General features: G+C 51.0%; 1 protein-coding gene across 27 annotated transcripts; it reads right to left on the bottom strand.

The window, feature by feature from the left end:
- Positions 1 to 617: 617 nt before the first annotated feature.
- MICAL3 (microtubule associated monooxygenase, calponin and LIM domain containing 3) lies at positions 618 to 191,986 on the bottom strand. 27 transcript variants are annotated; one of them, XM_059934971.1, is made up of 44 exons: positions 176,638 to 176,832; positions 150,637 to 150,819; positions 149,947 to 149,997; positions 132,232 to 132,367; positions 100,680 to 101,018; positions 98,456 to 98,663; positions 96,519 to 96,635; positions 96,013 to 96,114; positions 95,332 to 95,487; positions 94,275 to 94,375; positions 92,032 to 92,289; positions 91,575 to 91,690; positions 88,838 to 88,964; positions 87,858 to 87,954; positions 85,383 to 85,530; positions 82,871 to 83,067; positions 81,428 to 81,540; positions 81,276 to 81,338; positions 80,658 to 80,831; positions 79,212 to 79,295; positions 76,261 to 76,359; positions 74,549 to 74,605; positions 72,371 to 72,478; positions 70,008 to 70,115; positions 69,353 to 69,539; positions 60,287 to 60,375; positions 59,478 to 59,565; positions 42,021 to 42,216; positions 36,011 to 36,237; positions 34,627 to 34,713; positions 32,773 to 32,907; positions 31,754 to 31,816; positions 29,005 to 29,118; positions 28,165 to 28,302; positions 27,895 to 27,977; positions 25,310 to 27,008; positions 24,774 to 24,868; positions 18,177 to 18,287; positions 17,042 to 17,135; positions 12,735 to 12,785; positions 5,618 to 5,683; positions 3,526 to 3,625; positions 3,295 to 3,368; positions 618 to 3,221 (listed from the first exon to the last, which is right to left on the bottom strand). In XM_059934971.1, the coding sequence occupies exons 5-44, from the start codon at positions 100,941 to 100,943 to the stop codon at positions 3,037 to 3,039; spliced, it is 6,579 nt and encodes a 2,192-aa protein (XP_059790954.1). In that variant the 5' UTR covers positions 100,944 to 101,018; positions 132,232 to 132,367; positions 149,947 to 149,997; positions 150,637 to 150,819; positions 176,638 to 176,832; the 3' UTR covers positions 618 to 3,036. The 27 variants fall into 27 exon arrangements, 26 of the variants coding, with proteins under 26 accessions (XP_059790954.1, XP_059790965.1, XP_059790953.1 ...); XM_059934982.1 differs by lacking the exon at positions 132,232 to 132,367 and having other exon boundaries at positions 25,310 to 26,744; positions 26,856 to 27,008; XM_059934970.1 differs by lacking the exons at positions 132,232 to 132,367; positions 176,638 to 176,832 and adding an exon at positions 191,967 to 191,986.
- Positions 191,987 to 242,997: the final 51,011 nt, after the last annotated feature.

Here is a 242,997-nt window from a genome sequence, read left to right as displayed (position 1 = left end):
CCCTGACCCAGACTTCCTTTGAGGAATCGAGGGCCACGCTGCTTCTGTTTTTCTACCCGATGCGCACGTGGCGCCGGAGGCTCTGGGAATCAGCTGGCCCGGCACTGACCCCGCCCGCTGCCGCCCCAGAGGGAAGCCCTGTGCCTTTGGGATTAGCTCCACGGTGACAGAGGCCAGCCACACGCCCCGCGGCCAGCGCACGAGGAGGGCACCCGGGCCGCAACATCAGGGCTCCCAAGACCCTGTGCTCTGAATGTACTTGGGGAGGTGGATACATCTCATCGACTTAGGCCTGCAGGCTGCAGAGCCCACAGCACCGGGCTGCCAGGGCCTCGGGGTCACCCTGACGAGGAGACCACTTCACAGAACGCGCGTCTCTCCGGGAGGGTCCTGGCGCTGCTTTGGAGGACGGCCCCGTACACCCTGGGCGCTCCACACACTTTCTCAAGGGGTGTCAGCAGCTGGCCAAACCAGGACAACATGGACAAAAATAAAGTCCGCTGAGAAAGCACAAAGGTTGTGTTCTTCAAACCCATACACACTGACAGGTGCCGCCACGTGTGGACACCAACCCACCGAAGAGCGTGCCCTGGCTCGTGCCAAGAATACACTCTGTACCTGTTTTAAAAACTTTTATTGCGCATAAAATGGCCCATTCCCCTTTGTAGATCAGTTGTTACCACCTTTAAAACTGTTTTCTTTAAACTCTCCCCACTTTCTGCCCCACTGAAAAAATTCTGCTCTTTGAAAAGATAGAGGATAGTCTATCACTGCTGGTCAGAGCAGCTGGGGGACAGCTCCCGGGGCAAGGGCCAGAAGACGCCATCTGAGCAGGACTGGACCCCCAGGTGGAGCCGCTGGTGACCTCAGACTGAGGCGAGGTGCACTGCCGCCCTGCCTCTGCTGGAGCTGAACCCGGTTGTCCCTGCGTGGGCCTCGGGCTTGGGCTTGCTCACGCCGTGGCATTTCAGAGAGAGAGAGAGAGAGAGATTTCCTGCTGCCCTGCCTTCACGGGGACTTGACAGGAGCTGAGTGCATTTCCAGAGCTGGGAAACACTGCATGCAGCCATCAGCAGGGCACTACAACAACCTGCAAACTAGTGGTTATAAAATGGGAGCTTTCAGAAAAAGTGCTCTACTAGAACCTGAAGTCGTAGCCCTGCGGGAGGGAGTGGGGGAGCATTTCCGAGCTTCTCTGCAGCCTCCAGGCCGTCCTCGCTCCTGCAGGCACAGTGTGCTTCCGCAGGGGCGGGTGTCGTGTCCCTCCTGGCCACTCTGTAAACTTGTCCTCGTCCTGGGTGGGCAGAAGCTCGAGGGACGGGCCTGGCAGTTGCAGTGCACTGGGGCGGTGGGTGGGAAGGGTATGGGAAGGGTAGGCAAAGGCCACACAGGCGATGAATCCTGTCCCAAGCCCAATTTTATTGGAAGGCTGGGATTTAAGGATGGGATCTAGAACACCCTCCGCTCCCCCTTTTAAGAAAGGAGAATAGAAATGGAGGCTCTACCTCATCAAGCAAGAGGTGAAGGTCAGAGCCATGAGGGCTGGAGCAGCGCGTGCCCTGGATTCCAGGGGGGCAGACGGCAGCTTTGGGACAGATTGAAGAAGACAGTTCTTTGCTCCTTTGCAGTGAGAATGACTCTGTTCAAGTTGAGGCACGATGTGGTTCCCCAAGGACATCCCAAGGTCGGCGTGGACGCCCCTTGTCCTGCCGAGGCCTCTCCTCCCTGCACGCGGTCCCGCTCCACCAGGAGTCGGCTGGAGGGCCTCAGGACTGGCCTGGCGCTGCCCTCGCTCCTCTGTGTACGAGCACGGCCCCTGCAGAGTCTAACAGTGGCTCTGCAGGCTGGACACTGCTGGCCTCTGGCTGAGCCACGGCACCAGCTGGCTCCATGGTGCTTCCCGTCCAGTGCCTCCCCACGAAGAGGCGCTGGGCTGGAGCTGGGCCGGAGCTCGTGGGGCTGGGCCGGAGCTCGTGCGTGTGTGTGACCCCAACTGGAGTCCCCCAGTGTGCCATCACTGCAGCTGCAGCTGGCTGGGTCTGGGCCTCGCTGAGCAGGGTCCCACACGCTGGTGCAGCCAGCCTAAAACTTTCTTTAATAAACATGCTGTGGGAGGTGAGACCTCGGCACCAAAACGGAGGAAAAATGGGTTCTGCAGAGCCAGGATTCCAACAGGGAGGCCAAGAGGCATCTGTGCCTCATGGCGTGGCCTCCAGCAGCTCAAACGCATCCTTGACAAGCGAGCGGTGTAGACACGGACGCCCGGGGCCGGGCACAGGAGGACGGGCGCTGCACGCCGGGGCCCACACGGGGGTCTTGCTGACCTGAGGGCTCAGGTCAGCCCCACGACGAAAGAGTAACGAATGGAGTGACAGCGCGGTCAGCTGGGACCCACCTCCACACCCCTACCCAGGTGCCAGGCAATCAGTATCCTGGTAAAGATACAAAAGTGAAGTTGCTTCTTTTCAAGTATTAAAAAAATAAGTTAACTGACAAAGAGGGTGCGAAGCGGCCGCGTCTCCCAGGCTGTCAGCTTCGCTCGGGGCAAACACAGGAACAGGCAAGGACAAGGCCAGCCTGTGGCGGGGCGGGACGAGGGTCTCCGCCCGACCCTGAAGTCAGTATCTTCCAGTGTCGTGAATTAAAAGCAAATGCAGCAGCCTCAGGCCTCAGGCCACAGCCAGGAGAGGCCTGGAGCGTGGCACTGGGCCCGCGGGGCGGGCCTCCTCAGCCCTGGGCCTGGGGGTCTCGGGGGGAGCCGTGTCCCTCCTACCAGGCGTCCCCCCCAGGACCCACGTTCCTCCGTCTCCGAAGCAGGAGGACAGGGAGGCCTCTTGGAGGAGGCTGAGCTACTGGACCACCATCTTCACCTGGGGCTCCCACAGCTCGGCGCTTGACTGCTTCTCAGAGCCCCGAGGAGGTCTGAGTGCAAACTCCCAGGAGGCGCCAGGCCCGCTCAGACCTCGGATCTGGGTGGTCTGGGAGAAGCCAGCCCGGTCAGACGGATGCACAGACCAGCCAGGGCCGGGGCGGCGCTCAGGACCAGTTCAGGCTGAAGCCCTTGGACAGCATGGCGGCCTCCAGGTCCTTGTCCTCCTCCTTCTCCCGGAGCCGCTGCTCCTCCAGCAGGGCCACCAGGGCGTCTCTCTGCTCCACCACCTCCAGCATCTCATTCAGGATCCTCTTCTCCTCCGACAGCTCCTCCTCCGTCTTCAGGTGATCTGGGCAGAACCAAACACGTGAGTCGGCAGGGCCAGAGGCAGCGGCCCTCACCTGCCTCCCCGCCCCTCCTACCTTCCATGGCCATCCGCTCACGGAGCTCCTGCTGCAGCCGGCTCTGCCGGTCCTCCAGCTCCAGCTCCCGGGCGCTGGGGTTTCCGGGGATTTGGGGGGAAAACAAGCAAGTGACTGGCGGGGGGGTGGCACAGTTCCGCGTCCCCTAAACTGGGAGGGGGCTGCGCTCCTGCTGTGACGGGCCCTGAGCCCACGTCCCACCTCGGCTCCCCGAGACCCGAGGCCACTCACAAGATCATCAGCTCCGACTCATAGCGCACCATGGCGTTCTTCTCCTGCACCAGCTTGAACCACTCCTGCATCAGCTTGGGGTCGTCCTTCTTGCCCATGCCTGCCGAGAGAGGGCGTGTCGGGCAGGCAGTGCCGCTGTCCCCAGCCCAGACTCGGCAACGGGGCAAATGTGCAGAGAGCCCAGCAGGGCGCTGCCTGACGCTCCCAGGCCAGGCCCAGTTTGCCTTCGGCCACGAGGACGCCCCACCCCCAAGGGTCCCCAGCCTGCGCCTTCCTCTGTCCCTCCGGCCGGCCTCACGCCCCAGCCGCTGGAGGCAGCTTGCCTGGACCTCTCCTGCTCGACCGCTTGCTTTCTCTTGGCATGTTTTTGGTGCTCTGCCCTCCTTTTTTCTCTTTTCCATTCATCTAGCATGTATTTGGTACTTGCTAGGTACTAGGTCTGCTTTGAGGCCAGTCTAATGAAGAGGCAAATGGAGATTAAAAGGGTACTCGGCCTTCCTTTCCGGGGACACTCACTACAGCACCTCCACAGGGTCACTGCCCCGAGGCCTCCTCGTTTCTGATATCCTGACCAGGGAGGTGCCTCTCTCAACTTGCGGCTCCTCAGGCTTCCTGACAGATGCTCCCACGACCCCTGCATGGCAGACGCAGTACGTCCCTGGGAGGCGTGGGGACTCTCAGCAGGGCAGGGAGACCGCAGGCTCCCCGCTCTGATCCAAGCCCAGCGGCAGCTTCTGGGGCAGGTGCCACCCACACTCGGCTGCCTGCACCCTACTCAGCTGACACCCGTCTCCACCAGGAGCGGCCTGACCCCCTCGGGCTCAGCCGCAGCAGGGGGAAGGAAGACCTTTCCAAGGAGCCACACCCCACGGAGGGGACACAAGGAAGCCCACGGCCATAGTGGGTCCTGTCCAGACGCAGAAGCCAGACTGCGGTGGCTCTTCGCTGTTTTCAGATTACAAGCCACTCGACAGTCTCAGGAAACTTGGGGACTCTCTTCCTGGAAAACTGCACGTGAACACATCCAATAACTCTGCCAAGGACTCCAGGTGTTCATGGGCCCCAGAAGTCCACCCACGGCTGGGCTAAGAGGCCGGGACGGGAGGTCTCTCCAAGTGCCTCTACTTTACGGGTCACTGGTCAGAAGTCCTCTCCCAGTAAAACCAAGCCCAGGAACACACGGGGTGACTCTCTCTCAGGGACCCCGGCCTCCCACCGCACGCAAGGGCAGGGGCCGCGTCTGCACTGCGCTGTCCTGGGTCCTGGCCGCTGCGGAGTGCGTGCTGGGCGCCGGGGCCAGAGCACTCCCAACCGCCCGGCAGCCCCCATCCAGCTCCGCGCGTTCCTTCCTGAGCGGCTCTGCACAGGGCACCCGCGGGGCGTACAGGGAGTACGGGGCCCGGGGCAGGTAAGCTCTCTGGGCACCAGGATGCCTCCTGAAGCGCTCGAGCCAGCTCCGGAGGGACGGCCGAGGCGGACGCAGCTGGTGGTGGTCAGCGGTGAGCAAGCGCCGGGGAGAGCAGAGGAAGGTTAGCGGGTTAGCCGTGGTCACACTCCCCGGCCCCGCCCGCATGCCTTGTCAACGACAATCACCACCACAAGGGACTGCAAACCAGACAAACTTAAAACACACACACTCAGCAAGACACAGGGTTTGCTTTTAGTGGTTTGGAAAGAACTGGGGCATCTGTGTAGCACAGTCTTTGTAAGGACAGTATTCCTCGACTTCACCAGCACAAATCGCTGCCCCATGGGGCAGGGCTCCTCACCCGCGTCCCGGTCCCTCTATCTGCGGGACTGGAGGCTGAAAGGCCCGACCACGAGTGGTGGCCTGGAACCGTGGATGCCTGCAGCCTGAGAGGCCCCCAGACCTGGACCTGCTCCCTGCCTGCACCCCGCCCCCCAGCCCCCCGAGACAGTCGAAGGGATACTGTACCTTGTACGGGACTGCCACATACTCAGGGGGTTTGTAACAGGGCTACCAGGTATCAGAAGAAGAACGAGAAAGAGCTGGGTTTCGGGTCCCTGTTTTGACTAGTGTTGCTACGCCCCCCCCGAGAGGCGGTGGGGAGAAGGTTGGGGTTTACTTTACCTTCCTGGACACAGCAAGGGCAGAAGGAGAGAGGTCTACGTCGTGGAGTCCCGCCACTGGGCTCAACTTCAAAAAGGGCCAAACAAGGAGGAGGAGGAGACGAGATGGACAGCGAGGAGGAGGAGGAGGAGTGCGGAAGTGGAGAGGGACAGGGAGAGGTGAAGTGAAAAACAAGCAGAGGACAAAAAGCAAAAAAAGTGAGAAAGGAACAACAGGAGGAAAAGAAAAAATACAAGAAATGGAAAAGCAGAAGCAAGGGAAACACGGTCTACAAATGAATTCAGTCCTTTATCCAGCACGGAAACTGAGCAGGAGCAGCCCCGGGCCTGGGGAGGGCAGGCTCCCTCCTCCTCTGGTCCTTGCTGGGAGGGCGGGAGAGCCGGGAATGACCATCTGGGGGCCTTTTGGGTTTGGGGATCCCTCCGTGAAAACATCCAAAGTGTCAGCAGGCCTGCCCGCTGCCGTGGAGCGGCCAGGCCCGAGTGAGAGTTCTCAGATGTCACCCTGTGGGTGAATCTAAGGGCTGGGGGGCGCCTCTGGGCGCTGAACCCGTAGAGGAGCTCCCCGCCACGGAGGCAGCGCCCGGTCTTTGATGGGCCTCCAGGGCCGATGCCTGTGACGCTCTGATTCTGAGCCAGGGCTCGTTGGCCCAGCGCGTCCCCACGGAGGCGGTCCCCACCGCCCGAATCTCTGTCCCCCCGTAGCCAGGCAGAGCCGATCGCCCCTCTTCCTCTGCCCCTTCCCTCTCCGCAGAGGGTCGACGCCACAGCTGGGGACGCTGTCACACTGCGGACTGCACGACAGGACACGCCAGAAACTCACAGAAACAAAGCTGGGAAGTCGTGCAGAGGACATCTCTAGACTCGGGGCCTGGGGCTCTCAGGAGGGGGGACCGTCAGCAAGGGACCATCACAGAACCACAGGGCACACGCAGGAGCCACGGCCCCGCGTGGTAGGCAGGGCCTGGACCATTAGAAACAAGCCTGTTTCGGTGAACAAGGGCCAAGCAGCCACGTGTTGGTTGAGAGGCCCTTTACTTTGCAACGGGGTGAGTGCAAGTGCCACGTTTTCTCTTTCTTTTAAGCTCTTCTCTGTGTTCTCCACAGGGCTTTGTGCATGAATCTGATATTGGGTGAAAATTCACGACTAAGGCCAGAGGCTGTTTGTGTGTGGGTGTGCAGAGGCTATGTGTGTGGTGGGTGTGCAGAAGTTGTGTGTGTGGTGTGTGTGCAGAGGCTGTGTGTGTGGGGGTGTGTGTGCAGAGGCTGTGTGTGTGGTGGGTGTGCAGAAGTTGTGTGTGTGGTGGGTGTGCAGAGGCTGTGTGTGTGTGGGGTGTGCAGAAGTTGTGTGTGTGTGGGGTGTGCAGAGGCTGTGTGTGGGGGGGTGTGCAGAAGTTGTGGGTGTGGTGGGTGTGCAGAGGCTGTGTGTGTGTGGGGGTGTGTGCAGAGGCTGTGTGTGTGGTGGGTGTGCAGAAGTTGTGTGTGTGGTGGGCGTGCAGAGGCTGTGTGTGTGTGGGGCGTGCAGAAGTTGTGTGTGTGTGGGGTGTGCAGAGGCTGTGTGTGTGTGGGGTGTGCAGAAGTTGTGGGCGTGGTGTGTGTGCAGAGGCTGTGTGTGGGGGGGTGTGCAGAGGCTGTGTGTGTGGTGGGTGTGCAGAAGTTGTGTGTGTGGGGTGTGCAGAAGTTGTGGGTGTGGTGGGTGTGCAGAGGCTGTGGGTGTGGTGGGTGTGCAGAAGTTGTGTGTGTGGTAGGTGTGCAGAGGCTGTGTGTGTGTGGTGGGTGTGCAGAGGCTGTGTGTGTGTGGGGTGTGCAGAGGCTGTGTGTGTGTGGTGGGTGTGCAGAAGTTGTGTGTGTGGTAGGTGTGCAGAGGCTGTGTGTGTGTGGTGGGTGTGCAGAGGCTGTGTGTGTGTGGGGTGTGCAGAGGCTGTGTGTGGGGGGTGTGCAGAAGTTGTGGGTGTGGTGGGTGTGCAGAGGCTGTGTGTGGGGGTGTGTGCAGAGGCTGTGTGTGTGGTGGGTGTGCAGAAGTTGTGTGTGTGGTAGGTGTGCAGAGGCTGTGTGTGTGTGGCGGGTGTGCAGAGGCTGTGTGTGTGTGGGGTGTGCAGAGGCTGTGTGTGTGGGGGGGTGTGCAGAGGCTGTGTGTGTGTGGTGGGTGTGCAGAAGTTGTATGTGGGGTGGTGTGCAGAGGCTGTCTGTGTGTTGGGTGTGCAGAGGCTGTGTGTGTGTGTGTGTGTGTGTGGGTGATACGTGTGCAGCGATCACGTCCAGAGTTCCGAGTGGCGTGACCAGGTGGTCACTGGGGCAGGCGCGAGCCTCCTTTCTTACAAACACCCCCAACTTATAACTCATCTACATGCAACCTTCTCTGTCTCAAGGCTGGTGCTCAGGACACCTGGATATGCCCACAAACTACAGGGTCCCCACCTCTGACGCTTCCTGGGACAGATGTTAAATGCAAACAGGCTGTGGGTGAAAGTGGAACAGCATCCCTGCTTGTTAGCAAGGCACAGGGACATGACACACAGCCACACGCATCCGAAACAAGGAAGCACGTGCCGGCAGCACAGGTAAGAATGTGCTTCCCCTTCTGGACATCACAAAACGCAGCATTCAGCCCCTTTTATGTAGACCACGTCCTCAGACGCCCTTCCAGCACAGAATACGGCATGAGATCACAGAACAGGACTCAGGACAGAAATTAGGAAAGCAGCACCCTCGTGACAACAGGCAGAGCAGATGTGAAATGGCCAGAGGCCATGAAAGGCGGGTTGTGACTCTCCTCCTTAGCCTTCCTGCGTGCTCTGATATTTCCATAATGTATACTTTATAATCAGAAAACACACCCAATAAATACTGTTTTAAAAAGAAGAAACTGAAGGGAAAAACCAGCCAAACAAGGGGAGTTCCACCCCAGACCTGAACCTGAAACGAGCATGCAAGGGAGACACAGAGGCGCTGGTTTGGAGCTAGTCTCTTGCCTCATTTGGAGACATGAGAGACACAGATTGGGTTCACCAGCGGTAAGGGCAGAGAGGTCGTCACAGTCGTGGCAAATAGAAGTCGTTGACATTAGTTTCTGTATAACATCGGGGAGATGGGCTCCTGTCCGTGTGCATCACTCACTCTGACCCCAGCTGCCGCCCAGAGCACCCAGAGCCCGCGTGCCAGGTGCGGCCTCGCAGGGCGGCCGTCAGCACCCACCCTCCCCAACTTCGGGTCAGGTGACGTGTGTCACTGAATTTGAAAAGCTGCAGATTATCATCGTGCAGCCAGGCACATCTCACGGATTCCAGAGGGACGTGTGACGTGAGCGTGGCAGTGCGTCAGAATTCAAGCCACGGGCACCTGTGTGGCCTCCTCCGGCCCCGGCACTGGCCCCGGCGGCTGCCCAGCCAGACAGGCATCGGCAGCCCTGCCGTCAAAGGAGGGACCGGAGGCTCAGAGGGTCTGACGTGCGCAGCCCGACTAGGACCGCCCTCGCTCTCCGTTCCCAGCACAGAGGGCCCTTCCTAGAGGACCGACAGAGGCTCCAGGCAAAACCAACAAAAGGACGCAGCTTGGAGCACAGGGGTCACACACAGAGCCCACTCGGGCGCCAGACCTGGAAGGGCCACCAAGCCGCCTCCGCCCCGCCTAACGGAGAGGCCCAGAGAAGGCGAGTGGCCGGGCTGGGGACACGGTGAAGCGGGCCTGAAGCCAGGTTTCGTCTCCCTAAGTCGGGTGCTGTCCAGCGACTGCCTTGCCTCTCTGGTGGCCCGGGGCCGGTCCAGGACCCTGCAGGCTGTGGAACAGCGGGCAGCCACGACCAGTCCTGCGGCAACCCCCCCTCCACTTGTTCTTTCTATATTTCCACCTCCCCTGCTTCCTCATAAAGGCTTTGCCTGAAGCACTGCATCCTCCCTCCCACCCAATCACCCCACTACAGGCAACGTCAGGGTAGCTGGAGACAGAGTGGCTGGTCTGCAAGCCGTAGGGCGGCCTGCAGCATCTGACAGGGTGGAAGGCTCTGTGCGGCAGGCCCGGCCAACAGAGAGCTGGGGAGATACCTTGTTAGGAAAACTCAGTATGGAACAAACCTCTAGACTGGGGGCAAAACGAACGGAAAAAAAAAGCATGTGAAAATTGAGATCCAACACGCACACACACACACACGTGTGTACACACACAGGCTGGGACACCCACACACACAGGAATGCTGGGGAATCTCAAGGATTTAAAGTTCCTAAAGCAAAACCAGAGCCAGGCTAATGCTCAAACCGAACAGACCAGCCAAAAATCTGCCAGCATCAACTAAGGGGGGCGAACAGCACAGGGAGGCGTGGAAGGGGGAGTGGGCGGGCGGGACGTGCTTCCCTGCCTTCCCACCACAACTCACAGCAACAATGAAAGCCCCTCCCCAGTCCTTTACACTACGTTTCTAAACCACTCATGTTCTTTCAATTTCCCCTTGAGACATACAAATCAAGAGGTGAGGTCTTTGAAAACTAGAAATCAGGTGTATGTATTTCAATTAATTTTTTTTTTTGGTCACACCATGCCGCATGTGGGATCTTAGCTCCCTGACCGGGGATCAAACCCACGCCCCCTGCATTGGAAGCACAGAGTCTTAACCAATGGACCGCCAGGGAAGTCCCCAGGTGTATATAGTTCTAAGTTAAAGTTCTCCAGAAGAGATGTTTTTATCTGAAGATGTCCAGTCGCCTACTCGGTCTAGTGCAACAAGATGGGTGGCTGGGCAGGCGGGACGCTGCCTCTGTCCTGTAATGGGTCCTCTGAAATCACAAGATTCAGCTTTGTGGAAAGGGGATCTTTATACTCTGTGGCTCAGAAAGAGGCTTTTAACAGATTTGGTGCCTTTAAAAGTTAGCTGAGAGCCACTCTAAGACCCCACGGAAGCAAGTCTGTGTGGCAGGCAGAGGTCGGGCAGGGATTTGGAGGCTGGTCTCCTCGGGCAGGGTGCCTGAGCCTCCTCTTACCCACGCAGGAAGTAAGATTGGTGCTGGGTTTCCCTGTGGCTCTTTGGGGATGCAACAGTAGAGAAGCAATCAGATTCTACACTTCAGGCTCCAAATTTCAAAAGGGTAAAATTTCCCCAAATAATGAGATTACCAAGCGCTCCAAGAAGGAAACATCAGCAGGAACTGAAAAGGGGGCTGATTCTGGCATCTGTTCTCCTCCCGGAGTCTGTGGGAGGGCAGCAGCCTCCGCGTGCTGAGCAGAGCCCACCGAGGTTAGACTTTACACAGAAATCACAGAGAACTGACAGAGCAGGAAGTGAATCGGGCAGCGGGGGTCATAAGGTGTTTAATGTGGGCGTTCATGATTCAGAGATACACTGAGTTCCTTTTTCTATTTATTTCGTTTTCCCCTGGAATTTGTGGGAATTCTAAACCCAGAAGGCTAGAAGCTGAAGTCCAGGGACATAGAAATGGAAACAGCCAACATCTTATCACTCAAGCCAACAGGAGCAAAGAAAGCAAAACTAGCCACATGAGGTAATCAATGTGGCAACAGTATTCGAGCTAGGAGGGAAGGGCAAACGTAATTTTAAAGAAATGGGTTTGATAGTTCTTCCCAGTAGATTCTGAATTAAACAAAAAAATACTTTTCACATTCGTTTGGAATCGACATAAACGTTCCCCAGGGGTGTCGGGAAGCGGCGGGAAGGGAGCCCAGGACGTTAGTCAGGGGTGGGGTCTGTTAGTCGGGGTGTAAGCATCAGCCCTTTTACAGCAGCAATGGCCACGAGGTGGCAGCACCTGGACACCAGAAGCTCAGGGCCCTGGAAGGCCGTGCAGAGGGGCGAACCCGTGGACGTGGGGTGAGAGAGCAGAGCAGAGGCCAGCGACAGTCCACCCCCAACGAGGCCGGGAGGCTGGGAGCCTCCTTACTGGTGGAGCCTCTCTAAGACCAGGGCTCTGTCTTGAGTCGCCATCAGAGTCATGCTTTGGTTTTTAAATGAATGGGCCAAGAAGTGACTCTCTTAAAAGGATGGGATTACGGTAAAATATGAGAGAGTGATCTTTGTTCCCTCGTCTGTTTTAAGACCACTTTCAGGCATGGAGCCTGCATGGGGAGATGAAGAGGTCAGACCGCCTGACCCAGGAGGCAGGACCCCAAGAAGGCGCCGGGCCCTGAGCAGCCACCCGGCTTGGCTCCTGATACGAGGGCAGCCTTCCAGGAGAAAAGGTGCCCAAGGTCTAGAGGTGAGACTCAGGCCTTGGCTGTTTCTCTGATCCGACACAAATGGTGAGCTTTGTATGCAAGAAAACAAACATACTGAGTTCCTTTGAGAGGGCGGTTCCACTTTAGAAGGCATGAGAGTGGCCTGGAAGGTTTGTTAAAGCAGGTAACCAGGCCTCACCTCCAGGGCTCCTGACTCAGAAGGTCTGGGGCGGGGCCTGAGAACCTGCACTTCTAACAGGCCCCCAAGGGGTGGTGCCAAGGCTGGCACTCCAGGGACCATACACGGAGGACCACTGCCTGGGACTTTTCCTGTCTTTGTTGAAAAGAGCTGCAAAGTAGGTCCCTGGACAGAGCAAGGAGGGAGGAACATTCTCAGAGGCATCCGTCAACACAGCCTCAAGTCTGGTGATCCGGGCAGGAATCACCATGACACCACTCCCAGGCACCTGGACCTCTCAGCGGGGGCCCGAGCACGTCCTGATGGAGACAGTGGAGGCCGAGCTCTCTGTGTGTTTGGTTCCCGAGTGTGGTTGGCAGTGAGCTTCCTGGGGGGAGTGGGAGGGATGTGATTCGAGGGGAGGTCATGGTAGAGTGTGTGTGTATGTGTGCGTGTTGAGTGTGTCCGTGTGTGTTCCTACCGTCAAACAACCAAACGATATTAGTGGGACCAGAGTGAAGATCTGAGGTTGACAGGCTGGGGTAGGTGAACTTTTATTTATAAAACATTAAAATAACCCCGGGCAGCAAAAGCTATCTCAGGTCTCCCCCTGGAGCACGTACGGGCAGGGGGAGGGTCGGGCATTGCTCCCTTTGAGCTGGAAAAGGGCCTGTGCTTTTGCCATCTGCTGGTTATCGGGATGACTTCTTGCTGTTTGTGAGCAGGTGCGGGGGAGGGGGGCATCAGCAGGGTTAGTTCAGCAACAGGGCTGCATACATACCACCTAGACGCAAGTCGATGAGGTCAGTGTAATAAGACTCTCCCCAATAGTCTACAACAAGGAATCGTGAAGAGAGTTACTGCATCAGATAACCCTCCGGTCCCCGCGAGCCTCGAGCAATGAATGGCGTGAAGCATAAGAAACACCCAGAGACGCAGCAGGAGGGGGACAGGCGGCAGCTGGAAAGCATGTGTCCCCCCAGGTGCCCCCCCGCCCCCCCACGTGCACACTGTAGCCACAGACCTCTGGGTGCGAGGGGTGGTCACAGAAAGCCACAGGTGACTGCACTGACAGAAAGCGATCAGCCAGGACAGAAGCCTTGGCTTGGTCGGGAATCCTGCTGGGACTCAACCTCATCTAACTAAGATTTAAAGAAACTCAAGGGCAGATCAAAGGTTACGAACCTCCCTAATTTCCGAATATTAGAAGCCCCAGGCTGAGGGGCTGAAGGCGAAACGTGAACACCCTAAAAAAGCTGTGTCAGGAACCAGCCCTCAGCTTGCCCTGTCCACACCGACCCCACCAGGAGCAGCACTTCTGCTGGACGGCCTGAGATGCAGGAGGCCCTGTTTCTTCTGCGTTCAGGCCCCCTGAGAGCGGGCAACGGGCGGCAACGTATTCGCGTTCATCACACTCCAGGACCCCGACACAGGCGTGTGAGCGAGGGCGGCCCCCCAGGACCGTGACGCACGCAGAGCGGAGTCGGCTGCGGTTCGCTACCCTTTCCTCCACAACTCACAATCTGACAGCTGGTCCTGGCAGCCTCTGGTTCCACACGAGGGCTCCTCCTTCCAAAACACACACACTGGAAAGCAGACTGAGGCTGATCCAGTGGGTTCCAGAGACAAAGAGGGCTTCCCAGCTGCCCCAGACCAGAAACCTCACGAGTCTCAGTCTTATCCAAGGCTCTGAAGCTAAACTTGCCGTGCGGATATACGTAAGACTCAGAACTATGCGAGCCTTCTCTGGAAGGCAGCTAGGCCACCAGTCTGACCCCGCAGAGAGCCCATCAGGTGAGATCGAATGGCCAGTTCAGGGAAGGAGCTGACCAGCACTCCTCAGCCCGAATGGCCTTCTCAAAGGCTCGGCTGCGAGCAAGCAGACTAGCAGGAGGGATGGGACACAGAAGCCCAAGAGAAGGCACAGTTGAGCCTCAAAGACGACCTCTGTCAGGTGGGAACAGAGCCCCAGGGGCTTCTGACAAGAGGGAGCCTAGGAAGTGATGTGCTTAAAAGAAAAAAAGCAAAGTACTGGGTTCCTGTGTCGAGTGTTTCCCAAATGCATTGTGGGAATCTCCCAACAGAGGTACCACAGCCCGTCTTTGAAACAGGAGACGTGTATTTGGACACAAGTTCTGGGAAGCTTAGCAGACTCTGGACCAGAATTGTGGTTTCAATCTGCTCTCTGGAAGCTTCGGGCTCTTCAAGTGCTGTTCCGGGGTCTCCCAAATACCCAATTCACAACTACTTTTAACTCATCAAAAAACTTAAACACGGCTTCCCTGGTGGTGCAGTGAGTTAAGAATCCTCCTGCCAATGCAGGGGACACAGGTTCCATCACTGGCCCAGGAAGATCCCACATGCCACGGAGCAACTAAGCCCATGCGCCACAGCTACTGAGCCTGCGCTCTAGAGCCCATGAGCCACAACTACTGAACCCAAGTGCCACAACTACTGAAGTCCGTGCGCCTAGAGCCCGTGCTCCGCAAGAGAGGCCACAGCAATGAGAAGCCCGCACACCGCAACGAAGAGTAGCCCCCGCTCGCCGCAACTACAGAAAGCCCGCGCACAGCAACGAAGACCCAACACAGCCAAAAATAAACAAATAAATAAACTAATTAAAAAAAAAAAAAAACTTAAACAGGACACACCACATGCGAATCTTTGATCCGCCAATGTGTAACCCACTGAAGCCCATCAACATGTTAATCTGTGCTGCAGGTAAACATGCTTCTGTGAGGCCCCAGGACCAGGCTTCTTCTGCCCTCTGTGTGCGAGTGTCTGTCCTGCCTGTGACGCGGGGGAAAATGACACTTCATTCATTAACTTCAATCCTGGCCTGCTAGCAGAGTCTCACTCTCGGAGTGTCCTGCCAGGGTGGTCCTCCAGGGGCCAAGGTGGTCCTCCAGGTGCCATGGTGGTCCTCCAGGTGCCAGGGTGGTCCTCCAGGTGCCAGGGTGATCCTCCAGGTACCAGGGTGGTCCTCCAGGTGCCACAACACATAGCACAGCTGGTTCTGGGTTCACTGTATGTTTGGGAGCATTTATCTGAGATCTCTTCTTCATAAGGAATCTGAACTGCAGTTGGATCTGTAGTGATTCCACTGAGAGAGCAACTCCGACTTCAAGCTGCAGACACCCAGACCGTTCTCACTGTGCACGTCCTGAGATTCCCACGGCTGTGTATGACCTGCCCCGACCTCTGAGCATCAGGTGCCCACCCTGCGTCCAGGGTTGGACTGGACATGGAGGGTATTAACCCTGCAGCTCTCCACAACCTGCATTTTCAAATTTGTGTTTATTAACATTTAAGAGTAATTTTTTTTTTCTTTAAACTTGAACTCATAATTTGTCTTGTAAAAAAGCTTTCTGCTGCTGATTAAAAAAAAAGTTTGAAAACCACGTAGATGAAATTCTGGTTGTATGTGTTTATGAAAAGGTAATTATCTAAACAACTAGTAAGCGGAATTTCAGCAAAATCCCAGGTCAATCTTCAGTGGTGCCTTTTCTCTGGCCCCTTGGCAGGCAGCAGACTGAGGAACGCAGCCTGCTGTGGAAATGCCGAGGGGCCGCCACGGACAAACCGCAGGGCAGCTGAAAGATATCTGAATGCCATGCGGAACCATTAGCGCTGGGTGCGCATCTGGACCTCAGAGCCCTCTGGAGCACAGGGGCACTTAGGCGAACTGTGACCCCTCTCCACCTTGGCAGGAGGAATCTGAGGGTCCAGGGTCCTCCTGGCATCTTCTGCAAGAAGAGAGAGCAGAGATGGCAGGGCCCGCGGGTCCCCGTTCCCACTGTTGCAGGGCTGCTCCATCCAGGCGGTCAGGCTTGACCGAGGAGGTCGGGTCAGGGCACACAGGGCGGGGGCCCTGCCGGGTGAACCTGAGTCCCCGCTCCTGGGCACAGGGGCCGGTTCGCCTCACGAGTCAAGTTCTCACATGTCATCTGGTGGCACAGTGAGTCCAGCATCAGTCACAAGACATCACAGCCTCATCTTCCTGCCTCATGTCCTGTCTTCACCTGAAGGTCACCCTGAGTCGACTGTTAGCTGCACTCCGTGGCCGTGAAGGGTCAGGACGGGAGACCTCCTTTGTGCCTGACCCCAGTCCTCCAGAACCCCACGAACGCATCCTGACACCAGCCGCTCACTCGGAGGCCAACCACTGGTCAGTCTTCCAGCAAGATCAGAGGCAGCGACAGGCCGCGTTCGTGGTTGCCTCTTCCTGATTCGCCTTCAGTTTACCCTCCGCCCGAAGCCCAGAGGACCCGCCCCCGCTCCCGAGGAAAACCACGTCACCACCTGTCCTCACCCCTGGTCCCACGACTCTAGTGCTGACCCTGGAGGCCCGTGCTCTCCACAAAGGGATGGAGGCTCCAGATTCGGGGGCTTGGGAAGGCGGGGAGGAATCACTAGTGCCTGGGTTGGGGCTACAGCTGGGGCTGGTCCAGTGGTTTCAAGGTCCTGAACCAAGAGGGCCTCCTGGGCCCTCGGCACCTCTTTGCTCTCCCTGAGCCCCACTGTGCTGGGCCCACCCACAGGCTCTGGGGACAGTGGTGTGACTGCACTGCCCCCATGGCTCTGCCCCAGGAAGGGCAGCCACCAGCACGTGGCCCTCACAGCCACTTCCCAGGGTCTGCTCTGCTTGGGCTCTGCCCTGAGTACCCAGCCTCCAGGACAGAGCCTGGTCCACCCGGAGCACTAGCTCCACCCGCTGGGGCGGGGGGGGGGGGGCGGCCTGCACAGCAGTTCTGTGATGGTTCCTTGTGCACAGCCTGCCCCGTTCCAGTCACTGTCTTCTCGAGGAAAAGATGGGGAGGAGGGAGCAGAGAGGAGGCCCAGGGCGTCAGCAGCAGATGATGAGCCGAGGGGACCGCCGGCCCTGAGACTGGGCGGGGCAGCGCCAGATGCACGGGCCTTTCTCCTCCTTTGCCTAACAGAAGCCCCAGCTCTCAGGGACGAGGGGACCAGAGAGAGAATCCTGCTGGAGACTAGCTGACTCCTAGGGGCGTGACGGGAACTAGCCTCCCGCAGGGCTGGGTGGGCTTTCCTCGGGGATCACCTGTCCGCCAGGAACCCAGCCGGTACCTGCTTCCCCACGCAGCGCCTTCTCCACGGCAACCCCTCTCTCCTCCAGCTGGCGCTGCTTCTCCTCCACCTGCTCCAGCTGCCGCTGGATGATCTGCGGGCGACATGACAGTGTGAAGGAGGGAGAAGGGCGAAGTGGCCGGGTGCCCAGAGCGCGGCACGAGGGCGCAAACACCCCAGCGGGGCTCCTGAGAGTCTCAAACAGATCCTGCTTCAACAAGATTAAAACTGCCCAGAGCAGACTCGCGCTTGCCGGGGTCAGGGGTTGGGGTAAGGGACTGGGAGTTTGGGGTTAGTGGCTGTAAACTATTAGATGTAGGATGGATGAACAACAAGGTCCTGATGTACAGCACAGAGAATCATAGCCAATCTCCTGGGATAAAGCATCATGGAAAAGAGTATAAAAGGAATGTATATATGTAGATAACTGAATCACTTCGCTGTACAGCAGAGATTAGCACAACATTGTAAACCAACTCTACTTCAATGAAAAAACACGGCTCCACTCTGCACGGAGAGGGGCTTCTTAGGGATGACTGACACCCGGGAGGACCTCCCACCCCGAAGCAGCGGCAGGGGCATATCTTCACACAGAAAATGAAATAAAATCCAGGGATCCGGTCACGCAGGGAACACAGATCCAGAGTAATGTCCAGGGAAAGGACGAGAAGACTGGTTTTGGAAAACCAGAGGAATATCTTTGCTGGGATTTGGACTTGCTGTTAATGTTTCTTGCCGTTGTAGAGCTTTTGATTATTGTCCTAATCTTTATGAACACAACTATATACATACGATTTCATTAAAAAACCACATTGCATTTAGGTATCTTTTAATATTTCGCATTAAAAAATTATTTTTTGTTTAAAAAAAAACGCTGGAAGGCCTGGGACCCTGAGGACAGCTCCAACCTCTAAATCCCAGGCGTGTCGGAGGCCAGCTAGTCACAGCTGCCTCTTGCTGACAGCTCTGACAAACACACGAGCTGGCTTTACAGTGGTTCTTCCAGAGCTAGGGATCTAGGAGACTCAAAGCCTGGCCCCTCCCTTTCACCCAACCACCGCCCCCCCGCCCCGCGAGGCGGCTCTGCTGGCCTCTTCTCCCGCCCTCCTGCGGGTGCCGACTCCCCGCTGCTCACCTGGGCGCGGTGCAGCCGCTTCAGCTCCTCCTGCTTGGCCTGCCTCCGAGCCGCCTTCTGCACGCGCCGGGTCAGCTTGGTGTTCAGCTCCTCCTCCGTGTAAGTCCTCGGCTGGAGGGGACGACAGGGGTTTACTCAGTCAGGGTCACGGAGGCCGCAGGGCAGGCGGGGGCGGAGTGTGCGCAGACGCCCAGACCCTCGGCCTGGCAGGAGCTCCACAGGCCAGGGGGCACCCGGAGATCCACGGGAGACACTCCCATGGGGCAGGGACAGGAGGCTGGCTGCGCAATGACTGCTGGGCAGTTAGGACAGGAGGGCGGGGCGCCTTTACTGCTGAGATCACCTGTTTCCCATGTAAGGACGTCTGCTCTTCTTTAAGACAGTGGGGGTAAACATGTTGATGAAATGTTTTCCCCAAGCCTCTTGCTTGTAGGGGGCACACAGGGAAAGGAAAAAGAGAACCCAGGATCCTTCTACTTTTTTGTTTGGTATCAAAGCCCACTTTTTTCAGATGAGCATTACTTGCAAGGTTCTTTGAAGAAGTCAGGCCTGAAGGAAATAGGGGTGCTTCTATTTTAAGTCTGAGCGAACCCAAACCAACTAATGCAGCTGCAAGAAGGATGCCGGTGAACCTGGACAGATCAGGGGTCTGCACACCAAGAGGAGGGAGGACGTGCTCTGGCAGGGCTGTGGGGCTGTCAACAACGGAGGGGCGCCCAGCCAGACAGCACAGCTGCACCTGCGAACGTGGCGTGGACGGCACAGCAAGTGTCGGGCACAGTGGGTGAATGCGGGCGACACTGAGGGACACCTTCTTTACTGCCTCCAAGAAAACGAAAAAGGAGCCTTTGCAGACTTTAAAGGAGCTTCCGAATTTAACTCAGGAGTTTATCCTGGTGATCTTTATTCTAAGAGTTCCAGTGCTAGTGGAGAGCCACCACTTAAGGACTGTCCCGGGACTCCCCGAGCAGGTACCCTGCAGGTCACGGAGCCAAGGGCTCAAGAACTCCCCGTTCCTGTGGCGCCCAGGCCCAGAGGGGCCTCCCTGTCCCCACTGGCACCCGGAGCAAAAGCACCACATGGCCCCCCAGCCTGCGACAAGCAAGGCACCTCCCCGTCCTTGCCCGTTGCTGCCGTCCACACGTGCCCAGACACGGTTAGCGAGGGTTCGGCTGCCGGGCTGGGCGGGGCTGCAGCAAGGCCTTCCCACAGGGACAGGACACAGCCTTCGATGTACATCATGTCCTGAACATAAACCGACTTTTAAGGAGACGTGACGGAGAACAAAGCAGAACGGCAATAATAACAACGATCAAAAATTAAAAATAGAACCCAGAAATGGAGCAAAATCAGCTACAAGTTTAAAACAAACATGCACGACTACAACACATGACGGCTCTTCCCGTGTCAGCCAGGACGGCTGCATGCAGGCTGGGAGTGAGACGCCAGCAGCATCACCTCAGTGAACCCGTCTGAGTGAGGCCTGGGGTCACTCTTCTGCCGAGAAGACAGCGCCTCCTTCACTTGCCCCAAATTTCCTGTGCTCTGTCCTCAGTCCCCTTCTTGTGTGTAAAGTAACCACAAGGTCACAGGAGCTCTTTCTCTGTGCAAGTTCAGACTCCTCCTCTGACTGAACGCTGCAGGGTGATGGCTGGGGGCAGGTGGTGGGAGCCCCGGGTAGACTGCGTGTCACCCAAGCTCTCTGTCCTGCTGGTGTCCCTGAACAGGCCCCAGCAGCCCTGGGAGGGGGTGGCCATCTCCCGATTATACGCCAAGAAAGGGACCTAAATGGCATGAATAACAGACTTCCACCAGGGATACTGCAGGCAGTCAGCGTGGCCTCTTCTCATCCACTGAGTCTAGAAGAGAGCTGCTTGGCAGCCCCATTAAATAGCTCAAAAGCAGGAAGGGAGCGAGAGGGGCGGCCGCTTCTCCCAGGTCAGGGCCTCCCAGAGGCCACACCTGGCCATGTGTGCACATCCTGCCTCAAGCCAGAGTGAGGAAGGTTTTCATTATCAGAACAAGGCAGTTAAAAAGGAGACAGGTAATTTCCCCATGTGGCATGTGAAAAAATCCAAAGGAACTAGTAACTATAGCCTGAGGACCAGCACTTATCTATTAAATTAAACAGGGAGACTGAATAGCCAAAACAACCTTGAGAAAGAAGAATGGAACTGGAGGAATCAGGCTCCCTGACTTCAGACTATACTACAAAGCTACAGTAATCAAGACAGTATGGTACTGGCACAAAAACAGACACATAGATCAATGGAACAGGATAGAAAGCCCAGAAATAAACCCATGCACCTGTGGTCAACTAATCTATGACAAAGGAGGCAAGGATATACAATGGAGAAAAAACAGTCTTTTCAATAAGCGATGCTGGGAAAACTGGACAGCTACATGTAAAAGAATGAAATTAGAACCTTCTCTAACACCATACACAAAAATAAACTCAAGGGCTTCCCTGGTGGCGCAGTGGTTAAGAATCTGCCTGCCAATGCAGGGGACACAGGTTTGAGCCCTGGTCTGGGAATATCCCACATGCCACAGAGCAACTAAGCCCGTGCGCCACAACTACTGAGCCTGTGCTCTAGAGCCCACGAGCCACAACTACTGAGCCCCCATGCCTAGAGCCCATGCTCCGCAACAAGAGAAGCCACTGCAATGAAAAGCCCGAGCACCACAATGAAGAGTTGCCCCCACTAGCCGCAGCTAGAGAAAGCCCGCGCACAGCAATGAAGACCCAATACAGCCAAAAATAAATAAAATAAATAAATATATTTTAAAAATGGTATTTTTTATATAACTAGAACAAAAAATCTTAAAATTTGTATGGAGACACAAAAGACCCAGAATAGCCAAAGCAGTCTTGAGGGAAAAAAACGGAGCTGGAGGAATCAGACTCCCTGACTTCAGACTATACTACAAAGCTACAGTAATCAAGACAGTATGGTACTGGCACAAGAACAGAAATATAGATTGATAGAACAGGATAGAAAGCCCAGAGAGATAAACCCACACACCTTTGGCCAACTTATCTATGACAAAGGAGGCAAGGATATATTACACAATGGAGAAAAGATAGCCTCTTCAATAAGTGGTGCTGGGAAAACTGGACAGCTACATGTAAAAGAATGAAATTAGAACACTTCCTAACACCATGCACAAAAATAAACTCAAAATGGATTAGAGACCTAAATGCAAGACCGGACACTATAAAACTCTTGGAGGAAAACACACGCAGAACACTCTTTGACATAAACCACAGCAAGATCTTTTTTGATCCACCTCCTACAGTAATGGAAATAAAAACAAAAATAAACAAATGGGACCTAATGAAACTTAAAAGCTTTTGCAAAGCAAAGGAAACTACAAACAAGACGAAAAGACAACCCTCAGGATGGGAGGAAATATTTGCAAATGAATCAACAGACAAAGGATTAATCTCCAAAATATATCAACAGCTCATGCAGCTCAATATTAAAAAAAAAAAACCACCCAATCCAAAAATGGGCAGAAGACCTAAATAGATATTTCTCCAAAGAAGACATACAGATGGCCAAGAAGCACATGAAAAGCTGCTCAACATCACTAATTATCAGAGAAATGCAAATCAAAACTACAATGAGGTATCACCTCACACCAGTTAGAATGGGCATCATCAGAAAATCTACAAACAAATGCTGGAGAGGGTGTGGAGAAAAGGGAACCCTCTTGCACTGTCGGTGGGAGTGTAAATTGATACAGCTACTATGGAGAACAGTATGGAGGTTCCTTAAAAAACTAAAAATAGAACTACCATATGACCCAGCAATCCCACTACTGGACATATACCCAGAGAAAACCATAATTCAAAAAGACACGTGCACCCCAATGTTCATTGCAGCACTACTTACAATAGCCAGGTCATGGAAGCAACCTAAATGCCCATTGACAGATGAATGGATAAAGAAGATGTGGTACATGTATACAATGGAATATTACTCAGCCATAAAAAGGAATGAAATTAGGTCACTTGTAGAGATGTGGATGCATCTAGAGACTGTCATACAGAGTGAAGTAAGTCAGAAAGAAAAAAACAAATATCGTATATCAACGCATACATGTGGAACCTAGAAAAATGGTACAGATGAACCGGTTTGCAGGGCAGAAATTGAGACTCAGATATAGAGAACAAATGTATGGACACCAAGGTAGGAAAGCGGTGGGGCGGGGTCGAGGGTGGGGTGGGGGGGTGGTGGTGGTGGTGGGATGAACTGGGAGATTGGGATTGACATGTGCACACTAACGTGTATAAAATAGATAACGAATAAGAACCTGCTGTATAAAAAAATAAATTAAAAACTAAAAAACAAAACAAAAAAAACTCGAAATGGATTAAAGACCTAAATGTAAGACCGGATACTATAAAACTCCCAGAGGAAAAATAGGCAAAACATTCTTTGACATAAATCACAGCAATTTTTTTTTTGGATTCATCTCCTAGTGTAATGGAAATAAAAGCAAAAATAAACAAATGGGATCTAATTAAACTCAAAAGCTTCTGCACAGCAAAGGAAACCATAAACAAAACAAAAAGACAACCTATGGACTGGGAGAAAGTATTTGCAAACCATGAGACCAACAAGGGATTAATCTCCAAAATATACAACTAGCTCATACAGCTTGATATCAAAAAAACAAACAGCCCAATCAAAAAATGGGCAAAAGACCTCAACAGACATTTCTCCAAAGACATACAGATGGCCAACAGGCACATGAAAAGATCTTCATCATCGTTAATTATTAGAGAAATGCAAATCCAAACCAGAACGAGGTATCACCTCACACCGGTCAGAATGGCCATCATCAAAAAGCCTACAAATAATAAATGCTGGAGATGATGTGGAGAAAAGGGAATGCTCCTACACTGTTGGTGGGAATGTAAATGGTGCAGCCACTATGGAGAACAGTATGGCGGTTCCTTAAAAACTAAAAATAGAACTACCATATCATCCAGCAATCCCACTCCTGGGCATATGTCCGGAGAAAACCATAATTCGAAAAGATACATGCACCCCAATGTTCATTGCAGCACTATGTACAATAGCCAAGACACAGAAGCAACCTAAATGTCCTTCGACAGAGGAATGGATAAAGAAGAGATGGCACATATATACAGCGGAATATTACTCAGCCATAAGAAGGAATGAAATAATGCCATTTGTGACAACGTGGATGGACCTGGAGATTATCACATTAAGTGAAGTAAGCCAAAGAAAGACAAATACCATATGATATCACTTATATGTGGAATCTTAAAAAAATGATACAAATGAGCTTATATACAAAACAGAAATAGACTCACATAGAAAAAAAACTTATTGTTACCAAATTGGCAGTGGGGGAGCGATAAATTAGGAGACTGGGATTGACAGACACACACTACTATATATAAAGTAGATAATAAACAAGGGCCTACTGTAGAGCACAGGGAACTCTACTCAACACTCTGTAATAACCTATAACGGAAAAGAATCTCAAATAGAATATATGTATATATATACACACACATATATGTATAACTAGATCCCTTTGCTGCACACCTAAGATTAACACAACACTGTAAATCGACTACACTTCAATTAAACAAAAAAAAACGCACTGGTGCTTCACCGGCTTCTGGGGGTTCAGCCCCCGGAACGTGGCTGCCAGCTCCAGGGCCAGTGCTCACGCCCTGGGCCAGGCCGCGTGGTTTGATTGTATTTGAGGCAAAGTGGGAAACGTGAGTTATCTCTTGTTGACAGGGCTACAGATGATTTTTTAAAAATCTGTCTTAATTTTTCTATATAAACATTTTAAATAAAAATAAGTCATTTTTAGTTAGTTTCTTGCTTTTTTAAATGAAACGAAACTCAGAGGTTTGTTTCACAGCCGCCTGCAGCAGGGTCGAGGAACCACGTGCCCCAGTGCGCAGACCCGAGGCTCCCGTGGGGGTCTGCAGGAGGCTCCCCACCCGCCGGCTGACGCAGCCCCATGCTCTGGGGGTGCCCCACGCCCCTCAGTTCTTACTCTGAAGATGCTCAGACCCGCAGGAGACGGAGAGGCGGACGACACCCTTGCCCACCTGTGCCTCTTCTCCCGAGTCGCCTGCAGACGCCACGGCCCTTCCCCCCAACAGATGCAGCTCGTGTGTCCTCAGCACAAGGTGCCTCCCACGCAGCTCCCGCACCCCAGTAGCGTACTCGGGGCGGAACCGGGGTGACGTTATCACGTACCCGGACACAACGTCGTGCCAGGTCAGCACGTCCTGGGCGCAGCCCTGACTTCAGTGTTCCCTACGCGGCCCCCGGCGAGGGGGCGCTCGTTGGATCCTAGGGCTGGGGTCCCAGACTCACTGTCGGCGTGGATGAGTAGGGCGCCTGGGGCCCGGGGACAGCTGTGGTCAGAGGGACGCGCTCCCCCTCAGACTGGCCCTGACACAGGCGGCTCGGGCCCAGAGGAGAGCTCCCGCCGTGTCTCGGCCTGGACACGGGCCAGGCGCGCGGCTCAGCTCCACGTCGGCTGGGGTGGGGCGCTGAACAGGGGACGGAGTCGCAGCCGCGGCCCACCCACCTCTCTCCTGGACTTCTGGGAGGTCCGCTCCAGGACATCGTCGCTGGAGATGTCCGAGTCCTCCGAGCAGCTCAGCTGGCGCCGGGGCCGCAGCTCTGGGGGGGCAGAGGCAGAGCAGGGACAGTGACCAGTGGCCACACGGGGTACTCTCCCCACTTCCACACCCACGGCAGCCCAAGGCAGGCGAGCGGAGGTGTGGTTCTCCCCGGCTTGGGTCTGTCCCGCACCCGGAGCCACGAGCCTGGATGCTGACGCACATCCGGGCAGGACTGGGCCCACACGCACCGCAGGGGCGCCGTCTGGCGCCAGCGCCCGGCCACTCACCATCAGGCCCTCCCTGGGAAGTCACAGCCACCCCGACGGCCCCCGCCCAGCTGCACGCTGGTTTCAGAACGTCCTGCTGGGTTTAGTTTCCTTCTCCCTAGGAAGCCCCAGGGGAGGGGGCAGCATGGGAAGTGGGTCTTTCGAGGGAGCTGCAGGGGCTGGAAAGCCCGCACCGTGCGCTCTGCCCGGGAGGGGCCCCCGTGCTGCCGTACCTGCTCTCGTGACAGGAGACGCCCCCGGCTTGCCGGCATCCACGGTGGCCCCGCTGGAAGGGGTGCTGGGGCGGGACCTGCCATCGCCCTTCTTCTTCTTGTCCTTCCTGTACCCGGAGAAGACGGACTTCCACAGGGACCTGGGCTTGGCTGCTGCTTCCTCCAGGGCGCTGGGGCTGGGCCTCTCCGGGGGCCGACCCTCACCCTTGGGCTTCTTCTCTTTCTTGTTTCTTCGGGGGGAGAAGAGGGACGATCTCTTCTTGCTCTTCCCGCTGGAGCCCTCGGACGAGGTGACCGAGCCGTCCAGGCCCCCTGAGTCCGAGGGAGGGGACGGCACCTCCTCACTCGTGGCCTTGTGCGTTGGGGTGGGCTCCTCGGGGCCCTTGGGGGGCACGGCGGTGGCTCTGCGGGGCGCCGGGGTCCTGGGGGCCCTGGGGGCGGTGGCCACGGTGTCCATCTCCTTCATCCTGCTCAGCTGCCGGGCCATGGCGTCCCTCAACGCCGGGCTCCGCACCGACTTCTCCCGGGCCCGCATGCGCTCGGCCGCCAGCTCCTTGGCCTCGGCGGAGACCAGCGGCAGCCCCCGCTTCTGCGGCGGGACCCCACTCTCGGGCCCCCGGGCGCTCTCCTGGGCCAGGGGCTGCTCGGGGCAGGGCCAGCGGGAGGGGGGCGTGAAGAAGGGCTCCTGCAGACTCGAGTCCTCCGTGCGGTCGTCATACGTGTCCTCCACATCGTCCGCGAACGGGATCTCGTCCACGCTCTCCACAAATGGCTTCGGTGCCTCCTCCGGGGGCGGCCGGGCGGGCTCCCGCGGGGTCCGCGCGCACGCGGCCGGTGCTCGGGGCTCCGAGGCTGCGGGCTGCCCCGCCAGGGCCGGCTTCCCGTGAAGGGTGGCGGGCTCCTCGTCGGGAGGCGGGGGCGGCGGGCTGGAGGGGGGCGTGAGCATGGTGGAGTCGGAGGTGCTGAAGCTCTGGCTGCCGGGCGTCCTGGTGCGGGAGGAGCTGCCCCGCAGGCCCAGCCCCGAGCTGCTGGACAGGTCTCTGTGCTCCGCCCGGGCGCCCTTCGGCTCCCTGCCAGGTGCGGCCCCCGGGGTGGGCAGGGAGGGCTGGGCCCCCCCGGCAGCGGGCGGCCCCAGCCTCCCGGGGACGGGTGTGGGTTTCAGGAGCCAGGGTCCCTCGCCCTGGGGGAGCTTCTCAGCTGCAAAGGCCTGCAGGGGCGCGGGCTGGAACCCGGGCTCGGGTCCAGGGCCCCGTCGCACGGGCGTGAGCCCCAGGCTGCGGCGTATCTCTGCACTCTTCATCCAGAACTCTGCCACCAGGTCGCTGCGTTTCAGGGCCTCATCCCCAGGGAGGGGGCTGCCCAGTGTGTCCTTGGTGACCCCTTGGCTCTTCACGGGGAGGGGGGCCAGGGGCGTGGAGGTTCTGGCCGGCACAGGCTGGAAGCGGATGGGGGACACGGTGGGGGACGGCACGGTGGCCTCGGCGGACGGCTGAGGCTGGGAGCAGATGGGGAGGGGGGCCAGCGGGGACCGGCGCTGTGGGCTCACAGGCGAGGGCGGCATCCTGGCTTCGGGCTGTGATCGGACGGGTGTGCCGGCTGTGGGCTCCCCATGGGAGAGCTCTGGCTCTGGCTCTGGCACAGGGCTCTCCGCGGGCAATTCCTTCGTGGCAGCTGCAGAGGCGAGCGGGGCTCGGGCGCCCTGTGGGAAAGCAAGGTGACAGGAGCTGCTTAGAAGGCAGGGTTCTGACGGGCGTGCTCTCCCACCAAGGGCCTGAGCTTCCTGAAACACCCTCTCCATACGGGGGGCCACGATCAAGGGCCAGGAGGACACCGCCCTTTTTGATCTGTCTGTCAAGCTTCAGAGCCCCTCACCCAGTGAACACGTGAAGCTTTCAGGTTTGGTTCATCCCAAACGCATCCGGTTCTTTGGGCCCTGAACTGACAACAGCCAAAGGATGCTAACGACAAGCCCCAGAGCTCCGAGGTCTCTGACGTGAGACTTAAAACAGCATCAATCGCATTCTGCCTCCCGGACTGTCCTTCCTGCCACGCCCCGGCCTCACTGCAGATGAAACCCCCCAAATCACCTTGCTCCTCAGGACCCCAAAGACCAAGCCAAGTAGCCCCAGGCCTCAAGCTCCGGCCGCCCTCTAGATGGCCTCCCCTAAAACGTGCTCCACAGGACACAGTGTTGCTATCTATTTACGGAGCATCCTGCAGTGCGTAGTTCCAAGGCCACTGGTCACCTGGACAAGTATTTTTAATTTAGAAAATCATACGTTCATTTTAGCATAATATTGAGAAAAAACACATCTGTTGTATCAAACCAATAATCCCACAAATATTACCGTTTTACCTTAAAAATGAGTTTATGTTTAAAACGGCGTGCTGTGTGGACACACAGAGAACAGTGGTGGGAAGCTCGGCGGTGGGACTGGCGCACAGCAGGCCACACCGGGCCGGAGCCCCAGGGCCACTCCTGTTTTCAACAGCCCATCAGCGCAGGGAACAAAAAACTGGGTTCACACCAAGGCCCCTAAGGAGTCCCATCAGCTCTGCCTCCAGAGTGGGCCCCAAACCCTTACCTGTGCCCTGGGGCTGTGGGCTGGGGAGGACAGGACCGAGTGCTCCTCAGGGGACCGGCTGGGGCTGGAGACTGGGGAGCGACCTGAGAAAACAGACGCAGGATTTGCGAGAGGAAACACCCGCTCGCACTGCAGCGGGGCTGCTCCCAGGGCGTCCCGGCCTCGGCCGTGTCACCAGTGTAGGATCTGCGTCCAAAGGTCCAAAGGTGAGCTGCACAGGTGCCACAGGGGAAGGGGCCGTGCAGGGAGGGGAGGGGCTCGCACACAGACCTCTCTCTGGGCGCCTTGCCGAGGCCGGTGGTGGCTCCTCCTCGCCTTCAGACACCCGCAGCTCCAGTCCCACTCCCGCCGCCACCCGCTGCAGCTCCGTGTCGGTCTCTGACGGCACGTCGTCCGACCAGTGCTGACCTGCCGAGGGAAGCGAGCACAGACCTCCAGTGAGGCTGTGCTCCTTGCCAGGCTCCCGGCTCCTCAGAGGACAGCCGCCAGGCCATCAGCTGCAGCGTGAGGTCCAGCCAGCTCTGAATCCCGGCCAGGCGCTGCCCACTAGTCCCCCTCCTGAGACTCGTCCATCAACACAGCATCCTCTGCGACGCGGAGCACCAGGACGCCCGTGGCACCCCCTCTCTTTTGAGGGTGAGGGCCTTCCTGAGCACACGGACAGCTCCACAGGAAGGACCAGCCTTGGGGACTCGGAGCCCTCCCGGCCCTGCCGCCCCTGCCGCCAGTTCCAGGCTCCTAGCGCCCAGCCCGCCCGTTCTCACCTCCCAGCCCAGTCCCTGCCCCTCCCCCTCAACGCCACCTCCTCCTCGTACCAGCTTCCAGAGGCGGCAGCTGGATTAAAGGCCTCGTAGGAAGCCCTGAATCTGCTCGGTTTCTCCCCATGACTCAACGAGTGCAGCCCACGTCCAAAGGGTGGGTGAAACGACACGCTTTCAGATTAGTGGCAGAACAAGGAAGGAACCAGGAGCCCTAACGGCCGCTCCTCTGAGCACCTCACTTCCGTTTTAATGTGCGTTCCGTCTTCCCTGAGCTCAGACCACTGCGGCCCCCTCCCCAGGAGGAAGAGGGTGGGCACCACGGTTGGGGGAGGCTCTGGGGTCCCCATACCATCATCCAGCTCTGCGCCAGTGTCTCCCGTGTCCCCATTCTCCGCTGCCTCGCCTTCTACCTCTGCTGGCTCTGAGTCCACATCTTCCTCCAGGTCGTCCTCGTCAAACGGGACTGCAAGGCAGAGACGTTCAAAGGAAGGAAGAGGAGAGAGACAGACAGACAGACAGATGACAGACGCATCGGCAGGGGAGTCCCAGGGCTGTCACGTGACGACCACAAGGCGAAGAGGGGAGAAGCCTGCCTGGGCGGGGGTCGGTGGGCCGGGAGGTCTCCGAGAGCAGGGTGGGGCCTCCTGAGCACGGATTAGGCAGGCACCCAGCTGCAAGCGTGGCAGCCGGGCCCTGCACCGACCGCTTTGTGTGCAGGAGTCGCTTAAGCCTCGAGGGGGCTGCTAACCCTGCCTCTCAGGGAGGACTCGGAGCCCAGGCAGCTGGGGGGTCTGTTCGCAGCCCCACCGCTCAGCCTGGCAGCAGGGCCGTGTGCAGGGGGGTGACCAACCGGCAGGGCTGCAGCCCCGCTTGGAAGAATTTAGACACGTACTTTTTTTAAGCATAAGAGAGAGGGACAAGGGGATGTGGAAAGTTCGTTTTTCGGACTCAAGACCAGCCCTTCAGCGCTGCAAAATGTGGCAAAGCTTCATTTCTCCTGAGCAAGGAGCCTAACATACACACTCACTCACACACACACACACACACACACACACACACACTCACACCTGTTCCCAACCCTGCACAAGAAGAACTCAGACTACAGTTCAGGTTACAAGAAGGCAGCAGGAAGCAGCCACAGCCGCATCGCCCTGCCTGGACCAGGAGTCCCTCCTCCCCGGGCGCCCTGGGGGCTCTTCTCGGGTCTCCTTTCAGGAAAGGGGCTGGCCTTTGACCCGCACATACTTGGCCTGAGGGTCAAGCCCGGCAGGCTGGGCAGCAGAGGAGCCCGCTGAAACGCAAGGCCAGGCCAAAGGACCACGAGACCCTCGACGGCCAGCAGCCCGGCCTCATGAAGCTGTGTCCCCGGCGCCCGGGGCCGTGCAGTAACCAGCAGTGACCGTGAGCGGCCACAGGGTCAGAGCACAAGGAAACTGGGGACAAGACAGCCGTGATGGCCTGGAGGTGGGCACCTCTAGGTGCTAGGACTGTATTTCTTGACCCAGGTGGCAGGTGGGTGAGCCTTGGTGTTTTTAAGTAATTCCTTAATCTGTTACTTATCCTCACCACCCCTTCGGTGCACTCGGCTTACTAAGACGAGATGATGGTGCACACCCGCCCTGGAGAGTGCTATGAAATCGGCCTGGGACGGACAAGGCAGGGCCGGGACGCCCTCCTCTGATGACGGCATTTGCGGGAGAAGCCCTGCGGCGAGCACTCAGTTACTTCCACAGACTGAGACCTCTGTGCGTTAGCATTGCTGCTCCCTCATCACACGCCAGGGGAGGGGGCTTCTGAGGCAAACAAGCCTCTCCGCCCCGTGCTTCCTGGGGGACAGCGAGCTGGCCGCCGATGGGGCAGAACCCGGGCCCACCCCATGGCGGGTGCCCGCCGGGCCCACACGCGCGCTAGAATCAGTCTGCGAGCGGCCGGGCATTGAGAGGCAATTTTACACGTTTGTGTTGGCAAGTCCGTTGGAAGCAAACGTGGCATGGGCTCGCCAGCCTGGCATGGCTCCAGACACAGGACACTAGAGCCGCCCAAGCCCAGACCTGGCCCTGCGGCCCCCAGCGGTTCTCCTACTCAGAGAAACATCTGCGCAGACTCGGGGTTAGGAGTCTACGGTCCTCAGCGGCGCCCTGAAAGGAACGACTGTCACACGTATCAAAATACACAACAAGCATCAATGCAGCAGCAGCAACGCTGAAAGAGACACAGCTTGAGGGAGGGAACCGGGGGTTAATCCAAGTTAGGACGGAGCGGGTGCTAGAAGCAGCCACACACAAGGAAGCAGGGGGCGCCGACACGCTCAGCTCTGGTCTATTCGGCGGCCGCTGGGACGTCCCGATACCTCAGCCTCGTCCAACCGTCCTGGGGACAAAACTAACTAGGAGAGGGTGGCCGCAGCCCTCTCTACAGCTCAGCGTGAAGGTGCCTCCTGACCTGTGAGCCGAGGAGGACAACGGGCGGCTGGCAGGCGGCTGGTGGGGCAACCATCCTGCCCGCCCGGAAGGGGCACCCTGCCCTTCTGCATTTCACAACCGGCGGGGGCCAAGGCTGTCCCACGTCCTGCCCGGATGCCAGGGCCCCTCGCTGAGAAACGCCCCCCCCCCCCGAAAAGTGAGTGCACTGAGGACAAGCAAGGTCTCTCGGCTCCCTCGTGGCCTGAGAGCTTGCAGAGAGCCCTGCACCTCGGCCTGCAGACCCAGCCTGGCCCCCACCCCAGTACTGACTGCCTCAGCCGTGGCACCCCGGGAGGTCTGCTGACCGTTACGAGAATCCTCCAGCCCACACCCCGCCACGGTCCAGCCTCATTTCTGCGGACTCTGAGCCCCAGTGCCGCACACAGTCCTTCAGCTTCGGCCTCCCCCGATCTCTACTAACAAAACACGCCCACCCCCGCCCGACTGCACTACTGCTCTGCGTGGCGCGTGTCTGGTCCATGCAAGGGCGGCGGCCTGAGCGAGGCATGCACGTGCCCCCGCCCTCCGCCGCGCATGCACTAGCGGCAGCACCGGAAGTCCAGGGTTAAGGGACCAGCAGAGCTGCCAAGAGAGTGGTTATGGTGAGCGGGCAGAGAACGAACATCACCCGACAACCTCCGGAGACCGACTCCAGCCAGGCCTGCACTGCTGCACGGCGAACGGAGGGAAGGTCGGGCCCTGAATTTGAAACAGACGATAAATACAAAGTTACACAGGAGTAAGCGTTCCTGGCGAGGAGAGCGGAGGTCCTCCTGGAGTCCACACGGAAGAGAGACGGACGACGTTACAGCCCGAGGCCCGTCCGGCACCGACCAGGGACAAGCGGGGCGTCGGGACAGGGAGAGGAGAGAGAGCACGGGGGGTCAAGGCGGCGTCCCCGGTCAGCAGGCTGTCTCTCGGCTCCTGCAGAGCTGCTGGGTGTCTACGCGGCTGCAAACGTGGTTAAAGAGGTGGGCCTTGCCTGCGGCGAAGGTGGCTACCTCCCATGAAGACCGGGCCACCCGCTCTGTGCCCTCGGCACCCTGCAGGCTGTGTCCCCAACAGGCACTGAGTGCAAACGTGGAGACAGGTGAGCAAGAGACAGAGGGCGAAGCACCAAGGCGGGCACGCCGAGGTCGGGCACGGGAAGGACGCCCCCAATGGTCTCCAGGTTTTCCTTTCCTTCCTTAAAAGAAGCCAGAACAAGGTTCATCATCATCCTGCCGTGGGATGCAGAGCACCTCCCCTAAAACCTAGAGCTGGTAACCTCCTTGATATAAATTTCTTCTTAAAACTTCATTTCAGTCCAAGGTATGGTCCCTTGACCCCATCCTGTCCGCGCACACTCAGACCGAGACACAGCGCATGAGGAAAAGCACAGGACATTCCTCCAAGTGGAGAAGGAAGAACCCTGCCTAGTGACACGGGCAAAGTCAGCAAATTCTTGGTTTTCCCAACGTCAAGTTCACTGTTTCGCGTCAGCGGACAACAGCCCATCTCTTACCCACCGAGACTTCACATATCCTCTGACGAGAGCCCAGGGAGCTGGCTCTTACGTGTGAGGAGCCCGGGGGCCCCGCCCTACAGAAGAGTCCCCGGCAGCCCGAGGGGAAGCGGGACAGAGGTGCCAGGCACCCTGCGCCCGGAGGAGTTACCTCTGGAAGGAGGGGACTCAGAGGCCGGTGACACTCGCTCCTCCTGGTTCTCACGAATGTGCGTCCAGTGCACGTCAGCCTGGATCTCCAAGGGATCGGCTGGATTTACGAGCTGCTGCAGCCTTGGGCTCCCAGCTAGTGTACCAGGTTCGAGGGGCAGAGGAGATGAGGAAGGGAGAGATGACGGGAAGGAAGGAAGGAGAAAGTAAACAGTCCAGGGAAGGAAGGATCAAACACCACAGGAGAGGAAACAGAAGGAAAAGTTACCATATTTGCCACGATCAGTTTGAATCAGAAAGAGGCAAGAATTGAGAATAAGCACACGCACACACACGTGCAAACGCACACACGCCCGACTTCTACTCATTCAACTTGATTCAGTCCCTTCAAGCCTCATGCAGCTGTCGATGTGGATGAAGAGTCCTACACTTCCCTCCGATGCAGAAAGTACCTTCCTTTCTGAAGCTCTTTTCATCTTAACTGCGTCTGAGGGACCCAAGTGTCCAGTTAGGAGAAAAGAGCAGATCACAACTGACCTCTGCAGGGCCAGCCTCCCAAGGTCCCAAGTACGTGGCTCTGTTGGCCACAGAGCCCGTGCCTATGGCCACCTGCCACGTGGACACAGAGGTGGGGCGGGACAGGGCAGTTTTGCCACGAACCAGCCGGCTCACGCGGGGCAGACAGTGACGCTGTCGGGATTCTAGTTTTTATCTTATGCAGCTAAAGAGAAAAACATCCCCTTCTACAATGGGCCTCATGCAGCATGCTGGGCTGAGGCGGGGGTGGGGTCAGAGAAGGCTACGGTGGGGGGGAAGCGGAGTCTGTCCTGCAGACCCCAGAGCGCTGGGAATTCACGGGAACAAGAAGTCAATCCCCCTTTGCCCTTTTCTGAGGTCAAAGCCCTCTTCCCGAACACTCTACTGGTGCCCCGCTGATCCCCCCTGGACATAAGACTCCGCTTCTTAGCCAGGTGAGAACTCACCAGGGGCCCCGCCTTCAGGCTGTTCTTGCTCTCGGGGCCCAAGGAATCTGCATGCACCCCTGCCCCGAGGGCTCCCATAATCAGTGCTTGGACCATGCCATACAGTTGGGTTAAAATAAGGGACAGCCAGCAACTTGGGGGAGGGGACCCTACAGGAGGGAGGCTGGCTTTTCGGGCAGCAAGAGCAGGTACCACCTGATCAGAAGGACTCTCTACTGGGCAACCTGGCTTTGGCCTTGGCTTTGGCTTCATCACGAAAACGACAACCTCCTAATCTCCAAGCAACAGGGAACGTGACGTGGGCAGAACTCACCGCTAAGGCCACCGAACGTGGATGGGGGCTGTGCTGGGCGTGGGGTCGCAGCCCTTGCGCTCTCTTGGGAGCCGCTGGCCTCTAAGGGCTTCCTCTTGGCGGTGCTGGACGGGGCTGAGTCACAGCAGCCACCAGAGAGCCCGACTGTCTTCGGACCAAGACATTAAGTCAAGGAGGAAACGCAGGCCCCTTCTCCACCTTCCAGGCAAGCAGGGGAAGACAGCGAGCCTTCTCCCCGGGGCGTGCCTGCGTGCCGCCAGTGCATGCAGCCTTGGGGACTCATCGCCCAGGCACAGGGGAGGGGCTCCGGGCGCCTGTGCTGGCCCCGCCACTTCTGAGAGCTGACTGTGACGTGAGGTGCTCGGCTCACATCAGAGGAGGAGCTGAGTCGTAAGCGGATGAGGGACTGGCAGCAAACGGTCAAGGGGCACAGGGTGCCCAGGGGTGGATGCCTCGCCCGCCGCTGCAGCTCTAGGAAACCCCGTCTCTCCACGGGGGACCTGCTCTTGGGGGCGGCTGGACGGCTGCCAGGGGCCGGGGTGGAGGTGGGCAGAGGTACCTTCACGTGTACCCATGTCCTCTTCCTCTGGCAGGTGCCCCAGCGGCTGGCCTTGCAGGAGTTCTCTGTCCCGGGGCCAGTACTCTCCTTCCACACCCACAGCAAAGCACCGCGTGGGGGCAGATGGGGAGGAGAGGACAGAGAGAAGAGTCATCTCTAGGCTCCTCCACTCCAAGCCCGTTCCCGCAGGATGGAGCCGGACGCTACTTCCACGTCCAGGAGATCAGGTCTCGGGAGGGAAGCAGGGCCAAGCTCTCCTGAAAAGGGGGCACGCCCCGACCCCTGGCTGTGTCTGGAGCTACAAGCCAAGTGGCCTTCCCTGGGGCGGGCTGTGCACGCGATCCCCACTGACTCACGCCGGGGCACTCGGCTCTACAGACACAGCCGGTGGAGGAAGCAGCCCCGGACGCCATCCCCCCTCTCCTCACACAAGGGCGGTGTGCAGGCCCCACGTGCTGCCTTGGGGTCCCACCCCAACCTCCGGGTGGGAAGGAGGCCTACAGCAGGACCGGGGCCATGGGGGCTCCAGGAGCCCGAGGAAGGAAGGCCCCACCTCTGCCACCCGACCTCGTCAGGGCCGCCAGCTCGGGGCTCCACTGCCAGCTGAGGACCATGGGTCACGCGCACCCTGCCCGGTCAGCGCCCGGCCCTCACTGAGCTGGAGCGAGCGAGCCCGGGTTGGGACTGGCCGCCGAGCACAGGGAACTCCAGGAGGAACAGAGAGACAAGCTTGCGAGGTGCAGAGCCCTCCAGGGCCAGCCCCACGGGCCAGGCTCCTTGGCTAACGGCTCACGTCCTCCTCGTCCTGTCCACACCCCACAGGGAGAGCACGGCCTGAGCAGACACGAGTTCCCGCGGACTCAGGTCTCTGCCTGCCTGGCCCTGCTCACCACTCCAGGCCCAGTGCAGCCGGAACAGGGAGAACGACCCTCCGACAAAGGCCAGAGAAGGAGCCCAGGAAGCTCTTCCTCACCACTCGGGATCACACAGGCGGACGGGACAGGACCCAACACCTCGAGTGCGAGACAAGAGGCATCTCAGAGCCAGCCCGACCGACCTTCCAGGAAACAGGTCCCAGCACGTCACCACACACCACAGGTGACCCCTCCTGGGGGGCCCTCCCTCCTCAATGCTCGGCAGCCTGCGACGTCCAGGACCAGGAACCAGGGAACCCCCAGAAAGCTAAGTTCCCTTCGTTCCTTTAGCTGGAACAGGACAGGACGAGTGGCCTGACCTGGAGGAGGCCCTTGTCCGCCTCTGCGTCCAGCTGTACCCGGACAGCCCTTCGTGGGTCCCCTGGGGCCAGCGGAGGCATGTTGCGTGACCCCGGCCACAGAAGCCTCCCACACCCGGGCCGGGGCGGGAGGAGAGGCTTTACTCTGACCTTCACTAGACTCGTCCTCCTCGTCCTCCTCGTCCTCCTCGTCCTCCGTGTCCTCTGCATCCTCCGCATCCTCCTCCCCAGCCACGAAGCTCCTGGAGGCCTCGAGCTCCTCTTCGCTCTTTCCTTTCAGAAGAGCGTGGATCCTCACGGCCTCCTTCCAGGGCACGCCACCCAGGTCCGAGGGGGGCAGCGGGGGCTCCTCCTCCTCCATCTCGGACTCAGAACTGCTGCAGAAATGACCACAGAACCCAGTGAGGGGACCCCAGAACGGAGAAGGGGGCGGCTCAAAGCCAGGGGCACAGGCAGAGGCCCCCGGCAAGGCACCCACCGGGTGGGAAGAGAGGGAGAACACCTTGGGGCCAGTGCACGGAGGGTGAATGGAGGACAAGATGGGCCACATGGGCCGGGGCAGCCCCGCCGAGCACAGGCTCGAAGCTCGTGACCCCGGGGACCGAGGGTGAAGAGCACCTCCGTTCCCGTGGACGCACCGTCTCGTTGGAGGATCTCGGGTGGGAAGATGGGCTGCCGGCAGGAAGCGGGCTGGCGGAGGCGCTGCTCGCAGGAAAGGGAGCCCCGGGTCCCGCTCCCAAACACCACAGCGCAGTGTGCAGCGCTGCGGGTGAGGGCGCCTGGACAAGCCCCCACCCTGCGGAGAGGCGCTCGCTGCGCGAGGGCCCCGGCGCCTGCTCCCGGGGCTAAGAGCGTCCGCCTTGCTCAGAGAGCCCGGCCCGGCTGCCCGTGTCTGGGAGGGAGACCCTAAGCCCCGGGGTGCCCTGCCTGATGGGGAGGCCTGACTCCCTGGGGCCTCCGGTCAGGATGGAGAGTCTAAGAATGTGGTTTGGGGTGAAGGCCTTGAGTCACCAGCATCAGCCGACCCAGAGACCGGAGTCAACCACATTCCACAGGGAACGTGGACCCCAAGGTTCTGTGGGTGTCGTCACACATTAACACCAGGAGAGTGGCTCTGCCTGAGCCCGCGGGGACGGGAGCCGCCCTTCTCAGACTGGCCTCCGCGCCCCTCCCCGTAACAGAGAAGGGCTGTGAGCACAGCCCCGCCAGTGGGTTCTGTCCTGTAGCCTTTCTAGAAAATTACTGCACCCGAGGGTGGCGCTGGGGACTCCATCGCTTTCATCGAGTCAGAAGTGAGGGTGGCCTCCCGGGCTGCGTCCCTCGACCCCTCACTGGGCCGCAGGGCTCTGCCACGACAGCTGTGTGACCATGAGCTGGCTGGTCATGCTCTCCAAGCCTGTGTCCACGCCGGGAAGGGGGTGTGAACACCTGCTTGCCGCGGGCGCCCCTAGTGGAGCGAGATTTTATTGACCGCATCACGCTTGTGCCACACTCGGGTCCTCCAGCCATCCACTCGCTTGTTCACGCACTCACACACCATTCATTCATGCGTTCAGCAGACGGTTCTGAGCACCTACTGAAGCTCAGCGGCTGAACTCAGAAAGAGCGAGCGGCTCCTCGCTGTCCGCAGCTCAGTCTGGCGACTCCTACTTCGTTCATTCATTCAACTAAAACTTACTGAGTGTCTCTGCTCACAGCGCCCTTCCTAGACGTCACAAAGCTGCCACAGAAAAGATCTTCAGTGTCAGGGGAGATAAGATGCAAACACCAGGACTAGACAAGGTGGGCGGTAAATGCAGGGCGGTGGGGGTCTGTACGAGGCAGTTTCAAGTGGGAAGACATAAGAATGTGGACCACAGAAAGCTTGTCCTCTGGAGTCTGATTAGCTCTCAGTGTTTACTTAGCCATGATTTTTGCCTTATCGTTGTGATTTCATTTCTTTACTCTCATTAACTAACGACACACACGTGTGAGCCCGTGTGTCATTTAACATCTTTCAAACGTGAAATCAGGGTAAGAATGCCTCCTGTGCTCAGCTCTAACCTCAGGTCGATTTGCAACCCTGCAGGTGGACAGGGAGGCCAGCCTGCCCTCCTTCATGCCAGGCACACTGGGGCCCCAGCTGTCGGCGGGCAGCTCTGGGGGGTGGGCTCAGGGCAGCCCCTCCCCGTGCCGTGTCATGAGGGCAGCTAGCGTGATGAGGTCCCACTTGAAGCTGTGACAGCTCAAGGACCACAGAGACTAGCAAGGGAGGCACAGAGCATAAAAACAGGGCGGAAGTCAACCACGCTTCTGGAGCGCCACGCGCTTCTGGAGATGGGACACAGGCAAGCCGCCCTGCCTGCCGTTGTGAAGGACAGAGACAGACGGACAGGTATTGCCAGCTGTTCCTCCCCGGGCGTCACTGTCCACGGCCCTCAGAGCAGCCCTCCGGGTCTGGCTAGGCTCCTCACGTCATGTAAGAGTCGCAGTGTAAAGTCACTACTCAAGGCTCATCTTATAATGTATTCTCTGGCTGCTCCCAGTGCCTGAATCTCGGGGTCTGGCCTTTGAGGGGCAGGAGGAAGGATCTGTGTGAGGCACATTCCCCGCCTGGACCACAGCCTGGAACACTTCCAGGGGGCAGAATCCCCACAGCAGAACAAAACACAAGACAACCGACTTCCCTGTCCTTTAGGGAGGAGAGGGGGACCTCAGGACGCGGCCTCCCAGGAGACACGAGAGCCAGAAAATGTAGTCGTCAAGACTAGCTTTCCACGACAGCAGGGATCTGTTTCCACCTTTGTAACGACATCCTGCCCGTGTGGCTATTTGATCCAGGCAGCCTCCCAGACCACACCCTCTCTTATCGCTTGCCTGGCACTCCCGAGACGGGCAAAAGCAGACAAGGGACGCGGCCAGGCAGGCCAGGCAGGCTGCACCCGAGCTCACAGGGTGGGAGGTGGTCCCCGTGAAGGCCCTCAGCAAAGTGCACCGGCGGAGCTGACGCGTCCCGCTGGAACCTCCCCGCTGGGCGTGTCCGAATCACTGCTCTCACAGCGCCTTCCTCTCACCGAGCCCACGGTGGGCGGGCAGGAGGACGCAGTCCATGGACCAGCTTCTCAAGGGACAAGGTCTGCTCCAGACTTAAAAGAGCCAGCAGAGGAGCAGACCCAGGGAAGAGGATGTGCCCGGAGCACGAGGCACTTCACGTGGATCGGCTCAGCTGATCACACAGCAGCTCAAGGGCACGGCCACCGTTATCATCCCCGTTCCCACAAGTGAGGAAGCCGGGCTTCCAGAGGTGGGATGGTCTGGGTGAGACGTCAGGAACCCCCAGCGTCCGCCCACATCAGCTCACCCCGTCAAACCCAGGAGGAAGGTCACGACCCGGCTCCTGGCTGCCGCGGTCGACCTGGGAACTCGGGCAGCCGCCGCGGATGGACACCACCTGAAGCTGCTGGTGGCTTCACTTTTAAATTAACCCGCTGGTAATCAGAGCGTCTCCGAGCAATGCCCCGTCCTGCGCGGCCGCCCCGGGGTCCCGCCCACGCTGACAACCCTGTAAGCACTGAGCCGACCGTGGAGGAGACCTGCCGGGTCCTGCGATCTGCACGCGGTGGAGACCACTCCACGCTCAGGCCGGCACCCTGCTCAGCAGCGGCTCACTCACCACCTCTGCGGGTGGAGGGCGAGGAGGGGAGCAGTCAGGGGTGCCTCGCAGGAGGGGCTGTTGCTCACGCTGTCACCCTTTGGGCTGGCCTGTCTTCTGTGACCTTCAGGGAGTCCTCTGCAGCCCTGGCTGCCCGTCTGGGAAGCATACCTGGGCTCCGGCCCTCCCCGACGCAGGAAGGAGAAAACACACGGAAACCAGACCAGCCTTCTCCTGCCCCGGCACCCAGGCTCTCCCAGAGAAAATGGAAGTACTGTTTCCAGGGTCCCCTCTGGAAGATGCTCCTTCCCGCCCCTCCAAGGAAGGGTCATGGAGCTGATGAGGCCTCGGCCAAGATTCTCTGCTTGTGTGAAGGAAACCGCGAAGATGATGGGAATCGCCTGGGTGTCTGTCAAAGCAGGTGTTCCTGGTCTCCACCCCACGCCCACTGAGTGAGACCCTGGCAGGAGCAGGGCCAGGAATTATCCTTCAACCCAGTGTCGCACGTGTTTATCATCAGGGACGTTTGAGAAATTTAGAGCAGTGGTTCTCACAGCGTGGTCTCCAGACCACAGCACCAGCCGGGAACTTCTGAGACGTGCAGATCTTGGGCTCTACCCCAGACGGACTGGGACAGAAACCCCCCAGCTGTCTGTGCTCACACGAGCCGGCGGGTGATTTTGATGCAGGCAAACCTTGGTCACCACTGCCCCAAGGCAAATTCGAGGCAAGCCTGATTTCTGGCACTTAAACCACCTGTTCAAGGAAATCCAAACAGGAATCACCACCCTGCCCCTCCTAGTGAGGGTTGCCTGGGCTGTGCTTGGATCCACAGGTAAGACAGTGACTACAGCAACTGCCCACCGGGCACAGACACTGTGCCCACTACTTTATTTGGTTTAATCCTCAAAGCAAACCTCTGAGGCGCAGTGTCCTTTGCAGATGAGGAAAGGAGGGCAAGAGAGCGTAAGAAACTTGCCCCCAACTAGCAGAAAGTGGAGCTAGGCCTCAAGTCTGGGTTGTCTGCCTGCAAAGTCACGTCCCAACGGCGTCCCCTGCTCTGCCCGCACCGCAGGCGCCCGAGGTAAGAGGAGAGTGAATCCCCGCCTGTACCGGTCAGTTCCTGGAAACTGTCATCTCTCATCTTCAAGTCCGATGACTCCCCAAGGAAGGACGGAGGCATCTTACGGCTTCCTTGGGGAAATAAGACAGCTCTGGCGCCGCACTCTTACGAGACCATCGTTACACTTCACATAGCATCCACGCTTAGCGCTTTTTCAAATGGGAATGTGAGTACGATGGGGCATTTACTACACCACTGGGTGCTGACTGACCTATCCTTCTACCCCACCTGCTGCGAAGGCCGTGACTCAGCCTTCCTGCAAAGCCCAGGCTACATCACCTCCACGCCTGCCCCATAATCCCTCGGTTTACGGATCACAGTGCAGGAAACGTTATTCCTGCAGGACAGGGTCTGCCCACGTCACCGAGCCCAGCCCTCCACTCCGCCCCACCTCGGGAGCGCTGCGTCCTGAGGGCGCTGGTCGGGGAGGCTCTGCAAGGGGGGCTGCAGGGGGTCCGCCCGTCCTGACTCCACTCCACCTGCCTGTCCTGTTCTCTTCCAGCCCTGACTTGGGCACTGACCCCACTGACTCAGGGAGGCCTGCGGGTGGCGGGAATGCGCGGACAAGGACAGAGACGGGGGGGGGGGGGGGGGGGCGTGTGGGGCGCTTTCCCCAAAGGTGCGTGCGGCTCAGCCGGCCGGCACCACGCACTGCGAGGGGCCCTGGGATGCAGGTTTCTGCTCCTTTCCACACACGGGAGAAAGAAAGAAGCCCAGAGAGGTGAGACGGCTTCCCCGAGACTGCACAGCGACCTGGTGGCTGAGTCACCCCAGAGCCTCCATGGAACCCACCCCCAGGGGCACAGTCGCCCCCCGCAGAAGCCCCCTCCCCAACACACCTGTGAACACCAGCCCAGGGCACATTTTTTCTGTTCCTTTTCAATGAAAAGCAGTGTTAACATCTTGGTAGGCGCTCAGTAAGTCCTGAATCTGAATTAAGTCAAACAAACTGGTCCTTTCTGACTAACGAGATGGGGAGCTGGAGCACCAGGCAGCAGGGAACACGGAGAGCCCTGGATGTGGACCAGAGACCCTGGGCTTGAACCTCAGTCAACCCTCCATCCTAGTCCTGGTCAACATCGGTTTCCTTACCACGAGGGGGCGAGATGCACATCCTGTACATTTCACAGGCCCCAGAGGACGACCAGGTGAGGAGTCGGACGCCGGAGTCCGCAGCCGTCGCCTACAAGCGCCTACACGTGCCCAGTTCTGGCCCAAGCACCTTCTACCCCGGGACCCTCGCACGACTCTGCAGGAGGCCCTGGTGCTGTCGCCCTTCACATGGACGAGCGGGCAGGCAGAGAGGTCACACGACCTGCCCAGTCACGGGTCACGACGCAAACCCAGGCCGTTGGGCTCGGGGCCCCGCTCCCCTGCCCGCCGCAGACACAGCCCCACAGGCTGACCTGCTGGCCGCGTCCTCCTCCGTCCCCGTGTCCAGCACACTGCTCAGGTTGTGCTCGGCCTGCGTCTCCTCGGGCACCTCCTCCAGCCCCTCCGCCGGCCGCACCGACAGGCGGTAGTTCTCCAGCTCGATCCTCTCCGGGGTGCCCCGCAGCCTCTTGGCGATGCTGGGCTCCTCCAGGCCGTTCACGCTCGGGCCTGCACGACAAGCAAGAAGCAAAGTTCTGGGATCAGCGACAGGGATGAGGGAAGGAACTGCTCCCTGGAAGGAGGGGCAGCTGTCCCACGAGGCCAGGGAGCCGGACACGGCAGCAGTCAACAAGGTCGGGCCCCGGAGAGCCCAGAGGTCTCTGGGGTGAGGGGGGCAGAAGACAAAAGACCCCACATCTGCCCTACAGGGACACGACAGCCTGGGGAGCAGTGCACACTGGCCGGGGGGCAGGGGCAGGACTGGCTCTCAAGGGAAAGCAGCCTGTTGAGAAGGGAGTCCTCCCCGCTGCCCCACCCCCTCGGTCCAAGACCTGCTGCCCCCCGACAAGGTCCAGGACCCGCTGCTCCCAACTCCACATGGTCCAGGACCCAATGTCCCCACCCCCTTGGTCCAGGACCTGCTGCCCCACCCCATGGTCCAGGACCCAGTCGAGGTTCGGGCACTGCATCTGGCTGGTCTATTGAGGTGTCCAGGTAAGCTGTTCTGCAGAGCTTCTCACACTGTGGGTTTGTCTGTCTCACGTTTAGATTCACAGCAAGACTTTTTGTTCCACGGGAACACCTCGTGGGCGACTCTGGGCCCCTCCCACTGCACCCACGCAGGACAGTCAGGCCCCCTTGTTCCTGGTGACACCAGCTGGACGGCTTGGTTGAGCTGGTGCCCACCCACGTCTCTGTGGTAAAGAGACCTTTTCCCCTTTGTAATTAATAAGTAATCTGTGGAGTGATGCGGAGAGACCCTGGACTACCTGTTCCCAGAATACCCACGTCAGGGGACTAAAGATCCACTGATGACCCTGCCTGGTCAATTATTGCTCTGGGACGCCCACGATGACGGTTTCTAGATTCTATCATTCCTTTGTGAAGAAATCTGAGGACTGGGCTTCCCTGGTGGCGCAGTGGTTAAGAATCTGCCTGCCAATGCAGGGGACACGGGTTCAAGCCCTGGTCCGGGAGGATCCCACGTGCCATGGAGCAACTAAGCTGTGCATCACAACTACCGAGCCTGCGCTCTAGAGCTCATGAGCCACAACTACTGAGCCCTCGTGCCACAACTACTGAAGCCTGCGCGCCTAGAACCCGTGCTCCGCAACAAGAGAAGCCACCGCAATGAGAAGCCTGGGCACGGCAATGAAGAGTAGCCTCCGCTCGCCGCAACTAGAGACAGCCCGCACGCAGCAACGAGGACCCAACGCAGCAATAAATAAATAAATGAAAGAAAGGAAGGAAGGAAGGAAGAAAGAAAAAAATCTGAGGCCCGCGATGGGCTCGTGGACTCTGAGGACTCAGGTGTCCGATGTCGCCGTCACGCGCCCCCCACCTCCCCCATCTCCATCGTTACCCTTCCTAACACACCTTGTGACCCCACGTTTGGGCAGAAGAGGCCCACCGACCACTTTCCTGTGTCCACTGTGACAGGACGTCACATGTGGTGCAGTCAGACAGACCCACTGAGACATCGGACTCCCCCAGTGACCAGCTGAAGGACCTTAGGAAAATCACATGACCACTGAGAGCTCGCTTCCTGATCCGTGAACAAGGACAATCCCACGTCGCAGGGTTACTACGGGTACGAAGTGAATTACACACGCATGTACGCGCATTTGTGCAGGTGCCATCTCTGTGCCCCGTACACACTGCCTCCCTCTCCTACGAGTTAGGTGATACAGCTGAGGTCCAGGAACATCTTCACCACCAATCTGTACAAGCGTGTTGCATCCATCTGCCCTGGATTGCGAACGACAGTTACTGGACGCAGAAAGCCGGGAAGAGGCTCTGAGCACAGGGAGCACACAGGGAAGGGGCCCCGGGGGAGGGACGCAGGCACCGGGGCGGGGCGGCGCACAGGGCCTCGCGTCCCGCCAGGGCAGGCGCCTGGCTTCACTGACGCTCTCGGCTCTGGGGACCGACACTAGGTTTAGCAGGTGAAGTCACCCCAGCCAGTGTCAGGTGGTCTTAAGGCGAAGCCCAGAAGCCCCCTGATGAAGGGCTGAAGGACGGGGTGGGAACACTGATTTAGTAACTTTTGTGACGTGAGAGGTTGTGCAGAAAACATCAGGAAGGCTGGCCCTTCTGTCGTGCGCATGTTCCGAACCTCCTCGTAAAATCATTAGAAATAACCCTGTGAAGGCAGGCAGTCACGGAATAAAGTCTCAGCGCATCTGCTGCAGTGACCAGGATCTCCCACCAAATGGCACCCTTCAAATCACTAGAGATTCTTTCTGAAAAGCAAGACCTGGGGCATGTTCACTTACAAATGCAGGTAAACGTATCACCGTGGGGTCTGGGCACGAATCCTGTGCCGTGTGCACACATCTGCCCATCCCGGTCTTGGTGCCCTGGGAGCCTCATTTTGGACACCCCCGGACTGTCCTTCGACACTGAGCTCAGGGCCCGCGAAGTGTGAGCTCTGATGCTGGACGAGGGCGTGTGGAAAATTAGGAAACATGTGGTCTCCAGGTGACAGCACGAAAGAGGCAGGGAGCACAGCAGGTGGACACGGTCTCGACAGTCTCCACACCTGCCCCCAGGCCCTCTGAGGGCACAGGCTCTAACCGCGGGGCCAGCCTTTCCAAACACCAGCCTTCCCGGCCTCCTTCTTTCTCCTCATCAAAACCCAGCTCGATAAAGACAAGGCCAAGGGTCCCCGACCACAGTACCACTTGATTCTGTCCTTCCCATCGTGTATTTTTGACAACTGCCCTTAAACAGAAAGGGAAATAAATGGGTGGCAACTACCTGAGCACAAAGTTTTGGGGAACTCCATGAATCTGGAATGAAGACCAGTATTTCTTTTAGATGGTAGAAGAAAAACAGAGTAAGAACTGTCACTTCAGGGAAAACAACTCACATCATCAGTTCAGACTGAGCAATTTCAAGGTAGAGAAGGAACACTCATGGGAAGACCCCTGGGGGAAACGCACAGTGTCTGCCAGGAATTCCACAAGAACCTGGGGAAACAACGCAGGCGAAAACACTCTCTACGCCGAGCGTCGCAGGCCGGGCGTGGCAGAGAAAGTCCTCACAGGGATGGTTCCAGGCGTGTAGAGGCGTCAGGGCTCGAGCACACACGCGGGACCACGGGAGCATGGAAAAGGGGCGCGTGGCCCACCCAGGGATCCAAGGAGGGCGCTCTGGAGGAACACGGAGGTAGGCGCCAGTTGTAAGGTAGGTAACAGTTTGCAAATGAGATCATCGAGGTTCAGAGGCAGTAAGTCAGCTGCCCAAGGTCACACAGCTGGTGAGCGGTGCGGCCAAGACCCGAGTCCCAGGAGCACAGCGTCCGCTCAGAGGTCTGGCGTGCTGCTGCCAAGACGCGTTTCCTTGGAGTCCTGCTCTGCCTTCCCCCGCAGGGGCGTCTTCACCACGATCTCCTCCCCACCGTGACCTTCATGACGAAGGGCAGCGACTCCATGGAAATGACCTGGAGCAGAGCATCTGGCGTCTGGAATGACATCCTGCCCTCCTCCCAGCGTCAATTCTCTGGAGTTTCCACAGGCTGCGTAGAGCAGGGGATCATCCAACTCCAAGCCCAGAGTCTGGGGCTTTGGGGAGGGGAAATGTTAATTTAATACTGGGCTTGGCCACAACCAACCAAAACGAAGCCAGAAACACTCAGATCATTCACACGTCAGTCCCCACAGAGAGGAGGCTGTGGGCCGTGAAGCCTAAGACATTCCCACTGGAGACTTTGTAAAAGGCGGGAGGAGTGGAATCACTCACTGGTCAGGCCCCAGGCCCCTCTGGTCTCCACCCACTTCCAGCGACCAGGGAAAGCAGGACGTTCCCTCAGGGCCGGGTCCCCATGGAGACCGTTTTCCCAAAGGGAAGGTGGCACTCAGAGGATGCTCGGCAAGTACCCAAAACTCACCAACTGCCAAAATATGCTTAGCATTCCTGGGCCATAACCTTAAAATGTCATGGGAAATTAAAACAAACAAACAAAAAAATCAACAAAATCAGCATCCTTGATTCTCTGTCCTGAGCAAAGGGCCATTTGCCAGATTAACTGGACGGTGATGATAAATTAAGACACTGAAGGAAGTAATGGTGGAGGAGGCCTTGGCAGTGGTTCTGACACCGTGACAGACAGAGGACCCCCACCGGCCGCCCCCGGGTCCTCGCTGTCTCGTCAGCTACGGAGGAGCCCAGGAGAGCAGAGGCTGCGGAAGGGCAGTCTGGAAAATCAGAGTGAACCAGCAGGGTCAGGCCAAGACCCCCGGCCTCTCCATGTCACATGCTTTTGATGCGGCAACACACAGGGGCTTCCCAGCTGAAAGTGGGGCGAGGGATTTGGGATCATTCCTAGGCTGACTGTTCCCTAAGTCCAGGCAAGCAGATCTCAGGTCACTGGAGGCCAATTCCAGCTCCACAGACGAAAGGGAAACAGCTCCAGGATCTGGGTGGCACCCTAAGTAAGAGAAAGGCTCTGAGCCTGAATGACGGGCCCTGCTCTGGGACAGACACTGCCTGCGTGAGCTCCATACGTCATCCTCAAGGAAATATTTTCCTCATGGGAGAACCTGCTCTCAGCTGACGGACGAGCGCTGCCAAAGCCCTTGGCAACACGCGTGAAATCACCCTGGGGGAGAGGGCGCCCTCCTCACGAGGAGTCCCCGTCCTCACGGGGCTGCGAGGGGGTCCCTGCTGCAGTTCTGCAGCAATGCATGGCCACCCCAAGACAGGACCGCTGTCTGGACCAGAGACAGCTGCCTCTGTGGGGCACTGCCTTCGAGAGGGGCCCCGTGATGTGAGCTGCCCGGAGGCCCCGCAGCCAAGAACCAGCCTGGGGACCAGCCCACTCCTCTCACCTCACTTCCACTCAGCTGTCCGAGGAGCGGGTGGCCGCTCTGCCGGGGACCCCGTCACCGCTCCCGTCCAGCGGGACGGTGGGGTCTGGTGTCTGCGGGAGGAGGAGGAGGACGCCCACCGTGGGGGAAAGGCTTCCCTGGGGCTGCTTCCAAGGCCTTCTCAGAAGGGCCCTGGGACAGCTGGTTTGGGCCTCAGCAGACTCTGCTGGGCCGGCCGCACGCCTGAGGCCTCGCACGGCGATTTCTCCCTCTGGAGGACACCGCACACTTCGCCAGCGCTTTGGTTCTGGAGGCCAAAGGAAGGAGTTTCCAAGCACTGCCTCGGTGAGGTGACTCTGGCCCCTGCGCGTGGACCCTCCGACAGACTCTTCTGTGGTTTCCTGCTGGCAGGGGGTGGGGTTCACAGCACGTCCCGAGGTCACAGGACAGGAGGGTGTCAGATGCTCCTTTGCTCGGGAAGCAGGTGATGGAGGAACAGGGACGACCCGCTGAGTCAGGACTGTGACGTGGGCTGCACGCCCAGCCGCTGGGCGCTGCCAGCGCTATTACCACCCAGGGTTCTGATGTCCACAGGCCCTAGGAGACCGGTCCCGGACGGCACCCGGGGCCGTGTGGCTGTGCAGCGAGGGACGGGATCGCTAACTGCCCCTCCACACCCACCGTCTCCTCGTCGTCCAGGGGGACCGCGTGCTCACGTGGGGCACAGAGAAAAGCAGGTCACGCGGACGCAAGGGGGAGATGCTGAATTACCAAGAGTCGGGCAGTGACCGAGAGGCCGAGGAGGGGAAACGCAACAGGGACAAGTCAGAACTGTCCCAGGAAACCCACCAGGCAGGAGGGGGGAGCCTGCAGCCCGCAGAGTCCCCTCAGGAAGCTGAGGGGCTCGTCCATCGCCACAGCCCTTGGCTCCCCGTCTGCAGGATCCCAGGGAACTTTTGCCGCTACGTTAGTTTTCTAACATTACGTGACTTTTGCTGCCATTAGTACAACATCTCCCAAAGGTGTCTTTTTGGCAGGTGGAAATCCTGGCACATGTCACTCTATCTGGCCAAGGCAAAGAGGTCTCTTTTAAGGCACGTACCCGAGTCTCCTTAAAAAAAACACCTTACCAGGGCTTCTTGTAGCTCTCTTAATAACAGATCTTTCATGTGTTGAAATATCTCACAGATGAAACTCGACTTGACCCTTAACAGTCAGCTGGGTCACCCTGCAGAACGGCCACCTCTCTGCTCTCGAAAGCGCCGGGCTCTGCTGTGTTTTCTCTTAAATCCCACAGAGCTGAGCTCTAGCTGCCATTCTGCTGTTCCCACCTGGCCGCCCACATCCACACACCTGTGCACACACGGGAGCCATGGGTGCGGCCGGCAGATCAGGAGGGGCCCTGCAGCTCAAGGTAAGGGACCTGTCCACCAGCCCACTCGTGGGGCTAGCCTCTGAAATCTTAATAAGAGGCGGGTAAAGATAAGGATGGCCCACAGGTCAGCCCAGCCTGGTCCTCTGCTCCTGCCGCTGCCTGCTGCTGCTGGCCCCTCTGCACCCCCAGGGCTCTAGTACGCCTTCATCACACCATCCACCTCCTAAGCGCACCCCAAACTGGAGGGTCTGCTGCAGAGGGCTCTCCCGGCCTTCTGTGGTCCTGGTGCCGTCAGTGTGGCAGAGCAGGTGTTCGGTAAAGCGTCTTGAATAAACAATCAAGATGGAAGGTCTCAGCCTGTATCTGAACTACAGCAACACTTCACTATACTTTTAAGGAATCGGTTGGACATAATCTGGTCTCGGTTTCCTCATCTTGACACACAACACTGAGGGCCTCTGCGTGTCTCAAGGAGCTCGATGCTGTTCCAGGCCCCAAGAAGAGGCAGGAACACCACCTCTGTGAAGACAGTAGCCGTTCCCTTAGCACCCGGGACAGAGAAATTCCTATAGAGATGCCAACGTCCTACAAGACGCCACGGAGGAAGGCTCTGAAAAGACACCATCTCAAACGACCTGATGTCCTAAAAGCATGTCCTCGCTTCACCGTGGAGAGCAGCTGAGCTCCAGGGAGCATCTCGCTCACTGGAAGACCAGACCCGTACGAGCACGCGGAGGGGAGAGGTGGGAAGGCAGAGAAGGACCACGAGTCTGCCCGCCAGGCACTGCAAGATGATGAGCTTTTCCCAAGATGCGCATTTAGACTGCACCCCTCCCCTCCGGGGCACTTCAGTCCAGAGTGCGTCCCAAGCTGGCTGCGAGGGGCTCTCGGGGGGCCAGCTGCACAGCCCCAGAGCTGGCTTGGCCTCTGAGCCGTGGAAGGTGGGAAGCGAGGCCCTGCCCATAATCCAACGATCAACAGGGACAAACCCACCTCACGACGAAAGGCCCTCTGCTCTGCGACAGGCTCCTTCCAAAGACAGCATCTCCGCAACAGCCTCCCCTCAGGCACCGTAGATCTGTTGTGGGAAGGGAGCCAAGCTCCTCCGGCAATGCCCACAAGTGTCACCTGAGGCACACCTCGGCCCCGGCACACCTGCGCTCTTATCTGTCAGCCGGTCCCTGAGACGTCCGGGCATGGGGGCCTGCACGGCTGGTGCTGGGAGCTCAGAGCCCTCTCCAGCGGCCAGCCGGGCACCCACGAAGCACTGTCCCTGTGCTGACTCCAGGCCGGGAGGTGGCTCGGAGCCCCTGGGGGCCTGTGGGGAGCCACACGGTCCCTAGGCCCACGTGTAACCCTAGCTCTGCCTAAGAGAAGCTATAATCCTGCCCAGTCCTCTGACTCTCACGTGGGTGCTGAAGTTCAGCTTAATGTCAACTTATCCAGGACTGCTTTTCTTCCGTTGCTACAGTGAAGAGCCCCCAGGGTGTCGTGGAGTTAGCAGGTGACCTCACAGCCCATCCACGCAGGCTGAGGAACAAGCAAGGCCAAATTTAGCCAAGCCCTGAAGAGATTCAACACCCACTGTCTCAGGACCAGACACGGCCAGCCCTCCTCACTGTTCTGTTTCCCCAAATCTCTGCTGGCTGGGAACACATCCCAGCAGGCCGTCCGGTCCTAACCCCCCAGGATGCATCGCCCAGTCAGCAGAAATAACCCTAACTCACTCTCACTCTGATTATGCCAGCATTTTCTGGAATCTCCACCAATGATCGTAGTTGATATTCCTGTAATCCTTTTAAATAAACGAGTTTCCACACGTTTCAGCTTATTTGCTCTTGCCAACAACCTTATGAAGTAGAGCAGCAGGGAGCCTTTTTTCCATTTTATGGTCTTAATAGATGGGGAAACTGAGGCTCAGAGAGATGAATGACCGAAGACAGCAAGGATAACAGGCTGCATCTTCTCTTCAATATCTGTGCTTGTTCCCTTTAGACCCAGCTCTGCTCTCCGAGGCTGTGGTCACCTCAGAAGCTGAGCACATTCTGCAGCGCAGGGCGATTGACTGTGGTTCAGGAAAATGGACTCCCGTTCTAAAACATGTCCTCGGCGTCTGACAGCACACACAGTACCGGCACGGCTGCCGACGTGTACACAGCGTCACATGCTGGGAGGCGTGTGCCCACAACCTAACAGGGGCGGGCAGGCCACTGCTGTCCAGTGTGGTCTGTATCACTTGCTTTGTCCTCACGCACTCTCTTCCCTGGTCTCCTACAGGGAACAATCAAATGGAGGCTAATTTTACATTTAGGGCCTGTCCCTACTTCTCCTGACTTTAGTCTAGAATGGTGGTGGTCAACCAGGAGACCTTTTCCTCTGGGGTCACCTGGCAATGTCACAAGCTGGGAAGGGGGGTGTCCTGAGATCCAGTGGGAAGAGGCCAGGGATACCGCAAACAGCCAACAGCGCACAACAAAGAACTATCCGTCCCAACGTCAACAGTGCCGAGCCCGAGAGTCCCGCCTGGAAATCACAGCAGACTGTCTCCCACGTCTCACTGATCAGGCCGACCAGCACACCGGACGCTGGACCGCGGCCCAGTGGGCAAGGTCATCAGGACAGAGCAGCGGTGCTGCCACCAGAGTGAGACGTCCTGAACCTCGGAGGGCAGTGCGTGGAGGGCCCGTCGGGAAGGGCCGTGTGGGGCACACAGCCCGCGTGCCAGGCGGACACGCCCCGCCCTTCACTGTCCTTCGGCACGGAGCAGAGTCTCTCTCTCACGGAGATGCTGCCCGGCCCGCCGTCCCCCGTCCACCCGCCCGGCCCTCCGGCGTGGGGCCTGGGGACAGAGGCCAGGTGCTGGAGGCTGACAGGTATGTCAGAAGGCCCGCTCACTAAATCCAGGGAGAAAAGCAGACGTTGAAACACGACGGGGAAAAACACTGCTTCTTTCTCCGTGTCCCCAACTCTTTTCTTTTTCCATTTTCCAAAAAAGATCCTCTGTGAGCTCGCAGGGCCTGTCATGACACGCCTGCCCGAGGCTGGGCCTGGACATGCTCAGGCCTCCCGAGCTGCTTCTGTGCCCAACCCAAGTTGATCCAACACGGCAGAACCCAAAATGCTCACCGCGGTGACATGCACGCTTAGCCCGGATTTAAGCGTCATTTTACGTGAGTGGAGTCCGGAGCGGCCCAAACTCCGACAGGTAAGAATGTCCGTGTTTAACTCCTGTCACGGGTGATTCTGCTCAAAGTGTCAGGACAGAAAGAGGCAGGCCCTCATCTCTCCCTCTCCTCTGCCAACCCCACCCAGGGCCAAGCCAGGCAACTACTGCGAATGGCAGCTGCAAAGCATCAGTAGTAAGAGAAGGAAACCGTCAGCTCCACCATCCCCGGGGCCTCTTAGAGAAGTGTGATAAAATGCGAGCGTAGAGGAGAAATAAGCAACAGGCGTACAAGTCAGAAGTAGCGAGACTGTTGCCCGAGAGCAGCACTGAACATCGTCCTGGGGCACAAGCCCGGCTCCTCCAGACTGACAGGGAGCTTCCATGTGGAGGGACATCTTAATAGCACGACTTTAGGCTTGGTATCATTTGAACTGATCAAAGAGTGCTGATACGGAGAAAATGAAAGGCAGTCGATACAACATCATTATTCTCCTCCTCCGTCTCTTCTGATCTCCCCCTTCACATACCAATGATGAAACCCTTTGCTCTCGAATCTACCCTCTTTGCAAAGGCACATTCCCAGCCCTGGGGGTCACCGCTAAAAATCTGGGGACACGTATTTCCTGGAAATAACCAAATGCACATTCACGGATGACACGGGCGTTTGTGCGTGTTTTTAGAAAGTCATCTTGGTGGAGCCGACACGCAGCTCTCTTCCCGCTGCCCCGTGCGGACAAGCTGAGGCTGGAGGACAAGGGAGTGGAGGGGGTGGCACTGCGCGCGTCCTGTACAGACTCCACCCGCCCCTGCCCCGGTCAGTCACGGGGCCTCGATCCAGTCTGCAAAATGCTACCTTCCTCACAGCCTACGATGTGATTAGGTGAGGGATGCGTACACAGAAGGCGTCTGGACAGTGCCTGGCACACAGTAAGTGCTACACGCTAGCTGTACCCCATAAGGCGTCTTCCTGAGTCGTTCTCTATGAGCTCGTGTGACATCAGCCCCAAGGGCAGATTCACCAGTATAAACGCTTGGGGGAGACTGACAGCAGTGAACACACTTCGAGTTTCACTCCCTATTTCTATCTGAGGGCGACTCCAGCAGAGGCGGGGGCTCTCCCGGTTGTAAACACGAGGGCCCCTTGGCGTGGTATTTGCAGCCGCCCAGAGCACGGCTGTCGGCTCTCAGCAGCCCCCGAGGGCAGCAAGACTCTGACCCTTCCCGCAGGCAGCTGGCCAAGCCCCGTCGCCCCAGGGCCCAGAGCCTCCACTGGGGCTGCCTTCCCCGCACCCGGATCCCTGTGTTCCTGGGCCTCCAGCAACGCTGACGCCCCACTGAAGGCAGGCAGGGAGCTGGTTCAGAGTAATTCACAGGAGACAGAACCTAGGGCAGAGCCTTCTCTTCTAGAGGAAGAACGTACTAACCCAGGTAAGTCTGCTGGTGGCAAATGGTGGGAGGGAAATTTTACAGCTGGTCTCTCCAGCCTGATCTTTCTAGATCCTGACTCAGTTCTAGGAAACAGGGGAACAAGAATAAACAGGCTATTATAACCGTATTGTGACAACATCAGCTGTTCTCCTTCGGCACCAGGTTGAGCTCAGGCGTCTTACAGACTCTCTGCCCTCAGGTCCCTAATCACACTTTTAAGGTCTGATCTCTGAGCAGCCACAAAGTACCAGGAGGATCACACTCTCAGGAACTCACTTCCACTGATGCCCGGCTTTATTACCTTGGAAGAACACGAGAACTGAATGAAAACATGTTTATTTAGGCCTCTGCACTGAAACAGCCCCGATTTTGTCGTGTGTTTGAGGCCCAGGTCCTTCCGGAGCCCCGACCCCCGTCTGGCAGCACAGGTCTGCAGGGGCCCCCAGTAGGGCCAAGCTTTCTTGGGGAGTCAGCTGTGATGGAGGCCCAGTCACACCAGGACCCGGGGCGCAGGAACCGCAGAGAAGCAAGCAGGTGCCTGAATTGCAGGGCCCGAGCTCTGCCGGTGACCGGAGCCCCTTAACACAAAATAACCACCAAAGACCTACAATTCCAGGCAAGGACACTATGAAACAACAGTGACACAGTGGAAATAACCCTGACATTTTACAGAAGTACACAATAGGAACTCATACTAGGGACAGTTTCATACGATTAATGCACAGTCACGGCGAGCTGGTGAGTACAGAAATAGAGGTAAAGAACATGTAAGAGGCAACAGAAATTCTGACTCAATTTTAAGGATTTTTCTAGCAATCACTAGCATGGCCCCAGGAGCCTGTTCTTAGTAGGCAGAGGTGGGGCCCCGGACCCCCTTCTGCCGGAAGGTATCCCCAAACTGCCCTTTATGCCAACGCCCCTCTGTGAGTGATGGGGGCAGTCTGACCTCACCTGTGGACACCATCAAGGGCGAGGTCAGGTTTGCTTGGCTTGGGTGCAGGGGCGACTCAACCTCTCACCCACTGTCCTTCTTGGAGCAAAGCCTCGCCTCCCCCATCCCCTGCCCCCAGAGCAACTGTGGAGCAAGAGGCGTTACCCCAGCACACACGCCTTCTCCCCGCAGGCCCTTAGGATGGATCTACTTGCTGGCACTTGCTGGATGCTTGGCTGGATCTGAGGTGCCAGGTAAGGCCTGATTTTGGAGTCTTGGTGAGGTTGCAGAGCTCTATGAAAGGGCCTGGCGTTCAGGGAGGAGTCTTCCCAAAGCTGTCTGCTGGCTATTACACCCCAGCAAGGCCCGAGCTGGGGCTTGTCTTCAGTGGGTCCCTCAGGGGACAGGACGGGAACAGAGGGCAGCCCATCCTCACTGCTTCCTCCGCCCCCATAGCACGCAGGAGCCCTCCTGGGCAGTGTCCCAGTGAGGAAAGGGCCAGGGAACAGATGAGAAAAAAAGAGAATGGGCTTCAAGTTTCAGAAAGAAACTCGACCCAAAGGGAGCTCTCCAGGGTCTTCAGCCCGACTCTTTTTTCTCCCAGCCTTCTGCAGGGCCCAGGACAGACCCAACTGACTTATTTCAGAGAAGGGGGAAGGTGGCGAGCAGGCCGGGAGAGGCAGGCGCTCTCCCTGCCGGGACCAATTCCCAACCCGGTGATGGTGCTGTGGCCGCGCAGGGACCCAAGGGGACCGCCGGGTGGAGGCGAGGCCGGGAGGCCACTTCACACCAGGCCGCCATCGCCTAGAGCACGGTGGGCGCAGACTGGCGCTGAGCGCCCCCCTCCGACGTGCCCTCTCCTGGCCCCATTCAGCACCCAAACGGCTGTGCCCCTGTGGTCAGAGGGCCGGCCGGCACCAGAGGCCCCGCTGCCAAGGTCACAGTGTGTGTGAGAAGGGGGCTCAGCCCTCCAGGCTCGAGCAGCCAAGAAGAACTGGACCCCCTGCCTCTGTGTCCAGGTCACAGAAACAGACAGAGCTGGGAGGACAGAGCAAGGACCGTCCCTGACGCCAGGCGAAAGCCTCAAGGCAGCGAAGAGGCGCCCAAGCGCTCCGGTCCCCACGGCACCAGCTAGTCGGAAAGAGGAGGGCACGGCCCGGGCTCAGGCAGAGGCAGGCTCCACGGAGAGCTTTTTCCTTCACCTGCTCCCGCCTCAGGGCCCGCGTGCGGGATGACGGAATGGGGGACACAGGTGGCATCTTCCTCCACGCAAGGAAGCAAAATGTCTTCCACCACGCCCCCCCCCCCCAAACAGGGGCCCTTCCGCTAATGGGAACCTGTATTTTAGGTATAAACACCCTGTTTCCCCATTTTAATACACCTACGTTCTCTCCCGAGCCCAGCCCAGGAGCGAGAATCCTGAGGCACCGTGGTTTCACGCCCACTCCTGAGACCTGCCTGAGCGACCCCTCCCCACCCTCCAATCAGGAAAAAGGGGGGGAAAAGAAATACTCAGAAACCTGAAGATTGTTTGGAATTTATTCTCTTAAATAAGAACGGTAACACTTGTTAAAAAAAATTAAAAGCACAACACCTTAGTTTCACAATAACGGAAAAACAAAGTTACACAATTAAATAAAAACAACTCACAAAGAAACACACCAAAACGCACAACAGCACAGGTTAGAGACGAAGGCAAAGGCGAGGCTTCACGGCAGGAAGGCCGGAGACGGACAGGCGCACCGTCCCTGGCACAGCTCTGGCCTCCGTACCACGCCTGGGGACCCGCCTGCTGCCTGCCTCCGCCCTCCACCCCAAGCTTAACGGATCAGGAAAAGTGGGTGCAGAACCCCTTAACTCACTGGCCAGGCCTTCAAGGCCATGCTGAGGCCCCTTTCAGGAGAGACTAAGGATTCCACTGTCCTACAGACACACTAAACACCAAGAGACAGCAGGGAGCTGTGCTAACAGACCCGCGCCTGGAAGCGACGCGGTCCCCTGGGGTTCCTGAGCGAGAGCCCTGCTCCCTGCTTTGTCTAAGTCCCCTTTCGGGGGTGGAGAGTGTGCACTGCTCATGTCCGGGGACACGTGCCCCCGGTGCCCACCTCCCCCGGGCGCCTGGCTGTTCTGCTCTCCCCAGAGCCCGATGGGAACACTAAGCCAGGTCAGTGGCACGGTCCCCAGTGTAAGCCAGAGCCAAGGGACAAGAAGCTTGGGGAGGCTTCACTAGTATTGTTATTACCACTTAGGACACAACATATAAACGTGTACTTGTAGATATGAAACTAAGCCAGTGCAAACACATGTGTGTATATATATAAGTGTTCACACATCACCGTCTACTTGGACTCTTGGGGTGGGGTTTGGACGGTGAAGCTGGATTCGGAATTCCCTTTGCTTTTCTAATAGTTTTTCCAGAAATGCCTATAAGGGAAGAGGGCTTGGGAAGCAGTGGGAAAATCTCGTAACTTCCTCCTGACGGCAGGAACCCAGGATTGTACCGCGCATGGCTATTCTAGCTGGTGTGGGAAATGCCTGCATTTCCTAATGGCTCATTCAGCATCCAAACTATGGAACCCAAGGGTGACCGTGCAAGTGTGTCTGGGGACGCGGCATGCACCAGCCACAGCGAGGCAGCCTTTTATGTTAAGATCATCTTTCCGTAAGACGACAATGAAGCCTTTCTCCCATCCCATGTCTGTCACCTGTACTGGAAGCAAAGCTCTTCTGTTCCCTATGATACCCCATGCCTGTACGCTTCAGTTCTGGTTACCCACTATGTGAGGTGTAAAGGGGATTCCTCTGGATGAAAAAAGGATCTAAAAACCTTCAACTGAGGGTCTTGTATTCAAGGGCAAAACATCCCACTGGGGGTTTTCTTTCTCTGCCTGTTGTTATCCAAATGTTTCCTCAAGTCAGGGCAGGTACTATGAGGCCAGGGTAAGAAAATCTGTGCCAGGTCCACTGACCTGCAGCACTAAATATAAGAAGCTTGGAAACAAAGCACTTACTGATTTTGAGAACAGCAAAGAGGGTTTCTACATTAAAAGCACATTACAAACAAAGATGCTAAATCAGGCAGCAGCCGCAGGCCAGGGGCCCAGAGACAGATGACGCCGGACCAGGTTCTAACTCGCGGGTTGTATCTGTTTTTTTGGCAACAGCAGTCATTTTGGTGTAAGAGGAGAAGAACATAAGGGAAAAGAGGGAAATGCCACAGACGAAAGGGGGGCGCAGAGCAGTGCCAACCACAGTCACGGCTCCTCCAGACCAGCGACCTGGGGGACGCGGATCTGGGGCGTGAACCGCGCTCCGCGTACGACTCGCTCTGCTCAGAGTGCAGCCCAGCGGACGTGCCCGGAACCTGCCTGACCGCTGCCGTCCGCAACACACTTCCTGAAGCCCCGAAACACCTGAGTTTTTCTGAAGCTTTTCAAAAGGAAGTTCTAGTTAACCAATCAAAGCTCTAGTTTGGGATTTAAAGAAGGAAATCCTTATTAAAGGAGAAAAAGAAATCAATTTCCTGCCAACTGTAACATACACCCGTGATCCTGCTCCTCGTCTATGAAGGGAAAGTGCTGGTGCTCTAGGGCACGTCCACACTCGGAGCCGCGCTCTCGGAAAGCTCGGGCCTCCAGAGGCAGGTACTCACTGGACCCCAGCGGCCCCGGGTGCTGGCCTTGCCACTGCCCACAGGGCACCTCCAACTGGGCTTCACATCTTGAACCCCTCATGCTGTGACAGGCGCATCACCTTCAGAATCAAGAAGGTCCTCAGGACTTTGATTCTGTCACCACAACCCCAGCTCTCATCTTCTCTCCCTGCTTCACAGAATGTTCCTCTTCTCTATGGAACCCTTAATTCTCCACAGCTCCTAAAAACCTGAAGCCCACTATGCTTTCAAAGCAGGCAGTCAGATGGCAAACTGAACCGGACAGAGTGCACGACCTTGGCTCAGGAATGGCCTGACCTCCACTGGCTTCGCTTTTCTTCAGATGCCCACAAAGAGAGCCGAACGTCTTAGATGTCTGCTGAGCACCCAGGTGGTTCTCACCTGCTCAAAGGCACACGCCCTGTCTCTACCAGCTCCCCTGTTGCAAGGGCCATCAGCACTTCTTGAAAAAGACAGATTATAAAGGGGCTCAAGGGGTACCAAGTCATTCGTAGCTTAAACATGGCTATAAAATATTGGTCCAATCTGCAGGGCACTTAAAAACTTGCCTAGATTTTATCAGGGCACACGTAGTAGCAGAAGCTGAGTTCACCTAAGCTCCAGTCACTGCACCCGGGGGCACTGCCCAGCGTCTGGGACACCCTCCTGCCCCAGAGCAACACCACGGGGCCTGCGTCAGTTCCGGAGCACGGGCGAAGGAGCAACTCTGCTAACCTCCCATTTGAAGGCTGAGTGGATAATTTTTCTCTTCTCCCATTTTGGAAATTCCACTACCAACTCCCTCTCCATAGTTTCTGGCCTTAGCTGATAATCTTTAGTTTTCAATATGGTGATTTCTGTGAGTTTGTAAACGGCTGCTTGAGACCTATTTGCTCTGAAGGGAAGAAACTTGTGACAGGTGAAAACAGGGCCCTGACGACTTCCTCTCCGACTGGCTACAGTGACCGTGGGCTGTGACCTGTCGGGGCTGCGCAGGGCATCAGGACCACCCACGTCTATGGAACTGTGGACACACGTCACAGGCTGGTTTGGCAGGGAGTAGGGAGAGGCGATTTTAAGGGAAAAAACACAATTCTTCACAAGAAGTCTGGTGCCCATGAGCCCTTCCTTCTCCTGACCTTCGAGACCAGAATAAATGTGTTTTTAGATGTGGGGTGGTGGCACTCACCTCCTGACACAGGAAGCGGTTAGTGAAAGAGGGACAGAGGGACCAATTAGGGCCTGGTCCTCGTTAGGAGTTCAAATGCCCTAAAATGACCAGGACAGGGCATGTCCAGCAGTGGTTACAGGTGAGGTGGGAGAGCAGAGGCAGCTCACCTAGACACCTGAGCAGGGAAGAGGAAGGAGGCTGTCCAGTTCAGGGGGACACACATTCAGACCTTGGGGCCTTTTCACAATTCCACGCTCTATCCAAGGAGTCCACAGCGAGGGACTACAAGAAGGCCCTGCTGCCCTGGGTCATCACTTGGGTCAGTGCTAAAAGCAGCCTGTTTTGAACTCCTGTTCCCTAGACAGGGCCGGGGCCAACCCTCCGAGGTATCTGATGGATGTGGGCAGGTCCCAGGACTCCAGCAATAAAAATTTGAGATTCTGAGTAGACGGTACCGAAGCCTGGGTGACGCCGCTCACCAGACGGCGCCCCTACTGGCTCATGGTCGGCCAGTGAAACTCCCCTCTGATTTGCACCAGCACCTCCGACAGGCCATAGAGAAAGGGGACTCCGAATGCAAGCAGCTGGCACATGAAAAAGGAGTCCAGAGGGTTTTGGGCCACCTGATGCCCAATTGAAGAAATGTTGCTTTGGAGGTGCTGGCTCATCCCCTTGGCCTTGTCACAGAGGCCGAGAGAGTGACGCGCCACCCAGCCAAACAAGGAAGTGAGGCTACCTGGAGTTCTCTCGGCAGGGCTGGCACTGGTGCTGGGCCGTCCGTTGGTGTCTGCAGTGGGGCCGTCCTGCAGGGGTCCCCTGGCCTCCTAGGAAAATCCACAAGAAGAGGAAGAGTGACTGAGTGAAGCACCCACATCTCAGGAGACAATGACGTCTGGCTGCCAGTCTGCTGCCCTCACCAGGAAACCCAGAGCTGCGCCAGGGCACACTTCACGCGGGAGTCGCAGGCACCTCACGTCCCTTCCCCCACAGGCTCTCTGCAGTCCGCAGAGGCCCTCCTGGAAGCATCCGTCAACTGCATGCCCACAGGGCAACACCACAGAGCGGAGAGAATACACAGCTCACTTGGAAAGACAGATGCGGGAGCTGATTACACTCACTTTTTTTTTTTTAAAAAAAAAGAACGTTCTTAGATAAGTAATTCCCAGAATATAGAAAGCTCAAGGAATTGGCTGCAGAGCATTTATTTCTAGTCAAGTCCTTTTCCGGTGTCCTCCTCTCAGGAAAGGTGAGATTTTCAAAGGCAAAAGGCTTTTTTTACACAGTAAGCAGAAGAGAAGGTCTGACATGGTCTTCCAAATCCAACTCAGGTGGTCCTGGAACACTATCTTACTGAAACCCAACATTAGATTAGGCTTGAAAAGATGCCCCCTCCCCATACCGGACTGTGACCATCCCTCAGGCCCTCCCACTCACAGGAAAGGCAATGCAGTGGCCGTTCAGGGCCTGCTGGCCACCCCCTTGACCTGTCACCGCACTGAAACAGCGCCTGCTGCCCCCCCGCCCGCTGTGGCCGATCAGCATTACCTTTCCAGACAGAGGGGCCACTGCTGGTCTCTTCCTCTGTACAGGCCCGGACAGCCGGTAACAGTAGTGTGGTTTGCAGTAGAATTTACCTGCAGGCAGCAAGGGGCAGGGGAAGAGGGTGAGCAAGTCTCTGAAATTCCCAGCTTGACCCCTGGTCTTGGCATGGTCATCCGCTCGCCCCGGCACCGGCCTTCCCCAGGCCCAGGCTTCTTGTCCAGGGAGGCCAGGCCCTCCTCTCCCCTGTGCCCGGATGTGTGGAGGCCACGGAGCCATCACCCAATCAGGGCCCAGAGCAAAGACCGAAGCCTGCACGGCAGGGCCAGCAAACAAAGTGGCAGTGTGTGCAGAACAAAGATGTGGTCACATGAAGAGCCAGAGGAGCATTTCTGGGGAAGCCAAGAATGAACACAAGCGGTGGTGGCCTGAAAGCTGCCAGGGGTGGGGCGGGACTGAACATGAACCCGCTGGGGCCCTCCTGCTGCCCTTCTGCAAGTACCCGCGAGCCAGCGTGGGTCGAACTGCAGCTCTGACCCACAGTGGGTCAGGATCAGCATTAAAAACAACGCAAAACAAACCAAAAATCCTACAATGCACTATGACTAAAACAAAACAGAATAAAGCCTAATAAAAAGCATCAGCATGCACTGTGGCATCCTCAGAGTCAAGGATTATTTCTCACAGCTCAGCTGTGCCCACCTGGGTTTTCTGGGTCCTAGTGTAACATGTATGTCCTACTGTGGACATGATCAAAAGTTTGAAAAACACCAACCTTGGCTTTTCCCACGATGCTGGTAGTGGGATTCAGTCACCGAGGGTTGTTTTTTCCTGACTCTTTCTTTCCCCCCACTTACAGCCAAGGCTTTCGAAAATTAAAGGATAGACCCTATTACAGAAACTGTTGAAACAGGAGTAATTCCACTCATCCTTCTCATCTGGAGAGAGTGGCTCCTTTGACAAATGAACTTTCCTATTCCCAAAGTTAAAGTAAGAGGACCTAACCAGAAATACAATAGAATAGATCAATGAACCTGATTTTTTTTTGAAAAGATAAACAAAATTGACAAACCTTTATTAGACTAATTCAGAAAAACAGAGAGAAGACTCAAATAAATAAAATCAGAAATGAAAGAAGACATTACAACTGATACCACAGAAACACAGAGAATCGTAAGAAACTGCTAAAAACAATTATATGCCAACAAGCTGGATAATCTAGTAGAAATGAATAAATTCCTAGAAACATACAACCTATTAAATCTGAGTCTCATGAAGAAACAGAAAATCTGAACAGACCAATATTGAGTAAGGAGACTGAATCAGTAAATAAAACCCTCACAAAGCAGAAAAGCCCAGGACCAGATGGTTTCACTGGTGAATTCTACCAAACATTTAAAGAAGAATTAACAATACTTCTCAAACGCTTCCAAATAACTGAACGGGAGGGAACACTCCCAAACTCATTTTATGAGACACCATTACCCTGATACCAAAGCCAGATAAGGACAGTACAAGAAAAGAAAAATACAGACCAATATCCCTAATGAATACAGATGTAAAAATTCTCAACAAAATATTAGCAAACCAAATTCAACAGCACATTAAAAGGATCATACACCATTATCAAGTGGGATTTGTTCCAGGAATGCAAGGATGGTTCAATAGCCATAAGTCAATAAATGGGATTCACCACATTAACAGAAAGAGAGATAAAAATATGATCATCTCAACAGATGCAGAAAAGCATTTGACAAAGTACAACATCCTCTCATGATAAAAATGCTCAAAAAACTTGGTATAGAAGGACCGTACCAACAAAATAAAGGCCATATATGACAAGCTCACAGCTAACATCATATTCAACAGCAAAAGGTTGAAAGCTTTTCTTCTAAGATCAGGAACAAGACGAGGATACCCACTCTCACCATTCCTATTCAATACTGGAAATCCTAGCCAGAGGAATCAGGCAAGAAAAAGAAAAAAAAAGGTTTCCAAATAGATAAGGAAGAAGTAAAACTGTCTTCATTTGTAGATGATATGATCTTATATACAGAAAATGCTAAAGACTCCACCAAAAAAACTGTTAGAAATTTAGGAAAGTTGCAGGATACAAAATCAACATATAGAAAACAGTTGTGTTTCTATACACTAACAACAAAACGTCAGAAAGAAAAATGAAGAAAAAAATCCCATTCATAATAGCATCAAAAAATAAAATAAAATTCTTAGGAATAAACCTAACCGAGGAGATGAAAGAGCTATACACTGAAAACTACAAGACTTTGATGAAAGAAACTGAAGAAAACACAAATAAATGGAAAGATATCCAGTGTTCATGGATCAGAATATTGTTATAATGTTCACATTACCCAAAGCCATCTATAGATTCACTGTAATCTCTATTAAAATTTCAATGGCATTTTTCACAGAAACGCAAAAAACAATTGTAAAACTTGTATGGAACCACAAAGGATCCCAAATAACCAAAGCAATCCTGAGAAAGAAGAGCAAAGCTAGAGGCATCACACTTCCTGATTTTAAACTATATTACTAAGCTATAGTAATCAAAACAGTATGGGGACTTCCCTGGTGGTGCAGTGGTTAAGATTCTGTGTTCCCAATGCAGGGGCCCTGGGTTCGATCCCTGGTCAGGGAACTAGGTCCTGCATGCCACAACTTAAAAAAAAAAAATGTAATGAATTGGGAGATTGGGATTGACATATATACACTAATATGTATAAAATGGATAACTAATAAGAACCTGCTGTATAAAAAAATAAATGAAATAAAATTCAAAAATTCAAAATAAAATAAAATAAAATAAAGTTATTATAGGGACTTCCCTGATGATCCAGTGGTAAAGAATCTGCCTTCCAATTCAGGGGACACAGGTTCGATCCCTTGTCGGGGAACTAAGATCCCACAGCTGCAGGGCAACTAAGCCCGCATGCCACAACTATTGAGCCCATGTGCCTTGGAGCCTGCAGGCCACAACTAGAGAGAAGCCCACACACCACAATGAAGAGCCCATGCGCCGCAATGAAAGATCCTGCATGCTTCAATGAAGATCCTGCATCTCGCAACTAAGACCCAACGCAGCCAAAAATAAATTAAATAAATAAATAAATAAATAATAAATCTTTGGAAAAAATTGTTATTAAAATAAAAAAAAGATCTTGCACACCACAAAAAAGGTCCCACACGCAGCAATGAAGATCACACGTGCCACAACTAAGACCTGGTGCAGCCAAATAAATAAATAAGTATTAAAAAAATATATGGTACTGACATAAAAACAGACCAATGGAACAGAATAAAGATTCCAGATATAAACCTCTGCATATACAGTCAACTAATATTTAACAAGAGAGCCAAACATATTTAATGGGGAGAGGATGGTGTCTTCAATAAATGGTCCTGGGAAAACAGGGTAATCACATGCAGAAGAATGACACTGGACCCCTATCTTACACTACTCACAAAAATGAATTTGAATGGATTAAGGACTTAAATGAAGACATGAAACTATAAAAATCCTAGAAGAAAACAAGGGAAAATCACCTTGACATTGGTCTCAGCAATGATTTCCTATACATGACAGCAAAAGCACAAGCAACAAAATGAAAAAGCAACCTATGAGATGGGAGAAAATATCTCCAAATCATATATCTGACTATGGGTTAATATTCAAAATATATATAGAACTCATATAACCCAATAGCAAAGAACCTAACAACCTGATTAAAAAATGAGCAGGGGAACTGAAGAGACAGTTTCCCAAAACAGACATACAAATGGCCAACATATAGATGAAAAGGAGCTCAACATCACTAGTCATAAGGGAAATGCAAATCAAAACCACAAGATATCACCACATACCAGACAGAATGCCTATCGTCAAAAAGACAAGCGGTAACAAGTGTTGGAGAGGGTGTGGAGAAAAGGGAACCCTCATGCATTGTTGGTGGGAATGTAAATTGATGCAGCCACTATGGAGGTTCCTCAAAAAATTAAAAATAGAACTACCATATGATCCAGGAATTCCATTTCTGGGTATTTATCTGAAGAAAACAAAAACACTAATTATAATAAAAGATATATGCACCCCCATGTTCATAGCAGCATTATTTACAATGGCCAAGATACGAGAACAACCAAAGTTTCCATCCACGGATGGATATATATATATATATAATATATATATATACACATACACACAAGTATACACAATGGAATATTATTCAGCCATGAGCAAGGAGGAAATCCTGCTATATGATAACCTGGATGGACCTTCAGGGCATTGTGTTAAGTGAAATAAGTCAGACAGAGAAAGACAAATACTGTATTATCACCTACATGTGGAATCTAAAAAAGACAAACTCCGAGAAACAGAGAGTAGAATGGTGGCCAGTAGGGGTCGGGGGAGGGGAAATGAGGAGATACTGGCCAAGGAGTAGGGACTTTCAGTTATAAGATTAACAAGTTTGGGGATCTAACGCACAGCATGGTGATCAAAGCAAATAATACTGCGTCATATACCTGAATGTTGCTTAAAGAGTGGGTCTTAAATGTTCTCACCACAGAAAAGAGTTAGTAACTATGTGATGGCATGGAGGTGGTAACACTGTAACTAGGTAACTGCCTAGGTTACACGGTGGTGGTAATAACTTTACAAATAAATGTGTCAAATCAACGGGCAGTACATATAAACCGATGTGTCGATTATATCTCAAAAAAAAGTCAAGGAGATAAATGAGATGGCATTCTTCTTCCCTTCTCCTGGTGATCCAATTACATCTCTCTCTCTTTTTTCCCCTCAAAGTAACTGACTTCTGTTCTTCTTTTACTGGTACTTCTCCCCCTCCCAACACTGCATAAATCTTTTAGAAAAATAGAGCTTGTGGACTTTCATAATTTCAAATAATATTCATATAGATAGTATATTTTCTGAAATAGAGTTTCCCACTAGCTCCTGGAACGTAATCAGAACTCAGAGAACCACACCTCCTGTCAGGGGCACTTGAGAGCAAAGGACCATCAACCCCACTGCTTATCTTTCTATAAGGGGAGTTGAGTCGTGGGTTATTTTTAGCAGCTTGGACACAATCTCCTTCTACAATCTGTAATAAACCATTTCACTTTTGCGAATTTTGGCCAAGATAAAATGTAATTAGGACAAGACAAAACGTATTGGTGCTTGGATCACACACTGCTTTTTGCCTGTCTTGTGTCTCATTCTTTAAGGAACACTCCTCCCTCCTCCACATGACTCTGATGGGGCTGCCAACCACGTGGCCTGACATTACCCAGCACAGAAGTGGATAAATGACCCAGACAGGTCAATCAGAATATCCCCTTTCCCTCCAGCCCATCCCAGGACACGGTGCTCTAGGATCTGGCATGTGGCTGAGTTAGGCTAACAGATTCTCAGGGATGGGGAGAGAGAAGGGGCAGCCCTGCTATCTGCAAGAAAGATGTCAATCTTATGCATAAACTGTAATCTGATCTGGGTTTCCATTACTTTCAACCAAGAGTCTTATTTATTGTAGTATCAGAAAACTACAATCATTTACAGTTATGTTCATTCCTTTCTTCTATTTTTCCTCCATTAATTTGCTTTTTTTCTAGTGAAAGCAGAATTCTAGATTTAAAAATACAACTCAGTAGACTGACCTACCAGGGAATCCTCATTGAATTCTGCTACGGTATCCTAAATAAATAAAGTAAAGAGGTTTAGGTTTCAAAAACGAGTCCCACGAGCCTGATCAAAAGGTAAAAAGAAAATTCCAAAACCTTGTTTCCTCTATGAACGCAGCACAACCTGAGGGGAGGAACACACACACTGAAACCAGAGCTCAGTGCAGGCACCATCCCAGCCACTCAGTGGTACATGACCCTCTCAGCACGCGTCTCCTCACGTAGAGCATGAAGACCACACCGTCTCGTGGGGTGAGATCCATCAACGAGACATCATCACACGTCCTGCACTGTAGCTGCTCGATTAATGCACCTCAAACCCCTTCCCAAACCCAACTTGGTGATACTTTTTGCTTCTTATGTTAACAACAAAAAGGGCTGATTTTCATCTAACGTTTACCATGTGCCAAACGCTGTAAGTGCTTTATAACTATCGACTCATTTAATCCTCAAAACCCTGTGAGGCACAGAAAGGCTAAGCCACGCTAGCGAGTCTCAGACAGGACTCGAACATCGGACGCCTGGCTCTTCACTATGGTGCCCATCTCAATCAGCAGGTACGGCCATGCTAACGTCACAAAGCCACCACAAAGCATGGTTGATCCCGTCAAGTCACTGATTTTAGATGGTCTAAGTAAATTCAGGAACCTTGACAATAAATGTAGGAATGACTGAAGATGGAACTGGAGAAAACAGACAGCTAAGAGGCGAGCCTGAGGCAGACGGGCCACAGATTCCTGCCCCCGGCAACTCCAGGTCAGAGCCAGAGATGCTCTGGTCAGGAGGCAGAGGAGCCCTGCCGCCTCTCCGGGGAAAGAACGTGTGGCCACAGGAGGCTGCCCGCGAGGGTGGGAGGGGCACACTCCAGCAGAGGACACAGCGAGCGCACGCGTGTCAGTGCAATGGAGAAGCGAGCAGCTCGCAGGGGACAGGCCGAAGCAGGGGGCCGGGGGGCAGGCTGGGAGGACGCGCGGAGCTCTCAGCCCCGGGGACCGCGGGTCCACCTGTGCCGCAGGGGGTGGTCAGGGTGAACAGTGGGAGACCGGGAAGATCTGCCTGTCTCTTTAAGATCCCCTGGGCTGCCCTGTGGGAGCAGACACGGGGTGGGGTGGGGCGAGAGGGGAGGCGGCGTGGGGCAGTGGGCTCGTCACTCCCGAGGGTGGCCCTTCACAGACCTCCTCAGCGGATGGTGTGTGTTTTCTCCTCTCGAGGGGAGAGGAAAGACGTGACACACTGTTTGATTTAGAGTCCTTGTCTTAAGAGCTGGCAGCAGGCAAATAAGCTAGTCTGTGGCAACAGAAAGACGGCATCCTTTTAAAGGGGCTGAAGGGACAAGGGTAAAACCTGGACGCCTCTCTCAAGTGAGTGAGTCCCCACTGATCAGGCCGAGTTGCCGTGGGCCAGAACGCTAACCCCAGGACATCTGACCTGGGGGACCTCAGAGGCCACTTACTGCTGTGTGGACCTGGACAAGCAACTTACAGCTTCTCTGAATTCAGTTTCCTGATGTGTAAAATTACAACAATAAAGCTAGCTACCTTCCGGTGGTCATGAGGATGAAATGTCACAATATGTGTTAAGGGCCCAGCACGGGCTGGGTTAACTCCCTCCCTCCGGAGCCACAATCCCTGCCCTTTTCTCTTACTTGAGGCTCTTCCATTAGAGTTCTGAACCTCATGAGGCTAAACCCTCAGGACCCCTTAAGATTCTCTCCTTTCCCCAAGTCCAGCTGTCACTGAGGAGGGCGGAGCTGAGGGAAAGGTTCACCTGGGCTGAAGTCTGGGGAGCTGGTCAGGCCCGCTGTCAAGAAGGCCGTGCTTAAGCACGTGGGCCTGCTCGTCCGGCCCCCACACCGTGGTCACTCCCCCGGGCTCCGCTGCCCTCTCGCTGGGCACGCCGCCTCCTCTGTCCTTCTGCTGAGCCCTCGCCCACCACGTTCCAGAGTCCACGGCAGAACGGCAGGACGGGTAAGTCGTTCCTGACCCTTCTGAGCTTCCCGGACTCCTCCTCCTCTGTGCTTTACAAAGTTACAGTCTGCACTAGGCACCGTCGCCCGCCCTCGGTCACTCCCTCACGCCGTCTGCTGCCGGATCACTCCATCAGGACGCCGGCCCCTCTTACACCATCTACGCCCTCAGGAGAATGTGGCAAAGGTGTGGCGCACAATCTATGGGCAAAAATACTCGCGGATCGATTCGCTGGACCTGAAGGGATCTTTCCAGGCAGACCTCGCAGACAGTTAGAAACACTGGGTGGGCTCCATCTGCCAACCCCATCCGGGGAGATCAAAGGCATTATCCAAAGACCAGGTGTGTGGGAATACTGATACCTAACAGTATAGACAATTGTCTTACCTCTTCCCTCGCTGGGTGGTGCTTTTCACTAATGTAACAAGAGGACCAGGTGCCACAACAGTAAGAGTCAGCTTTTCTCAGGTCACCACTCGGCTCCTTCTGGCTGCTCCTCGCGCTCACTGGTCGAAGAGCCTGGAGGACTATTTCCTCACCGCAGGGTGCCCCTCCCCCGTGTGACATCACCTGACAGTCTCCTCAGGCAATGCAATGGACCTGAGGATTTACTTCCTCCTTCTATTAATCTGGGTCTTTTCATTACTGTTGAATCAATAAGACGGCCTCTCATAAGGTCCCTTCTGCTTCCTGTAGGAAGGGGCGTAGGAATCACTGACATCTTCGGTGACCTTTTCCAATTAACCCCAGAGGGTTTTCAGGCGGCACACACGCCTCTCCATCAGGCTTTGTTACCTGTCTGCATAATTCTCCACCTCTGCCTTATCAAGGTCATTCCACTATAAAACCAACAAATATCACAAAAGGCCAGGCCTGAACAGCACAGTAACCAGACTGAGGCCTGGGCAACGTGCTCTCAATTCACCAGAGATGCTGATACGAGAGAGCACGGGTGACACTGGGCATAACTCAGGCACCTTCAGAAAGCCAAGGTCTGAGAACAGTGGCAGGGGATACAGTTTCAATGTGCTGTCACTGACCTTAGGCAAGAAATGTGGCTTCTATAAGCCTGTGATTCTTCTTCTCTAAAGCGAACACAAAAAAGACTTACTCTCCTCAGGTCCCTTTTATCTTAAGATCCCACCGTGAGGTACGACAGCAGGTGTCTGTGAAGCCAGGGAAACGATTTAGGTAAACGCATGCCCTTCTCATCACCATGGTCACTGAGTCATCTATGATACAGCTTGGTGACTCTGCAGAAATATTTATAAGAAAGAGTCTGGGAGAAAACACAGACTAGAGGGGAGTGGATGGGAAGGCTCAGGAGAGGCACAAAAGAGAACGTCTGTGTAAGAATGCAGCGGGGGCCCTGAGTCTGCGTGCGGCCTCCAGCGCGGGGACTCACCGTCCTCGAGGGCATACGCGTAGGCCGACAGGCGCAGGGTGGTGGCGCAGTACTCGCACTTGAAGCAGCTCCGGTGGAAGAACTTGCCCTCGGCGCTCAGCCGCTCCATCACGTAGACCCGCTTCCGGCAGAAGTAGCAGGTGTCGCTGCCTCCCAAGTTCTGTGGGAACTCCTTCTTCATGGAGCCCTGGGGGTGGTGGGGGGCACGCATCAGGCGAGGCCTCCCGGCCCCTCCCCAGGGCGCACGACCCTCCCTACGCGGTTCTGCCTGGGGACGGGAGCCGCGCACCAGCGCAGGCCGGTGCCTCCGGTGCCCACGCAGCACTTGGCACTGCGTCTGTTCTACACGATTTCATAACAAGCAAACCAAATCCTCTTAACAGATTCTGATCTGAAGGTGTTCCCGTGGTTCTCCATGGACACAGGCCCTGGACTCTAGAGCAATCACTTTAGAGATACTGAGTATGCTGTTCACACAACATTCTAAACAACGGTTTCAGTCCTAGAAGTTCAGTTACAAAATTCAGACAACCTCAAAAAATAATTACCACATGGCACGCAGCGGCCACATATGGCACTGAGCTACTTAGAACAAAGCAGGCTTGTTCACCAGAGCTGTCTTATCTAGACAGACAGCGCCCTTAGTGTATCTTACCAGTTCCTTCTTGTCTAGAAGGGTTTTAGGATGTTCTTTCCTTTGAAGCTGATTGGCTATCTGCTCAGCCAATGAGCTCACTCCGCCCGTGTACATCTTTATATACTTCTATTGGTTGGAGATTGTTAAACGACCAGAAAGAAGGGAAATGAGAAGGAAAAAAATAAATTAAGAAGACAGGGGAAAAAAAATCTTCGAAAGGTATAAAATGAATACAAGGTGCAGCAACAAACATGCCAACACAGTGCCCACGAGCAGGGGACTAGGTGTCAGTGTCCACACACTGGTGTCAGCACAGGCGGGAGCGACGGCCGCAGAGACAGGGAAATTCAGTAAGGAGAAACCCGGTCTCTCATGTCTCTGTGGACAAAGTGCGGGGGATGCGGAGGCGGGACGACAGGATGGATGCAAACAGAGTGCGAAGGGCCTACCACCCAGCGGCTCAGATTACACACAGAGGACCTAAGAGGACACCTCCCTTAAGGCGGCGGGCCCCAGACTGAAGGCACATCCCAGGGCCTGGGAGAGGGCCTGGGGAGTTATTTCCTCGTTCAGAAAGAAAGCAAGGCCGACTCTCCATCTGGGTAACGGATGCCAACAGCCCAGTGACACCGGGGAGGACATCCGTCCTCACTATTACCTCCTTCGCTCAGAGCCCCTGTCCTGTGCACCAGTGGCCCCCGGGCTTTACCAGGAAGAACCCTTCTCTGCCCGTTCTCCCCGTGGAGACTTACGTGTTCCCCTGGGCCCTGAGACCAAGCCTTCCGGACCAGCTGGGGCACTGCTGACACGGCGGCTGTGGAAGCCAGAATGTGTTTCTAGTCCAGGAGGGGTTATTTCTTTATACGTTGAAACAAGATAAAAGAAAAAAAATCCAACCACCTCAATCCTCTTTCTAGCAGTGTTGAAAAAGCAGCAGGAGAAAACTATAAATTTCAATGGCTAACCTTCCTGCGGGAGCCCAGCTTTGAGCCCGTCCTGTGCAGACGGCCCAGACACCCAGTGTGTATGACACGCCTCTCAGCAGCTGTGTGCCTGCCGGGTCTGAGGAGCCCTCACTCTAATTCCAAATCCAAAACATTCCGGGAGCAGTTGTGCTGGGGATGGCAACAATCCCATCAGGAAACGGCTTGAACACACGAAACCGTGTGTAAGAGAACCACCAGCCCGAGCAATGGCACGTCCTGGGCGGGGCAGGGACAAACCAGAGGAATGTTCTAGGGGGAAACTGACCCTATGCAAATACAAGAACGACAGCAGCACAAATGAGCAAACAATTCTCCAAGGTTCAGCTGGAACTGAGGAGTCAATTATATTTTCAATTTAAAATAAGGAGATTTCCAAAGGATAGTGCCATTTGCTCATTAACTCCACAGCTTATACCCATCTGTGGTCGAGAAACAAAAGCGGCTCTTAGACCTAAGCCTTCTTTAGATTAGAAACATTAGGGGAGCTTAAGCCTGGAACAGACAGGAACCCAGGCACAGCCAAGCTGAGCATCGCACAGCTGACGCCGGGGAGTAGGAAACTGCAGCAGGGGAGCGGGAGCGTGAACCAGATGCCAAGTCTGAGGCTGGGACACTGGGCAAGCCCAGGGTCCTCCCTGTTCAGCCAGGACCTGCTCTCCCATCAGAACCAGCACTCTCAGCAAGTATAGCCCAGGGCTGCCTGGTGCAAAGGCATCTGTCACCTTCAGTTCTCAGCGACGTGACAGCACTGACGAGCACACCCCTGGGAGAGGTGGAGACTCAAGTTCTATTTGTTTCTGGCATGAAAAGCAGATGGTTTTCCTCTCCCCACTCTTAAGAAACAGTCGAAATGTAGCACTCTCTGGACTTATACTGTGGCCACCACACATGCGTATCATTCTGCACAGTCTGCTACCAGCTCAAGAGCAGGAAACAAAGAGAAAGGACAAAAGACCCTGCAACCTCTCTGTAAACTCGTCCACAGCTGGGTCAGTTCCATCATAGGAAAGAGCAGAGTTCATTCCTTAAGAGATTACAATTCAAGAGGCACCCAGAAAGCCGCGTATCCACCACTCTCTTTAAGAGATTTAATTACACTATGGTTCATATTTTATAACACATTAATAGGAAGAGGTCTGGAGACAAAAAAAGCTAATGGCTACAAAATGCTTTCTCATTATTTGATACGGTTGGACTATAATGAAAGTGGGTTGACTGGACAGAATTTGCTGCAGTGAAGCTAGCAGCCTCCTTAACTCAAGTGGACGCCTACCGACCTCACATGCATGACGGACACACACAACTGGATTCCTAAGGAGACAGGCTGCCGTTCGTGTGGGTGAAGAAAGTGCAGGCTGAAGAGGACGAGCCTGGCCAAGCCCCGGGCCCCGCTACCTGTCGTAGGCAGTCAGAGGAGGGAGAGGCGGGGCGGCTGGCGGAGCGGAGGCTTAGAGAAAGCTCCCACTGGTCGACAAAAAATCGACGAGAAGGCTCAGGCTCTGGCTATAAAATACAAGATGGAGAAAAAATCAAAGGAAACGTTAAGTTAAAAGTTACACGCTGACCTGAACACACGGAACTTGGCAGTTTCAGACCCTTTATCTGGATGACAAATGCAGTAAAGAAACGCTCTTAGTTCCAGAAGCACCAACGGCTCATTCCAGGCTCCCACTGTGCCTCACGCTCGCAGCCACACCCGCGCTGGAACACGGCCCCCGAGAAAGCCTTGTCTGCACCCCTGCTCTCAAGTGCGCAGTGCTGCCAGCCAGCAGGCAGCGCCCTGCTCACACGTCCTGTGTGCCCTGCCGAGCCCCTCACGGCCTGGGCTGGAATTTCTCTTGAGCACAAGGAGATTCCACCGGCTCGGCACTCCGCCGGCCTTACGAGGAGCAGACAGGAGACGGCAGCTCTGGAGCAAAGCTCGCTTTCTCCATGAAAGCCAGGAAAGTGCCCCTCCTCCTGCTCCCGGTGGGGCTCAGACACCGAGCTTGCCCCGGAGCCGGCCCCAACCCTCCGCAGACCGCATGCAGCACGTGGAGCAAAAGTGGGCCCAGCAGCCAGGCACTCTCCGGTCCCCGAGCCAGGAGGGGCTGCGAGCTTGGCAAGCAGTGACTGCTTCGCTGCCTGCAGGTTCGGGCTGAGATACCTGCGGGCCGCAGGGAAGAAGCACCCCTCGGCCTCAGCTCGCACTAACGTCAAAGCCTCAGGCGTGACAGGGGTGATGGGGGCTGCCACCAGCCTCTGCTCCAGAGGCTGAGAGAGAAACTCCCTGGACGGCAGAGAGCAGGCAAGCGCACAGCTGGACTGGCGGGCGGGCGGTGGAGGGAGAGGCCGGGAAGGAACAAAACAGTGACCCCCAGGAGTGCCTGGACGGGAACCCTGCCCCGAAGACCCTGGAGAGCAGCCCACCGGGGAAATGAAAGAAAACTCCCGCCAACCCTGCTGCTTCCTGAGCTCCAAATCCCACCTGTCCTCGGTGCCCTGCAGCCCCAACTTCTACCAGCTTCCCCATCCAATCTCTCTCTCCTCCACCGACTTCCCTCCGCTCCCCACGGAGACCCTGTTTCATTCAAGACCATCAGCACCTCCTCAAATAGGCACCCCCCAAAACGGAGGGCATTGCCCTGTGCAGTGAAAGTGCCTAGCTTTCTTCTTGACAGGAACCAGCCTGGGAAGAAGGAAGAAAGAGGCTGGGCACAGGCAGTGAAGCTGTGGGTGACACGGGTGACATGGAAAGGCCACCCCCCCCCAACCCCGGGCCTGCTTCCTGCCTGGCAACTGGTAGGAAGACAGTGCTACCACTACTTTCCTAATGGGTCCAGGAGGGAACCAGACTTACTGCTCAGCCATGAGGGCATTTCTCAGAGCAAAGGCAAAGGGGGAGGCAAAAATAAGAGGAGAAGGCCCATGTGAAATGAACAGTTAGAGATGATTCTTCATTCTGGCTGCAGAGCTACACCCACTCAGGCCTCCATTTAAGGGTAACAATAACAACCAAAAAAGTTTCATAGTTAGCAGGTTTTGAGATGAGCATCTCTGCAACTCATCAGATCATACGATGGCCAGGTGTGCTCAGGCGTCTCCCTACTAGTGTCTCGAACAGATAAGCCACCACTTTTCATCATGGACCCTGTCTTGTCATCACCTTCCTTCCCGCCCCCGTCCTCTTCACACCTGAAGAATCCCCATGCTCTAAGAGCTTTGGCTTTCTCGGTATTTCTACGTCAGGATCCCGGAAGTAGCCAAGCAAGTGCCTCCTGCTTACTGACCTCGACCCTTCCCCAGAAGTCGAAGGTGCATATCTGGTAGTGGGAAGGCGGGGCAGGGAGGGGAAGAGGCCGTTCACAGGGCACAAACTCTCAGGGTTCCTATCTGGTCTGACGCTGAGTGGGTGGATGTTCCACCGCGAATGCTATTTGCAAGGGTCATCACTGTTAGCGGAAAGAGTCCCGGCTCTTGGCTGGGTGACCAGAGTGTGGAAAAAGCAAGGGAGAGGGGCCACGCCTGCCCCCCCGCCCCAGCGTGCCGCATCTGTGTGGCTGCCAGCACCCCATGCCACAGTCGTGCTTTTACCCTCTCGTGGTGGGGACTCTGCTTGCCACGGCTGTCAGCATCAAGATCGCTGTACGTCTGTTGGCAACAAAGTAGAAACTTAAGCTCCATCCAAATGCTCTATCTGGACCTACTAAGTGACAGTACCAGAAAGTGAGAGTTCATTTCAACACATAACCTGTTGCCTACTGGTCCCCAACCCCAAGTAACCACAGTCCCATCTACATCAAATCCTGTGACCCAAGGACAGCTGTACACAGCTGTTCTCCCACCTGGCCTCCAATGAGGTCAGCTACGTGGATAAATAACGAACTACGGTTAGTACAAAGGTGGAACAAACATATTTCTTTCACACAGCGGCACGTGATCAGAGGCATTCAGTGGAAGGTTAACAGGAGAGGCAGGTTAGGAGGGTGAAGCTTCCACACCAAGGCATTAGAGACGACAAGAGTCCACAGGAGACTCCAAGAGCACACGGCACTAAGGGGCGAGGTGAGCACAGAAGCTGTACCCAAGAGGCCGGGGACCGTGACACAGGCCCACGCCGCCTCCGCTGCCCTGAGGAAACCACTAACACAGCGATGTGGGGCTGGGGCGTCTAGGCCCTAGTCACTCTCTGGATAGCCCAGCATTCACCGTATGGCCCTGCCCTGCTGCAAGAACTGACCCAGAGCTCCCGATGTGGCCACTCTGTTGTCCAGAGCCCGTGAGCGTGTGGTCTCCGCGGGCAGGACGAGGCCGGGGCTCAGGCTCCAGAGTCACACCACTTGGGTTCAGCTCCTAGCTCGCTGCTCACTGTGTGACTTCACACAAACTGCTTGGCCTCCCTAGCCTACACCTCGGTCTCCTCATCTGTAAAAGGTGAGGATAACAGGACCTGCCTCATAGGGTTATTGTGAGAACAGACCAAGACGACACAGGAAAAGCACTCAGAACACTGCCTGACTCAGAGAAAATGCCCCATGTTGGTTCTCGGGCAGAGACAGGGCCCAGGGTGGTCACTACCCTACAAGGGCTCAGCGTCCAGACCCAGGGACATAGGCTGGGCCCCTGCACATCAGACACATTATGGGATCACCTTCTAAATAGGCTACCACAGCTGAGAAAATGTCTTTCCGTAGATCCTACCTCCAAAATCAGTGTTTTACTTTATAGGGACATACAACACAAGTCAAAAAAGCCGTTCTATAAACGCACTTCATATGAGCGTGCTGGTCGCAAACCACGTGTGGTTAACTCGCCGTGAAGAAGTTCTCCAGTGATCCGCCTGGACAGTGAGTGGGGTGGACGGAAAGGGCAGGTGTTTGTTGGCAAAAGCTGCTTAAGCAAGAGGCAGGGCTCTCAAAATCAGAAGGAGCCGAACTCACGGAGTGGAGCCCTGTAACAAGCCTCCCAAAGTTCACCTTAACTGTATCTCCTTGGGCAGCAAGACAAAAATGGCTGATTTCAATGGGGTTATATAAAAATGCTCTCCAGGGCTTTTGGACCTCGCATCTGTGTCAAGTACAGCTTAAATTTTAGTTTGTGGCTGCACAGTTGTAGCCCTGTGATACGGGACTAGATTAAACTACCTAGGGTTTGAATGGACGATGTGCCATCCTGAGGCCCACCAGCAAAGGTCGCTTCGCCAGTAAGTCATCACTGAAATGAGGGAATCCTGACTTGGTCTCTCCCCTGGCCACCCACACAGGCAGGCAGGCACACAGGACAGCGGAGCATGCAGAGGGGGTCACCTGCTGGTCGCCACGTGCCCGACAGGGAGGCGGAGTAGGGGGAGGAGAGAGTGTGATCACTTTTTTGGGGCAGGTCCGAGAATGCTCCTTTTCCTGTCGCTTTTATGCCGATAGACACAAACAGAGAGAACACAGGTGAAATGGTGGCCACGTTGAGGCTGGGTCTGGAAGGACCGAAGGCATTTGCCAAAAGCATCCCAGAGGCCCTTCCCCACCCATCCATCCTCAGCACAAACTGGCGTGTTCAGGCAGAGGCCTGTCCCCGTCTGTCGTGGCCTCGGGGCAGAGGCACTCTGTTTGCAGATCCCAGGGTCATCTCTGCAGCCACTGCAGGCTCAGGACCTGCACGGCAGCACTTTCTAAATGCCAGGGACCAGGGCATATTCCTCTCTGTTGGCTTATCAGGGAAGCTGGGGGGTAGAAGGGGCTCAGTTACAAGTAGATAGAAGGGCACACAGACTCCCGTTACGGGGGGAGCATGGTGACTGCTGCCCACAGCGGGGGCGCCCGGGCACCTGCAGCAGCAGACCAGCACCTCCTGGGCCACCCACGCCCACGTCCTGCCACTGCTTCCCCCTGCTCAGTCCCCTCACTCACACGCGGAAGGTTCTGGGAGACGACCACAGAAATACAGGAAAGAACAGGAAACAGGGTATAAAATTAACCCCTTTCACTAACACACCACACAGTGTCCGTGGATCACTTCCCCACGGTGTCCGCTTCCTGTGAACCTGCCTCTGATTGACAGAACCCTGCAGTACTAAAGAAACCACCAGATTCCCGAGTCAGAGGAAGCCTCAGTTTCCTCACGCCCAGAGCTACCGTGTGGGGCGGCTTCCAGCAAAGCCCGGAGGGGAAGAGGCCAAAAAACCACTCCTCCGTCTGTTCCCACACCACTGACCATCTACAGCCAAACCAAGGCTGCTTAACCGCAGACTGCCTGCAGGACGCATTTCTGAGATCAGAAGGGGACGAGGTGGGGAGGGAAGAGCCGGCTGACGTCATAGGAAGGTGATGAGGAGCGGGCATCCCCACACTCTTCCTCACCACGACCAGCTCGGCCTCACCACTGTGCTCGCCACGCCCGCCTGCCTCAGTCGGAGCCGCTTCCAGGGGAACAGCAAGTGAGTCACAGGAAGGCGCGCCGTCAGCCCCCAGGGCGCACCCCTGGACTTCCTGTGTCCCTGGGCTGGTGCGCCAACTGGCATAGCCCTCCAGTGCTCTACCTTTCAGGGGATAAATGGGCAAAGCAAGGCTCATGACGCCATCCCTGACTTAGCACTGGGGATAAGCTGTTTGTGAACACATCTCACGAGGACGTGAGAGCTGTGCGTCACGGGTCCTCTCACAGCCCAGCACATTACAATCCCGCTCTACACATAGGATCTGATGGGGTCCAGCTACCCGGCTGCTCCTTCTGACCGGCATCTCCGGTGCCCCTTCCCCAGGCCAGCCTTCACTTTAAGGGTCTGTTCGGCCTGGAGAGCCTGGCGGTACATACTCAACTCCACCGACCGTGATCACAAATCACCTGGGTGCGTTCAGGCAGCACCCGCCCAGGCTGGAGGCTCCCAGCCGCTGCAGCAACAGGAGAAGCAGGGCTCTGGGCACCCCTGCAGCCCAGCACCCAGCAGGAGCCGAGCCCGTCTTCCGCAGGACGGAGGCAGCAGCGGTGGCCGAGCCAGCCCCTCGGGTCCCTGACCCGGGCTTCCTGGGATGCCCGCCCAGAGCCACTCCAGGACGTGCCACTCAAAGTCACCTCTTCACCCACCGACTGTGCTTCCCTGTCTCAGGCCACCTCCGTGACTAGTGTAAGAAACTGGGAATGTAGTGCAGAGTTCACCTTCCCCTTTAGTAATACTCAATTCAAGACTAACCTTCAAATCATACCTTCCACCTAGACTTCAAAGGTCTACCCTAGGCAAAGGGTAAGTAAGGAAAACAGAAGGGAATTTCTAATGAGCTTTTCTCAGAAGACCTCCCCTCCCCAAGCATGGGGAGAGAGGCAGCTTGGCTTCATGGTGACTGGACGCTGCTCCCAAGCTTCCACCTCAGCCTCACAGGCCCTGCCTTAACATGCATATTATCAGAAGAAAAGTTAGAAAGAAACATTCTGCCCTGAGTGTAATTCAACTGAAATCTAACTCACCACTCCCCAGCACCTCCCAGCACAGGAGGGAATCAGGGTCAGCCCCTCTGACTGCTCAGAACCCCAGTCCTCAGCGATTCCAAACCACGAGACAGCAAACCCAGGCCGCACTCACGGCTGTGACGTGGGGGGAACAGAGCAGAGGCCCATCGCTCTGGCGGGTTTCCTGTTACCCGCCAGGCGCCAGTCCCTCTTTCTTTCCACCCCACTCTATACTATGTAGGAGAAGCAGCTTTACAGGAGATCCTGCAGAAACTTTAGTGAAAATTTCCAAAAAGGGTATTTTAAATGTGGACAAAACACTGAGAAAACGCCCATGATCATCTCTGTCCATGATCTGAAACAAGGAAAAAACCAGTTTGAGACTATTTCTTGGATAACATTTTCCTGTTTAACACAAGACCACTGCCCCGAGCCCCAAGCTCTAGAAACTCGGGATTGTCCTCCAGGGGTCACGCGGACGCATTCCAGCCAAAGGTCAACTTGGGACAAAGGTTATAACAGCAAAACCCCAAAGGCTAAGTACCTGAACACAGGTACCACATAGCTTCAGCTAGTTTCAACACTAATTTAACAGCCCACCCTTTTCACTGGTTTCCCAAATCCCAAGGAGTTAAACAAGTCATGCAATACTATCAGTACTGTCTGTTGAACTTTCCCCCAGAGTCGCCACTCAAATGCGCACAGAGACCCCTACCCCCGTGACCTAGGCTTCTACGGTGCAGGCCCCACCCGGCTGGCTCGGAGGAGGAGCAGGTGGGAAGGCCCAGCACCCATTCTGGTCCCTGGGCAGTTCCTTTACCTGTTTCCACTGGGGGGCGGGAGCAGGGCGACCCTGCTCAGGCAGGCAGCAGGACGGCTGGCTGAGCCCACGCTCTTGTGTCGGCTGTGACACACAGGCCAAGTATTGGGTAGGGGACAGGACACAGAGACAAAAAAAAAAACAAAAAAACATTAAGGTAGCAGACACAAAAATGGTTCTCACGGAGGACAGACACGCATCTATGAACTGAAGGAGGGTGCACGGAATTAGTTCTAGGAAGTTACACTTACAAAGGAAAATCCTCTATTCCCCCCAACTCGGGCGAAGCCAAATGCAAAAGAAAAGGCAAACAGAAGCTGTAATTCTGATTATCCTTTTCCCACACTCAATGCTCTGAGCCTAAACTATTAATTCTGGCTTGGAAAATGAATCTTTCCACTCAAAATGAGTGCGGGAACACTTCCTCCAGTGGAGAGCACCCCAGCCTTGCTGAGGAGGACGGAACCTGGGCTGCTACAGCCGCCCAGCCGCCTCACACGTTCACAGTCAAGCCTGCACGTTCTCTGTGGACCTCGGCACGAACGCCTGGAGCGTGAGGATCTAACCAAGCACTAGATGTGAGAAGTTAGTGATGGTGGTCGGCCTGGCCCCTGGTCCACAGGAACAAGGGCTGGCGCACGTGGCCAAGATGAAGAGGCGCTCCCCGCACCAGGAGTTTTGGAAGAAACGTTCAGTGTGGATCTCACAATGCCTGTACCTCCTCTTGAGAAGCCTTAGTGACTTTTACACAAGCAAGAGGAGAGACGAGACCTAACAGACATGGCAGTCCAGCCCTCAGCAGGACTCGGGAGTCAGGACAGTCCACGGAGAACCTTTACAGCGCTCACACTCGTGACCTAGTTCAAGGACAGTGTAGGAAAACCATGTGCAACACATAAGAGTGTCTACCTCTGTGCCCTTCATCAAAGATGAGAACCAACTAAACATCCAGCACCAGAGGAAGAGTTAAGAAAAGCATGGAGCACACACTTTGGAACAGGCTTATAAAGAGTTTGGAACATGGAAATATGCCCAAAGTTACATGAAGAAAGCAGAACAGGAAAGTGTACGTTAAGAATGACCTCAACCATGAAAACAAGAATGCACTAAAAAAAGACCAGAAAGAAACATGGCAAAATATTAACAGAATTATAGGGGCCTTAATTACACTTTCCAGCATTTTCCTCAGTAAGCAGGTACCTCTTACATTACTTACGTATGCATGTACGTGAACACACACCTACGTACACAGATCTGGACACCCCGTTTTAAAGATCCTCGGGTGGGCCTGGCTGGTGAGGACAGGAACCCTCGTCCCTGTCCCACGCAGACGCCAGTCTCGAGCCCTGAGCCCTCAGGACCGGGAAGTTCCCCGTCTCACTCACTAACCCCCCTTCCTCTGTGGCCAGCCCAGGTCCGGGCAGGCGAGGTGTGAGCCAGGCTTACCTGTCTCCTCACGCCCGTGGCCTGCGCGGGTGCGTTCTCCTCAAACTTGGCCAGCAGCTGGGTCGCCATGTACTTCACCTTGTTCTGGTTGCCAAGGGCCACGTCCACCCTCCGGTCGCTCAGTGTGCTCACCAGCGTAGGCCTTCCTCCTCTGTAGCCCCGGGGCGCGTCCTCCTGGTGAACAGGGGTATCGAGAGCCAGCCTCGGTTAGAGGAGCCCCTGCCCACACCTCAGGGCCTGGCACAGCGGCTGGTCCCGCTTTAGGTCGAGCTCAGTGGCTCTCCTCAAGGTTCTAATCTCAAGATGGCCTCGGGCGCAGGGGCAGTATGAAGAGGTACTCGGGCTCTTGCTGGTGTGGTCACATCCCAGGAAAGCTGCTGCCCTTCGCCACATATGGGATTCCAAAGAGACAGGAAGGCCCAGAGCACATGTGTGTGTTCCCTGGATGCTCTCCAAAAAACTAAACAAAGGCAAAAGGCCACAGAAAGCATCTGTGCACAACAATTCTCACAAAGAGTGAACTGAAAAGATCTAGCAATACCGATTTGGGAATTAAGCGTTTCAGCCAAGGAGGGCAATTCAGTACATTCATTCTGGCAAATTCCAGATATTTCTCACCTCTTCCGACTGGCTGGTCTTTCTCCTCTTCCCAGCACCGTCCAAGTCCTTTTCCTTTTTGTCCTGCACCAAGAGCAGAGGGAAACCGCATTCCTCTAGCCACTGCACTGTGCCATTAGTTCTGCAGCTGGAGGAAAAACCCTTCCACTGACCTTGGGAGAGCGCTTCCGAGAAATGGTCTGCCCCAGCTTGCTCAGGAAGGAGATGGGGGATTTAGTGCTGGCTACCAGGACGGCCCTCTCCTCAGCATTCAGGTCCAAGGCATCTGTGGGCAGAAACAAGCAGTGTCCAAGGACAGCCCTGAGGGCACCTCCTCGCAGGAGGCTCTCAGAACCTCAGGAAGCTCTGAGGGTTCATGCGCTCTGAACCCGGCAGGAACTCCACAGAGAAAATGCACACGGAGCCCTGGACGCTGGGCCTTCTCTTCTCCATCCATACAAACAAAACCAACGCTTGCCCCAATCCACTTCAGTCACAAAAACCTCCACTTTCGCTTTTCAGACGCTGCAATCTGCCTGTGCTTGCTGGTTACAACACAGTGCCGAAGCCTCACTTCAAGATGAAAAGTTCAGGTCGGGAGAGAAAGGGAGGGGTGTCGGGGGGAGGAGACAGGACTCGGGTCACGGGTTCAGGGTGTGCTTGTTGATGTCAGAGTTGTGCATCTCTGTTGTAAGAACTGCATCTCTAATGAGAGAAAGCCACAGATGTCTACAGATACCTACAAGTACATGGGCTAGAAGCACTGGAGAATGGTACCTAAACTCTGTGGGTTCCAATGTTTTATTCGTAACAATAGTAGTGTTGAAATAATAATTGAAACTAATAATACATTGCTAACATTTGTTTAAGTGCTTCCATTCGCCAAACACTCTTCTTAGTGTATTACAATCTAGCCATGTACATGTTATCCCCACTTTACAGATGGGGAAACTGAGGCACAGGGAAGTTTAGTGACTTTAGGTGGAGGAAATGGGATGTAAACCAGGTCAGGTACCATGGTCAACACTTGTAAGCATCATGACGCTGACTCAGTCTGTTTTCTGATAGCCTGAGGGTCAAGGGAAGATGTCTGGAAACACTAAAAGGTAGGAGAAGAAAGAGAAGCCAGAGAAGGAACAGTTACAGAAGAAAGAGAACGAAGCAAGTATAGTCCGGGATCACAGAAGCCAAGAGAAAGAGAGAATTTCAAGAGAAAGGACGTCATTCCAAGTGCCGAACAACGCAGAACAGACGGGTGTCTGAGAGGTGAGAGAGGAGGGAAGAATATGCATCTGGTGATTCTTCACGACCACGGACAACAGTTTTGGCCGGGTTGCAAAGTGTCACAAGATTAGGCAGTGACGAAGTCCAGGCCACAGCAAAAGCACCTTTTCAAAAAGTCTGGTTCTGAGAGAAAGGGAAGGAGGGTGGTGGAGTCAAGGACAAGGCTCTAGACGGGAATGCTCATGGCCTCCACAACTGCAGGTCTGCTGAGCAAGACCTGGGTCAGAACAAGGGGCTGACAACAGCGCAGAGAAGCGGGTCTGCTGGAAGAAGGGGCACGGGGGAAGGAGAGGCAGGGGAGCCGCACGGCAGCACCCCTGGGGGGCCCTTACCTCGGGAGGGGAGCGAGTCCCTGAACATCTCGTAGAACTGGGTCAGGTACATCACCATGGACAGCTTGTCCGGCTCCCCCACCGAGGCCATCTCTCTGCCTGTCATGATGGGAGAAATGCCCAGCTCCTTCTCAGCAATATCAAAGGCCAGCTGGTTATTCTTCTCCACATTTTGCTCATCCAAAGAATCAAAATCTCTGAGAAACAGGACAAGGAAAACGTGTCAAGATGGGCTGCTTGTCCCCAGACCAGAAAACACGGTATCACAGAGTCATCATTATTTCTTGGTCTTTCAGCTAAAATCCAGGGCGCAGGCCTCACTGAAATCGGAGAGCAAACCTGTCTCACTTCTGTCTCCCTCCTTTTACTAACGAAATGCAAATCATCCTCAGGGAGAAGAAAGGATTAACAATCTACCCATAAGAGAAAAGAGGGGAAAAGTTGGAAAACATAACATTTTTTTTTTAAACACTTTTTAATTTTATTTATTTATTTATTTATTTATGGCTGTGTTGGGTCTTCGTTTCTGTGCGAGGGCTTTCTCCAGTTGCGGCAAGCGGGGGCCACTCTTCATCGTGGTGCGCAGGCCTCTCACTATCGCAGCCTCTCTTGTTGCGGAACACAGGCTCCAGACGCGCAGGCTCAGTAGTTGCGGCTCACGGGCCTAGTTGCTCCGCGGCATGTGGGATCTTCCCAGACCAGGGCTCGAACCCGTGTCTCCTGCATTAGCAGGCAGATTCTCAACCACTGAGCCACCAGGGAAGCCCGGAAAACATAACATTTTATCAGTAACATAAAGTTCTTACTAAAATGTAAGCTCAAGAAAAGGAATTGTTTTTGTTATGTTTCTCCTGTGCCCCGCGTATGGTCTGCATGTATTAAACTTATGCTCAATAACAATAAAGGTCCTATTTGGATCAGGCTGTGTCTAAAGGCTTGGAACCATCACCCCCTGTGTCCTTTGGAGCTGACAAGCTGTTGATGTACTAAATCAGCTCTGGTGAATCTTACTCAGCCTTCCCCTCTAATTCAAAGGGAAATTCCAAAACTTTCCTCAAAAGATTTCTCCACTGCTAAATTTCCTGAGTTTTCCTAAGTATTTAGATTAACAAACATTTCCCACTGGGTTTCAGGCTTCTTGCTATTCAATCAAGTAAAGACTGACAGCATCCTTCTTTAGGTGATTTCAGATTAACTGGGCAGGCCTTATTTTGTGTTAACCTGCTGACTCTGCAACCGTTTTTCATTTTTTAAACTCCTTCTCTCTGTATATTAAGCCTACTAAACTATGGGCGCCTCATCCTGAGTGACGTCACAGCAGCCTGAACGGTGCCAAATTAGCTACTCACGGCTCTGTGCACCGTCAGGAGGAAACGCCCGGGCCCCCGGCAGCCTTCGGTCCATTCCCACAGGAGCGTGTCCCCTCCGCGCCAGGCTCCCTTCAGGGACTCTGTCCTGCCCTCCCCCTTCTGTCCTGCCCTCCCTCTGGACTAGGGCTGACTTGCCTGGCCCTTCTCCTGAGCACTTCTGTGTCATCCACTGTCGTCGTTCTCAGGCTGCCCCCTGCCCCCCGGAGGGGTCAATAAGCCCTACTTCAACTTAATTTTCACCAGTCTCGGCATGAGCTAAGGGACAGGGGCACAGAGGTCACTTCCGCTTATCAAGCACGTCAGCACCCCCACTCCTAAGCACTAGGTGAGGCTCCTTTCTTTTATTAACATAAAAAAGAGCCAGGTCTTTCAGGATTCCTTAAGTAATCATTAGAACAAAACAAGTACACAAAAATGGGCCCGTAAGTGGACCTAATGATGAAAGGACAGGCAGCCAAAATAATGCCATGTGCTCTGCTCGTTTCTGAATCTTCTTGTTTGGCTTCCACAGTAACGAATGCCTACGGGGAGATCTGGGTGCACCGGTCACCACAGCTGACCTGGGTCATTCTGTCATACTAGTCTGCATTTAGGTGAGTACAGAATGACCAAAAGAGGAGATGTCACCGCACAGGTGCAAAAGGCCACCTGAGTGTTACAGGCCTAACAGAGCATGCTTGCAAAAAGTGCAAGAGACCAGAGACAATGCCGACAAGCCCCGGTGAATGGAGGAAGTGCTCTGCTGGTAGTGACACACGTGCCTTCAGCCCACACTCCGGCCAGGCTTTCCTCGTGACCAGCAGCACTGGACAGAGAGCTGGCCGAACGCAGAGCTCAGCCTGGGGCCAAGAAACAGAGTTTTCCTTCGTGTGATGTTAACAGGTCCAGGGGGTGTTATAACCAGTTTTCCACCTTTTGAGTGCTGAGACTTTACAAACAGCTAATCATTCCTGAATTGAGCTACATAATGCCTAACAGACACAGCTTTAAATATAACTATAAATCAAAATTAGTGACTGACTTCCAGAAGAAGTATCTTATATCCGTATCTCGTTCTAGGAAAAGGTACAGAGTTTGGCCGCTCGGAAGCAGGGCACTCGCAAGTCCTGCGGAAATACAGATGAAGAAGAGTCTGGACTCACATCAGATCAGGGCGGTATCTGTGGATGATGGCACACAGGGCCAGGCCGCTCTTCCACGACATGGTGAGGTCCGTCACGTTCACCCCAGCGTAGCCATCTGTCTGCCGCTGGCACCAACCCAGCAGTTTGCTGGAACGAGCCACAGACTCTAAAACAACAACGTTATTATTGGAAGTGTGGTCACTTGGTAGCTTTGATAGAGAATCCACATAACCAGGTTGAAAAAATACTGAAGGCAAGGACAAAATAGTCGTCACTGGTTTTCAAAAGTAAGAAGTTATTTAACTGGCATCATAAGAGTGGAATTTAATTTAATTTTTTTTTTGGCTGTGCGGCGCGGCTTGTGGAATCTTAGTTCCCCGACCAGGGATCAAACCCGGGCCCACAGCAATGAAATTGCAGAGTCCTAACCACTGGACTGCCAGGGAATTCCCATGGAATTTATGGTAGACAAGAAACTACCAATTTATCCAGACTCTGAGGTCAACATCCATGCCCCAAGAGAATGAGAGATCACAAGTGAGTGCTGTGGATCCTCTCACGCTGAAGCCCAGGGTCCCAGCCACTCTCCAGGACAGGGACGTAGAGGGAAGGGTGCCACCTGCTGAGCTGTCACCCTCACACGTGATGGCTCTAAGATTTCCCTGGAGAGTTGTCTGGCAGGTGGCGGAGGAAACGCCTTCCCTTCAAAGTAACATTGGGAGCACCCGAGAAGAAACGTTCCATTCCACCTAGCAGCACGTTAAACACTTGCTCTCACACTTTCCAAGGTACCGAGCAATCTGCCAAGTGAAGAAACTTTGCAGGACCACACAGGCAAGGCCAAGGATGCCAGATCAGGCCAGGCTTGGCACTCAGTATGACAAGTGGTCACGTCTTGAAAAACTCAACACATAGACACACATACTGGGACGTTTTCCAGTCACTGATGTGTCTTCTAAAACACGAAGAGCCTTTATAAAAAACCGTTTTTCATGATCACATCAGAAGAGCTCTGATATAGAACATTTAGAAGAATCTGTGAACTCCGATTTGTGTCCAAGAAAGTCTGTTCCTTACCTTAAGGAGCTGAAAACACTTAACCTTATACTAAGCCATTTGTACATAACAAATTTGTGAACATAACAAAATTAAAACTGCATATCTAAAAATCCCGTTTCACTTCAGTCTTTCAGGGAAAATGTATCCTGAAATGACACAGAGAACTACTGCTGGTGTCATCCTCATAAGTCTCCTGGCTTCAGAAATTCACTTTATTCAGATGTCTCCCAAGTCTGTGTATCCACTGATCCAATACGTACTGGACGACTTCAATATTCCAGGCTCTAGAATAACAGTGAACAAAGACACACTCTCTGGGCACTTCCCTGGCGGTCCAGTGGTTAGGACTCCGCGCTCTCACTGCCAAGGGCCCAGGTTCAATCTGTGGTCGGGGAACTAAGATCCCGCGAGCCGTGCGGTGCTGCCATAAATAAATAATGGTCTCTGCTTTCAAGGAGATGACACCCCAGTGGAGGAAGATGAAAATGTTTCCAGCTGCCTGCTGGTGGTCACATCTGCCTTGACATCCCAACAGCACGTCAAATTCAAAATGCCCGTGACAGAGCTCAAATCTTCTCAGCCCCGAGTCCTTGTTCAGACTCTGCCAGTGCTTCTGGCTCCTTAATGCTCTCGGCAGCCACTTCTGACGCCCCGCTGCACGCCAGGTGTTGCAGCGAACACCCCAACACGCCCCCGAGTCCTCGCAGCCAGCATGAGGTGGGCATGGTTACCCCCACTTTGCACACACAGAAACCCAAGTTCAGAGACGCTACGTATGCTGTCAAGCCACATGCTTCACGGACGGGCACAGCTGGACCGGACGTGGTCTCCCTTCTCATCCGCGGCATCAACACCGGACCGGCCAGCATGACCACTGGCGCACTTCTAAACTACCTGCTCTGCCCTGTTGCCCTTCTCTGTCCCAGCTCACCTGCAGCTGGCCGGTCACTCTCCTTTTAAAGAACTCTTCAGGGGCCTGCACAGCACAGGCTCCGCCTCCATCACTGTGTCCTGCAGCCGTCGTGGTCCTCAGCTAAGAGGCCACTGCTTCTTCTGTAAAGCCTTCCCTCAAAACCTTGGTCTGCGTGTGTGCTCCCAAGTCCGCCACCCCCCGCCCTCTCAACAGCGCCGAATCCGATTTCTCTTTACACCCTCGTGACGCCTTAGACCAGGTTTCCCAGCCTCGACAGCACTGCTGCTTTAGGCAGTTGATCCTTCGCCGTGGGGCTGACTTGTGTACCACTGGGGGCAGAGCAGTAGCAACACCCCCAGTCCTGACACCCAAAAATGTCTCCAGACACGACCAAACGTCCCCTGGGGGCAAACCACCTCCGGTGAGAACCATGTACGTGAGAGCCGGTACTGTGCACACCAAGAGCTCAGCCGATTACACAGAACGCTCTCGACGGCGGAAAGGCCATCACCAGGACTCACCATTGCGGGCCAGTTTTGGGGTAGTTCGGGAATTCACGAGGTTCTCCATCTCCAGATGAATATCTTTTGTTTCTCCAGTATCATACAGATGGCGCACCTGGCAGGAAGTTTACAAGTCGTAAAGAAGGAAAATCACATACCAAGTAACAAATTCCCTACTGAGATCACACTGACTGAAGTGGAAGGCTGGGGAAAGTGTAGTCAGAAGGTATAACGCCAACCTTAATCCTTTCTGGGATACGGTGGGTCACGTACACACAAATGCACGTGAACTGTAAGAACCTGTGCCCAGAGACAGCCACGGAGGGCCCTCGCACAGTCTCTGCTGGGCCATTACTGCCGCCCAGTGAAAGCGGGTTTCCCCCACAAACACAGAGGCCTGGATGTAAAGTGAATAAAAAATTACTCTAGAACACAGGCAAATGCGTTGAACGGGCTGCTTTCTCAGCATTGTTGGGCTCCCTGGGGTTATTATGCTTTGTAAAATGTCACTCTCAGTGCAGTAACAAGGCTTTAGACATTCTGAGTTGGCCGGCAGTATCTTTTACTTGCAGAGGGCCTTATCTTTCCAAGTTCTCTCAAGTGACCCGTGCTGTCTGCCTGAACAACGATCCTGGGAGCAGCAGGGATGGTGACCTCCATGGTACAGATGGGGAAACAAGTTCAGGGAAGGTGAGCGGTGGCCCCCGGGTCACGGTGACCGGTGGCAGTGACGCAGGTGCTTGCTGCACGTCCTGACTAGAGAACGAGGGCTGAGCTCCTGCACCGTCCACGGGAACCAGGAGATGGGACAGAGCCCTCCGGTCACCAGACAACCCGCTGCCCCAGCTGGTCAGTCTGCTGACAGCAGATGCCTCCCTCAGCCAACTGAGGAAGACGTCTGCTTGGATTGTGAAGGAACGCTGGGTGCGCCGGTATTCACGGCGTCTGACTGGTCCTGACCGTGGCCGGGACACGGATGACGGGCCAGGGGCGCTTACCTGGCTTGGCCGGAGGAAGCTGACGTTCATGTTGGGGTATCTGGTGACGGGGTCTATGCTGTACTGGCTGAAGTTCTTGCTCACATTCTCGGGGGTGGTCTGAGGCAGCAACCTATAAATGCTTTCCCTGCAACGACGAACAGCAGTGCGCTCAGAGCGGTGACGGCACCAGAAGCTCCTCCCTCTCCTTTGATAATATTTCTATTTTCTGACAGTCCAGGGTGGGACAAGTCCTCCTCCTTGAAGGGTTGCCTCCAACCCCCCATCAGCCCTGGCTTCCCATCCCCACCATCTCAATGATCCCACCAGCACCAGACTGTTAGGGGCCAAGGAGAAGGGCAAGTCCACTGCTGTGGGCAGGGAGCCAAGCCTCACTCTACTTTACTGCTGCGCTGTTTTAGCAAGTAGGCCAATGTTTAATTTTTAAGAAAATCACTGATGAAAAAAACTTGCCACCAAATTTACCCAGAGTACCTTAGGTAACAGACTTAAAAAATGGTATCGACCACTAATTTCATCCAGCAAATCCTCTTTCTCTAGTTCTGGTCAAGGCACTTTTTCTTTATTAGCAAGCAAATCCGAGACCTCACCTCATCTGCAATTATCTGCTTCACAATACCTGACCGTTGAGAGTCAATGTTCACAAGCACTTTGTTGTTTCCCTTTGGATTCGAAGTCACTTTTAATTTCCTCTCTTATGTTAGTACATCCCTTGCTACCACACTGATTTCATTAGTACAAGTCTCTCTAGTTTAAGGACAGGAAGATTAAATGCACTATTTTCATGTATTGGGTTGGCCAAAAAGTGCCTTCGGTTTTTAAGTAAAAACTAAAGACACATTTTTCATTTTCACCAAGAACTTTACTGAACAACGTATTTACCCTTTTGTTCCACTACCTTCTGCCATTTTTCAGACAACTTCATAATTCCATCTTCCCAAAACTTTTTATCTTTTTGAGCAAACAACTGTTCCAGGTGGCTTTTACAGTCTTCCAGGGAACTGAAATTTTTTCCATTAAGAGAATTTCGTAAAGACCAAAATAAATGGAAATCCAAAGGTGCAATGTCTAGTGAATATAGCAGATGAATCAGAACTTCCCAGCCAAGCTGTAACAGTTTTTGCCTGGCCATCAAAGAAACATGTGGTCTTGCGTTATCCTGATGGAAGCGTATGCGTTTTCTGTTGACTAATTCCAGACGCTTTTTGTCGAGTGCCACTTTCAGTTGGTCTAACTGGGAGCAGTACTTGTTGGAATTAATCGTTGGGTTTTCCAGAAGGAGCTCATAATAGAGGACTCCCTTCCAATCCCACCATTTACACAACATCACTTTCTTTGGATGAAGACTGGCCTTTGGTGTGGTTGGTGGTGGTTCATTTCGCTTGCCCCACGATCTCTTCCGTTCCACATTATGGGACAATATCCACTTCTCATCGTCTGTCACAACTTGTTTTAAAAACGGAATTTTTTGCTACGTTTAAGTAGAGAATCACATGAGGAAATATGGTCAAGAAGGTTTTTTTCGCTTAACTTATGTGGAACCCAAACATCAAAGCGATTAACATAACCAAGCTGGTGCAGATGATTTTCAACGCTTGATTTGGATACTTTGAGTATGTTGGCTATCTCCCTCGTGGTGTAACGTTGATTGTTCTCAATTAATGTCTCGATTTGATCACTATCAACTTCAACTGGTCTATCCAACCGTGGAGCATCGTCCAGCGAGAAATCTCCAGCACAAAACTTTGCAAACCACCTTTGACATGTTCAATCCGTCACAGCACCTTCTCCATACACTGCACAAATCTTTTTTTGTGTTTCAGTTGTGTTTTTACCTTTCTCGAAATGATAAAGCATAATATGCTGAAAATGTTGCTTTTTTTCTTCCATCTTCAATATTAAAATGGCTACACAAAAATTCACCAATTTTGATGTCTTTTTTTTTAATTTTTAAATTTTATTTTATTTACTTATTTATTTTTGGCTGCGCTGGGTCTTCGTTGCTGCACGCAGGCTTTCTCTAGTTCTGGCGAGCAGGGTCTACTCTTCATTGCAGTGTGTGAGCTTCTCATTGTGGTGGCTTCTCTTGTTGTGGAGCACGGGCTCTAGGTGCACGGGCTTCAGTAGTTGTGGCACGTGGGCTCAGTAGTTGTGGCTCGAGGGCTCTACAGTGCAGGCTCAGTAGCTGTGGTGCACGGGCTTAGTTGCTCTGTGGCATGTGGGATCTTCCCGGACCAGGGCTAGAACCCGTGTCCCCTGCATTGGCAGGCGGATTCTTAACCACTGCGCCACCAGGGAAGTCCCAATAAGTCTTTTTTAAAATGCAGGCTGATATGACAGCTGTCACATACAATCTAACAAAATTGTTTCGAATGAAGTTAAAGACAACTAAGTGCTACTAGAGCCATCTTAGGGAAAAAACCGAATGAATCTTTTGGCCAATAGAAATTTATTTGTTCATGTAGCTGACACAAAGGAATCAGAGAGTGTCCGTCAATGTTACACAAAGATTCAGATACCACTCATCAGTAACAAATTTGATTTGAAAGGGATAAGAGAACATCACTTAGATTATATAATCTTTAGGTTTCTATGATTTTATGAATACCTATCTTGCCTTCCCTCTCCTAAACATAAAAACATCATTAATGAAGAAGGAAAGAGAAACCTGAACTCTGCCTGAGGAGAAAACCACTGACCCTCCTGTGTCACCGCGGAAGGACGCCCCTCCGGTTACCTCTCTGCCAGGACTTCCAAGGGGCTCCTTCCCAGAGACCAACTGCGCACCATCCAGGCCGAGTCCATAGCAGCTAGAAAGCCCCGGGCTATTCCTGTTCCCATTGGCCAAAAAGGCTACAGAAACAGAAAACAAAGAATTAACCTGAATTACCTTTTAAAAGAGGGAAACTAAACTAAGGAGGAGAGAAAGAGTTTGCTGTTGAAGAGCAGCTGTACCCTGCCCTTCCCTTCCCTACTTCACAACCTGCAGATGGGCAAGTCACAAAGCCTGCGGAACTGCCACCCACAGTGGCAAGCCTGGGCTCCCCGTGGCCTGGGGCCCTCCCCTGTACACTAGACCGCGTGGCGGCATAGACACTTGCTCCCCAGCTGGGACCCCAGAGCTGCCCCTCAGTGCGATGCCCCCTCGCCAGGCCTCCAACCTGAACTGCCACCTCCTGCTGCTCAGCACTCACCTCCAGAAGGCTGTCCCCTACCAGGGCCACCAGCAGCTGGTGGCCACTGTGCTCCCGCACCAGGGCCGCGTTCTCGGAGGCGTACATGCACGTGAAGTCGAACATGGCCACATCAGGCTGCCCGTAGTGGTTGATGGCGAAGTCCAGGGAGGGCAGCTGCTGCTGGGTGGAGAAGTCAGCCGCCTCCCGGGCATAGCTCAGCAGGGCCTCCTGGTCCACATTCTCCCGGGAGAGCAGGAGCTCCGTGTCGGCGTAGTCCTGTCTCCAGAGGGAGAAGAGGCTCGATGGAAACGCCCAGGCAGGGGCACAAGAGCCCACCGGCCACAGCCACGCTGCGCGTGCCAGACGGAACCTAGTTCCGCAGCCTTCCCCTCCCTGTTCCAAAAGCAGTCTTCTATGCAAACTCAAAAGAAAAGGGGGGGAGGCTGTTTCTAAAGGAACACAGGTTTTGCTGCCTAGAAACAGAGCCCCCGCTTTTCCATTTACTTGGAACAAGTCACTGCTTCTTCAGTCTAGTCCACTCCACCTCACGGAGTTGCTCTGAATACCAAATACAATGATTTAATGTGATGGTGCTCTGTAAACTGAAAAGCATTCATAGTTCAGGCTGCTATCAGCAATCACCATCTTCTGGGCAACAGCTGGACCTACACGGGACACTCAACCTTGCATAGCTCATCGAACCCAAAGGAAGAACCTTAAAGCTTCAGTGCCAGAGGGATGAGGAGGTGGGGGCAATAGGAGTCCTGGGGGCCGGGAAGAAACCCACTGAAAATGGAACAGAAGTTTTCAAAACAATACACAAGATTCTGAAAGGCCCCACAGTAATCCACCAACAAAGAAAAACAATGATGAGAGAAAAAGGGCTTTCCACAGAAAGGATCGAGAAACTCCTTTTCTGTTTTGGAGGCTCCTGGCACACTGAGCCAAGTCTTTCTTCTCAAGTGGGACCTAAGCTTTCCAAGTGCCCCTGATGATACTTTCCGCTGGCACTACAAGATGTAAAAGCCAAACACAAATACTCAGGTTGGTCCCGGAAACTGTTTGTTCAACACTTAGTAAGTGGCAACCGTGGGCTCCAAGTCTTAGCTTAGTCCCAAGGCGTACCAGGGGTTCACCGGCTATTTCTTACTGATAAAGCATCCAGCCAAATATATCTTGCTCATGCTTTTGGCAGAATGGGCTGTGCCCACTGCTCTGTCCTGTTCTCCTCATACGCATAAAGGGCCACGGGGCTGAGACACAGACACGAGGCCCACGAGCTCCCAGCTCCCCAGCACCGCCTGCAGACAAGGCAGCACCATAACTCAGACTGAAGTCACCCGACTCATCATCATGCTGCAAAGACAAAGGACACCCTGAAATTCAGCCGCCAGTCTGCGCTGGGAACTGCACAGGCCTGAATCACCGCATCTGGTGCCTCTTCTCTCCACTCATCACACAGGGACAGTAATTCTCAAATCCAGACCAACAAGACCAAGCAAGACTTAAGAAACTCTCCTTAAGGAGCCATCCTTAAGGAGCCTGTGGTTCTCTGAGTCCATATTCTGATCATCATCTCAGGGAATGTCATACAATTAGTCATCTGGAAAAAAGGCTTAGCTGGCCCTGGCTCTGGGTGAACAAGAGCCCTCACTGTCAGCCCATAAAGAGGTCCAAATATAGCCCGATCCAGGCACTGTAACCGTACCTGCAGCAAAACCAGAACCGTTCTCAGGCTCCCACAAACACCAGTTTTTGCTTCTTGGTCTAACTCCCTTCCCTCTATAACCCCCTCCCAAAAGATGACCTATTAACCAACCAATAATCGGTCACATATGGAACTCACCATAACCACAAACAGAATCACCTGAAATTAAAATGAATATTTATGCATGAAATGCTATCTGAGATTTGCTTTGCACAGCCCGAAGTGGGAGTGGGGAGTGGGCTGGGCTACTCCTGGGACAGTGCTGGCCACGTGCTGACAACTGCTAATGCTGGATAACAGGCACATTGGGGTTCATCACACAAGTCTCTCCACTTCTGTTCACGCTTGAAATTTTCCATAATAAAAGATTTTTTAAAAAGTTAAACTAAAAAACATCAGAGGAGTACAAAGTACATGGTCCCAGGAGACGAGTGAGGCACTCATTTTCATCCCCTTGCAGGAAAAAACTCATCAGACAATAAAATTCTTTCTCTTGGTAATCACATGACCCAGTACAACATAAAAAGAGGTTTAAAAGAAATCCGTGACTCACATGCAGTATCACCCCTTTGTCCAGTAAACTCTGCTTTTTGGCTGTCATAACAAAATAGTGTGTGTCATCTTTGTAGTAGACGATGTTCTCCAAATCGATCCCTGCCAACAGAGAACAAACGTGCACGTAAGGGTCTGCTGAGATGAAGGTGGGTTAGGGCAGCCAGAGAGACTGTACTGGCCCACAGAGACCAGGGTTGTGGAACTCCAGACAGGGAAAGAGAAAATAAAAAAGGCACCTGAGCCTGATCCTCACTTCCTGCATATTTGTTCACGAAAAGGGGGGAGCTCTGGTTATCCTCACACTACTCTGCATTCACCCGACACCCTGTTATCCTAGCAACAGCAATCAATCGGAAGCAGAAACACGAGGATGGGAAGAAAGGAGAGGTTAACCTCTAGTAAGAGGGTTTGAGTCAGTTCTCAGGTTAAACCTCTCTGATGCTCGTCAGGGCAACGGGGGAATCTCCTAGGCTCTCACGGGCAGGACAGACAACTGGACGCCTGGAAGTACAGAGTGCACTACTGGCTCTTTAAGTCGATTAACCTGAAAAACAGATGCAAGGGGAAGAAACCACGTTCTTTCAGAAAACAGGTAAGTGGAATTTGCCACACATTTTTGTTGCAGCAAAATGTCTAAGTGAATCCATCTATTCACAAGCTATCATACAACAACCTCATTTCTATCTAGCACGTGGTTTACTTCAAAGCCAAACAAACTCAGGAAAAAGAAGACACACTCAACACCTAGAGTCAGGTTCTCAACAAACCAGAGCTCCCCTCCAACAGCCGACGGCGTCAGGCACCACCGTGCAGAGCCGGGCAGGGGGAAGGGCTGGAGGAGCAGCCCATCCCTGCAATGAGGACACAGGACACCAGAGTAGGAGACGGAGACACAGAAAGCACACGCTCAGAACGAAGCACGGGAGTGAAGAAGGAGCAGAGGGGCAAACAACACAGCAGTAACACCGATGACCCCCCCACCAAACCCTCCAAGAGAAAGATCATAAGCGGTATTTAAATTCTATCCTTTTTGCTGTGGAGGCATTGACACCAACCTGTGGCTTCCCTCAGTTCCTGGAAAAATTTCTGGTTGAATATAAAAGCCACACCACTGATCTCTTCCACTTTGGCTTCTGCTGTTGTATTTCGGTTAATAAAATTTGCTGTAATGGCAATGGCCAGTTTGCCACGAAATTCTTTCCGACGAAATCCTGGAAGGAAAGAAATTTTCAGAGGTGGCAAAAGCTGGCTAAAGAAGGAAGATCATGTCACACAGGAGGGGTGCTGAGGAAGACATTAGGGAATATGGGGGATGGGAATCAATGGGAAGATTTTAGGGCAGCTCTCCTCTACCTGGAAATAAGGTGTTTACCTCCCAAAGACTGTAACAATCCAGGAAAGACGTCAAAGTCACCCACAACTAACACACCGCTGGAAATCTGACGGACCAGAAGAGTACTCAGTACGAGGGCTTCCGTTTCATAAAAAGGGATGCCGTCTGCTTTAATAACTTAGGTTTAATCCTGCAATGTTCCCTGCTCACGGGTGGCTTGTCTCCCTGTGCCCTGGGGAAGTGGCCCAGTACCAGCTGGCGGGGCGAAGATGGGGCCTGCCGTTCACCCAGCCTAGGCAGCGCACGCGTGAGGATTCTCAGGAGTGGGGCCTCTGAAGACACAAGCTCTTGGCAGGGTTCCTCCACATGAAGCAGGTGAAGGAGAGAGGAGCATTGCCCGTACCTTCCAAGGTGTTCCTGCGGCCATCCCCTCCAATGATCACTTCAAACTCATATTCTGATACAGGATGGGTTTTGGGGTGCACCAGGGCCCGCCAACCTATCCCTGTGGACGAAAAGTCAAAATGAAGGTTATCACCCAGACCCATTCATACATCTAAGACATCTCTAGGTACCCAGGTGGGCAGACTGCACAAAACCCCACGCCAAAAACACACCAGGCGTAAAAGCATGGGGTACAAACCAAAGAAAGAAGCCTCGAGGAAGGCTCACAAAGGAACGTCCCCACCACACGACTTCCTATAACGAATCCAAGCACCTGTAATGTCTAATACTATGTCAGAGGCCTCCTCATTAGTCAAAAGTCCCTCCAAAGGCACAGGCTGTGCAAATGGAGACACTCCTTTAACTAGCTCTGAAAACAACCCTCAGATTCCTCTCTTCTCCCTGGATCTCATCTCTCCTCACCTCTTCAAGGCCCTTTTATCCCTCCTTCATTTGTTCACTCACGTTCATTTTCTTGGTCCTCAGGAGGCTCCACAAGTCCTTGGAATTCCACGTTGACATGGATTTCAATGCCTAGGATCAATGCTACTTTCAAAAGTATTAGTTGAAGCTGACGGATACCTGGGTGAACAGGAAGATTACAGGAGTGAGGGCCCACCGGGGGGGAGAGGACCAGTCAGCATCACTGCCCCGGTCCCCCCATCCACCAACGCAGAGTTTATCCAGATGCTCAAAGCCACCTACAGCAGGCGGCTTTTCCGAGCCATGCTCCATAGCGTCTTCCTTTCTTTCTCAAGGGCAAATACAACTCAGTGCAAGAGACGTTCTAGAGAGACACGCAGGCCTACCTCTCAAAAGCTCTGAGACAGAAGGAGACTCTCCCTTCCATCCTCCCTGACACAGAGCCACAGTGACCGAGCAGCACCTACGATGCTGACAGGACTCACCACAGGAGGCAGAAGATAGGCACCCCCAGGGGTGCTTCCAACTGGATACAAAGGGCTGCCCTGCTTCCTGAATTGCCCACGGCATCTCTCTCTCAGCCTGTTCCCTCACTGATCTTCACACACTCTTACCGCTGAGAGGGGATCCCTGAAACCAGCCTTAGTCTCTTACCATTCCCCCTCCCACCACTGGTCTACGGCTGCAGAAACTAAGGCTCAAAATGATTGAAAATCTTGCTCATTATCATAGTGAGACTTATTTATTTGTTCAGTGTCCAATGAGTAGTTCCCAGGTGCCAGACACGGACGGCCCCAGGTACACTGAGAGAAAGTCTGGGCCCTGATGTGGGACCCTCTCAGCTCCAAGACAAATCCTGCCACACACAAGGCAGACAAGTCCGCTGACACACTGACCTCGGTCCTCTGTTAACACCGACTGCCTACAGGCTGTGACCAATGTGCTAGGAATACGTGCTAGTCCTCCACGCAGCCGTCTCGGCTATCTCCCCCACTTTCCACCCTTCCACGTCACACTCCCAAAGACTTGTTAAATCCCCTGCTAGCGCATCTCATTCCTGCAGACGGCTGCTACCCAGTACAGCCCGACAGATGCACAGAGTGCTTCTGCTGCCGGCGGAATGTGGCATCTGCTGGCCAGCGTCTGATAAACTGGCACAACTGCTTCAAAGAGCAAAGGGTTGAGTAGCTGAATGTTTACAGGACACATCTGAGGAGCTCAGAACAACAGTTCCTTGATAAGCCTGTCCTGCAATCATTAATGGTGATCAACAGACAAGACTTCAACTTCATAATGTAGACAACAGTCTGTTCTGAACCGCTTTTCAGAGCAGCATGAAAACAAAAGCACCGTCTGCATTAACTTCTACTGCCTCGAGCACAGGCCCAGGCTGAGCTTGGAGGGGACAGGAGGAGAGCAGGAGCCCCCCACGCTGCAGACCTCACGAGAATCACTCGGGCAAAGGGATCCCGCTATCTACTTGCCATTCACAGCCAGACTAGGAGTCTGCTTCTTCCACCACTGTGGCTCCCCAGGACCATCCCCAGAGTGTTTTTTCTCACATTAGGAGAGTACCCACCTAGCACATCACAGCAAGCCACATACCTCGTGCTTCTCCCATCGGACTAAGAGCCACCAGAGGGTCAAAGCCCAAACTGGCAGTCTGTTTCCTAGCCTGGCCCCAATCCTATCCCACCCACTGCCAGTGCTCAGTAAGCGCTCAGGACGTTAGAATTCCTTAAGCTAAACTCATTTCATAGGAGACACACTGGTAGTTAAGAATCTCAGGTTACAGAACCACTGGAGGGCAGGTATTTTGACTCCAAGCTGAGTGTGTTTTCTACACAGTAGATACTAAGGACGTCAGCACACACTGGGCTGCTGAGTACGAATTCCTCCGGTAATCTGCCTGCCTCTTTCTCCTGAAAAATGAGTAGAGGGTAGGGGTGGGATCCTACAGGAGAACTGATTTTACTTACTGATGTGGTCGATGGCTCCAGCACAGAACTTGCCGTAGAACTTCTTGGCACCCAGGCCTCGCAGATCGTGTATGGTGAATGGCCAGAGATGCAAGACATTGTTGCGGGAGAAGGCATCTCGTTTCTCAATCACGACCACCTTAGCTCCCAATAAGGATAAATCGATGGCTGTGCGGAGACCGCAGGGGCCAGCTCCAATGATGAGACACTGAAAAACACAGCTGCTTTCAGGGCGAAGGCAGCACCTCTTGAGCGCATAACCACCATTCCCTAAAGCCCCCCAGTAGGGCTATGCTCCCCATGACCAAGAAACCTTCAAACCCATCCGGGTCAGAGCTGAGTGCCTGCAATGGCTTCACAGAAAAGCTGTGGGCGCTCTGGATGGAGAAGACTTAACTGTAAGTGCTGGACAGAAACTCAGGCACCTGCAGATCACATTACCTGGGTCCTCACATCAACACACAATATGAAGATCACATCTCATCTCTCAACAACAGGAGGAAACCTTCTGGAAGGTTTCTAAGTCAAGCAGATCTCTGTCCACGGAGGCACAGATCATTAAATACACAGCCAAGCAATCTTAGGGTCCTGGAATGGACCTACCACTTGAGAGACTCCCAGGTGGTAATTTTCAAGAGCCAAAGATTTATGTGCAGAAAAGAATTCTAAAATCACCAACTTTAGACTGAAAATCCAGGGAAATGATCTTGAAGATCCATATTCTAGAGAAGTACTCAGGGTGAGACTGTACACTTATCTTAACTAGTTGGCATGCACGTTCAGAAGAAAGACATGCACTGTTTCTGGCTTCCGATTCCTTTTATCCTTTTATTCTTTTTCCATATAAATTTACTTATTTATTTATTCCATATAAATTTTTTTCCATATAAATTTATTTATTTATATTTTTAATTTTTATTTTTAATTTAAATTTTAATTTAATTTTATATTTTTAATTTTTATTTATATTTTTATATTTTTAATTTATTTATATTTTTATATTTTATATTTTTTATTTTGGCTGTGTTGGGTCTTCGTTGCTGTGCATGGGCTTTCTCTAGTTGCGGCGAGCGGGGGCTACTCTTCGTTGTGGTGCGTGGGCTTCTCATTGTGGTGGCTTCTCTTGTTGCGGAGCATGGGCTCTAGGTGCGCGGGCTTCAGTAGTTGTGGCTCGCGGGCTCTAGAGCGCAGGCTCAGTCGTTGTGGCACGCAGGCTTAGTTGCTCCGCGGCATGTGGGATCTTCCCGGACCAGTGCTCAAACCCATGTCCCTTGCACTGGCAGGCAGATTCTTAACCCCCGTACCACCAGGGAAGCCCCTCCAATGCAGCCAAAAATAAATAAATAAATTTATATATATATATATAAAAACTCTAGAGCGCACTTGAATTACTTGCATTTTGTGGATGAATATCTACCCAAATGCAAACCAACACAGGGCAAGTTAAGGCTCCTGAAAGGACAGTAACAACAGTCATAAAGTCATCTGCAACTTCATTTCCCTGCTAGCTTTTCCGAACTTCTCACAGAAAGTGCTCTTACTAAGGAGAAGAGCAGGAATGTATTACCTTTCTCCTCTCCCCACGCCTCCCCCTGCACAGGTGACTGCGCATCTCGGATCTTTCCCCAGGCCTACCCGTTTCATGGAAACTCTATTTCTCTCGATTGTGAAGAAAGCAAAAGAAATACTTTAGTTTACAAAGCCCTTGCTTATCAAGATAGACCTCTGGAAAATGGATGAAAAGAGGTCTGAAGCCTGTGGGAAGAAAATCCCCAAATTGGCAAATACTCTACACCTTACCAGAGGCTGAGTCTGGAACAATGACTTTGCCCAGCACCAGGCTGCCACGGTCAGACAGGACACTGACAGGGCCTGGCTACCTCTTTGCTCAGAGGCCTACATCCTCCTAACAGTCTGAGATTCAACTAGAATCTCAGCAAAATCAAACAACTCCTACGGTGTTTGACTTCAGGGTTGTTCTCAGTAGCTGACACCCCGAATGTTCCTATGTGAATCCACGGGATAAGAATGGGGCACACAGAACAGTCGAATGAACGAACACAGGTAGTGGATCCACAAAGTTCTGCCGCAGTGTGAGCTTGACGGCCTCCCTAGGCTGTGGCCTAAGCAGCCTTGTCCTCACCAGGCTACCTCCACCCAATGCTCTCTCCTTCTCCAGCTGAGTCCTTGGGTCAGTGCCCAGGGCCTGGGCGGCCGCCCCTACCTTAGTGTTAGTGCACGCCTTTCCCTTCTTGTAGTCTTTGTGGCTGCCCCGCTTGTCCAGCTTTGCCCAGAGGGCCTTGGCTCTCCAGTAGTTGAGCTTGGACTTGAGCTTGTGGTAAAAGGAGCGGTGGTCCTTAGGCTTCAGTTCCAGGTGGTCGCAGAGCTCTTGGAAGGCCTTGAGGGTCCCCTTGCAAGTGGTGGCCTGCACGAACCGGTCAAAGAGGATGTGAGCCCGATTTGTCGCCTCGTTCTTACATTCCTCCATGTCTCCCCACTCTCAGGCCCCTGACAAATGGGGCAGTGGGGGGGCTGTTGATCCACCTGACGCCGTCACGTTAATCTAATAAAGAAAGAAAGAGGAACGGTTAGCAAATCCAAAGCTGCATCTAGAAACGTTTTCTAGGAGACATAACTCTTTCCAGAGTGCACTTCCTAAGTGTTGCAGGCGTTCGTTACACAAGCGTAATAAGCTGCCGGTCCTCTAGACTCCAGGCACCGTCTGAGACACCGCGGATGGAGAAATGAGGAAGACTGCGGTTGCTTTCAAGGCTCTTACAGTTTAGCGGGTGAATAGAAGCTTAGATGTGCCCTGCTAAGTGTCAGAGAGAGGCTCAAGGGATGTGGGAACACAGGGGAAGAGCGCCTACATCATGGGGGAGGGACCCTCATCCAGGATGAGCCTCTGAGGGACGACAGCTGAGGGTTTCAGGATGAATTAGTGTCCGCCAGGCAGGCAGAAAGCACAGGACGTGGAAAAGGAAGTAAACTGGAAGGCCTGCAAGGGACTCTTACAGACGAAAGGGTCAGGGATGTCTCCCGTGGAGTGAGTGGTGAGCCCAGGCCGAGGGATTACAAACAGAAGCCCTCATCTGTGGCGGGTACCCTGTTACAGCTGAGCTGCCTCAGTGGAGGGGCTCACCAGGCAGTCGGCTGAGTCGGCTCGGGGGGCACAGCACACAGGTGGTAGCTGACCTGTGAAGGCTGGTCAGATGACACGGGGGAGCCCTGGGCTCCGGGGGAGACCTGGACTCAGCGAGGGAGGGGCTGGCAGCCAAGGACGAGCGCTCTGAAGAGCTTCTGAGGCGCAGCGGAGAGGTCTGAGAGCAGAGCCAAGGTCGGCGTTTAGGGGCTGAAGTCCTGCCATGCAGACGGCACGTGGCAGGTAGGAGGATTTTACAGCCATTCCATTTTGCCCACAAAGAAACCTGACAGCAGTAATGATGCTGTCTATACCTCCCACTTATCAAAAACCTCCAGCACCTACCAGCCTACGTTTGCTGGGAGAAGCTTCAAGAAGGGAGGGGCCCCGCATGCGCTCCTTCACCCACTCCCTGCCTTGGGTCTGTACCACGCTTACTTGTCATCACTACGGAGAACTGTTGCTGGGGGCGGGAGGCAAAGGGCCAGAGGCTGGAACAGGGCGAGCAGAGAAGCAGGGCAGGGCAACAAGACGAGCAGCACCTCGGCCCTGGGTCCACGCGCGCCGGGCCCGGGCTGCCCCACTCGGCCTCAGTTCTCCCTCGCGTTAGATGAGGTGAGAGTGGACGCCCGGCGTTCAGTGTGGGAAAACCCTCCCAGCCACAGGGCTCACGCCCGGGGCTCCAGGCGACTTCCCGCCGGGTGACAAACAGGGCTGCGCCAGAGCTCTGCTTTAAAGAGGACCTGCTCGTGGAGATGGCAGGGGATGGAGGAAGGGAGCTGCTGATCTACTGTGTTGGGGGAGGAGGGGTGGAAGCGAGAAGTGACCCACTGTTTAGTGAACCAGCCCAGGGCAAAGGGAGCCACCAAACTATGTGCTGATGAGACCCTCTGCTTGCCTCCCCAGGCCTGGAAGAGCCCCACGTCCCATCCTGAAGCTCTTACAGGCGGGAGAAGCCCCCTTGGGAAGCGGGAATAAGATTCTGCTTCTTTCCACACTTTACCACGTATTATAAGGTTGAACTGAACCAACTGGAGGTGTGGGTGGTTTCCTGAGAGAAGGCAATACCTAAATACCAGGAACTGCCACTTTCCTCTTGTGTTTTCTGTGTCAACAGACACAGCACTTGTTCTGTGGAGGCCGAGGTGAAGATGCTAATTCTTTACCTGAAACACACTGACTTGGCTTCTCATCTCAAATACATCACTAACTCAACAACCCCTCCTATGCACACTGCTGAACAACAGCTTGTCCCAATAGCCACGTGGCCAAGAGTCCAACAAGAAATGGAATTAACTGGAACTAACCTTCAGTTTCCCCTAAATAAAAGTTTATTCTAGGTAGCGCTAAGCAGCAAGATAAATAAAGTTTCTAAAAAGAGCCCATTCTTCTTCTTACAAGTCAATGCTTATCCTAGAAACTGCAGGTAGTCAAAAGACGGCTTGTAAGTGGCAGAGAAAACCAAACGTGCTCACCCAGAAGCAGAAGAAAGGGTAATAACCCACGACTAGAAACAAGGGTCCCGGGTGTTGCCCGTCGGGGCCTCTGCGGCTTTATTTGCTTTGCTCGTGAGGCCAGCAGACAGCGCTCCTGCCCCTGCGTGCCCCACCTGTATGCACAGCTCTCTCGAACTCCACCAGAGTCACAGTGTTTAGAAAGCTTTGAACACACCGGCTCTGATCTCTCTGCCTCTCGTCAAGAAAGAAAATGATTTTTCTTTGTTCCTAAACAGCAGCAGCCACCTTCCACTCCCTGCCAGGATCTGGAGCCCGAGGCACCACCGTGTTCTAGCTGACACCAACACGCTCAAGATCCTGCGACATGCGTTTCTAAAGGCCTTTCCCCTGTCTCACCCCACCCTAAAAGAGTCTCGGCATTTATTTTCAAAGAAGAATTCTGATCTGTGGGCTAACACCCCCTTGGTTGGCTGTAGCCCTCCCTGTTTGAAACAAACATTTACTTCCAAAGAGCTGAGCACTTGCTCAAACCAAACCTCACCACAGATGAACACCTTCATTAATAACTGGCCCCCAATCCTTCTGCTGATGCAAAACACTTTCAAATGAACAGGTTCCAGCCGCTCCCGGACAGCTGCAGAGAGCCTGCTTGCAAGAGGCAGACAGGGAGTAAGTGCCCAGTGTAAGAGAGTTCCACCTGCAGGTCACTAATGACAACAGATAAGTAGAGGGAAGCTGGTTCCTGGAACAATGTGACAGGCACCCGAGGTAAGACTACACAAGACCAATTCCCTCGGGCTGCCTCAGCTTTCCCCCTCTGCAAGCCAAGTGGCCGTAGCAGAAGACACTCCAGTGTCTGTTCTGCAGCTCTGCTGGCGGGACAGCCTCGTGCAGCCTGGGGACTACCCGGCACTGGGTTCACGCTAAGAGCAGCTGGGCAGACAGCAGAAGGACCACTCCCGCCATCGCCCTCATGCCCTCATTCCTGAACGTCAAACCCAAGTCGTGCTCCTCCGGGCCTCTCCTGGACCACCCCCATGTGCTGTACGTCCCACTAGCCAGGGAAAATCAACACTCATAAGCGCAGGAGCCTACATACCAGGAAACCTGGCCGGAAGGTGCCAGAAATCCTGAGGACTGAAAAGTCAAGGTGTGGAAGGAAGGGACAAGGGAAGTGAGGAGCCTGAGGAGAGACGAGAAGAGGTGAGGCCAGCTCTCCGCATGTCAGTGCGATCTCTGCCACCGGCAATGGCCTGCGAGTTCCGTCCCACAGCAGCTGACTGCTGACTCAGAAGCACACTCCTTGGCTGTGGAGGAAAGTGCTAGAGGGACAGCCTATGAAGTGCATGCAGGAACAGAGTTTATGTTTCTATTTATAAGAGTAAAAGGTTGTCACTGACTCATGGCTGGTTTGAGAACACTCAGTCTCTAGCTCTTAGAATAGATGGGTGGTTATTTGAGGGGTGGGGGAGACTTACCTTTAAAAATAGAAAAAGGAAAGAGAATCAAAACAACAAAATAAGAATTATACTTCAAGAGTAAGAAATCAGAGCCAAGTTTGGTTAATTTTCTCCCTAGCCACTGCACCACTAATATACTGGCACATGTGCAAATCTGACTCTTACAAAGGATCTACCAAATGCTCCTTTCCTAGCCCATGCAGTCAGAGGCGTGACTTGTCTAAACAGACCTTAGAAGGAAGGCAGATAGGAAGACATGTTTTACAATGTCATTAGGAGGAAAATTAGATGACAAATGCACTTCAGATTACAGAGGTTCCTTCATGTTTTACAGAAACAAGGACCAAAGTAGCCAAATGCCTTGAGTTCTTGGTCAGTCTTTCTGCAAAAGAGCCGCTCAGGCCACCACCATCTGTGGATGGGGACACTGAGTCCCTCGCCTGGGGCATCTGATTGAATCAGACTGCCTGGGAATGAAACTCCTCGTCGCCCCAACTGCTTCCCAGCTCCTGTCTCAAAGGCCTCTCATTTCTCATGGCCCCAAGATAAGGTTCTCTAGGTCCCAAGGAAGCAAGCTCAAAATACAAGAAGGAAAGCAGTCCTTCTCACAATTCTTGTTGCTGCCTTTGTTCCATCCTTAGTTCTTCTCTGACTTTCCATCCTATTTAGCATCAAATGGACACTCGGCGGGATGCTGAGGACACCGGAAACCAGCCCCCGTGCCCCTCCCCATTCCACGGATCTGCTCTTTAGTCCCACGCACCGGTCCTCATCCGCGCCTGCGATTCCGCAAGCGCGTGACTGGAATGGCTCTCTCCTCCACCACCTCAGGGCTTCATCAGGGCAGGGACCGGGTCTCTGCAGCTTCAGCCTGACCTGCAGCGGGAACACTCTAGTTTCTGTGGAGTTGACAAGGGAAAAGAATCCCTAGTGGGAGTCTGTCTGGAGGTCCCTGCGTGGCTGGGGGAGGTGGAGGACAAGCGGGGGATGTTACAGAGGAGAGTTCTATCTAATGTGCCACCAAAATGGGGTGTCTAAGAACACAGTCAGCCTGGGCAGGGGAGAGCAACTAGCAAAAATGCAGCGCTTTTGTTATGGATTCTCACACTGCCTTATTCTAGGAGGTGGAACGGCCCTCTCTAGAGGGGTCTGAGAAGAGCCTGGACCATGACCTCTGGGTTCTCTTCCAAGTCTCCAATTCTGAAAGACGCTAACCCCTAATGTTGTATCTTCTCAAAACTTTTTATTTTACTTTCTTTGACAGCAACCTATTTCTTCAGGAAAAACACCTACACAATTGACCAAGGAGTCAGAAATGACCTCTGCCCATAGAGAACAGACTTGTGGTTGCCAAGGGGGAGGGGGAGAGGGAAAGGCATGGACTGGGAGTTTGGGGTTGGTAGATGCAAACTATTACATTTAGAATGGATATACAACAAGGTCCTAATGTATAGCACAGGGAACTATACTCAGTATCCTGTGATAAACCATAATGCAAAGAACATAAAAAAAAGAATGTATATATGTATATAACTGAGTCACTTTGCTGTACAGCAGAGATTGACACAACATTGTAAATCAACTATACTTCAATAAAAAAACTTTTTAAATATATATAAATGGGATCATTAAAAAAATAAAATATTGAAGGGTCAAAAAAAAATAAAATATATCTAAAACATAACTTAAAAAAAAAAAAAAGAAAAGAAATGACCTCTGTCTCTGTCACCCCAAGCAAACACTAACAAGTCCAAGTCAGAACCAAACACCAGTAAACATAATGGCTGATGCCGATGCAAATGCCAATGTCTGTCCCAAATAACCCGGGAAAACAAAGAGTCAAAAAGAACAATGCCCCAGCCCCAGTGTCTCAGGAAGAGTATCTTCACCTGCAAAGTGAAGGTAATGTCCAATGAATCACAGGGTTTTGCAGGAACTGAGGTAATGAATGCAAAATGTTTAGCAGTGCCAGACGCACAGCAAGACCCAGTAAATGGCAGGAGTGTTATTATCTAGTAGTTTATAATCCCATCAACAAAAGGTTATACTCAGCTAAATAAGTGGCTACTATAACAGAATGAGAGAACTCAGACAGCTCTGTCCTTTGAAAGAAAGAAAAATGTTGTAAAACTTCCTTTGTCCCTCCCTCACTCTTCACCCTCCCCACTCCACTTGTCCCAGAAGGTGTGACAATGGCATTGGGCAGGAGGGGCTAAAGGATAACACCCGAGTGGGCAAGTTCCTGCCAAACTCAGATGTTCAAACAAGAAAGATACAAGGACTGTCAGTGACAGTGAAAACAGCCAACACTGAATACTTATTGGCGGTCAGATCCACACCGCATCTCCACCGTCACCACAATCTACCACCTGCATTTTGCAGGTGGAAAACTGCTGCTTAAAGACGTTTAAACGTCACACAGCAGGAAAACGGTGCTGCCAAGTTTTGCATCCAGAGCCCAAGGCCAGAGCCATTTGAAGGAAGAACCACCTGAGAACACAGCTTGAGAAACAAGAGCTCATTAGAACGACATCCCCGGTCCAGAACCTCCGGGAGGAGCGCTCCGGGTGAACTTAGCAAGGACACACAATACAAGATTCTTTTTCTTCTCACAATTCATCGCTGTATGGGCTCCTTTCAAATGGAGTCCTTTCTTAAATGGAGGTCAGGGCACTCTGGGGTCACAGTGACCCTCCGAGTGGCGGCTGAAAGGCTGAGCGCTCCCCAGCCTGCATCCCTCAGCAGCTCTCGCACCTGAGCCAGCATCAGCACCTCTCAGGAGGTGATCACAAAGCATTTCTGAATCACCCAATGCTACTCCACTCGCTGCAGGAACTCAGGGCAGGACAGGAGGTGAATCTCAACCTATCCACTACCAAGGGTCCAGAGCTGAGGGACAGAGACCAAAAGACCAACCTCTTCCTGCCCACAAGTCTGAGAGCCTTGTTATGATCCAGGCTGTCAGGGTGAGGAAAGGGCCTCTGGCTGGGGAGAGAGGCTCACTGAGGTTGTGGGAAAGCGCAACCAAAAGCTGTTCTTCTGCCCAAGGGCAGGCCCCGGCCCACGTAGCTCGGCACTGTGTACCCAGTTCCCGGCACACAGTAGGTGCTCCATGAGGTTCTGCTGACTAGAGGACTGCCCAGCCACCTGCACTTGTGCAGGCTCGGGAAGTGGTCTGCCTGGAAGCCGCGCAGGGTGACCTCGAGGGCCACTGCTGGACAGGGGCTCAGAGAACACCAAAGCTGCGGCAGCCCAACGGGGTCCCGATACTCCCGCAAGGACGGCTGTGGAGCTGTAGGGAAACACCTCTGGTATCTCCTGCTCCTGGGGGCAGACCCTGCAGCAAAAGCTTTGTAAACACATGAACTGCTGGCAAGAGGTTAACGTGGCACCGAATCTGGGGTTTCTCAGTTGTCTGGTCTGCCTAATACCAACCGCCATGAATCACAAAATATACGATGGTCAAGATCCGAAGGACCACCCAGTGTGACCAGCCACCCCACACCTGCATCTTCTGTGTACCGACCACAACACACAAACAGCTGAACCGACAGGCGGCTTTCTACCTTGTGAAGCAGTCTTCACCATCTTTGAGCAGCTTGAAATGTTAATTTCCCAAGGACACAATTTCTAGGTAGAAGACCCCATAGTTTTTTACTCCATGGTCCAAAATTTCCCCTTGGAAGTATCCAGAACAAAATTAGTTCCTCTTTTACAGGCCAGCCGTCCAAACATCTGCTATCTTCACATCCTCCTCAGTTCCTTCAACCATTTCTCTTTTGACGTGGCTTTCAGTTTCTTCACCTCAGCATTCTTCCATAAGCTCCTACGATCATGTCAATACCCATCTCATCTGCCCTCCCCCTGTGACGATGAACATGCCCACATGAAGCAACCCGTGTGCACCGATCCCACCCCCCTTACTCCACCACACACACTGCCTCTTGCACTGGTCTTCTCCTCCTGCATCAGTCCCTCCCCCAAACTGAACTATTCCCACTGACGTAGGCTCTCATCTTTAAAAACCCTGCCCTGTCCCCATCTCCTCTGACTAGTGTACTCCACTCCCCAGAAGAACGGTCTGTGCTTGTGGTCGTGACTTCCTCTCCCACTGTCCTTGAAACCTACAACAATTAGGCTTCATTCCCACTGTTCCACATAAACATCTCATCAAGGACACAGGGATTTCCACACTGTCAAATCCAACGGCCAGTTCTCAATCCTAGTTTCCTCCACCAGCCCAGAGCTCGAGTCAGCCCACCATGCCTCTTCTCGGCCCTGGGACACCACCCTCCTGGTTCTCCTCTGGCCTCTACAGATACTTTCCTGTGTCCTTTACTGGTCCCTCACATATCCCCACCTTTCGCATGTTGAAATGGCCACAGGGTCACTTAGTCTTTGGGCCTCTTCTCAATCTACATCCACTCCCTGAACATCAGTGGCTTCCTAACTTTTTAAATCGTACACACAGTTCTCTCTATATATAGTTTATGTAAATGTAATTTTTCTTAACAATAAAGCTATTTTTAATTTCAATCAATCAAAATTTTGTGGCTTTTAGAATCTATTGCTCAAGACTGCACGTAAGCAACTTAAATGCAAATTATACTGGTAGCGCTTAGGGGAAGCAGACTGTGTACTTTGTTTTTTTGCTCTCCACTTCTATTTGATATTTTTTATTAGTTATCTGTTTTATACATATTAGTGTAAATATGTCAATCCCAATCTCCCAATTCATCCCACCACCACCACCCACCCCCGTAAATGTAATTTTTGAAAAATGTCACAAGTTACCTTTACTACCGAAATATTCTGACGTTTTCTGTTCTCTCATTCTTTAAAGTTGCTGGTCCCCACTGTATTGTTTTCATGACCCATTAATGAGACACAACCCACTTTGAAAATCTCTGCCCTCCATGTCCCCCAGTACCACGGCTTTAAGTATCCATTTTACGTAGAGATAATCACTGGTGCACAAATTTATTTTCTCTCCTCTGAACCTGTAAAACCGACTGCTTATTTGACATTTCTACTTGGAAATTTGACAGGCATCTCAAACTTAACATGCACACAACGTTGATTCCCATTCCTATCCCGAGCCTACTTCTTCCTTAGTTATTTTCTGCATCTCAGCAAATGGCACCAACATCCAGCCAGCTGCTCAATCTAAAACCCTTAGAATTATGCTAATTTCTGTCACATCCCATAGTCAGTTCTTCAGTGTCTTCTGTCTGTTCAATATTCAAAGTACAGCCCAATCCAACCACTCTCCACCATCTCGTCCCCCACCCTCATCAAAGTCATTTCATCCCTCCCTTGGGTTCCTCCAGAGCCCCTCCCTGCTGCCACCGTCCCAGTCCCAGCTCCCCCGAATGTTTTCCAATAGCAGCCTGAGCATTCACTCAGTGTTGGTCCAATCAGGTTACACCTCTGCTCTAAGGCTCCACGGCTTCCCAGCTCAGAGTTAAATCCAAAGTCCTCACAATGGCCTCTGAGGCCCGGAGTGACCTACCGCACTCCCATCTCCTACGCTCCTTAGGCTCTAGCCAGACTGGCCTCCTTCTTGTTCACCAAGTACCCCCAGCAGCGGCCACCCAGGTCTCTGCATGCCCGGTCTCCCTGCTGATGCTCTCCACCAGATGGCCACACGGCTTTTGTTTGTTTGTTTTTTATTTATTTATTTTTGGCTGTGTTGGGTCTTCGTTGCTGCGCACTGGCTTTATCTAGTTGCGGTGAGCAGAGGCTACTCTTCGTTGCGGTGTGTGGCCTTCTCATTGCAGTGGCTTCTCTTGTTGAGGAGCACGGGCTCTAGGCACGTGGGCTCAGTTGTTGTGGCTCGAGGGCTCTAGAGTGCAGGCTCAGTAGTTGTGGCGCACAGGCTTAGCTGCTCCACGGCATGTGGGATCTTCCCGGACCAGGGCTAGAACCCATGTCCCCTGCGTTGGCAGGTGGATTCTTAACCACTGCGCCACCAGGGAAGCTCCCCACAGCTTCCTCTTCACCTTCTTCAGGGCTTTGCTCAAACACCACCTCGTTAGAGAACCCTTTCCTGACCCCCCCACAGACGAAAGAGCACCCACCTCCCATTTCTCTTTAACCCCCTCACCTTGCTTCATTTTTCCTGTGGCATTTGTTACGACCTGACATAGTGTATGTGACTTATTTGTGTATTGTCCATCTTCTCCAGCAGAATGTAAACCCCAACTGTAAAGAAAAGAGCTCAACTGGAATGTGCCCCTCACTGCCAACACCACCGCACAGAACAACCCCCAAATCTTTATCACTAATGTGCTGCTTCTAAAATCTACCCCCATATTTATGTGCTTTGCTTTCAAGGCCCACTGGGACCTTTCAACTATCTTTACTAAAACTCATCTTGTTTGATTCAGCCAGAGTCACGGATGCAGCTCCCATCTTAGCGTTAAAACAAACATTTTTACCATGGCCTACAAGGCTCTAGAACAGTGTTTCACAAAATTCTGGTCTTAGGACTCCTTTATACTCTTAAAAATATTGAGAACCCAAAGATCTATCAATACTTACTGCATGTGAAGTTAAAACTGAGAAAAATTTCAATATTAATTCAGTTTAAAACAATCCATTACACAGTAACATAATTAACATTTTTTTCATAAAATATTTTCCAGAACAAAAATTTAGTGATTAGAGTGATACTGTTTTTACATTGTTGCAAATCTCCTCAATGTCTGGCTTATTTAAGACAGCTGGATTCCCACGTCTGCTTCCTGCACTCCACCTGCTGCAGTATCACGTATCACGCAGCCTCTAGAAAACTCCACCGTACACTCGTGAGCAGAAAAGAGGGGAAAAGGCAAGTATTTCCAGCTTAGTATCATTGTGAAAATAGTGTTAAGCTCACGGACCCCCCCGAAGAGGTGTCGGAGAGCCCCTACGAGATCCGCACCCCATGCCCTTACCTCTCTCACCTCCTGCTACTGCGGCCCCCTTGCTCATCCCCTCTGTCACACCGGCTTCCTTCCTGCCCCGCGAACACACTCTCCCCTCAGCCTGGCCACTCGCTGCTCCTATGTTTGAAATACTCTCCCCCAGATCCAGTCACACATTCAAAAAATACTACTGAGTATCTGTTGTGTGCTGAGCACTTTTCTTTTTCTTTTTCCATAATTCTTTTTTTTAATTTATTTATTTTATTTTATTTATTTTTGGCCGCATTGGGTCTTCATTGCTGCGCGTGGGCTTTCTCTAGTTGTGGCGAGCAGGGGCTACTCTTTGTTGCAGTGTGTGGGCTTCTCATTGCGGTGGCTTCTCTTGTTGTGGAGCACAGGCTCTAGGCACACGGGCTCAGTAGTTGTGGCTTGCGGGTTCTAGAGTACAAGCTCAGCAGCTGTGGCATGCGGGCTCAGTAGTTGTGGTTTGCGGGCTCTAGAGCGCAGGCTCAGTAGTTGTGGCTCATGGGCTCTAGAGCGCAGGCTCAGTAGTTGTGGCTCATGGGCTCTAGAGCGCAGCCTCAGTAGTTGTGGTGCACAGGCTCAGTAGTTGTGGCTCGTGGACTCTAGAGTGCAGGCTCAGTAGTTGTGGCACGTGGGCTCAGTAGTTGTGGCTCATGGGCTCTAGTGCGCAGGCTCAGTAGTTGTGGCCCGTGGGATCTAGCGCGCAGGCTCAGTAGTTGTGTGCCGAGCACTTTTCTAGGCTCTAGAAATAACACAGTGAACAGAGGGAAAACCTGTCCCTGCCTCCCCGGGTGCCCATCTTCTGAAGGGGCTGACAGGTGTGTGATGCACCCTCACCACCCTTGGCTGTTATTCGAGTGTCACCGCCTCAGTGTGGCCTTCCCTGACCACACCATTTAAAACTGACCCCCCACCCAGCTTAGCCTCTTGCCCTGTCTTCCCCGAAGCACTCACCACAGTCTGATGTACTATAAATGCCATTTACTGTCTTCCTCTCTAGAATGTGAGCTCTACGAGGACAAGGATTTTTGCCACTTTGCTCCCTGCTGTATCATCGCACCCAGAATACGTCCTGACTCAGAGCAGCGCACAACAACTGCCTCTTTTTTGTTGTTGTTGTTTTAATTTATTTTATTTATTTATTTTGGGCTGTGTTGGGTCTTCATTGCTGTATGTGGGCTTTCTCTAATTGTGGCGAGCGGGGGATACTCTTCGTTGTGGTGTGCGGGCTTCTCATTGCGGTGGCTTCTCTTGTTGTGGAGCACGGGCTCTAGGCACGCGGGCTTCAGTAGTTATGGCATGTGGGCTCAGTAGTTGCGGCTCGTGGGCTCTAGAGCTCAGGCTCAGTAGTTGTGCACACGGGCTTAGCTGCTCCGCGGCATGCGGGATCTTCCCAGACCAGGGCTTGAACCCGTGTCCCCTGCATTGGCAGGCAGATTCTCAACCACTGCGCCACCAGGGAAGCCCAACAACTACCTCTTGAATCCATGAACAGATGCGTGACATCGGGGGGTTCAAGAAGAATTCTGTTGGGACGTGAGATGGAAGTCACCAAATGAAAATGGGCTGAGAGCCACCAGGTTGGGAGCAGGAACATGCAGATCCGGGAATCCTACAAGGGGACCCGAGCCTTTTCCACAGCCACACCTGCTCTGGACCCTCCCTCTATAGACCCCTCCGGCAGACCCCTGCACCCACGCAGCAGGAGAGGAGAGCCGGACAGGAGCCAAGCCCTGGAGGTAGCTTTGTTTTCACAGCCAAATGGTTTCAGAGTAACAGCTCCCAAGAAAAGAATCTGGTTGCAGAGAAGAGTTTATCAGTGTCATGAAGTGTTACAGGGCAGCTCCCAGCCCACCTCCCCCAGAAGCTAAGGGAAGGACCCATAATCTTTCTATATCCGGGGTGTGTATGTGTATGTGTATGTGTATGTGTGTGTGTGTGTGTGTGTGTGTGTGTGTGTGTGTGTATGTGTGTGTGTGTGTGTGTGTGTGTGTGTGTTTAAAATCTGTCTCAGAAATCCATGCTGCTGTCATAAGCCGGGGTGTCTGCAAAGGCAGCGTTTCCTCACTCAGGGCTGAAGACAAGGGGAGCCGCACCGCCCAGCAGCTTCTGACAAGGCTGCCCAGAGATTAAGTGGAGAAGGTGGGCAAACAGAGACAGACAGCTGGACCCTTGAAACACCAGCTTCAGAGGTGGGGTAGGGATGGAACTTTTCTGAACGGTAGGAGGAAAAAAAGTCAGCAGCGCAGACTGATGTGGCCACATCAACCTAGGGGGTTGGGAGGAGGGTCAGCACCACCCAGGGATTCAGGCCCCGCAAGCCATCCCCACCCCGTCCACTCTTAATGCCCCCGCCTCGCAGGAGCAGGGGGCCGCACCTTCCCCTCTCCAGCCCCCACTCACTGTCCTCACCCCTCCCCTCCCCGGAGGAGGGTCCCGCCAGTCAGAGGCCCTTTGTTCTCCTCTGAAACCGGCGCCATCTACTGTAGAACATTTTCCCCCTTTTTGGCCATTTTTAAGTGCACAGTTCAGTGGCATTAAGTACTTTCGCGTCCTGTGCAACTATCACCACCACCCACCTGTCATACACTTTAAACTTCTTCCTCCCTCCCAGCCTGCGTGCTGGGGCCTCTCCCATCTTCCCACACACCCGTGCGCCTTTCCAGCTGCCGGCCCCTCCCTCCCGCTTCCTGAGGGCGCCGTCTACCCTTGCTGTCCCCACCGCATGACCTCCTAACTACGCCCCGTCACCTTTCCCCTCCCTCTGAATCTGGCTTCTGTCCTCATCACTCCACTGAGGGCGCTGTGAAAGGCTCAGACACTTCAACCCCTATCTCACTTGTTCCCGCTCATTTGCTCTTCCTGGAAACCCTCCTCTCCTTGGCTCTGTCTCCTGCTTCTCAACCACTACTATCCTCAGGCTTCTCAGCTCCCTCAAATGGCTACAATTGTTTCAGCTGCCCCTCTCTTCATAAACTGGATGACCCCTACACTTCTAACTTTGCTGACCTTGCTTCTGAGATCCAAACGCTACTGAACATCTTCATCCAGACATCCCACGGGTACCTCAAACTGAGGAGTGCACCACAGGACACTTCCATTCTCTTCCCCAGCTCTCACCCCCTCATGTAGTCAAATGCTGCCACTATCCACCCACCAATGGAAACCAGGGGTCATTTCAGACCCTTCTCGGTGTTAATCTCGCAATCCGATCAACCAATAGCAAAGACCTCTTGATTCTAACTCTCTGGGACCTCTGCTTTATAAAGCATCTCCCTACCAGTATCTTGGTGGGAGCATCTGTGACCTCTAGTTGGACCATTACAACAGCCTTTTCATCTTAAGGCCCCTCCGATCCATCCCCCGCATGAGTGCCTGAGTGTTTTTTTAAAGAGCAAATGTGACCCCTTGCCTCAAATGTGATCCACTACGGCCTTCCAGTGTTTTTAGGGAATAACCCAAAGCCTCAGCAAGGTTCAAAAGGCCCCAGAGGTCTAGCAGCAGCCTTGCTCCCATCCCTCCCCACACAGTCCACTGTCCTCAGTCATCCTCGCAGCCTCCAGGACGCGCCTCAAGTGTGGTCACGGTGCTCCCCTCGCCCGGCACGGCCTTCCTCCCTGCCCACCACCCCAGCCCCTCTGTGCACCTTCTCACCTGGGCACATCCCTTCTCCCTTTCCAAACTTGCCACTGCTCTGGAATGAAGCCCACGTCTGCCTGCCCATCAGCTCAGGGGGCGCTAGTTAGCAGGAAGGGTCATTCACTTCTGTTCTTGCACTCAGTACACGTGACAGTGGGAAGGAGAAAGAGAAATGAAAGGCTCACGTGGGGGGCTTCCCTGGTGGCGGAGCGGTTGGGAATCCGCCTGCCACTGCAGGGGACACAGGTTCGAACCCTGGTCAGGAAGGTCTCACATGCCGTGGAGCAACTAAGCCCGTGCGCCACAACTACTGAGCCCATGAGCCACAACTACTGAGTCCGCGTGCCACAACTGAGCCTGTACTCTAGAACCCGCGAGCCACAACTACTGAACCCGCGTGCCACAACTACTGAGCCTGTGCTGTAGAGCCCGCGAGCCACAATTACCGAGCCCATGCACCCACAGCCTGTGCTCCGCAACAAGAGAAGCCACCAAAATGAAGAGTAGCCCCCGCTCGCCGCAACTAGAGAAAGCCCGTGTGCAGCAATGAAGACCCAACTCAGCCAAAACAAAAAAACAAACAAAAAAGGGCTCATGTGGGCCACAGAGTCTAATGTCACAGAATACAGAAAGGAGAAAAAATATGTGTGAAGATTCATTTGTTACTAACTTGTTATTGATTTAAGGGGTGAGAGAAGGGCAAGGAAGTGGCCAAAGCTGAGTTCCCTAAGGTATCTCTGGACAGTTCTTGATTAAGAAAAGGACTTTTGTTTTCAATTCACATTTCAGGACAATATTTACCTTTGCCAGATACCAGAGGATCACGGGTCACTGGTATAGTGATATCTAAGCTCTCAAGGGTTAGACAGTCCAAAGGAAAAGATTCACCAGATGCCCACAGGGTTCTTGGAGATGGAAACAGGGAAGGAAGGAGGAGATAAAGCAAGTATAAGTATGCTTCCTCTGGGAAGACTGGCTGTAAAACAGGAGCGGTAAGATGCAGCTGTTTCAGGAGGCTGGCAGCTAATGAAGGAAAAAGATCTCAAATCTCCAACAGGGTTGATGACGACCCCCTCCACCTCCACCCCACACACCAAGCAAACTGACCAGATCTGCCTTGGCTCCAGGCCACAGAAGAGAGTGGGCTAGATGGCTCCAAGACCATGATTTTTTTTCGACTATTTTCATGGAGAAAATCTCAGCTGTTTTCTCCAAAGCAGAAATAAACTGAGAAGGCTAATCTTAAACCAGCTCTATAGAACATACTTTCCCTTCCCAATTAGCTTAAGGCGGTATGGGACTTAGGTATAATTTCCCCAGCAAAACACAGTTTTTTCTGGATCAAACACTCCTCAAGGCCAGCTCTCTCATTCTGCTGATTCCTACTGCGCTCTGACACCATCGACCATCATTCCCGCAGCTACAGCCCTAACTCCTTCACGAGGGAAAGAGTCCATCTGGTTAGAAATAAAACACTCAGAGAAAGGGAATACAACAAGCTTCATTTCCTTATGCTTAAGGAATACTGCAAATTCCTGAGCTACACTCTGGCAGGCTCTTGAAAGGGCCCAGCCCACCACCTCTCCTTGCTTACGCCAACCCTGCCCTGGGGAGGACCCCCACCCTGTCCAGGGGCTGCTGACGTATAGCCAAGACTTGAGTTTCTTTTCTCCCACAGACCAACTGCCATGAGACCTTTGGGCTCCAAAATTCCAACTACTCTGGGCCCAAAGCCAGCAACCTACCAAAGTTTTTCTACAGAAGACTAATTAATCTTCACTCAATTCAGTGCCAATGAGATTAGGCAGTAAAGCCCCCAAAGGGCCTAAAGGCCCTGCTCCACATCCACCCGTGTCCTAAAACACCTACAGCACCCTATGGTCACCTTCAGCATCCTTCTCTGGTCCAGCAGCAGCGAGCTTCAGGTGACACGTTGTTCCCTGCCCACCACTGGATTTTCTGAAGCCCTTGCCCAAGTTTTCACAGGCGTAAGTCACTGCTACTTGACCTGCTGGCTGTGGTGCACAGAAGGCGAACGCTTTGGTTTGCTCCACAGCCTGAAATCTAACATCTGAGAGAACTCAAGTGCTCCCTAGGGGATATCATTAGGCACCACCTACTGCCTGACCCTCTCCCCACTGTGGGAGAGGCAGGTCTGCCTCTGGGAAGCCACCCTCATGAGGAATACCCTCTGCCCTCTCGTGAACTGGACGAGCTCCGTGCCTCAGCCATGATCACGACCACTCAGTGCCGAGCATGACCAAGTGATCTGGGTACATTTCACCCTCTCAGGTTCCTGCTTTTGGGTACAGACTGAGTATATAACCTTCAGAAATATCACTCACTTCGGGACAGGGAAAAGTGAATGTATCTGTTCAACTTAAATACTTATCTGATACAGACACTGGACATCAGACATAAAGACCTTGTTAAAGGACCTTAAACTAAGCAGCCTTATATCTCAAAAGACGTCTGACCAGAAGCCCCAGAGTATCTCAAATCACAGTGTGAGCACAGTAGGAATTCAATAAATGTCACACTAGGATGACCTCAAAAGGATGGCCTCTCTTTGTGCTAACTGCCTACCTCCTATGGGGCAATTTAGCCCACTTGTTCATGTTAAAGCCTCAATCCCTGCTAACAGCAAGTTTGCTTTTTAACAACCTAGTGTGTGACAGGCACTGACATACAACAGTGAAAGTGGACAAGATCTTTGCTGTCATGAAGCACACGGCTCCTGAGAGGAAGTTAATGATAATTAGACAGTGAACCAAACCTGCTTCATATACTACAATCCAACTGCATAGAGTGGCATTTGGGGTGAAGGCAGGAAAATCTGTTTACCTCCTTTTCAATCATCTGGATAATTTGGGGGAGAAAGCAGAAGAGGATAAAGAGGTAAGAGAATATACAGACAACGGGAATCATTACTTAACCACCTCTCCCACCGAACCTTCAAAAGGAACCATTGAGAAATGGCCATACTGCAAGATTTTAGTTTCACCGAAATTCCTGCTCCCCCTGTAATCATGCGTTAACAGAGCAATAAAATGGCCAAACAGCTAGTGGGGGAAAAGTCATGGGCTCCAAATAAATAACAAGCTGGGTAAATGGCCTCTAAGCCCTAGAGAACCTGAGCTCCTCACCTTAGAGCCTCGCACCAGAAACAGATGGGCTTGGCTTATTCCCGGTGGATATTCCAGCCCGGTCAGGTGCTGGACGCCCTGGGCAGAGCAAGTGCAGAGGAGCCAGGTGAGAGCCCAAGCTGTGCCACATTCCTGACATGAGAAGCTGCAGGACCTGGCTGAGAAGCAGAAGAACTTTAGGCAGGCCTTCTGTTGCCCCAGCAGCGCAGCGCCCAGGCAGCAGAAGTGGCACAGTGCTTAGGACTGCACGGAGTGTTTTTCTAAACAACTTGGAGGTATAACTTACATACCATAAGATTCATCTGTTCTAAGTGTACAGTTCAATGATTTTTTAGTAAATTTACCAAGCTATGCGACCATCACCACAACAGAGTTTTAGAACATTTCCATCAATCTCAGGGGATTTTTAATAACTCCCAAATCTGAAGATGATTATGTTATAGTCAGGTTTAAGGGGCTGATGAATACGAAGGTAGTATCCACTGCTCTTGCTGCCAATTCAGCAGCATGAAGGGAACTCAGTGCAGCCACATAAAGGAAGCCACAGCCGTCTTGTGTCCGCATGAAAAGATGGGCTTGGCTTGGGGACCTGGAAACGTATACAATTTTCTTAAAAAGTCACTAATGCTGAGAATAGTGCTTCCCAAACCACAAGGAAGAACCCCTTAATCTGTTTACCTTCCCTGGCACCCTGCCCACAATGGCTCAGTGGTGCTAGTGCACAAATCTCTGCTCACGACAGACTGTGAATACTAGAGCCAAGAACTCAGAAACGTTTCAAACAGGCATTGTCCCTTCGTCCTGACAGCTGTTACACTTTCAAGAGCACAGTGTAAAGGAACGGGTCATGAATCTCAAATCTAATAATTTTCCAAATCACTGATCAAACAAAAGAAATGAAATTTATGAAAAAATGCTCTGACCTTTAAAACATAAATGCATAGGCATCTTAAACTGATGTTAACTCATGGGATTATAGGGTTTTACATCCTATAACATCCCAAGATTGATGTTGGCCAAAGCTGTCAATTTTTCTTCATATGCAGAATGTAAGCAAAAGCAGCATGAAGGGATAGTGGAATCAGAAAGTTAGAAAACGTTAGCAGATTGAAGGTCTACAACTTCCCAACACACAACGGAACCACACAGAAGCGCACACCCTTCCCTGAGCCCATCTGGCGACCGCGCCTTTAGCACCTTCAGGATGTCTGGGCCCTCCTACCGACAGCCTGGCGTGGAGAGGGGACACCAAGAGAGGAGGGCGACTCTACAAAGAGCAACGAGAAAGCCAATCTGACAACGGGTGAAGGGCTGCACCGCGCAACTCTCCTCGCCGGTTTCTTCCGGACGCTCCTCCGACTTCTGCCGCACTGAACACCACTGAGGGCCCCCAGGCCTCCGTCCCTGGACCTCCTCCTTTCTGTTTCCTCTGCACCTTCTCTGTACTCTCTCCTGGGCATCTCCAGCAGAATATGCCGGGGCACCTTCACGTGTGGTTTCAGGAAAAACTCTTCATCTGCTCTTCCAAACTGGTCCATCCCCCTGACTTGCAACCCCTGTAAAATTGCCATCCACCCGAGCCAGAGCTCCAGGCACCGGCCTTCACGTCTGCCCTACTCCGCATGTTCTTCTCGTCGCCCCCAGAATGTCAGGGGCTGTGCTATGTGTGGTACTGTAGAGAATGCAGAACGGGACCGGATGAACTGCCACCTGTTCTTCCTAAATTTCTCTCCACATATCCCCTCCTTTCCAACCTCGTTGCCTTGAACTTTATTATCTCTACCTGGACTCTACCTAGATCTCCTAAATGCAGATCCTGTCTCAAGGTGGGGTTTTTTTACTTTTTGTGGTAATATATATACAAAATTTACCATTTTAACCATTTTTAAGTGTGCATTTCAGTACATTCACAATGTAGTATAATAATCGTCAGAACTTTTCATGACCCCAACAGAAACTTGGTACCCGTTAAATAATGACCACTCATGTCCCCCTTCCCTGTACCCGCTGGTAATCTCTATCTTACTTTCCGTCTCTGTGAATGTGCTTATTCTAGGCGCCTCGTATAAGTGGAAGCGGGTGATATGTGTCCTTTCGTGTCTGCTTGTCTGGCTTAGCACAGCGTTTACTGGTGTTGTCACAGGCAGCAGAACTTCATCCCTTCTCACGGCTGAGAATGTTCCGTTGTATGTGCGTGTTCATCCGCCAACGGACACCTGACTCACGCCCACCTTTTGGTTATTGTCAGTAATGCTGCTATGGACACCGGTGTACGAGTTTGTAGACCCCGTCTCAAGTTTGAAATTCTAATTCATATGCTGTATTTCTTCCAAAGTGATCCTTCTAATCAAATCTCATCATGCCACACCTCTGTTTACACATTTTGAGACACGCTTCGCTGATGGACTAAATTCCTTGGCGGCCAGAGCACCTGCTTCCCCTTCATCCCCCTCACTCGCTGCCCCCGACACACCTCACTCTTCCCCGTGCGTCCTGTTTCACTGCCAACGACACGCTTCCCCACCCTGCACACACATTCAACCTCCTCCGATCTTCTCTGCACCGAGGCCGATGATGGCTGTGAACCTACTCACCACCCATCAGGGCTTCGGTTCCACGTTCCCGCTGAGCCCTTCTCTCAACAACTTCACTCCTCCCTTCTCTGGGCACAGATTCTTCCTCTGTTCCCACTAGACTCTGTGCTCCTGGAGGAAGCAAGTTTCTCTCAGGTCTCTATCCTCAGCATTTAGCAGAGTGTCAGAGCCACGACAAACGTTCAGATCTCTACAGAATGAATTTTTGGTTTATGAGTATATACTTCTAGTGTTCAAGATAAACTGTATTTTTAAAAAGCAGCAGAAATACTTGTGAGTCCAATATTTTATTTTTAAAGCCATAAGTAAGTTGAGTTGCTAACTTCCAAACCTACAACGCATTAATTCCCAAGAAAGGAGCAATAAATAACCACGTTTTGTCCAAAGGCTTCCCTCCTCAAACATGCCTGAACCCCATCTGTTCCCAGTTTCAGAAGGAACACACCTCCTTAAAGCCAAAGGGCTACCTGTAACCAAAAAAGTCTCGTATCCAGAATATGTACTCTCTCATAGTAAACAGTAAGAGACACCCGATGAAAATTAAGCAAAAGATCTGACCAGGTATTTCACAAAAAAAAGACATCCAAATTGCCAGAAAGCACCTGAACGGGTGCCCAATATTATTAGTCATCAATGAAATGTCAATCAGAACTGCAATGAGAAACTACCGCCTGCCCATTATAATGACGAACAACCAGACACTCAGAACGTAAGCTGAACAACCAGAGTGTAAGCTATACAACCACTTTGGGAAACTGTTCAGTAGTAGTTCCTAAAATTGAACAAACTCTACCATAAAACTCAGAAATGCTACTCTTGAGGATACTTCCAAAAGAAATCAATGTCTATGTCGACCAAAACACAAGTACAAGAATGTTTATAGCATTTTTATACACACACACACACACACACACACACACACACACGTATTATATAGAGCATTATAGTTCATAATACTCCAAGATGCAAACAACCCAAATAACCAAAATACAAAATGAGAAATAAGCAGCAGCCATGGAATACTACGCAGCAGTGAAAAGGAATGAACTACTGCAACACGCAGCAACGTGGATGAAATGCATAGATCAATGGTGAGCAAAAGAAGGCATATTGACACAAAAGAGAACACAGTGCCGGGCTCCATCTCTGTAAAGACCAAGGACAAACACAATTCAAATCTATGGAATAAGGAATTCCCTGGAGGTCCAGTGGTTAGGACTCCGCACTCTCCCGAGCCGAGGGCCCGGGTTCAATCCCTGGTCAGGGAACTAAATCCCACAGGCTGCGGCCAAAAAAACAAAAACAAACAAACAAAAACAAATCTATGGAGTAGAAGAAGTCCGTCCAGAATAATGGCTGGGGGTGGGGGGGTGTTGTTACTGTCTCAGAAGGGGCAAGAGGGCGGGCGCCTTTGGGATCCTGTTCTGGACGGTGGTCACACAGTGTGGCAGACAGTGCCGGCTTGGCTTGGTTCAGCTGGGAACTACGTTTCCCAGAACCCCCAGAGTTCTGAGTTAGAACCGGCCAAAAACGGAACCCGCGTGAGGTTTGGAAGACGGACTGGACGCAGCAGCCACTCCTCCACGAAGGTCTCGGCAGTCAGATGTGGCGATGGACAGAGACAGAGAAGTGCGCGGGGTTGCAGCCCGTCCTCGCTCTCCCCCACGCTCCACCCAGCTCTCCCTTCTCGCCCCTTACCCAGACCAACAGACACCCGATGGACCCCCCTGGACAGCAGCTCGCCAGGAGCTCTGCCCTGTCCACCCACACCAATGCCTCAGGCAGACTGGGGAGTGACTCCCCTGTGACCTCCAACCCCCCATCTGGACTTTCACTGTCCCAACACCTCCCACAGTGGGTAAGGTCTGTAATAAATCCCTTAGCCCCCAAATTTCACATGGCTCGACTCCCAGCTGAACACCCTGCTGGATACATACAGAGATTTATACATATATACATCTGTGTGTGTGTATGTTGCATACTTAGGATTTGTGCACTTTAAGAACATTCATTATACCACCGTTAAATAAAGAAAAAAAAAGTCAAAAAACAAACAAAAAAAGGGTATTTTTTCCATGCCCTGAGAGAACAGTAATCTGAGGGCCACCCAGCAGTGCACACCAATGGAATCTACACTACACCCCTCACACCAAGGAAGGACCGGAAGAAGCACTGCTTGGCTAAGGCCCAGCAGACAGCTGGGAGCCCGGTGGGTGTGGCCAGAGCCTGGATGTGTGTCTCTAGACACCAACAGGACACATGCTCCCTGTCTGGCAAGCTGCCGACTCCCTGGAACCAAGTTCCATCGTCCAGAGGGGGTTTTCCCTTTTGAAGGGATCGACTCACCACAGTCAATGTGCACCTGAATGCAAGTGAGTTAGGAGTCTCAAATGGGCGGAAAGGCACCCGCGGGGCGGGTGCAGAGGCGAGGCAGAAGTCCCCGCTGTGAATCCAGAACCCACACTCTGGTGCTGCTGCTACAGCGGTCTTGGGTACAGACGCTCCTCTGCACCCCAGTACCCACACGAGGATCAGTGCATACATGGGCATCCCCAAAGTCACTGTTTTCCAAAGACCAATGTGTTTTGTCGACTTTTACTCCATTCAGCAAATCGTTTATTGAATATATGGTATATGTCAGGTCCTACGGTTGGCACTGAATTTACATTGGTGAATAAAAACACGGTGCTTGCCCTTGTCTGCTGGAGGATACAGACAATAAACAAGTAAGCAAACAAGCATATACAGCTGACCCTTGCACAGTGCCGGTCTGAACTGCGTGGGTCCACTTACACACAATGTTTGTGAATAGTAAATACTACAGAGCTACACGGTCTGTGGCTGGTCGAACCTGCAGATACCGGGGCTTCCCTGGAGGTCCAGTGTTAAGACACTGCACTTCCACTGTAGAGGGCGCGGGTTGGATCCCTGGTCGGGGAACTAAGATCCCACATGCCGCGTGGCATGGCCAAAAAACTGTAAGAACCCGCAGATACACAGGAACCAAGGATCGGAGAGCCGACTGTAAATTATACACAGATCAACCCCCGCGTTGTTCAAGGGCCAACTGTAATTACAAAATATGAGTGCCAGGAAGGAAAGGCACAGGTTACGGTGACCTAGACTAATAGGAGGGGACCCAAGATAAGTTGGTCACGGAAGCTTCTCTGAGCAGGTAACTTACAGCAGGTCTGAAGGACACGAGGGGGCTTGGGCCTCCCTCCAGCGCGGACGAAGCCCATCCCCGACTCTCCCCACACTGCAGCAGCACTGCATGCTTCACAAGGTATTTCCACCCAGGTTATCTACTTCCTTCTCACACAAGCCTATGAGCATGGAAGGCGGGCGCTCGTGTCACCACCTGTCCTGAGTCACACAACGAGCTGCCAATGGCACCATGGTTAACTGGTTATATTCTCTCCATTACCTCCCTTTGCTTCCTTTCATCATTTCTTTTAAGTGAGGAACTCTTCTACTACAGGTCCTTCCAAGGACCCATCAATCCTCTAAGGATATTTTTTGTAAGCTGGAAAATGCCAAAGTCTAGCTTTCCCACATCTACTTCAGTCCCATACTTATTGTAAAAAGACAAGCCCAGTCCAAAGCAGGAAAGGAAAAAAAGGATGACTGCTATCAGAGGTAGACTGCTTACTGTACCATGTCCCACAGTGACGTCTATCACAGTGCCTGTAAGGTTCAATTATACTCCAGGAACCAGTTTATATGACCGTCTCCAGATCTGTGAGTTCCCAGGGACAAGGACCATGCCATATCTTATTCCCAGCATTAAAGCGGTCAAGATATGAAGGAACAAAACGAACCATTTTTAAAAAGCCACTATTCTCTTCTCCCTCTTGTAAATGATTATAGCCACTAGATTTCAAGCTAAATGTAAGACTTTACCATTACTCCCTGCTTTGGAAGGAGGAGGTTTAAGAGACTTTTTGGCCATCTCTTATTGATTATAATACCTATAACCATTTACTGAACTCTCCTATGTGCCGAGCCACTGTGCTAGCACTTCACAATCTTTTCATTTGGTCCTCACACAATCCTATAAAGAACTCTTATGATTTTCATTGTGTAGATGAGAAAACTGAGATCAGAGGGTAATTAACTTGCCCAGCTAGTAAGCTGAAAATGACAACATTTAAACATAGGAATGCCTCACTCTAAAGCCCAAATTGTCCCCACCTCTTCCCAAAGGTCCCTAGTGTGTCAAAAACAGAACACAAGGACTTCCCTGGTGGTCCAGTGGTTAATAGTCTGCACTTCCAATGCATGGGGCGCAGGTTCGATCCCTGGTCAGGGAACTAAGATCCCACATGCCTCACGGCACAGCCTTTAAAAAAAAAAAAAAAAAAAAAAAAGGAACACAAATTCTAGGAAGACCAGAGCACCCAATGGGAAAGGACGTTGTTCTGGGCCTTGGACGCTCCGTATCTTGTTACACCACCAAGATCAGTGGGGCTCAGCTGTGAACACTAGCAGCTCCACACACTTCTGAGGAACAGACCTGGGGGCGGAGTGGGGCCCCTTTACAATGCCGCCCTTGCCAACATTAAACTTGGCGGATAACTGTGCTGAACTCTGGGGCCAAATACAATTTTGAGCAAAAGATTTGGGTGTCAAAAGGTTTGAGTTCCTCAGTCTAAGACGATGCTTTGATAACCGGAGTCTGAAAGGACTAAATGGCAGTTGGGCAGAGGGTGAGACCACTTCTCACTTGTAAGGTAAGTGTACTGCTCTCCCCACCGGTGCCCCTGGCTCTAGAAGAAAACTCAAGGACATTCAGCACTTGCAGCAAGACCCATTTGGGTAACAAGTAACACAGCATAAAGACACATCTACACAGGCACTGGAGCCCATGACTCTGAATGAATACTACGCTCTGCCCCTGGCCACCATGTGGAGTAGTGCCAGCTCCCGGTTAAGGGGAAGGGGTGCAGGGGCTGAAATCCAGCCTGTGACCCCACCCAGCAGACCATACACCTGGCGAGGAGCAGAAGCCACGTGTAAGAAGGGGTGCACACAGAGGTGCCACAGGAGAGAAGGATGGCCGTGCATCCCTGCCACCGAGGCCCATGAGAACTGTCTGGACCACAGACAGTGAAGTCAGCCGGGGAAGGGCTCTGACTCAACTCTGTGTACCTTGTGAAGAACAAGCAAAAACTAAACAAACCCGGCCGCCTGTCTCTGCAACTCTGAAAGGTGGCACCAGACAATCATTTCCAAAGGAATCAGACAAATACTCCTTTCCACACTTAGAAATGAAAGGCCTTCCTGGCTAGAGAGTGACTCAGGAAACTAGGCTCCTATTTTTATATTAAATTAGAACAACTGCCCTCCTCTAAAGCAAACGGTCCCATCCACTACTGCCTGTCGACAGGCACCTCCCTCAAGACAACACAGAAACATTAGACACCCATTCGAGAGACATCTGGAACCATCGACCCCGCTGCACACACTAAAGATCTGAGCCCCGTTAGGCAGACACAGGAGTATGTGGTGTATTTACTGAAGGACTCACACTCCTCCAAGTAGCCCTACAAGTCATGTCATCACAACCAGCAGTCCTGTACTACTTCTGGGGAGGAACACGCCTCCAGATCACTGGAGAAGGTCCCTGGACTTTCCAACTCTGAGGCCAAGGACAAAAGCCTGGTCAAGAAAGCGCCACAGTCTGGGTTTGGTTTGGTTTTGTTTTTCAAACATAGAGCACTTTTTCTTCCTTTATTAGCAAAATGAAATAATCAAACTGTGAATAATTTATTTGCTAAATCCTTTAAAGATTTTCACTTTTATCTTTTAAGTAAAGGTATACACATGTACTATATTTTCAAGACAAAGGAAATGAGTAATAATAATTTCATCACAGGTTATAAAAAATATAAAAACAATAATGTTGGGACTGTGGTGACTGACTTGTTCTAGTTAAGCTGATCTGCATAATTTATTTAATGAGAATAAAATGTCATAATTAATGATTAACCAAAGATAATCTAAAATTAATTACCTTATTTTTTGTAATATAAAAAAATCTCAAGTCCTATATGTATCTAATCAATAAGGGATTGTTAATATTGAATATCATTCAGCTTGCTATGGTTGGGTTTGAATAGAAGTGAAAAAGATTTAGCAATTGTACTGAGTAATAAGTAATCAAGATTACCACTAGGACTAGTGCCCACTCTTCTCAAAGAGACCTGACCCCAAATTTACCAAACCCCTTATTGTTATTTTCAATAGTCAACACCAAATGTGTAAGACCCCTGAGCTTCTTGTGTCATCACACTATTATCCCCATAATACTCTGAACTTCCTGTTCCTTCTCTCCTCCCTTCAATCCTCAAATCCAACCACTGTGCCTTCTCTAACTATGGCTACGTAGGCAGCCAACTCCCCTACACACTCAACCTCATCTCCAGAGCTTCGTCTCTATCCTTGCTTCAGATAACCCTCCCCTAAGGCACATCCTCTTCGGTGTTCCCAAGCAGGGGCTGTGTATTAGGAGCTGATGTGATTGGTGTCCACTGACCCCCACTGTCTCCTCCAGACACTACCACTCCATCCTCTTATATAAAACAGCACTTCTGAGGACCAAGGTCTGACTTTTTTCAAAGTATCAATCAGCTGCCATGTTAATAACCTTTCTGGGCCAGTTGAACACAACTTCAAAAAAACAAGACTTCTTATAGTTGACAAGCATTTGTGAGTCAACCTATAAAGAAGAGAACTGATCCTGATGAAGGCCATTACATCCATAAAACACAACTGAAGAAAAGCCAAACTCAAAGATCAGAGGGAACATGGAAGGACTAGTCCCATGAGATAATCAAGTCCAGTGATAGAATATATGAAAGAGGGCTTCCCTGGCGGTGCAGCGGTTAAGAATCTGCCTGCCAATGCTGGGGACACGGGTTCGAGCCCTGGTCCAGGAAGATCCCACATGCCGTGGAGCAACTAACCCCGTGCGCCACAACTACTGGGCCTGCATTCTAGAGCCTGTGAGTCACAACTACTGAAGCCTGTGTGCCTAGAGCCTGTGCTCCACAACAAGAGAAGCCACCGCAATGAGAAGCCCGCCCACTGCAATGAAGAGTAGCCCCCGTTCGCCGCAACTAGAGAAAAGCCAGCATGCAGCAACAAAGACCCAAAGCAGCCAAAAATAAATGTAAAAATATATATATATACATATATGAAAGAACACAACATTCTTAGGAGAAAAAGAATTTTTAAAAAACTTCATCACGAGGAAAGAGGTAAAGGTAGCATAAACCCAAGGCTGTGTAAATACAGAAGCAAGGGCAGCCTCGGCAGGGATAAAAAAGGGAAACTAGGCTGAGAAGGGGGAGAAATTAGGCAGAGAATACTCAAGCAGCTGAAGAACATTTTCTAGATCTATGGACTAATTTCTCAAAGGAAAAGCTGTAAACCCTGCCTCTGACAGGCAGTGTCAAATGTGCACAGAGAGCTACCTATCAGGGTAAATAACATAAAACAAGCCCAAACAAGCAAACTCTCACGATGTCAGATCCTGGCAGAACAACAGTCAATCTGCTCCCCCACCTGCCCACTGAAAACGCCCAAGATGCCCAGCTGTGCACAGAGGCCCCAGGACAGAGGACCGGGGGGCGGGCGGTGGCGCATCTCCCCCCATCCGCCTCTGGCACAGCAGGGGCTGGCACAGCACGACCACACCCACGGCGGCTCCTGTTCTCGGAGACCAGTGACGAGCCTTCCTCTTGGAGACTGTGGGGAAAACGAGGCTCAGAGCTGTCCCACAGCATCCTTCTCTGGCCTGCCACTGCCCGAGGAGACCCAGGGGTTCACCGTTAGAGACGTGAACGGGAACACTAATGCCACTGTCACCAAGCGGAAAAGCAGGCGTCCTCACGGGTGGAGACGAAGCTTTCCCACCAGCGGTGACGGCAGCAGTAGGCCGAGGTCTCGAGCGCCTCAAGCACATCCGCATTCTGTTTTTCTGGAGGAAAGCGCCTGGGGCTTGGACAGGCCCCCAGAAGACCCTACAACTGCGCTCTTCCCAGCGCTCAAGGGCTCCCCTGCAAAGATGGAAGTTAGAGAGAAAGCAGAGACGAGCAGAGCTTCAAATGCCACACCAGGGTGACAGCTGTCATTGTTCATAAAATTTAGGCAATTCCCTATTTATGGGACATAAACATTCATGATGGGAAAGAACTACCATGTGCTTCAAGTGTGCCACTTTTGGGGTGTGTGAACTAAGACAGGGACATTTTCCTATACTCTGATATTAGCTATCTGTTCATGAGAATCACCAAGGAACCTGAAAAAAATATTACCAATGTAATGTTCAGGCCCTACCCCAGAGCCATCAAATCAGAATCTCTGCAGCAGCGGGAGGTCCCCCCACAGTGATCCTCACGTGCTAACAAGGCAGAGAAGAAGGGAGACAGAAGGCCAACCTGGGAACACGGCACACATGTGGCTGAAAAATCAGAGGTTCGCCCACTTCAGACGGGCTTTCTTCCCTATATACACGTCACCACCTCATCGGCAAAGCCCTACGAAACCTCAAAACACGGTAACGGAAGGAGAAGAGCTGCCCGACAAAAGAAGTGAGTCGTGCTCCACCGGGCTTGCGGGAGTGACTTGCTTAGCCTCTGAGGGTGTTTTGTTTAGAAGATGTAAACCAGCTGTGATGTTCTGTCCCTCCTAGGTGAAGTTACACCACAGCTGTCTGAAGACGGCCCAGTGATTGTACGTTTGCAGGGAGCACAGTCCACATGGGTGAAGGCAGATTAATGAGTGATGTGGCCGCCAGGCCAGCCGGACTTTCCTTTCACCTGACAAGTCAAAGCCCTGGGGACCCGCAGAGGGTAAATATAGCCTGGCCCCACCAAGGGCCACTCTGTGGGTAGGCAGGGACGCCTGTCCAGTCCTGTCCCTCTTACCAGAGTGGTGAGCCCTTTCCAGGCAAGCTTTTTGGAAATGGTCATTAAGGTCAGTGCTAATTCATGTCTGACCATGAGTCTGAGAAAAGAAAGGTGGGTTGAAAAAAATGTGTCCTGAAGTAACTTTTTGGGTCCTTCGGCCATGATCATATGAGAACCTGAGACAGGCTTTCAGACACTCAGAGACAGCAACGGACCCCTGACGGGATGGACACTGGTGCCGGCAGCTGCAGAGACCCCTAAAGGAGCCTGGCCTCTCCACGAGGCCCCCAGACGCTCGGAGCAGCTGGAGATGGCAAGTGTCCCATAGTTCTAGCAATTCTCCCAGGCAGTACGAGGTGAGCCCAGCCCAGCGACAACCAAGGCAGCCCTGCCGGGCCAGGCCCGCTCTGCTGGAACCCTAATGGCCCAACTGCACCACAGCAGGCCCACGAAGGTCCAAGGTGAAGGTAAATCTCATCTGGCCCACTAAGAGTAAATTCACACGGAACTTTTGCTCCTTGGGCTCTTTAAATCAGAGGCAAAACTCTGAGGCTGTACCATTCCCTTAATCTACCTTAGAGTTGTCACCCTATAGCTAAGTTTACCTCTACGATGAAAGCATGCTGACAGCAAGAATTCCCAAGCTCTGTGAGGAACCAAGTGAAATTTTTCCAATTATTATTTATTTTCCTGAAATTAACTCCTCTTCCTACCCTTTCTTGGGCCACTAGAATAGTTTCCTTGAAAATGCCTCTAGGGACTTCCCTGGTGGTACAGTGGTTGGGAATCCGCCCGCCAATGCAGGGGACACGGGTTCGAGCCCTGGTCTGGGAAGATCCCACATGCCACAGAGCAACTAAGCCCGTGTGCCATAACTACTGAGCCTGAGCTCTGGAGCCCGCGAGCCACAACTACTGAAGCCTGTGCGCCGCAACTACTGAAGCCCATGTACCGCAACTACTGAGCCCACATGCTGCAACTGATGAAGCCAACACGCCTAGAGCCCGTGCTCCGCAACAGGAGGGGCCACCGCAATGAGAAGCCCACGCACCACAACTTACAGAAAGCCCGCACACAGCAACGATTCAACACAGCCAAAACAAAAAACAAAAAACAAACAAACAAAAAGAAAATACCTCTATCTTTCTCTTAACAGAGAAGATTAAGGCAGAAACAACAAAATCCCTTCAGTGCAAAAAGTACTATGTGCTCTCATGAAAAACAAAGGCTCTTTCCAGGTATAAGAAGGCCTCCTGTTCTAGGTACCTGCGACTGAGCTTTAGAAATAAATCAAAGCTATCTGCAGCCACAGCTCTGCTCCCACCTTTCTCTATCCCCTGTGATAGCATGGACTAGAAGCAACAAAAGAGCAAGAGCTCTGCTGTCTGCTTTTTGGGGGCTTGTCCCACAGAGAAAACAGTCAGTTTGAGCTTTATGCCATGACATCATCAGCCACCAATCAACGCAGAGAAGGTGGAGCAGGTTTTGTCTGTGGAACCAACCACTGCAATTGTCAAACTGCAAAAGGCAGTGCAGGTGTGAGGTAGGGTTTTCTCTTACCCTGTTTCTGTTAAACTATAAAAGAAAAGTGAGAAGAAGAGGGAAAAAACTAGTCTATGGAAAAAATAAAGAAACCCCCAAATTCCCTAGGTATTAGCAACAGACCATCCAGGACCCTACACCTGTGCAAACACTGACAGTAGAAGCCCTTGTTCTGTGAGGCAATGAATGGAATCTTCGCAGGGCACCCCCTGCCAAGAAAATAGTCAGTTTTAGGAAAGTTTTTTTTTTTTTTAACCTGAGCGCACACGCACGTGTGTGTTTTCAAATAGGGTTCCAAAGTAGTGAAGGGAGTATGGAATAAAAAGAAAATACTTTGGTTATCCAGACATTAGTTAAAATCTCTACCCAGAAACTACACACTTTTTACTTGTGCATCACAGCTGGAGGTTCTTGGGAATTGCTTATTTTCAGTCCATTTTCATCCCAGAAAATGCTGCCCATCTTATTATGAATGAAGCCGTTTAGCCAAGGTTAGAATATGCAAGGAGAGAGGAGTGGCAGAGGACACAGGGCTCCGAGAGTGGGGGTGAGGGAGCAAACTCACAGAGCAAACATTGTTTACGACTGCCAGCCAAGCTACTGTGGTCTCTCCGCCTGTTCAAGCAGATTATTACAGTAAGTCCCAAACAATCAAGTCCAGGCAGGGAGGGGGCCGACCCAGCCTCCGCTCTGCGGATGGCACGAGGGCAACATTCCACGCAAGGTTCGCCCGGGCCACAGTCTGTGCCAGCTCTTCTGGGAACCCACCAGGCGAGAGTGCTGGACACAGCCAGGCAGCAAGGAGGACAAGCTCTCAACTCAGATTAAAGGCCGAAGCGACTAGGCTTCCAGAGGTGGGCACTACACCAGTTCACGTACAGCCATGTGAGAAGGCATGAGGGAGGCACTGCAAGATGCATTTTTCAATGAAAATAGGGTGCAACCGCACTTGCTGGGAGAGGCACAGGCTGCTGGGTCCTCACACAGCCATCGGAGGATGGGGCGGCCACGCTGCTGGGGGTGGAGCAGTCACTGAGATCACCGTACGATTTACTTCTGACAGTGTCACTGCACCCTCTGAGCTCCTAAACGTTAATATAAACAACAAACATACTATCAGAAGCCATTAAACGGAAATGTCTCACAAGCAGTCGGACTTTTTTTTAAACAATCAATGCACGCTCTGATGTTAACTTCAGGCCAGACTTCCCCGGCTCTCCCTCCCAGGGTGCGACCCCATCTCCACCCTCTTCTCTCCGGAGCGGCGCCCTGGTGCAGGCCTCCACGCTGCCTGCCTGGCTCAGCTGGGACTAAGTCTGAAAACCATCCGGGGGCCTGTGCTCCCTGTCCCTCAGCCACTGAGGGAGACGAAACCGATATTCAGGACACCCTGGCTCCGGTCCCCCCCAAGGCACACCTTGCTGCGAGCCCCTGAGCGGGACAGTCACCTGCTACAGGAAGAGGGGCCTCCCTCATTTACACTCCACGGTTCCCTGAACAAAACAACAGCAAGATTAGCAGGGGAAACTGCTCCCTTCCACCGGACAAGCTACTCCGTGAGGCTCGGACATCAAGGCGTAAAGAGGAGCCCGAGGCTCAGGGGACAGAGGGGCTCCGAGAGAGCAACGGCCCCTCCACAAAGGCCTGCCAGCAGCACCAGCGTGCCCCCATCCCACCATGTGCACCCCCAGCCAACCAAGAATGCCGTTCCAGCCCGGCCCACCTCATCAAAGACCACAGAGACCGGAGAAGGCAGGGGTGAGAGAGAGAAGAGGCTACACTTAGCTGGCTGACCAAGATAAAGGGATGAAGTGAGTGATAAAGGCCAAGCACCATACGAGCACTTCACCGTCACTCAGGACGGTGGAAGGTCTGGCCACGAGCCACGCCAGGGCAGGATCAGGGCCGGGGGCAGCTTTCGAGAGAACACAGCTACTTTCTCAGGTCACGGGAAAAGGCAGAAACAGGTCCAGAGGGATACACTGCAATACCCTTATGAAGTTGTTCAAAATCTAGTCTGAAAGTCAGGACAGAAAGTCCTCCCTGGTAAAAACAAGGTGTTGATACTAAACGTGAGAAGGAAGAAGTGACAACAGGTGTAAAGGACCCAGGGCAAGTGGTGTCTCAGGCTCCAGGTCTTTTCCTTGGAGGCCCTCTGGCCACCCCGGGACCCTCACCGGCTCTAATCACAGGAGCGCCTTCTACATCTGCACTAGAGTCCCGAAGGCCAGGGAAGGCGTCATTTTCTGTGGTTGGTGGGGGGAACCCCTACTTTTTAAAAGAACAGAAAAAAGGGGAACAAGGCAGCTTGTCTATCATATTAGAAGAGCTGGCACCGCTGGCTTTTTGACCCTCAGCTCTGCAGCTGGTACGCCTCCTGTGTGAACAAGGGTCCAGGCTGTGTATTTACTGGACAAACAGGACCCAGTGGAGTTTCTTCCATTTAGTGTCAGGAGAGTTGCCTTGTAAATGGGACACATCCTTCTCCACGTGCGTGGCAAAGACCTCTTGGGAAGAGCCTCTGTGAGAACACCTACCCACAGTCCCAGAGCATCTCAGCACCTGACACACGGAACCATCCTAGTGTCACACACGTGGACACACACACACACACCCGGAATTACCAGGGGACACACATATAAATCCACCAGGCAATTTGGGAGCATCCCTCTTATCTGGAACATACAGTAAAAACCCGTATTTTGTGGTGATATCTGTCTCTTTCTTGCTTTTAATGAGGGTTGATTTACTTTCTCTTTGTTCCAAAAGCAACACTCTACTTTGAGCCCGGTTACACAGGAGGACCACATCTGAGCTGAGGGAGCAGTAAGCTGGTTCTTAGAAGCTGCCTATTTTTAGTCTCTGGTCCTTCCTGACCTCTTCCCAAGGGAAGGCCCCTCCCTCTGCTCTCCGGCAAACAGCTCTGCCAGAGCACAGGACACTCATACCAAGTGGGAAGTGGGGGGCTGGAGAGCCCTGATGCTGCCCTCCACACGTCAGGCTGCAAAGAGGTGAACGGAGGAGCCTGGAGGAGAAGTGGGAGGGAGGACATTTTTTAAATCACAAAGAAAGTGGGAGCGGGACTCAGAAGAGAAATACTGTACAAAAGTCGTTTGTCGTCCATCTAGGATGGGAGCACAGCTCTGTGCCACGCAGCTGGACTGGACATCTGTCCTGCGTCTGTCAGGCACGGTAACCTCGCAGCCCACAGCACTGTTGGCAAGCCTGAACCAGCCAAGACAGCCACTCACCCCGCAGAGACCGAGGCCGCCCACCGGCATGACCGCAACTCCCCTGACACGGCCAGCCTTCTCCCTTCACCAAGCAGGGAGTATAGAGGAAAGAGGAAAACACTCGGACACCTGCCTCACTCTGAACTCCAAGATATGTCCTCTTTTCACGAGACTTCACAGTATTTTATACATGTAGCTGTTACAGAATCGCCAACCTGAACTGAAGAGTGAATTCTGCTAATTCCGGTTTTCCACTGACTTGTCATTGTAAAATCGTAAGTATAGGAAGAAGTCTCAATCCCCTCAAGAGTTAAACATTTTTTAACTTGACTTGTAACAAGGTTCAAACATAGTAGGTGAAATATGAATAGATCCAATGCATAAGACAAGGTAAACGCTCTATTTTAAACCAAGAGCAAAGAAAATGAGGAAAAGAATTTGAAAAAGAATATGTGTGTGTGTATAACTGAATCACTTTGCTGTACACTTGAAACTAACACAACATTGTTAATTAACTGTACTTCAATTAAAAAAATGGGGAAAAAAAACCCCAAACAAGATGACTTAAAAAAAAGCGTAAAGGGGGCTTCTCTGGTGGTGCAGTGGTTAAGAATCCGCCTGCCCTGAACGCAGGGGACACAGGTTCGAACCCTGGGCTGGGAAGATCCCACATGCCATGGAGCAACGAAGCCTGTGTGCCATAACTACTGAGCTTGAACTCTAGAGCCCATGAGCCACAACTACTGAAGCCCGCATGCCACAACTACTGAAGCCCGTGCGCCTAGAGCCCATGCCCCGCAACAACAGAAGCCACCACAGTGAGAAGCCCATGAAGCCCGTGCACCACAATGAAGAGTAGCCCCTGCTCGGTGCAACTAGAGAAAGCTCGCGTGCAGCAATGAAGACCCGATGCAGCCAAAAATAAATAAATAAATAAAACTTAAAAAAAAAAGAGTAAAGGAAGTGACAGTCCAGCTGATAAACTTAACAATTTTCATCTTCAAAGAGCTTGACATCTGTGAACTCACCCACATATGTACACCCCGCCTTGCATGGGGCACACCAGCAGACAGCAGAACACAACCCAGGCCTCCGCTCCAACACTAAGTACACGCACCGTATCACAGCAGCTCCCAAAGCCGACCTCCGGATGCCTGTACCACCCCACTCCCATCCCACCGCCTGCCCTAGAAGAAGAAATCATTTCGTAACCTGGCAAGTCCCCCCCTTCCCCTCCCGGCCCAAAGGAAGGGCAAGAGCTTGGGGGAGGACGCATCCACTGTGTTGCGACAACCTTGCTGACTTTCTAACTGCATTTCTGAGCGCTCCCAGGACAGTTCTTTAGGTCAGCTTCCACCGTTTAGTAGTTCTGTGCATCTGTTTGCAGCAGCATAAACCCTGGGGCGGAGGGGGCAGGGGGGGCACGGTGTTCCAAGGCAGCTGCTCCCCTCACAGCCTCACGCCTCAGCCAGGCAGCATTTGGTGCCAGGCACCTCCCTGAGACTGGTGTTCTTGGGGACACTGAATACAGAAGATAGGGACTTGTCCCCCAGAGCTGAGGGCACATCCTGGAAACCATAAGACCACAAGGGGGGCAGATGGAACATGACCCTTAGAAAGCTGTCCCTATTTCAGCCATTTTATAAAACAGTGGATGTCTCAAAGGCTAGCAAGAATCCAATTAAAGCACTTTAAAACTTCTAGCGATTGTTGAGTCCATGAATGCCTTCATTTTGTACCATCTGGCTACCACTTGCTGAGCATTATGTGCCAAACACTGGTGTATGCTTTACCTACATTATTTCATTTTATCTTTAGAACAACATTGTAAGTATGTTGTCACCCTCATTTTAGAGATCAGACCATTACATTAGGGTTTGAGAGAATAATCAAGGCCGCATACCCACAGCAGGTGAGGGAGCTGGGAGAACTTATCTACCGAGGGTTGGCTGGTTCCAATGCCTATGCCCCTTCCACAAATGTTGCCGCACTCGGTGCATTCAAATTTATTGTGTCTCCTCTTAATTTTCTTGCTCTTTTAGCAGTATATTTTTATGTGCATGCATGTCACATCTCTCATACAATTCCCTACATGCTGGCAAATTTTTTAAATGAAGGGTGACTGCTAGTCAACCCACAGATATTGATTAGTGCCTGTTCAGTGCCAAGACTGCATCAGGTACTGCCAAGAGATCAAAAAGCAAAGATAAATTTGCAAAGGGGAGGACAAAATACTGAGACTGTTAACTTCTAACACAAGGTGATAAACAAACACAACAGGAGGCCCGAGAGCAGGTGCTCCTCTGCGTACACCCATCACCCGAGAGCCCTTTTAATGCAGATTCAGATGCCACAGGTCCAGGTGGCGACCTGGGAACAAGCTCCTGAGCAGCAAGGAGCCAAAGGATTTCAAAGGTCTACCTGGGCTGGGGTGCTCTGGAGAAGGTAAAGAAGTGAATCAGAAACAGCCTTTACACTTAGAGGACTGAGTAGAATTGGAGAAGTTTGGGATACAGTGTTGGGAAGAGAGAAAATAGTATTTTCGATGGAGCGAAAAAATTCAGGCAAAGGAGAAGCATGAAACACAGGTCATTCAGGGGATAGCTGTCTGTGTAAAAAAAAGATAAAAATATTCCCAAACTGTATCACTACTTAGGTACCAAGAATTACAAGACTTAATTATCTTGAAGAGCCCTGAGTGGCCTGAGAGTAAGTTCGAGGTAGGGAATAACTTCAGTGTGTTGGTCTAATAAAGGGCAACACCCGTGATAAACATCTTGCAGAAGGCAGCCCCAGCTACTCGGCTACTTGGTGCCCCTCCGAGGTTTAAGGCCATGAACTTGGGCGCACACCCAGCCACTAGCCAAAGAATGTTCACGAGATATTTTTAAATACTTGCCATCCCGTAATGACCAGGAAAGGAAATCCCACTGTCAGCTCCACCCTGTGTCGACCTCCTAACACGGGTCTCCCAGGAGAAGGGCCAGAACAGTGGTCTCCAACTGTGCCATCTGGTGACGTGGCCCCACTTCCGGGCTGGGTCACTTCCTCTGCTGTCTCAGACCGAGTGGCTCTGCCGGTGCCCAGTAAGCTCCTCAGCAAACAGAAATGAAGAGCAAGACGCAGGGGGGTCACCAGGACGCCCCGACAGCACGCACGCGCTGGGAAAGCAGGGCAGTGCGGCAGGAGCGCAGTGCGCACCACAGGGACGGGGTCTGCGCCAGGGCTCACCTCACAGGCCACACAACGGCTCTCAGTCCGTCTGTACATTTACAAAATGGACATCACAGTCCAAGCCCTACCTACCCTACGATTGCAAATCAATTTCAGCAAGGTCTGTGAAATGCTTCTTAAGCTGTGAAGCACTATAAAAAGACAATTCCTTACTCTTAAAGGGTCTGAGAGATAGAGAGGCCCTTTATGACACTCTCCCTTTCTTGTCAGCACCCCACTGTCTATATCTGGTATTTAATATCCCTTTCACCAAAGGAAAAACCCAAAGCACAAAGAAGAAACCACAGACCCGTTCAAGGTCAAACACCAAATACGTGTGTTTGGAGGAGTGAAAGCCATGGCTCAAGGTTGCCACGAAGTTAAACATTTTTCCTGTCATGGGAAAATAAGAGAGCAACCTCCTAATTTGCCTCTAGAGGTCCGATGTTTTAACCCTTCCTAAAGGTGCCCTGCAGAGTCAAACCACTGGACCCACACTTGTGTGAACCAACCCAAGAGCCTAGGCGGAGCTGACCGAGGGTGGACAGGACTGCAGCACTGACCCGACAGCTCCCTGGACCACACCAGCCGTGCGGGCAAGGCTTCAGCTTCCTTTTCTGTAAAGACAGGCCAGGACTACCTAAGTGATTAGACCTCCTGTAGGCAGCCAGTCCCCAACACCCGGAACAGGTAGAAGCTTCTCTGAAATAGTTAGGTGCTTGGCCCAGCACCTCCAAGACCCATGCACCTCCCTACAGACCCTTTAGACAATCGTGTGTTCTAATTTCCTTAAGGCACCGCTAAGTCCCAGCATCCAGACTAGAAACCTCTGGAGTGAGTGACCAGCTCCGACATGCAAAGGCAGCCTCCTCAAATCTCCCACCACATTCCACTCTCCCAGCCTTTTAAAGTTTGCCACAATTCTAGAATTGAGAAGGCAGACCTAAGCCAACCTGGGTACATTTGGGGGAAGGGAGGGAGGAGTGGAAACAGAAAGAGGAAAACATCAAACAACCAATCAGTCACGCTGCAAAAACCCTGAGCTTTTGTGATTTGTCATTTGAGGAGAGGAGCCCACACAAGCTGGCACGTCCCGCTTGGCAGGTCCCCACTCAGAGCTGAGGAGCACGGCCCCAGCAGAGCACCTGACGAGCGGAAGGCAACCATCCGTGCGTGATGTGTGTAAGAGCCGGGAAGCCTCAGTTCAACCCTAACTCTGTCCCTTCCCCATCCACGTGGCTCCGCGGGAGTTTCTTAACCTCTGTTTCCTTTTCTGGCCTCAGAGGAGGCTGGAACGTATGTAAAATACCTCTCACAGTGCCAGACACACAGAAAATACTCAATAAAGCCTGGAGATGAGGACGATGCTGGTGGGGACTCTGCCTTCCAGCCTCACGTCAGGAAACTAAATTCGAAAACCTGCATCCAAGAGATCTCACGAATGTGCTATTCTTAGTGGAAAGTAGTCTTGTGACATTTTCCCTCCTCTTTCCTATAGAAGGGAAGTCATCTGTCTCCAGGCACCTCAACCTGATCTGAAGACAGACAAAAACATTCAGCTAACCTTCTCTTGTATCTATAAAGCCTGAACCAGACTCCAGTGGAAAAAAATAAGAACGTGACCACCTAAAATAAACTGAACACAAGAACCTCTGAAACCAGCCCTCAAAAGCAACTGAGGGGGGACTTCTCTGGTGGTCCAGTGGTTAAGAATCTGCCTTCCGGGCTTCCCTGGTGGCACAGTGGTTGAGAATCTGCCTGCCAATGCAGGGGACACGGGTTCGAGCCCTGGTCTGGGAAGATCCCACATGCCGCGGAGCAACTAGGCCCGTGAGCCACAACTACTGAGCCTGCGCGTCTGGAGCCTGTGCTCCGCAACAAGAGAGGCCGCGATAGTGAGAGGCCCGCGCACCGCGATGAAGAGTGGCCCCCACTTGCCACAACTAGAGAAAGCCCTCACACAGAAACAAAGACCCAACACAGCCAAAAATAAATAAATTAATTAATTAATTAAAAAAAAAAAAAAAAAAGAATCTGCCTTCCATTGCAGGGGATGTGGGTTCAATCCCTGGTTGGGGAACTAAGATCCCGCATGCCGCAGGGCAACTAAGCCCATGCACTGCAACTACTGAGCCCATGCTCTCCGGAGCCCGAGCACCACAATTAGAGAGAGGCCTGCGTGCTGCAACGGACAGCCCGCGCGCTGCAATGAGAGACCCCGCGTGCCGGCGTGCCTCAACTAACACCGGACGCAGCCAAATAAATAAATTTAAAACAACAACAACAACTAGGGGATGGGAGTGGGGGACACAAAGCAACTCCATGTAAGCCAGGAACACCCTCCCCTGGGAAAGAAGGGAAATGACAGGCACAGCCAGACCCCAGATATGGGTGACCTCCTGAGCCCCAGGCCTCCCATAAGGCACTGTGTCTTAGCTGTCCCAATAACCAGTTATGATGCTGGGAGCAGGGGGCGGGAGGGATCAATATTCCAATAGCCAACAAACAAGAAACCCCTAGTTCTAGTGCTTGAGAAAAAGAAAAATCATTTAAGGAACACTCTGGGGAAGAAGTGTGGTGTTCATACAAAATACCATGTTAGGAAACTGTGAAAGGTGGTGGGAACTTACCCACTGCTATAAAATAAGCTCCACGACGGTACGGACTTTTCTTTGTTTGGCTTGCTGCTATCGTCTCCAGCACCTAGAACCATGCTTGGAACACAGAGGCACTCAGACACTCGCTGAATGAACGAAATAAAGAGGAAGCAGCAGCTATGTGACATGGTTAAGGGCACAGGCCGTGAGTCAAACAGAATCAGATTCAAATCCTGGTTTTGTTACTTAAGTCTCAACCTCTCGGAGAGACAATCAGAGCACTGGACAGGGACTGGCAGCTGCAGCCCCGTATTCCACCCTAACCCTAACCCTAACCCCTAACCCCTAACCCTAACCCCTAACCTTAACCCTAACCCCTAACCCTAACCCCACTCCACCCTAACCCTAACCCTAACCCTTAACCTTAACCCTAACCCCAACCCCTAACCCTAACCCCTACCCCAACCCTAACCCCTAACCCTAACCCTAAGCCCATTCCACCCTAACCCTAACCCCTAACCCCAACCCTAACCCTAACCCCTAACCCTAACCCTAACCCCTACCCCAACCCTAACCCCTAACCCTAACCCTAAGCCCATTCCACCCTAACCCTAACCCTAACCCAAACCCTAACCCCAACCCTAACCCCATTCCACCCTAACCCTAACCCTAACCCCTAACCCCTAACCCTAACCCTACCCTAACCCTAACCCTAACCCCATTCCACCCTAACCCACGCCACAGTGTGTCTGCTCCGCCCCCGCCCCCTCTCCCTCTCTATCCCTGCGTTCCTGTGGAAGACATGCCCACCCACCCCTCTCTACAGGGAGCCTTCCTTCTGTCCTGTACAGCCAGGGATTAGCAGGCAGACCAGCACTGGGAGAAGCTAGTACAGCAGGAGAAACAGACGGCATCTAAAAAGGCGCCCAGCTGAGAACCAACCAAAATCTAAGAACCAAGACAGCCTCCTACGCTCACTCACACAGTGATTCCCACCTATCAGCATCCCATAATATGCTAGTTTGATTTTTACAAATTAACACTTTCTCAAGCTGCTGAGAGCACCGTTTTCTAAGATGAACCCCACAATTCTCTTGACAGCTCAACGCAAATCTGCTACGCATCTCAATGTGTCAGGGACAATTTCCTAGACAACTTCAGCCAGGGGTGGGAGGTGGAAATACATCTCCTGCCCGAAAAGTCCCCAGCTGACGTCACAGAGCTGCTGAGGATTTCAAGTGGAAAAGATCTGAGAGAACTCCAATTAACTCACTGAGCTGAGCATAGGATCCGGGTTTCCTGAGGACTTGGGTCCAGAGAATTTAGGAATTTCAGATTTTTAGTCATAAGCCCAAACCTTGGACCATTACGTGGTATTTGTGGATGTGTACGTGCGAGGCGGAAGAAATAAGCAGGAAGACGGACTCCTGAGTGTGTCCTCTGTGACCCTGACATCCTAGGAGACACAGCCGCAGAGGGACACACACATCAGCTTCTCACTGTACTGACGTCGCACCCACTCCTCCGAGGACCTGCAACGGTGAGTGACACAGCGAAGCCAAGAGGGGTCGCACATCACGATCACAGCTTCTAAACAAAACAGGGTTCGGGGAGGGGAGGGGAGGAAGAGTCCCGAGATGTAAGAACAGCAACCTCCCAGGTGTGCCCAGGCCTGAGCTGCCACTGCTGCCAACTAAGACGTCACCTCCAGAAATACATGCCCCTCTTACCCACCAGGCTGCCAACTGACTCCTGCAACTGGATTATCATTCAGCTGGAAGGAGAGACGCAAGGACAGCCAGTCAGTATCCAGAGAAAGAATCACTGTCCCTCCGGACGCCTGCAGGAAGCAGGGCACACTCATGTGAGACATGCCAGCTACAGCAAAGAGCTCAGACACACTCACTCACTGTAGCAAGCCTTCTTTCTTAGCAACAGAACCCCAACTTGATCAGGGCCAGCAATGGTACAAAACCACACTTCCCAGCCTCCCTTGAAGCTAGCTGTGACCATGTTTTCTAAGTGCTGGCTAATGAGATATAAGCAGAGGTGTGTGAGCCTTCCAGAAAGACTCCTTTAAGGGAGTTGTCTTACATGGGAGAGCAACTTTTTGTCTTTCTCTTCATTTCCTCTGTTTTGTGTTTTTCGTGGAAACAGAAATATGATGGCTGGAGCTCCAGCAGCCATGTCTGACCACCAGGTAACCTAAAGGATGGAAATCATGTGCCAGGGCAGTGGAGTTAGGTCAGTTAAACTCTCACCTGTCAACCCACGGAGTGGACCACATGCTGCAGCTAATAGGGCGAGAACTTCTATCTTTCTAGACAGAAGGAGGCAACGTCCTGATGACCATGGAAATGGCTACTGGCTGAGCCTCCCACCTCTAGGCCTCTTTACATAATGGAGAAAACCTTCTTTCATGTTTAAGCCATATTTTGCAATTCCCAGCAGTTTTGAAACTAACCCTAACGGATACACTAACCTTTATTTACTAAGGGAAGCTGTGAAGGAGACAGAACTGTGCACAGTCTTGCAAGGAGAACAGGACAGACTCCAACGGGGCCACTTACACAGAACGGCTTTGGCTGGACTTTCCTAAGTGGTAAGCCCTGCTACTAAAAAAGAGCAGAGCTTTTCTCGGAGTTAAGAGGAAGGAAGGTTCATCCCCAAGCAACTAAATATTCCACGTTACCCATAACTGAACTCTCAGGATAAACCGACCCCGGGAGGTGGCATGATTTGACCTCTAGGGTGATATTCACCTACAGATTTTCATCACCAATTAAAATTATGCAAACCCCATGACCCTCAACTTCTAACACTTTTAGGCCAGCTCATCTACTACCACCTCCTGCAGAAAAGCCCCGCCAACGCAGAGCCAGCAGACCTCTAACCCTTCTGTCCATTAACTCACCAACTAGCACACACCCTTACTCGGGTTAGGTGCTCAGTCCACGTGGTGTTATGTTCCCCAAAATGCAAACGCTTAACAGTCAGAGACAACAAGGGCTAGAGGCAGTTATAGAAGAAGGAAAGTGTCCTCCCCGCAAAGGTGCCTCCCCTGCTGGCCCAACCTCACCCTCTTCTCCCGTTAAAGATGGAGCAGATGCACTCCTCTGCCCCAAAGCCCAGGTCAAGTTGAACTGTCCATCCGTGGAGAGGACCATACCACCAACACGTTGCGACCGGCAGGGCCAGAACGGACCATGAGAAGGGGGCTTAGGTGGTGGTGGCCCTGGCCCTACGGCCCATTTTGCACCATGCGTGATTTACAATGACTGCCTACCCTTTGGAGAAGGGAGGAGAGGGCAGGATGGTTTTTGCAAGTATTAGGTAGGTTAAGGAAATAAATTCCCCCCTGGTAGGGATGGAATCCTTCTAGGACAGAAAAACAAACATAGATCAATAAAGGGAGGAAAAACCCTGCAAAGAGTATAGAAAAAAAGAAAATTAACTTCATGTAAGACAGACCTCATAAGGACAGTTTACAGGAAATGGACTCATTTGACATGAAAATGAAAAAACTCAGGACACCTTCCCTGCCTTCAAGACCCACTAGTATTCCAGTGTCTAGAAGTGTACTTTGTATGCAAAAGAGCATTTACTATTTGTTGACTGATTAGCAAAAGGCAGCTGGCAATCCTCTCTGAGCCTCACAGGAAAAGATGAAAAGAAGATGTGCACAAAGAGCAGCAGACCGGCTCCAGGTAAGTGGTCCTCATGTCCAGGGTAGAGATGGTCCGGGCAGCTCGCGGCCCCCCCACCCTACCCTGTGCAGCATGGTCAGTTCCATCCTTACTCCTACAGAGGCTTATCGGCCCTCCTTCCCTGCCTTCCCACTACGCTGTCTGTCGTTACTTCATCATTTGCTTCTCACTAGGCAGTGAGCCCACTGTGCGGGGCGGGGGGATGCATGTCTTATTCAGTGTGTGTGTGTCTGCACACTGTGGGCCCCAGAGCCTGGCTCCTAGAACATAATGGATGCAGAACAAATGGATGAGAATGAAGCCAACAAGTATTTGCTGTTCACTCCCCACGTGCCTAGCACTGGGGACCAGAGTGAATAAGACAAACACTCCTGTCCTCAAGGAGCTTTCATTCTAGTGGGGGAGACAGCAGGCAAGCAAACGCCCACATATTAGAGGGAAACACGCGCTGCGGAGGAAAAACGCAGTGTGGGAGAAGAACGGGAGGTGCTGGCTGGGGAGGGTGGCTGCTGTCACCCAGACTGGTCTGGGATTACCTGCAAGGGAACAGCACGCAAGACTGGAGGTGGGATAGTGCCGCCAGGGGACAACAGGCTGTGTGGGACCTTGCAGGCCACTCTGAGGACCACTGGCTGCTGACAATACATCTCGGGGTGCAAGGGGGGAAGCAGGGAAACCGGTTTGGTGGTTACTGCAAAAATCCAGGGGATGGATGACTGTGACTTGGCTAAAGCGGTATCACTATAGGTTGTGGTCAGATTCCGGATCAAAATACAAAAGTGGAGTTCACAGAATTTGCTAATGGATAAAATATGAGGTATGAGAATAAGAGAGCCTGAGGAGCTGAAAAGATAAATAAAGAACAAATACAGGGCTTCCCTGGTGGCGCAGTGGTTGAGAATCTGCCTGCCAACGCAGGGGACACGGGTTCGAGCCCTGGTCTGGGAAGATCCCACATGCCGCGGAGCAACTAGGCCTGTGAGCCATAATTACTGAGCCTGCGCGTCTGGAGCCTGTGCTCCACAACAAGAGAGGCCGCGATAGTGAGAGGCCCGCGCACCGCGATGAAGAGTGGCCCCCGCTTGCCGCAGCTAGAGGAAGCCCTCGCACAGAAACGAAGACCCAACACAGCACCCCCCAAAATAATAAATAAATAAATAAATAATAATTAAAAAAAAAAAAGAACAAATACATAAACCTCCTTCCTGCTGGGTCCCACTGGCAGCCCACGCACAGACGAAGTAAGCCCTTGGCCAACTCGCTGTGCAGGAGCGTCACACCTGGCGAAGCTGGTCCCCTGGCAGATGCCCTCCCCCACGCTCGAGAGCTGACCCTGGATCCAGCCTCTCACCCCACCCCCACTTTGCTTCCTACACCCTTGGCCCCGTGACCCTTTGCTAAGTAGATGGGCACATGGTCTCACACCCACAGAATCTGCTCCTTTATCAACCATGAACAGGTCCAGAACAGCTCAGTGGAGCTCCTGATAAAGAGAAGGTCTACATCCTTAGCACGTTCCCCAACTGCTAGAGTCTCTTCCCCACACTTTGTGCCACTTAAGGAGGCAGTATCACCTCCAACACAGAGGAGGCGGCCCAGACTTGGGGGTGGAGGTGGGAGAAGGGAGACAAGAAGGGGAAAACAAGAGAGCAGCCGCTGGAGGGTCTGCACCCCAAATGCCCCCTCAGGCTGTGCCTGTCCTCAGCTATTCAAGAGCATCTCCTGCTCAAGGGAAGGCCTCCATCCCCACCCACACGTGCCATCACCACCATCACCAAATCACCCATCTAGACCTACTCCTCTCCTCTTCCACCCCACTTTCCAAAGAGCAAAAGGGTACTTGGCATTTCCATGAGATTCACCTTTAAAAATATACTGTTTGGGGTTTCTTTTCCTAGCCAAATCCATACAATCTTGTCCTGAACATTCAGCCTGAGACAGACAATAAGACATACAGAAAAAAGAATTCAAAATGGGGCAAAGGTAGGGAAGTGCTTCTTACTGATTATTTTCTAGGCCAATGACTGTAAGATCATGGTAAGCGTGTCAATCAAGTGTTTGCTGACTGCTCACAAAGTGGCCAACATACGATGACCCCTGGAAGAGACACGCAGACAAGACAGCATTCCCACCCTCAAGAAGCGTACAATCCAATTAAGGAAGAAACTACCGCAGGCGCGAGAGCAAACAAGCAAATGCTTCCTATACTGCGTGGCCAGGCTATCGGAGTAAGGATGGTTAGGATCTGGGTGAGCAGAGAAGAGACAGAGGAGGCACAGACAAGGCTAGAGGCAGCACTCAGCAGAGCGCACGCAGGGGACTGGGAGCGTGGTGACAACTGCCCTGTGGGCTTCCAAAGCCAGGTACAACAGCTGATGGGGGCCTTGCAGCGAGCAGCCCAGCCTTCGAAGCAGGATGGCTTGGCCACAGCCAGGAGGGTGGTACCAAGGAGGATGGAACTGCAGCCAGGCAATGTCCAGGAGGCCTGGACAGTCACTTGGGCATAAAATGAAGGGGGAAGAGAGTAGAACTATAGCAATGGGAACCGGAATCTAAAAAGGGAAAGTCCTTACAATACTGAGCACCAATTATGGCAGGTGTAGTTTTAGACATTGGAGATAAGCGATTTCCAAAGACGTTTTGAAGAAAGAAATAACAAAGTGGATTAGCTATAGAGGGTATACAAACCAACTGCTGACTTTATTTACTACCTGCATTCTGTTCAAGGGTGGAAAGGCTAATAAATACTTTATATCCCAATCAGTGGCTTAATTTTATCTACAACTTTCTTAGACACAGAATGCTTAAAGGAAGACTCTGTTAGGGACACACACACACACGTGAGATGAAATGACAGCCATCTTTAGTCCTTCATGGAATTATTTTGCTTCCCTGTGTTTTACATAAATATGGATGAAAAGATCTGAAAATTCCTATCTCCCAAGCAGTAAAGCAAGACCACTGTTAACATGTAACGGGCCTACATCACCATTCCTTACCCTGCCACGGCCAAGCACACCTTCCTTCTGCGGGAGCCTGAGGAGGTGACGACAACGGGCGGGGGCTCAAAGTACCTCTGACCCCCCGGGCACTGAGGAAGGCTTTTCACTCATCTGAGCCCTCTCTCACCCTCTAAGTGCCCCACAAGCCCCAGGGGTCACGACAAACCTGGCACACAGGCTCTGCTGAAGACACGGCCACATGCACTGGGAGCCGTGAAAGCTTCTTCTGCCACCTCCCACCCTAACCCACACTCCAAAATGCCACAGACTGAGCATCAGCCTCCCAGGGAAGATGCTCAGGCTCCAGACAACTGAGCAGCCAGCTGAGGGTCAGGTACCTAGGGGTGTATTTAAGGATGTGGCCCCTCTCCGCTGCATTTATAACACAGGGCAATTCTGAGCCCCTCACAGACTCTTCAGTGCAATGGCAATGACGACCAAGGTGCTCACAGAGACGCCCTTCTATGCGTCCCCAAGGCAAAGGCAGGTTGGTTTCCTAAGCCCAAGCCACAGGACATTGTAAGTGGAGTATATTCAAAGCAGTATACTACTGAGCTGGAATCCCGTGTCCTCACAAGGATGAAGAAGGAGCCAGTCGTTACCCAAACCCGCCTCTCCTCCTCAGCCCCAGTGCGAGAACCAAGGAGGGCAAAGCTGGAGCAAGGCCAGTCTGCTGTATCACTCTGCCACTCTGGTCTGCAGCAGCCAGCCCTGCTCCGACAGGCTGTCCTCCTGTACATCCTTCTGATGCACTTTGATCTTGCACGGTTGAGGCCAAATATGCACAAGCCGAGTCTTCTGGCGATTCACAAAGTAACTGCTAACGGAGGATACTGCTCCAGGTAAGACACCACTGCCCTCAAACGAGGCTTCTTCTGTTTGATCATCTGCCCACGGGGCTAATGCGAGCATCTGGGTTTTGTCCACCATCTCTGCACATGGCACACGTCCATACTTATTACCAACCGTAATGGGGGGCAGGGGAGTCAAAGGGATTAGCTCCACAAGACTTTGACCCTACCTGAGATGAAAGTCTTAAAACCAGACTCACGCCTCTGCCAGCCGTCACCCACCTCAACACCGTCCCAGCCTACACCAGAATCCTACAGACACCCAGGTTGTGTGGACAGGGAATTGGATCCACAAATAAACTGTCCCTTTAAAGATCCACAGCAATTTAAAAGCAGCTGGTTTCTAGTATGAACCAGTCCTCAGAAAGCAACTCTCACTTCATCTACAAAGGACAAGGTCCAACAATTTGACTTTTGTTTAAAAAAAATAAAATAAAAGGAAAGAATTGCTCCACACAGAAAAATTCAAGACTCAGACACAACTGCTGGTTCAAGAACAGGGCTTGAGGGCTTTTCAAAGCAGCCAGAAGGCTGCTCAGTTTGACTGTCCTGCTAAAGCTAAACGTGGCTGGTTGAGGTCTGGGTCGAGGGGAAGGGAAACAGTCCTGAACAGAAAGGTCCCGCCTGCAGGGGCACAAAGCAGGCGCAGAGCTCACTGTGGGGCCTTCTGCACTGCCCATGCCCAGGGCAGATCCAGCAGAGCTGATCTTGCCCATACAGGCAGGTATCTGCTGCCCTGCCCTGCAGTAGCAAGTCCTCCAACAGAGGCAACTGTGTGGCCAGAGGAAATCCAGACTTCTCTCTCCTCTCCCTCTCTCCCCATCTTTGTTTAAAAGAGAAGGGGAGGGACTTCCCTTCCCTGGTCGTCCAGTGGGTAAGACTCCGCGCTCCCAATGCAGGGGGCCCGGGTTCCATCCCTGGACCGGCAGCTGGATCCCAAAAGCCGCAACCAAGAGTCTGCATGCTGCAGCTATGAATCCCATATGCTGCAATGAAGATCCCGTGTGCCGCAAATAAGACCTGGAGGAGCCAAAATAAATAAATAAATAAATACTTTAAAAAAAAAAAAAGAGAAGGGGAATACTTCTGTGCCTAAGAAGTGTTGCGACTGCAAGAGTCCTATATCAAAAAACAATGACTGAGGACTTCCCTGGTGTTCTCAGAATCTGCCCTGCCAATGCAGGGGACGCAGGTTCGAGCCCTGGCCCGGGAAGATCCCACATGCCACGGAGCAACTAAGCCTGTGTACCACAACTACTGAGCCTGCGCTCTAGAGCCCGTGAGCCAGAACTACTGAGCTCATGAGCCACAAATACTGAAGCCCACGCGCCTAGAGCCCATGCTCCTCAGCAAGAGAGGCCACCGCAATGCGAAGCCCACGCCCCACAACGAAGACTCAACGCAGCCAAAAATTAAAAATATAAATAAATAAATTTATTTTAAAAACAAAACAAAACAAAACAATGACTGAGACACTGCTTTGGGAAAGATCTCCAGTATTCTCCTTACTTGCTGCAAGTAATAAATCCTTCCTTCTCCCCCCAAAAAAAAAAGAAAAGAAAAGAAAAGAAAACAATGGCTGACTTTTTAAAGGATTTCAGTAATACCTGGGATCTCTAAAAGATCCTGAAATTGGCACAAGATGGTTATAATTTCAGTGCTTAAGAGAAGCTCTGAAGTCACATCATTTCCACACAGCGATCAGAGGTAGTTTCTTACCATATAGTTGGGAGGCTTTATTTTTTGGTCTCCTGCCTCAAAGAAAGTCCCTACTCCAAACCAAGTACTGTGATGGTGGTAATAATGATACTATCAAAAATATCAGCTGCAATTTATTAATCACATTACCACACACCAGGCATGTTTAAGAGCCAGCTACCTATCTTTCCTCATTTAATTCTCCTTGTGAGGTAGGTACAATTTTTAGGCTGATTTTATAGATAAGAAAAAGGAGACATAGAAAAGTTAAGTAACTTGCCCAAAGTCACACAGTGAATGATATAGCTGGCACTTAACCCCAGGAAGTCTGGAACCACTAGACTAAACAGCCTCTGTACTTACATCTGCTAGATCTTCATCCTGAAACAACCCTGTGAGTCATCATAGGGTTATCTGCAAATTACAGATGGGGGAAAAAAAGAATGAAGAAAGGTCAGATAATTCGTCCAGCTAGTAAGCTACAGGGACAGACAGGGTCAGGAATCGGATCCAGGTCTCTGACCTCCACGTTCTACACTCTTCACTTCTCCACACTCCAGGGCGGCTTGATCAGCCAACACGGGACCTCTGTACAGATGGTTGTTCCCAGGACCAGAAGAGGTGACACTAGGTCCCAAGGGCATACAGGCAGGGAAGAATTAAGAACCATCATGCCATGAGGAATCTGCCATCTGCTGCCCACTTCGTGGCTCTTAAACAGGATTTACCCTGTCATGTCCTGCTCAAAAACCTACAGACTTATTATCCCTCATCATGTCTCCTGTGTAATTTCAAGTCCCTCTGGCTTGAGTTACCCGATCTCATCTCCCACTTTCCCCAAGAAACCCAGCCCTCCCTCCAGTTTGGCGACCCCACTCCACCCCACCCCAGGGCACATGCCTCTCACTCGGACGTGGCTCACGTGGTTCCCAGCACCTGAATCCGCTCGTGCTCATCTCCCTGCCATGTTTCAGAGCCCCTCGCCACCCCCAGCCCTTCCTGAGCGCCTCCGCCTCTGGGCGCCTTCGCAGTTCCAAACAATTTCATACTTACTCATATCCAAGCAGTATTGTTTGCCCTTGTTTCTGTTTCCCAAAGGAAAATTCCTTAGGGGAACAACCATGCAGGATCTCAGGAGGCACAGACAGCAGAAGGCTTCCGAGCACAGGCTTGGGAGTCAGACAGATTGGATCCTGACTGCCACGCGCTCAGCCATCCAACTCCTAGTTGGCACACCTGTAAAATGGAGGTGAAAATAGTACCTACTTCACAGGGTATTTCTAAGAAGTAAATGAGAGAATGCATCTCTACAGCGTTTTCCACAATGCCTGGTAAAAATGCTCAATAACTAATTAATTCAATGGTAACACACCGGGCCACAGCCCTGCCTAATGTTTGCTGAGTGTGCAGCTGGAGCACGACAGGCAGCTGCGTTAAGTGACGGAAGACTACTGAAGGCTGAGCACTACGTGTAACAACTCGACAGAAGAAGAAAAGCAAGAGGGAGCGCAAGGAAGTAAAATAATAGAGTGGAACAGGGAAAACAGGATCTAAGAACTCAACCAAATCTGAAAACACTTCCTGGGCACTGACTATGAGCAAGCACACCAAGGGGCACAGAGGGTGTGTAAGACAAAGGTCCCACACTCATGGGGCTTAGGATCCAGCTAAGCACTTAAGACAACACACAAAATAACTAAAAATACAAAAAAGTACATAACTGCAAAATGAATGGTACAGCCAGGGGTTTCCAGCTTTTTTCAGTTATAACTCCTTTTTACCATCAACTATTTCTTTTTTGATCATTATGTGATATATGGCATTCCTTATAATACCTTGTTGATTTGAAAAAAATGCCTAACAATAAAAGAAATCTACTACGAATTCAACATTTTCCAATGAATTTGTATTTTGTCAATCACAACAGCATCTACGTGCACTGCAGAAAAGGCAGAACATATATTCGCGATGTCATTAACTCAAGCTATGACGTTTGATGAATCTACTCAATAGATCCACAAGACTGGCCGATGGGCAGTACACACACACACACACACACACACACACACACACACAGTCTCTGCCCAAAGCATGGTGAATCACTGGCAGAGAATCCTACTGACAATAGTAGTTCAGAAGCGAGTAGAGACTAGATGACAAAGTTCTAACAGATTCAACTCAATAAACACTTAGCTAACTTAACTACAACAAACAGTTAACTATTATAATGAAAGAGATCCTGGAGGACGGGTGGGATGAAGCTGGGCGGAGGGAAGGGGGAACGTGACCGGCGTGCGCAAACCCGAGCCTGGAGCCTCCTCTGCAGGCACGCTGGGGGGAAGACGGGACCGTGACCTAGGCACAAACTCAACCCACTGTCCGGAAGGGACACAGCTGCTCAAAAGACGAGTACTGCAGATGCCAGGAGCTCCTGTGTGAAGAGCACGGGCTCCAGAGTCCACGGATCTGGACTTGAATCTGGGACCCACCCCCATTGGGCCTCGGTCGGTGAAGGAAGGCTTCTGAAGCCCCATCTCCCTGCTGTAAAACAGAGACCAACACTATCTGCCTCATAGGGAGATAAGGATTTTGAGGTGAGGCTAAAATAAGTAACCATGGTGAAGTGAGCCCGCGGTGTCCCAGGGAGCAGATAGTGCTGCGGTGCCCACGACCATACCACAGGGAGTGCCAAGGTGAGACTGAGCGCAGCGTTCCTCTAACAGATTTGACCACAAAGCAGTTTTAAGTTAAAATTTACAGAAGGAATCAGTAAAGGAGCGCAAGAGGTATGAGGTACACTTAGATTAGCATGGGACGACAAATAAGAAAACACCTAAGGATCCAAACTATGAATTCAACATTTTAGATAATTCTTTCAATTATTTTATTAATTTATTATGTATTTTATTAATCACAAATCGAATCAAAAGGTCTCATGGGTAAATGAACTGTTGCAAAAATGACTAGTTTTTAAAAGGTTTATAAATAAAATCCTCCCCCCTACCAAAAAATTGAGTAAAATTCAATCATCTTATTAAGAATATGTTTTGCTTTTCTCCAGACCCCTTTTAACAGTCCGTGGAACACAGTTCAGGAAGCACTACCTCAGAGTGGGGTGCGGTGCTGAAATAGAGGACAAGATAAATAGGAACGAGGAAGACACAACAAATAAAATATTATTCAACACTTCTATGAACACTGATAAATTGTATGGCTTAGACAGCTGGACTTGGTACCTCTTCTCACCACCCCCAATTTAAGGACCATGAAAACACCTGTTGTATGCCAGGAATGCTACAGGCATTAGGGGATAGGACTTCTCAGGATAGAGGAGGGGAGGAAAAGGCAGTGAAGGGAAAATTATCAAATTCTGCTTCTGAATTCGGCCTTTTTAAAATTTATTTATTTATTTATTTATTTATATTTATTTTTGGCTGTGTTGGGTCTTCGTTTCTGTGCGAGGGCTTTCTCTAGTTGCGGCAAGCGGGGGGCCACTCTTCATCACGGTGCGTGGGCCTCTCACTATCGCGGCCTCTCTTGTTGTGGAGCACAGGCTCCAGACGCGCAGGCTCAGTAGTTGCGGCTCACGGGCCTAGTTGCTCCGCGGCATGTGGGATCTTCCCAGACCAGGGCTCAAAACCGTGTCCCCTGCATTGGCAGGCAGATTCTCAACCACTGCGCCACCAGGGAAGCCCCTGGCCTTTTTTTTAATTTGGATTTTTTTAAAATGTATGTATATTATTACTATAGAAATCAGATGCTTTTTCAGAAGTGAAAACTAAAGCTTAAAAACAAGGAAGACAACGTGCCACTGTAGCGAACGGACACAATTCTGAGTGCAGAGGGCCTTTATCTGTCCCCCAAAGGGAGCTCCGACCAGTGTGGCCTGGGGTAGAGAATGGAGACCCCCGTGTGGGCTCCACGCCAGCGAACTGCTCCTCAAGGACTCAGAACTAGGCCCAACTCCATCCGACAATGAGCAGGAGAGCCGCCCTCTCCTGGAAGGCAGCTGGAGATGCCATGGAACTGGGGCCCGGTCACACAGCCGCTCTGCACACCAAGGCCAGTCCCTCAGAGCGGCGTTTCTGTGCAGTCCGGGCCACTGCGCCAGGAGGGCGGGCGAGGCGGCCCAGGGACTTTCCGTCTGCGAATCCTGGCAGCCCGAGCAGCTGCAGAAGGCAAACCCAGGGCAGAGAAGAGGACCAAAGGAAAGTCTGATTAATAATTACACTCTGAGTTTACACAGCACTTCTTTCTTCCCTGATGAGCTTGAAGTGTTTTGGAGACATTACTTCACCAGGGCCTTCAGGTTCTTTATTTAAGACAGTCTCCAGCACACGGGAAAGCTGAATTTAAGTCCACTTTAAAAGATTAGGAAGAGCACACATACCCACACCAATCTGCCCGAGGGGAATCGGCAGAGCGATGAGGCTCCAAGCTCCCGTTCTCCTCGCTGTTCTGGCCAGTAGCATAAGGTTGCTTCTCAAAAATGATTCTGAGAGTTTAGGAAAAACTGAGTATCCCACAGGTCCCAAAATAAGCGTCTAGAATTACACAGAACAGAATAATAGTCCTGCCTTACCCACAGCACAGATCAAGGGCCCAAGCTGCCTTAAATCATTTCTAAGACAAGCCAAAAAAGGCATAAAGGAGAGAGGGAAATGGAAGGAAGAAAGAGGAAAGGAAAAAAGCTCACGTGTTGTGCCGAGATCAAAGTAGTTTCCATTTGTATCTCAAGAGAGGGGCACTGGTTGGTTCCATAGGCCTGTCTACTGCAAGCCAACCAGAGCGCTATAATCTACAGGATAAATCGCTAGTCATTTTACATTTCTTTCTTGTCTTTCAAAAAAAATACATCTGCTTCTATAAGAATACTCAGTCATTTAGCACTTATTGTGAGTCTACCAAATACCAGGCATCATGCTGGGTCTGAGTACAGAAGTGAACAAAACGTCTCCTATGCTGGATGGAAATGCAGTGGTGGACACAGCCATCAGGACAAAAATGTCAACACAAACAGAAAAACAAGTTCATACTTACATACCGTGAAGAGGTCTGAGGGGGAGAGAAGAGCAGAAGGTAAGAGGAAATTACACAAGGGACCCTTGGCTGGGGTGGTCAGGAAGGCCGCAGGAGCGAAGTGCTGTCTCGCCTGAGGCGGAGGGTGGAGCTGAGGGAAGGCGGGAGCTTCCTGCAGGGGCAGGAGGAGGCACAGGTGCACGGCCATCAGGTGAGAACAGACATGGGCCTTCCACGAACTCTGGGTTCTCACCATCAGGTGAGAACAGACGTGGGCCTTCCAGGAACTCTGGGTTTAAAGGTCACTGGGAGAGGAAGAAGAGGACAGCAGGGCAGGCGAGGCCACATCATGGAAAGCCAGGCTTGGCATCTTAAGGAAAGTGGATTTAAGGACCTTGCTTCTTCCTGTGTCCCTCATAGCTCTCGGCCCAATGCCTTCCTCATGGCAGACACCAAGAGAACACACGCTTCATTCAAATATAAACCACTGACCATTTAACAAGCAATGCAATGACTTAAAACCTTCGCCCTCAAGAATCTTACAGGAAAAAAAACAAAAAAAAACAGACCACCCCTCCACCCCAAATGACAAATGTTCTTGAAACAACAAGAAAAATATCCTGAGACAGTATCTAATTAAATGCCAAATGAAATGTTCAAGTCGTATGTCGTTCCCTGGAAGGGGGGTAATTTTAGGCCATAGTAGTGATGACAGGTTTCCCAGAGAGGGTAGGACTGCAAGTGGAAACTGAAGTTCGGGGAGAATTTAGCTAAGCCACCTGGGAGGATGCTCCAGGAGCACAGAACAGGGTAAACTCAAGTGCACAAGCAGAAACGAGCAAGGCCTGTTTGAGAAAAATACACACAAAGGGACATCTGGGCCCATCCTGGACACCCGCACAGCAGTCCAGCCCAGAAGCCTCTCCAGGCCGACTGGCCCAGCCTCAGGGCCTTGCAGGGGACAACAGGAAGGTACCCACCAGTCAGGCCCTCCTCCCTGGCACACTCTGGGTGAGCGGCCTGGAAAGGAGTGTGAGTGAGACTGTCTGCCCCAGGAGGAGACAGACAGGCAGAGGGCTACAGATCTCATTCACTGGGATAAAAAATTAAATGCCAAGAAGGAGGGTGAGAAGAGGAAAAATCCAAGTTGTTGTAGAATTACGCAACTGAAATTCCATGCATAAGCCAGGAAATTCAAAGGTCACAGTTCCCACAGCAACTGTAACCTGAGCCGCCGGCTGTGTAGTCTTTGGCTCCGCCGGGCCCAAGGGGAAGCACCCTACCGTGCTCAGGGCTCAGTCAGTGCCCGGTGCTTGGCCTCCAGACCGCACCGCCAGCCAGTACCTGCCGCTCAGGGTCCCAGGCCCGGCCCCTGGAGCGCCAGGCAGTCCTGGGCCGTGCTGCTCTGAGCTCACCTGCGTGGCCACACCAGGCTGCAGTCCCGGATTCGGATTCTTTTAGGCAGAGCTCCTCCCTGACCCCGTGCCCACCAACTCGAGTCTTTAATCTTAACTCTTCTTCAGGTTGCTTGACCTTGAGAGGGAGGGGAAGGTGCACAGGGGAGGGGCTGCTACCCCCTCCTTACATCTGTGGCATCCCACACATGCAAAGCCTCACCGACTGGGAAAAAGGGCGGGGACGGGTGGCAAGGGAATGTTGGGCTTCAAAGGACACCACCAAAAAAAGGGAAAAGACAACCCACAGGGACCTCCCTGGTGGTCCAGTGGTAGAGAATCCACCTTCCGATGCAGGGGACAGGGGTTTGATCCCTGGCCGGGGAGCTAGGATCCCGCATGCCGCAAACTACAGAGCCCACACACCCTGGAGCCCTCGCACCTTGACTAGAGAGAGAAAACCCGCATGCCACAACTAGAGAGAAGCCCGTGCCCCAACAAAGGGTGCCCCAACAAAGGATCCCCGGGTGCCTCAACAAAGGTCCCACATGCCGCCACTAAGACCCGACACAGCCAAAAAAAAAAAAAAAAGAGATAACCCACAGAATGGGAGATTTTTGCAAATTATTCACCTGATAAGGGCCTTGTCTCTAGAGAATATGTAACTGAGCATATGTTCCTTCCCCAGAGGGGCGGGGACACAGGCAGGTCACCCAAGGCCCTGCACCCATCCTGAAGCAGCCTGTATTATGATAGTGGAGGATGGGGCCTGAGCCCCCTTCTACCCTCACCCCGCAGTCTGGGGTCGCAGTTAAGGCTGTGGGTATCTGCCTGTGGGTGGAAGGAAAACCAATAGGCACCTGGAGATCATGGGCCTTTTTAAAAGACAAGGCCCCTGAGGTTCTCCTCCTCCTCACTGTTCAATCATCACAACAGAAAAGACTCACACCCAAAAAAGTTTATGTTCTGGAAATCTTACCTCCCTTCAGGCGACGTCTTATGTGAGTAGCTGATATTACGGGCTCTGGGCAAAGGATGACTTTCCTGTTACTTTGGCTGCCAAACTGGCCATAGACAAGGAAAGCATGAGGTCGTCAAGTGGAGGCCCTGCTCCACACTGAGCAGCTGTCTGACCTGAGCACGGCCCTCCGTGATGTGATGAAACTGCCCTGCATGACGTCACGAGAAGTAAATGGACTAAGGCATGTAAGAGCCACACTGCAGGCCTAACACGCAGGAGCTCAACAAGCGGAGTCACTAGATTGCTGCTATTTCTTCTCACACCCAACCTGATGGCCCACTTCACTTATAAGAGCTGGGTCCAAATTAACGATAGCAACAAGAACAGCAGCAATTATTGTAGCTGACATTTAATATGGGTTCACTCTGTGATGAAGTCCACACGAGATTTCACTTAATCCTCACGACAACCCTGTGATATAGATGTTATTATCCACATCCTTGGGTCAAGAAACAGGACAGTCACGTACTCAAGGTCACACAGTTCTAAGTGCTAGAAGGTGGATGTAAACCCAGACAATCTGGCTCTGGAGCCCTCACATTTAACCACATCACAGCCGTCCTCAGGTGTCTGTCCCACCAAGAGCAAAGCAGGCAAAGACGTTCCAAAAACATCCCAAGAGTGACTTCCATGACAGAACTTCCAGCCTTGGGTTGACCTAGTGACCACAAAACCATGTGGAGGGTTCTGAGTTCTGCAGAAGAGAAAGGCCAGAAGCAATCCAAGATGCCACCATCACCCACTGTCACCCACTGATCACAGGTAGCTCTGTTCAAAGTGGGGACGCGGGACTATGCTTCATTTCACAAGTACACTTGCTAAAAAAGCATTCTGATACCTCACGGGTAACAGTGAACAAGCCTGGGAATTTTCAAACTGTCTTACACACTACTTGACTCCCGCTCTATTTCATAAACCCCACAACTGTCCCGCATTTGCACAGACAGGACTTCTCACCTTCTCCACTGTCCTTACCCAGGTCTCCTCTCCCTCACATGTCTGTTCCTATGCTCCACACACCCTCTAGGCCCCAGCTACATGGTTTATACCCACTTGTTCAGATTACATACAAAGAAAAAAGTCAACACATTCATTTACCCCAACTTAGAAATGGAAATACCTGATAAAGAAAGGGATACAGAACAAATGAGGCACTGAAAAACCACATTTGCAAGTAATCCCAAGTATGTCCCCCCAAGGAGACCCCAGCATCCCCACAACTAGTGGGAATGCGACCTTGGACAGAGACAGCCCACCTCCTGAGCTGGCTCCCTTCTCGAGGGGACATACTACCCTACTTACTGCTATGCAGGCGGTAGGAAGGGAGCAAATGAGACAGCCAACAGAACACTATTACGTAAGTCAGATGTCTTACTGCTTTTTAGACTTGTCTGAACAGCATAGGGAGAAGGTAGACTACTAAAGTATCTTGCAGGGATCAGGGCAGGAGGTAGTTCACGTTTTTCATTGTGGTAACTTATCTCCATAACCCAGATACACTTCTAGTTATTAAATTCCATGCCTTATACTAGAGTAAATAGAGCCGAAAATCTCACTAGATAACACAAGAGAGTTAAGACTACAATGGGAAGTGACACTGCTCCATTTTCCTGACTTAATGCTTAAATACAACCTCAATATACTGTGTCCAACCTCCAGCTATTCCCAGAAGCCTGGCCCCCAATCAGTGTGTTTAAGAGTCATCAGCTTATGGCTGTTTTTACCAGCAACATAGTCAGTAAAATGCTATAAAGAGCCTATATGCCTTAGTCTCTGCTTTCATAAGATTTTAAGTTTCTAAAAGCTAAAACAAAGTCACTAACATAAGGTCTAAGTATTGAAGGTTATGAAACTGGCTACAGACTATTCAACTGTAGAGACTTGTTAAATACAACAGAAACACCTGAAAGCATAGAAATTTGTCATGTAAATCTGGATTTACTCAAGAACTGAGGGCAAATTTGACCTGTCAAAACTAACAACTTTTATACTTTGAAACATACAGAACACTGTCAAGAAAGTGAAAGGACAGCCCACAGAGTGGGATAAAATATTTGCAAATCATATATCGGATAAGGAACTCATTTCCAGAATATATAAAGAACTCTTACAGCTTGATAATTAAAAAAGTAACCCAGGGCTTCCCTGGTGGCGCAGTGGTTAAGAATCTGCCTGCCAGTGCAGGGGACACGGGTTCAAGCCCTGGTCTGGGAAGATCCCACATGCCGCGGAGTGACTAAGCCCGTGCGCCACAACTACTGAGCCTGCACGTCTGGAGCCTGTGCTCCGCAACAAGAGAGGCCGTGACGGTGTGAGGCCCGCGCACTGTGATGAAGAGTGGCCCCCGCTCGCCACAACTGGAGAAAGCCCTCGCACAGAAACGAAGACCCAACACAGCCAAAAATAAATATTAATTAATTAATTAATTAAAAAAAAAAAAGAATGATGAGGAACAAAAAAAAAAAAAAAGTAACCCAAATTTTTAAATGGGAAAAGGATTTTAATAGATATTTCTCCAAAGAAGGTATACAAATGGTCAATAAGTACTCAAAAAGATGCTCAACATCATTAACCACTACGAAAATGCTAATCAAAACCACAATGAGATACCCCTTCACACCCACCAAGACAGCTAGACAGCAAAAGGATAATAGCAAGTGGTAGCGAGGATGTGGAGAAGCCGGAAGCCTCATACCGTGCAGGTGGAAACGTAAGATAGTGCAGCCACTTTGGAAAACAGTTCTGCAGCTCCTCAGAATGTTAAACAGAGTTATCACAAGACCCAGCAATTCCACTCCTAGGCAGGCATATATACAAGAGAAATGAAAACACACGTCCACACAGAAACTTGTACACGAATGTTCATCGCGACATTATTCAAGGCAGCAAAAAGCCGAATGTCTATCAACTGGTGAATGGATAAGGAAAATGTAGTAGATCCATAAAATGGAATATTATTTGGCCATAAAAGGGAATGAAATTCTGATACAGGCTACAACATGGATGAACTCTGAAACATTATGCTGAGTGAAAAAAATCTAGTCACAGAAAACCACAGATTGTATGATTCCATTTATATGAAATGTCCAGAATAACAAATCTATAGATACAGAAAGTAGACTGGTGGTTGCCTATGGCTAGTGGGAGAGGGACTGGACAGAAGTGGAGAGTTACTGCTATGGGTACAGAGTTTCTTTGGGGGATGATAAAAATGTTCTAAAATTAATTGTGGTGACGGTTGCACAACGCTGTGGATATACTTAAAACCAGTTAATTTTACACTTAATGAACTGTATGGTATGTGAATTATATAATAAAACTGTTTAGAGCAGTAACCATGTCTTTTGTGTCACTGTATTCTCATAAGTACCACAGGGCCTGGCACACAGTAGGTACTCAACAAATGTTGATAAAATAAAGAGAACAGAAAAGCTGAGTCTTTTCACCGAAGATTTCATTAGAGGAATTCCCCCACTGCACTCAGGGGCTTCTGTGAGCCGGTCCCAGCCCAGAGGAGACAGGGAGCCCTCTCCAGCTCCTTCGCCCAGCCCAGCACGCCCCCTAAACATCAGGCTGATAGTCTCTGTCTGCGGTCTCTTCTAAACCCGAATTCTAGGATGCTTTGCTGGTGGATATAAAAAAACAACAAGGGTCTTCCCTGATGGCACAGTGGTTAAGAATCCACCCGCCAATGCGGGGGACACGGGCTCGAGCCCTGGTCGGGGAACTAAGATCCCACACGCCGAGGGGCAACTAAGCCTGCACACCACAACTACTGAGCCCTTGCGCTCTGGAGCCCGTGCACCACAACTAGAGAGAAGCCCGCGCTGCAACAAAAAAGATACCACGTGCTGCAACTAAGACCCAACTCAGCCAAAAATAAATAAATAAATAAATATTAAAGATGTATAGCATATAATAATAATAATAAAATATGTAATAGTAATATATAGTAATAAGTAATAGAGTATAAAATACATAATGCTCTTTACTGTAAATTCCATGTAGCCAATTGACTCTCAGACAAACTTGTCATAGATTTTTTTTGTCTAACTCATATCTATGGCCAATCCATGGACTCAACTGATAAATAAGTGAACGTTAGTTAGTTTTCATTTACCTTAAGGAGTAAAACAAAATTGGACAAAAAAAGATGTATTTTGGGACTTCCCTGGCGGTCCAGTGGTTAGGGCTCCACACATCCTCTGCAGGGGCCTCGGGTTCAATCCCTGGTCGGGGAACTAGGATCCCACATGCTGCGCAGCACGGGCAAAAAAAAAAAAAAAGGAACATGTATATCAAACATGATATAAGCAGCTTCTTTGCTGAATTGGACCCTAGTTTTTCAAATACTAAAAGAAGTATTTCCTCAAATTTTTTGTGCTATTCACAATGCACTAGATATGGACACAAAACACTTTAAGTTTAAACTGCAAATGTTAACATTTTTTCATCACTTTCTTAGACAATGAACAAAACAACAAATCAAGCCCTGATGTGTAGTGTTTGTTGGTTTCTGTGGTGTTAATACTCCCACCATGGCCAAGTTCAAGCTACGTACATCTCTGAACACAGAGCTGGGAGGAAATGTACCATAGTTCACAATTATACAGTATTTCCACCATGTGGGGCAAGAGACCTGAGAGCATAGTTCATGCTAAAATAATGAGGAAGTAATGAATTTTGAGGATTTGTTACCTTTGTTTTAAATACAATTTATTTAACTATAAGTTTATAATTTTTAAAATATTTATTTATTTATTTATTTGGCTGTGCTGGATCTTAGTTGCAGCATGCAGGATCTTTAGTTGTAGCATGAGGGATCTAGTTCCTTGACTAGGGATCGAACCCAGGCCCCCTGCACTGGGAGCACTGAGTCTTAACCACTGGACCACCAGGGAAGTCCCTAGAATTAATTTTTAATAATAGCTGTATTTAACAACCAACTTGCAAAATTCCTTAAAATTTAACCACAAGGTATGAACAGGCTCTGGCAGGCCATGGTTCACTCCTACACTCCCAGTGTTTAGTACACAAAAGGTGCTCATGCACGTTTGTGGAAACAAAATATAACCCTATAGTTACTTCACCCCTAACACTCCAGAGGGATTCAAGACTTTCCTATAACAAGATATTCCTTTCTAGAACTGGGAATTTTGAAAGCCAGACAGACTAGCACAATCTTCCCTGTAACACATTTCTTTTACAAAGGGCAGGGGGCGGGTCTTTTAATACTTAGTATAAGCTCAAATCTAAGACACCTTCTTTGATATATTCTCCCTGAGGTATTTCTTCCACAAAACACTCAGGCACTGGGAAGCTAATTTTAAACCCTCGACAGTCTGATCTGGTTTAGCACCCTGGGTGGCTCACAGGGCGTTCCTTAAAGCTCTCCTAAAGTTCTGGCTCCTGCACTGGAAAATACAGAGCCCCACAAGCACCCACCGCTCCCACTCCCGGCTGCTGGAGCTCAGTTTGGGCGCTCTCCCTCCCTCCCAGTTCTGTCTCTGGTCTGTACTCCTCTCCTTGGTTCCCTGTGGATCCTGCCCAGCCGCCTTCCCAAGAGTGGTTTTGGTCCTTGGCTTCCCACCATCCTTTACTACCACCTGCCTTTGTCACTAATGACTCCTAGGTCTACGTGAGACCTAACCCTAACCCTAACCTGAATGCTCCTCTTTACTGACTAGCTTCATGACAAAGCCTCAAGTACTGCTCCTCTAAGAAGGCAGCAGAGGGACTTCCCTGGTGGTCCAGTGGTTAAGACTTCGCCTTCCAATGCAGGGGGCGCGGGTTCAATCCCTGGTTGGGGAGCTAAGACCCCACATACGTGGCGGCCAAAAAACCAAAACATAAAACAGAAGCAATATTGTAACAAATTCAATAAAGACTTTAAAAATGGTCCACATCAAAAAAAATCTTAAAAAGAAAGAAAGAAAAAAAAAAAAAGAATGCAGCAGATACTCTATTCCCATCGGCCAGGAGTTGGTGGGCCTTTATCTTCCTTAGACTGTAATACGAACAAAAGAGGGGAGAGACGTTTCATTTTCCCAAGTACAAACTAAAGCTGAATTTGTTTTTTCAGTTATGCGTGCTGCTCTCCTAGCCAGAAAGCAGCGCAGTTACTCCCTGCCCCTCCCTGTCCCCGATCCCAAGACTCCACTAAACATCTCCTGGGTCTGTATCCCTCCCACTTCTGGTCACAGTTTGCCCTCATCACCCTCCAGTGGAAATTATTCCAAACTGCCCGCCCACAGGACCCCTGGCCTTCAGCCCATCTTCCCCAAGTACTTTCACACCATGCCACTTCCTGATTTTAGAACCTAAGGCTCCCTGTCAAAATCTAAGAGAATATCCCTGTTCCTAGGAAATAAACACTCAATTATTTAGGGGTGAATGTCCCTAGTTTATTCAAAGAGAAGGAAAAAATATGAAAAAGCAATGGGGCAAAACGAAAACAATGTGTGTTTATGGAACAAGAGCTCCCTGTACTATTCTTGCCTCTTCTGAAATTATATCAAAATAAAGTTACAAAAAAACAAAAAAACTAAACCCTCATCTTAGTGTCAAAGTTTGATAATAAACAGCTCCTTCTCATGGTCACATCTCTGACATACTGTTTTTGTCCCTCTCTCTACACCTAGACTCAGGATTTCCCCTGCTCCTCCCTGCCAGCCCGCTTCCTTCACTGACTCACTTCTTCCAGGGGTGCTGAGGAAGGAAAAGAACTAACATTTACTGACCATATGCTACCAGCCAGGCGATATCACACTTGGCATTTCGTGTATATCATTTCATCAAATTCTACTGAGGACTCTACGAGGGAGGTGACAGCCGAGGTCTGGAGAGATTAAGACACTGGTCCAGGATTCCACAGCCACTAAAGGCAGAGCTGGAATGGGAACCCAGGTCGGCAGGGGAAGAATGATAAAGCAAATGGGGCAAAGTGTAAATAATAAAATCTAATTAACAAATTTAGGGAATGGTACAAGGGAGCTCCCAGTACTGCTCTTACCACTTATCTGTAAGTCTGAAACTACATCAAAAGTTACCCAAAAGAGGGCTTCCCTGCTAGCACAGAGGTTAAGAATCCGCCTGCCAGTGCAGGGGACATGGGTTCGAGCCTTGGTCCGGGAAGATCCCACATGCCGCGGAGCAACTAAGCCTGTGCGCCACAACTACTGAGCCTGCGCTCTAGGGCCCGTGAGCCACAACTACAGAGCCCTCGCACCACAACTACTGAAGCCCACGCGCCTAGAGCCCGTGCTCTGCAACAAGAGAAGCCACCGCACTGAGAAGCCCACGCACCGCAACGAAGACCCAATGCAGCCAAAAATAAATTAATTAATTTAATTAATTTTTTAAAAAATGTTATCCAAAAGATAAACTTTTCTTGTGCCCCGACAAACAGGTGGGCCCACTGACCCAGCTACAGCAGCCACCTCCTGCCTAAAGCACCTGGAGGCCAAGGCAGCAAAGACGTGTGTGAGACAGTCGGGAGAATTCACAGTGCTGACAGTCTGGGAGCCCCTAAGGAATCAGTATCTCTGGGGTTTTTCTCCAGAATCAGGTCACATTCTTGGCACATGGAAAACAAGACCAGTTTTACCAAACCTGGGAAGGCACCAAACCTGAAACTTGGGTGTCCCCTGGTCTTTTCCCTCTCCTTATCTCCTCTATCTAATCAGTGTCTTCTTTCCAAAGTGCCCCTGGCATCAACTCCCTGCCTCTCTATCTCCATCGCAGACATCCTGTTCTAGTTTCTTGTCATTCACACCTGAATTATTACCATGACCTGTGGGCCAAATTCAACCGTCAAGTGAAGAAGGGTTTTTATATTTTTTTTAATGGTTGGGGAAAAAAATCGACAGATGACTATTTTGTGACATGGAAGAATTAGATGAAACTCAGATTTGGGGGGTGGGGGATAAAAGCTTTACTGGCGCACAGCCACGCCCATTCATTGACCAATTAATTACCTGCTTTCTTACTACAATAGGAGTCGGGTGGTTGCATCAGAGACCATATGGCCCGTTGAAACTTAAAATACTTACTTTCTGGCCCTTTACAGAGAAAGTTTGCCAAGTCCTCCCATAGCTGGTCTTGCCTGACTTTCATCTCTCCCCATTCCATAAGATTAACTGACAAAAAATATTACTTCTGTGCTGTTGCTCTGTGTTCAAACACCTCTGATGAACTCTCCCTTGCTTATAAACTTCACACTGTATCCTGGCATCCATCAGACCAGGTGAGCAACCTTGCTTTTAGCAAGACAAGCCCAAAAAGCCATGCTTTTGTTCATGCTACCCTCTGCTTTTGTTCATGCTACCCTCTGCCTTTGTCATACGGAGTGAAGTCAGACACAGAAAGACAAATATCCTGTGATACTGCTTATATGTGGAATCTAAAAAAAGGGTACAAATGAACTTATTTATGAGACAGAAGTAGAGTCACAGATGTAGAAAACAAACTTACAGTTACCGGGGATAAGGGGGGGGAGGGATAAATTGGGAGATTGGGTTGACATACACACACTACTATATATGAAATAGATAACTAATAAGAACCTACTGCATAGCACAGGGAACTTTACTCAATACTCTGTAATGGCCTACATGGGAAAAGAATCTAAAAAAAGAGTGGATATATATAGATGTATAACTGATTCACTTTGCTGTACACCTGAAACTAACACAACATTGTAAATCAACTATACTCCAATAAAAATTTAAAAAGAAATTAAAGAAAGAAAGGGCTTCCCTGGTGGCGCAGTGGTTGAGAGTCTGCCTGCTAATGCAGGGGACACGGGTTCGAGCCCTGGTCTGGGAGGATCCCACATGCCGCGGAGCAACTGGGCCTGTGAGCCACAACTACTGAGCCTGCGCGTCTGGAGCCTGTGCTCCGCAACAAGAGAGGCCGCGATAGTGAAGAGGCCCGCGCACCGCGATGAAGAGTGGCCCCCGCTTGCCGCAACTGGAGAAAGCCCTCGCACAGAAACGAAGACCCAACACAGCCAAAAATAAATATTTAAAAAAAAAAAAAAAAGAAAAGAAAGAAAGAAAGAATAGAAAGCTAGCTCTTCTTGCCTTCAACTGCTAAGCTCACTGCTAACTTGCCTTTCAAGACGCTGGGAGACGCTGGGAAAGGAACATTTCCTGGTTTCCTCTCCTCTGCTTCCACAGCACCCTATACTTACCCTCATCACAGCCCCTACCACACTACACTGAAATCATCTATTTGTGTGTCTGTCTCCCCAGCTACAGTAAGATTCCAGAGGGCAAGGAACGCATCTCACTCATTTCTCAACACCCAGACCCAATGTGGCTCTGCGGTCCATGAACACTGAGCTCAACTCCAACCCCACCAGGCTGGCCTCCTCACTCACCGAGGCCCTGGTGCGCCGTGCTCACTCTCTTTCCAGGCACCCCTTTACCTCGCCTAGACAACCCTACCAATGAGCTGGGACACAGCCTATGCAGGCCCACGAGTCAGCGGACTGGGGTCCAAACCCCAGGCTCCTCTCACTCATGTGCCCTTGGACGAGACACTTGGGTGTCTGTCCTCATCTGCAAAGCAGGGGTGCCAGAGCAGCACCTGGACTGCAGGGCTGACAATGCACGTAAAGCGTGTAAACCAGCGCTGTGCACGTAATAAAGACTCAAAAGGTAACTTATTGTCCTTGTTCTCCCCAAAGACTGGAGTCACCTGTCTGTGCCATTTAGCACTTCACTGCTTTTCTTCTTCCCTTACCCAACCGTCTTGTGCATTCATATTGTATCTTCTGAACCAGGGACAAGGTCAAATACCTCTAGGAACCTGGGCCCTGCCCTCATACCCAGTACAGGGCAACATGCGGAGAAGGGGCCCAACAGATGATAAATTAATGAACAAATTATTCCAGGAAGTCCAAAGAGTTGCTAATAAGAACAACAATGCAGAGCCAGGGATGAGGCAGAGAATAATGAGACAGCGAGCAGCAGCTGGGGGGTGTGTGTGGGGTGCTTTCACATTGGTAAGCATGGGGCCACACATGCTCCCCCGGAGACTGTCCCTTCAGTCAGTAACAGTACCAGCTAACACTCAGGGTGTTCACTGCTGCTTATCAAGTGCCGGCAGGATTCTAAATGCTCACAGCCACACCAAGCACATAGGACTGTCATGCTATTGCACAGATGGAGAAACTGAGGCCCAGGGAGGTTAAGTAACATACACAAGGTCACACACCCTAGTAAATGATGCAGAAGTCTAGCTCCAGAATTCATGCTCCTTACCACTACACATTTTGGGGAGTGAGTGAGTGTGTGTGTGTGTGTGTGTGTGTGTGTGTGTGTGAGAGAGAGAGAGAGAGAGAGAGAGAGAGAGAGAGAGGGAGGGAGGGAGGGAGGGAGGGAGGGAGGGAGGGAGAGAGAGAGAGAGAGAGAGAGAGAGAGAGAGAGAGAGAGAGAGAGAGAGAGAGAGAGAGGCGGTGTTAAGCTTCACTTGGGACCTTACTGAGGACTACAGCCCGGGAGACAGCCTCTCTGACAGCTCCAAGGAGCCGCTCCGAAGAGGAAAGGGAAGAGCCAGGGTATATATGAACTTTTTTGTCCGGAGAAACATGTAGTCAAGCATAAAAAGATGAGTCATCGATTTTACTGCTTTTCTGCATATGGGAAGATGCAAGAATCTGGGGTCATTGAAATTCTTCCTGAGATATGCATCTTAACTATCTAGGGGCATATCCAAAGCACAGGATGGTTGTTTTTCTCCATCCTGAATTCCTCTCAGGCTGCACTGTCAGTGGGCAACTGCAGTGGCTAATGGCTTGATCCTTGTAGAACTGGAATGGCAGGCAAGATTTTTTTCTTTACAGTGACATGGAACCCGGGAAAATGTCATTCCTTCTTTCTTTCCTCTTCCTCTGCACTTCTTTCTCAGGTAAGATTATTCAGGCAACCCCTGAAACCTGGGCGTGGAGAAGCGGGGCTTGAAGATTGCAAAGCCCAGGTGTGAACCAGGAAAACAGAGACTCACTCCCACATTTTGGGTTTTACTCTAATTTCGCTCCACCCTTCACCAGCTAAGAGATCTCAGGCAAGCGACCTAACGTCACTGAGCCTCGTGTTTCCCAGCCTGTTAAGTGGGCATCATATATGTAACCTCCCAAGATTGTTATAAGGATTAAAGGAGATTGTCATGTCATGACAGTGTACTGATAAAGTATACTCCGGATAAATTAGTTCCCTTTCCACCTTTCCCATACCTTAATATAAGTAAGGTTTTCAGCCAAATCCCTTGCCCTCCTTCACTGTCCTACCAGGGAACAATCTATACTCCACCCTGGCTTTTCCTGCCTGGTGCATATGCCCAAGCACCTGGGCCTCATAAAAGCCCACAGAAGCAGCTTGGAAACAAGCACGAGAGGGGAGCAACTGCACCACGGTCCAGACGGCTGCTGGTGTGCAAATGAATGTTGCATGCGGAGAGGCTGGCCAGCCAGGCACTGCCAGACCTGACTGATAGCCGGGACAGAGCCTGGAAGCTTGTAGAGGCCGGGGCTAGTACCAACTGCGGTTCTGAGGCTGCATCTGCGTAGGGCATGGAGAGAGCAACGCAGGTAAAAGTGACAGGCAGCTACTTCCACCAAAGTTGGAAGATCAGACTGCCTGGGAAAGTTGTATACAGAAAAGCAAAATTCTGAATTCCTTGAGAAGGAATTCTGTTGCAAAATTCCTTTACTGTGAAGAATTAAATTTAAAGCCAAGAAGTACAGATACACACAATTATATTTTGGAGGTCAATCCACATTTTCATACAGCAACTTTGCTTGAAGCAAGGATATCTTTAAGCTGATGAACCCTTCTCTGAGGTCACTGGTCATGGACACAGAGAATGTTTCATTTAGCAACATGTGAAAGGGTCCTAAATGTTATTACCAAATGGAGTCAACTCAACCAATATAGCAGGGAGCAGAGGGGAAGATGCTTAACCACTGCCAGGAGATGTAAGTAATTTCTATTTGAATGGACTTGATCATAGTGATCCAAAGGTCTTCTAAAATAAAAGATTAAAACACAAGCAAAAACTGTATCTCACTGAGCATACCCAGCAAGAAGTCCCATTAGGCCTTTCCCACAATAGATCATCTTCCAAATACAGACATGACAAAGAGATACTGAAGGAAGGAGGAGTGGGAGGGCTGGCAGGCACCAGCACAAGGCGACCACCAAGTTCCCAGGTCCCTGTAGGCACAGTATCGGGGTCCTAGAGTTAGAAAGGAGCCTCAGAGGTAACATGGTCCAATCTAATTCCCAAAGCATCGGTTAAGCGCCTCCCTGCTCACGACTGCTCCCACCCGTTAGAGCACCTGGGAAACGGTACTCCAGCAGCCCAGGGCACTGGCACCTCCAAGGCAAGCAGCACAAGCCACAGATGGCAGTGGTGCTGGGCCAAAGGGCAGCCTTCAGGAAGGGGAGGTGGTCCCATCCTTTCCTACAGCCAAGGTGCTGGGCTGGTCCTCAGAGAGCAGCTGCAAACAGATCCGCGGTTTGCAAATATACAAACATTCCTGAAACAATAGCCACGGGGGTAAATTCTAGAAATTCTCAATCTTATGTGTACGAAATTAACAAAACCAAATGGACAAAAAAATATTTTGCCCGTTAGCATAAATTTTCTTACCACTCCATGTTCAGGGCTCCCTGGCCCGTGGAGCCACTAATCACAACACATTATGGTTTTCTGCATCTGTGCTTTCCCCCCTTGCAGGCGGACAGTGTCTTATTGTCTGGCACGTGCCTTACATATAGTAGCTGCTCAATAAACATGTGCTAAGAGGAAGCCCCAGCATGAAGTCAAAGCTCTTAGGTTACGGCCCCTTTGTCCCCGAGCTCCCTGAGGGTGGTCGAGGTCCGAGGAGTCTCTGGGCCCTGCTCAGCCCACTGAGGCACACAGCGTCCAGTGAGTCCTGGGGGCCCAGGCACACTGCCATCTCTCCCATTTCTCTCCCCTGCCCCATACTGTCTTTTTCTTCCTTGCTTCCTCTTCTTTTTGCTCCCTCAACATGTCACCTTACAGCGAGGTAATTAGACGCACAGGATTTGGAGTCATCCAGCCTCAGCAACTTATTTGAGGTTACGGACCTTAGTCTCTCTGCAAGTTTCCCTAGTGTGAAGCAGGAGACTAGAAGTGGCGTGTGCACATAAGGCGCTGGGCTGTGTCTGGCCAACCGTAGCGCTCGGTAGGTGATGGCTATAATTGCCCACGGTACCTACTTGTCTAAGGGTGCTTAAAAATGCCAAAGGCAGAAGGTTGATTTGTTTTCCCTACGTCTGCAAGTCTGGTTTTGAGAAAAGCCTATCTGCTTTGGAAACAAACTGAAACATGACCGTGTCACTAGTTAAAATACTTCCTTTTCCTTTTTCACAGGGAAACAAATGGCTCTGACCAGTCATGACCAAACTGGGTAAAAGGTTCTGTTCCAAACAGTGGTTAGGATCCCACACTACCTCGTTCAGAAAAACAGAATAAATAAATTAAATAAAAATCATCCATAAAGTAGTTGAGCTAGGGCAATGATAGGGTTTGCGCGAGCTCTAGGTTTTGGGAATCAGAAACCCATGCGGGGCAAAAAAGTAGAGGAGGGAAGGGCAAGGGTTTCCTCAGCTTTTCAGACAGCAGACCTGTAATCAACCCTCTTTCCAGATCCCATGGCCCAGCCACTAGGTCCCCAAAGACTACACTGTCCTAAGTGTCCCTTCTGGGAAGCCCACCTGTGTTCCCCTCTGAATGCTTCAGAATTACCTCCTCTGACCCTGCCCCCTTTTTAAAGGAATATGCGAGTTAACCTAAACGCATCTCTCCTGTAGCATTTCAAACAGATAACTCAAAAGTGAAGAGAGGGACAATGTGAAACAGTGCAAGGAAGGTTGGAAGAGAGGAAGGGCTGACCCCCATGACAGAGGTAAGTCAGCTGCCCTTGACTGGTCCGTGAGAGCACAACTCCACAACCGAATGCCTGAGTCTGAAGGAAGCCTAAGTCCACCTTTTCTAACGGGGCAATCACTGAGCTCTCTGTGTGCAGGAAACAGGGGCCATCGCAGCACCGACCCGCTCGGGCGGCCAGGAGGACTGAGTGCGGTCACCATGCACCCACTCAGAACAGGATCGGCACACAGCTAACGGCCTGGACGCGGGACTGCAGACGCCACCATCGGGATGCTACTCTCCCCACTTCTCTTCCTCTGCTACTCACAGACCCAGCGCTGGCAATCACAAGGCAGCCTGGTCGTCGGGGTGGGTGTGTGAGGAAGGCAGCAAAGAAGGTAGCCGGGACCTTTGTAAGCCGGCTTTCTGTAGGCCGGGGACAACCTGTGTGGAGGTTTGTTGGCATAATCCGGGGGGCGACCGGGGCTGGAGGAAGAATTTTGCCTACCCTTGGTCTTCCCTCTGGGCTGCTCTGCCCCTCTCTCTCCCAAGCTCCAGCACAGACACAGGGACTCAAGCCTCCTCCATATTTTGCTTAATCAGCAACAGAAAAGAGGCAGGGCAGGAGACAGGGCAAAGCCGGGACCAACCAAAGTTTCACTCCGCCTTGCATGTAGTTATTTGTTTTAACAGTAAGGAAAAAATCAATAAAAGCTACTAGTTAACCACTTGACGGAGTACTGTTCCTCTCCTTCCAGAGTTAACCAGACCGGACCCTTCACTAGGTCACTAGGTCAACGGTTAAACAGGCCTCTGTAGACCCGCCTAACGCAGAAAGACCCCTCTCCGGGTGTTCATCCACACATGCACACGAGCTTGTCCGTCCTCCGGCACAGAGACTGGAGGCGCTGCTCCTGCCAGGGACCTGACCTCTTAGCAGAAGCTTCTGCCCTTTGTCTTCCACCTTTCACCAGGGTACAAACCAACAGTCCTACTTCTTCTCCCTTCTTTAATCTGATTGTCACCACTTTCTTTTTTTTTTTTTTAACTTGTGGCAATTTTCTCTTCTCATGAAACTTGACACTGACAAAAAGTCAATGAACTGCAGGGTTTAGGGGGATAGTTTGCCTGTCCCCCCTCCCCAGTTTCTTGATAACAATGACCATACACCTCAAGACAGCTAAAGCCCACACCAAGAAAACAGCAGGTCATGTGCAGCTGAGCCCCAGGGGGCAGGGATGTTGTTCTGTCCCCTGGTGCGTACCACACACCTCAGAGCCCGATGCCCTCCACCACCCCACCCCATTCCACAGGTTCAGAGCTGAATTCTGAAAAGTGGAACCAAAGGTGACAGAAGGGGTGGCTGGAGGAAGGGGAAGTCCACAGAGAGTTTAGGTGAATTTCCCAACAATATTCCCACCATTCCCACAATGTACCGCATTATTTGTAGAAGTTAAAGACCAAAGAAGAATCAGATTTTCAACTCTGCCATCTAAAGCAGAAACTGAGAGCCTTATTTACTGCACAGATTCTAGCCCAAGTGCCATGCCTCCAGGTTTACAATTTCAACCTGCCACTTAAGTTAAAAAGTCTGTGTACTAAAGGTGTCCCCTGGGTTAGAATATCACAAATTTCCTCTGTCCACAAACCATTTCAATTCTCTCTATCCCTAGTCTCCCCATCTGGCCTCATTAAATATTTCACACTCTCCAAATAAAGATCATTTTTCAGCTCTATTTTTTCTAAACTAATGATCTGGCTAAAGAACGCTTCTGGTCCAAGAAAAGCCCAGAATCTTTTCTACTGTTCTACTTCAATGAAAACTAAAGCCCCCAGGGACCTCCCTGGTAGCACAGTGGTTAAGAGTCCGCCTGCTAATGACAAGGTGACAAGGGTTCGAGCCCTTGGTCCGGGAAGATCCCACATGCCGCGGAGCAACTAAGCCCGTGCACCACAACTACTGAAGTCCTCGTGCCTAGAGCCCGTGCTCCGCAACAAGAGAAGACACCGCAATGAGAAGCCCGTGCACCGCCACGAAGAGTAGGCCCTGCTCGCCACGACGAGAGGAAGCCCATGCAGCAACGAAGACCCAACACAGCCAAAAATAAATAAATAAATTTATTTAAAAAAAAAAAAAAGAAAGAAAGAAAACTAAAGCCCCCGTAAAACCACAGCCCGTCAGACCCAGAGAAGCAGCAGCAACAGGTGTCAGGGACTCTGCCGTCTACTCCCCAGTCTCCACTAAAGCATGGAGGTTAGGAGCACACACTTCAGAATCAGCCCAGCTCTGAGCGCCAGCCCTGCTTTCTGTCACTGCCTTGACCTGGGTCTCACCAAACCCTAGTTCATGTAAAACCAGGGAAAATAAACGTCCCACCTTGTACACTGTCGTGGGGAAGAAATGAGGTGATGGCATAGGCTCCCACACATAAGCACCCAACAAATGCTAACTATTCTTAGCTATCTAGTAATCTAAAAAGCACAATGGTCTGGTGTCTTTAAGTTTTCCAGGTTCCAAAAAAAGAGGGTTTTTTTTCCCCCTACAAACGAATCAGTGAAATGCCACATGGAAGCAACCTAAGTGTCCCATCGACAGACGAATGGATAAAGATGTGGCACATATATACAATGGAATACGACTCAGCCATAAAAAGAAATGAAACTGAGTTATTTGTAGTGAGGTGGGTGGACCTAGAGTCTGTTCTACAGGGTGAAGTAAGTCAGAAAGAGAAAAACAAATACCATATGCTAACACATATATATGGAATCTAAAAAAAAAAAAAAAAAAGGTTCTGAAGAACCTAGAGGCAGGACAGGAACAAAGACACAGATGTAGAGAATGGACTTGAGGACACGGGGAGGGGGAAGGGTAAGCTGGGACGAAGTGAGAGAGCGGCATGGACATATATACACTACCAAACGTAAAATAGCTAGCTAGTGGGAAGCAGCCGCATAGCACAGGGAGATCAGCTCGGTGCTTTGTGACCACCTAGAGGGGTGGGAGGGAGATGCAAGAGGGAGGGGATATGGGGATATATGTGTATGTATAGCTGATTCACTTTGTTATACAGCAGCAACTAACACACCATTGTAAAGCAATTATACTCCAATAAAGATGTTAAAAAAAAAGAAAGAAAGAAAGAAATACCATAAGGAGGAAAACTCAGTTGAAGCCCAATTCAGGCATCAACTCACTACTTAGAACAAATCACATCACCTCCATTTCTTCATCTATAAGGTAGGAATAACACACTGCACTAAACTTGATGACCTCGGAGACAAAAACGAATCAATGATAACAGGCGATGAAAAAGCTTTCACTTCTTCAAAGAAAAGCAATAAATAAATCCAGAGTATGATTATTATTAAAATGTGACTCCCAATATTATGGGACATACATAAACCATGATGCTACTTACTGTTTCAAGAACATTGGGTTTGACAGCCTTTTAATCTGGTCACATGGAGCCTGGTACAAGCAGGAGGGGGTACATGTAAACCCCACTTCAGAGGCAGAGCCCACAAATCTAGGACCATGCCCTGCCTGCTGGTCAGGTGTCACCCACTCTGGGCCATTTCTTACATCCCAATGCCAGAAATTAGGAAGAGTTTATGGTTCCGCCCGGACAGGTTAAACCACTGACAACCAAAATCCTTACCACAGGACTTCTCAACAGACCCAAGAAAGGGTCCACTCTGACCATTTATTCACCTGTGTGAGCAGTGTAAGACCTCTTCCACGGTGTACACCATCCTTTCTGAAAAAATGCACACATGAGCTGGAAGGAAGAGCTCAATTTTTTCTTGTTTGATATTTACTTCTAGGTCCGGAGGTTTGAGTTTCATTTTTAACGTACCATAAAAATTTTGGTGTGAGAGCTAGGGGTTGGGATGGGAAGAGGAGTGGGGAGGTTGGGGGACTAGTCCTAACTTAAGAAGGGAGCATGCAAACAAAACTGCATCTGATTTCATCATCCATGGGTCTCCCAAAACCAGACAGGAAAGAAGAAAATCATTTGTGGTTATTAAACATCTACTGTGTGCCAGGCATTGCACTAAATACTTGGTATACATTACTCCAAAGCCCATTTTCTCCCCAGCACCTAGACCACCAGGAAACAGCAATCACCTGGACCATCCCAGGTGGGGGGAAAAAACCTCACAACCTAGCAGTCAAGTTCCAGACATTTCAAAGGTTAGTGCTGTGAACACAAAAAGGAGGCTTAGCTAGGAACCAGGTCCAAGTTCCTAAAGATTCTTTGCAAGAGGAACATCTAAACCCTGTTTTTCCTATAATTCTGGAATTAACTCATGGTATTTAATATACTATCCAAAAAGTTAAAAAATTTTTAAAACCTGGAGCACAAGAAGCATTCACTGCAGGGCCACAACAACCTGAGTCAAGTTTCTGACCAGGTCCGTCTGAAGATCAAATAAAAAGTTTATACTAGCCTCTCTTTTCTTCTTCCCTTAGGCCGCACCAAGGGACATGCAGGATCTAGATCCCAGAGCAGGGATCGAACCCGCATCCCCGGCACTGGGAGCGCGGGCTCTTACCCACTGGACCGCCAGGGAGGTCCCTGTGCTATCCTCCTGAGGGACCCTTACAGATGTGCCCACAGGAGAACCACCGCAACAAGGAACTGGCATCGGTGTGGCCAGGTGGTGAGGCACAGAGCCCTCCTGCTGGCCCCGCAACTGAGGGGCAGGGCCCTGCTCACTACAACACCCGCCTCATCCGCACCCTGGGGTGCGATCCAAACGACTGTCTCCCCGGCAAACTGTCACACGGATGGGACTTGCAAAGTTTACACGCCATCTCTCCATCCACAACCCAGAAGATGAGAAGGTGGAAAGCCTTGAAGAAACACTGCTCCCAAGACACCTCCACGTCTCGGCACTAAGCCCTGATGTCGGCGGTAACTGCTGCCCGCGGTAAAGAGCCGCCACCTTAGACCTCACACGCGGGGTGTATGGCTGGAGACGCTTTCCCTGAACTGAGTCTGGAGGGTAATCGGGAGACGAGGGCGGTCCGTGCGCCTTAGCGGGCGGGGTGGACACGGGGGACGAGAGGACACGGGGGACGGGAGGACACGGGGGGACACAGGCGGACAGGGGCACACGGGAGATGGGGAAACACGAGGGGATGGGGACACGGGGGACGGGGGTCACGGGGGGATGGGAGACACAGGGGATGGGGGGCACGGGGGACAGGGGCACATAGGGGACGGGGGGACACGGGGGGACAGGGGCACAGGGGGGATGGAGGAACATGGGGAGGATGGGGACACCGGGAGATGGTGGACACGGGGGAATGGGGGGCACGGAGAGACGAGGGGACGAGGAGAAGGGGGATGGGGGACATGGGAGGACCTGGAGGGAAGGAGGGACAAGGGGGACACAGGATGGGGGACACGTGGGGACCTGAGGGGACGGGGGCCACAAGAAGAACGAGTGGTCAAGGCCCCGCCGCGCCCGCGCTCCCCGGCGCGGCTTCTCGGCAGCGCGTCCGCTCGCGGACTCGCCGGCGGCCTGCGGGCCCCCTCGTGCCCGGCCTCGGACAGCGCCCCCGGCAAGCGCGCCGAGCCTCCCGCCCGCCGCCCGCCGCCCGCCGCCCGCCGCCCTGGACCCGGGCCCGCCTTCCGCTCCGGGGCCGCGGCGGCCAGAGGGAGGCGCCCGGCCCGCGCGGGTCCCGGCCCGGTCCAGAGCCCGTCTCACCTCCGCCTCATGCCGCAGTGCGCCGGCGTCCCAGCCGCAGCCCGCAGTCCCGCACCTCGCCCCTCGGCCCTTCGGCCGCAGCGTCCGGCGCCCCAGCCCCGCGGCGACCCCGCTCCGGCCAGCGCCTCAACCCGCGGCCGCTCCTCAGCGTTCGGCGTCCCGCGCGGGCTGCACCGCGGCGGCTGCTGAGGTAGCAGCGCTGCCGCCGGGCGGGGCGGGCACATGTGAGGGCGGGGCTGCGGCCCCTGGGGCGCGACCACCGGACACCGGCCTCGGGGCGCTGACATCACCGCGCCTCTGGAACCCGCTCTGCCTCCTAACCCCAGGGACGCCGTCGCTACCCGTAGGCTCAGACTCTGCCAGAAGCTCATGGTTCTATGCAGAAGGTAAGGAAAGGAGCCGCCGCCACACCCTTCTTCCTCTCCACCCCTCCCCCGCGGGTCCAGTGGTACATTCCTCAAAGCCCGCCCCGAGGGGCCAGGGAGAAGCTGATTGGTTGAGAACCTTAGAAGGGGGCGAGGAACCGCGCGAAATGGCCAATGGAAAAGGACGGTGGGCACATCAAAGCCGGCCAGATGGGGAGGAGAGAGGATGCGATTAAAGGGCACGTATTCGTTGCGCTCAGTAGCCGCCGCACAACACAACTGGAATTTTCTTTCTGATCCTATCGAGAAGGGAAACAAAGAGGCCGGGGATCCTCAAGTTTCGGGATTAGAGAGCGAAAAGAAAATATGGAGAGAACTGAAGCAGATATCTGTGTGTGCCTTTCGGTAGGTTACTCCATCTTGGCCTCAGTTATCTAATCCGATGAGAATATTGGACTAGAATTGATCTCTGATGGTCCTTCTCATACTTTGCGAGCCTATGAGCCTTTGCATGGGATTAGCAATATTTACATATGTTCTTCAAATTGGGGCATCTTCCTAAAGAACTTTGCTTGAAAGTGAGTAGACTTTCTTTCAACCAAAGTTGAAAGTTGACACCAGTTCCTTGATATAGACGGTATTACCCTCACCTTTTGTCAAGACAAAGTCAATATCCTTTCTGGGTCCCTTTCTTAAAGCAGAGCATTCTTCTTCTACGTGGAGAACCACACTCTCCCCAATAATTTATACTCTTACAAGAGTCACCTCCTCCTCTTCTCTCTTCCTCCATGTAATCAGACAAAGCTTCAATTAATAATTCATTCGCCTGTTGAACTGTCCAGAATCCCTGGCTTCAGCAACAAGTCTTGCTGGTCAGGCGTCATCAGAGTTGCCAAAGTGCTGGTCACTATCTCAAGTCTGCAGCAGCCATTCAACTCTGCAAGGCCCGTGAGGCTCTCAGTCTCACTGCCTGTCAAATTCAAGACTTCAGCACGTCCTATAAGGGTCCCACCTGCTCTGTTTTAGAGCTCTACACCGGCAGCAGGCCTACATTTTGGTACCAAGCCTAAGGCCAACTCCACCTTCCTTTTTCAGAACTTTTCAACCTCCCGTCAGCTGCTCACCCTGCACCCACTCAACCCTCTTCCAAATTGTATCAGGTGTTTGGGGTACCCTTAGTAGCTCCACTCCCCAGCCAGAGAACTCATCTTCCAACTATTATGCAAAGAGTTCTAGAAAGTCCAGTTCCTCCATGAAGCCTTCCCAGACGGATGAACAGAAGCTGCTGGCTTATAGAGTTCCCACTTCTACTTTGTGCCACACAAACCCTGATTTTCTGCCCTACTATGCAATTTTTATTGACATATATACCTCTCTCCGTCATTGACAGCAGCAGCAGTGGCTGCTGCTTACATTTATTAAATGCTTACCATGTGCTGGGTACTGTTTGGAAGTGCTTTGCATGCACCGTTTCATTTCAGTCTCAGACAGGCTTGGAGAGCTGACTTACCCAAGTGCACAGAGTGGAGGTCTAACTCCAGTGCCTACCTTCACAGTCCCCACAATGCAACGCTATCTCCTATTTCTTCAGAACCAACTGCATTCCGTACAAAAGATGATGTGATACACCTATATCGTGTTTTACATTGATCTCTATACCTATATCATTTCAGCCTCAAAACAATCACATCAGGAGGCTTAGCAGTTTGTTACAGCCGAAGCTGCATGTAGGCTGATGCATTTGGCTGCTGTAACAACACTGGTGAATAAGGCATCTGGTTTTCCAAGTTGAGGATTTTCCCCCTGCAACACCTGCTCCCTGAGTGAACACAGCCTTTTTATATGTAACAAGTAGAGAGCCATTATAAGCAACAAGGGGACAAATACAAAATAGCAAACTGTGGGGCCAGGAGCCTGGTACAGCCAGTGCTCACAGTGGGCAAAACCAGCCAAGAAGGACGGACGGTGAGAAGCACCGTGCATTTCACTTTACTGGTTTATTGGTTATACTTTGTCAATGAGATCACGTCTTTGACACATCTGGCAAATTCAATAGCAAAGGGCAACAAAAACTGCCCCCAACTGATTCTGCCTGGAGACAGAATCAGCCCCACGCCCATGAGGAAGGGGCTTCTACATGCAGGGTTGCTGCCCCCAACTCGGGGAACTTTCTAATTCGCCATTTAGTGAAATACCCTGCTCCACTGACAGTCGTGATGTGGCCCGAAAACACAAGCTGGGCTAATGATTTCATTCTTTTTAAACTGCTGAAATCCCCCCAGGGATGGACATGCCAGCAAAATGGCATGGGAGCCAGTGAACTTTTAATATTGATTGAGAAGACTGAGCACGGCCATCCTGAAGCCAAGTATTTCCGAGTCGCTCTCTCTGCCTGGCTCAGCCCTAGTCCATCCAGTGAATTTTCACTCCCATAGCTCTCCTGTCTTTCCTCATCCCCAGAGAGCTCAAGCATTTCTTGGGCACCTACTGTGAGCAAACAACTGTCAGGTTGCGTGAGGTTATCCTGATGGATCGCCCATGAAGCCTGTACCTACTGGCTGGATGAGTGTGGAAAACATCAGACGCCCTTGGTGAGGAGTGGATCGGATCAGCTCCTCAGAGGCGCGTGCCGGGATTCCATCCCCAGCTAAACATACACGCTCGTGTTGGAACGCCCCTGCCCTAGAGCAGGAGGAGCACAGGACTGAGTTCTGGGAGAGGGCTGGGGTGGGGAGAGGGCGTGCATGCTCGGGAGGAAGGTGGAGAGACAGAGGATACCCAGAGATAACTGCACACGAACCAAACAGTAGGCAGGAGGATGCCAGTCCTTAATTTGGCCATTGGAAGCATTGTGGTGTGGTCTTCCTTTTAAGAAAAAAAAAATTTCTGATTTCCAAAGTAATACATGCCCATCATTTAGAATTTTTTAATAGAGAAAAGTACAAAAATAAATAAATAAAATAAAATTTAGCCATTCCTCTTACTGGCATATCACTGTTACAATTTTGTTTTGATTTTTTGGGTTTTTTTTGGTTGTTTTTTAAATAATTTTTTTAAATTTAAATTGATTTATTGATTTATTGATTTATTTTTGCCTGCATTGGGTCTTCATTGCTGCACGCAGGCTTTTCTCTAGTTGCAGTGAGCGGGGGCTACTCTTCATTGCGGCGCGCGGGCTTCTCATTGCGGTGGCTTCTCTTGTTGCAGAGCACAGCCTCTAAGCGCGAGGGCTCAGTAGTTGTGGCTCGCGGGCTCTAGAGTGCAGGCTCAGTAGTTGTGGCATGCGGGCTCAGCAGTTGTGGCTCGGGGGCTCTAGAGCGCAGGCTCAGTAGTTGTGGCACACAGGCTTAGTTGCTCCGTGCGTGTGGGATCTTCCCAGACCAGGGCTCGAACCCGTGTCCCCTGTATTAGCAGGGGGATTCTTAACCACTGCGCCACCACCGAAGTCCCTTATAATTTTGATATATGTTTTTTCCTATACTTTTTTGTGTGAACATGTATCTTCTTTTTTGTATGTATCTTTTTTTTTTTTTTTTTGGCGGTGCATTTACCCCACCAGGGATCTAACCCATGCCCTCTGCAGTCTTAACCACTGGACGGCCAGGGAAGTCCCCTTGTATGTATCTTTTTTTTTTTTTTTTTTTTCATTTTTTTTTTGTTAAGTGGGATGAATATCAGGAGTCCCACTTTTTTTTTTTAATTAATTAATTTATTTATGGCTGTGTTGGGTCTTCGTTTCTGTGCGAGGGCTTTCTCCAGTTGTGGCAAGCGGAGGCCACTCCTCATCGCGGCGCGCGGGCCTCTCACTATTGCGGCCTCTCCCGTTGCGGAGCACAGGCTCCAGACGCGCAGGCTCAGCAATCGTGGCTCACGGGCCCAGCCGCTCCGCGGCACGTGGGATCCTCCCAGACCAGGGCTCGAACCCGTGTCCCCTGCACTAGCAGGCAGACTCCCAACCACTGCGCCACCAGGGAAGCCCCTGTATCTTTTTTAAAAACAAAATTTATCAGGGACTTCTCTGGCGGTCCAGTGGTTAAGACTGCAGGGGTCACAGGTTCGATCCTTGGTTGGGGAACCAGATCCCGTGTGCTACACCTAAGACCCAGAACAGCCAAATAAATAAATAAAAATTGATCAGGGGCTTCCCTGGTGGCACAGTGGTTAAGAATCCGCCTGCCAGTTCAGGGGACACGGGTTTGAGCCCTGGTCCGGGAAGATCCCACATGGCACGGAGCAACTAAGATCGTGTGCCACAACTACTGAGCCTGTGCTCTAGAGCCCGCGAGCCACAACTACTGAGCCCGTGTGCTACAACTACTGAAGCCCGTGCGCCTAGAGCCCGTGCTCAGCAACAAGAGAAGCCACTGCAATGAGAAGCCCGCGCACCGCAAAGAAAAGTAGTCCCTGCTCGCCACAACTAGAGAAAGCCTGCACACAGCAACAAAGGCCCAATGCAGCCAAAAAAAAAAAAAAAAAGAAAATTGATCAAACTGCTTTGCAATCTACTTTTCTCCTTAACAAGACCAGGAATTTTCCCATGCCACGTAGATTATTCTAAAACATAATTTTAAATGGCTGCGTCCTATGGTTATACCTTAACTTACTTAACCAAGATTCTATTTTTACTCATTAAGATTATTTCCAATTCTTCATTATTATATGTAACTTCAAGGATTATCCATATATGTAAATGTTTAAATATTTTTATGATTATTTCCTAATAATTCTAGAAATAGAATTGCTTGGTCAAAATGCATGTACATTTTTTAAATGTCTCACATATATTGCCATATATAAGACATAAATGGTCTTTCAGGAAGTTTACACCAGTTACGTTCCCACCAGCAATGTGTGATGTAGCTATTTCTCTGAACCCTCACCAACCCTCGACATTTCTTTTGTAATCCTTGCCATTTGGCAGATGAAAAACAATATCTTGTTGTTTTGATTATCATAGTGTATTTTTAATCCATTGAGGTAATAAATATGTATCTTTCCTTCCAAGTCCCCTGGAACTTAATAGCAAAATGAGTGTTTCCTTTTTCCCCCATTCAACCACTCCTCTCCCAAATCCCTGAGAACTGATATAGAAATCAGAGTAAAATCTGCTCAAATGACTAGACAAACTCAGGGCCATGTCACTTGAACCAGTAAAAGAAGGTAGTGGAACAGATGGCTCAAAACAGCACATACACCATAAATTACAACTGTGAAATGGGTAACAAATCCTTACACAGAAACTTTTTTAGCTATAAAAGGAGATCAGTCCTCTGAGTTATATTTAGCACTGCCTAATACGAAAATCGCATTTCTTCAACAACACCCAGTTCTGTGATGGGGCATCCTCCATACTGAGTGGCTAATCCACCCAATATTATTCTCAACTCCTGCCTAATGTTCTTGTCCCTTGGCTTTGTTTTTGTTTTGTGGTTGCCTCCACAGGATCTCCTCCTCTCTGGCCGTCAGTAGCCTAATTTACCATTGAAGAATTTACCCGGGCTTCCCTGGTGGCGCAGTGGTTGAGAGTCTGCCTGCCAATGCAGGGGACACGGGTTCGAGCCCTGGTCTGGGAAGATCCCACATGCCGTGGAGCAGCTGGGCCCGTGAGCCACAACTACTGAGCCTGCGCGTCTGGAGCCTGTGCTCCACAACAAGAGAGGCCGCGACAGTGAGAGGCCCGCGACCGCGATGAAGAGTGGCCCCCGCTCGCCACAACCAAAGAAAGCCCTCACACAGAAACGAAGACCCAACACGGCCAAAAATAAATAAATTAATTAATTAATTTAAAAAAAAAAAAAAAGAATTTACCCCTCCCCCATTCCCAGTGCGGTTTGGTCAGGATTGAGCACAACCCCTCTCTGGACTTGATGTGGGATGCAGATATCTCTGGGAGCTGCTGGCAGCCATTTTGGGCCATGAGGTAGAGCCTGCATCAGAAGGAGTGGAGTTGAGAAACAGAGAGAGAGGAGCTAGGTCTGGTCAAATCTGTGAGCCCTGAATCAAGCCTCACGGGAAGCCAGTGTGTGAAACGATACATTCCCTCTTTTTTTTTCTTTCTTTTTTTTTTTTTTTTTTTTAACTTAAACCAGCTTTGGTCAGCTTTCTGTCACAAGCAAAGAATGCTGAATGAAACACTGCCTGTGGATGGATTCCATGGTCCAATAGGAACTCAGTCCATTCAATCCAAGCATTCTAAACATCACACCCATTACTGCCACTAGTTCAGTTCATCATGACCCCAGGGGTGTTCAGATCCAAGGTAAAACCAAGCTACGTGGAGCCTGAAGGCCCCAGGATGCCTGGATGGGCTCAGAAGCCCATCCCCTCCACCCGTAGCATGAGAGAGTCAAGAGGGAGAAAGAGGGTGGTGTGGTGCAATTTGATTCCTGGGCTACATCCATTGTCATGTGGACCTACTGCAGACACGAAGGTCCGAAAAGCTTGATGTCCTGCCCCTCTTCTATACTGAGGGCTGATTTGAAAGCAACCCAGTCTTCTGCAGAGAAGCTAAGAGGATCATGGACTGGGATGTCCCAGAGCTGGAAGACATCCTGGGTTCTGGGGTTTATCCTTAGGCTAACAGGTAAAAAAATCAGAAATCTTCCAACTAAATCTTTCTAACTAATTCCTTGATTGGGTTGCAAGTTTCACCCTGCCAGGAAAAAGGAAATTTAAATGCAACTTGACAAAATCGCAAAGCTACTTCTGCATCAATTTTTCATAATACAATGACAAAAAATTGAGAGGTGTCTCCCCTAACTCACTGGTATGTACATTCTGTAGTAGCCAGAAATTCTGTGTAAGTACAAGTGAGCAAAATCAAGATGGGAGTCTATGGAAGATACCTCTAGTCACCAAAACCACTGCAAAATAAAATCTAGAACCACCACATTGTAATCATGACCAAAAGAGAGTTTCCTGGAGCCCTGATGGAACTTGCAGGAAGACGCTTCCCTAAGCGAAGCCACACCAAGTGCTGGAAAGCCTCTAGGAAACATAGAAAATTTTGTGAACAGGGTTTTTCCAGACTTATATCTTCATATACAGCCACAACTAAGAAAAATTTACCAAAATAAATAAATAAATAGATATACGTATTCATGTATAGGTGTAATGTGTACAGAAATATATATATATATACTTCTCTGAACGCAGGCCTTGGGGTTCCACCCACCATCAGACAGGATTGAAGGCCACCCAGCTGCAGAACTAAAACAAACTCGCCTAGTGACTGGCCCCTTCCCCAGTGAGGAGGGGAAGAAGCTCTCTGTCCTTCCAGTCTGTCCTTCCTCTGGGCCTCAAACATATGCTCTTAAAAATAAAAACATGAGCTTCAATACTGCATGAGGCAAAGGTCAATCTCAGCCCAGCTGGGTTATATCTGAATATGACTTGTTTCACACAGCTCTGTTTTCAACTGTGAAAGAGAAAAGAATGAAAAGAAAGGAGTGGAGGGAGAGAGGAGACAGCACATGACACTGTACATGTAGGAATCTGAAAATAACAGACGATGCTCTGATAAAGCCTCGGAATGGAGCTGACACACTCGAGACCACTGGCACACAAGTCAGCGTTTTCAGGTTTAAGAGGAAAACACATCCAAGTGGATCCGTCTTTTATGGGAAAGGAAAAGATGTCAAATCTGCCTTTGCCCGGGGCCTAATAAGGGTACATGCAGGATCCCAAACCCCCTTTGCTCCTATTTGAGATCATGGAACTTCTGTTTGATTTCAGCCTCTAATTCCTTCTCATTCAATCATCACGAGTGTCTGTGACGGACAAGGCACTTGTCTGGGCACTGAGAGCATCCCAAGATCAACAGGACATAGGGTCTGCCCTCAAGGAGCTGACAATGGGGCAGGGAAAGTGAGACATGGATAGAAAAGGGTCTTTGCCAGGTGGAAATTGCTATCTCGTGAGAGTGAGAAGGCTCCCATTCAAGAGGTCAGAGAGGGCTTCCCTGGTGGCGCAGTGGTTGAGAATCCGCCTGCCAATGCAGGGGACACGGGTTTGAGCCCTGGTCCGGGCAGATCCCACATGCCGTGGAGCCACTAAGCCCGTGCGCCACAACTACTGAGCCTGCGCTCTAGAGCCTGCGAGCCACAACTACTGAGCCCACGTGCCACAACTACTGAGCCTGTGAGCACTGAACCCGCGTGCCACAACTACTGAGCCTGCACTCTAGAGCCCGCCTGCCACAACTACTGAGCCTGTGTGCCACAACTACTGAAGCCCGCATGCCTACAGCCTGTGCTCCGCAACGAGAGAAGCCACCGCAATGAGAAGCCCGCGCACTGCAACGAAGAGCAGCCCCCGCTCGCCGCGACTAGAGAGAAAGCCTGCACGCAGCAACGAAGACCCAACACAGCCAAAAATAAAAATAAATAAATAAACAAATTCATAAAAAAAAAAAGAGGTCAGGGAAAGTTTTGTGGAGAAGGAGTTATTTGAGTGGGCCCTCAAAAGAGAGAGAGAGAGAGAGGTGTTCCAGGAGTTGAGCCTCTTTAACTTGTCCTGGTTCCCACATGCAGAGAACAAGCAGAGGTCCTCCCCAAGGACCACCTCACTGCCCCAGGGAGAGGTAGGTTGAAGGGTTAGAAGGAAAGGGAATTTGAAAGGGTAAATGCGAACATGCTGACATCTCAGTGAAGAGAGGGATTGGGTGGGGGGGCTTTGAGATTATCTGAGTTTTGCTCATTTGTGCTCTTTCATTTCGGGAAAGAATGGACAGTGGAACGTACTTTTGTAATGAAAAAATATGTACGATTTTAACACAATAGCCCAACCCACCACCACCAGCCTCCCCCCACCCTCCCACCCCACGCCAAAAAAAAAAGGAAAAGAGAAGGAATGAGAAGAGCATCCATGTCTCCTCTCTATACACGGTCTTCTGCTTGGAAACCCAGCCTAGACACATCATCATGGCGCACCCTCAGAGACTACGTCACAGCAAAATCGCAGAGGTGAAACCTATAAATCGTCTAGGCCCCTTGGGCCAGATGCCCCTAACCTGATCTAGAAGAGAAGTTACTTTCATTTCCTGGGGATGTTGAACTCCTGACCATGAAAGCCCTGAGGCGAGAGCGGGGACAGGCGACAGCTGACTCCCCTCTCCTCCGCTGCCTTCCTGTCTGGACCTCGAGCTGGCAGGGGCCAGGCTGGGGCAGAGCCGCCCTCGGGGGTGGACGCCTCAGCGCCGGGGGGTGCGGGCCCACCTCCTGCAGGGGCACCTCAGGGTTCACCGCAGGGTGTTGTTCAAATGCCACCTCCCGGTGTGCCACAGCCTGACACGTGGGGAGAGCGCTAGGCCCCGCGGTTTGGGGTCCAGAGCTGCTGGCCTGAGCACTGCCACCAACAAGAGTTCACGGGCTGTTCCTTTGTGCCAGCTCCAGGGCTGGGGTGCTTGACGTGCTAGCTCCGGGGGGATGGGGACGTCTGGGGCTCTTGCCAGCCCGGCGTGCAGGCGCTCTCGCGGGGTAACAGTACCCACAACTTCTTTTGTGGGCGGGCATGTCACGAGGCACCCTGAGCCGGCCAGGCTGACTTCTCTCCCTGGGACTTGAGTGTTAAGCAGAAAGGCACAAGAACTGAAAATAACCGAGGCTGATTCATCCCGTCGCGAATACCCTAAAGAAGGAAGCTGGTATCTTCTGCTCTCTCGACCCCCTTAGCTGCCCTGGGTCTTATCCTTCCCGAGACCTGGCTGTTCACTTTTCTTTCCGTTGTGTGAGCTAATTCATATTCTTCCAGTAAATGTCCTCCATCCTTCCCCAAAGTTAGCCCTAGAGTCTACTTCCAATGTTGGCAACCAAAAACCCCCAAAAGGTATAAGTTCTAACCATCTTAATAACCTCATTTTGTCATTATTATCCTTATTTTAATATAAGGTAATTGAGCTTCAGAGAAGTTAAAAAAAAAAAACTTGCCCGGGCTTCCCTGGTGGCGCAGTGGTTGAGAATCTGCCTGCCAATGCAGGGAACACGGGTTCGAGCCCTGATCTGGGAAGATCCCACATGCCGCGGAGAAACTAGGCCCGTGAGCCACAACTACTGAGCCTGCGCGTCTGGAGCCTGTGCTCTGCAACAAGAGAGGCCGCGATAGTGAGTGGCCCCCGCTTGCCGCAACTAGAGAAAGCCCTCGCACAGAAACGAAGACCCAACACAGCCAAAAATAAATAAATAAATTAATTAATTAACTCTAATCTCTTCTTAAAAAAAACAAAACTTGCCCGAGGACACAGAGCTAACAAGAGCCACACTCAGAACGTGAACCCACGTCGTCTGGCTTGGAGGCGTGACAAGAGTATGGGTTTTGTCATGAGAGTAAAACGAGCCCAAATCCCCACTTCCCTGGTTTCTGCAGAAAAACGCTGATCACATTAGTGTCTCTGAATTGCAGGAACCCTCTCCAAATCAGAAAAATGGAGAAAATAACACTCACTTCACAGAGCTATTTAGAGTTTGATATTGGGCTTCTGAGTTAACCCAACGACGAGGTTTCCTCTCTGTCTCTCTGTCTCTGTCTCTCACACACTTTTGTTTATGGGGGTTTCCCCCGTAACTCTGTCCCCTCCTGTGTCCTGGTGTACTGTTCCTGGAAGGCCTATCAGAAAACGCAGACACCCTCAGGGAAGGAGCGTAAGGGGCGCATAAATATGCATAAAATCTAAACCTTCCACCGAATATGCCTTTGGAAGGAAGAGAACAAGAGTTTTCATTCCTCTTGAGGACGATGAAAACACAGACACTAAATGTTTATCTCGAGGTTACACAGAAAACCCAAAGGTAAGGGGCTCCCAAGAGTTATATGCCTGGTCAGTTGGTCTGAAAATTCCAGAGAACAGGTGTCCCAAGTTGCTGGTTTTGAACCCGCCCCTCACTTCCCCTCTTTCCCTACTCTCTTTCCCAATTCAAATAAATCATGTAAACATCCCACATTAGGCAAATTTCTAACAAGGTTTCCCCAGACCCCTGTCCATTACGCACCTTATCTCTCCCTTCAGAGCTGTGACCTACTTAAAATGTTCTTATAATTCTTTGAATGGCGGGAACGTTCCCAAAGACGTGCTCCCTATGCTGGAAAAATTAAAGTTCCCTTATAATATACAGTTAAAGAGAAAGTGTTATTTCCACTAAGATTTCTGATGCTTCTTCAGAGATAAATTCAAGTTTTCCCAGGATTGAGATTGTGAATAGTATAACTAAAAGATCAGTAGGTCAACAGATATTCACAAACTACCTGCCTTAAGCAAGGAATTTACCAAAATTGACACTAGCTTACAAGAGTGAAAAAATCCACACAGCATGAAGTTATTCAACATAATTTTGATTCGTGATTTGATTTTGATTTCTGGTTTTTAGGGCCAAAAAACGACAATCTACATTGTAATGTGATAATTTCTGGGATTGCTTTTCTTCTCCTGTACATTCATTTCTTCCAGTCTTACAGATTTTATATATAACAGCAAATCAATTTTTAAAACAATAACCCATCACTTTAGCAACTTGAACATGGGAATTTATCTTCCACAGGCACACAGATTATTTAAAGTTACAAACATGGTGTGCTTGCTATTTTGTATTCTATTGTACATTTTATCATAAGTCTTTCCTTGTTTCCCTCTACATGTCTCTGGATATAAGCTTTCGTTAAAATGCAAAATACTCCATTATGTTGATGTACCACAAAATTTTTAAACTGTTCCTATAATGTTGGACATTTCAGATATTTCTATTTTTTTCTATTACAAGTAACACAGTAGAGGATATCATTCATGTATTTAGAATTTAAAAAGTCTTTATTAAATAGCTTCATTGGGAAAAATTCCTGGGTATAGTACTTTTATGGCTTTTCCTATTATCACGTTGCATTTCCCCAAAATTTTACCAATTTACAATGCAACCCACAATAAAAAATGCAATTTTACTGCATCCTCAATAGCATTAGGTGTTATTTTTTTTAATTGTTACTCCCATTAGCAAGAGGTAAAACAGTGTCACAGTGTTGCTATTATGTGTACTTTCGATTACTATCAATGAGGAATATTTTCTATGTATTTTTTTCTTATTTCCTTATCTGAGTAAATTTCTTGTTTTTTCTTTCTAAAATGCTGGTCATGACCCACAAAATTGATTTCATGACCCACTGGTGAGTCATAATCCACTGTCTGAAAACATGTAAAATAGGGTTTTATTTTACACTGCAGTCTCTCTAGTATCCCCTAAATGAACTGATACACATAGAATGAGCCAGATCAACTGGACATTTCCCCCCAGTGGCCTGTGACGTAAACTGCCCTTTTTCAGGGACTAGATATTGGTGGTCATGGGTGGGCGGGCGGCAATGAGAACTGACACATGGTTTCACTGTTTCCGGCCTGCCATCCAGGGGGCTGGCCGCCTTCACAGGCTTGACCTGGCCTGGCCTGCCCATGAGGTGTAGCAGCTCTGAGGTGCCGCACTGGGAAAGGGCGCTTGGGCCTGAGGTAGCAGAAGCCAGGAGCCGTCCTTCCCAGGGAACCAGCTGAAAGCAGCTCCAGTTCAGCTGAGAGGCTAGAGCAGCGGGTGAAGTGTGCCCACGGCCTGGCTTTGCCAAGAGGACACGGGGAAACCTGAAGGAGGCCCAGTCTGGGTAAGTGAAGGCATTGTCTCAAAAGGTCAGGTCACTCCAGGAAGAGACAAAATGTGTGGACTAAGCAGGCACTGGGAAAGGGCTCCTCCAGGTCAGCACCTGGGGACGCCGCCGAGGGTGATTCCAGACAGCAGCGTGGGAGAGCCTCGGTCACCCTGGGGACACCACCCAGCCACGTGGCCCTGGCACATGAGCTTTGTGTTCCATGTCGGATGGTTGTATGACCTTTAAATAGCGTCTTAATTCTCTTGCCTATTGATGAGGTGAATGACCAAGCCTTGCCAAGGGTCTCAGAAGAGACAATACTTTTATGCCTACCCATCAAGGAGACCACAACCGATCGCTATTCAGCCAAAGTTATTATTATGATTTTTTTTTAATTTTCTTTTTTTGGCCTCACGGTATGGCATGTGGGATCTAGTTCCCTGACCAGGGATGGAACCCGGGCCCCCTGCATTGGGAGTGCAGAGTCTTAACCACTGGACCGCCAGGGACGTTCCAATTCAGCCAGAATTAAAGCAAGCGCCTTAGGAAGCGCTGACTGGGGAAGTTCTGGCCCCAGGTTGGTACCTGACACTTTCTAGTGTGTTTACATTTCTAGCACAGATTCTTGCCTCCCGCTGCATATTCGTGAGGTGACCTTAGAAGGCAGGTGTTGGAAGAACCTGTCCCAACAGGTGTGCCCCCTGTCGTCAGTAGTAGCTGCAGAGAGGAGCTGACCCTGGCCCTTGGATCTTCAGGGAAACCCCTCAAACTTAGGAGGAGTTCAAGGCATGCTGAAGGGTTTCAGGCCTGCAAAGGATAACATTTCTAATTCTTAGGTGTTCTTAGGTTGCTTCTCCCTTCTTCAGGGTGACCACCGCATTCCTAACCCTTCTTCTTTCTAAGTGTCCATTCTCATCGAAGCGGGTGGGAGATTTGCACATGACTCTGCTAACTACTAACATGAAGTCCGTCATCTACAGGAGGACACAGCTTTCACCCTACAGACTTGCACAAGCATGAATCGCCTCTCCCCCTTTCCCTGGGGAAAGCTTCTAGACATTCCTGACAGATATACACCCTGCCCTACCATTGGAGAGAATAAGCGATTACCAAATTCACCTGGAAAAATGTCATCCTGATTGATTAGAATGGTGGATTGCAAATTTAGCTCATTAGAATCACACAGGAGCTTAATCCCAATGTTTAGGCTGTATCTCAGACCTATTAAGCCAGAATCTGTGGAGACGGGGCCCAGACTTCAGTATTTTATTTTAATTCATTTATTAATTGAAGTATAATTGACCTACAATACTATGTTAGCTCCTGGCGCACCACATAGTGATTTGATATTTCTGTACATGACAAAATGATCACAGCCAGGCACCAGTACTTTTTAAAGCTCCCCAGGTGTTCCAACACGTAAGCAGGGTTGAGAACCACTGAATAGTACTGCAGGGGCCCAGGGGTTCAGCGTTGTATTTATCTTTCATTTAACAAGATTTCGCCCTTCCCTTGAAAGGAATCTTTATAACAGTGAAACCTCTAAATAGTTGATCACAGTAACAGACCAACAAGAAAGACTTTTTCTTGGGGCTGGGGGAGGAAATGGGGAGGGATGGGCAGACAAGGAGAGGACTTACATACAGAGAGTATTTTACCATGGAATCATAATCATCGGATTCTAAACAAAGCCATTCCCCCGAAAGGCATTCGGCCCTTGCTTTGCTTCAGGAAGGGCTGAACTTCACACCCTTTGTCAGAGCTCTCCAAGAGAAGCACCGGCGCGGCGGCCCCCGCGGCCTCTGGTGCGGTCGCACGCGCCACGTCCATCTCCGGGCTCAGGGCTGAGCCGCGGCCTCCGCTGGAGGGAAGGAGACTCCCCGGGGGAACCGTCGCCTCGCTGCGGAGGTGATGGAGGCATGCGCTTCCTTGGGCTCGCCAGCAAGGACGCGCGGCTTGGCCCAGGACAGCTGGCAGCCGCCGTTTGCCCCGGGGAAGGTATTTCTCTGATTGCGGGATAGGAACATAAAGCGAACTGGATGGAAGTGGCTGGGAATCTGAGCTCCGCGGCCTCTCGGATAGGTTTGGGGTGTGTTTGCGATGCAGGGACCCGCACGGTGGGGCGTTGTCTGAAATGGAGGCACCGAGACGGCGCAGCTGCTGTTAGGAGAGGGGCGCGTTTAAAAGGAGACGAAATAATAATTCCAAGGACCCAAATATGTCAGAAAGGAAAAGCCTTCCCGGCCACAAGCAATTTAACGGTGTGATTTTTAAAAGGCATGAATCCAGACACCGCATGACCTTGTGGTTCGGAGATCTGCTCCCCGAGGAGGACTGGGTGGTACTCACGGGCGGGCCCTCCTGGCAGGCGGTCCTCGGCGCACGTGCAGGTGCAGATGCAGGTGCTCCGGCCGCTCGCGAGCTGAGCACAGCCGCGCCGACCCCGAGGCCCCTTCCACCCGCCCGGCTCCCGGGCCGGAGGTGCGCGTCCGGCGGCGGGCGGAGAAGGCCGGGTCCTGCCGCAGCCTTCTCCGCGCTCGGCTCCGCGGTCGCTATGGAAACCAGGCGCGGCCCCAGAGGTGACACAGCGGCGCGCCCCGGGCCCTCCCGGCATCTGCGCGGCCCCGCGAGGTCTGGGATGTGGGCTTCCCGGGCGGCACCTTCAGAATGTCCTCTCCGGCCTCAACCAGACCCTCCCTTCCTCCCCTCCCCCTCCTCCCGGCCTCTTCCCTCGCCCCCTCCAGGCCCACCTCGGTCCGCAAGTCAGGTCCTTCCCGGGCCCCTTCCAGGCGGGCACTCCGGGTGCTGAGCTGCCGGAGGCCTGCGCCTCTGCTGGGGTCGGGACCCCTCCCCTCACTCCTCAGGAGCCCTGGATTGCCCAGGAAAGCAACCTGCCAAGCCCTAAGGAGGTCAGACGGAAGGCCGGATAGATCGGAATAAATTCCTATCAGCATTTGCTTATTATAATCGGAGTAGAAAGAAGCCTTAGCGATGATTTCGTCTTCAAGCATCATTGGCTTCAGTACGACATCCATCAAGCTGTGTGGTCGAGAGCACACCGGCTCCAGCCAGCACCCTCAGGGGAGGGCTGACGACTCTCAGAAAAGCGGCGCCTGCTTGTCTCTGCTGGTGTACCCTTAATCCCGCCGTCCCCTTGCGTCGCGTCCCTCTCCTTTCCGTAGCCATTAATGCGAGGGGCGAAGCTCCAGGATCACGGTGCAGCTCAGAGGTGGTTCCGCTTGTCACCCGCAGTCCCTCCTTCATCTCACCACTCTGCATCCATGTCTGTTCTACCTAAATCTGCAGGTGTTTTGCTCCAATTCCAAAATAAGGGAAGGAAACACATTTCTTTGTAACTCTGACAATATGCCTAGCATATTTATGGGTTATTTCATTTAATCCTTGTGTCAACCTGTGAGATTTTACATCACTGTCTTATAAATTAAGAACATAAAAACACAAAGAAGTTACTTACCTGTGCAAGGCTACACAGCTAGATAAACGGTAAAGCTGGAACTCCCACCTAGCTCTATTTGACACCATAGCTGAAGACACAAGGCTGTCTGGGGTTGGCCCATGTGGATATAAGGGAAAACTTCCTAGGATGTCCAGAATCACTAATAATTTCTCCCACCTCTCATTTACTGATTTTATTTCCAATGTATTTTTTTAAAGAAATAAAGCATTTATTTTAGAAGCCTTGAAATATATAGAAACATAAAGGAATAAAAATCATCCGTAATCCTACCACTCAAATTCATGATTAATATTCCTATTTCCTTCTAATCTTTTTTCTATCTTTAAACTAAGTTAAAACTGCCATAGGTTATATGTTTGTGTCCCCCCAAATCCATATTTTGGAATCTAATCCCCAGCTGATGGGATTTGAAGATGGGGGCCTTTGGCAGGTTATTAGATCATAAGGGCTGGGTCTTCATGAATGGGATTAGTGCCATGAATGGTAAAGGACACCCCGAGAGCTCCCTTGCCCCTTCTGCCATGTGAGGACACAGCGAGAAGGTGGATGTCTATGAATCCTCACCAGACACTGGATCTGCTGGTGTCTTGATCTTGGACTTCCCAGCCTTCAAAACTGTGAGAAATAAATTTCTGTCGTTTGTAACTCACCCGGTCTGTGATGTTCTGTTATAGCAGCCTGAATGGACTAAGACAAAAAATATATGTATAATTGTATCCTACTTTTCATTTAAATTAGCCTTGTGTAAATTTCCCCCCCTCCAATAAGTTTCTTTAAAAACACTATTTTTAATGCTACACAATATTTCATCATATGAATGTATCATCATTTCTTTATTGACTATTTGAGTTATTTCCAATTCTTATTGATTGCATATAACTGTAATAAAATTTTCTCTACATAAAACTTGCCTATATTGACATTTCCTTGCAAGTGAGTTCTAGAAGTGGAATATTGGATCAAAGATATGAACTTATAAAATTCATATTGACATTATTGGGACTTCCCTGGTGGTCCAGTGGTTAAGACTCCACGCTCCCAATGCAGGGGGCTCGGGTTCGATCCCCTGGTCAGGGAACTAGATCCCGCGGGCTGCAACTAAACATCCTGTGTGACACAACAAAGACCTGGCGCAGCCAAATAGATAAATAAGTAAATAAATAATTTTTTAAAAATTAAGAAGAATAAAATTCATACTGACATTAGTGACATCCCCACCAGAGTGGCACAATTGTTACAACTGGTGAGCCTACATGGACACATCATTATCACCCAAATCCATGGTTTATATTATGGTTCACTCTTGTTGCCCATTCCATAGATTTGGACAAATTTACAGTGACATGTACCCATCATGATGGTATCATATAGAATATTTTCACTGTCCTAAAAATTCTAAAAGCTCCACTTGATGGGATTTGGAGATGGGAAACTTAAATATGCACTGAAGTTTTCTCATGTCTTTTTATGACTTGATAGCTCATTTCCTTCTAGCACTGAATAATATTCTGTTGTCTGGATGCACTATGTATCTATTCACCTACTGAAAGACATCTGGGTTGCTCCCAAGTTTTGACAATTATGAATACAGTTGCTATAAACATTTGTGTGCAGGTTTTTGTGTGGTCATCAGTTTTCAGCTCCTTTGGGTAAATACCAAATGTGTTTGCTGGATCATATGGTAAGAGTATATTTAGTTTTGTAAGAAACCACCAAACTATCTTCCAAAGTGGCTGCACCATTTTGCATTCCCCTACCCCAGCAACGATTAAAAGTTCCTATCGCTCTGCATCCTCACAAGCAGTTGGTGTTGCCAGCATTCCAGATTTTGGCCACTGTGTAGTGGTATTGTTTTTTTGTTTTTTGTTTTTTAATATTTATTTATTTATTTGCTTGTGCAGGTCTTAGTTGTGGCTCACCAGCTCCTTAGTTGTGGCACACGGGCTCCTTAGTTGTGGCATGTGAACTCTTAGTTGTGGCATGCATGTGGGATCTGGTTCCCCAACCAGGGATCGAACCCCGGCCCACTGCATTGGGAGCTCAGAGTCTTAACCACTGTGCCACCAGGGAAGCCCCGTGTAGTAGTATTCTTTTAATTTGCATTTTCCTGATGACATACAATGTGGAGGAGGGGATCTATTGCCTTTGACTGTTTTGTTTTTTTTGGCCACGTCTTGCATGGCTTCCTTGACCAGGGATCAAACCCAGGCCTTGGCAGTGTAAGCTTGGAATCCTAACCACTGGACTGCTAGGGAATCCCGCCTTTGACTATTTTTAAATGCACCTTGCAAATCCAGATCAGGCGAAAAAGTTTCTGCTCTTGAATAAAGGGTTAAAGTGTGCTGCAAAATTGATAGGAATGAACACAACATGGTAATGGATCTTTCATAAATTCTCTTACTGGGCTATGTTACAGTGGATATCTAAATATAAAGACATAATATTTATTTATTTATTTATTTATTTTGGCTGCGTTGGGTCTTTGTTGTTGCGTGCGGGCTTTCTCTAGTTGCAGTGAGCAGCAGCTACTCTTCGTTGTGGTGCGCGGGCTTCTCATTACGGTGGCTTCTCTTGTTGCGGAGCATGGGCTCTAGGCATGTGGGCTTCAGTAGTTGTGGCTCGCAGGCTCTAGAGTGCAGGCTCAGTAGTTGTGGCGCACAGGCTTAGCTGCTCCGCAGCATGTAGGATCCTCCTGGACCAGGGCTTGAACCCATGTCCCCTGCATTGGCAGGTGGATTCTTAACCACTGTGCTACCAGGGAAGTCCAAGACATAATATCTACCACTGATTTCACTAAAGGTAGTATAAGACTAATATATTTCACCAAGTAGTTTATATGTATATACATATACATAACATACAGAATTTAGGAACTGAATTTACTACAATTAAATTGACAAAACACCAATATAATTTTGCAGCTCTTCTCTTCCACAGACTAGAGCTATACAAATGTAGAATGTCTATTTATGAATAAAGGCATCTACCATATTGTTTTCCGAGTTTAATTTCTATAAACAGTGCCTGGGGATTACATTGAAATCCATGTATTTGAACGCAGAACATATATTAGCCAGGGTCCTCGGAATTGGCTCACACAGTTATGGAGACTGAGAGTCCCTTGGACCTGACATCTGTAGGCCAGAGAACCAGGGCAGCTTGTGGTGTAAGTCAGTCTGAGTCCAAAGGCCTGAGAACCAGGAGCTCCCCTCTCTGAGGGCAGGAGAGGCAGGATGTCCCAGCTTAACAAGAGAAAGAGAATTTGCCTTCCTCTGCCCGCCGTGGATTGGATGACCCACCGCATTGGGGAGCTGATCTGCTTTACTCAGTCTCCCGATTCAAAGGCTAATCCCTTCCAGAAACACGCACAGACACACCCAGAAATGACGTTTTACCAGCTGTCTGGACATCTCTTAGCCCAGTCAAGTTGACACATAAAACTAACCACCACAACTGACTTGAGCAATTCATGCCATAAGTGAAGGAATTCACTCTGTTCTTTTTTTCCCTTCCCAGCCTTTCACCAGCTGGCCATTTGGATTTGTATAAGATATACTGAAATTCCTTGGGAACTAGGAAGTCATTCCCTGCCCCCCTTATTATACAGGTGAGGAAACAGAGGCTGAAAGAGGTTAAATGACTAGCTCAAGGCCACACAGAATTTTATTAGTAATCTTCAAGTCTGAAGACAGGCCCATGAAATTTGCAGATGACTGAAAGCTAGAAAGAAGCCAATAGAAATGGACTGAAATCTATTTCTAATCTAGAGATGACGGATAAACATTAAAAACGGTCTGCTTGGGATGATAGGCTAAAGCCAGTAAGTAGAGAATTAGCATTAATAAACGCAATGGGGCTTCCCTGGTGGCGCAGTGGTTGAGAATCTGCCTGCCAGTGCAGGGGACGCGGGTTCAAGCCCTGGTCTGGGAGGATCCCACATGCCGCGGAGCAACTAGGCCCGTGAGCCACAACTGCTGAGCCTGCGCGTCTGGAGCTTGTGCTCCGCAACAAGAGGGGCCGCGATAGTGAGAGGCCTGTGCACTGCAATGAAGAGTGGCCCCCGTTCGCCGCAGCTGGAGAGGGCCCTCGCACAGAGACGAAGACCCAACACAGCCAAAAATAAATAAATAAATTAATTAATTAATGAAAAAAAAAGTCAAGGCCTTAAGAAGTATTAAAAACAAACTTTAAAAAAATAAATAAATGCAATGGCCCTCACTTCTGGTTGAACCATTGTAAGCAGATAGGGTAGGGGTTCCCCAGAGAAAGAGAACCAGGCACGGCTTTCTAGACCTAAGGGAAGCCATTTTTGGCCTAAGCCATTCTGTGATCTGAGCCTGGCCGCAATGCTTGCCCTTCAGCAGATCTCAGTAATCAATGCTCTTAAGGGAAGAGAGGGAACACAGGGACAAAGGAAAAGCAGTCAAGAAACAACAGTTCAGCGAGCAACAGTCCTAGTTCCCCGCTGAGGGATGCACACCACAGTCTGATACAGTCTTTGGATCGTCCTGCAGGAACTAAGGTCCCCACCCGGGGGAGGACAGAGTGACGATGCTGACCCTTGTGACTTCCGCCAACCAAAGCCTGGACTCTGTTGACCTTTGCCCAGTTCTATGCTGAATTCTCCTCTGCTCAAGCCCCTTCATGAACACACATGTACCCTTAGCTTAAAACTTCCCCAATTTTGCTGTTCAAGGAGACACAGCTTTGGGAAAGACCCCCGCTGTTCCCTTACTGGCTGCAGGTAATAATCCTTTCTTCTCCCGCTTTTTGCCTTGGTTGGGTCTTTAGGCTCGATGCCCAGTTTGTCAGGTAACGACATCAACTGCACAGTACAGGCTCAACCTGGCTAACGTTCACGTGCATCAGAATACAGAGGAGGTACATCGTCAAGCACGGGTCCAGTGAAGGCCCCGAGTGGGGAGCAGCTGCTAAAACAGCACTGCAGCCTCAGGAGCCTCGTGAAGGGGCAGAGTGCTAGGGACTGGCCCCGGGTTCTTGGTGCCGCCCAGGTCAATTTGTGCCGTACGTGAGGTACAACGTGCCAAGAGGGCTCTTGACAGCCGGAGTCCATCCACCAGAAGATGGTGAGGGCCTGAGCTCTGCCCCAAAGGAGAAAGGGCCCCAGCAGCTGTGCCTGTGTTGCTTGGAGACTTCTGAAGGACATGATTACTGCCTTCAAATCTCTGACGGGCCATCAAACAAAGGAGAGGTATGTGGCTGGTTTTGTGTCACTCACAGGGCAGAAGTAAGGTCATTAGGGATGCAGGTCAATGGGAGACGGATTTCTACTCAGTCTAAGAATTTTCCAACATTGCTGACTCACAACGGGATGGTCTAGAAGTGAGCTCAGGGAAATGTTGGGTCCACGGGTCAGAGGTCTTGGGGGTGGAGACCTACTTTGGGGGAAGAGTTGACTCCATGACTTCTAAATTCCTTTCAACTCAAAGATTCTGTGACTCTTCAAGGTTTATTTTTCTTACCGCTATTTCACTCCGGTAGATAATGTTTTAGTGCTTTTGACCGTTTGATTTCCAAAACAATGCAGAATGGTTTGTACTATTAGAATGCATATTTTTTTAAAAAACAAACAAAAACTTTAAAGAAAAGTTGAATCCAGAAGTATCCCTGGGAAAAAGGGAGTTGCTACAGAATTTGGGCACTAAATTCAAATCTAAGCTCGCTCACAGTCTGGGCAAATAGAAGCATGTGTGATGTCATAGATTCTCACTGTTCCGGGAAGGGGACACCCGCACCCCACCAGCTTCGACTCCCCAATGGGACTGTAAGACCCACAATGACAGGAGCAAGTCTTCCCTTCATTTCACCTCCAGTAACACCCATAAGAACATTTTATGCGGAGGAGGTGCTTAGTGTGTTCTGAATGATTTGCCTTTTTTTTTTGCTGCGCCGCGCGGCTTGCAGGATCTCAGTTCCCCAACCAGGGACTGAACCCGGGTCATGGCAGGGGAAGCCCGGCATCCTAACCACTAGGCCACCAGGGAGCTCCCTTTTAGGTTCGTTTGTCTGTTTTGTTTGTTTGTTTGTCTTTGGTTTTTTGACTTCAAGATGGAATCGGATACTTTTTCCCTGGGGTCTGGTGGAAGCAGTGTCCGGGTTAGGCGCTCAGCCGTGGCTGTGAACCTGCGTTATCCTGCTCCGGGGGGTGGGGCGGGGGCTGAACCGGCCCACACTGGGCCCCAGGTTGCCACGGTGGCCCCCAGGGGTCCCTCCTCATGTTTGCAGGGGGGGTCTCCGTCCTCAGTGTGTCTGTGCTGCAGAGCACAGCCGCTCCGGACACTGGCTTGCTTCCGTCTGTAGCTGGCCGAAGCAACCATAACCGACATTTATATTCCACTTGTTTACAACCCGAGCGCTGAGCTGGGTGTCCACCACCCGCTCTATTAAGCAGCTACCCCGCAGCTCTGTTTCCCAGGGGAGGAAATGGAAGCAGACAGGCTCAGGGCTTCGCTCAAGGTCACAAGTCCCACTGTGAGCCTAGCACTCCAGCTCCAGGTTTGTGCTCCTCGCCACCAGCTCCCCGCCCTCCGCAAGTGTCTGTACGGACTTAAGTCACCCAGGCACCGAGGTCCAAAGTGAGCTCTTCTTGGTGGAAAGACTCCAGGTGGTAAGTGTCCTCTGCCCCACTCTTTCCACGCTCCTCTGTTCCCTGGAGGCAGGCTCCGAAGCGGCCCTGTGTTTCCTTCTCCACGCGGCCTCCTGGGCGGGCTGCTCCCCAGCTCCGTGCCCAGCTCCGCATGGCTCAGGGCTTTGGAATGAGACACAAGACTGAGATCCTTGGAGTGACTCACCTCTGCCTGGAGGGGTTACAGCCTGTTTTTGTGCCACTTAGCAATTCCCTCTCCATTTTCCTGAAAATGCCAGAGGGTCTATATTTTATTTTTAAAATCAATGGGAATTTTCATATACTTCGCTTTGGGTGCTTATCAGCACACCCGTGCCCCTTCACCTCCATCCCCGGCCCCAGGCTGGTACTGCAGAGCCTGGGGGCCTGGGTCACTGCTCCGGGCCAGATGCTACAGGAACCACTCTCCCTCTGTGACCTGCAGGCAGATGCTTCAGAGGAACTTTCTGACTCCATCTCAGGTCCAGTGGAGCCGGGCCAGGACCAAGCCCTGCCTGGGGCTTCCAGGCCTGGGTTGGGCAGGGCAGGTCTGTGCCGGGCATCTCCTGCTTCTGCTTCTGTTCGACTCAGCTAAGCCCAAGGGCAAGAAGACACAGAGGGTGTGCCCATGGGAACCTCGCCCTCCTTTACAGCTTCCCACACAGCCAGGAGTCAGCCCCTTCCCTCCGCTCCACACGCGGAGTTGTGTGGATTCCACCACACCCGCCGTGAACGTTCTCTGTCGTAGGAGCCTCCCAGGCTTGCAGCAATAAATGAGCAAGTCAGTACTCTTCTCCACCTGGACACAATGCACCCGCGTGCCTGGGAACAGCCAGGCTCCTCCGTGGACTTAGTCAAATCTGCCGAGACAAAGGCCAGATGGAGGCCAGACTTAAGGGGGTCACGCATACAGCATCTGGATCTTTCACTCCTGATCTGCCCTGTTACGGGGTGGCAGGAAGTACAAAGACAAATGAGCACCTAGGATACTTCAAAAAATGTCTTTAGACCTAATATAAGAAGGTCTGGGTTTGAGTTCCAGACGAACCATCTATTGATTGCATGACCTTGAGCAAATCAATGAGCTTCTCTAAAGCACAAATTTCATTATCTGTCAAATGGGAACAGAAACATCAGTTTGCTTCACACAGGAGCATGTGAGGATCAAATAACAATACAATGAAAACACTTTGTAAACAGTAATGTGCTATGAAACTGTAAAAGGTTATGATAAAGTGCTATTTATTGCAGTTAACAATACTAGTTTCAGCAGTTTGTTCCTCTACTCAATTTTTGACCAGAACTGTGTAAACAGTAAAAGTGGAGAGCTTTGATTTTCTCTCACTTTCTAGTCCACTGCCTGCCCCAGGCAGGCAGGCAGGTGCCTGGTGGGGGCTGCGATGGGGAGGGGCGGTGCAGCCCTACAGGCACACAAGGTGTGGAAGAAGCACGTACCTACGTGCTCGTCATAGTCAGGGGCTAGATCCCAACGGAATTCAGGATGGGCTGGAGCGGGCCAGCCCGGTCACAGCAGTAAGACCACCCCAGGCAGAGCTGACCGTCTGACAGCACGAAGCGCAGAGGATGCTGGCCCACTGACAAGTCTCCCTGCGAGGTGGGGCTTCCTGTCCTGGGCTGCTCAGAAAATGCTGGTCACCTCTACTCTGGACCTCGACCGCAAGGACCTTGAAAGCAAGCCCCTTGGCAGACTTGGAATGTGCTCGCGTACCACAGCCCCCAGGGTTTCCGTGCATATTCCTAAGCAGGCAACGCTGGCTCACAGAAAAGAAGCCTATGTTTTTGGTATCAGAAACTTCATCCTTCATGAGTCCCGGCGCTTCTGTGTCTGGGACAAGAGTTCCAGCAGTATGGATGCTGCTGTTGCTGTTACCGAACAAAGTGCACGTGCCCAATGCACAGTGAGGCCAAAACACCGAAACATCAGAGTTTGGAGCTGAGAGAGGTTTATTGCAGGGCCGAGCAAGGAGAATGGGTGGCTTGTGCTCAGAAACCCCGAACTTCTCAATGGTTTAGAGGGACAAGTGTTTATAGGCGAAATTTGGGGTGAGGGCTGCAGGGTACATGACTATCTTCTCTGATTGGTTGGCGGTGAGGTAGCAGGTGGGGCTCCAGGAATCTTGGGCTCGGCCTGAAGTTACCAGCCTCCACCTGGGTGGGGGCCTTAGTTCTGCAGAAGAGCTCAGAGACATTGTTAGGTGTATCCCTTGAGGCGGAACCAGGACCCTGCCCCAAGGCTGCACTTTTGTTCCTCCCCAGTCTCTGCATTCCCTCCCTTCCCTGATTAGCAACTGTTTGAAATGAATCTGCCGTCTGGAACTCAGGGAAGGTCAAGGAGGCTGAATGAAGCCTATTTCCTACAAACAAGAAGCATGGGACACAGGATTTGTACCCGGGAGCCCCACAGGGTCCTGCTCGGATTCACTGACAAGGCCAACCTCTAAGAAAGATACTTAAGGGAAAAATTGCAGACAGCTCCAAGGAGAACAGTGCAGAGGGTTCAGATCATTCCCAAACTGCCCTTTCTATCCTTAGAGAGCTAAACGCAAGGACAGAACCAAGAGTCTTGGGTCCCAAATTAATATTCACCTGTTCCTAGAGGTGATTTTGTGGACTAAGAAAACAAAAACAAAACCAAAGTGGATCCCTGTCAATGATTTTCCAGAGAGGATTATCCAGAAGACTTAGTGCTGTGACTAAAGAACTTAAGAAACAAGATTCTGGTCTTCCTGAGGATCCAAAATAAGAAAAATAAACTCTCAGTTGATAATTTTTTGGCTTAAGTCAGGGGTTACAACTGGCCACGGCCGCGTTGGTCAGCAGTGTGCTCGTTTCACTGTTTTGCTGACACCCGCGCAGTGTCCTAGTGGGCCCTTCACAGGCCTGAGAGACAGTGGAGCAGGGCCTCCACCGGGGTGTTTCATGAGAGAGCTGGGTCTATAGTCCAGTACCAGGAGGCGAGGCGCACGCACGGGAGAGAACTAACCCGAACCATGAGCAGCAGATGGCCGGTGGGGGTGAGTGATGTGGACAGGACCAGGAGAGTTCTGCAGGGGAGAGCTGCTCCGGGTTGGGCGGGGGCGGGAAGCGACTGACTCATGCCTGGAACTGGGGGTGGTGGAGAGGCACGTTCTGGGGCAGGGGGAGCAAGCCAAGACTCGGGGGCTGTAAATGTCCAGGTGTGTTCAGGAAGCAATGAGCAGGCTGAGGCAGAGAATTTGAGTTGGAGTGAAACGGCAGTTCTTGAATGAAGATGAGCAGGAATCCTGTCTCTGAGTCCAAAACCTATTGAATCAAAAGTCTTCTGATTGAAAGAAGGGTCTTTGGGGTGAGAGAGGCGCCCGGTAGCCAGAAGCGTGGGCTCCCTGTGGCTTAGCGCCCCTGGTAGCCCCTCTCCTGTTTCCGCTGGGCCACCTGTAGGGCTCCCCACTGCCTCCTCCTCCTCAGCCGCATCACATCTCAGCTAGTGCCATGGGAGAAATGAATCTCAGAAGTGGGTTCACACTGAGATGTAAGTGTCTAATAGTTTGACTGTAGAACCATTTATTGGAGGGGACTTCAGAAATCCTTTAGTTCAACCTCTGTCTTACAGATGAGGAGACTACAGGCTACAGAGAGGAAGTGACCCACCTGACTTCCAGAATCAGAGACAGAGACCTGGGAACTAAAACCCAAGTGTCCCGACTCCCAGGTGGCAGGAACAGAGTCTCCCCCACAGGGACAGCTCAACACTCGTCCAACTGTAAAAACCAGGTCCTGTTTCTTTTACCTCCAAAATATCTCCAATATGCCCACTTTTTTTCAACTCTTCTGGTACAAGCCACCATCATCCCTTTGCTTGGACCCAGGAGACACCTAATCGAAGTCCTTACTCCCTCTTGAGTTCATCCTGTAGGAAGAGTGATGTCTGTTTTCCTTCTTTTTATTGTGGTAAAATATGCATAGCATACAACTTACCATTTTAACCATTAATTTTATTGTGGTAAAAAATACATAACATAAAATTTACCATCTTAACCACCATTTTTTTCTTTTTCTTTCTTCTTTTTTTTTTTTTTGGCCACACCACATGGCTTGTGGGATCTTAGTTCCCCGACCAGGGCTCGAACCCGGGACCTCGGCCGTGAAAGCATGATGGAGCCCTAACCACTGGACCTCCAGGGAATTCCATCTTAACCATTTTTAAGTGGATAGTAGAGCAGTGTTAAATATATGCACACTGTTTATAACAGATCTCTGTGCCCACGAACCACATCTCCCCACCTCTTCTTCCCCAGCCCCTGGCAAGCGCCATTCTTTCCGTTTCTAAGAATCTGACTGCATTACACACCTCATGTTAACTGGAATCATGCAGGGTTTGTCTTTTTGTGACAGGCTTACTTCATTTAGCATAATATCCTCAGGGTTCATCAAGTTGCAATATATGACAGAATTTCCTTCTTTTTTAAGTCTGAATAATAGTGCATTGTATGCACATTCCACATTTTCTTCTCCCCCCCAGTTTTATTGAAATATAATTGACATACAGCACTGTATAAGTTTAAGGTGTACAGCATAATGATTTGACTGACATATATTGTGAAATGATGACCACATTAAGTTTAGTTAACATCCATCATCTCATATAGACACAACATTAAAAACATCCCCCCAGAAGGAAGGGAAAAATTTCCCTTGTGATGAGAACTCTCAGGGTTTTACTCTCTTATCACCTTTCCTGTGTACCACACAGCAGTGTTGACTATGGTCATCGCATCCCTAGGACTTATCTTATAACTGGAAGTTTGTACCTTTTGACCACTTTCATACAATCCCCATCCCCACCCCCTGCACATGGTAACCACAAATCTGATTTCTTTTTCTATGAGTATGAGTTTAGTGGGGTTTTTTCCTTTCCTTTTCTTTTTTAGATTCCACATATAAGTGAGATTCTACAGTTTTCGTCTTTCCCTGTCTTTTTCACTTAACATAATGCCTGCAAGGTCCATCTATGTTGTAAATGGCAGGATTTCCTCCTTTTTATGGCTGAATGATATTCCATTATATCACATTTTCTTCATCCATTCCTCCATTGATGGACATTTAGGTTACTTCCACCTCTTAGCTATTGTGAATAATGTTGCAATGAACATGGGTGTGCAAATATCTCTTTGAGATCCTGTTTTTCAATTCCTCTGGGGTTTTGGGGTTTTTTTTGTTGTTGTTGTTGTTTGTTGTTGTTGTTTTTGCCCTTGTTGCACGGTTTTTGGGATCTTAGTTCGCCAACCAGGGGTTGAACCCTGGGCCCTTGGCAGTGAAAGTGTGGAGTCCTAACCACTGGACCGCCAGAGAATTCCCTCTATTCCTTTGGATATATACCCAGAAGTGGGATTGCTGGATCACATGGTAATTCTATTTTTAATGTTTTGAGGAATCTCTATATTATTTTTTGCAGGGGCCACACCATTTAATATTCTCACTGACAGTGCACAAGGGTTCCTATTTGTCCACATCCTCACCAACACTTATTTTGTTTTTTTGTTGTTGTTGTTGTTGTTTTGATAGTGGCCATCTTAATAGATGTGAGGTGATATCTATTAATAGATGTGTGGTTTTGATTTGTATTTCCCTGATGACTAGTGATGTTGAGTATCTTTCATTTGCTTGTGGGCCATTTGTATGTTTTCTTTGGGGAAATGTTAATTCAAATCCTTTGCCAAATTTTAAATTGGATTATTTTTGTTGTTGTTGTTGAGTTGTAGGAGTTCTTTATATATTCTGAACATTAGCCCCTTATCAGATATGTGGTTTGCAAATTTTTTCTCCTACTCCCTAGGTTGCCTTTTCACTCTATTGATTGTTTCTTTCATTGCATGGACGTTTTTAAGTCTGATATAGTCCCATTTGTCTATTTTTTCTTTTGCTGCCTGTGCTTTTGGTGTCATATTGAAGAAATCACTGCCAAGTCCAGTGTTGTGAGGCTTTTCCCCTATGTTTTCTTCTAAGGGTTTTATAGTTTCTGGTCTTATGGTTAGATTTTTTTAATCCATTTTGAGTTAATTTTTGTATATAGTGTAAGGTATGGGTCCAATTTCAATCTTTTGTGTGTGGATGTTTGGTTTTTCCAACACATTTGTTGGAAAAACCATGCTTTCCCTATTGTGTATTCTTGGCATCCTTGCTGATGATCATTTGACCACATATGCACAGGTGTATTTCTGTGCTATTCTATTCCATTGGTCTATGACTCTCTTTATGTCAGTACCATACTGTTTTGATTATTGTAGCTTTGTAACATAGTTTGAAATCAGGATGTGTGCTCCCTCCACCTTCGTTTTCCTTTCTCAAGATTGTTTTGGCTTTTCAGAGTCTTTTGAGATCATTTAAACAATTTTTAAGTGTACAATTCAGTGGCATTAAGTACATTTACCATGTATGCAACCATCAACACTATCCATTTTCAGAATTTTTTCATCATTTCAAACTGAAACTCTGTACTCGTTAAACAATAACTCCCAATTCCCTGTCTCCCCACACCCCCAGCCCCAACCCCTGCTAACCACCAGTCTACTTTCTGTCTCTATGAATTTGCCTATTCTAGGTACCTCACATAAGTCGAATCATATATCATGTGTCAGCTTATTTTACTTAGCATAGTGTTTTCAAGGTTCACTCATGTTGTAACATGTTTCAGAATTCCTTCCTTTTTAAAGCTGAATATTAGTCCACTGTATGAATATACCACATTTTGTTTATCCATTTATCTGTTATGTACAAGAGTGATATTTTAGAAACACAAATCATCATTCCTCTGCACCTTAAGATGCTTCCTAATGCTCCGTGGATAAAGTACAAGATCCTTCTGGCCCTACCTGACGGGACCTCTGCTGACCTCAGCAGTCTTATCTCTGCTCTTCTCCCCACACCAGCTTTCATTTACTTCCTCAATAAGCCTCACACTTCCCTGCCTCGGACTTCCATGCACATTGTCTTCCCTCTGTGTGAGATACACTTCCTCCCCTCCACTCACCCCACCCTTTGTGGGGCGGACTCCTACTCAGCCCTCAGATCTCAGCTGAGCTGTCCCTCCTCCGGACGCCTTCCCTGACCTCCCCGAGAAGGCTGCCTTGTAGCATGTGCATGCCAGGGGCACTGGCCACAGTGGTAGTTAATTAGCTCAAAATCCATATTCTTTGCTCATAGTGTGAGAATTCATCCTTTTTTCTCCATACCGTTGAAAGAGTTATTACTCCTTCAGCAGGGAGTGATGGGTGGAGAAAAGAAGGCATTTTGGAACAATGGTGATTGCAGTGTACACGAGCTCCCGTCTGGGAATGAAGCCGCTGCACCAGAAGCTGCGACTGGACACCCCGTCTGCTGTCTCAGCCACAGCTTGTCGAGTTCAGGCCCAACACCCACTCCTGCTGCACCCCTTCGCCCATCTCTCCTTTCGCCCATGGTGCTGGGGGTTCTTTGTTTCCTGACCACTAGCCACTTCCAATACAGGGTTTGGCTTGCACCTTCAACATGCTCAAGTCAACCTTTCAAGAAAGTTATCTTTATAGCCCCATCCCAAACTGAACCACTATTTCTAGAAATGTGTACTGTCTCATTCCTCTCTCAGCCTTAAAAAAAGGACTGTGACCTTAGCTCAGAGGAAGCTCGATAGTTCAAATCAGTCCTCGTCAGGAAATATTTATTTAGCTTCTACTGTATGCTAGACATGGTGCTGGGCTCTGGGGGTACAAAAATAAACCAAAAATGGAAGTCTTTGCTTTGAGGCAGTCGAGTGATGGAAATGCACACATACACAGATACCTTCAATCTAATATGATTAAGGCTATGCTATAGGTCCTGGGTCCAGGCTGGGAGTAAAGGAGCACTTCCTGGATGAGAAAGCCTTGAGCTGCCTTGAAGGGTAAGTAAATGTAATCAAGGTGAAGAAAGCTGGGATGGGCGCTCCGGAGGCTCTGAGTTGTGAAACAGCACAGTGAGCATGAGGGCTGGCTGCAAGCAGTGTGACTGCCAGAACCCAAGGAATCAGTGACCAGTGGGAGGGAAGCCTGAAGAACCAGGAGGAGCCTGGCTGGAGGACCTTGAGGCCAAGCTAAGGAGCATAAACTCATCCTGTGGGAGGAGGGGGAGCCACCCTAAGATTGTAAGCAGTGTCACAACATGGTCAGGTTTGAGTTTTAGACAGATCTGGCTATAGGGGGAATGAACTTTATGATACACTGTTACGTGAGGAAAGTAAGACACACAATAGTGCATATAACATATGTCGACTTAAATAACGCACAACCTTAAAGGTTGAGAATTATGTTTTATTTGGCAGACAAAATTGAGGACTTAAGCCCAGGATGCAGCATCTCAGATAACTCTGACAGGCTGCTCCAAAGAGGCAAGCGGGGAGTCAGGATATATAGGAGTTTTTACAACAAAGACCAGGTAGTTGGGACATCAAAAGAGTACTGTTTTTTTGTTTTTGTTTTTATAAATTTATTTATTTTATTTATTTACTTTTGGCTGCTTTGTTTCTTTGTTGCTGTGTGTGGCTTTCTCTAGTTGCGGTGATCGGGGGCTACTCTTCGTTATGGTGCGCGGGCTTCTCATTGTAGTGGTTTCTCTTGTTGCCGAGCACGGGCTCTAGGCACGCGGGCTTCAGTAGTTGTGGCACGCAGGCTCAGTAGCTATTGCTCGCAGGCTCTAGAGCGCAGGCTCAGCAGCTGTGGCTCAAGAGCTTAGTTGCTCGAAGCATGCGGGATCTTCCCGGACCAGGGCTCAAACCCATGTCCCCTGCATTGGCAGGCAGATTCTTAACCACTGCGCCACCAAGGAAGCCCAAGAGTACTGTTAATTAAAGAAAACCAGACATCGCAAGTTAAAGGAATTTAGCACTTTTCTGTGTATGGGAAGATGCAAGAGTCTGGGCTCATTGAAATCATTCCTCTGACATGCACCTCAGCTACCTGGGGCCAGTATCCTGTGCTTTCTCATCCTGAGTCTTCTCAGGGGGCACCATCGGGGAGGCTGTAATGTGATGGCTTGGTGGCTGCAACATCCTTTGTTTTATTGATATGGCGGGCAACATGTTTCACTCACATATACTACCACTTGTGCTCATAAAACTTTATCCAGACATATAAGTACATGCGCTTGGACATGCATAGATTATCTCTGTGAGGATATTCAAGAAGCAGTCGTTGTCTTGGGTAGGAGAGCTGGGTGGCTGGAGACAGAGATGAAAAGCATACTTTCTGGTTTTCAATGCGCACACTTTTATCTTTTTATTGCTTATTAAGAATGAATTTAGGCTTGCTTGGGAGTGGTCTGTAAAGATGGTGACATAGGAGGCTCCTGAACTCCCCTCCTCCTGTGGACGCGCAAAATGAACAGCAACACATGGAGCAATTCCCTCTGACAGTAATTCAAGAACCAGCCGTTGACCCCCACCCTTCAGGGGGGCAAGAAAATATCGAAAGGAGCAGGAAAGGCTGAAACACACTCTCACTGCCAATCCCACCCCCTAGAGCAGTGCCATGCAATCGGAAGGGAACCCCAACTCCCAGCTCCTCCTTGAGGAGTGAAGAGCTTGGACCCCATATCTAGCACCCCAACTTTTAAAACTTCCACCTGAGGAATGGGCTCCCAAAACATCTAGCTCCAATAGCCAATGGGGCTTGTGTCCACAGGACCCACAAGCCTATAGCAAACAAAGAAGCAGTTATCAAGGGCTCAGCGCAGAGGGAGCTGGCAAAACTTGCCCATCTCCCAGCCTTTGCCTGAATGGGGCCCATCTGCATGCTTCAAAGCTGCTGCCCGTGGGTCAGGCTTCTAATCTGGCATGCATCTAGGGGTTGACTGCAATCCTCCCCAGAGATTGGGGAAGCCAGCAGACACGTCCCCTACCCTCTTTCTCCTGCCCGGACAAAATCAGCATATCCCTGGAAGAAGCCTGGACACACGTCTGGCGCCCCAGCTTCTGTGACTGCTGTGGGGGTTGGGTGGGACCCCAGATAATCTCGCTCTGATAGCCAGTGGGGCTTGCATTTAGCAGCTCCATGGTACTGTGCAAGCAAAGAAGTTCTTAATGAGCTCAGAAGCACACCACCCATGGCTATACATCGGGGCCCACCTGAGAGGGAACAGGCAAAAATGCCCATTTCCCAGTTTCTCCCTGGAATGGCCTACCTCCACACTTTCCTAGCTGCTACATGAAAGTCTGGCTTCCAACCAGCCTACACCTGGGTGCTGACTGTGATCATCCCCTTTGAGACACTGATGGTCTTGGGAGTGTGAATGAAAAATGCTGCCTGCGCGCCTCGCCTGCCGTATCAGTAAACAAAGGATGTTGCTGCCATCAAGCCACGCAGCCACCCCCCATGGTGCACCCTGAGGGGACTCAGGATGAGAAAGCACAGGATACTGGCCTCAGATAGCTGAGGTGCAGATCAAAGGAATGATTTCAATGAGCCCAGACTCTTGCCTCTTCCCATACATAGAAAAGCGCTAAATTCCTTAACTTGAGATGTCTGGTTTTCTTTAATTAACAGTAATCTTTTGATGTTTCAACTACCTGGTCTTTGTTGCAAAAACCTCTATATATCCTGGTTCCTCCCTGACCTCTTCAGATCAGTCCCCTCAGAGCTATTCTGAAAGGCTGCCTCCAGGCTTGAAGTCCTCAGAAAGTCCACCAAATAAAACTTAATTCTCAACTTTTAGGTTGTGCATTTTTTCCAGTGGACAAGAGACACTAAGAACAAAGGATGTGGCTTGGACAATCACAGAGGTTTGAGAAACCGGCAGGAGCACCGGCCAGGCTGATTTATGAGGTCCATCTCCCACCCAAAACTACTCTTTCAAAACTGGAAGAAGTGGCCGTTCTATTTAATGCACAGAAACCAACATAGAGACTCAAGGAAAATGAAGAAACAGAGGAGAACATGTTCCAAACAAAAGAACAAGATAAAACTCTAGTAACAGATCTTAATGAAACAGAGATAAGTGACCTACCTGATACAGAGCTCAAAATACAATCATAAAAATGCTCGCTGAGGATCAGAACAATGCATGAACAAAATGAGTATTTCCACAGAGATAGAAAATATTTTTAAAACACCAAACAGGGCTTCCCTGGTGGCGCAGTGCTTGAGAATCTGCCTGCTAATGCAGGGGACACGGGTTCGAGCCCTGGTCTGGGAAGATCCCACATGCCACGGAGCAGCTGGGCCCGTGAGCCACGACTACTGAGCCTGCGTGTCTGGAGCCTGTGCCCTGCAACCGGAGGGGCCGCGATAGTGAAAGGCCTGCACAGCGCGATGAAGAGTGGTCCCCGCACCGCGATGAAGAGTGGCCCCCACTTGCCGCAACTAGAGAAAGCCCTTGCACGAACCGAAGACCCAACACAGCCAAAAATAAATAAATAAATAAATAAAGTAGCTATTAAAAAAAAAAAAAAACACCAAACAAATCACAGAGCTGAAGAATACAATAACAGGCTAGATCAGTTGGAAGAAAGGATCTGCAAACTAGAAGACAAGGCAGTGGAATTCGTCCAATCAGAGGAGCAAAAAGAAAAAAGAATGAAAAACTATGAAGATAGCTTAAGGGACTTATGGGAAACCATAAAGTGGACCAAAACAAGCATTGCAGAGGTCTCAGAAGGAAAAGAGAGAGATAAAGGGGCACAAAGCTTATTAGGGGGGGAAGGATAAATTGGGATTGGGATTGACATATACACACTATTACTACTATATATAAAATAGATAAGTAATAAGGACATACTGTATAGCACAGGGAACTCTACTCAATACTCTATAATGGCCTATATGGGAAAAGAATATAAAAAAATAGTGGATATATGTATATGTATAACTGATTCACTTTGCTATATACCTGAAACTAACCCAACATTGTAAATCAACTATACTCCAATAAAAATTAAAAATAAATAAAATAAAATAAAATCGCTAGAGTAATTTAAAAACAAAACAGACAAAAAACAAAAAGCTTATTCAAAGGTTTTCAACTGGCTTTGCCCAGATCCATCAGAGGAATCCCTATCTACAGCAACTACAGCCTTACAAAATGTATTTCTTAAATAATAAGACTTGAAAGTCAAAATTACACCTTGATCTGTGGGCTGTAGGACGAATGTTGTGTTAGGAGGCAGGAAAACAACATTAGTCTCGTAGTACACCTCCATCAGAGCTCTTGGGTGACCAGGTGCATTGTCAATGAGAAGTAATATTTTGAAAGGAATCTCTTTTTCTGAGCAGTAGGTCTCAACAGAGGGTTTAAAATATTCAGTAAACCTTGGTGTAAACAGAAGTGTTGCCACCCAGGCTTTGTTGTCCCATTTGTAGAGCACAGGCAGAGTAGATTTAGCATAATTCTTAGGGGCCCTAGGATTTTCAGATGGTAAATGAGCACTGGCTTCAACTTCAAGTCACCAGCCACAATAGCCTCAACAAGAGAGTCTGCCTATCCTTTGAGGCTTTGAAGCCGGGCATTGACTTCTCCTCTCTAGCTATAAAAGTCCTGGATGGCATCTTCTTCCAAGAGAAGGCTGTTCTGTCTACATTGAAAATCTGTTGTTTAGTGTAGCCACCTTCATGAATTCTTTTGGCTAGATCTTCTGGATAACTTGCTGCAGCTTCTGTATCAGCACTTGCTGCTTCCCCTTGCATTTTTATGTTATGGAGGTGGCTTCTTTCCTTAAACCTCATGGACCAACCTCTGCCAGCTTCAGACTTTTCTTCTGCAGCTTCCTCACCTGTCTCATACAAGTAAAGAGTGTTAGGGCCTTGCTCTGGATTAGGCTTTGATTAAGGGAATGCTGTGGCTGGCTCAATCTTCTATCCAGCCACTAAAACTCTCTCCGTAGCAGCAGGTATCATATCGGCTGTTCCCCTTTCTCATCATCCTGTGTTCACTGGGGCAGCACTTTAATTTCCTCCAGAACTTTCCCTTTGCCTTCACAGCTTGGCTGACTGTTTGGCACAAGAGGTACAGCTTTCAGCCCATCTCGGCTTTCGAGCTGACTTCCTCACTAAGCTTCATCATTTTTAGCTTTTGATTTAAAGTGAAGACGTGTGGCCCTTCCCTTCACTTGAACACTTAGAGGCCGTTGCAGGGTTATTAATTGGCCTAATTTCAATACTGTTGTGTTCCGGGGAATAGGAAGGCCCGAGGAGAGGAAGAGACATCAGGAAATGGCTGGTCAGTGGAGCAGTCAGAACACCCACAACATTTATTGATTAATTCACAGTCTCATATGGGTGCGGTTCACGGTGCCCCAAACAATTACAATAGTAACATCAAAGATCTCAGATACCACAAAATATAATAATAATGAAAAAGTTTGAAATATTGTGAGAAGTACCAAAATATGACACAGAGACACCAAGTGAGCAAATGTTGTTGGAAAAACGGTGCCAACAGACTTGCTCAACAAAGGGTTGCCACAAACCTTTCATTTGTAAAAAACACATCTGTAAAGTACAATAAAGTGAAGCACAAGGAATTCCCGTATAATTAAGTTGCCAATTAAAGAAAAGGAGAGAATTTTAAAAGCAGCAAAGGAGGGACTTCCCTAGTGGTCCAGTGGGTAAGACTCCACGCTCCCAATGCAGGGGGCCTGGGTTCGATCCCTGGTCTGGGAACTGGATCCTGCATGTATGCCGCAACTAAGAGTTTGCATGCTGCAAATAAAGATCCTGTATACCACAACGAAGATCCCATGTGCTGTAACGAAGATCCTGCATGCCACAACTAAGACCCAGGGCAGCCTAAATAAATAAATAAATACATATTAAAAATAAAATAAAAGCAGCAAAAGAAAAACAACTTGTACAAGGGAATCTCCATAAGACTATCAGCAAATTTTTCAGCAGAAACTTTGTAGATCAGAAGTGAGTGGGGGACTTTCCTGGTGGTCCAGTGGTTAAGACTCCGAGCTTCCACTGCAGGGGGCGCAGGTTCGATCCCTACTGGGGTAACTAAGATTCCACACGCCACGCGGTGCGTCTAAAAGAAAAGTGAGTGGGATGATACATTCAGAGTACTGAAGAAAAACCCCGCCAACAAAGAATCTCTGTCTGGCAAGGCTATCCTTCAGAACTGAAGGAGAGACAAGCAAAGGCTGAAGGAATTGATCACTAGTGGCCTTACAAGAAATGCTAAAGGGAGTTGTTCCAGCTGAAAGGAAAGGATACTGACTAGTAACAGGAAGACATCTGAAAGTATAAAACTCACTGGTAAAGGTAAATATATAACTAAATTCAGAATACTCTAATGTTGTAATGGTTGTGGGGAAATCACTTATAATTGTAGTATTAAGGTTAAAAGTAAAGGTTATAGTATGAAAAGTATCTATAAATACAATAATTTGTTAATGGATAAACAATGTAAAAAAGAAATAAATTGTGACATCAAAAACATGAAACATTGTGCAGGGCTGTAAAAATGTAGAGCTTTTGTGTGTAATTGAAGTTAAGTTGTTATCAGCTTAAAATAAACTGTTATAAATAGAAACTGTTCTGGAGAGGGTGTGGAGAAAAGGGAACCCTCCTACACTGTTGGTAGGAATGTAAATTGGTGCAGCCACTATGGAAAACAGTATGGAGTTTCCTCAAAAAGTTAAAAATAGCACTGCCATATAATCCAGCAATTCCACTCCTGGGTATATATCTGGAAAAAATGAAAACTCTAATTTGAAAAGATACATGCACCCAATGTTCACAGCAGCACTATTTACAATACCCAAGATATAAAAGCAACCCAAGTGCACATCAACAAACAACTAGCTTAAGAAGATGTGGTATATACACACAATGGAATATTAGCCACAAAAAAGAGTGAAATATTGCCATTTCCAGCGACATGGATGGACCTAGAGAATATTATACTTAGTGAAATAAATCAGACAGAGAAAGACAAATACTACATAATATCACTTATATGTGGAGTTTAAAAAATAATACAAATGAGTCTATATACAAAACAGAAAAAGTCACAGACCGAAAACATATGGTTACCAAAGGGGGGGAGGGGCAAACTAGGAGTATGGGATTAACAGATACTACTACTATAACTACTATACATAAAATAGATAAGCAACAAGGATTTACTGTATAGCACAGAGAATTATACCCAGTATCTTATAATTAAGTATAATGGAATATGATCTGCAAAAAAAAAGAAACTGAACCACTATGCTGTACACCTGAAACACAATATTGTAATCAACTATACACCAGCTAAAAATAAATAAATAAATAGAAAATGTTTTATATAAGTCTCATGGTAACCACAAAGCAAAAACCTATAGTAGATACACAAAAGATAAAGAGAAAGGAATCAAAGCACACCACTACAGGAAACCATCAAATCACAGAGGAAGAGAGCAAGAGGAAAAAAGGAACAACTGAATTACAAAACAACCAGAAATCAATTAACAAAATGTCAAAAGTAAATTCATACCTACCAATAATTACTTTAAATGTAAATGGACTAAATTATCCAACCAAAAGACATAGAGTGACGGAATGGGTTAAAAAAAGAAGACCCAACTCTTTGTTGCTTATAAGAGACTCACTTCAGATGGAAGGACACACACAGACTAAAGTGAAGGGATGGAAAAAAATTCTTCCACTGAAATTGGAAGAATTAATATTGCTAAAATGTCCATATGACCCAAGATGACCTACAGTTCAAAGCAATCCCTATCAAAATTCCAATGGCATTTGTCACAGAAATAGCAAAAACAATCCTAAAATTTGTACTGAACCACAAAGACCCCAAATAGCCAAAGCTATCTTGAGAAAGAATAACAAAACTGGAGGCATCACACTTCCTGATTTCAAACTATGTTACAAAGCTATAGTAATCAAAATAGTATAATATTGGCAAAAAGAACAGCCACATAGATCAATGGAATAGAATAGAGAGCTCAGGGGAGTTCCTGGCAGTCCAGTGGTTAGGACTCCAAGCTTCCACTGCAGGGGGCACAAGTTCGATCCCGGATCAAGGAACTAAGATCCCACATGCCTTGTGGCGCGGCCAAAAAAAAAAAAAAAAGAGCCCAGAAACAAACCCACACATATATGGCCAATTAATTTATGACAAAGGAACCAAGAAAACATAGTCTCTTCAATAAATGGTGTTGGGAAAATTGGATATCCACATGCAAAAGAATGAAACTGAACCACTATCTTACACCACACACAAAAATCAGCTAAAAACGGATTAAAGGGACTTCCCTGGTGGCATAGTGGTTAAGAATCTGCTGACCAATGCAGGGGACACGGGTTCGAGCCCTGGTCCAGGAAGATCCCACATGCCATGGAGCAACTAAGCCCATGCGCTACAACTACTGAGCCTGCGCTCTAGAACCCGCGTGCCATAACTACTGAAGCGTGCGTGCCTAGAGCCTGTGCTCTGCAACAAGAGAAGCCACCACAATGAGAAGCCCGCGCATGGCAATGAAGAGTAGGCCCCACTTGCCGCAACTAGAGAAAGCCCGCGCACAGCAACGAAGACCCAACGCAGCCAAAAATAAATAAGTAAACAAACAAACAAATAAATACATTTAAAAAAATGGATTAAAGACTTGAATGTAAGACCTGAAATTGTAAAACTCCTAGAAGAAAACTAGGGTGTAAATCCTTAACATTGGTCTTGGCAATGATTTTTTGGATTTGACACCAAAAGCAAAGGCAACAAAAGCAAAAATAAACAAGTGGGACTACACTGAATTAAAAACTTCTGCACAGGGACTTCCCTGGTGGCACAGTGGTTAAGAATCTGCCTGCCAGTGCAGGGGACACGGGTTTGAGCCCTGGTCCGGGCAGATCCCAAGTGCCGCGGAACAACTAAGCCTGTGCTCCACAGCTACTGAGCCTGCAGTCTAGAGTCTGAAAGACACAACTACTGAAGCCCGCACACCTAGAGCCCGTGTTCCCTAACAGGAGAAGTCACCGCAATGAGAAGCCCGCACACTGCAATGAAGAATAGCCCCTGCTCACCTCAACTAGAGAAAAGCCTGCATGCAGCAGCAAAGACCCAATGCAACCATAAATAAATAAATAAATAAATTAATTAATTAATTAATTTAAAAAACCCAAAATAACAAAAAACAAACCCCAAAAAACCTTCTGCACAGCAAAGGAAACCAACAGCAAAATGCAAAGACAACTTAATGAATAGGAGAAAATATTTGCAACTCGTATATCTGACAATGGGTTACTATCCAAAATATATAAAGAACTCATACAACTCAATAGCAAAACAAATAAACAAATAAACAAAAGCAATCTGATTTTTAAATGGACAGACGAAATGAATAGATATTTTTCCAAGGAAGACATACAAATGGCCAGTATGAATGGTACATGAAAAGGTGCTATACATCACTAATCATCAGGGAAATGCAAATGAAAACCACAATGAGATACCACCTCTTACCTATTGGAATGCTTATCATCAAAAAGACAAGAGACAACAAGTGTTCACGAGAATGTGGAGAAAAGGGAACCCTTGTGCAATGTTGATGGGAATGTAAATTGGTGCCAACACTACGGAGGATCCTTAAAATATTAAAAATACAACTACCCTATGATCCAATAACTCCACTTCTGCGTATATATTCAAAGGAAATGGAAACAGGACCTTGAAGAAATATCTGCACTCCCATGTTTATTGCATTATTCAATAGCCAAGACATGGGACCAACTTAAATGTTTGTCTTTGGATGAATTGATACAGAAGATGTAAATTTATATATATATTTATATTGTATATAATTACTGTGTATTATTATGTATATAATGGAATATTATTCAGCCATAAAAAGAAGGAAATCTTGCCATTTGCAACAGTGTGGATGGACCTTGAAGGCATTACCCTGTGTAAAATAGAGAAAGACAAACACTGCGTGATATCACTTATATGTGGAATCTAAATAAACTGAACTCATAGAAATAGAGGCTAGAATGGTGGTTACCAGGGGTTGGGGGGTGAGGGAAATGGGGAGATGTTAGTCAAAGAGTACAAACTTCCAATTGTAAGATAAGTTCTGGGGATTTAATGTACAGCATAATGATTATAGTTAATAAACTGTATCATATAGTTTAAAGTTGCTAAGATAGTAGATCTTAAATGTCCTCACCACAAAAAAGAAATTGTAATTATGTGACAGGATAGAGGTGTTAGCTAATGCTATGGTGGTCATCATTTTGCAATGTACAAGTGTATCAAATCAACACAGTTGTACAAGGGAGGTCTGCTCTTTTGTCCTCATACCCCTTCTACTTCCTACTCCTGGGAACATGATGTGATGACTGGAGTTCCAGTAACCATTATGTGACCATGAGGCAATCTTGAAGGTGGACACCATGCAGTAAGAATGGCAGAGCAGAATGACAGAAGAGGCCTCAGTCTCTGATGACCACAGGGACACTCTATCAGCCTAGTCTGCCTAGCTCCAATTTTCTTTTACATAAGAGACAAGTGAACTCCTCTTGTGTTTAAGTCACTATTACTTCAGGCTTCTGTTTCTAGTAAACCTAACTTATTCCTAAATGATAGAGATCCTTTTCCAAAGATATTTAAAGGATTGAAAAGCAATACTCGAGAGCAGGAGTCAGCTAACTTTTCTGGTAAAAGGCCAGATAGTAAATGTTTCAGGCTTTGGGGGGGCGTATGGTCTCTGTCACAGTACTCAACTCTTAGGTTGCAGCATGAAGGCGGCCACAGAGAACGTGGGAATGAACAAGCATGGCTGTGTTCCAATAAAGCTTTATTTATGGACAGTGAAATTGAATTTCACATAATTTCCTGTGTCATGAAAGATTCTGCTTTTGTTTTTTTTCAACCGTCTAAAAATTATAAAAACCATCCATAGCTCAAAGATTGCACAAAAACAGGATTTGGTCCCCAGGCTATAGTTTGCCACCCCTGCTGTACAGGATACAATTCCAGCAAATAAACCAAGGAATAAACATCATAAGTCTTTAGTCTATATCTGTTAGCTGTCTGCAAGCTTCTGTATGTTTTGAAACCTTCTTGGATGTACCAGAATTGGGTCTTAAAATAATTAGATTTGTTTTTCAACAACATATCAAAAATTACACATGTAGATGAATGTTTCCTTCCCAGTGATGACCTTGGGAAGTAAGGGACCAACCCTGGCGATGCTCATCACAGTATTATGTGAAACTTTTTTTTTTTCCTTTTTGGCTGTGCCATGCGGCTTGCGGAATCTTAGTTCCCTGACCGGGGATTGAACCTGGGCCCTTGCTAGCGAAAGTGCAGAGTCCTAACCACTGGACCACCAGGGAATTCCCCTACTATGTGAAACTTTATTTGAATTCTTTAGACTTGGTCTGTTTAAAAAAATCAACCATCTTACTTCATAAACACACTTTGTAAGACCAATTACCTGTTGGCTGTTCAAGGAGCTGAGCCAGTAGGGACCAGTCTGAGGCAGCCTGGGCAGCAAGAGGCTGGCCCGGGACCCTTGGCCACATTAGCTGTTGTGCCTGCAGTCACTGATAAAGCCCATTCGTGGAATAAACACGCAGAAACGGTAGAGCAGTGGTCAGGGTTTTGTGGGAAAGGCGGAGGGGGAAACTTACTATTAGGGGCTGGAGAAACATGAGGGTGTTTTTGTTTTTTTTTTTTTTAAAAAAAACAATGGTTGTGTTAAGTCTGATCATTAAAAGGTAACTGCGGACGGGAAAGTGCAGCCTTAGCGGATAAGAGGAGAACAGAGTTCATGAGTTCATACTGAAGAGAAGGCGGTGAGGACACACGTGATCAAACTTTACAGTAGTACAGAAAAGGCCAGGGGTGTGTGTGTGTGTGTGTGTGTGTGTGTGTAAATTGCCAGAGACACTGACACTCTCTGGAAAGAAATTAAACTGCTTACCCAATATCAGGTGCACAAGTGACTGGGTTGGTAAGACTGTTGATTTTCCTTTCTGGAGGTGTGATCGCAAACACACACATGCTTTGTGTTGTGTGTGTGTGTATGTGTGCTCCGCAAGTGCAGACGGGGATGTGGATGGAAGCCGTGTGCGGAGGGCAGAGGCTGGCTTGGGTGTGCACAGTCCGGAAGTGTGGTGATAGGGGTTTGCCGTGTAATCGCGGGAAGTGGCAAGGAGAGATGGCTCGGAGGGCTCTACTCCGCCCGTAGAGACTGTTTAGCTCGAAGGCACAAGGATAGGGCGGGCGCTCTCGGCCTCCGTCTCTCCCTCACTCTCTTCTCCCGGCAGCTGTGCAAAGATTTAACACGTGACCCTGAAAGCACAACGCTGCAGCCTCTGAGTGCGCCAAGAGAAGGGCAGGGAAACAAAGGCCACAGCCAGCCACCAGGAGCCCCCGTCCCCGCAGCGACACAGAAGAATAGTCGCAGGACTCGTTTCACCGTCACCCTCCCCCAGGACCTCCCGCCTCCCTCATCAGCCCAGCCCCCACCCCCGACGCTGAAGCACCAGGCCCAGGACGCCAGCGCTCCCCCTCGTCTCCCTGGAGGGAGCCAGGGCTGCTCCTGCTGGGCGGGTGGGATTCCCGGAGAGCTGGGAGGGGCGGTGCTGGAAGTTCACGAAGCACTGAGGACGTGAACCCCAGGCCAGCTCAGCACAACTCGGACCACCCCAGGCCGTATGCCCATGCCTCTGCGCGATGCTTCTCCTGCCCCGGGGCCACGATTCTGCCAGGAGGCCTCCAGGAGACAGCAGACCCATCTCTCCCCTCATACCCGCTCTCTCTCTTCACTTCTCCAGACTCACTCCTTCCGTCCCTCCCTCCTTCTTTCTACTGCAGGCCCTACACTGCGACCTTTGCCTGGACGATTACCACACCCACTACACACTTCCTATATTACCTTAAACCAGACATTTCTAGTTCCCCAGGGCTTGATTTTTTTAAACACGCACTTCCACCTCCTCTTTCTCTCAAGGATAAAATGGGGTTAAAGGACTTCCCTGGTGGCACAGGGGTTGGGAATCCGCCTGCCAATGCAGGGGACATGGGTTTGAGCCCTGGTCCAGGAAGATCCCACATGCCGCAGAGCAACGAGGCCCGTGCGCCACAACTACTGAGCCTGCGCTCTAGAGCTCGCAAGCCACAACTACTGAGCCCACATGCCACACTACTGAAGCCCACATGCCTAGAGCCCGTGCTGTGCAGCAAAGAGAAGCCACCGCAATGAGAAGCCCGCGCATCGCAACCACGAGTAGCCCCCGGTTGCCGCAACTAGAGAAAGCCAGTACGCAGCAACAAAGACCCAACACAGTCAAAAAATAAATAAAATAAATAAATTTTAAAAACTATAAAAAAGTGGGGTTAAAAAAGGAACTAATAAAAAATGAAAAAAAGCACTATAAAAAATCACTACATATATAGAGGGACAGATGTCACGCATCCTACTGATGTGTGTGAAAAGGACAGTTGTTAACTATGAAAAATATTGTCAGTATTAAATGGATTATTTTTAATATGGAAAATTGAGCTTTTGTCTTCTTCTAAGACATCCATTTTCTAGCCTCTACTACTTGTCAAATATCACCAATACTCAGTAAAAATGTCAGGCTTTTACTGACAATTTTTTTTGGCTGTCATGTTCTTTCTAGATGATAAGCTGAACCAACATCACAATTATTTTTGTGTGCTTTTCTGCAGTGTCAAATTTGGTCACAATCCCTCAACTCAACTGTTCTCATGGAATCTACAGATGAACCTGAGATGCTGTGGGGCTGAGTGGAAACAAAGATCTCCATCTTGCCTTGCACCTTGCTGTGAGCCCTTGGGCGAGAGACGATTTCCTCACCTGTCACCTGATACTTAAGGCTCCGGTGTCTCCCCAAGTCTATGAATCTGTCTACTAAAGATTTGGTAAGTCTTTCCCAGATGAATACAGAATTAATCCATTGAAAATCCTACTGGCTGCCATTTTGCTTCAAGATGGTAACTTGCCTTCACAAATGGAAGGTAAGCATTCCATTCCTGGTCAGTAAGCATTCTGACCAGGTAGCATTTAGGAGGGCTTCCAAGTGGGTCAAAATCAGATAATCGTTTGCAGAAGGAAAAAGTTACAGACATCAACCTGAAGGGCCGACTCACGGAGTTAAGATGGAGACCCTTCTTCAGAAGGTTGGTCACTCTGCTGATCCCCTCACAGAAAAGGGGGCTCAGGAAGTCCTGGGTCTCCCCATAACGCCTTTATTAACCCTTACAGTACTTTCTGACAAGGAACACCGATTCCAGTGTTAAGTGGTACTAAGAGCATGTATGTGATGTCTTAAATTCTCCTGAAATCCGAGCCCCATCCTAGGTGCCTGCTCTGCCTAGAGTCATGCCTCACGTTCGTTTCTTCCAGGACTGGGTGCAGGTGTTGGGAAGTAGAAACACGCTAAGAAGAAAAATGAACGCCAGGAGTCCTTTGCTCTAGGACCTGAGAATATTTGATAAATACAGCTCTCTCGGCCCCAGCACGGGCTGGGGCATTTACAAATCCGGGGAGCAGATGGCGGCTCCAGGACCTCCCAGAGGGGCAGGCGCCCGCTCTCGGGATGGTTTTTATTCCCTCACTTCTTTGGAATCATGTGGGGTGTGAAGCAATTCCCTTGACCCTCTTAGAACCCACTCTTTTTCTGAGGCGATTTGTCCCTTGTGTGCAAAGGCAAACAGAAGGCCTTTCTGCCCTCCTCCCTTCCCGAGCTGGGCGGTCACTGCGTGTTCTCAGATCAGGCTGCTCCCACCCTCTCATCTCCCCCCTCCCCTCCACTCACCTCCCTTCTCAACCCTCCAACCTGGTCCGTCTTATTACATCGCCTTTCATGGATCCCCTTCTTGTCCTCCCTCATATTCCAGGTGTTTCATCGCTTCATTTTCATGGGGTTTTTTAATCCACTCTTGTTTCTTGCTACCACCCCTCGGCCTGAGACGTCACCTCGAGGGCGCCGGTGGAGATGGCAAGGAAGGCAGCATGTAGAGTGAGGAAGGTGGCCAGGTGCAGCTTCACAGGTGAGGCCCTGCGTGCAGACCCACAGAAGCCTCACGGGCCTCTCTCCTTCCAGTTCACAAATCAGGGCAAATGAGATCCGGGTCCCCTATGAACCTATCTTCCTCATAGGCTGTGACAACTTCTCTACTTTGAGTGGGTCACAAACATCAGGAGGACGCAGGCAGGATAACCAAAGTCATCTGACTTCCAAGAGATCTGATAGACAGCAACATCCTGAGATGAGGTCAGACCACAGAGGTGCAGGTTCTGAAGTGGCCTGGCCTGGGCTTAAGCCTTTTGGGAAGTGATGCTAGGAGACCCTGTACTGTCCCAGGGTCTGGAGGTGTGGGCTGTGGGCTGCACCGTGCGTAATTAGGCGTATTTTACTTTATAGAGCATTACTGGAAAAACTTCCCGAACATTCAGTTTTATCCTGGATGGGCTGTGGGTGGCTGAGTGGGGCGATAAGGGATGGAGATGGGGAGAGTGGACCAGAAGAGCCCTGTCCCTTAGAGAGTCTGGAGAAGCCTCGGCAGCAGTATGATGGCAGAGAGCCACAGCTCCAGGAAAGGGAGAGCAGGAGACAGGATTTGAGTTGCCTTTTAGGGAAGCAGCCTTACCAGCAATTCCAGTTTAAAAAATAACTTTGCCAGCGCAGATCAAGTCTCGGCTCCTCCTGCCTGGAACACGCTGAGGGGTACATCTTGCGGTTTAGCTGTGAGTTTCTCCAGCCCCTCCTGAGCCTGCTTATAGGAGGCAGTAGAGGCTCGTGGGGACCCTTTGCTGGGGGAGGTCCCAGGGCCTCAGAGGAAGTCTGGCCTCAGAGCTGGACGAGGCTGACAATTCTTGATAACAAAACAGACTGTTCCATGGTGCAGCAACAGGAAGAACTGGGTCCCAACGCCAGGGGAGAAAGAGGTGGCTGCACTTGAGCGTGACCTTTCTGGTTATCTTCCTGCCAGAATCTTTCCCAGTTTGCTCTCCACCACGTGCACTGCAAATGATGGTGTCAGGGAGAGGAGAGCCAGTTAAGACGGAAGGAGACCTTTTCTTGTTTCGGAAGGCACACTCCCCACCCAACCACCCCCCCGCAAAGGAAACCTAGCAAAAATCCAGAAGCCCGCTGTAGGCTTCTGCTACTGTTTCTGCTGATGACGTCGGAGGGGCCCTCAGACAAAGCAGGTGAGTCAGCTGTACCTTATTAGAGCCGTCTTGTGGAATGTTTATGACAGACGGTTCAGAGGTCCAGGGATGACAGGCAGCAGCGGCCTCCGGTTTGGGGGTGGCTGAGTGAGTTCCGAGCTCATACCCACTTCCCCTGGGAGGCCATCCTTACGGGCCGGCGCGCACACATTCCATTCCCCTGAATTTGGCAGCACGGTTTTCTGTGGTTTGGTCTTTTGGCTCCAGATTGAACTACATTTGTCCTCCAGTTATTTCTTTTCATCTAAAACCTTTCTCTTCATCCAGACTGCACATACCATGTCCCCCTCTTTACCCCCTTTACGAGCATGCAGCCCAGCGCCAGACACACAGCAGCTACTCACCGAACACCTGCTCAGTTGAGAATAAATACCTGGAACGGGCAGCACACCAGCCTTGTGCTGTGTGAGGCTGTTTGAGATGCCTGTGCTTCTCCCACCTGCCAGGCTCTGCCCTCCTAGTGAGCCCATCCTCCGCCTCTGCAGAAACCGTCTCGTACTCCTGACCCTCACTTTAAGTCTCCCTTCCCTGCCCTTCACACCAGATGATGCCCCTGCCCCATGCTTTGTGGAGGCAACGGTGTGGTCAGAGGAGAGCCGTCACCTCCCACCGCCGCCCCTGCGTCCAGATGCATCTGTGCCACGTGGGCGGGGGTCCCAGCTTCAGCTGCACACGTGCCCCTGTTCTGAGGTCAGCCTTCTACCTGGACTCTGGGAACCATCCCGTGTTTCCACAAGCTCTTCACCTTGCTTCTTCCCTTTCTCTTACAAATTTTCAATTATTCGCCCCTTCTCCTCCCCTCATTATTTGCAATTAAAAAGAAAAAAATTGCCTTAATATTAATACCAAACATTTCTATCTTGCTGCTGACTGTGTGCCAGGAACTCTCCTAACCACTGCATACACATTAACTCATTTAGTCTTCACGCCAACCCTATAATGTAGTCAGTGCTACTGTATTTCAAAATGAGGAAACTGAGGCATAAGTCTCACCAAACTCTCTTGGTGTCCAAGAGAGAATAAGAGCAGGCATCTCAGACTTAACTGAGTGGACTGCTTCCCACTCCAAACCCACTGATTTCCTTGTCTTCTCCATCTTATTGAGTGAAACCACTATTTACCCTGTTGCTCAGGACAAAACCTAGGAGTCATCCTTAACTCTGCTTTCTCTATGAATACCCCTCTCCGTTTCACCTTCAAAATGCATTTCACGAAGTACCACAGCTAACTACTTCACCACCTCCACCAGATCTAAACCACGACCCTCTCTGTTCCTCAGACCACGGTCCCTATCTTCCTGTCTCCATTCTTGGCCCTCTCTGGCCGGGTCCATCCTCCACATGAGCCCTAGTGATCTTTCTAAAATAGACAGACACTGCATCATAACGCTCTTCCCCTAAAAATTCTCCAGACTCCAAATCCCTGCCCGTGTTCTACCAGGCCCTACAAAACTGGCCCTGTCTGCTTCTGCGGGCACCTGCCCCTTCTCCCGTGGTCTACAGGATACTGCCCTACTGGCCTTCTGTATGTCGTCTTAACATGCCAAGTACTTTCCTGACTCAGAGACTTTCCCTCCATGGAAACACTCACCCCGGGACTCGGGGGCTTCCTCACCTTCCAGGTGGCAACACCTGCTCAGACAGGCCTGCTCTACCTCCTGAGCTAGTGGGCCCCTCCCATCACCCCGCCTCACCCCCTGAGCTAGTGGGCCCCTCCCATCACCCCGCCTCACCCCCTGAGCTAGTGGGCCCCTCCCATCACCCCGCCTCGCTTCATGTTCTGTCCCCAAGCACCTGTCAGCATGGGAAATTACCTGGCGTAATCACTGTGTTCTCTGTCTCCCGCTGCCCCCATCTCCCACCCCTGCTCCAAGTGGAAGTTCCTCGAGGTGGGGACCTGTCCCGTTCACTGCCACAGTCCCAGCCTGGAACGCGGCTTGGCCCCTAGCGGGGCGGACATCTGGAGGGATTCCAGCTCTCCCCTCCTGCTCTGGTCCCACACAGCGACCCCTGCAGAGAAGAAGGGGTCCCTGGGAAGCCTCTCTTGCCCCTAGATCTGCGTCCAGGGCCACATGCTTCCTCTTGTGTTTGACCCCATTTGCAGGGTGTTGAGAAGCCGCCAGCCTGTTTGTTGCTGGGCGTTGGGGCCAGCACGTCAGCGAAAACACAGGCCACAGTCCAGATCGATGGCATCACGTCTTAATGACTCCAGCTGCATTTAATTAAAAGTGAGCCTGCTTGCTGGAACCCAGGCCTTGTGGCCAGTAGTCTGAGTTCTGCCTCAGTTTTGTTCTCCTCCGATCTTCAATTAAGGGAGCAACAAAAGATCCCTATCATGAGCCATGTGTGGTGATCTCATCAGCTAAGACAAATATTTTTTTTTCTGGTTATATTTATAGAAACCTTTCTCGTTTCCTTGGACAACCCTAGCTGGCGTTATCTTGTTTCCTTTCTCTTTGTCCAGATCTGCATCTGCGGTGGGGGGGGGGCAGCTTTTTATCTGCTGCTCTTTGCTGCCTTGGATTTCTAATTCCTCTGTTTTTCTTCTCATCTTTCATCTGTGGGGCTCTTTTAAAATCAGACAGTTCGGAATTTCCAGTTACCAAGGCAGTAACTAGAATTAAAAAAAAAAAAAAAAGACACCATTGGCTCTGGATGAGCACTTGGCCATGGTCTTTCTCAGCAGTGTCTCGCTGCCTCCAGGGAGGAGCCTTGGTACTCCTTCCCCCTTTCTGCCAGTCACGTGTTCCATGGTGCCAGGCCCTGCCTTCAGCCGCCACAGGGTGGAAAGTGCAGCCCATCCCTGCAGGCCTGTGAACTAACACCTCCGCATCCGCACTGAACCCGTGTCGCCTGGGAATCTACGTGCCCAGCAACATTCTGTCTTGCTCAGGGGCCATTACCCTGGGTCCTGTCAGGGCTGGGAGGACGAGACCCTGGGAGCCGGGGAGGCCTGCGCGGGCTGAATCCTGGCCCTCAGCCTGCGATGCAGGGGGCAGCATGGTCGGACCGGCCAAGCAGCTCTGCCCAAGGAGCTTGGCTCAGGTGCCGCAACTTCTTAGCCAAACTCGCGTTTCCCCCGTGGGTGGCGGCTTCTCCAGATGCACCTTCACGGGCGCTGTTGCCCCCAAGCAGGGGGACTGGTTCTCAGGTTAGGGTCTGAAAAACACCTTAGTATTTTTATGTATAAAGCACTGATATTCACACCACACACGAACAGATATACAGTGTATCTATGGTATTAAAATTTCTTTGGGGGAGTGTCAATCAGAAAAAAGATACTAAAAAACACTCTTTAAGATGTGATAATAACAAAAAGGTTGAACAACATCATCTTAATCTTAGCTCTTGCCTTCCTCTCTCCTGATCAAAACTTTGCTTTCAGCAAAGAATCTAAGACACATTCCCTCTAAGTTATGTCTGATAAAAGTTTATAAAATAGCATCTCTCATGGGGATACTTGCCCACTAATAGCCCTGACAACGCCTTACAGTAAAAAGGAATGAAGCTCTAGTCGTGGAATTGTAGGCTGGGGCAAGCAGGAGGATGCTGCTTTCTGAGAAACTTGGATTTATTGACTATCTTTTTACATAAAAAATTTGGACACATTGTCCGCCAAAAGATCTTTTTCGTAATTGATTTTAGATGTAAGAAGCTTCTTCTTAGGTATAATTTGGAAATAGAAATGTTGCAACTTCTAGGATCATTTAATGGTTTTTTTGAAGTCAGGATAATTCTGAAAACTCCAGGACTTGTGATTACATAGACCAGGGCCTTCTCACTGTCCCTGAGATCAGAGCTTCAGGCTTTGGTCACTTTTACTTTGCAAAAGACAGTTATCAGTACTTAACTGACCTAGACAGAGGGGAGAGTGGCCGTGGTGCATGTGCAGGAGGAGGAGGGGCTTTCTGTAGCCTTGGTGATCTTTCTGCACTTGCCCTGTGCACACAGCAGCTGGATTTGTGTGCCTGAGATGCTCTAAAATGGCCCAATGTCCTTGAAGTCATCCTCTCACTATTCTTGGCTTTAACCAGATCTTACTAGTGACCCATGTCCAGTGTTGGCTTTAAAAGTAAAAAAGAGACTGGGAACAACTGGTAGGGTCTGTATAAGAAAAAAATAAAGTGACTGGAAAATAGATCCTTTGCAAAATGCAGTTAGAACTGTTTACCTTGGACTAGGAAGGGCAGAGGAAGAGGTTATTTTATGGGGACGAGTGATAAACTCTTTTCTTTTTTCTAACTTTTTGGATGCAGATGGGGTATAAATAATATTCTCACTGCTGAGAATCAAATAAAAGAAACTGGGCTTGATTTTGCAACACAGAGATGTAGAGCAAATACAAGGAAAAAATCCCAGTACGTTGTTGGACATCAGTCCTTAGGGGGCTTGGTTTTGTTTCTTTTTCTGGAAAATGTAGAAAAAGCAAGGCACAGCAGGGATGGTTTTTCCAGAGTGGAGCTAGTTCATATTTACTAAGTACCTGTGAACTGGGACCTTAATAGGACCCTATAAAAGCCAGAAAATGTATACTCCCTGTTTTCTGAAACGTCCTGATTTTAGGACTAATTACTCTGATTCTTTTCATTTCTGAAAGTTAAAGGGATCATGGTGAAGTGAGTGGGAGGAATGTGAGCCCTTGTCCTGCCTTTGCCATTGACTAACCTGCTGACCTTGGACAACCCACAGCTTCCTCATGTGCCATGTGTGATGACAAAGACCTTCCTTCTTACTTAAGTTATTAACCGTGTCAAATAAGAAAAAGAAATGACAGTGTTCTATAGGATGTTCAATGTTACACAAATATAGCAACTGTTATTAATTTGGATAAATCATTCTTCAGACCTTGATCAAAGGTATTCCCAGCTGAAAGTGTTGACCAAAACTGATTCCCAGATTTGAATTTCAAAACCTGTGAAAATCCATACATTCGAACATCCTCCTGTGCCTACCCACTCACCCCTCAGAGAGTGTCCACTGTGGGGCAGTCAGCGTGGCAGGCCCAGGGACGCGGTGAGGGAGCGGGTGCAGCGCCGGCCTCAGGAAGGCACAGAGGACAGTCACGAGAGGAGACTCACACAGGGAGCTGCCGTGCAGCACAATAAGCGCTCTGATCCGACCAGGCAAAAGTGCTCAGGACCTCACTCACTCAAGGGCCCCAGATCTGGCCTTACGAGGGCAGAGGGAAACTTCTCAGAGGGGCTGGGTGCCAACCCAGGCCCGAATGATAGCACTTGGGCCTGTGCAGAACGAGTGAAGTGGGGAAGACCCCAGGCCAAGACTCAGAAGCAAAGGAAAGCTGGCCGAACTCGGGGAACTGCAAGTACAGTTAAAGGAGGATGGGGGGAGGGCGGGTGTGCAGGTTAGCCGGGAGCCGCGTCCAGCTGGCCTGTCTGCCCGGCTAAGGGCTTCCCCTCGAGAGCAACAGAGAGCCACTGCGGGTTTCAAGTAGGGAGCGTGAAGATCAGACTGAAATGCAGACACCTCACTCTTGGTGCAGTTCCGGGGGATGAGTGGAGGGCAGGGCCCTCACGAAGACCAGGAAGGAGTGAAGGTGGCCCGACCAGAAGAGCTGGGTGACCAGGGGCTTACATGATGCTGTGAGCTGGGGGCGTCGGCACAGTGGGTTTCAGAAGGGGAGGAAGCAGGAAAGGCAGGGGGCGGAGGTCAGGGGGTGGGCGGTGAACGGTTCCTGGGGACGGGCCCCAGAGAAAGGGAGCTGGAAGTGAGTGGGGGTGACGTCACTGACAGTGAGGACCTGGGAGGCTTCCCCTGCAGCTTCTTAAAAAATTGTGGTGAAACACACAAAACATAAAATCTACCCTCATGATCACTGGAAGTGTGCTGAGAGCAATGAGTGTATCGCGTGCCAGCACACTCCCCTGTGTCGTGCTACCGCCACGGCTGGCGTCCATGGGACGCGTCATCATCGTCAAAAGTGAAACTCTGGGGACTTCCCTGGTGGTCCAGTGGCTAAGGCTCTGCGCTCCCAATGCAGGGGGCCCGGCTTCGAACTCTGGTCAGAGAACTAAGATCCCGCCTGCTGCAACTAAGACCCAGCGCAGCCAAATACATAAATAATAAAACAAAACAAAAACCAAAAAACTGAAACTCTGTCCCCACTGAACACGAACTCCCCACTCCCTGCCCCCCATCCGGACCCTGGCAACCACCTCTGTACATTCTGTCTCTATGAATGTGACTATTTACGCTCCTCTTATAAATGGAGTCTCACAGTGTCTGTCCTTTCGTCACTGGCTTATTTCCCTGAGCACAATGTCCTCGAGGTTTATCCACATTGTAGCCTGTGTCAGACTTTCCTTTCCTTTTAAGGCTGAATAGTATTCCTTTATATGTACTCTTATCCCTTTTAAACTTTTGATTATGGTCCATAATAAAAAGTGTATTTGATGTCATGACCTAGTACACATGTATTATGTTACTGAAATATATGTTATTAGTATATGTTATCATATAATAACATACATGTCATTGAAATAAACGTTTTACCCCCAAACTACCCTTCCTACATGTGAAGTACTCTGATATTTTATTTCTATACTGTTTCTTTAAAAAAAAAAAAATCTAGTCACAATCCTCTAAATCAGTTTCATGACACACTAATGGGTTGCGATTCCCAGTTTGTAAACAGTTGGTCTGTTTGACACTGAAGTTACCCAGGATGCCAGCAAGGCTTGGTGAAGTGGAACATTAGGGTTTGGTGCCAAAGCCGTCAATGAGTAAGGAGGGATGGAAACCAGCTTCACCCATGTGTCTTCATGAATGGCCTATAATTCCAGCACAATCTATCAAGCAAAGGTCCAAACTATTAGTTTATTTCTGGTGTAAATAGGGTAATTCATGAATTTGCTGCTTTTTTCCAGTGGTCACCAGCTGGCATGGGTCTTTTGCTCTGGTTTATTCACTGCCAGTGGCCATTCCAATCCACTTTTCTATCACGGGGGAAAGCCAAGTAAACTGCCCTTCTTCATACCCTTGGACCCGTGCCCCCCACCCCCGCCCACCTGATCTGGGAAACGGGAAGGTGGGGGGGTGGGGGGGGGACTTCAGCAGCAGGTGACTGTGGCCTCTGGACCCTGCAGGGCTTCCAAAGGCTCCAGCTGTTGCACAGCTGCAGGAAGAATCCCCTGAGGGAGGGGCACTGTCCAGGGGAGTTGGTAGTGGGGTCAGCCTCCAGGATGGACGCTGGGGGAATGCCTGCCAAGAGAAGAGAGGAGGGTCCCAGAGCAACGAACATCAAGGGTCAGGCCTCCCACTGAGTGTCTTCATGATGCTCTGGGAAGACCCTGGGGTTTCACCACTGTCTCCCAGCCATTTCTGTTAAACACTAAGTGCCAGGAGAGCTTCACCCTCCCCGCCTTATTAATTAGCTAATCTCTGTGGTATTCCCGAAGGATGAGGTCAGAAATATCCCCATCTCCATGGCAATGAAAAAATCAGTGGGGATGGGGGAGAAATCAGAGGAAAGTTCACGTATCCATCAAAGTTCGCTGAGCACCGCTGTGTGCCGTGCGCTGAGTTAGCTGTGAACATAGAATGTGAACAAGCCGTGGCCTCTTTTGGACGTGGACTGAAGGGGGTGACCAGACCAAGGACTCTGAGTTACGAACGTGGACTCTGCAAAGTTCCAGTGGGGAGAAAGAGCTGCTCTTTGACTTTTCAGAAAGTGGAATTGAGGCTGTTCATGTCAGAAGTGGACAGCTGCTCAAGAGTGGAACCGGTCAAGAGCTCGATGATGATCTTGGGTGATGTGGCCAGGGAGACTCACAGAGAACCCTAGGACGCCTCACGACTTGGGCTGAGCCATTTGAACACCAAAATATAGCTACAAAACATTTTGAGCTGGAGAGTCAACTAGATAAGAACTTAGGATTTTTATAACATGACTATATTTGGTGACTTATTTATTCAGGGTTCCGTTTTGTCTTTGTGACTTAGTGAGGTCAGTACAGTGGGCATTTACTCATCCTAATTCCTCTAGCCCATCCCACTGCCTTTCCTTGATAAAGGAACTGAGGATCAGAGGGTAAGTAACTTGTCCTGCATTAACCAGAAAAAGAACCTGGACACTCCGACCCAGACAAGGGCTCTGTCCACCACCTCAGGACACCTCTTCAGGTCCAAACTCTCCTCCTGCAGAGCCTTTGAGTGCTGGCCCTGCTGGAATGAAAGGGTTGGAGGAAAGGACAATGCAGGATGCCACAGCGTGACCGCTGGGCTCCGAGAGCTCAGTCCTCCTCCATCCATCCCCCTCCCTCCCCGGGACTCACTGACTCTGTCCCTCTGGGAGGGGCCCTCAAACATGGAGTGGTGTGGTGCAGTAGCTTTGCTGTCGAATTTATGGGTTAGAATTTTGGCTCTGGCATATGCTACCTGGTAACCTCAGGCAAGTTTCTTAACCTTTCTGAGCCTCAGTCAAATGGGATACTAATAAGCACCCAGCAGGATAGTTTGTGCAGTTAAACCTGGCTCATGGGCTGACGTCAGGAATGGGAGAAGGAGTTCAAAAGCCTCTGCCGTTTCATCTGAGGGCCCTCCCTGCCCCCTCTCTGCTGAAGGCCCTGCAGAGATTACCCCCTGAACCCAGGGCGTCCCAAACACTAGAGACTCTTGTTCTGGGATCCCAGGGGCTCACAACGTGGCCTCAGGGCGTCCTGTCCCAGTGAATCACCTCCTTCAGCAGTGGCGCTTTCCCAGCCCCGCGGCCAGGCTAACTTACTGCAGACCAAAAATAGCTCCAATGAATGGAACTCGGGTCCCCGGAAGTCCACAGCCAGCCCTGAGTGTGGAATTACAGAGCAGGAAGGGCTTCCCGGGGTCTCACACTCACCCCCAACCCTGACCCCAAGCAGACACCCCGTGGTGGAAATCTATTAAAACCTTGAGCACATCGAGGCGCGCTTGCTGTGGACACCTAACTTCCTTGACCTTCCAGCCCAGCTCCCCAACCTGCCTGCAAGAGCTCTCCGGGACAGGACCAGCCGAGTCCCACCAAGCCTCCCCTCCCCTTAAATGCTGATCATCTCAACCTCTGTGCTTTGCTTGCACAAATCTTATTTTTCATACTGAGTTCACTTCTCACCTCTAGACTGTTGCTGAGGTTTTGTAGCCCCTCCCTGCTTCAGTGGGGAGCTGGGATGGATGGGGACGGGGCCCCATCTGACACAGTCTGGGACAGGTGCCAGCAGCCAACATGTTCCTGATCTAGGAGGAGGGGGAAAGGAAAGCTGACAACCATGGACACAGGTGCCCTCTTCTTGGTGATGCGGAAAGACACTAGTATTTTCTTGGCCAAACAAGTCCTGAAGGGGACCCTCAGGGCAGGGGGTGGCACGACGCGGGGGTGACGACTGGGTGGGAGCGGGGAAGGCAGAGGGGGCCCTGAGAGCGCCGGCGAAGCCAGGGTTCCAGGAGGGGAAGTGTTAGTTGGCCCAGAAAACCCAGGTCCTGCCTGACTTCTTTAACGGACCTCACTGGAGGAGACCTCGGGACTCATTAGGCCGAGGGATCCTGGCTACTCATTCATTCAACAAACATTCACGACCACCTCCCTGGGTTCAGAGTTGGAAATACAGAAGTAAAATACACAGCTCTCTACCCTAAAGGAGTCAGTTGTTCACAGGGGGCTTCCCTGAAGTGAACAAGTGGCTCATCCGGTACAATACAGGCAAGTACAGGCCCTACAAGAACACAGGCAGGGAGGCACTGAATCTACCTGAGAAGGGGGGTCAAGGAGAAGCTTCCCAGAGGAGGTCATTACTGTGCTGAACTCTGGGGGTGAGCCCGTCCAGGAAGCGAGAAGGGGCCCCCAAGAGGAGGGAGTAAGCCGCTCAGAGGCCCAGGTCTGGGGAGAGCAGGGTGGGTCAGGGGAGCGGCCTGGAGCTGGGCGTGAGAGCGGGGCTGGGAAGGCAGGCGGGGCGGGTCCCGGAGGTGATGCGGGCCACTGCCGGCAGAGGTGATGGGGGCCCAGGGCGGCGGGGGGCCTCGGCCCCCGCCAAAGCTGCAGCCCGTACTAGAGCCCGGGTTCGAGAGCAGCAGGCCCGTGGTGCAGCGCAGGGCAGCTTAGGGGGGCGAGGCTTCCTGCCGCACACGGAGACCGCCACGCTGAGGTCGGGCTGCTCCCCTGTTCCTGAGCGGGCGTGCAGCCGGAAGTAAGGGGCAGCCCTGCTCACGTGCAGCGACCAGGGGGCTGGAGGCAGATGAGAGGCTGGGGAGGAGACGCCGCCGGAGTCTGGGCTCGCGGTGGGCTCCGCTGGGCCTCCCGTGTCTGACGGCTGTGGAGCCTGGGTGTGACCACCACTTCCTACCGCCGAGAACGTGAAATGACCGCTCCCCCTGGGGAAGCCGCCTCGCGCACAGCAGCCTGCCGCCCCCTGTTCGGGCAAGTCCCCTTCCGTTTGCCTGCTGAGGCTGGGGAAGAAGAGCGCATGGCCGGGCGTGTCCTTCGCTTTGAGTTTATTCTGCTTTGACCTATTGGGACGGCACCACGGTTCCCCCAAATTCAGGTAGAAGGGGAACACTTAGGACGAGACCCCTGGTGAGGCGCTTCAGGTAGGTGCACAGCTTGTCCTGCTGCCCAGGAACTGGCGTTAAGGCTGACTGTCTCAGGGGCGGGGTCTTCACGAGACAGACCCCGGAGCGGAGTGTGGCTCGGCTGGACAGCCAGCCGCCGTCCTGAGGCCCGCAGACCGGTGGCACCGAGACAGCCATGGGAAGAGAGGGATTCTAGACCCGGGGCAGCGCTCCCGAGACCACAGCCACCCCCCACCGCCCTCTACTCCCCTCTCAGGGCTTCTCCCCGGCCTCCTCTTTCAATCCCTCTCCTGTCCGTCCTCCCCTCCGCCTGTCTCACCGTTCTCCGCACCCCGTTCCCCTTCCTGCTCTGCAGCGAGCTCGCGGGGCTTCCGTCTTAGAGGTGAAGGAAGCCGCTAATCACTGCGAGTCACCTGGCGGCTACTCGGCGCTCCGTCCCCCAGAACGCGGCCCAGCACCTCCGCTGCGCACGGCCCGGCCCCGAGGGCACCTTCCGCCTGCGGCTTGTGTCATTCGATGGGGCACCTTTCACGATGTAAACGGTGCTCTTGGGAACCTCAATTTCAACGTGGGACTCGACATCAAGTCTTTCAGGGGAAGATGTCGGCGCCTGGAGGAGACCTGGAGGTCCTCAACTGGACACTGAAGTCTGTGAATAGTGTCCACATTACTGTGCTCCAGAACCTTCTGACGTGGAGACTGTAAATCTCCTCCCCTGCAACCTCACCACCCGCTACCCTCACACGACCACACCTGTGGCAGATTGCTGATCTGAACACGCCAGGTCATCCTTGCTCCTGGAGCTCCTCCTGTTTGCCCAGTGACGCTCAGCTCCCCACCCTGCTCCCCTTCCCTGCCCACCCAGCTCAGGGACACCTCTCCCCTCCGCTCCAAACTCCTTCGGAAGTCTGGCACTGTACATCGGACGTCAAACCACTGCCCCAAAACAACAGCTTCTGTTAGGATTGGAATGAAATGTACGCGTCTCATCCTTAGACAGCTCTGAAGGCGTGACTCGACCCAGCCCAGTTCTCTTACTTGTTTCTTCCCGCTCTTGCCCTCATCCGGCCCCTCAGCCCCACTGGTCACTCTCAGACTCACCAAGTTCATGTCCATCTCAAGGCCCTGCACCTGCTGTTCCCTCTGCTTGGAGGACTCGCCCCCCCGACATCCAGGGCTACCAGAACGTAAATCTACGAGAGCAGAAGCTTTGCTTTTTCTGTCTTTCCCATCGGATTCCAAGTGGCTGGCACATGGTGGGTGGTGGGTAACAATGCTGGATGAACAGTGTAAATAACACTCCACCTGGGACTTCCCTGGTGGCGCAGTGGTTAAGAATCCGCCTGCCAATGCAGGGGACACGGGTTCGAGCCCTGGTCCGGGAAGATCCCACATGCCGCAGAGCAACTAAGCCCGTGCGCCATAACTACTGAGCCCACGTGCCACAACTACTGAAGTCCGTGCACCTAGAGCCCATGCTCCACAACAAGAGAAGCCACTGCAATGAGAAGCCCGCGCACCGCAACGAAGAGTAGCCCCCACTCGCTGCAACTAGAGAAAGCCCGTGCAGCAACGAAGACCCAACACAGCCAAAAATTAAAAACAAAAAACAAACAAACAAAAAACACACCGCCTGGCATCGTTTCCTCGTGTGCCTGCCCTCCCCTGTAGAAAGCGTCCTGAGGACAGAGATCTGGTCTCGGTGATGCGTATCCTGCCCAGCATCCAGCCCAGGCCCTCGAGTGGATGTGCTTTTAGAAATGTTTGTTGACACAATGAAGACAGAACGGGAAAGAGTCCTTTCCTACCAGGCGGGCTCAGCAGCCTCCACAGCAGGAAAAGAGTAACCCTTGTCCTCCCCGCTCATCCTGGGCTCGGCTGCCAGCCCAGCCCCTGGAATGTCGCTCCCATGGCAGCAGAGATGTCCTCCACTTGGATTCCTTTCCCGCCACTGCCAACATCACTTTCTGAGCTGGTCGGACTCAGAGAAAGGGTATGTGACCTCCTAGAACAGCACACGCCTAATCTTAGGAGAAAACAGGGCTCTGCTGAGATAACTGCCTGATTTCAAGGTGAGCTCTTCTAGAAAGATCTACTGAGGCCATGACCGTGGCTGCTGCATTTCAAAACCCAGGCAGACGTTTAGGTGACAGAGTTAAATATTCCGAACTTACCTCATCCTCCCCCTCTCTCCCTCTCTCAAGGGGGAACATTCGGCTCCTCTTCCCCAACCCAGTCCTTCTCCATATTTGGGAATCTGGAACGGGCACTAGGGGCACAGCCGTCCCCTCTCCGTGTCTGCTGGGAGCTGTAGTTCCCGACGAGCCCCCGCCAGCAAGTGGGCTGTCCTTTCTCAGGAGGACGTCTGGACGCAGGGGTGGAAGGTGCCATGAGGAGGCTCACTTTCTGGTTTCAGGTCTCGGAAGCTGGTTTTGGTTGTGGCTCCATCTCCCCACCTGTAAACAGGGACAATTATCTCTCTTTTCCTACCTGCCAGATTGTTTGTTGGGAGGGGTAATTATCCAGCACTCGGTAAATGCTTTGAGCTCGTGCCAGCAAGGAGTGCTTTATAAATAAAAATCGCTGTCTTTAAAGAGAAAAATATTAACTTTGATTGCCTCATTGCCTTCACAAGCCAATCCTTTGCCTACATGTCAAAAAGATGCTGTTTCATTCCTTGTATGTGCCTTCCACCCACCCCGCATTTCAATGGTTTCCCTGCATCTCATTCCATTTTGTTTCATCATCCCTCATTTCATATCCTCAAGAATAAATGTGCTCTCTCTCTCTCCTCTCTGAAAGGAGTGGATGAGTTAGACCACTCTGCCCTATGCTGAAAGCACAAGAAAGTCACGAAGAAGGGATGGGTTGGGCCTGCTCTGAGCTCCACGGCTCGTGCCTGGGTGTGGCAGCAAGCTCGGTCTCTGTGCAAGAGGCTGACCTTTGCTCCCTCTGAAGAAGGCACAGAGGTTTCAGTACAGCAGGAAGGATTTTTGAAAGATCTTTTTGGTTTTTTTTCTTTGGCCACGCCACGCGGCTTGCAGGACCTTAGTTCCCCGACCACTGCGGAGTCCTAACCACTGGACTGCCAGGGAATTCCCTGAAAGATCTTAGCAAAAGCTCCCTTCTCCAGAGATTTGAGGGAAGAGTTCTGCCACCCAGCACCTTTAGTCACAGGAAAGGGACTGGTCCCATGCAGTGGAAGCAGCAGCTTAGAAGCAAATGGTTAGAATCCTGGCTCTGGGACTTGAGGCAAGTCATTCACCTCTGGCCTTGGTTTCTTCATCTATGAAGTGGAGACGACACACAGGTCCGAGTTTTGTCGAGTGCTGCCCGAGGGGATGCTCAAGTCAGAAACGTCTGGATCAGAATCCTGCCAGGGTCCACTGTGGACACGCAATCGGTCTACTTGACTTCTCTGACCCTCAGGCATATTCCCTCTAGGATGGGGATCCCGAGACCACGTGAGGCCCCCTGCACAGAGCCTGGCGCTGCGGCTTCTCAGTAAACGCCGCTGTGACTGTTAGCGCCTAGTGCACATGGAGTCGTGACTTTCCACATGCACTATCATCGCACTGTGATTACTTGTCTCGTTTATGACCGTCTCATTTTGTGATGATCAATGAACATAATGTAAAGGTGCTTTCTAAGCTGTAAAGAACTACACTTTACAACTTAATAATGAGGGGTGATTAGAACTGAGCACACAGACAAGGGCGATGGAACCCCCAGAGGTCTCCTCCCGCCCCCAAGTTTCCATGGGATCGAGGAGGTACAATTGCTTTTGACTACAAAGAACTACAAGCATGTAAACTGTCACCAGGAACAGCAGGATTCTTCATTTCTTGTTTTAGGTGTGAGTAGTACCAGTGTCCACTTGAGGAGTAAGAAGGACTCCTGTGCACACCGTACACCAGGTCACAGGGCAGCACAGTCATGTCTAATCATACGAGCACGCCGTGTGTTTATGGAGGGTGGTCATCAAAGGGTTAAAGCTGTCACTTATGGATGGTGGGATTTCAGGTGATTCTTGTACTTTTTGGTCTTGTCTGGGTATGCATCATTTTAACAAAAACAGTTAAAAGAGCAGATACTAAACAATCAGATTAGAGGTTGTAAAATGTGAGGAGGATCCTTTAACCCCAGAGAACGTTTTCTTAGGCGTGTCTGTGGAAATTATGCCCGAGGCCTGTGAAGAGAAGTCAGAGGGGGATGGAGTCCCTCCAGGACGGCCCCAGAAAGACAGGAAGGGACGCTTTCACGTCTGTTTACTTCCTAGGCTGCACCCACACAGCGGTTTCACCATCGAGGGGTAGGACGAGCCTCCTGTTTTCCACCTCTGGTCTCTGCAGTGCCTAGGACTCGGGAACTCACCCCTCCTTCACGCGACCCAGGGAATCACTTTTTGTCACGAGGGATTAGGGGAAGGGTGTGGCGAGCCTAGCTAGTCCACTCCCACTGTCCCACTACACTTCAGAACCAGACGCACGAAGAACAAACTCGCTTCCCAGCAGGACACAAAATAGGAGGGACGGTGACGCACGCCTCACCATTCACGACCTTCTTCCCAGAGGACGCCCAAGGCGAGTCCACGCAGGCTCCGGGGCAGCCCGTCTGTTGGGGCAGCCCATCCCCGGAGAGGGCAGGCTCCCTCCTGTTGCCACAGACACTGAGGCTGTCCCCAGAAAGACTTCTCACCCAAGCCCATGTTAACATGCAGCCAGAGAGAGGGCTGCCACGTCAGGCCCTGTGGTGGTGGAACCTCACAACCCAGACTCGTGGACTGGCACCTCCTGGGGCTTCCTGCTTACCCCCCGGAAGGGTGATCTTTCCCGCGCAGATTGATTTGCAGGGAAAGAGGCTTTTACAAAACCAACAAACTGGAGCTTGGCCAAGTAGTCCTGAACAGTTTTTGAAATGAACTGAATTGTCATGGGTTAAAAAATATGTTCAGACACCTGTTTTCCTCACTTTACCAGCTTTCAAGCATTCCACCTGGTGTCATTCTGAACCTGCCCCGGAACCAGATGCTGGGTGGGGTCAGGTTATCTGTGGAGCAGGGCACTAGGCTCGGGGTGAGGATACCAAGATGCCCTTGAGGTTACAGTCTGAGAAAAATCATTAAGACAAATGCAAAGGCAAACTGCAATTCCTTTTGTTTATTTTATAGTTATTACTTTATTCCTTTTAGGCCCTGGACCCATGGGATAGTGTTGGGCACATGTTTGTTTTCCTTGCTGTAGTCAGCTGAGTAAGAAATCCAATTTTCAGGCTGACTGAAGCCTGAAGGGTTGGGAGCGCCGCCCTTCTGCTTCTTTGAGGTTCTCACCACCCCTCTCCTTTCCACTGCCCTCACCTGGGTCAGGTGTGAAATGAAGATTTCTGGAAATCCTCCCAACATTTCTCCTCCTTCCCCACTGTCCATATGCCTTAATCAGGGCTTGCTGACTCCAAATTCCATTTGGGGAAATAACTTCAGGAAATAATTTGGGACATAAAGATTCTGTCAGTGGTTCCCAGGCTTTTAAATACAAATGACCACTTTTAATTGCCCCTCCATCAACCCTCTTTTGGAATGTTTCGCTAGTAAATAAAATCTATTGATCAGTAACAATCATAGCATCATCTCAGGTAACCATACAAATGAAATATTAAAACTATGTTGAGAGCCCCTCCCGAGGGCCCGCTGGGGCAAGCCACAGGTTTTGGGGACCAGAGCTGCTCTGGATGGGGGGGCGGGTGGGTACACGGAGGGAGCCCTGGGGTGGGGAGTGCTCTTCCCAGCAGGATCTGGGCGTGAACAGCAGCCTTGGATGCTGCGACCCACCCCAAAGCACGGGGATCTCTGGGCTGGTGAGGAAACATTTTAAGCCAAGGCAAGGCCCTCTCTGGGGCGGCGTGTCGGGGGCAGGGGTGCTGCGTCCTTCAGTGGGTGACAGCAGCTGTCGCTTCCCCTTCCTGGCCTCAGTTTGGCTGTAGAATAAGGCTCCTTCCAACCCTGAAATTCTATCACTCAGGGTGACTAAGTTTATTCGATTATTTCCTAGGAAGCAAGGAAGAGAGCACTAGAAGGAACATTGCAAATCACTCACAGGCAAGCAGGCAGGCTGGGGTACCAGTATCTGGAAACACCGCCACGTGTCCCTCCTTTTTGGCGGGATGCGTCAGGGCATGTATCTCCTCGGCTTCCAGCCTTTCTCACAGTGCTCACCAGCGAGGGTACCTGAAAGTCTAGATCAAATGATGCAGAACAGCTCAGGGGAGGTGGGGTCCCTTGGAGCAGCGCATGCCTACCTCTTTGCACCATGCCAGATGCACAGGGGTCCTGAGATAAGGGGTCCTGTCCCTGTCCTCAGGAATGGCACCGCTGAGTAAGGGAATGACACAAATAACTATAAGAAAATGCAAAGCACAGTGGGGAGTTTGAAGGGAGGGGTGATTAGCTTGAGTTGAGTGGGACCAGGGAAGACTCAGGAGGGCACAGCACCCTTCCACCTTCCACGACAGAGCAGGGCTGACTAGTCCCCAGTGAGCATCCGTTACTTGCTTCACATCAGGCCTGGTCTGGCATCGTGAAGATTTGCTCAGGTGAACCCTCTGGCTCCCGGGGTGGGTGAGAACATGTGGAAATTGGAGGGCAGGTCTGCGTGGGGGGCTCCCGGTCACCCTGAGGGCAGATGAGGAGGAGCTATTGCCAGCCCTTTGAAGAATGCCCTGATGTGGGCTCTGGTGAGAAGTCTCCAGTAACTGTTCCAGCTTTGCCGCTGAAACCGTGAGTTCTGAACTCAGATAGTTTCTGAGCTTTAATTTCCCATCTAGCGATAGGAGTAAGAATAATATACCTGTATTGTCTTGCTCACAGGTTTGCTGTCCGGCTCAAACAGCGTGAGAGCACCTTGTACAGCCAGAATTACGTTATCAGCTGAGAAAAAACACTCGAGCCAAACTGCCTTGTTGAAGTCCCAGCCCCCCTCTGCATTCCTGTGTGACTGCCCTGTTGCCTTGGCCTCTACGCCCACAACCTGGGGGCGACAGCAGGGCTGTTGTCGCAGGGCTGCTGGTGATGAAGATGAGGTGGGTGTAAAGCACTCAGAACGGCGCCCGGCACGTGGTTGATGCCGGAGCACTAAACTGAGCCAGTGTTCCTACGCTGTAAAGTACTGCGCGGGGTGGGGATGACGACACTGCTTACACACAGAAGCAAAGCGAGCACTCTGTGTGTACCTGGAGAGGAGGAGACGGGAAGCCGAGTTCTGCCCTCAACTCCAAGTCCAGGCTTTAAAACGAGCCATAAAAATGCCATCTAACTGACGAAGGTCTGGGGCCCGTGACCAGTCTGGAAAAGCATCATCTCCACCCTGCCAATATTTATGTCTTTGGCTTGTTTCTAGCCAAAGTCCACACCAGGCATGATCCTACTGCCTGCAGGGCTTTACCACTGGTGTCCCTGTACAGAGGGGCTCTGGCTGGACGTGCCAGAGATGGGTCAGGCCTTACAGGTCTGAGAGAACCCCCTCGTTTCCACTCATTTTATCCCGGGGGAGGCTAGGTGGTTTCAAAGCTTGAGTCCTGAGCCCCTGTTCACTCTCCCTCAGGTGGAATACATTAGGACTGCCGCGTCTTAGCTTGAGAAGTTCTGGGTACGTTCAGACGGTGGGGTGGGGGGGGGGGCGGGGGAGCGTCACAGCGCTGGTGTTCAGGAATCAGTCGGCGGGCACAGCAGTGCCGAAGTTGTGTGGTGACAGACAGATCACTATGTAGCCCTGCACAGCCCAAGATTGCGTGAAACACAGAAATAGAACACAATCCTATTTTTATATGACTTTTTGCAACCTCCCACTTCCTTAAATATCCTGACCTCATTCTGGCAGCCACAGCACTACACCTGCTGACAGGTCGGCTTCTTTTAAGGCTGTGCTGCCATCTCCTGGAAAGGCCTGGGCATTGCAAGAACTTTCTCCTTAGGGATGAAGGAAGGGGCCTTTTTCAGGCAGCAAAAGCCTGGAGGTGGCACTTCCGGAGGCTGAGGTGTGGCCGTACCAGTCTCAGCTCGCCCAGGCCTGGTACATCCATGTTCTGATGCTACTACTGCTTCCCCGATTTTTCAGGGAAGATTTCTGAAACCAGCTCTGAGAAACAGATTTTTTGTTCGTTGCAGTCCAATAATTATGTCATTACTAATGATCTTCATTAGCTGCTGTCAGACTTGAGGCAGAACTGATAAAACATTTTGGTAACTTCAGCCTTGAACTGATCCACACTTTCCTCTGGACTGACTGCCTCTGGAGTTTGCTGTGTGGGAATGAATATCGCCTGGAGTTGAAGAGGGATTTAGGGTGGACCCTGAGTATATACTGGTCCCAAGGGCAGTGACCCCACCAACGGAGGCCAGTCCTGAGCACAAGGGCCACATTTTCTCTCTGTTATGCTCCAGCCTTGGATTTACTGTTAGAAAACAAAGTAAGCTGTCGTCCCTGTTGTCACTCCCAAGCTCTCTTCTGTATTTGGTTTATTTC

The sequence above is a fragment of the Balaenoptera ricei genome, chromosome 10 (genome assembly GCF_028023285.1).
Source record: "Balaenoptera ricei isolate mBalRic1 chromosome 10, mBalRic1.hap2, whole genome shotgun sequence".
Classification (NCBI taxonomy): Eukaryota; Metazoa; Chordata; class Mammalia; order Artiodactyla; family Balaenopteridae; genus Balaenoptera; species Balaenoptera ricei.
The sequence above is the reverse complement of the archived record's forward strand: the minus strand, read 5'-3'. Positions and strand labels throughout refer to the sequence as shown.

What these genes read in the sequence shown, in the direction of transcription:
- MICAL3 (XM_059934970.1), bottom strand. Translation starts at nt 100,943, where the DNA reads ATGGAGGAATGTAAGAACGAGGCGACAAATCGGGCTCACATCCTCTTT. An exon ending in AGGCGTGCACTAACACTAAG is followed by an intron (nt 98,664 to 100,679) that starts GTAGGGGCGGCC and finishes TGTGTTTTTCAG; the next exon opens with TGTCTCATCATTGGAGCTGG. An exon ending in CCGCAGGAACACCTTGGAAG is followed by an intron (nt 95,488 to 96,012) that starts GTACGGGCAATG and finishes CTTTCCTTCCAG; the next exon opens with GATTTCGTCGGAAAGAATTT.